The sequence below is a fragment of the Panthera onca genome, chromosome C2 (assembly GCF_046562875.1).
Source record: "Panthera onca isolate mPanOnc1 chromosome C2, mPanOnc1 haplotype 2, whole genome shotgun sequence".
Lineage (NCBI taxonomy): Eukaryota > Metazoa > Chordata > Mammalia > Carnivora > Felidae > Panthera > Panthera onca.
Genome location: NC_138347.1, coordinates 55,757,493 through 56,045,850, shown reverse-complemented (window position 1 = coordinate 56,045,850; position 288,358 = coordinate 55,757,493). Strand labels below are relative to the sequence as shown.

At 39.0% G+C, this 288,358-nt stretch overlaps 3 protein-coding genes and 1 pseudogene across 3 annotated transcripts; 3 read left to right on the top strand and 1 right to left on the bottom strand.

Moving 5' to 3' along the window:
• Positions 1–44,176: 44,176 nt before the first annotated feature.
• Positions 44,177–58,339, bottom strand: CC2H3orf85 (chromosome C2 C3orf85 homolog). The gene is made up of 3 exons (XM_060640084.3): positions 58,184–58,339; positions 46,228–46,361; positions 44,177–44,812 (listed from the first exon to the last, which is right to left on the bottom strand). Exons 1-3 carry the CDS (start codon positions 58,230–58,232, stop codon positions 44,723–44,725), a joined length of 273 nt encoding a protein of 90 aa, XP_060496067.1. The 5' UTR covers positions 58,233–58,339; the 3' UTR covers positions 44,177–44,722.
• Positions 58,340–75,722: 17,383 nt separating this feature from the next.
• MORC1 (MORC family CW-type zinc finger 1) lies at positions 75,723–237,884 on the top strand. Its single transcript, XM_060640085.3, has 26 exons — positions 75,723–75,836; positions 79,733–79,786; positions 82,646–82,680; positions 89,270–89,338; positions 93,034–93,124; positions 94,317–94,425; positions 98,015–98,174; positions 100,110–100,215; positions 117,847–117,972; positions 135,110–135,189; positions 136,166–136,236; positions 138,379–138,443; positions 141,478–141,621; positions 143,904–144,058; positions 163,216–163,344; positions 166,496–166,601; positions 171,795–171,933; positions 195,550–195,615; positions 197,805–198,050; positions 200,686–200,790; positions 215,621–215,690; positions 217,819–217,885; positions 221,473–221,619; positions 229,008–229,095; positions 230,839–230,892; positions 237,520–237,884. Exons 1-26 carry the CDS (start codon positions 75,772–75,774, stop codon positions 237,877–237,879), a joined length of 2,907 nt encoding a protein of 968 aa, XP_060496068.1. The 5' UTR covers positions 75,723–75,771; the 3' UTR covers positions 237,880–237,884.
• LOC132684116 (ERI1 exoribonuclease 3 pseudogene) lies at positions 146,735–151,366 on the top strand (annotated as a pseudogene).
• Positions 237,885–244,091: 6,207 nt separating the features above from the next.
• Positions 244,092–276,670, top strand: GUCA1C (guanylate cyclase activator 1C). Its single transcript, XM_060637965.2, has 4 exons — positions 244,092–244,439; positions 263,258–263,407; positions 267,588–267,675; positions 275,291–276,670. The coding sequence occupies exons 1-4, from the start codon at positions 244,236–244,238 to the stop codon at positions 275,458–275,460; spliced, it is 612 nt and encodes a 203-aa protein (XP_060493948.2). The 5' UTR covers positions 244,092–244,235; the 3' UTR covers positions 275,461–276,670.
• Positions 276,671–288,358: the final 11,688 nt, after the last annotated feature.

Sequence of the window (288,358 nt, the reverse complement as noted above, 5' to 3'; positions counted from 1 at the left end):
CTCCTGTATCCCTTGGGTAAATTCCTAGCAGTGCTATTGCTGGGTCATAGGGTAGGTCTATTTTTAATTTTCTGAGGAACCTCCACACTGTTTTCCAGAGTGGCTGCACCAATTTGCATTCAAGTGGGTGAGTTCTAAGAACAAGTGTTTGAAGGCCTGACTGAAAGTGACAAGGCATCTTCTGAGATCTAATTTTGTAAGTCCTAGAATGTCACCGAAGCCAGTCCACAATTAAGGGGAGTGGGACTAGACTTCACTCTCAATGGGATAAGTAGCAAAAATATTGGGCCATCTTTGTTTTACTATAGTCAGTTTTTTGAACTTTGTAATTCACTGTGATTTTTTTTCTCATTCTAAGTAAGTACTCTCTTTCATATTTGGTTTTGGATATGAATTTTTAAATATTCCTCTTAAAGAAAGCCCTCAAACTGTATAAGATTGAAGCCCCTAAGAATCCAAATCCAGGTCTAAGGGGAAATATTGATACCATCCCACAATGCAGAAGCAGATAATTTGGAGCCTGTGGGACTTAAGTACAGAGAATTATCATCTTGTTTTTGTTTTTGTTTTTAATTTTAAAATGCTTATTTATTTATTTAGAGAGAAAGTACGAGCAGGGGAGGGGCAGAGAGAGAGAGAGAGAGAGACATAGAGAGACATAATCCCAAGCAAGGCTCCACGCTGTCAGCACAGAGCCCAACATGGGGCTTGATCTCATCAGCCATGAGATCATGACCTGAGCCAAAACTAAGAGTTGGTTGCTTAACTCACTGAGCCACCTAAGTGCCCTTGTTTTTAATTTTAGACTGGAGTTTTTCTCATTGACTCTGGGTTCATTTAGGAGGCAGATAAGCTAGAATTACAGGCATCAATTTAGGAGGTCTGTTGGGTGTATTATTACTTATGAGAACGAATTCCAGTTTTTTATGAAGGCAAGTCAATAGTGTCAGCAGCAGACAGACCTTGCAGGTGGATGTCTTTTCTACTCACATTTACTTGCTATCACCTAAAAAATAAAGATAATGGACACGTTGGCCAAACAAAAATATATGCCATAACCCTTGCTCTTCTAATTAGAGTTGCATCAGTTGTATTTCCCAAATTAAAGCCAAAAATTTGGATTTTGAAGTTTTCTCAGTCCCAAATGAGAAGGAGGAAATAGGAGGAAAACTTTTTGAGACAGAAGAAATTTTTGTCCTTTTAATAAGAAATATGTTATGTTCAGAAGTGACAACAAAGAACAATAAAAATGATACACTCAATTTTCAGGAGCATTCTAGATAGGTTGTAAGGTGTGAAATTAAACACATTTATGAGCATATTAAAGCTATCCACCAATAGCATTGGGTATGGGTTTGAAAGAAATCTGGCAAAGTATAATTTGATGGATTACAGCATTCTGAGTAAATGCATTAAAATAAACCAGTATCCTGTGCCTGCAGTGTCTGCCAGGAAGACCCTGGAGGTCACACCTGGACTTGAGAAGCAAGAATGATCAAAATCTATGGCTAAGGCGGACCAAGAAAAAAACTGACTTCATCTGCCTTGTTTTTGAGAAGGGGGTGGAGTACTAATTTGAAAATGTGCCCAAAAGTATTTCCAGGGCTTCTGCCAGTTTTCAGTGTTTAATGAGGAAGGTAATTGGGGAATATAAATTACCTAGAGGCATTTATCTATTTAGGTGACATAATCAATTTTGGCAGGCTTCTGAAAAAGCCAGAGCAAAGTCTTCTTAAAGTTAGGAAGGGCAGGTTTGATGATGTTCTCTGATAAGTATTAGTGCTGACAAACCTTCATGAACTGTGATAGGCAAGAAGTTACACAGCATACTATGCACTGTTCCTGAAAAAATACCCGGTTGCTGCAGTGACATCAAATTAAAATCTTTCTTTTAGGTTGGTGATGACCACAGGTCACTGTGAACAGTATTCCCTAATTGCTAAGCCATTAACAACTCAATAGTTTACCCTATCAAGAAAGGTTCGAGGCAGGGAAGGCCATGGGTCACCCAGCATGTGGCCATGTGGCCTCCACAATTTTTCAGAGATTACTGGTTGAAAGCCTGTGCCCAGGCAGTCAGAGGAACCTAACTCGGCTTTCAGTCACCCTGCTATGCCTTTATTACCTATAGAGATGTTAAGTCGAGGTTCAGGAGCTCTTCTGCCCCAAGAGACGAAACAAGCCTATGGTGTTCACCAGCCATTGTCTTTTGGGTTGCAACCTGATATACACTCACATGTTGTTTTCTGGCCCTAAAATGGACCATTACTGACAAATTTCAAGGATATGTAAATGGGGTGCCTTTTGAGGTATGGAACAATAGTAATACGCTTAGGCTCATTCAGGCCAAACTAGACTCCAGTGTGAGTGGTTGATGTAGCTGACATATTCCAATGCTTATTATAAATCAGGCCTCAGCATCAAGATATGTGGATGCACATCTCCAAAGACACTTTATATAGGATATAAAGTATTGTTTAAAAAGAGCCAAAGCAATTTATGATTCAAAAGAGACCGGAAGTCCTCTTGAATGTGTTAAGGCCAAAATTTAGGCAGCTCTTCTCTCTTCCCAATAATTCAGTGTCTAAGGCAAAGTTTCACTACCTTGTTTAAGGCAGGCAGGGTGGAAGGGTAGAACAGAACACCAACAGGTTCTAGTTTATCTATAAGTCTTCAACATTTTCTCCAAGACTGGAGCAGAGAAGAGCTGTATATGGGGGCTGTAATGAGCACTGACTGCAGTACCCTATCCAAGGGTAACCAAGGCAAGTGGGTTTTTGCTTGTTTTTTAAAAAGTATTTATTAGGGACATCAGGGTGGCTCAGTTAAGCATCCAACTCTTGATTTCAGCTCAGGCCATGATTTTGCAGTTTGTGGGTTCAAGCCCTGAGTAAGGCTCTGTGCTGGCAGTGGGGAGCCTGCTTGGGATTCTCTCTCTCTCCCTCTCTGTCCACCTCACCTTCTCTTGTGCATGCTTGTTCTCCCTCTCTCAAAATACACAAATAAACTTTAAAAATAAATTTAGAAAGTGTTATTACATAAGTAGGATGTTTGCATTGCAGAAAATTGATACAGGCAGGCAAAAATGAAAACTTTACATTCCCTCCACCAGAGATCCTTTTGTAATACCTTAGAGCCTATCCCTTCAGAACTTTCTCTGTGCATGAAATATGTACATACATACACTCATATGCATATACATAGAATATATAAACATATAAAAATATACTGAAACCTTTCTTTTTTAAATATTTTATTTAGAAATAGTTTCAAACTTACAGGAAGATTACAAAAATATATTACAAACAACATCGATACATCCTTTACCCAGATCCATCTGTTGTTAATTTTTTCCTCCATTTGCTTTATAATATGTACTATCTATCCATGTATCTAGATCCACTTTCCCCATTCCCTGAACAATTGAGAATAGGTTTTGCACATCATGGTCCTTTGTCCTTAAATACTTCTGAGTGTATTTTCTTTTTCTTTTTCTTTTTTTTTTTTTGAGTTTGAAAACAGATCGTTTATTTTTTATTTTTTCAATATATGAAATTTATTGTCAAATTGGTTTCCATACAATACCCAGTGCTCATCCCAAAAGATGCCCTCTTCAATACCCATCACCTCCCCTCCCCTCCCTCCCACCCCCCATCAACCCTCAGTTTGTTCTCAGTTTTTAAGAGTCTCTTATGCTTTGGCTCTCTCCCACTCTAACCTCTTTTTTTTTCCTTCCCCTCCCCCATGGGTTTCTGTTAAGTTTCTCAGGATCCACATAAGAGTGAAAACATATGGTATCTGTCTTTCTCTGTATGGCTTATTTCACTTAGCATCACACTCTCCAGTTCCATCCACGTTGCTACAAAGGGCCATATTTCGTTCTTTCTTATTGCCATGTAGTACTCCATTGTGTATATAAACCACAATTTCTTTATCCATTCATCAGTTGATGGACATTTAGGCTCTTTCCACAATTTGGCTATTGTTGAGAGTGCTGCTATAAACATTGGGGTACAAGTGCCCCTATGCATCAGTACTCCTGTATCCCTTGGGTAAATTCCTAGCAGTGCTATTGCTGGGTCATAGGGTAGGTCTATTTTTAATTTTCTGAGGAACCCCCACACTGTTCTCCAGAGTGGCCACACCAGTTTGCATTCCCACCAACAGTGCAACAGGGTTCCCATTTCTCCACATCCTCTCCAGCATCTGTAGTCTCCTGATTTGTTCATTTTGGCCACTCTGACTGGCGTGAGGTGATATCTGAGTGTGGTTTTGATTTGTATTTCCCTGATGAGGAGCGATGTTGAGCATCTTTTCATGTGCCTGTTGGCCATCTGGATGTCTTCTTTAGAGAAGTGTCTATTCATGTTTTCTGCCCATTTCTTCACTGGGTTATTTGTTTTTCGGGTGTGGAGTTTGGTGAGCTCTTTATAGATTTTGGATACTAGCCCTTTGTCCAATATGTCATTTGCAAATATCTTTTCCCATTCTGTTGGTTGCCTTTTAGTTTTGTTGATTGTTTCCTTTGCTGTGCAGAAGCTTTTTATATTCATGAAGTCACAATAGTTCATTTTTGCTTCTAATTCCCTTGCCTTTGGGGATGTGTCAAGTAAGAAATTGCTGCAGCTGAGGTCAGAGAGGTCTTTTCCTTCTTTCTTCTCTAGGGTTTTGATGGTTTCCTGTCTCACATTCAGGTCCTTTATCCATTTTGAGTTTATTTTTGTGAATGGTGTAAGAAAGTGGTCTAGTTTCATTCTTCTGCATGTTGCTGTCCAGTTCTCCCAGCACCATTTGTTAAAGAGACTGTCTTTTTTCCATTGGATGTTCTTTCCTGCTTTGTCAAAGATGAGTTGGCCATACTTGTGTGGGTCTAGTTCTGGGGTTTCTATGCTATTCCATTGGTCTATATGCTTGTTTTTGTGCCAATATCGTGCTGTCTTGATGATTACAGTTTTGTAGTAGAGGCTAAAGTCTGGGATTGTGATGCCTCCTGCTTTGGTCTTCTTCAAAATTACTTTGGCTATTTGGGGCCTTTTGTGGTTCCATATGAATTTTAGGATTGCTTGTTCTAGTTTCGAGAAGAATGCTGGTGCAATTTTGATTGGGATTGCATTGAATGTGTAGATAGCTTTGGGTACTACTGACATTTTAACAATATTTACTCTTCCAATCCATGAGCAGGGAATGTCTTTCCATTTCTTTATATCTTCTTCAATTTCCTTCATAAGCTTTCTATAGTTTTCAGCATACAGATCTTTTACATCTTTGGTTACATTTATTCCTAGGTATTTTATGCTTCTTGGTGCAATTGTGAATGGGATCAGTTTCTTTATTTGTTTTTCTGTTGCTTCATTGTTAGTGTATAAGAATGCAACTGATTTCTGTACATTGATTTTGTATCCTGCGACTTTGCTGAATTCATGTATCAGCTCTAGCAGATTTTTGGTGGAGTCTTTTGGATTTTCCATATATAATATAATGTCATCTGCAAAAAGTGAAAGCTTGACTTCATCTTTGCCAATTTTGATGCCTTTGATTTCCTTTTGTTGTCTGATTGCTGATGCTAGCACTTACAACACTATGTTAAACAACAGCGGTGAGAGTGGACAATCCTGTCGTGTTCCTGATCTCAGGGGGAAAGCTCTCAGTTTTTCCCCATTGAGGGTGGTATTAGCTGTGGGCTTTTCATAAATGGCTTTTATGATGTTTAAGTATGTTCCTTCTATCCCGACTTTCTCGAGGGTTCTTTTTAGGAAAGGGTGCTGAATTTTGTCAAATGCTTTTTCTGCATTGTTTGACAGGATCATATGGTTCTTATCTTTTCTTTCATTAATGTGATGTATCACACTGATTGATTTGCGAATGTTGAACCAGCCCTGCATCCCAGGAATGAATCCCAGTTGATCATGGTGAATAATTCTTTTTATATGCTGTTGAATTCGATTTGCTAGTATCTTATTGAGAATTTTTGCGTCCATATTCATCAGGGATATTGGCCTGTAGTTCTCTTTTTTTATTGGGTCTCTGTCTGGTTTAGGCATCAAAGTAATACTGGCTTCATAGAATGAGTCTGGAAGTTTTCCTTTCCTTTCTATTTTTTGGAATAGCTTGAGAAGCATAGGTATTATCTCTGCTTTAAATGTCTGGTAGAATTCCCCTGGGAAGCCATCTGGTCCTGGACTCTTATTTGTTGGGAGATTTTTGATAACCGATTCAATTTCTTCGCTGGTTATGGGTCTGTTCAAGCTTTCTATTTCCTCCTGATTGAGTTTTGGAAGAGTGTGGGTGTTTAGGAATTTGTCCATTTCTTCCAGGTTGTCCAATTTGTTGGCATATAATTTTTCATAGTATTCCCTGATAATTGCTTGTATTTCTGAGGGATTGGTTGTAATAATTCTATTTTCATTCATGATTTTATCCATTTGGGTCATCTCCCTTTTCTTTTTGAGAAGCCTGGCTAGAGGTTTATCAATTTTGTTTATTTTTTCAAAAAACCAACTCTTGGTTTCATTGATCTGCTCTACAGATTTTTTAGATTCTATATTGTTTATGTCTGCTCTGCTCTTTATTATTTCTCTTCTTCTGCTGGGTTTGGGGTGTCCTTGCTGCTCTGTTTCTATTTCCTTTAGGTGTGCTGTTAGATTTTGTATTTGGGATTTTTCTTATTTTTTAAGATAGGCCTGGATTGCAATGTATTTTCCTCTCACGACTGCCTTCACTGCATCCCAAAGTGTTTGGATTGTTGTATTTTCATTTTCCTTTGTTTCCATATATTTTTTAATTACTTCTCTAATTGCCAGGTTGACCCATTCATTCTTTAGTAGGGTGGTCTTTAACCTCCATGCTTTTGGAGGTTTTCCAGACTTTTTGCTTTGTTTGATTTGAAACTTCATAGCATTGTGGTCTGAAAGTATGCATGGTATGATCTCAATTCTTGTATACTTATGAAAGACTGTTTTGTGACCCAGTATGTGATCTATCTTGGAGAATGTTCCATGTGCACTCGAGAAGAAAGTATATTCTGTTGCTTTGGGATGCAGAGTTCGAAATATATCTGTCGAGTCCATCTGATCCAATGTATCATTCAGGGCCCTTGTTTCTTTATTGACCGTGTGTCTAGATGATCTATCCATTGTTGTAAGTGGGGTGTTAAAGTCCCCTGCAATGACCACGTTCTTATCAATAAGGTTGCTTATGTTTGTGAGTAATTGTTTTATATATTTGGGGGCTCCCGTATTCGGCGCATAGACATTTATAATTGTTAGCTCTTCCTGATGGATAGACCCTGTAATTATTATATAATGCCCTTCTTCATCTCTTGTTACAGCCTTTAATTTAAAGTCTAGTTTGTCTGATATAAGTATGGCTACTCCAGCTTTCTTTTGACTTCCAGTAGCATGATAAATAGTTCTCCATCCCCTTACTCTCAATCTGAAAGTGTCCTCAGGTCTAAAATGAGTCTCTTGTATACAGCAAATAGATGGGTCTTGGTTTTTTTTTATCCATTCTGATACCCTATGTTTTGGTTGGCGCATTTAGTCCATTTACATTCAGTGTTATTATAGAAAGATATGGCTTTAGAGTCATTGTAGGTTTCATGAGTCATGTCTGTTTTTTAGAGTCATGTCTGTAGGTTTCATGCTTGCAGCAATGTCTCTGGTACTTTGTCTCACAGGATCCCCCTTAGGATCTCTTGTAGGGCTGGTTTAGTGGTGATGAATTCCTTCAGTTTTTGTTTATTTGGGAAGACCTTTATCTCTCCTTCTATTCTAAATGACAGATTTGCTGGGTAGAGGATTCTCGGCTGCATATTTTTTCTGTTCATCACATTGAAGATTTCCTGCCATTCCTTTCTGGCCTGCTAAGTTTCAGTAGAGAGATCCGTCACTAGTCTTATTGGTCTCCCTTTATATGTTAGAGCACGTTTATCCCTAGCTGCTTTCAGAATTTTCTCTTTATCCTTGTATTTTGCCAGTTTCACTATGATATGTCGTGCTGAAGATCGATTCAAGTTACGTCTGAAGGGAGTTCTCTGTGTCCCTTGGATTTCAATGCCTTTTTCCTTCCCCAGATCAGGGAAGTTCTCAGCTATTATTTTTTCAAGTACACCTTCAGCACCTTTCCCTTTCTCTTCTTCCTCTGGAATACCAATTATGCGTATATTATTTCGTTTAATTATGTCACTTAATTTTCTAAGTCTCCCCTCATACTCCTGGATCTTTTTATCTCTCTTTTTGTCAGCTTCTTCTTTTTCCATAATTTTATCTTCTAATTCACCTATTCTCTCCTGCCTCTTCAATCCACGCTGTCGTCATCTCCATTTTGTTTTGCAGCTCAGACCTGCCGGAGGGATGGATCCGAAGAAGCAGGGCGTTGGGTGTTTGCGTGGTGCAAGCAAGTTCTCTGACAGGAACTGGTTTCCTTTGGGATTTTGGCTGGGATTGGGTGAGGGAGATGGCACTGGTGAGCGCCTTTGTTCCCTACAAAGCTGTGCTCTGTTGTCCGGGGCTCAACAACTCTCCCTCCCATTGTCCTCTAGCCCTCCTGCTCTCCGAGCAGAGCTGTTAACTTATAACTTTCAAGATGTTAAGTCCCACTTGCTGTCCGAACACACTCACTCCGGCCGGCCCCTCTGCTTTTGCAAGCCAGACTCGGGGGCTCTGCTTGGCTGGCGGGCTGCCCCTCCGCCCCGGCTCCCTCCCGCCAGTCCGTGTATTGCGCACCGCCTCTTCCCTCTCCGCCCTTCCTACCCTCTTCCGTGGGCCTCTCGTCTATGCTTGGCTCTGGAGAATCCGTTCTGCTAGTCTTCTGGTGGTTTTCTGGGTTATTTAGGCAGGTGTAGGTGGAATCTAAGTGATCTGCAGGACGCAGTGAGCCCAGTGTCCTCCTACGCCACCATCTTTCCTCCTGAGTGTATTTTCTAAGGTTGCTTCTTGGTTTAAAGAGGTCTAGAGGGTAGGTGATGTGTATTATTGGGGAAGGAAAGTACTTTAGAACTAACCTAGACTTGAGATAAAATGCTGGAAGATATTAAATCCAAAAGCAAGAGTTGTACTCATTGTATCCAGCAAAGAGCCAGCCCATTCTGGCTGCTTAACTGGAGACAATTCACAGCAGAAGCCACTGAAATCAGTGTGCATGGATTTTTCTGACTTTGAACACGGGTATTTGTAATATGATCTGGTTACCTGTTTGTTTTGTTTTGTTTTTACAAGCTACATTATGTAGGAACAGATATGTCATAAACATGAGTGTTTAAAGTCCAGGAAGTTACAATTTCTTCTAAAAACAAACTTGCTTGTTCTCCAGCCTCTAGGCAAAATGAGATCTCTAGAGAGCCTGTCTGGAAAGAAAGAGGAAGGGGCACCTGGGTGGCTCAGTTGGTTAAGCATCCAGTTTCAGCTCAGGCCATGATCTTGCAGTTCCTTAGTTTGAGCCCCGCATCGGGCTCTGTGCTGACACCTCAGAGCCTGGTCCCTGCCTGGGATTCTATGTCTCCTTCTCTCTCTCTGCCCCTCCCCCCACTCATGCTCTGTCTCTCTCTCTCAAAAATAAATAAACATTCAAAGAATTCTTAAAAGGAAGAAAGAGGAAGGACAAGTTTACTTTGAGTAGTGAAGGGAGGGAGGGAGAAAAGAAAGAAGACTGGGTATGTGATGAGGTACAAAAGATATATATACAAATTTTCTAATTTTTCTTAAATCAGTTTTTACAGTGTGGCTTTGTTTTCTGACTTCAAACACTGTGACTTCCCAAAAAGTCAGTTTTACAAAAGTAAATTAATAATTCTTAAGCCAAATGGAAATGACTTTTGATTATTTACACTTTTCTTCATCTCTGAGAGCACCAATAGTCAGAAGCTACAGAATGAGAGCAGGCTCAGATTCTCCAGCTACAGAAAATAAGGCCAAGGAAAATGCAGCATATCAATTAAGGTCTTGTTCCAAAACAGCAATAAAGCTAGGAATAAAATGTTCATGTTCTAACTTCCACTGTTAGGGTCACTAATTTTCACTGTTTTACTGATGAACACTGATTATATTAAAAATATAGAAGTTCTGCTCTTTCACAATGCTGAACACGCTGCTAGAGACATTATGTTCAGTGTTTCACTGGTGCTGGAAATGAAAAAGTCCGATTAGGTCATCTTGTCCACTTCCTGGGGACATGACTATGTCTATTCAACTGCAATGGCTCAGCTGATGAAAATTTCATTGTGGGTTGAGAATTGATTGCAATGGGAATCAGGCTGAATGAGAAGATGGAATGGGTTGATTAAAAAAAAAAAAAAAAAGCAGAAACAGATTGGGAAACCACCAGGGTAGATCACTTGCAGGATCACAATACTGTAAGAGCCTGTTAGAGGTCATAACTCATCTGTGGACAAGACTGTTGAGTTTATTCTAAATAAAAATGAAAAATATGGCTTATCTTCCTTAGGAAGACTGTTCAACAGAGCCAACTTCCTGAAATCAGTTCTCTTTGGTTTTATTCTCATAGATGAATTTTGAATCAGAATGGAAATAAAAATGTCTGGTAGAAAATGGATTTTTCCCTAACGCATAAGGAAATTTAGGTCCCTGATGTTTGTGCAGCTTTCCATGACCTCAACCTGATGCTGGTCTTCTGCATTTGTAACTTGCTAGGACATTAGAAAAGATACATTATGACAATGTGAGGGAAACCCCTCAAGCTTTGCTTCTCAGCTTTACCTCGTCACAGTTCCCATTTTGTGACTTCTTTGGCTTAAGTCCTACCACCCATCCCCCTAGCCCTTGAGGGCATAGCACCCTGGGCATTTGACTGTTTTGTGAAATGGTGAACTAATTTTCTTATTGAGGCATGGACATCTGGAGTCACCTAGTCTAATCTACTCCTTTTACAGGTGAGACCCGTGGGGGTTAAGTGATTTGCCTAACATCACAAGACCGGTAGTTACTAGGGGAACTTGACCAGAAACTGCCTCTTGATCCATTTCTCCTACTGCATCCCTGTTTTAGATAATGCCATGACCATCCACCAAGATGGAATCATGAACTCCATCCTCCTTAGCCATTGGGAGGTCGAGTCTATTAATTCTACCTCAGAACTGTTTTCTGGGGGCACCTGGGTGGCTCAGTCAGTTAAGCATCTGACTCTTGGTTTTAGATCAGGCCATGATCTCACAGTTCATGAGTTCAAGCCTCGCGTTGGGCTCTGCTAACAGTGTGAAGCCTGCTTGGGATTCTCTCTCCTCTCTTTCTGATCCTCCACTGCTTGCACTGAATCTCTCTCTCAAAATAAATATACAATAATAATAAAAAAAGAAGAACTGTTTTCTGAACTGGTCACATCTTTTCCATCCATATTGCTTCTATCTTCTAATCCTCTGTCATTTCTCACTTGAATTCCAGCAGTGGTTTTCTAAATGATCTCCTTGTCACATTCTCTCCCTCTAATCCACCCTTCCATCATACAGTTTCCAAAGAAACAATTATGATCATGTACTTTTTATAAGATATCCAAATCCCTTAGCACTACATACCAAAACTAAGCAATCTGCTTTCAGAATACTTATCTATCTTGCTTTTTACCATGCCCCTTATCTACCTGCAGCTAACCATTATGAACATTATGTCATTTAAAAAATCTGTATTCTTTAGGGGGCTCCTGGGTGTCTCAGTCAGTTAAGCGTCTGACTTCATCTGAGGTCATGATCTCACGGTCCGTGGGTTTGGACCCGCCATCGGGCTCTGTGCTGACAGCTCAGAGCCTGGAACCTGCTTGGGATTCTGTGTCTCCCTCTCTCTCTGCCCCTCCCTCACTCTCACTCTCTTTCTCAAAAATAATAAATAAACAGTAAAAAATCTGTATGTCTTTAGGATTAAATTTGGATTTATGGGAAAGGAAAAATGTCCAATCTGGCTCACACAAAATTAAATTTAATGTCTTTCACATAAAAGAAGTCAAGAGATAGGCAGTCCAAGGATGGCGTGGCAAATCTACAGTTACCTCAGCCCCGGATTCTTCTCGCTCCTGTTTTACCACCATCAATACATGGCCTCCGCACTTCTGAAGCTCATCTCACAACCCAACGTGGCTTCTATGGCTCCAACCATCACATTGGAGTTCCAGGCTGACGTGGAGAGGAAGACGAAAAATATCCATTCCTTTTCCTTTAATTAAACTTTCTGGAAGTCTCACATCACCTGCATATATCTCATTGCATAGAACTTGGTAACATTGCCACTCAGAGCTGATGGGAAAGCTGCAAAATACAGATTTCGAGCTGGGTTTAGTGCCAATTCCCCATAAACACAAGATTTCTGATAGAAAGGAAAAGTCCAATTCATAGCTTTAAAAGCCAGCTAAAATTCCTTTCTTTTTCCCTGACTTCCCCACACAGAGGAGGCTTTTCCTCCCATGTTTACCAAACATTTGGTATGTATCTCGTATATGAGAGAAATATATATTTAAACTTCTGTTTCCCTTACCGTAGGAAGCCTTTAGAAGTAGCCTTATAAAAGTTGCCATCTACTTTATAAGCAGTCTTTATGAAAGTTGGCACTTTTTATCTTGGCATCTAGCACATAGGAGCCCCTTGATAAATGCTTGTTGAATAATTACATGCATGCATTCATAAATAAACCGTGGTTCTGAGGTCCCTGAGTGAATCACAGTTTATGCCAATGAAAAATCTAGGCCTTATTTTTGCATCCGTGATGAAGACCCAAGACTGCTAAACCCCACACTCAGGGTCTCTGTGTATCGTTGTGCTGGTTGTTCACTGCATGAACAACCAAAGGGATGACTGAGGTCTGAATCCAGCCCTTGCATTCTATCCCAGATCACGCACCTTGGCGAAGGGCTGCATGAGCCTAGAGGGGGCACTTTTTCTACTTGGCCACGGTCACCATGTGGTGGTGCACTAGGCTGCCCATGGTGGGTATCTAAGAGGCTCTAGAAGCCCTTACCAAGGGTGTGGTGCTCCACCTGGCCCTGCTGGGGGCTACGGAACTGCAGGAAAGCACTAGGGGGAAAAGGACAACATGCTGAGCTGCAGGAGCCGGAGACTGAGAATCTCCTCTCCCCTCCTCTTCTCTTTTACTCTTGCCTCATGGAAGCACGCCTTTATTTACATTTACTTCCAGAGCACAGGCACTTCGGCAGCTAAAGGGCGGGATTATAACTGCCATTTGGGGAGCCAGAAATTTAAGTCAAGGGCAGAAAACATCTGAACACACACAGAGTGACTGGACTGAGGCTGTACATGGTCCCATGTGGAACTGACTCTTAACTTGGATGCATGAAGTGCAGAGGGAGAGCCCGGAGGCTGAGTGGCAAATGTGGAGGGCTGCAGGATATCACACCATGCACCGTCGCTTAGCCTGCAGTCTGGGGAGAGGAAAGGGCTTTCTGCATTTTCTGTGTCTGCTTCTCTGGCATTCACAACACCACCGTGAGTCACGGATTGTGTTAGTGGGGTTGCGGAGTCCTGAGGGCTCCTGGCCTCCAGAAAGCCGGCCCCTCCAGTACCACTACCGTATGTAGCCTCTGAGCTGTGATGCTTGGGATGGTTTACCCATCACCGTCTGAAGCAGATCTTCCCCGGTTCCTCTCAGGACGCTGTGCACTGTAAAATGCCAGGATCAGAGTTATTTATTACTGGCACCTTCCTCTCCAGGCGGCGGACCAATTTCCTTTGCTCCAGATGGCTCTCACAGGCCAGCCAAAGAAGGCACTGCTGGCCATCTGCTTCCTGTTGCCTTTTCAAGCTGGCTAGCCACTCAGCACCAGCTGTCGGTCTAGGCTGCCCCCTCTGGCCTTGCATCTTGCCACGCGAGGCATGGTAGGGCAGGGGCCACGCTGAAATCAGTGTTTGACACTCATGAGGCAGGAAAGCTTCCTTCCAAACCTACCCCAGCCAGCTTCCCTGATGGCAGACGTAAAAGGACTCCTGCCCTGGGACCTCCTATAACAGTGGTACTTCTACTGACTTAATGTGGAATTAAGGGGGGTGACTTTGGGTAGGGGGAGGGCAATGTTTGTGGTGGACACACACGGCAGGATGTAACATAATTCTGAATCCCACATAAATAAAATAATTCAGTCATAATTTCTAATTTACCCACCCAGTTTTGTTTTGATTTCTGTTCTAATAAGATGATTATTTATTTGTAATGACAAAATAAACATCGACTCATTACAGAAAATCTGTAAAGTGCAGCTGGAGATTTAAAAAAAAGTCATCTATAATCCCGTGAACCCATAGAGATAATTCCCATTTATTTTGTTAAATATCCATTGTCTTTTCTTCCTAGTGAAGTTGAGTTCACATTCTATGTATGATTTTCCTATTTCAGTTTTATGGCTTACTGTTTCCATATAAAAATTTTAAAGTTTAACAAATAAAAACATTTTTTTTAAATATATTTTTTCAAATTAAAAATGTATTTTTGTTGACTAATATTACAACACATGGTAATATCTTAATTTACTTAACCCTTCTCTAATTGTGGAACAGTAAGATTTTTCCAACTGTTGCTATTTTAAATAATTCTATAATGAACATCTTTGTGTATAAAACTTATTTCTTATTTCTGTACTTTAGATTTTGTCCTTAGGATCATTCCCTTGAGATAGAATTGCCAGTTTTAAGGAAGATTTACCATGTTGGCAAATTGCTTAAAAAAATATGAGTGCCAGTTTGAGGGTTCCTTCAGCAATAGACATTGTCTTTCTTTTTGCAATTTCAGCTTATTTGGTGCATTTTCCCACATTAAACCATTAAGTATTAAAAAGTAGGTAGGGTAGAACACTAAACCTGTTCTGCTGCAGCAGAACTTCATTTTACCACATTCCAAGCAATGTACCTAGGAGTATACCCTGAGCAGTGATTCAGAAGTGGGGTTACATTGTGAGTCACTGTGGCTGAAAGGGATGTGCTATGCCCCAAGCCCCGGCGAGGTGCTCCTCCTTGAACAATGCTTTCTCATTGGCTCACCTCCATTAGCTGGCTCTGTGGCAGTCATTGATAACCCTAAGTCTTCAATGGCTCCTTCCTGAGGCCAGGTGGCCCCACCTACAGGGAACAGCATGAGTGCTCTGCAGAGTGGTGAGTTAGTGCCAAGTTGGGCATGGTGGTTGGCTTTCGGAGTAAAAGTTCAGCAGGAGAGCTGGAGTCCTGCTAGGAGGACAGGCTGCTTAGAGGCACAGGGGTGAGAGGCCAACACACCTGGCTTCTCTAGACTTCAGTGGATGGGCTGAAGTGCCCAAAGGGTGATGATGTATAATTGCATTATGCTATTGTTATACCACCCGTTGATGGCCTCAGTTCCATTTCTTTAATTCTTTAAAAATTTTTTTTTAATGTTTATTTATTTTTGATGAGAGAAAGAGAGCATATGCACTTGTGCGAGTGGGGCAGGGGCAGAGAGAGATGGAGAGAAAAAATCTCAAGCAAGCTCTGCACTGTCAGCATAGAGCCCATCGTGGGGCTTGATCCCACAAACTGTAAGATCATGGCCTGAGCTGATATCAAGTCAGATGTTTAACCAACTGAGCCACCCAGGTGCTCCTGTTTCTTTAATTCTATCTTTGCTGAGCCTCTAAAATTTCCCACTAATTAATGTAGTTTTTCCACACTATCCCTGTTCAAATTTGTGCTGTGTCTTCTCTCTGACAACCAAATCTTTCTTATCTTCTCAGGGCACCTCCAATCCCATTTTTGGTTAGTATCCCAGTCATCCTGGACTGCATTTGTCTCTCCCTTTTCTATATCTCCACAGCTTTAAAAATTATTATTGATGCCGGATGTTTTGGCATCTCATCATCTACCATCTTGTGTTTTCTCTGATTTGTCTATATAGGCAAATCTTGTGGTCCCAAAGATATGACAATTTTTTAGAAGAGAACTCTTGAGTCTTTGTTTTATATTTCTAGTTTATCTATACCTTTCCATTGAGCTCCAAACTTATATGGTAAACTATCTACTTGACATCACTCCATGGACAGCACATAACCTAGCATACCCAAGCTTGAACTTGTTCCAGTATTTCCTCTTTGGACTGATGTTCTTTTTTTTTTTTTAAAAAAAAATATGTATTTTTTAAAGTTTATTTATTTTTGAGAGAGAGAGAGAGAGAGAGAGAGAGAGAGACAGAGAGCAAGCAGGGGAGGGGCAGAGGGAGAGGGAGAGAGAGAATCCCAAGCAGGCTCCACACTATCAGCACAGAGCCTGGTGCAGGGCTTGAACTCATAAACCGTGAGATTATTACCTGAGCCAAAATCAAGAGTTGGACGCTTAACCAAAGGGGCCACCCAGACGTCTCTGGACTGACATTCTTATTACCTCCCTACCTCTCGTCCCAATCACCAATTCAAAATTTACATACCTGAAATCTTTCCCGCTCTGTCCACACCCTCTGCAAATCTAACCGGTTTACTCACATACGTCCTAGATCTTATCCAATCTTCTTCTATACTACAACCAAAGTGATCTTTGCAAACTCTCAGTTTGATCATGTCATGCCTCACACTTCTACGCAACTTATTTTAAACATACTAATAATGACTTCTCTTTCTTGTCCTTTTGAAATTTATTATTATGGTAAAAATATGTAACATAAAATTTCTCATTTTAACCAGTTTTAAGTGTATAATTCAGTGAAATTAAGTACATTTCCAAAACTTTTTCAGCATCCTAAATAGAAACTCTATTATTATTAAGCCATAACTCCTCATTTCCCCCATCCAGTACCTGGTAATGTCTACTCTACTTTCTTTCTCTATGAATTTGCCTATTTTAGTTGTTTGATATGGGTAGAATCATACAATATTTGTCTCTTTGCATCTGTTTTTTTTTGCTTAGTATAATATTTCTGAGGTTCATTCATGTTGTAGTACACATCAGAATTTCATTATTTTTTATGGCTGAATAACATTCCACTGTATGGATATACCACATATTGTTGATTGATTCACCTATTGATGGACACTTCATTTGTTTCCACCTTTGGACTATTGTGGATGATGCTGCAGTGGACATTGGCATACAACTATCTGTCTGAGTCCCTGTTCAATTATTTTGCCCTCCTTTGAATGTAATATTTATTATTTATTTATTTATTTATTTATTTTTTAAAGTTTATTTAGAGAGAGGGATAGAGTGGGGAAGAGGCAGAGAGAGAGAGGGAGAGTGAAAATTGATGATGCAGGAGAAAGAAAAGAGAATGTCTGTAGTGATATCCTTGAACACAGATGGAGAGGATGGGGTCCAGTGGCAAGCAAAGGGTTGTCCTTAGATAGGAGTCCTGACAGTTTATGCTTTGTATAACAGAAGGAATGTGAGTGTATAGGGGCATGTAGAGGGGCTGGTAGATGTGGTTAGGAGTGTGTAGTTTTCTTCATGTTAATTTTATTTCCGTAGACAAATTGAAACGAAAGCCATTGACCAAGAGTGAAGATGGAGGAGGAGAGCCTGGAGGTTTGTCAAAGCAGAGGGTATTAAATGCCTATCTAGAAGAGTGAGAGAAGGAAGAGATGAGGGAAATGTAGTTGATTTTATAGGCAGTGCCATGAGCCCATGTGACAGATTGCTCATCATGAATTCAACTGTGATCTATCAGTATCGTTGTGTGCTCTTTTTTCCCCAACTACAATACAGATACAAGTAAGGAGTAAGCAGAGCTGGATTAATCAGAATTGGGAGATTTTTTTTTCAGGTGTGTAGACAGGGGAAGGTGTGGGCATATATAAGGAAGTGTTACAATGATGGACCATGATCTCTAAGCCCAGTAAAGATGGAAGCAAGGACCTGAATGGAGGGAAGGGCAGTGAATAACGGCGGGCATACCACCTCTGCTTCATTCCTAGACATCTAAATCCAGCGGCACACTTAGCCTACTAAAAACTCAAGACTCAACAAAATATCTTTTACATGAACTCAAGTGATGATATTCAAAGTTATGAATAAAAATCCTTTTACACATTTTTTTCTTATAGGGAACAACAATTAAGTGTGTGTTATCATTGCTCAAGGCAAGAAAACAGCAGTAGTCTGTTCATGACTAAACATGTTAGTGCTTAAAAATATTCCAAGTCAATATTTAATTAACAAATTGCCATGCTCATTTCACAGATGGCATGATATGAGAAGGTTATCTATAGAATGAAGAATTAATGAATCCCTGCCAGGAAAACATGGGAATTTTATATACACACACACACACACACACACACACACACACACCCTGATAATCAAAACCATAAACAGAGGAAATTAAAAGATTGAGCAGCAGTCACTGAAAACATCCTTGTGTCAGAATATCTAAAGAAAGCAGCTTATGTAGAATGCAGGAGACTTCTCTTCTGTGGCCTAAATCTGGAATACAATAAACTATTTCAGGCACAGTAGGCGTAAAACTCATTATTCAATGAGTTGAATGAATGACTACACGATGATGATCAGCCATCTTTCCAATATGGCATTTACATGTTAACACAATCTCCTGTATTGCTAGCTCCATGTAGGTTCAAGAATGGCTGGTCAGAGTGAAAAGGCTTCTGATTGTTCATGCACCATGTTTCCCCCAGCCATGCAGTGCTTGCAGCTCACTGCACTGGTGATCTTCTTTCACACCCTTCTTTCATACCCTTTCACTTGTCCTGCAAGTACTATTCTTTTGGTCTGAAAACTGCTTGTTGTGAAACCCCACATTGTCATCCTCATGACCTCTCGCCTACCTCTAGCTCATCTCCCTGGAAACTCCTTTCTTTCCAGCAGCAATTTGAGCATCACCTTCTCTGGGAAGCCTTTTCAAATCTACCTGTTTTGGGCCCCAGTTCTTGCACCTCTCCGGATTAGTGGAACTCTTCTACTTTGCAGGCCTCAGTCACTTGCTAAGTGGAAAGCCCTTCCCCTGCCATCTTCTGTACCTCCTCTACACAAAACCCTGATACTGCCATCTTTCTCAGCCTTGCCCAGATGAAGCTCTGTTTTACTATGCATGCACCCCCTTAGCCCCTCTTCTCGCGGCTCAGTAAAGTGTTAACATAGGAACTTTGGCCTAAGTTCTGATTTCTACACAAGCGTCTGTCCTCCAAAATTCTATAGCAACCAAGGCATACCTCTGCCTTAACTTTTAATAACCTTTGTTGTGAGTGTTGGTTTACTTTTAGAGGTATTCTTAAGGGTAGAGTCTTTGTTTCCTTCCATCTGATTACTTAGCATCGCATTTTGAACATAGTAGGCAAGTGTAGAAACAATTGTTAATTAATGGCTGTAATAACACACTAACATACAACAAATTTAAAAACAGACAGTTCTGGGGCGCCTGGGTGGCTCAGTCGGTTAAGCATCTGACTTTGGCTCAAGTCATGATCACATGGATTGTGAGTTCGAGCCCCGCGTCGGGCTCCGTGCTGACAGTTTGGAGCCTGGAGCCTGCTTTGGATTCTGTGTCTCCCCCTCTCTCTCTGCCCCTCCCCTGCTTGTGCTTTGTCTCTCTCTCTCTCAAAAATAAATACACACAAAAAATAAATAAAACCAGACAGTTTCTTAGGCATTTTTATTTTCACTCCTTATTATATGGAGGAACAAATCTGAGGCCAAGAGAAATTGAAGGACATTTTCCAAGGTCATGCAGCTACTGAGTAATAGGACTAGGACTATCACATTGGTTTCCTGATCACACAGCACTATTCCCTTAATTGAAAGCAATTGCTTCCATTCATATGAGAGGAAAACAATACCAGGACCAATCTGACAAACCTGTGTTTCTCCAAGCCACTTTAAGTCTCTGGATTAAAATATAAAACTGGTTAAGACTAACAATGGGAAACAGTGTTTCTTTGGCTCTATCCCCACCATCCTACAAAGTTCCTGGTGCCTCTTTTTACTGGGTAACCCCAGGTGGTATCTAACATGTGATCACAAACACAGCCCCGCCAGCTCCCACATGGCACCTGCCATTGCATTCACTTTCTACTTCAATTTCTGGCATGACATCCATGGCCAGGGCTTCTACGTGTGCACCTACAGGTTTGGCACACCTACAGAGCTTCAGGGGCCCCTGCTGCTGCTTCACATCCCACCAGCACTGACCACTAATGCCTGCTCTGGGCCCTGTTTTATTTTTCAGGATACCTGTATACTGGTTGGCTCCTTGCCCAGGAGCCAGTGTGTGGAAGCCATGCTCCCATAGTAGCCTGAAACAGGGAAAATTTCCTGCATCTCCTCAACTCTAGTACCATATTCTGGACCTCAGGGGACAGAATATTACTGCCTAGGGCTCCTAGAGTACAGCAGAATTATCTGTTTATTCATTCTTAATCACATCTTGAGGTCTCAGATATGAATCTCCGGAATTGGGTCAAGGTAACTGGACAATCTGAGCAAAGTCATAATTGTGGAATATGGAGGAGGTACAAGGAAGGGGAAGCTAACCAAGCCCCCCAGCCCCATCACGACATGCTCCCCAAAGTACCCAATGTCCTGGTGTAAGGGTCAGCCCATGGTCTATCTTTGTCTCACCGGTGAGCTAAGAATAATTTTACAGTTTTACAAGGTGATAAACACAAAGAACAAAGAAGAATATGCTGCAGAAACCTGTGTGACACACAAAGCTTAAAATATTTACTGTCTCTTTCCAGAAGGTTTGTGTAGTCTTGTCGTAGAGGGAAAACAAAACACAACAATTAGAAATGGGAACTATAGCAATGCACAGTATGAGCTATGTAATTCTAAACTATAAGTCAGTTCCATATGTTCTGAGATTATATTAAAATCTTGCATGTTTCAGCATGATGGTTAAGAAAAGCATAGAAAAGTGAGTTTCATGTGATGATGAATTGTCACTGCCACAGCAGATGATGGCTCTGCCTCGAGACTATTTGACCTTGTGCTGCCTCCAATCGTAATGCCTGACCTACCTAGCATTGGAGGGAGGCTCCATTCTCTCACACCCTGTCCCATTGTTCTTCCTCTTCTTTTTTTACTCTTGTTTATTTTCTATAATTTTTTAGGGGAGTGGCTGAGCATATTGCTTTTCTATTTTTTAACTGAATGTAGTTGAAAACCATAATAGAAAAAATAAGTTATCATCAATACTCCCAGAGTCCAGAGATGACCACTGATAACACATGGCTATATGTTATATTCAACTCATTTTTCTTTTCTTTTTTCTTTAAAAAAAGTTTTTTTTAATGCTTATTTATTTTTGAGAGAGAGAGAGAGAGAGAGAGAGAGAGAGTGAGTGCCAGTGGGGGAGGGGCAGAGAGGCGGCGGGGGGGCAGGGGAGAGACAGAATCCGAAGCAGGCTCCAGGCTCTGAGCTGTCAGCACAGAGCCCGACGCCAGGCTCGAACCCATAAACTACAAGATCATGACCTGAACCAAAGTCGGACGCTCAACCGACTGAGCCACCCAGGCTCCCCTCAAGTCATTTTTCTGTCCTTATCACGTGTGTCCATATATATATTTTAAATCCTACAGGCAATTTAGTAAGTAGAGTTCTAGGACCACCAAGCAGGAGAAAAGCACAGGTGGCCCACTGGAGCCCCTGGTAACATGCTCATGGGAGAGAACCAGGATGGGCTTAGCATGGAAATGGGGAAAGAGGCATCTGGGAGATGTGGCTGTCCCATTGTTCTGGCACCAAAAGGGAGTACTTTACATGGGTCTTCCCTCCTCCCAGAACAGAGATCCTCAGGCTTGTCTGTAGATAAGACTCTTGGGAGTCTTAGACCACAGATTTCTTCAGTTTTACCAAGAGAGGAATTAATCTGAAGACAAACACAGTTTAGAGTCAAACTGAGGTCCCTGCTACATCTGAAAATAGATTTGATTTCTGCTTAACTTTATCTCAGTTTGGTTTAAAATAGACTGAAATTATAAATATTTGTTTCCTCTTTGCTGAAAACTTCCTTCCAGGCTTGATCTAAATGAAAAATTTAATATTTTTTTCAGAAATGTGAGGATGATTATTTTTCATTTATATTTTCTTTGCCTTTGAAATTTAAATTCCTGTGCCCCTTTTGGCTGGTTGTTTACTAGTTCATCATTGGTAGATAAAGGTTCGATATGCCAAGAAATATTCTAGGTGCCAGCAACACAAGAAAATGAAAACCTTGCCATGTGCTATTGGTTTATTTATTCATTTGAGGTTATCACTCCATTTCTGTTTTCTAAGCGTCAATTAACGATAGCAGCAAAGTAATGTCTTCTCACTTAGGAGAAAAAGAAGCTTCAACATTAATCCACTATATACCTCTTAGCTTATTGATGTTAGATTAAAACAATAAAAATTGTGACACTACTGGCACAAGTGTGCTTAACTTTTTTTATCACGTGTTTATTTTACTTTTGCTTTTTCAAAGTGTAATGATGAGAGAGGTTTCCATAAAAGTGGCACCAGTTGTCAGTCAGCTCCTGCTGTCTTTGTGGTGTGGTCTCTAATCAGCCAGTTTATTCTCCGAACCTCAGTGTCTTTGTGTGTGTGTGTGTGTGTGTGTGTGTGTGTGTGTGTAAAACACAGCATCAATTTGTTTTTTGTTAATCCCTTTTAGAGGACATTTGAAGAGTGAAATAATGTCCATAGCATTTTATGTTTTATGTTTCTTGGAAGAGAAGTTCTTTGTATCATTTTAAGGACAAGTTCTCTGAAAGAACATGAAGATTCAACCAATGTGGCAGAAATGCCACACTGAGAACGTGACCAGGAAAATGAACCTGCCTAGGTGGTTGATGATGGTAAACAACTTAAAGCCTTGTGCTGCTAGCTTTTCAGCGCAAGCATCTCTTTAGTTATTCTTCAGCCATGATCACATTTTAAATCCTAAGTGAGAGAAGAGATTTGATTTGACAGAACTTTGATACCACATATTTGGAATAAATACATCCCACAATAGTACCTGTATCTTCCCTTCGTCTTTCTGGAGGCCCTTTTTTTTTTTCAATCTCTTCTCTATCTTGGCTTGTTGTAGAGGCTTACTGAAGCACAGTAGAGCCTAAGTAAGTCAAACAGAAAAGAATCAAATTGATTGTTTTAAAAACTATACTAGAAGTTTTCCTGGATGATTCTCTGGATTAACCAGTGTTTGTCTTCACTGTATAAACTATCCAAACTGATGTCCACAGCCTACTGAATACTTGCTGTTCTCTATTAAGTTTACATACTTCTCCCTCCAGTTGAATTATACATTTACCAAGATTCTATTGTGTTTACCCTTAAACTGGATTAGGCTAGGTGTATTTATTATAATGATCTAATGTGATCAAATTTTGCCAAAAACTTTTTAAAACATGAGTTTGAAAGAAAATTATTTTTCCCAATAAAAGCTATAGCTACTCAGGAAAGGAATATAAAAATGAATCTCAAAAATAATTACTATTGGATTAGATTTAGACAAGTAGCTATAAAAGATTGGGATAAAGTAACAAAAATCTGGGATAGCAGTCAAATTGTTTGAAAAACATCTATAAGTTCTTTTTCCATTACAAAAAAACCCTAAAGCTGGAAGTTGTAGAGGTGAATTATAGATATGTTTTAAGAAAGAAAAACAATATGGAACTCCAATCAATAGAACTGTGATTAAAGAAAATATATACCAGTAAAGGAGTAAGAAAAGATATAAATCATTGGATGTACACACAGTGACGTGGTTGGATCTTAAAAATACGATGCTGAATGAAAAAAGTAAACAATTGAATAAAACAGTAAAACAGTACCATATGTATAAGTTTAGATTTGTATACATGAAACAAAAATGCACATTTCTTAAGAACTCAGATAAATAAAAAATATGCATTAAACATACAAGGCATCACTGCCTTTGGAGAAGGAAAGAGATGGGAATGGGGAAAGGATAGAAGAGAATAAATATATATAAAATATACAAGAGAGGCCCTTTATATTGGAAAATAAAGTTAATGTGTTATGGTCTGAGTAGTGTGGTAAATTCATCCCTTTTTAACAGTTGTTCCCATCCCCCCCCCCCCCCCCCAATACTGTAAGAACCTAGAAAACAAGAGAGATGATGACAGCATTCAAGGGAGGCCAACAGAATTTATAGTTGGGAAAGCATATGGATCAGGGAGGTAATTATCTTAGCAGACCAGAGAAATCTGAAACCTCAGTGCTTGCAATGGTGGAAACTACCAAGAAGGTTAGTTTCTTGTTAGTTGATTCTTGCTATGGAAGGTCAAAAGACTCAGCAACATGAGATGCCAGGTATGTCTGGAGGCAGGGGTGCAAGTATACTTGGAAATGGGAATGACTGAAATTGTAGAAAATGAATTTAAAATTTTGTATGTCTTGCCTATTGTTCGATGTGAGCACTGTTAAATTTTTCTAGACTTAGTTTGCTATACCCTAAGATTATGAAAATACTTACTAACCAGCATTTTCTCGCTTCTGTAATCTTGCTTGCTTAACACATTCCTCCCCTTCCCCCTTCCCCCTTCCCCCTTCCCCTTTTTTTTCTCCCGCCACAAGTAACAGACAAAGCCTTCCCGCCAAAGGACAGACAAAGGACGCCCAATCAGAGAACAACAAATGTCCTTACTTTAAAATCAACTAATCAGGCCCTCCATAATCTGAAACCTCCCCTATGCTATTTGTCTCTGTCTATAAAAACGCTGTACCAACCCTGATCGGGGCCTCTTAGCATCACTTGCAACGAGTGCGCGGAGGTCCAGGTTCGAACCTGCAATAAACGACCCTTGCCACTTGGCTTTGACTTACAACTCTGGTGGTCTCTTGTGGGGGGTTTCGCGACCTCAGGCATTACAAAATTTAGCTCAAAGAACAGATAGAACCTTGAGTCCCTTCCTCCAACCTATGCAGTCCGGTAGCTTCCCTTCTTTCAGTGCCAGGGAGGCTGAGAAGTTTACTTTCTAGAGTGGAGGATCACAGATGGTTGGAGTGGGAATAAGGCCATTTGAAAACTGGTGAATAGAGAAAACTAGTCTATACTGAATGGTGCATCTCTTGAGCTTCTCTTTCTTTCTTGTGTCCCAGGACCCTGTCAACTGGGTTTATATCTACACCTGCATCCCCAGTTAGGACATTGGAGAATCTGACTCAGCAAGAGAAAAGACCTCTGGATAGTTACAACTGGGGATCTCTCAATGAAATGGTCAGGTCCTACCTTACCACCTGCAGTGAGCAAATTAGCTTGTTCCAGAAACAGAGCTTCAATCAGCTTCTTGGCAACTCACTCTTACATATACATGGGCAGTCAAGGATGACCAGAAGTCAATTTTAAATAGTAATTTTATATTATAAAACTGGATTCTGGATTATTTGTGTTTTGAATTAACCATGTCTTTGTCCTCTTTCCCTTGTCTAAGACTTTGCCTATGATCCTTACATGAATGAAGATCTATGTAAATCTTAACCATGTTCCCTAATATTAAAGTAGCCTACATCTGGTTGGCTAAAAAGATTTCACAAGTGTTTCTTCCAGGAGAGAAAATGGAACTTAAATATGGAGGAAAAATGTACTCCTTTGACATCAGTTCTGTAGCAGCTGGCCTGCCCTCATCACATTTCCATCAACTGGGAACCTCCTGTAATGATGTGGGTCTTCCAGTTGGACTAAAATGGGAGATAATTGCATTGGGTTCAGACACATTTTGATTGGAATCAAGGTCAGAGCATTTTGTCATCTGCTATTTTGAGTTGTACATACATGTGTACATGTGTGCTTGTGAGTGTATATGTGTATTTACCCCTTACCCAATTATGCACACATAAATATGCACTATTGCAAACCGGTGAGTGAAGCTTTTTGAAAGGAAATATACCAGGCTGCTGGTACACCTTGGCTTTTCTCCCTGAAAAATCAGGAATTTGGCAGAACAGTCAAAACCCCGGAGGAGATGCCCTGTTTGCTGAACTCAGAGCTATCCATGTGACCATCCAGCAGGACTCTGCCAGTTTTGTCACCAGTGAATGTCGTGGCTGATGAATTAAGGCCTGGATACAATCTCTAGAGAGTATCTCTAGCTTTACTATAGTAAAAAAGAAAGAGAGAGACAAAGAAATGCTTGGAGAAGGACTTTCTTATCATAGTTTTGGCTTTCCCATTAATCTTCCTTTCTGCCCATGATGCCCTTGTGCACTGTTGCCTTTAAGAGTGTAAGCTGGAAGTACTCTTGCAAGATGAATTCAACTGTTCAAATTTCCCTCTCTTACCTTCCTATGGAACGTATGAAGACAAATGTCCCTGCTGCTGATGAAGACAAAAACACTGCTGAGTTTCTTAGGAAGTACATTAACCATGCTTTTTATATTCTGTATTCTGATGCCTTGACATTTGAGGCTTTGCTGGCCTTGGAGGAATGCCCCTTCCAGGGCTAGCCAATTTAGGCAAAGTAAGCAACTTGCCTGTGAGGATGCCTTTCAAATGCAAACCAACCAATTCAGAGCCCATGTTCCCAATCACTTCCTTTATCAGGCTCTCAAACTATGGGCTATTATCTACTAATCACCTCATGGCCAGATATCAGATAACCAGGGAGAGCCCATTGAAATTATTCAACCTAGCCAATTCTAAGCTTACTTACTCTGCCTCTTGTGTTCCTTCCCGTGGAAACCAGAATAAAAACTCTGTACCAGGTTTTCCTCCACTCTGTCTACTTCCTGACTGAGCCTGGTGCTTCTCCTTATGGCCCTCCATGATGTAGCATGCTCATGCTCTTGGGAATTATGAGTAACTGTCATTTTAATGGCAATAGTCTCCTGATTTGTTGGCCTAACCATTCTTAAATACTAATAATACCAATTGAAACAGGGAAAGCATGCTGTACTGAGTGGCAAATTACAAGAAACTATCTCTTGAGGTATGGTTCTTCCATGAGACTTTCTCTGATCTCATCAATTTGCAATGAACTTATACTCTTGTGAACATATGGTGTCACTGCCTATGACTCTCATTTAGAGACATACAGACATTTAGACATGTGCTACTTCAAAATAACATATGTCTGTTGTTTAAATTTCTTATGTATGATCTTGTTCTTCCAACTGAAATATAAATTTCCTTAAGACATAATTTCTCAGGTGTATAATTTTCACTATCTTCCAGAAATAACTAATGAACTAATGAATGAATGAACAAATGTAACTTACTAAATTTGACCCAAAACTCACAAAGATCTTACTTTTTTTTTTCCTTTCTGAACTTTCTCTTTGCAGATCACTTTGTACGACTTGTGATAAGTTCAAAATTGCAAACCTGGCTAAGTGTTTTCTTCAAATCAATAAATATATAAGCCTAATAAATACTGAATTATTTTGTTGGAGAAATGAATAAAGTACTGTGGCAAAGATGGCCGACAGGACTAAAACAAGCTCTGGTCTTTAGCTTAAAGATCCCTCTTCCGGGTTCTTCTTGCCCTGTTTGCTGCACGAAAACCCCACAGATATGGAAGCTGACAACTATAAATTACCTTTCCCACTTGCATTCAGTGCTCAGATCTTTGGAGAAATGGTCTCCTCTGAGCCCGCTGGTGTTAAATAAATCTCCAAACCACCCAGATCTCCGAGTGCCACTTTGTCTTTCAGCCAGCGTTCCAGCCTGCTTCCGTAACAATTTCTCTATATTTATAATAACATGATTGTTAAGCATCCCTAGCTTGTTTGCCCTCTGTAGGAATAGGAAAGCAATATTGTGTGCTGGTAAACAGGACTGTTTTTGATCCAGACAGACCTAGCTGAAATATTAGCTCTCCTATTTATTAGTTATGTCTTTGGTCAAGTTACTTGATATTTTAGATCTTCAGCTCCTTTACCTATAAAACAAGGATAATAATACCTATCCTAGAGGGATTTGATAAGGATTACACATGCAAAGTTATTAGCATAGTACTGGTATATGGTAGATATTCAGTAAACAGTATGATTGTACATCTTGCTTTGCTTGGAATGCTATTTATTCCTGTTTGCTAACATAATTGTTAACAGCACACTTTTTTTTCCTCCTAAAGTTTGAAGTTTGGAAAATAAATCGTCCTGTTAATAAATGTACTTTTAAATGTTTTATGCTGATCACTACTTAAATATATGTGAAAAGAATATATACCTGTGAATGACTACACAATTATGTTGGGGCTGCGTTGTCATGTCATCCTTTACAATGTAGTCCACCCCTTGGGGCGCCTGGGTGGCCCAGACCATTGAGCGACCAACTTCGGCTCAGGTCATGATCTCACGATTTGTGAATTCGAGCCCTGCATCAGGCTCTGTGCTGACAGCTCAGAGCCTGGAGCCTGCTTCTGATTCTGTGTCTTCCTCTCTCTCTGCCCCTCCCCCACTCATGCTCTCTCTCTGTCTCAGAAATAAATAAATATTAAAAAAATTTAAGAGAAAAAAACCCAATATAGTCCCCCCCCCCCCCCCCCCCATCCATTTGTCTCCATTGTTGAGAAGCAGAATATGGTATAGTGGCTAAAAGCACAGACTTAGGAGCCAGACAGCCTGGGGTCAAATCCCAGTCATGCCACTCTCCACCTGTGTAAGTTTAGAGACTCCATCTGCCTCATATGTCTCAGTTTCCTCACCAGTAAAATAATACAATAAAAACATTACTTTTATCATAGGGTGTCATGAAGCTGAAAATCAGTGCATGCATTTTTAAATGCTTACAATAGTGTCTAGCACATAGCAAGCCCTCTGTAATATGAGCAGGTACTGCTGTTGCCTCCATGTCAGTGGCACCTAAATTGAGGTCAGCTTGATTCTCTTTCCTGTGAATTGCCACTGGTATAGAAAGCAACCCTAATACTGCCTTCAGTTCAGCCTACATGTCTGCATAAATGTCCTAGAAGATAAAGTCCTAGAGGGGGTTTGCACAATAACATGTGTGATTGTTCAAGATACAAAGATGCTTTAATAATGTTGTGGACTGCATTATATCCACCCCCCTCCCAGTTCATGTTGAAACCCTAACCCCCAGTGTGACTCTATTTGCAGGTAGGGTCATTAAGGAGGTAATTAAGATTAAATGAGGTCATAAGGTTGGGACCCTAATATGATTGAACTGGTCCCCTTATAAGAAAAGGAAGAGATGGGGTGGCTGAATGGCTCAGTTGGTTAAGTGACCGACTTCGGCTCAGGTCATATCTCGCGGTTTGTGAGCTTGAGCTCCGCATCAGGCTCTGTGCCGACAGCTCAGAGCCTGGAGTTGCTTCGGATTCTGCATCTCCCTCTCTCTCTGCTCCTCCCCTGCTCACATTCTGTCTCTTGATAACAAATAAATGTTAATTTTTTTTTTTTAATAAGAAGAGGAAGAGGCACCAGAGATCTCTGTATGCACATACAGAGAAGAGGCCATGTGAAGACAAAGCAGAAAGTGGCTGTCTGCAAGTCAAGAAGAGAGTCCTCACCAGAAACCAATCCTGAGAGCACCTCAGTCTTGGAATTCTGGCCTCCAAAACTGAAAAAGTAAAATTTCTGTTGTTTAGCCCACTTAGTCTGTGATATTTTGTTCTGGCAGTCTGGGCAGATTAATGCAGATAATAAAGACTGTGGTCCCAGTATTAGTGTAGAAAGAAAAATCTACGTCTAATTTGGGAACTGGATTAAAAACAGTAGATGGAGAATTAGTAGCTCAAGCGATGCCAAATGAAAAGCTGATATTGTAAATATGTGAACCTGCTCAAGGATGATACAAAAGAATAGTGAGGACTGTGGTCCATCAGACAGTATGCATCCTATTTAAAGACACTGAAATCTGATCTTCTAAAGCCCCCATACAGGCTAAACAGAACACATCTACAGGATACTGGTCCTTTGGCCCTGCTCTAGCGAATGACTCTGGAAGTACAGGTGAGTTAGATTGTTCTCTGGAGAACACAGATATGGGGTTTCATGAGTGAATAGAATCCACCCAAGTTGAGAGATGAGAAAAGAGGGTACCAGAGAGGAAGCATAGTAGTGAGCAGGTTGCCAACAGAATCCACTGTTAGGACTGTTAATGTGACACAGATTAATTTTGTTGGAGAAGAGGGACCATATAAAGCAGACTGGAAAATGGGAATGGAAAGGTTCAGTCTGCATTTGGCTACAAATTCTGGACTAGTAAATTTGGACATCAAGTGGTTCTTTTGAGCAATAGAAAGTTATAAAAGCATTCAGTAAATTGTAGGTACCTGTTAGGATGTTTGGGAGAAAGAAGGAATTGGCATGAGTTCCTGTGATGGCACATAGTCAATACAGTCAGGTTTGCCACTTATTGGGGAGTTGTATATTGGAGGGAAGCAAATCACCTGAGGATCTTGTTAAAATGTAGATTCTGATTCAGTAGGTCTGAGATGAGGCCTGAAGTTCTACATTTTGAACAAACTGATGATGATGATCTTGCTGGTCCCTAACCACACTGTAAGTTGCAAGGAAACGGACAACCTCTAAATATACTTGTAGTCCCCTTGATTTTACTACGTATCATGCTGAGAAAACTGGCTGAAAATTTGCATTCAGTATCAGCTTGAGTCATTCTGCTCATCCCTAGTGATAAAATTGTGTATTCCAGAATGCCAAGTCAAATCTTGCCAAAAAAACCCCCAAAAACATTGTACACATCTCCTTGCCTTGCAAAGACCACACCACAAGCTGTGAGTTAAAAGGAGCAAGGAGAAAATAAGCCTTAGGTTTTGAAAGGACTGGAACTAGATTTGAATGTAATGATAAAAGAAACTTTGGAATCTCCAAGAAGAAAGATATAAAGGGAATAATTGTGGAACTTAATGATGGATTAGTTTTGTTTCGTTTAAGAATGTAGTTTGACTGGGGTGCCTGGGTGGCTTAGTCGGTTAAACGTCCGACTTCAGCTCAGGTTGTGATCTCATGGTTCATAAGTTCGAGCCCTGCTTACGACTCTATGCTATCAGCATAGAGCCTGCTTCAGATCCTTTGTCGCCCTTTCTCTCTGCCCCTCCTCCACTCACTCTCCCTATCTCTTTCAAAATAAATAAATAAACTAAAAAAAAAAAAAAAAGAATATAGTTCGACTATGTGGAATCTAAAGAAAAACCCAAAATCATAGAAAAAGAGTAGAAAAGTGCTTGCTAGAGTGGAGAAAATAGGGTGAGGTTGGTAAAAGGCACAAACTTTCAGTGGCTATAAAATGAATAAAGCCTGAGGACCTGATAATAACACGTCAACTATAGTTGATAACACCATATGGACAATTGAAATTTGCTTAAAGAATAGAACTTAAATGTTCTCACCAAAGGAAAAAAAAATACATATGTAAGGTGATGAATGTGTTAATTAACTCAACAGGGAGAATCCTTCCACAATGTATATTTATATCCAATCACCATGATGCACACTTTGTATATCTTACAAATCTATTTGTCAATTATACCTCAACGAAGCTGAAATTTTAAAAAAAAAATGTGTATAGTTTGGCTTTCTCACTGAATATAAAATTTTATCTCACTATATCATCATATAATCCCCATAAAGCTGTATGTGAACAAAATATTTTTCTCAAATAATTTTTTCCTAATAGCTCCTTTCAGTCCTTGAAGGTGTAGTTCCACAGAAAATATTTCATCAGTGGCATGTGAAAAATATTTAAGAATCACAAACTTTCACCTTTAGGGAGTTTTCTGCCTACATACTTTTTAATTTTTAATTTTTCTGCATGATTACTTTTATAAAGTTAGTTAAAAATTGTTGCCTTAATATTTGCTTTAACCGCTTTTCAAAAGTACCTATCCATCATTTTATCTGTGGGAAAGGTGTAAAGTGGATCTTACAGAGGAATTGAGATGAAGGCTGATGATAAACAGAATTATTTTTAACATGAAATATTATGAAGGGATGATTATAAAATAGAACATGGTGAAGCTGACTTGTTTCAAAATCAAAAGAACATTGAATTAAAGAAATTAGCATTTATTCATTTTTGAGAGACAGAGAGAGACAGAGTGTGAGTGGGGGAGGGGCAGAGAGAGAGGGAGACACAGAATGTGAAACAAGCTCCCGGCTCTGAGCTCTCAGCTCAGAGCCTGACGTGGGGCTTGAATTCACAGACTGCAAGATCATGACCTGAGCCAAAGCCGGACACAAATAACTGAGCCACTCAGGCACCCCAAAAGGACATTGAATTTTAACAATAGTAGTAATTCCTGTGATTTTCGTTTATATGAGGCAACTTAACTACAGAATAGTGGAATTTAGGGAATGGAAAATATTCTTTGAAATCATGTATTTCATGATTTTCATTTTACAAATGAGGATATCAAGGCTCAGAGCACTGCAGTGATTTGCCCATGACCACTCAGTATATTAGTACCAGAATTAAGAGTGCAGTTCTCTCTGCAGTAAAAGAGCTGTTTCCATGATACCATATGGCTATCTTTTGGATAACCAGTGATATCACCATTACTAAGCTGAAATCTTGTCCCTAAATATGCCCTCTCATTTTAGAGGAGAGACATGAGTGATATCTGTATGTGTTTAGAAAAGATTTTATGGGGGAAAGAAGGCCTTTAGTTTCCCCTTAAAATTTTGGGTAGCAAATGAATAAGCAGAAGGATGAAGTTGGTGTGTCAGGATACAGAGATGGCAATGTCAGCTAAAGCATGAAGGGCAGAAGTAGCAGGAGATAATCCTGGGACCAGAGGACAGTGAGCAGCTAGAAGGATTGGGCAGCAAAACTGGGTAAGAAGGTGAGGCCAGCAATAAAACAAAAAAACAAAACAAAAACAAAAACAAAAAAAAAACCAAAACTAGAAAAGCCAGAAAGTTGTTGAACTCAATGTCATAGTGCCTCAGCACGAGCCATGTACTGGGAACCAGCTAAAACCAGCTGAGAGAGCTCCTTCTCCCGACTTGGAGCTTAGTAACAGTACATCAGCAGCTTGAAACTGGCCATGACAGGAGTATTTACACCATGGAAATCAGCAAGCCCTACTAGCCAGGAATTCGTTTTGTTCCTAGAGAACCAGTGTACCAGCATATCTAGACAAAATGAAAATCTAGGCTCCAGTAGCTGGACTAGAGCATGCAGGAAGAAGGAGAAATTGAGAGGAGGGTTGGAGAGATAGGAGCCTACAGTACCATCCAATCTATTGAGAAAATTTCCAGGCAAGTTCTCCCATCTGACTCTCACAGTAAATAGTAAATACAGGTCCATAGTCCCTTAATTTTAGAACCCAGAGATCCTAACTTCCAGATCACTTGGTCTGATGCTATACATAACATTCTGAATTTTTCAGACCTTGGCTCAATTCCAAAGAGCTTCAGCTGGGAAGAGAATGAGGATCCCCATCAGGAAAAGAATAAGCTAAGAGAAAGAGAGTCTAAACACTGAAAATAATTTTGTATTACATTGAATTCTACCTCGCATCTCCCACGCCTAATGCAAGGTAAGATTTCCATCAAAAATTCCTGTTCTATTGGCTTCAATTGGGTAGAAGGCTCTCAGCGTACTTGATTTCATGATTTTCATTATTACCATCAACACATCGCCAGCAGCAGCAGCAGCAACACTGTTATTTATTGAGCAGTTACCCTAAGCCAAGTCCTATGCTAGTCATTCAATCATTATTTATTAAGTGGTTACTATGTGCCAGGCTTGTGCTAGATGAATGGTTCTCAGTTTTCTTGGTCCCAGGATCCCTTTCCACTCTTAAAAAATTGTTTAAGGCCTCAAAGGGCTTTGATCATGTGAATTACAGCCATCGATATGTACTGTATTCAAAGTTAAAAGCGGGATATTTAAAAATATGTATTAATAACATATTTTGTAGGAAAAGAACTATATTTTCCAAAAGAAAAAAAGTTCTGAGAAGAGTGGCACTGTTTTATAATTTTGCAAATCTCTATAATGTCTGGTTTAATTGAAGGCAGCTGGATTTTCTCTTATCTGCTTCTGCAGTCTATCAGTTGCAGTATCTCTCACATGCAGCTTCTGGAAAACTCCATTTTACACTTGTGGGAATGAGAGTGGGAAAGGCAGATAATGTGCTAATGTTCTTACTAAAAAGAGTTTTGACCTCATGGTCCCCCTTTCATAGTTTAGGGACCCCCAGGAGTCCCCAGACCACACTTTAAAAAATGCTGTACTAAATTGGGTATTTAACCTTATGGACCTTTACATTTTAAGGCTCATATACTTCATTTAAGCCCACAACAACCCTATAAGAAAGCTACTTCTATTGTTTCCATTTCCAACATGAGGAAACTGAGGAACAGAAAAATACATAATATTAAGGTATTATTGGCAGAATTAAAAGTGGCAGAGCTAGTACTCAGTCTAGGTGTGGCTGGTTCCAGAGATGATGCTTGGATCCATTATACAACCTGCTTCCTAAAGTATCACACAAAGAGCAAAATTTATTACCTACTTCTAAAAAGTTTGAGCTAGATAAGAAAGTTCAATCATTTTTGAAGAGATCCTTTGTAAAACAGCTTCTAATCCAGTAGCTGGTATTATCATTTTGTCACAATTGAAAATATTATCCCAAGGCAGGCCTTTTTGTTTTGTTTTGTTTTGTTTTAAGGATGGCAAGTGGCTGGGATGGTTGATGTACTCTGAGAATTTGGAAGTGAAGGAGAAGAATGTGCAGGGAAACCGACCAGGAAACTGCAGTCTTTGAAATGAGCTCTGCTATATTCAAATTAAAGAAGGGAAAGGTTGGTTTGGTGTTTCCAGTCAGTCAGAAGAGTGAGATGCCATGGCCCACAGGGTTCTCTATTCCCCAAGGATTCCTTCCTGGCTGCAGAGGTGTGGTGGCACAAGTTAATAGCTTTTCTTTACTGAGACCAGACAATAGACCTGGGTACTAATTATCACCATAGTTATGGGAAAAAATGGATTACAGATGTCATTATTGTCAGATGACCCAGGGATGGAATAGACAATAACTCTGACATCCTCATAGTCTTTGGAAAAAAATTCTCAGGAGTTTTATAAATAAAGCTCTCTTTACATATAATCTCTACTTTCTACTACCTTAGTACTATTATTATGCTTGTTAGGTATAGTTGCCACAGAATTCTTTCAAGAATCACAAGGTCTGGAAAGAATGTTCAACGATCATCCAAAAAAAAACCCCAGAATTCAAAGCATGAGCTTTGGGGTCATAGAAATGAAGGGGTAATTACAGGATCTGCCAATGATGAATTGTATGGTCTTGGGTAAATGAGCTTCTGAGCTTCAGCTTTTCCATCTGCAAATTGGGGAAGACAAAAATCATCCTCCTGGGAATATTGTGAGGCTTAAATGAGACACTAAGGAAAGGGCATAGCCCAGTTCCTCACATTCAAAGACAGATGTTAAAAAGACATTACTTCCCATTTTCCTTCTGTGAATAGTGACCATGTCATTTATCATTCCAAATGAAATGTTTCTGAGAACAAAGAGAGTCTCAGGAACATCCTGGGCAATCCAGGTGCATGATCACCCTTTCTTCATGTAAAATATTCTGGAAGGCAGGGAGGCATTGGTACTGACATAGTTTTGTAATGTCAGAGTAGTGCTTTTTTTCCTCTTTCGTTAATAAAACATTAATAGACTATTTTTAGAATAGTTGTATATTGACAGAAAATTAAGGAGATCGTACATAGTTAGTTCCCATACACCACCCCCTACACACACAATTTCCCTATTAATATCTTGCAACAGTGTAGTATATTTGTTACAAGTACTGAGCCAATGGTGATATGTTATTGTTCACTAAAGTACATGGTTTACACTAAAGTTCACTCTGTTGAATAGTTCTATAGGTTTTGACAAATGCACAGTGTCATGTGTGTATCTAATATTACAATATTATACAGAATGGTTTCAATGTCTAAAAATCTCCTGTGCATCACCTATTTATCCCATACTTTCCCCAAACCTCTGATCACTATGGATCTTTCCATGTCATATAGTTAGAATTATGCTGCATGTAGTCCTTTCACACCCCATTCTTTAACTCAGCTATATGCACTTAAAATCTGTCCGTGTCTTTTCATGGCTTGCTAGCTCATATCTTCTTATTGCTGAATAGTATTCTACTTTATGGATGTGTCACAGTTAGTTTATCCATTTACCCTTTAAAGACATCTTGGTTGCTTCCAGTTCGGGGATATTATGAATAGTGCTGCTGCAAACGTTCATATGCAGATTTTCATGTGGATGTAAGTTTTTAATTTGGGAAAATACTGAGGAGTGTGATTGCTGGATCACATAATAAGACTATGTGTAAACTTTGTAAGAAGCTGCCAAACTGTCTTCCAATGTGGTTGTACCATTTTGTCTTCCCATCAACAATGAATGAATCTGTTGTTCCACATCCTCGCCAGCATTCAATTTGGGCAGTCCTTTCATTCTTTTTGTTTTTCTCATTAATTCATATAGTCCTCAATGTACAACTAGCAATTCTTTAATTATAGAAATCATTTTGTGCTTAAGTAGTTGAATCCTCTTCCCTAACCCTGGCCCCCTAAAATGAATCAATCATGATTAATCTAAAGAGCCAGATTTAAACATCAACAATAAGGAAGGTCATGATTATTTTTCTTCAGATAAAGATTTGCATACAAATTTAGTGTTTTCTATTATTTAAGTAGTGTCTACACCCAACCTGGGGCTCAAACTCACAACCCCGAGATCAAGAGTTGCATGCTCTTATGACTGAGCCAGCCAGGTGCCCCAACAATATTTTTCCTTTAGACTGGAAAGTAATAGAATCCAAAATTATTAATATTTGAATTTCCACATATATTGTTAAATTTTCAAAATTAATCACTGGAGAAATGAGAGACAAAAGGAGAAAAGTGAGGAAAAGATTTTGCTACTTATCAAATACCATGGGTTTTTAAATTTATTTACTCATTTGATATCTTGCCTGTTTTGCTTTTCCCAGAGTAGCACTAGCCAATTGTGTTTTTCATATAAAAATCTTCAATTAGAAAAGTAGTCTGTACCTTCCCAAATCTAACACCTGTGTTTGTGCCTAATATGATTTGAACAGATAGTAGCATCAAGTAAGAATGGAGCACGAAATCAAATGTTAAAACCAGACACCTTGTCTCCTGACTTCACAAACCTATCAGAGTTTCCTGCTCTCATCTCTCTGTTCTGTTTTTTGAAAATCTCATTACCCACGTCATCCACATTTGAAACTGTGATGTCATCTTTGACTCTCTTCTCTCTCCCTTACTACTTAGTTATAAACCATCTGTATATGGCAGTGTTGTTTTGTTTTGTTATACCATTGAGCAGTTAAGCAAATGAGAAAAAGACAGCTGGAACATCTTGCCAAATGTAACTTTGGATGACACTGCTAGACAGGAACATATAAAACTGAATCTTTTAGTTATTTTATTATTTTATTTTATTTTATTTTATTTTATTTTATTTTATTTTATTTTATTTTATTATAGTAGTGGGCTCTTATATAACCTGTTCTCTTTAAGATTTCAAGAAAACCTTAAGAAGGCAGCCCAATATGCTTCTCAAAACCTTGCCCACTTGCTATGGGAAAGAAGGAAATGATCTCTAATTGTCAACTATAATGCTCAATGGTTATAACACACATTACCTAGAAGAAGAATTGTATTTTCTACTAATGATACTCTGTTAGCCCTTCAGCATCATTCATTTATCAGATTAATCAACGAAAACCTTGGAAGATAGGACAAAATTCCCTTCCCAGCCTCCCATTTGGCCTTCCTCCAAATAATCCTCTTTGACAATGACACCAGTGGCAGAGTATCTTTCTAAATGCAGAGCTAATGAAATTACTCCTCCATATAAAATCCTTCAATGGCTCTCATTACATGCAAGATGAAGTCTGAAAAGATTTTGGTGATTTGCCTCTGACTCATTTTTTCCAGCCTCTCATCCTTGGCCACTCCTTCAAGAGCAGTGTTGTCATTCTGTGGTGATTCTGCTCTCTCCTGCTTTTGCTATAAAGTCCACTCCCTGATTTTCACTTGATAATCTCCTTACTTATCTTCAGGACTTAAATTAGGCAGCGTGTCCTTTCTAAAGCTTACACCAATTATTGAGGCTGAGTTTATTTATTCACTTAACAAGAATTCACTGAGTGCCTACACCATGCCAGCTACCACTCCAGGGTTTGGGGATGCTGCTGTGATCAAGGTAGATCAAATTCTTATTCTCAAGATCATACAATAGTATAGAGGAAGTGGGTGGAGGGGGATTTTCACATATTAAAGAAATACATGATAATAAATAAGTTACAGGTAAATAAATGAGAATTTCATGTAGTGCTATAAAAAATAACAAGAAAGAAAAAGGCAATGTAACAGATAGACTGATAGAGGTTTATGTATGGTAGGCAGAATAATGAGCCCCCAAAGATGTCCATCTCCTAATCCTGGGTTATGGGTATGTTATTTTACATGGCAAAAAGGATTTTGCAGATGTTACTAAGGTTAAGGACCCTGAGATGGGGAGAGAAGGTGGTTTCAATCAAATCATAAGTTCTTAAGTGAGGAGAAGCTTTCCCAGCCCTGATCAGATGGGGGGGGGGGGGAGAGAGAGAGAGAGAGAGAGAGAGAGATGAAAGGAAGGAAGGAAAGAAGGAAGGAAGGAAGGAAGAAGAAAGAAAGAAAGAAAGAAAGAAAGAAAGAAAGATGAAAGGAAGAAAGGAAGGAGGGAGAAAGACAGAAAGAGAGAGAAAGAAAGAAAGAAAGAAAGAAAGAAAGAAAGAAAATGATGGAAGGGGCAGAAGATGCAACATTTCTGGGTTTGAAGATGAAGGAAATGGACCATGACCATAGAATGAACTGTCCTAGTGCTGGAAAAGGCAAAGAAACAGATTCTGCCCAAGAAAATCCTGCGAGGACAGCAGCGCTGCTGACATCTTGCACCTGTAAGACCAGGGCCAGCCTCTCGCCAACAGGAATGTAAGATTATAAAGGCAAGTTGCTGAAGCCACTAAATTAAACTACATAAAACTAGTTAGTCAGGGATGCATTCTCTGAGGAGGAACTCCTGAGCTGAGACCTGAATGGTCACAAGAAGCCAATTGATGAACTTCACAGGAAGCGTAGTGCATTCAGAGGGAAGCATAAGTCGCTGAGGTTGGAGTAAACTTGGCAAGCCTTACAATCATGTGACGCCCACGATGACTGGCACATGTTAGTGAGAGGGAGAGAGGTCCAGGATGAGATCAGAGCTCCAGGCAGGTGCCAGGCCAGCCAGAGCCTTTTGCTGTTTTAACTTCCATCATGGCCCTGCCATCATTAGAGCGTATGCATATGGAGACTCCTCATTTCCCTGTGAGTCCCTTGGCAGCCTGAAGAGCGGGGACTGATCCCGCTCATCTTGGGCCTCCTAGCACAAAGTAGTTATAGTGCCTCAAACATACAAGCTCACAAATGTGTAGCTGCAGTATAGATGTTTGAGATTCTTTAGAAATGCAGAACAATAGTAAGATTAATCTGCTTGGAAATACCAACTACTGAGAGCTCCCTGAATTTTAATTTCTTGCTTGTCATCATTTGGATAACTGTTTTATGGCATATTAAGGGAAAATGATTTGTGGTAGTATGTTAATCAAAAAGCAGCAATTTAGATGATAAAACAAAATTGTTGTCTGGGATCCTTAGTGGGATTTTCTTTAACACTGCTATCATAATCAGGTTTATTTCTAGCTTAAAAACAAACAAACAAACAAACAAAAAATCACACAAAACAGTAGCCCTTGGGTGTTTATTGGGTGAAAATTTTTCCTAATAGTTAAAACTATTTTGAAAACCAAAGTGGAGATAATGTGCATTCTATTACCACAAGCAAGAACTTGTGGAGGGCTTATGTGCTAGAGGCTTATCTCCTGCAAAAGCCCTACTCCACCTGACTGAGGATGTGTTTTTATCATTTCCATTTCACAGATAGGAAACTGAGCCAAAGGAGGGGAGTATGACCCCAGGCCTCTGGCTCCAGAGGCTACATTCTTAAACACCAGGTTACATCCCTCCCTTCCCCAAGGAAGGGGTAGAGCCAGGAATTAAACATAAAGTCTCTCAGGAAAATGTTGGAGAGTCCGTGTACTGAAAGGTATTTCAAATTTCAACTCTATAAGTCCTGTTAATTTTTTTCTGTCTGTAGTTACTGCCTGATTAAAGCTAATCAAAGAACCCCTTTTAAGACATACTTTTGATAGAGCAAAAGTGGGTAGGGCTATGAAGTCATACCTTTCCTGAAAAGGTTAAAAAAATAATTAGCTTGGTTTCTAACGTTATGATCAGAAGAAGAAATGCAGCTGCTTTTGTCACTGATGGATAGGATATTTTGAATTTAGATAATTTCTTTCTTTTTTTTTTTTTTTTTTTTTTTTTTACATTTGAACTGTCTTTTAAGACAGTTCCAGTTTGTGATGTAATCTCCAAACATTTATCTTTTTGGTCTCTAATTTGAAGGAGTCTGCCAATGTGTCTGGTTCAGACTGGTAGTCTGTAGTTTTAACCAGTCAATGCTAAATTACTTTCAATAAAATTAATTCAGACTGTCACTATCATTGAAGATAACACTATGAGATATATATATTCTTTGTCTGGTTCAGTTGCCTGGATGTTTTAAGTCAATTCGAGGAAAACAAATGGAATAAGTAAAATCAACACATGAAAATAAATACCTTCATGTTTAATTTGTTCTGTATGTACAGTACTCCCTCCATTAGTTATTCTATTTAAATTACAATGAATTGGCACAGGAGGATGGCTATCTTTTGAGATTGGGTCTGATGTATTGGTGAAACTGAAGCCCAGAAATGAAAAATATTATTGAGTTCTTATTCGGTTTTCTTATCAATTCACTGGACAGCATGTGGATAAATTATATTGCATCTTATTTGTTTTTCCTGATACTGATATAAGAAAGTATCTTAGTCTGTTCAGTCTGGAGGTTGGGAAGTCCAAAATCAAAGTGCCAGGAGAGTTGATGTCTGGTGAGAGCCAGCTTTCTGGTTTATAGATGTCTTTTTGCTGTGTCCTCACATTGTGGAAGGGGCTAGAGAATTCTCCGGGTTTTTAATTTTTATCTCTAAAATGGGATCTGTAAGACCTGCCTTAGCTTGCTTCCTTTTGGACCTTAGAATGGAAACTTCAGAAGAATTGAAGGGGCGCCTGGGTGGCTCAGTTGGTTAAGCGGCTGACTTCAGCTCAGGTCATTATCTCGCGGTCCATGAGTTCGAACCCTGCTTTGGGCTCTTTGCTGATAGCTCAGAGCCTGGAGCCTGCTTTGGATTCTGTGTACACCCCTCTCTCTGCCCCTCCCCTACTCATGCTCTGTCTCCTCTGTCTCTCAAAAATAAATACATGTTAAAAAAAAATTTAAAAAAGAAGAACTGAGAGCCATCAGAGCATTTATGTTCTTACTGCTGCAGTGGAACCCATGAATACCCCAACTGCAGAGGATACATAGAGTCTCAGGAAGTGAGGAAAAAGGTAGTTTCCTTTGTTAAAGTTTATTTATATACTTTGAGAGACAGAGAGAGAGAGAGAGAGAGAGGGAAAACACATGTATGCATGTGAGTGGGGAGGGGCAGAGAGAGGGAGAGAGAGAATCCCAAGCAGGCTCTGCACCCTCAGCTCAGAGCCCAACTCAGAACTTAAACTCATGAACCAGGAGATCATGACCTGATCGGAAATCAATAGTCAGACACTTAACTAATTGAGCCACTCAGGCACCTCAGAAAAGGGTAGTTTCTGATCCTTTCTATTTTTCATACTATTGTGCAATTTGTGTCCTTTGTTCTGGACTCTTAAAAATGTTGAACGAGACTTTTGTCTTCAAACAAGTAGATTTTACACAGGGTTTATAAATTAGATACAGACTTAAAACAAATCAGAGGACACCCTCCCCCACCACATACACACACAAATCACTTACCATTTTGAAAAAATTCAGTTAAATTGAGTCAGCCCCATAATTGGTCCCTCAATACAATCAATTTCTTTCAACGCTGAATTAAGAGTTCTTCTGATCTAAACTAATTTTGCATGTAGACACCAAATATGTGGTACTTAGGTTTTCTTGAATCCTAAAAAAAAAAAAACTAAATACTCTGAAAAACTGAATACTCACCACTTCCTGCTCAGCTGTGTAGAAGTTAACTGCTGGATTTCCAGAAACATTATTTTACATAGACCCGGTTGTTTTCATTGGTTTTCTGATATCCTATAAATTTCCGATAATTTCTCATGAAAATTATTTCTTGTAGAAGAAACCTCCTTTTCATGCTTGTTTGATCAGATAACAACCTACCTGGAGAACTGCCTTTTAGTGCTCCCTAAATCAAAATTAAGTTAGCAGCTGACTTACAATTTCACATTATTGATGGGCCACAATTCCCTCAGCTTCTTCCTTGTATTATACTGAACAGAAGAAATGAATCAAAATCCTTTTCTTTTTTTACTCCATATGTTGCTTCCATCATAGCTGTGTGAGTGTGTGTGTGTGTGTGTGTGCACATGTATACAATCTAAATGGGTTGTAATGGTTAACTTATGTGCCAACTTGGTTGAGCTACTGTGCCCAATATGAGGTCAAACATTGTTCTGGATGTCTCTGTGATGTTGTTGTTGGATGAGATTAACATTTAAATTGGTGGACTTTACATATATTGCCCTCCATGTTGTGAATGGGCCCTGTCCAATAAGTTGAAGGCCTAAATAGAATAAAAAACTAACCTTCCATGAACAAGAGGGAATTCCACCAACAGATGGCCTTAGGATTCAAACTGCAAGATCAGCTCTTTCTTGGTGTTCTGGCCTGATGATCTTCAGCCTTGAGCTGCAACATTGGTTCTTCTCTGGTATCCAACCAGTTAGCCTGCCCTGTGGGTTTTATTCTTGCCAGCCTCCATAATCACATGAGCCAATTCGTTAAAATAAATCTTTTTCTCTGTGTATACACATTTTATTGATTCTGATTCTCTGGAGAACCTGATCAATACACAGATGTTCTCTAATTTTATATTAAATGATCAAAGAATGGGACTTTGTGGTAGCAAAAAATCTGTATTGTTGAAACTCCAAGATGTATTCATGTACAATCTCAACTTCATTTCTTACTGCAACCCCAAATGATATATCTTCTTTCTTTTGTCCATTCAGTTGTGTTTTGATTTAAAAATATATGTTTGTAGTGGGCCTGTGTGGCTCAGTTGGTTAAGCGACCGACTTCAGGTCAGGTCATGATCTCAGGGTTTGTGGGTTAGAGTCCCAAGTCAGGCTCTGTGCTGACAGCTCAGAGCCTGGAGCCTGGTTCAGATTCTGTGTCCCCCTCTCTCTTTCTCTCTCTCTGCACCTCCCCCACTCACTCTCTGTCTCTCTGTCTCTCCCAAAAATAAATAAAAAACATTAAAAATTAAAAAAAATATGTTTATATATTAAAAATAGAAAGCAGTTAAATGGATAAATTATGCATAAGCTTCAAATTTCTCACTGAAAATGCCTCTAGGATATTGGATAGGAAATGGAAAATACCAAGTGTTGGGCCAAAGTCTTCCTATTGCAGCTTCTTGACATTTGATTTTCCTGACATACCCGCTATTGAAAAAGTGCTGAGGACTACTGTAAGACCACATAAGACCCACTCTGGTCTTGAGGGGATGCTTCCATTTACCAAATGAAATCTCCCAGAGAACAACTGACCTAGGTATGTAGACAGAAATAGACTCTGGGAAACAAAATTTCCATTTATCTGTGATTTTGGGGAGTGGGGCAATCCAGGTGATTGGTTCTATCATGTCCTCACTACTTCTCAGAGTAGGGTACTGAAATGGTATTTTGTGGGTATATGGAAAACTATAGCATGAATGTAGTCCACTTTTCTTTAGAGTCAATTTTTCAGTTTTATTGAAAAGCAGTAGTAAGTATTTTTGGTCAGTAAGTTAAAAATGTTTCAAATTGAAATAAATATCAACATATTATGGACTTAAATGCAAAACTTGCACAAATTTTGCAAAATTCCTAAGGAGGTTTGCACTTACAGGTGAACATTTCCAGTGGGTTCATCTGCCCCCAGATAAGAGTTATGATTGTATTCTCTACTGCCCTCAGCAATACACCTTTGATGGAAAAAGTTTCAAAAGCACGATCTTAAAATAGACTGGCTTTAGAAAGTGAAAAGTACTGAAAAGATAGGACCAACTCCATTTGAGAGATCCCTATTCTTTTTTTTTTTTTTTTTTTTATAAAGCTGATTTATTTATTTAGAGAGAGAGAGCACATGCACATACACAGGAGCAGGAGGTGGGCAGAGAGAATCCCAAGCAGGCTCTGTGCTCTCAGTGCAGAGCCCAACACAAACCGTGGGATCATGCCCTGAGCCAAAATCAAGAGTTGGATGCTCAACCAACTGAGCCACCCAGGCACCCCTCTTCTTCCTTTAATTAAAAAGCAAATTAACTCTCTCAAAAAGGAAGCAAAAGAAAGTAAGCTATCAACAGTGAGTTTTAATGGCACTACTTTTTTGCTTTTGGTTTCCTTTTCCAGAAGAGCCCTTTTTTAATCAATGTTAGTACTATTGTCTTTATTTTAGTTCTCATCTTAAGATCTAGAATTTACTGAGAACTTCTAATTCTAGGTCTCTAGATGGATTTTTATATTTACTCCTTTCAACAGTTCCATGAGACAGACATATTAAGTAATCTTGTAAGTGGCAGAGATTTGCCTCCATGTCTCCAAAGCCCATGGTTTGGTTGCATTGCCGTGTTGACTCCCATTGTTTTTTTCTCTCCTGGTTTAACCATCAAAGCACATTTACTGGGAAGTGGACATGTCAAAAGTGAAGGTATTCACATTCAGATAATATTGTGCTATTGTTTTCAAAGCAGTCCATGTTTCATGAGCCTGTAACAAAAGAAACTTTAAGTCATGATCTCTGAGTATGGAGAACACATGTTACATCAATTATTCCGGTAATCATACAGATAATCCTAAAAGATTGAGAGAAATAGAGTGGAAGAATAATACAAAAAAAGGTTTGGTGAACATACTTTTAGTGACCTATATTCTTCAATGCTTAAATGTTTTACAGTATTTCTGGGGCTACCGCATGAACCAGTGTGGCAGAGTCTTGTTACATTATAGTATCTGTCAGTTGATCACAGTGCTAGTCTACAATTATAGGCAGGAGTGTACTTGAAAATTTCAGTATTCCATAAAGAAGACACAGTCTACTCGCTTATGTAATATTTAATTTGCCAAATAAACAAATGTCTGGCTTTAATACCTCTAAATGATGCCTGTTGGAGAAAAACAGGCACAAAACTAGATGCATTATTCAAGCTAGTGGTTTTCATCAGCAAATGCTAACCAGAAATGAGCCATTCCTGGTAGACCAGTTAAAACTCAACTGTGCAGAGTAAGGATAGGACCAAGACCCCAGAAAAACAAGGACATTCAAATATTTTATGACTTTATACAACCCTTTAGCCTGGTAATAGAGCTTGATACACATGTAAAGAGAAAAAGAACAAACAAATGAAGGGATTAATTAATTTGTTGTACATTTTTGTTTGCTAAATTGCTAAATTTTAAGAGAGAAATCATGAATAATTGAAATCCTCAGACAATTCAACAATTTCATTTGGCCTGGAGTTTCAATGTTTTTGTTTTTTTCCATCAAAAGAGTAAACATGGAATAAAACAGGCTAATGCACGTTTCTTCTTTATTTCTCTTGGAGTGAGACTTCCAAATGAGTAAAAAGCGTATGAAAGGCAAGCAAATGAAGGAATGACATTAAATGCTTGGATGATTATTAAAGGTTTGGAAAATAAGCTGCTGAACAACTAAAAGGGAACTAAATGTGACTGCGGTCCATTTATCCACCTACTCAAATATGCAATAATCTACTGAGATTTGACTGAGTAACAATCATTTTGATAGGTTCTGAGAAAAATGACCTTGATGGATAAGACATGACATGCACCTCACCTCTGTAGCCTAGGTAAGGGAGGTTGGGTGCACAAAGAAATAATTCCAGTGTGCCATTCACATGTGAACGTCATGCAATGGGGAGAAAAGAAAGAAGAATGTTACCAGGAAAGAGGGGAAAGCCTTCAGAAAGAAGGGGACATTTGATTTTAGTCTTGAAGGAAGAGGTGAAGTTTACTAGACAAAAGCCATTTTATGGGAAGGAAGGAGCAGTTACAGCTCAGGGCAGATAGAAAAAATCAGGGCTGATGGTGTGTTAATGCCTGCTGATGCAATGCCTATTTAACAAAATAGATGGTGGGAAGCCATTTGTTTCTAATGCAAATACCTTATCAGCCAGCGTGTTTCCCCACATATTTGGATTGCCATCTGGGTCCCAGTAATCCTGCAAATATATGTGTCTTTTGAGATGTAGAAACTGGTTTGCGGGGTCCTCCAACAAAAATGGTGCTCCCAAAGCTCCTGTAATTTAAAGTCCAAGAGCACAGCATCTTTTAGGGCAATAGTTTACATCTCACTGTTTATCCTCTTAAAGAGACATAGCTGTGGCCTTTGGGAGTCTGGGTGCCTGACAAGGAGATCCCGAAAAAGCTATGCTTCGTGGGAGATGACTGCTCCTCAGCCTTTTGCCATGACTGCACTATCATCACCCTGTGTCCTGAATATAGTACAGCATGAAAGCCAGTGCCATGTGATGAACGGAAAAGACTTTTAGAACCTTCTTTACATGCATGGGAGCCCACAGATCTGAAGTCAAATTCCAGCTCTATCACTTTTTTAGACAAGTTTCTTTATTCCTCTAAGCTGTAGTTTTCTTGTATGTAAAGACATAGAATAATAACACAGTAACACAATAATATAGGATTGCCGTAAGGATTGGATATATTCATGAATGTAAACCACCTGGCTCAAGCTAGGCGGTCAACAATCTTTTATTCTTCCCTTCCAAGCCTTTTCTTTCAGTTTGAAGTAGACTGCTTCCAAATCTGGCACTGTGGTTTCAATTGTTAGTATTGATAGATCCATCACTGAATTGAAGAGGTTTGTATTTTAGATTCCTTTCCACTCCAGGATTAAGAGAAAAAAAAAAGATGACTGTTTTTAAAATCCAGACTCTTTTATATCTTGAAATTTTAACACTCTATATTGTGTTTTTATTCCCAAATAAAACACAATTGTGTTCAGAGTTCTAATTTGAATCCGTATAAAGGAAGAGCACACTGCCCACCTATTTGTGGTAACAATACAATCTGTTCATTGCTTGTGATAAAGAGTCATTTATTACAAATGTTACATTAGGTACTCTATAGCTTCATCATTAACAGGATTCTACCGTCCAGGATTACAGTGGACTATAAGATAAAAAACCTCCCCTCTGTAAGGGAGGGGAAGGAAGGGTCCAAGATTCAAAATAAAACAAGGAAACATAGGATTTGATTGCACTAAGGGAGTTTAGGAGAAGGCGGTGTTATTAAGCTTTGGGGCTCTGGGGCACAAGCAGACATTTTCATGATCAGGAAAATTGCTGAACCTCTTCCTTGAAGAAAAGATTAAATTTAGCAGGATGGGAGAAGGAGCAAGACTTTAAATTTTAAGCTAGAGGAATGATGTGAACAAAAATGTGTGGCACTGGGAATCTGTAAAATGGATGTCTGAAGACAGTGGTTAGGGGTGGCTAGGTTATTTGTGCGTGAATGTGTGTGTATGTATCAATGTATTTATATATGTATATACATATATATATATATATATATACACACACACACAAATAATGATAGTTGACATTTATTAAGCATTGTGCTAAGTACTTTACCTGAATTACCTTATTTAATACAACAAACCTAAGAAGTAGCACTATCAATCATTTCATTTTGCGGACAAGGAAACTACATCACAGAAAACTTAAATAATATATTCATGGCTAGTAGGAAGGGGAGATGGAATTCTCCCTTTAAAGCCACTGTACAATATTATGACTAAGAAACAGGAATTCTTGGGGCCAAAGGAAAGTAATAATCATGATAATGATAAAATAGTAATAATAGTCTTATGCATTTATAGAAAAAAAGGAACCAATCATTACTTAAACATTCTGTATGATCTACTTTTCCAAGCTTGACCTGAGCACTAAGCAGGGTTCTAGTTATTAGTTCTATTACCTCTAGATTAATTTGTTAACCCACTAAGCTCTCGTTCTAAATGCCTACCTATTGAAAATGATGTGGATATTATGCATTGATCAGGCTGTCTGTAGGTGCAAAACACTACTAGTGATGGAAAATAGAAAAATGACTTAGACACAATTCTTTATTAACAGAAAGTTAACAATTTATGTTATTCAGTAATTTAAAAAGAAAAGATAAAAGTCAAATTTTTAGAAGATATTAGCAACAGATGATAGAAGTAATACTAGCCTGCTGGTAGGTAATCAAATTCAATACAATCAAACCAGCATGCCTGTGGAAGCCATCCTCCAAAATGTCCCCCAAAGATCACTGCCTTCTTGGTACTCATATCCTCTGTGGTCTTCTTTCATTTAGTAGAGTGGCCCTGTGTAACCACAGGATAGTGCAGAAGTGACTGTGTGTGATTTCTATGGCTAGCACATAAAAGATGTTATAGTTTCTGCCTTGTCCCATTCTTGAATCACTTGCTCTAATGGGAGACAGCTGCCATGTTGTGAGGACACTCAAACAGCCCTGAAGAGAGACCCATGTGTCAAGGAATTGAAGCCTCCCACCAACAGCCATACAAACGGAGCACCTGGGAACCTGATATTTTTGCTCCAGTCAAGCCTTCAGATCACAACAGTCCTCAGATCACAGTAGCCCTCACTGACATCTTTACTGTACCCTCATGAGAGATCCTGAGTCAGAATCACTGACTTAATCCATTCCCAAACTCCTGACCTTCAGAAAGTGTACAATAATAAATGTTTATTGTTTTAAGCTGCTATAGTTTGGGGAAAATAGTTATGTCATAGTAGATAACTAATACAGTGCTTTATAAGTGCCTACTGATGTCAAGATAAACTGCTGATCACCGGAGCTGAGACCCAGATGAAACAAGTGAGGCCACTAGGGCATAAAACAGAAGAAGAAACTTGCTCTCAAGCTCACAGATTTTGTGCCATAAGATCTCCACTTGCCTCATCCTAGTCTCTGCTCTGATCATCATTGCAGAGAAAGATAAACAAAGAATAACTCTGCCCCTAAGGAATTCACATTATATTCAGAGCTCATAAATAATTACAAGGAAACATATTGTGGCCAGACCAATTGAAGGGGGAATGATTAATTCTGATATTGGCATGGAGGCATCACAGAGAAATCGGTTTTGAGTTGGGCTTCAAAGGTTATGGAATGTTTCCACAGTTAGGAAGAAGGGAGTGGAAACAAAGCACATGTATTCCAGGCTGAAGAAGATTCAAGAGCCAAGGAACAGAGGAACAAAGAAGGCTCAGGTTTGGTGACCATCACTTTGCCAATGTGACTGCAGGGTAGGGTTGAGGTGTAGATGTGGTCAAAATGAACATTGGAAAGATAAGCCGGGGCCTGATTCTAAGGGATAATTACTCTCATACCAAGGAGTTTGGACTTTATTCTTCAAACAATTAATTATTATTTCTGAACAAGAAAATGATAGTATCACGTTTGCTTAAAAATTTTTTGTTTGATTGTGATAAAATATGCTAACAGAATAATTACCATTTTAACCATTTTTATTTGTACAATTCAGTGGCATCAACCACATTCACAATGTTCTAAAACCATCACCACTATCTCAAGAACTTTTTTATTCCCTCAAATAGAAACTCAGTATCCCTTAATAATTCTCATCACTCTCTCCTCCAGCCCCTGGAAACCATCATTAGCTTTCTGTCTCTATGAATTTGCTAATTGTAGGTACCTCATTGTAAGAGGAATCATGCACTATTTGTCCCTTTGTGTCTGATTTATCTCAGTTGAGTATCTTCAAGGTTTACATGTTGTAACATAGATCAGCATTTCATTCCTTTTCATTTTATTTATTTTTTTTATTTAATTTATTTTAATTTTTATTCATTTTGAGAGAGAGTGAGAGAGCATGGCTGAGCACAAGTGGGTGAGGGACAGAGAGAGAGGGAGAGAGAAAGAATCCTAAGCAGGCTCTGCACTGTCAGCACAGAGCCCAATGTGGGGCTCAAATTCATGAACTGTGAGATCATGACCTGAGCCGAAATCAAGAGCCAGATACTTAACTGACTGAGTCACCCAGGTGCCCCAGTTACTCATTCCTTTTTAAGACTGAATAATATTTTGTATGTATATGCCAACATTTTGCTTATCCATTCACAGATACTTTTGGAAACTCCTTTGTCAGTGTGAAAGGCAGATGGTAAAAGGAAGAGAGAGTGAGAGGAACAGGTTGGGGCCTCTTCTAATGGCCCAGAGGAGAGATAAGTGGGACCTGAATCAGGTGAGTGACACCATGGATGGGAAAACAGGACTGACTGGAACAGAGCAGGGAACTCATTCGTTTGGGCTCACTAGTGAGGACTGCCCAGCATTGAAGTTCTAGTTTTAACTGAGATGTGTTCATAGACCACTTCTCAGATTTCTCTTCATTCTCTTTGAAGAAAAGGTGTTACAGTATTAGACATTTAATGTGTTATTCTGTTAAAAAAAATGAGAGGGGGAAGTTTTCAAAATAGAGTATCTAGGCAAAGAAGATTCAATATCAATATCTAATAAATGTTTGTACATACATTAGGCTCAGGATATAATTTACAGCCAGATAAAGAAAATACAGTAACCACTTAAGATAGTGTTACTTGGAATCATCCAAAAGTAGAACCAATATCTGCACTATAATTGTCATGGTGTATTGTACAATTGCTAAGGGGAAAAAAATGTATTACATAAATCCTAGCAGAGAAGCATGGTTTAAAATATAAACCATAGCTATTTTAAGCTCTAATAATTCTGTCTTTTGAAAACCTTCTATCTTTTTGCTCGTGGAAAATATTTCACTGATGCAATCTCCCCCTCATCCCCCGCCCTCGCCCCTGAACATTCAAAGCACCTATTTCAGCATTATGTGCCCAACAGGCATCCAATAAATATTAATTGGTGGTGATAATAACATCACCCAGGAGAGAGACAGAAAGTAGTATTTATTATCCTACTTTACAAATGAGAAAATTGACACACGGAGATGAAATGACTCACTCAAGGTCACATAGTAAGTCATTGGCAGGGCTGGAAATAAAATGCAAGTTATACAGAAGGGCATGCTATTATCCTCTCTGCTTGAGAAATTTCTCCTCCCTTTTTCATTCTGCCTGATCAACCTTGAAAGTTAGTGAGAGCAAGATCAGAGTTTGTGTTTGTAAGCCTATATAATACTGCTGGGGTTTGAAAACTGAACCCTGAGTTTTATTACTTTGTTGGTTTTTAATTTTTTTTAATGTAGGCAGTATCAGCCAGGTTAATGCCTTTTTTAAACTTTAAAATCATAAGCTATAAAAAAAATCTTCCTTTTTTTTCTTCACAACTCCCTACACACCCTCCTTCCTTTCATCCTGTATCATAGTAGTTTTAATAGGATCTGTCAAGCTTAGTTCTGCTATCTAAACATATCTTGAATATAGTCTGCAGAAAATTCTGTACAGTTCAAGTAAGGCAGCCACTTCAGAGTATGGAGATATTCGAGATCACAGCTCTTGCCACACAAGCCAAGAAGGATCGGAGATTGAGAGTCTTATCCTGGCCCTGCCAGTGATTTGTTGGGTCATTAGCTGGTTACTCCTGCCTTTCCATTTCCTGTTCTTTAAAAGGAGGCTGGATTAAGGGCGCCTGATCCTTGGCTCAGTTGGTTAGGCATCCGTCCAGCTCTCGATTTCGGCTCAGGTCATGATCTCATGATTTGTGCTTTAGAAGCCCATGTGGGGCTCTGCGCTGACAGTGTGGAGACTGGTTGGGATTCTGTCTGTCTCTCTCTTTGCCCCTCCCCTGCTCGTATGTGTGCATACTTGCGCTTTCACTTTCTCTCTCTCAAAAATAAATAAATAAAAATTTTAAAAAAAGTATAATGAAGCTAGATCATATGAAGCTAACTAAGGTCTCTTCTAGCTCTAGTATTTTTAATTGGAATATATTCATAACAAATAGGTCATTAACTGAAAATTACTTTCTCTGCATAGTGTTAGGGCATCAAAAACATATAGAATATACTAAATGGGTACCGCTCCTACTACCATCAAGGAGTTCACATGCTGAGAAATTCAGCACTGAGATAGATAGAAATAAGTGAAGGAGAAGTCAGAATAGTCCTAGCCAATAATTAAAGCAATACAAATAAAAATGTATTCACATTATGCACAGAGAAGAGTGCCCATCGTGGGCTGCGGAGCAGTATGTTGGTAATGAAAACTGTACAATTGGAAATGGAATGATTCCCTATTTTGCTATCACCCAGGGAAGGTTGAAAAAGAGTCTTTAAATTTGATATTGGAGAAATAACTGAATAGTCTTTATACTGTGCTCCTGGCTGTGAAGATGATTCCTTATACCTACGCAAGAAGAGGAACCTATACATGAAAAAAGACCAGAAAGCCTGATGTGAAATATAAGATATAGAATCAAAGGACAGAGTCTGATGGCAGAGTCCTATTTTCTTTCCTGTAGAAGAAACTCATTTAGAGTAACCTCAGCTCACCCTTCTCCCCTTTGTAGATAGACTCTGCCCCTCAGAAGGGGTGGTGCCCCATTTAACTGTCCAAAAGACATAACTTGGCATGTTCAGCTAGCTCTTCCTTCTTTCTCTTGAGAGTTAGCTGCCCTCAGAGATCATACTTTCTCTTCTGGTTCTGCAACCTGCAACTAGATATGAAATTTACCAAATTCTGGGGTCCAGTCATCAGGTCCTTTATATCTTATACTATGTTATGTCTTCCAAATTAGCCACTCTCAGGATTAAAGGGAATTGATTGCCTTCCATGATCATCTTTGGTTTATCTCTCCTCTTGATCAAATAAGCAGGCAAAGAAGGGAAGTGGAGAGTTCTATGTGTCAGAAGGTGGTACAGAGAACCCAACATGTCTGTTGTCTCTGAGCCTCACTAAGAAACAGGGAAAAAAAGAAACAAACAGGGGCACCTGGGTGGCTCGGTTGAGCGTCCGACTTCTGCTCAGGTCATGATCTCATGGTTTGTGAGTTTGAGCCCCGTGTCAGGCTCTGTCTGTGCTGACAGCTCAGAGCCTGGAGACTGTTTCAGATTCTGTGTCTCCCTCTCTCTCTGCCCCTCCCCTGCTCACACTCTGTGTCTCTCTCTCTCAAAAATAAATAAACATTAAAAAGAAAAGAAACAAACAAGCAAACAAATAAAAAAACCCCACCCAAAACAAAAACAGAGTAGACCAGGGCCCTCCAACCAGCAGGAACTTATCATCCCTGGAAAGGCAGGGCTGTGGATTCTGTGAATATTCATAAACAGTTACAATGAGGGAAGGAATTCTTTGTCTGTGAATAAACATGGTGGAATTTAGTGGGGGCAGAAGACTCAACAATGTCTGACAAATCCACAGGATGGGCCACAGCTAGCTATTTCCCTTAAGGGCTGGGTGATACTGCTATTTGAAGTGTTACATTATGCCTGGTGCTGGAGATGGAGAATAAGCACTACAGTCCTGGCACAAGTTCAAAAATGCTCAGGTACCGGATGCTGAAAGCAAAGCACTTAGCATTCAGTATAAGCAATTAAAGAATTACATTTATTATTTACTATTTTTATTGGATTGAGTCCTAGTCTCATCCCTTAAAATGTTTGTCTTAAAAAAAGAAAGAAAGAAAGAAAGAAAGAAATGCCCAGGCACATAAATTAAGTATTAAAATAAAGTATAAATAGTCACTTGGAATTAAGTACAAAAGAGGATCAGGAGAAAAGGATATACAGACATCTTGGCCATATGGTAAAATTTTCAAAGATCTAAGCGTAGGAAAAATTTTCTAATTTTGTGAATAATTAAAATACTCATGTTTAGGTTCATATATTTAAAGTTGAATATTGAAAAAATGAATATTTAAAAAATAAAGTTGAATATTTTATTCTCTGTGTTAATAATTTTTGTTAGAAATTATGAAATAGTTATTTTTTGATTCCCACTCTAAATTTTGATCACTGACCCAAAAATTTATGGTGGAAAAGAGAAGAGTTGTATTTCATGTAATAGACTGTCACTTTGCTACAATTCAGATAAAAGTTAGAGAGAGAATGAGAGAGAAAAAATTTTTGGTTTGGGAGGAAAAATATGAAGAAGAAAAAGAAGGAGAAGGGAGAAATCAAGAAAAGAAATGAAAGGAAATAGAGACAAAAGAAGGGAGGTTATAAAAATGAAAGGTTCAAGAGGTGAAAAGTCGTAGAAAAAAGGAACAGGACAAATAGGGAAGTAAAAAGACAGAGGGCAAAAGAGTCAATGGAAATTAGTTAGAAAAAAAAAAAAAAAAGACACTGAACTTCAGGACTAGCTCTTAAATTCCATCATTTTACTAACCTGTTAAGGAAATGCTTTCATAAATGAACTTTTAACTTGGGAACTTCGGCTTTACTGATGTTACAATTGCTAGTGTGTTGACTTTGTTGCAAAGTAAATAGAAACTAGTATTACTTGAGTTTAAGCTCAGTCTGTTCTAACCTGCTCTGAACACATTAACATACACAAACATACATGCTCACATGCATGGCCATATAATTCCTGGGCTCATGTTTTGGACCTGGCAGATCTTTTATTTCCTTTTAATTTTGTGGACAGAGAAATTTTTAACTCACAAAAGGCAGCATTTAATATGATTCAATAGTAGCCCTTCTGGGTCATTGCCTGTGTGAATTGATGGGATTTCCAACTCTAGGGCCCTGACAAATGGTGCCACATGGACAGGAAAACAGATGGTTTTTCTGTAACAACCAGAGTGCTCAAAGAATCCAGTCACAGGCAATGATATTTTTCTCTAACTGAGTTATTTCCCAGTTTATTCTCACTACTCACTTTCTTGAGAGCATTGATCAACCTTAAGCCAAAGTGAGTAGATAAAATTAAGAGCAAATTCTTATAAAACAAACTAAAACTATATACAGAAAATAGACTCTCCAAGGAATGGGAGGGTAGGGAGGGCAGCTGGATGACTAAGAAGGGCCGTTCCTCGTTCCTTCTACGGATGGCACAAAGGAAGGCAAAAATGGAGCCACTGGAGTGTGGGGGTGGGGGGTGGGGTGGGGGGAGAGGGGCTGACTGGGTCAAAGGGAAGAATGTGAGCTTAAAAGCTCTTATCAGAAAAACCCAACCCAACCCAACCCAACCAACCAAACAAAAACCTTCAAGACAAACTGCTGTTGGTTGCTAGCCATGGAGTAAAAATAGGACCTGGATGTCTGCTAGAGAAACAGGCTAAAGGCAGTTTGCTTCTACTGCCTAAAACCAGAAGACATACTTGCACTTCATGTGAGCTTATCACAGGTTGACAATACGGGCAGCAAGAACCTCCAGCTTGTTTCACATACGGGTCAACCTCAGGAATGGCTTATTTACTCTGTGAAACACTTTCCACATATGCGTATTTTCCATATTTCTCCTTTGTGTGAAATGGGGCTGTTGGATTTTAACAAGTGCCCTCTTGAGGTGGAACATACTGAGTTAGGACTTCTCTTTACCCTCACTACAACTAGCCACAGCTGGAGAAAGCTTCCGGTTATATCTTAGTTGGCTCTATCTGTTCCCATAAAGTCACCCAGCTCCCTCACTCCAGGCCTGTTCTTGGAGAACCACTGGCCGCAACAGTGGATTTATTCCTCTTTTAGCAGGTGGGCTTGCTGTGTGCTCTGTTGCCTGTCCTATAGCTACATATCCCATATCTAGCAACAGGGCCAGAGGAGACAGTTTGTGTAGCAGAAAGAAGGGTTTTGTTCTCAGAAGAGCTAGATGGAGGATTTGCGTGTGAATCCAGCATCACCATTGATGAACTGTGTAGTTTAGTCATTTAACTTCTCTAAGCCTAAATTCCCATTGTAGAAGGAAGATCGTAACACTTATTTTCAGAGTGATTATGAGAGTGGACTTAAGGTAACCTATGGAAGGCCCCTGCCACGGAATAAAGACTTCAGGTAGTAGTATTAATATTTGCTGCTTTTATTATAGGAGAAGGCAATTCTTGACCTAAATGCTGAAGAGAGGGTTTTTGTTTTGTTTTTTTGATCAAATCATGACACTTGGACTTCTAATTCTCTGACCAGGGAACCAGTTCCAATGTGCATAAATTACTATTTTAAGAAAGTCAATAAAATGATTTGAGGACTGTGCTCATGAATGTAATTACTTGGGGAAGCTTCTTCATCATTTTTAGCTTCAGCATTCCCATTTGGAAAATGGATAATGACATCTTTTCCCTATTGACTTCAAATTAAGTTCTAGACAAAAGCAATTTGTTGGACAACTAATCTGTAACAGAGAACACTTTTTTTTTTAAATAATAAACACACACTTTTTTTAAGATGTTGTTTTCTTATGAGTAGAGGGCTCCAAGGAAGTGCAGATGAATAAGCTGCATTCTTAAATGAAAGATGGGAGGAGAGAGGGAAGAAGTGACTGAAGTTGATTCAAGCTACGATCTCCTACTTGAGAGCTGAATGATTTAGAAAATGTCAGTTAAACGAATTATTTGTGTAAGAAATGAATCTGGTCCCAAAGACTTATGTGTACTCAGCCTAGAGGTGGTAAAGTCTTTCCTGAGATCTGAAGGGCTGAACCCAGCTCTGTCAACATTTCTCTCTCCTTGGTTTCTAATTCTCAACTTTTTTCACGAACTTTAGCCACATAATTTTATTTATTTATTTATTTATTTATTTATTTATTAAGTGAAGTGAAATCAGCAAACCAGTTGTCTTTCTGGGTAGACACATTCGTATCTCAGCTGGAGTTAAAGTGAATTCCAACTTGTTTCCTGAGAAAGTCTGTAAAAGTCATTTTGCAGGACCATTTTCCTTTTGCCAGATATTTTTGACCCTGCATGTTCATAGGTGAATGTTGACTAGCAGTAGTGCTTTTAGCCTTGCTCTAATCCACCGTCACCCACTTTAAAGCCAACTGCATGGATCAGCAGTCAAAGCAAAGCAGTACACTGATGGATTGTAACTAGCCCATGACTTCAATTTGCAGTGTGCTCCCGAAACACTCACTTAAACTGAGCCAGCCTCACTTTCTTCATCTGGAGAAGTGGGCTGTAACCACTATGATTATACATGCCTTGATGATAATTGCCTAATAATAACTTGGCTAAAAATGTTTAAATCAGTTATTTAAACATGTCCCAAACATAAATATAACTCTGATGATTAAAACTCTTTATTAAAATTATTTATATGCTTAAGAATGAAAGGCTATTTATATACACATACATATATGTACACATATACCTAGAATCATATTCTAAGTATGATTCTAAGTACTTCTAAGTATGAATCATATTCTAAGTATGATTCTAAGTACACATATACTTAGAATCACATTCTAAGTATATCCTTTTATCTGTGTGTGTATATGTGTGTGTGTATGTGTGTGTGCGCCTCAAGAAAAATATGTAATTTTTTTTGTGGGTCTTAAGTTTATCATAAAAGTAGAAATTTATTCTTATTTAAGCATTTCACCAAAAGTATTTGTAAGTTGTAAAGATTTAACTGCGAAAATAATTTATACCTTTGTAGGTATTTTCAGTTTTGGTTACAAGAAAAACAAATGACCTCTCAGTTTCATTCAGATATCAGCCACTGAATTATTGGGTCAATTTGGCAGCAAATCATCTGACCTTCAGTGCCTTCCTTGATCTGTCTTTAAAACACCACTTCTCTGAGCTACAGCTTGCTCTAAAGGTTAATGAATTCACACTCTCACAGTACCTTGAGGTCTCCACATAATGGTACCATGTAAGTATTACAGTTTCTAAAAGCCATTTAAAATTTTTCTTTGTTCAAGGACACAAGAGCATTTCTTTGGAAGCAGCACTTAAAAGGACTTCTTAGCATTAGTGACATGCTAATATGTTAATACATAACTAGGAACAGAATGATCACACACAATTAACACTAACATGTTCAAAACCATGGCATGACATGATAGTTTGGTTTTCCCAATGCTCTAGAATTGATCTGTGGATAAAACATGTTTGTTCATTTCTTTAAAAAAAAAGTCGAAAGTGGTTATCTATCAGCATGATTTTGTAAAAGGCATGATAAATAGAAAAGAAATAGATTCTTACCTATAAGCAATGTTGAACACAGGGCTACTTGAAGCATCTTATATGCCATAATCCTGTTTTGGAAAGAAAAGATTTATTTATTTTAATTGAGACCCAGCAAAGCTGTAGGTCACACCATCTACTTTCCAGGAGCGTGAAGCATTTGCTGCATACCTGGCAGCCTGTGGAGTTGACACAAGTCAGAGAGGCCGTTGCCTAAGATGTGGCTTATTTATATGACTCCTGCCTTTTTACCCTTTGGACTTTTTGGACTGACTTTTTACAAGCTGTTCTTATATGAGCCACGTATTTATTTACTAATTTTATCATCTGTACAGACTAATGTAATAAGATGTTAAAAAAAAAAAGGTTGGAAAAACTGAATCACTCATACATTGCTGGTAGGAGCATAAAAGGGTACAGCCACTTTGGAAAACAATTTGGCAGTTGCTTATAATTCTGAGCATGCAATTACCATACAACCCAACAATTGTACTATTGGACATTTGTCTCTGAGAAGTGAAAACTTATGCTCATACAAAAACCTGTATAAGAATGTTCCATAGCAGCTTTATTGTAATAGGCAAGAACTGGAAACAACCCAGGTATCCTTCAAGAGCCGAACATTAAACATATTGAAGTACGTTTATGAGTTACTACTTAGCAATAGTGATACTGTAAACATTATTGATAGATACAACAGCCTAAAGGAATCTCGAGGGAATTATGATGAGTGGCCAGTCCCAAGTGGTCAAGTACTGCATGATTCCATGTATGTAACCTTGAAAAGATGAAATGGTAGAAATAAACACATTAGTAGTTGCAAGGGACTAGCTATGGAAGGGTGAGGTGGGTGTGGTTATAAAAGGGCAATATGAGAAACCTCTATAGTGATAGAACTGGTTTGTATTTTGACTGTGGTAGACATGTGAACGTAAACATGTGCTAAAACTGCACAGAACTAAATACAGATATCTCATACACAGACACACCCATGACAACACTTAAAACTGGGGAAATCTGAACAGATCAGTAGATTACAGCAACATTAGTATCTTGGCTATGATATTGCACTGTAGTTTTGTAAGATGTTACCACTGGGGGAAACTGGGTGAAGGGCACACAAGATCTTCTTACAAGTGCGTGCGGTTCTATCTCAAAACAAAACATTTAAAGACAAAGGAATGTTTAACTGCATTATAAAATGTGTTTGTTTCCAACGAAAGTATACAACGAATAAAACCAGGACATTTCTTTACTTTTTATTTTTTTAAGGCAATTACCCTTCTCTGTGGCATGATTAATAGCTAATTAAATAAACTCATCATTATTCAATTTATTCTTTTTTTTTATACAATTTATTCTTAAAAGCAAATCACGCATCTGTTAGCCAGTCTCATCAAAATTATGCAACCTGAAACGAGCAGATATAGAGACATAACAGTGGTGGAAAATAACTTTCTTGTCTATCTTTGAATAGTAAAGAGTGTTTAGAGACCTGGATCTACCTAGTGCAGTTATGCCTCTAATTACTGATGGAAGCCTTGCAAAGACAGATGTTTGGGAATTGGCACAGTAAAATCTTGGCAGCCTATCCCATGTATCCATCTATGTGTCCAGCAGTTGCTCATTTCTGTGATTCTTCCTTGTCTTTTATTTGATGGAGAGGTATAAATGTGTAATTGTGGGATGGACTAGAAAAATCTCAAGAAAATCAAAAGAAAATACTTTTTGTTATGAGAAGCACACACAATCAAAGGAGAAATTCATCTTCCTCTCTTTTCTTCCCTTCATCATTCTTCAACTTTTGAACCTAAAGTCAGGCTTGCCTGGTGTGGGGCTGTAGGCACGGCTGTCTCCCATCTCTTTCACTCTTTCATTCTCGTCTCACAGAATGGCTCATTAGTTGGTGATTTGGGTTGTGATATAGAATGCAAATATGAAATAATAATAGTCATTCTGTGAATTAAAAAAAATTTTTAATGTTTATTTTTGAGAGAGCGAGAGACAGAGTGTAAGCAAGGGAGGGGCAGAGATAGAGGGAGACACAGAATCTGAAGAAAGCTCTGGGCTCTGAGCTGTCAGCACAGAGCCTGACGTGGGGCTCAAAGCCATAGTCCACGAGATCATGACCTGAGCCAAAGTCAGACACTTAACCGAGTGAGGCACCCAGGTGCCTCTCTGTGAATTTTCTATATGTTGTCTCATTTAATTCTCATGGCAACTCAATGGTGAAGATATTATTATCATTTTATAGATGAGTAAGCTGAGGCTCAGAGAGATTTCATAACTTGTCCAAGGAGCATGTCAAGGTGAAACTTTGTAGCAGAAGAAGAGCGACTGCTGTGCTGAGAGGCACAGCCAGTGAGATGAAACGGATTAGGTGAATGTGACCCCAATTTGGTCCGCAGGTAAAGGTGGCCTTGGCAACTCAATTCCGCAGGGGTGGTGTATGTATAATCCAAGATCCTTTATGGGCCAAAAATTGTTGTCCTTCCTGGTGAATGAAGCCTTCCTTCTCTGATCCCCCAAATCGAATCTGGCTTCTCTTTCTCACATCTGCATACCTTTGGCACTTAGGCCCTGTCTCCCTGTATTATGTATGGTTTCATATGTACATTTCAGTGTTCCCAAGTGTATTACAAGCTTTCTGAAGGCTGGTTCTGCATCTTGCTCCTATTTGTATGCTTTCAATGCCTAGCAGCATGCTTACCATGTAACAGCCCTCAATAAACACAATTAATCTCATGGAATCAGCTGATTCATATTAAACTGAACTACATAAAGTTGAATCAGTACTTTCCTGTACTGGTCTATCAGCATTACAGCCTTATCCTACTGGCTACAAAATCCAAGTATAATGTAGCAGCTTTGTTTTTATACTAGGGCTTGGGTTTTAAACAGTGTTTCCCAGAGCTTGTCTCTTATGATCTCTAAGAGAAAAAAAGTTGGAGGCATGAAAATTGGCAATATTTAATTATAAAGACATAGAAATGCTCTTTGAAATAAAATTGGAATATCTATCTTTGAAAAATACAAAGATCAAGTGGCATGGATTAATGAAGCTCATCAAGGAAGTCTGTTTACAACTTTGATGCTTTGTACTTAGAAATTATTACTTTAATATGATATGATGGACCTTGGTAAGCTCCCATGGTCTCTTTCATATCAATGAAATATAAATGTTAAAAAAAATGAGAGATCAGATCTAATATTATAAAAACAATTTACAGAAGAAAAAAGAAAAGAAAGAAAACTTTATTCTACCAAGAAGCAAGCTGAATTTAGTTACTGCTCTGTCATCCCAGCAATGCAATCAGACCCAATAAACTGCAAAGGTCTGGAAAATGCAATGTTCATTTAGAAAATTCTGATAAGAAGTGATGAAGGGCATGGTGCAGCCGGGCATGATTTAATGACATCATCAGCATCAGTAAAAGATGAAGAGTCAGCCAACATGTTGGAGGAGAGGATACTAGCCCTTATAAACATTGTACTAAACTTTCAACTGCATTCGACCTATTGAAAATAAGCTGGTGACAGTATTTATTTATTTATTTATTTATTTATTTATTTATTTAGAGGGCGCATGTGCACACACATGCAAGCAGGAAGGGACAGAGAGAGAGAGAGAGGAAGAGAGAGAATCTGAAGCAGACTCCATGCCCAGTGTGAGTCTCACGACCGTGAGATCATTACCTGAGTCAAAATCAAGAGTGGGAAGCTTAACTGAGCCACACAGGTGCTACAATATAGCACCTATTTTTATGCAGTTACTTGAGATTTTTGCAGAATTGCTATGTGGGAAAAAAATTTGACCATAACATGCGGTAAAGGAGTCAGTTTTCTACTGATTTGACCATAGATGGGTTTGTTGTCCTTGACAGCTTAAGAGAGAGTGTAACATGCCATCATTATCAGGTTGAACCTCAATTTACGAGTGCACTTTCTCTCCTAGGACTGATGGAATATCCCATCACCCCTGGGGTAGTGACTATTTAGGCAGAGAATGGCACAGCAACTACATTCCAAGAAGGAGTAAGGGTTTCCATAAAGTCTTGTGCTACATGCAGAAAGTAGCTCTTTAATGAAGCTCAACATGACTCAGTTGCTATAAGGCAGAAACTACTTTTAAACTACTTCATAGAATATTGTTTTGCCTTGAAAGCTAGAGGTTTTGGTTTTATTATTATCTCAATTTGTGAATAAAATAAAGCCTTGCTGAGAGCACACAGAATATGGTCTCATCTCTCTTTATCCTGTCCCCTCCACTTAAGTACATTGTCCTCCCTCTTACCATCATGACTATTGAGCCCTTAGGGCTTCTGTCACCAGGTCGTGGGAGAATGTACTTATCATATGTTAATAGTAGGAGCTGGATTAACTTGGAGAAATTAGCTAAAATGTTGGAGAAACACGTTCTGTTTTTGTATTTATTTTTAGTGTGACCATTGCAGGTTTAAAAACTTGCTACCACTTGAGACACCTTAGGTTTAATGTGGCTTGGAAATGTAGCTTGAAGACTTATATAATAGACTTCTCTTTTACTAGATGTAGTAAAACTGATCCTATCTGGTTTGAGGTGAAGGGGTCTTCCAATTATATGGGGGCTTATTATCATCTTGAGATCTAGGCCATTTGTATTACCCAGGCTTCTCTTCTGCTCCCTCTTTCCCATTTATTTGCTAATTGAAACATCCACCAAAGAGTGGTATATACAGACAGACCATGAGGAGTTTATAGACTTATCCTTCAGGTATTATTCATTCATTCAACAACTATTTTAGTGGGTACTTCATATGTTCTAGGCACTTTTCAAAATCTATTTTAAGCACATTTCATAAACATTGTTCCCAGTACTAGAGTTACAAAGCTATATCAACCATTTTATTAATTTTTTTTAAATTTTTAAAAATTTATTTACTTTTGAGGGAAAGAGAGACAGAGTGTGAGCAGGGGAGGGACAGAGAGAGAAAGGGATACAGAGTCCGAAGCAGGCTCCAGGCTCTGAGCTGTCAGCTGTCATGGGGCTCGAAATCACGCACTGTGAGATCATGACCTGAGCTGAAGTCAGACGCTTAACCAACTGAGCCACTCAGGCGCCCCTCAACCATTGTTTCTTGTGTGGGAGAAGACAACTTCAGGGGAAGTTTCCAGTGAGATGAGTTGCAGTTTTCCATGAAGACAAATTTAATTGTGGGAGAAGAAAAATTCCAGGAAAGGAAAGAGCATGGCTAAAGATCATGAGGCTTGAGTGGAGAGGATGCATTAATCAGTCACATTTGAGGCTATCACAATAGCATTCGTGAATACTGTACTGGCCTTCTCTAAAAATTCTCTGTATTATTGATGTTTAATAATTTCTATTGGTTATCACTATAGACAAATCAGAGTAATTGAAAGATATGCCATTAATACAAATGTATACAGTCTGGCAGTTTAAAGATGTCAATCTGTTTTATGATATGGTGTTGGAATCACAGACCTCTTGATGAAGCTTTGAGGTAATGCATGCCAAGGCATTTTCCTCATTATACACTGAATAATTGATAGTTGACAATATGTGACATTTATTGAACATCTGCAATTCACTAGCTAGTTTACAGAGCACAGAATCATCAAGGGACCCTGCCCAATCAGCTCACTATCAAAACTCAGTCTGTCACTTGCAAAGTCTTCCATGCTTCACTAAACTAAAAGCAAAGAAAGCATTTCTAGGGACTCACTGCAGAAGTGAGTGGGGCCGTATTTTCTCTACGGGTAGCTCTGTGGGCATTATTATTAGTTCCACAGGGAAGCAGTCTTTTCCCATGGTTCTGGTAATCTCAAAAGATAAATTTGATGACCTAGTATAGATTTGAAGTAGCCTGTTCTATCATGATCATGATGCTTTCATGATGCTTTTTCTGCTATAACCTACAGTTGAGCTCTCAGCAGTGTGACTTTCTCAGGCTTAAAATCTAAGTGCATGTGTTTTAGTCTGGTACATATAAAAACAACATTGGTGTAGCATCAAGAGATTTAAAGTATTGCTCGAAATGCTTGCTTCCTTGGGGAAAAAGGAGGGGACTTAAGATAAAGGAGAGGAATATGGAAAATAAAAATGAAAGACCATGGGTATGTAGGGGGACTAGGGAGAGTAAACTGAGAATTTTGTGTTCTGGGTTGGATGTGGCAAGAGAGTCAAAAGAGGCTGGATAAGAATGGCAGAAATGGCATCCCATTGATTGTTTTTGGGTTGCTGTGTTAGTTTGCTAGGGCCACCAGGGCAAATACCACAGATTGGGTGGCTTAAACAATAAGAATTTCCCACTGTCCTGGAGACTAGAAATCCAAGATGAGGGTGTTGGCAGTTTTGGTTTCCCGAGGCCTCTCTTTTGGGTTGTTTACTGCTGCCCTTCTGCTGCCTCTTCACAAGGACATCCCTCTGTGCATGCATACATTCCCCGTATCTCTGTGTGTCCTAATTCCTCTTCTTATAAATACAGTAGTCAGCTCAGATGAGAGCACTAACAGCCGCATTTGAACTTAATTATCCCTTCAAAGACCATATCTTCAAATTCAGTCGCTTTCTGAAGTATGGGTGTGTGTATGTGTGAGGGGGAGGGCTGTTAAAGATTCAACATATGAATTTGGGAGGGACGCAATTCAGACACTAACAAGTAGCAAAGAGAAAAACCCTTCAAATGTGTGTAGTTCTGCTTCTTCTAATCCTTGTTTCTGCTTAAGGAATAGGAGTGTTTGGAAGGTCAGTAGAAGATATCCGAGGGAGGAAAAGAGGCTCCATGAGGATTTATCAGCTGGTGATGTCTTTCCTTGGCGAGACTGCCTTTCTCTCTTGGATGGAGGAAAGTTCTGAGCAAGATAAGGACCGCTCCTCTATACTCCCTCTCTCCATCTCCACTGAGCCAGTTTCCATCCTGGGAAATTCCAATATTGTTAAATGATTTGCATCTCTGGCTCATGTGTTGAGGCCAATGTAAAATGTTAGTTCTCCTTCCTACTGACAGTGACCAACAAATTGATGGATTCATTTTTCTTTTTTTTTCTCATGGAAGGAAGATCTATCAGGGCAGGTATGTATGGGCAAGAGTGACTTGGCAGAAGGGAGCTTGACAGGAGGACTTCTCTACTGCAGCAACATTGGTTTCATTTTTAGGAGTCTATTCAGATAGAATTCACAAATTTCTCATGAGCCCAAAAACTAGATTATTTGGTTTATTCCAGGTTACATAGTAGACATTAAATGTATTATTATGGTCTTTTTTTCTTTGTTATCCATTTTCTCAAGGAAACCTGAGACTATTATCCTTTGAAACTAGAAAATCAAGCTTAGTGTATGTTTTCAAGGCTCTTGAAATTCTGATTATCCTCATACAGAGGGTTCTTATGAGGAATAGACATTTAACTTTAAAAAAAATTTTTTTTAACGTTTATTTATTTTTGAGACAGAGAGAGACAGAGCATGAACGGGGGAGGGTCAGAGAGAGGGAGACACAGAATCCGAAACAGGTTCCAGACTCCGAGCTGTCAGCACAGAGCCCGACGCGGGGCTCGAACTCACGGACTGAGAGATCATGACCTGAGCCCAAGTCAGCCGCTCAACCGACTGAGCCACCCAGGCGCCCCGACATTTAACTTTTAATAGAGGTGTAATGGTTCCTGAATCTCAGTCTCTTTTAATGCCCCTGTCCTCTTTATTTTAGAGAAATGCTATATTCTCCACAATCACCATCAGACTTTCTGCTCAGGATGGATACTCTTTGGGTTATTCTAGATGAGCATTTATTTATTTATTTATTTATTTATTTATATTTTTATTTTAATGTTTATTTATTTTTGAGAGAGGGACAGAGTGTAAGTGGGGGAGCGGCAGGACAGAGGAAGACACAGAATCCGAAGCAGGCTCCAGGCTCTGAGCTGTCAGCATAGAGCCCAACGCGGGACTTGAACTCGTGAACTGTGAGATCATGACCTGAGCCAAAGTTGGACACCCAACCAACTGAGCCACCCAGCGCCCCTCTAGATGAGAATTTAATGCTAGAAAGAAGAGAACTTTAGGTGGGGGCAAGAAAGTAGGGGTAGTCCTAAAAAGGAAGATGAGAAAAAGAAGAGACTGCAAACCCAGAAACAATAAGCAGCATTAGGATTCAGCCCAAGATAATTAAACAAAGATATTTCATGTTCTGATTGAGATATAGTTACAAAGATGAGACCATGATAGAGATTGGGGGTATGTTTCTGTACCAGGAGAAGGTGAAACACAAAAGAAACGGTAGATACATGACCAACTATATAGTATTCTATCATGCACCCAGTTCTCTTGAGAAATAGTTCTGAACTCCTAAATTGATAAAATAATGGGAAGAAAATTAGTAAATCCAGTCAGGTCTAATGAACCTGGTTGTCTGAACTCCTTAGCATATGATGACATGCCCCTTTCTAGGGAAAAGTCCTGCTAGTGGGACGTTGATAATAATAATTATGAATATTAGTTATTCATCCCCTCTGGTATTTATGGGGAATTTTATTTAGAAGAGTTAGATACAGGAGGAAAGGAGACATCACTATGGAGTGGTGATATCCACTCTAAATACCACTGTTCAGTGGTGAGAGGCTACGTAGTTATGGGGGTCCCTTAAAAGATGGAGTGATTAGCTTTGTCAGGAAATGATGGTCTGAATAAGGCAACAACCAAATTTACCAATTCAGTGGCTACTGGTCACAGGGTAGAGAGTGTTTCTTCTAGGAATGGAGAGGGACAAGTGGGAGAATGAAGGAGGAAGAGATTGCCCTCAAAAGAAAGACTGAGAGAAATGTGTTACAGAGACTAATACAAAGTCAGGAGGCTACTGTGGAAAAGACTCAGGCTCTAAAGGAACAATTCACCTCCAACCTCCCTGTGCCACACCAAAACTGAATGATTTGGTTGAAAAATGTATGGAATTTGGAAGCCTGAATGATGTGGATTCTCAATCCCCATATGCACATTTTACATCAAAGCCTGTTGGCATTTTTTGTTGATTAGTTGTTTTCCAACAGCATTATACATTATCACTCACCAGACCCAGGAGGATACTCCATCATTTACCACACCACCAGGATAAGGTCTAAGAGCAAGCCGTCTACTCTGGACACTGTTCAGTCCCCATCCAAGGTAGAAACATATAGCAAATGCCTCTGAGCCAGAAGAGTGGGATAACATCAGTGTTTCAACATGGAACCTTGCAAGTAGTTTCTTCTCCCTTCAGCTCACAGTAATTTTCCACCACACCCTATTATTTCTTCCAGCAGGATTCATGAAATGAAAGTCTTTATGCCTCGTTGAAGAAATTTCAGGCTACGAATAAAAAGAAGGTGGAGCGTTGAGCCGATGGTGGAAGATCCCTGACATCACATCACAGGCTCATTTCTTTTACATGTTGGATTTTTTATTCCTTTATTGTTATATTGCATTTATGGTGCAATGAAGATAATTCACACTCAGCAATAAAATGAAACCAAAAACTATTTTAAAACTGTTGTGTGGCTTTGGTTATAGACAAAACCGTGCCTGCTCTAAAAAAATTTTTTTACAAGATTCTTGGAGCTTACCTCAAATAATAGACTTGTGGCAATTTGATATAGGAGGGGTATGGTAATAGTAAAAAAAAAAAAAAAAGAATATATATATATATGGGGAACCTGGGTGGTTCAGTGTGTTGAGTGTCCAACTTTGGCTCAGATCATGATCTCATCGTTGGTGAGTTTGAGCCCCACATGGGGCTTGCTGATGTCAGCCTGTCAGCACAGAGCCCTCTTCAAATCCTCTGTTCCCCTCCTTCTGCTCCTCCCCTGCTTGCGTTCTCACAATATCTATATATATCTATATCTATATCTATATATCTATATATCTATATATACATATATATATAGATATATAGATATATATATATATATCTCCCAATATATATACATATATATGTAGTCAGCAAATTTTACATTAGAAACAAAAGTTTATTTGAGTGTCTAAAACATATCAGGCATCCTCTGGATGTTGTTGTGTTATGATATAAAGGAAAGACAATGCAATTATGTGCAAGAAAGATCCCTAGACTGAAAATTGAAAATTGTCAGAGAATATCTAGGACAATCTGTTCCATTTCAAAGGTCTGCAGTTTGAGTTAGCTAAGTAATTTTAAGAGGTTGTTTTTTTTCCGCCAGAGGAGGAAAAATGTGCTTACCTCTTTCTTTGAATTGCCAGTTATTCATTGCACGTCTGTAAGTACTATGAGCAAAGGTCAAGGTACGAGCCTTCCTTACATGTGTGAGGTTTTTTCCACCTTTGAACTTTTAAAAAGGCTTTTATTACGGAGTGCCCCAAAGATCAAAGTGTCTTGTTTCATTACTTTGCATTCTAATAACATGCTAAACTGGGCTATTTGCAATGGTTTTTAAAGGGGTTTTGTTGAAAGAAAATGGAACCAGCATGAGAGGAATCTGGATGCATTATCTTCCTTTCATTTTCTATGAATGAATCGCAGAAAATACAAATACAGAAAATGCTGTCTGGTCTTCTCAGGTCAAGGCTGGTGTATAATAATTTTCGGCAGCCTATTGAGTGGATATATAGCCTCAAATCAGAAATTAGATATTAGTATCTAAATGGAATTTTTGTACAGAAAGTTTTCTTTGCAGATTTTTGTTTTCTGGTCAGTCTTGACAATATTAACTTATATCCACAAAATGTACACTTCCCATTACGGTTACCTATGTGTGTATCTTTCTTTCCTGATACCTCTAACTGGCTTCTTCTGTTCCCATGGGTTCCTCAGCCTCTGATTTCAGAGGCATGCAATACTCAATAAGTTCACTAATATTTTCCATAACACAAAACTATATTTTATTGGAAAATGACAACCTGTTGGTAGCTAACTCCACCGAAGACAGAAAAACCGTGTGTGTGTGTGTGTGTGTGTGTGTGTGTGTGTGTGTTTATTTTTTTTAGGGAAACCACATATTTATTTAAAGCATATTAACAGTTCTCTGCTAGGATATGCTAAATCTTTTTATTTTATTTTATTATAAGTTTTTTTTAATGTTTATTTATTTTTGAGAGAGAGAGACAGAGAGAGACAGAGAGCAAGCAGGGGAGGGGCAGAGAGAGAGAGAAGGTGAGAGAGGATCCTAAGCAGGTTCTGTGCTGTCAGCCTGATGACCATGAGATCATGACCTGAGCTAAAATCATGAGTTGGAGGCTTAACCCACTGAGCCACTAAGGGCCCCTAATTCTACAGCTTAATGTGACAACAATGAACTCACTGTCTTCTGCCTTCCAGACTGGTCATTTTTTGTGACTTGCCCATACTATTAATGGCAATGTCATTTCTCCAGGACTTCAAGCTTACACACATGGAGCAACTTTTGCTCTCTCTTTCTTTTCTACCTCCCTCAGACCCTTGAAGAACTAAATGAAGCCACCCACACTTGTATTTCCCCCCTGCTTTTACTATTACCTGTTGATTCCATTTAGAAATACCTACACCAAGTTTTCCTAATCAAGACTTTTTATGTGCACCTCTTTCTCTCCATTGGCACCACTCCAGTCCTCATCTCCATTGTCTCCTCTCCACTTTACTGCAAGTCTTCTGAAGATGACCTTTCCTGCCAAATAAGCCAGCAGATGATCCAGTGTATCTCTTTCCCCTTAGCAGCAAGACTCCCCTGCTCAAGAATCTATTCCTCACTTTCTATTGCAATGCTATTCCAACTGCACTCCCTGCTTCTGGTCTTGAGCCCCCCTAGTCTAGTATTCACATGCATCCAGAGTGATCTTTACGAAGCATGAATTTATTCATGGGATTCCATTCAAGACCTAACCCTGGCTTCCCACTCCTTATGGGATACATTCCAAATTCTTCAGCATAGCATTCAGGGATTTGCCTGCCTCAACTTGCACCCCCACCCCTCTGCCCCACTTTGCTTGCCACACTCTAGACACGATGAGCTACTTACTGAATGTCCACGCAGGTTCAACTCAGCACTCCACCTAGAATGTCAGTCCTGACTCTGTCCACCTGGCACATGTAGCCTCATCTTTCAAGTGCCATCGCTTCTTTGGGATCTTTCCTAACCCACCTCTCCGGAGCCTGACTTCTCTCAAAGCACTGTGGCACCTTAATGCACTGATTGGTGCTTTAAAGTCCATTAAGGTGGTAGAAACTGTATATTGTCTGTAGTCGTCTCCATGTGCCTTCTCTCCTCACTCTCTAGTTAGAGACGTTGGAAAACTAGACACCACACTGAGACACCTTAGCAGCCCAGGCTCTGGGTATGAAAAACGTTGCTTTCCTTTGCTTTGCTGCTACCGTGCAGGCCATGGGGTGTGAGTGCACAGAGGCGGTGGCCAACTCAGCATTCCTGCACATGGAAGCCGTCCTTGTGGTGATTGGGGGCAGTTGTGGCAGCAGTGCTGTCATCAGACTGATGCCCTCTTCTCCGCAGCTTCAGGGTGGGAGCCAGAATTCAATTGTCGGTGGCAGGCCCCTGATTTTGGCCCTTCTGTCTCTTCCAGAGGTTTTATACCTACTAATTTTCCCATGTTATATTCCTCTGGGTCTGACATACCTGGAATGGTTTCTGTTTCCTGCATTGAAACCTGATACTGTTGGCCTGTATTAAACTGTAACCCCTCGAAGGCAGAATATGCTTACATTCTTGGAACCCACTGCAGAGCTGGCTCTCACCAAACAGATGTCTGATGCACTGGATGAGCTAATAATGGCCCAAAATCATGTGTCACACCAAACATTTAAACCTCAGCTGACACTCTTCTTTGGTGCTCTCCTTCCTTATCTGGCCAACCTTGTCGCCTCCTGAACTGTAGCCTGATGATTTCACTTATTATATTCTGCACACCTACGTATATCTTGCCCCTTTCCCGTCTCTGTGTTCTGATGGCTGTGTCTGTCTGGAGTGTCTTCCTTCCTATCAGCTCACATTTACCATCCCCGGCAGGAAAAGACTTATAAATCATAGCGCATAATGAACAATTCTCTGCTGATGCTCAATGATGGAAAGAAAGTATGTTTCTGGGGCTTTCTGGTATTATTTTTTGTCTCTATTGGTTAGGAACAGTTTTGGCTACTAAGTAAAAGGAAAACCAATTACAATTACTTAAATTAATAAAGATTGATGTTAAGTTTCGTTTCACCAGGAAATCTGAAGATGAATGACTGCTCGCTTTGGGACAGCTTTATGTATTCTCTTGACTTTTCCCTCAGGGATGCAAATGACACCCCATATCCAGGCATTGTGCTTGTATTTAAGACAGAGATGAGGAAGACAGGAAATGGAGACAGCCCTGCCTCTCCCTTTTATCAGGAGAGCAAAAGCCTTCCTAGAGCCACTAAGCCGACTTCTGCTTCTGTCTCAGTTATGAGGACTTGGTCAAATGGCCACCCCTTGCTACAGAAGAGTCTGGGAAAGCAAGTTTTCAGTTTTAAAAGTGGAAAGAAGTGGGGCGCCTGGGTGGCCGGCCAGTCGGTTAAACGTCCGACTTCAGCTCAAGTCACGATTGCATGGGTTGTGAGTTCGAGCTTGGCATCGGGCTGTGTGCTGACAGCTCAGACCCTGGAGCCTGCTTCGGATTCCATGTCTCCCTTTCTCTGACCCTCCCCCGCTCATGCTCTGTCTCTCTCTGTCTCTCAAAAATGAATAAACGTTAACAATAATTTTAAAATAAGGTGGAAAGAGGAAAGTTGGGGAAATGGCTAATGAGTTAGCCAACCCAAGATGACTACTATATTTTCTAACTCATATGTAACCATCATTATTTTGGGGGCAGGTTGTTGGTCTCATACCTTCAACAGTTTCCAGAGATGCTTACCACAGTGTCGCACACATGGAGTATAAAGACTGTCAGTTATATGGGTAACTGAAAATCAATGTAATGAAAACCCTACCATTGTCTAACATGGAGTTGACTGAGATGAAAATATACCAGCCAGGTTCAGAATTGCACAAAAGCAAGGAAATAAGTAAGTAGGGTGTGAATTCCTTTCAGAGATATTTCACTATTATCCATAGAGGGTCACTGGCATCTTTCAACATTATTACCTCAATAGTATTTGCCTTCTGTATTTATTATAATATGTCAATGTCACTTCTTAATTATAATTCTTAGGAAATTGCATACCATTGTGCATGGTTGGTAGGTATAAGCATCTTATTTTTATGTTTATAAATTGTCACATTTGTGAAGAGTAATAAGATGTTGATTAATACAAAGTTATTTAAATGAAAGGGGGAGAGTGTAGTTTGAAAGATTTGAGCCGTTGTTTGTGACTAGCAAATGAATGTTGTAATGCTGAAATGTCTACTTAGGAAGAGCTGAAGAGTCTCTTATCCCAAATTGACTCTTCTTACTTCTTAAATGAATTTTTTTTTAAGTTGTTTGTTTGTTTGTTTGTTGTTTTTTTTTTTGAGAGAAAGGGAGAGAGAGAGAGAGAGAGAACGCGCGTAAGGGAGAGGCAGAGAGAGGGAGAGAAAATTTCCAGCAGGCTCCACACTGTCAGTGCAGAGCCCGATGTGGGGTTTGAACTCATGAACTCTGAGATTATGACCTGAGCCAAAACCAAGAGTCAGATGCTCAACCAACTGAGCAACCCAGGAGCCCCATTAAAAAAAAATTTTTTTTAATCTTTATTTTTGAGAGAGAGGGAGACAGAGCATGAGCACGGGAGGAACAGAAGGAGACACAGAATCCGAAGCAGGATCCAGGCTGTGAGCTGTCAGTACAGAGCCTGACGCGGGGCTCGAACCCACAAACTGTGAGTGGGTTCACAGTGAGCCACAAACGGCTCATGACCTGAGCCGAAGTCGGACGCTTAACCACTGAGCCACCCAGGTGCCCCACCCCATTTTTTAAAAAAATGTATTTTGACTCTCCTTAAAATCAGGATCAATCATAAGATGAGTAGATGATGTTCTCATTTTTAAATGTCCCCTCCCTATTATTTCTCCAGTGTTTTTGTATCATAAACTACAGTAATGTTAAAATGAATCTTGAGGCAGGGTCCAGGGAGGTGGCTAAGACAAAGAATCCTGAAAGTATACTTTGAAAAGGAACAAGATTTACCTTTCAGACCAGAGCGTGGCTAAGTGGGGTTGACATGGGGAAGGGGAAAGACTTTTGGGGGTTGTGTGCGATGACTCTCAGGCCTCTGTTTTAGTGTAGCTAATGGAGCCTCCTGAGCACCTGTTATCCAGGCCAACCAGTACCATCTGGTGCTTTGAGGCTGGCCACTTAATGCAGGAGGGCTCCGCTCAGATTATTAGAAGACCTGCTTCTATGATAATCACGCTCTTCCCCCCTGTAGAAATTAGATATTACAGCGTTTACTAATTACAGGCGAGTGGCCCTGGTGCCCTCCCAATGGTAGATTGCTTTGAGATGGCAGCCGGAAATTGAGGTAGTAAAATAAATCCAGAAGAGGCTTGTCAAGCTTTTCTTGCCCATAAAATCAAAATAAATATCATATTTCTGAAGTTCTATGGAAGGAAAAATTGGAAAGATAGCTCAAGTTGCTTAGTAAAGAGAATTTTGCGATCAAAACACCACCACATCAGCCACTGTTAAAACAAAAATGCAATCAGGAAAATTACTTGAAATGTTTATGTTTACTTCCAGTTTTCAAATTAAAGTAGAGCATCATGTTCCTTTGGGTTGTCATTCAACTTCTCTCTTCCTCTCCTGAGTCCTATAAATGTAGTAGCGGATAAACTACTTTTTTTTTTAGAAGTAAAATGACTATCTCAAAACTGACAATTTTTTTTTTCTGAGAGCCTCATTGCTTGCATGATGCCCAGAAATCACAACCACATCTAGTTCAAGTTTTTTATTCAGTAGACACTCATTTTTAATTTAAATTTTTTTTTTAAGTTTATTTGTTTATTTTGAGAGAGACAGAGACAATGTGAGTTGGGGAGGGGCAGAGAGAGAGAGAGAATCCCAAGCTGGCCCCACACTGTCAGTGCAGAGCCTGATGCAGGGCTCTCACCCATGATCTGTGAGATCATGACCTGAGCTGAAACCCAGAGTTGGACACTCAACTGACTGAGCCACCCAAGCACCCCTCATTTTTTATTAAACAATTTTTTAATGTTTTTATTTTTATTTTTGAGAGACAGAGCATGAGCAAGAGGGAAGGGGCAGAGAGAGAGGGAGAACACAATCCGAAGCAGCCTCCAGGCCCCAAGCTGTCAGCACAGACCCTGACATGGGGTTTGAACCCCCAAAACACGAGATGATGACCTGAGCCGAAGTTGGATGTGTAACTGACTGAGCCACCCAGGTGCCCTTTGGTGTCCTCATTTTTTTTTAATGTTTATTTATTTTTGAGAGAGAGAGACAGAGCATGAACAGGGGAGGGGCAGAGAGAGAGGGAGACACAGAATACCAAGCAGGCTCCAGGCTCTGAGCTGTTAGCTCAGAGCCCAATGCGGGGCTTGAACTCACAAACTGTGAGATCATGACCTGAGCTGAAGTCAGATTCTTAACAGACTGAGCCTGGGTGACCTCATTTCTGATTTTAAAACTATCATGTAAAATCTTTGCTGAGTGTTATTGAACTACCTTAGTCTGTAAGCCCTATAGCCCTAGGTTGAATGAGTTTGAACACATTTTAGAGGTAACTAGGTCAACTAATTTCTCATCACCACCAGGACCTTTCCATACAGCCTCTTGGACAACTCCTGTTTCACCTTACGTTTTAGTGACTTGGCATTCAGTGCTTTGTGAGCGACAGCAGTTGCAAAGCTGGTGTTCACGGTCCTTCCTTACATTTACCCTCAACCTCCCTTTCCCCTGAACCTGTACCTGCCCAGTTCTGTCTTTTGGAACAGAACAGAATGTGTATTTCTTGAGCTGGGCCAGCACAGCACATAGTTGACTGTCGGCTGGCAGGTGAAAAAGTTTCTCCTGGAACGCAAGCCTAACATTACAGTGAAGTCCAAATTCTGTTCTGACTGCCTTTAGTTCCTCCTTCCTTTTTTCTTTCTGGCTGATCTCTTTTCTTCTTTCTTCTCTTCAATCGGAGAAAACATTATCAACCCAAGAAACACAGGAAGTCAGTGCTGGGCTTAGAACACAAAATGCCTTCATCTCTGGTGCTGCAGGTGAAGGAAAACTACCTACTTTCCTTTCCTGTACTCCCGACCTCCTGACCCAGATTCTTCATGTTCTGTGTGTGTGTGTGTGTGTGTGCATGCAATCATTTCTGATCAAATTCTGATCCGAACCTTGGGCTCCATTTACCATATGGGGAATGATAGGAACAACTGTGCAGGAAGGTTAAATAAATCTCAGCGTGGAAAGAGGAGCCTAGCAAAGATGCCTCAGGCTTGAAGTGTGGATCCAAGACCAGGAACAAAGACTTTTCTTGCCTGACAGCGCAGGGTGAGCTTCGCCCTCCGACCAGCAGGGGGAGCGCGTGCTTGCAGAACTGGTGCTTGTCCGTGGCCTTGAGCGTGGGCGTTGGCGTGGACGAAGGCGTGGAGAAGGGCTTGAGCCAACAGCTGAGGGTTGGGGGTCCCTGTCTCCAAGGGCCGCGCGGGACGCGTTGGAGGACATGGGCGACAAGTATGCTACTCTCCAGCGGGCCCAGCTGCATCTGGATTTCATCCACGCCAACTCGTGAGTGCGCAGTGGAGCCTGAAAAAGGGAGGGTCTCCATATAGTGAAGAAGAATTTGGTCCTTCTAGCGAAATACCCAATTTGGAAAAAAAAAAAAAATGAACTTGGGTATCTGCTTTATGGAGATATTTATTTAAACTTGTTTGCATAAAAAATAAAAAGGTGGTAATGGTACATATTCTGAGCTAGACTAAAACTTTTTTTAATTTTTAAATTATTTTTTTATTTTGAGAGACAGCGAGTGCGTGCATGCACAGGGGAGGGGCAGAAAGAGAAAGAATACCAAGCAAGCTCCGTGCTGTCAGCACAGAGACCTGAGGCTGTATCTCACCAACTGTGAGATCATGACCTGAGTAGAAATCAGGAGTCCGGGACTTAACCCACTGAGCCACCCAGGACCCCCTAGATTATAAATCTTTCTGTTGTTCTAAAATTAACACCAAGTGGTAAGAAGGCCCAGCATTTAACCAAGTATTTAATTGTGGGTTAGCAGAACTACAATCCTACCAACCTGGCCTATCTCTTGTGAATTCTCTGCCCAGCACACTGACATTTTAAAGATTAAAGTTGCTCTCCAGAGAGGAATTTGTATTTATTGATTCCAGCCTCTGTGGCCTGAGTCCTTCCAAAAATGTAACCTCTCCCAGGATGGAATCTTCACATTCTAGTTATTGCTTAGAGCACCCTGCATCTCTGTCGGGCCCAGATGCCTTTCTGGTACTCATCGGGTGTTATTTCACATACTCAGATTGCAGAGGCAGGTGACAGAGGTTTTCTGTTCCATCCATCATTTCTAACCCAGCACAGCGTAGCAGTGACTGCTGTGTGATTCATAGTGGTAGGTCAGTTTTGGGGAATCTTATAGTAATTTTGGATTTACTAAAAGTACCATCTGATGCAAGTGATGTACCAGGTTTGAAACCACAGAAATGGAAGTGTAAAGAATGCCAGGCAAGGATAGCCTAGCTGCTTGGGACAAACATGTAATTTTTACAAAAAAAAAAAAAAAAAAAAAAGTAAAACAGGAAAATTTTCGGCAGGTGTTTAGTTTTGTGTGTGTGTGTGTGTGTGTGTGTGTGTGTGTGTGTGTGTGTGTGTGTGTTTAAATCTCCCTGGAGAAGAATTGCAAATTGGAAAGGATGGAACACCTAGTTAAAAGTTAACTGAAGCAGAAGACGAATGACAAAATAGCAATTTTTAGTTTAAGAAAAATGCTGGAAGGACTGTGAATTTTATCTTGAGAAATTTCCTCAGCTTCAGTTTTTTGTGTAGTTACCCCAGCTGTTCCCCAGCCCCCTCCTCCCACAGTGGTTTCCCCTGGCCTGTATCCCATTATCAGCTGGTGGTCAGATAACTTAATAACCAAAGTGACAGCAGCAGGAAGCAACAATAACAAAATTAGATACAAATTGGCATCTCCTCAGCTTCTCCAGGTAGATTTTCCTTTGAGAATTCTCTCAGTAAAAACAGGATTGATTTTTTAAAAATTCTCTTTTGCTTCTCTCCCGTGGCCCATTCAACTTGAAGTCCTCTTCTCACTATCACTAATTATGTCTCAGATTCATTCCTTCCTCTGGACTGCCATTCCTTTAGTTCCAAACAGCCACCATCTCCCCTGTGAGTTACTCCACATGGCCTCTAAATTGGGTTCTATGCTTCCTGTTCTTGCTCCCTGATGGTCCATTTACCTGAGAGCTCCCAGAGTGAGATTTTTTTTTTTAAAGTTTATTTATTTATTTTAGAGAGAGAGAATCCCAAGCAGGCTCCATGCTCAGTGGGGAACCCGACATGGGGCTCAAACCCATGAACTGTGATATCATGACCTGAGCTGAAACCCAGAGTCAGATGCTTAACCAACTGAGCCACCCAGGCACCCCCACCCCCCAAGAGTGATATTTTTAAAAAGTAAACCAGCTATGTCATGTCACTCTTCTTAAAACATGACAGTGGTTTCCAGTTACATGTAGGCTAAGTACAAGCTCCTGACCATGGAGTAGGTAGCACGGCGTGACCCCACTGTCTTGTGTCTCAGCATGATCTCCCTTTTTTACCATAGCCAGAGCATACTGGCCTTGGCTCCTTTCTGCTTCAGTGTCTTTTTGCAACTGCTTCTCTTGCTGGAGTGTTTCCACTCTGTCTCTGCAAGGGACTGGGTTCTCCTCATCCTTTAGGGCTCAATTTAAATGTCTTCTACAAAGAGAGGCTCTCCTTGATCACCATGTCCTCTTCCCCATCACCCTTCCTTTATAACATCCAACCAAGATTTGCCATATCATCTTTGTGTGTTTGTTTACTTGTGTATTTTCTATATCCTCCCACTAGTTTGAGCCCCATGAGGGTGAAGACCATGTCTGTCCACATTGACATATGGCAGGCAGTCTGTAAAAATCTCTTCAGTGAAATAGTCCAGAAACTTCTATGGAATTTCTTTGTCAGAATGACTGCAGTTACTTTCCTGAAGTATTATTTATATGTTGCATTTTTGTGTATTGAACCCTGTGTTTTAAATTCACTAGAAAGGTTTGCGGTTCCAAATGCTGCTTTTGGAAAGCATGTAACCTATACTTCTCATTTGCTCTGTTTTAGATTTTTATACACTGAATTTCTTTTGAGTGAAGGACATCTTTTTGCAGCAATAGTATTTAGTAGGTTTGTTTTTTTTTTTGATTATAAACTTGAAAGCTGACTCAAGTCAAGAGACCCCATATCAGCATGTATTTAAAGTTTAAAATTTCCAAAAAAGGGATATGTGCATGTGTGGGTATGTGTATTTTAAGTTTATTTATTTATTTTGAGAGGGAGAGAGAGGGAAGGGCAGCGAGAAGAGAGAGAGAATCCTAAGCAGTCCTCGCACTGTCAGCACAGAGCCTGACTTGGGGCTTGAACTCATGAACCTAAGGTTATGACCTGAGCTGAAGTCAAGAGTAGGATGCTTAACTGACTGAGCCACCCAGGCACCCCTATAGATATATTTTAAAATAAATTTTCAGCTAATGTCTTATGGCCTGAGGTATTTGGAATCGCTGAGACACTGCAGATGATCTTTCTTCCTGTACAAATGAGCAGATGTGTTTTGATAAATGGGTCTCTCTTGTTTCTGCTACCTGTTTACTAAACATAAAAAGAAAATTGCAGACTGGATCTTCCCTTAATGCTGTGATAAAGTTTCTGATTGAAATATCCACATCAGGAAATGAAAAGCAAGTGTGGGACCCTGAAGGCAGCCTGATTTCACCCACAGATGAACATTCAGCCTTCAAAGCATAAATAGAGACACCTGTCTAATGTGTTTTGTTACCCAGGACTTGGCAGGAGGGGATATAGCAGAGTGACCACAGGTAATTCAGAGGAGAAAAGGGCCTACTGAAAAAATATACATAGATTATATATATCTATCTATTTATGTGTTTATCTATCTATCAACTAATGGGGCAAACAGGGGTCCCCTGCCAGCCTCTGTACATGCTGATGGAGTCTTAAGGCCTTTCAGTGTGCCAGGATTTTGATCAAAATTTTTCAGAAATAATTTTATCTTAAATAATACAATTTTAATGAGAAGTTCTCAAAAAACAAACAAACAAACAAACCACACTTGAATATTGTTTATAAAGCAATTTCAAAACATGTAAATTTGCCATAAGTACAGAAAGCTGCTTGAAGTCTTTGTTTTATTAGGAACAGATGGGCTACCTTAGCAATTGTGTTCTTAGGCTCGGCTTTGTAATGGACCACATCTACTTCAGAATCTTGACCATGCTAAGAAAGTTGTTTCTGAAATAACTCCTTAATAGATTATCTGTCCTGAACTGGAGGACATTTGTCTGCAAGTACCTCGAAGCTTTTAACACTGATTACAGAGTTGGTTTAACTTTTGGTTTTCCCTCTTTCTTCTTCAGCACCACGCACAGCTTCCTTTTTGGAGCACTGGCTGAATTGCTGGACAATGCAAGGTAAGGCTCGTCCGTGAACTACCCCTATGTAGTAGGAGGTTATTGGCAAGGAACAATTGACTTCAGACCCAAGGGAGTGAGAGAAATGTGATCAATAAGGCAGTTCTCAGAGCAGCGTCTATAAACTGGCAGCCCTCTTAGCAAGTCTAGCCTGTCTTGTGTTTGTTTGCCTCATAGTGGGAGTTTGCACAGTAGTTCTGAGGAAAAGGAGGAAAAGAAGGGATTGTTTGTAGAGTTTAAGAAACAGGAGGTGCCACATAAAAAATCTGGATCCCTTGCCTATCCCCCCCCCCCCTTTTTTAAGTAGCAGCCTTGAGGTTGCTCAGGGGTCTAAGGGGCTTGGCATGTGCTCTCTTGGGACCAGCCTGTGCCTTCATCATTGCCATTCTCAGTGGTCCCCATGGCCAACCTGAAGTCCTTCTGCAGCAGACACTTGACTTTGCCAGGGCTGCTCAGATGCTAGAAATTAATATCAAATGAAGCTGTTTAATGGACTTAGTCAAGATGTTTAGTTTTCTCATGAAGAGGGTCTTTATAAAGTCCCTGTGTTATTCTAAGAAATTATTCTATATCATTTAAGAGTTTGGTGGTTTCCTGTGATTGTCAAAATGAAAACTAGAGGATATCAAAACAGTGTTGTGGACAGCAAGAAAAAATGTGAAGAGATGGTTTGGGGCCTCTTCCTTTTTTTTTTTTTTCCCCCAGCAGTAAAAAATGGATCAAATATGTATTAATGCAGATACACAGGGGCACCTGGGTGGCTCAGTCGGTTAGGCACCTGACTTCAGCTCAGGTCATGGTCTCGCGGTTTGTGGGTTCGAGCCCCGCGTCAGGTTCTGTGCTGACAGCTCAGAGCCTGGAGCCTGCTTCACATTCTGGGTCTCCCTCTCTCTCTCTCTGACCCTCCCCTGCTCACACTCTGTGTCTCTCTCCTTCAACTATAAATAAACATTAAAAAAAAAAATGCAGATACACATGTACATATATGTTGAGACCTATGTGTATGCTTTGACATGAATAATTCTTTTTTGCTTGTTTAACTTTTAAATTTTATTTAAATCTAAGTTAGATACCATTTCTTCCTGATACAACAGCTGATCAGAGAGAAGGTACCTGGGCTAAAGTACAAAGCTTATTATGAAATATCTTAATATGCTGTAGAGGTAAATGATTTTTCTATACCTTACCCCATGGCATTTCGCTGTGAAGAAACTGTTTCTTGGGGCGCCTGGGTGGCTCAGTTGGTGAGCATCTGACTCTTGATTTTGGCTCACGTCACGATCCCAGGTTTGTGGGATCCAGCCCCACATAGGGCAGAGCCCTACTTTCTGCTGTGAGCGTGGAGCCTACTTGAGACCCTCTCTCCCTCTGCCCTTCCTCACCCTTTCAAGTTAAAAAAAAAAATGAAAAAAAAAAAGTGTTTCTTTGAAAACTTCCATTTCAGTGCAGTGGCCTTTATGGAGGACCTATTGTGTATATGGTATTTTGTATAATGTACAGTTATGGAATGGAGATAATAATACTTTTGTGTCATGTGGCTGTGGTAAGGATTAGGTGAGAAGGCTTAAAAGTGCTTCATTCAGTGCTTATTTGACACACAGAAATGCTCAAGGAATGGCAGTGATAGTTCCAGAATTTCTATAAAGGAGGAGCTTAAAAGCAGCAATTGGCTAGAGGAAGGAGCTAAGGGCCCAACTTTGAAGGCTTTGAACAAGTCAGCCTAGCAATTCAGATGTATTTGGCATAGTTTTGGGTTGGGACTGATGGAAGTGTTGGGAGAGACTCAGATTTTCCGATTAGAATCCCAGTGGCTGTTATTATTCTGAGCTTCCCTTCCCTCAACACATCCGCTGCTGCATCAGCTAAGGCCACTTTCCTCATTGTCTTTCTCCTTTCTCTCACACCCCTCACAGTAAAACCAGGATCTTTTGGCTCTTGCTCTTTTTCTTTTACAATTTACACTTAAAAAATAATTTAAAAAAATACACAAATAATATCTGTGAGTTGTAGAAAACTGGAAAAACAAGAAAAAAAAAAAGGGAGTCGTCAGTAATCTTGTCGCATGGTGGGGCAGGGGGCGTCAGCATCCTTCTTCAGATCGTAAATATTTTCCCCTTTGCAGGCCATATGTTCTCTGTTGAAACTACTCAACTCTGCCATTGTGGTGTGAAGGCAGCTATAAGCAATATATAAATGAATGGGCATGATAGTGTTCCAATAAAACTTTATTTATAAAAACAGTTGGTGGGCCACATTTGGCTGTTGGACCATAATTTGCCAACCTCGGATCTAGAGAAAACCACTGTTTTGGTTTTTTCCTTACAAATATGGATGTGTTTATCATATATGTTCTTTAAAAACATGTGATCATCAGCTCAGGTCTCGATCTCTGAGTTCAAACCCCGCATTGGGGTCCATACTGAGCATGAAGCCTACTTAAAAAAACAAAAACATATGATCATACAGTACATATTACTTAGTATTTTGCTTTTTTCTTTTCATTTTTTGGGCACTAAAATATATCATGAAAGTCTTTCTGCAATTTATAGATTATTTTCCAACTAATTTTTTAAAAATAATATCCATTTTTGTTGAGCTTTTTGTGTAGTTACACCACTAAATTCCATCTCTTCTTTTAAAATTTCTGAGTTTCAGGTTTTGTAATATTCTCAAATTATGAATGATCATAGGTCTTGGTATATAAAGGTAGAGCAAAACATTTTAGTAATTGTTTTGAAGCAATTTAAGTGGATTTCTCTATTGTTTGGTACCTGACAATAGGTTACACCTCACATGAGGTGTAATTTTTTTAAAACATAATTTCATATTGAGGCAATGATATTTTTATATTATTTCCAGAGATGCAGGGGCTGCAAGACTTGATGTGTTTTCAGGTAAGCATATTTGTTTTCTCCTCTCCCCCTTTTTTAATTCTAATGGAAAAGCGTGTAGTGATTTTGCTTTTATTTCATGAAATCAAAGCACATTTTATAGATTTTTAATGTAACTTAAGTGCTTTCTGAGTGCAGTGACCCAATGGGGGAGCCAGTTTGAGAGCAGTACGCTCTGTGAGTAGAACTGTTCACTTGTTAGGGGACCCATTTACAAAATTAGATCTTCCAGGGTTTTGTGAAAGCTTCAGAGTGATTTGGAGCCATCAGTTTGTCTGCTGCAAGAAAACAGTTTTATTTTAAAAAGCACATTAACTTAATGGCTATTCGTAATTAAGTATACCTCATTCTCGACTTACCACAGTTTTAAAATGTGTAAGTGAATGCAAAGTATGAATGTTTGAGGGCTGTGAAATTCAAACCAGGTGTGTTTTCGTCACTGACTTCATTTTTAGTCACCAAATGTTGATTGTCCTTGCTAGTTCATTTCATTAGAATACGATGCAAATGAGATCCTGTTCTGTATTTGATACTACCTAGATAAATGTCTGTAGTGTTAAAACTGGTCTCCAACCCCGATTCTGCCAGCTCTCCTATAAATGTTCGCTCTTGGTCACAGATGAGAGGATATGATCTGTGATGTCAATCTGTATCCATACTTAAAAAACAACTCAGGGTGCCTGGGTGGCTCAGTTGTTAAGCATCTGACTTTGGCTCAGGTCATGGTCTCATGGTTCGTGAGTTCAAGCCCCACATCGGGTGAGTGTATACAAGCCTGCTTCGGGTAAAGCCCTGCTTCTGGCGAGTCCCACTTCTCTAACTCTCTCACTGCCCCTGGGGGGATTCTCTCTGTCTCTCTCTGGCCCTTGCTCACTTGTGCCTTCTCTCTGAAACAAACAAAACAAAACAAAACAAAACACAACAAACAAAAAACCAGCTCAGTTCAATTCAGTTTTCTGAGTGTTTAAGATCCTGTGCTAGATGGGTGCTTCTGGTTCATGAAGGAGAGAGACACGGACACCTCGAGAGATCTGAGAAAACAGAATAAATGATTTTCTTCTTCCTTTTTACCCTCTAGGTTCTGAAACGTTTGAGAAAGAAAACAAGAGAGTTGGTATCTGTTATTGATAAATGCTAGGTTGGGGTATGGAGCTTAGTATGAGAAATCCAGCAGATTTGCTGATCAAACCCCAGAATCAGACACTTGACCAACCTGTGGAGTCAGGCTTCCCCTCAAAACTGGTCTGCCTGGGGCAAGCGGGACAGAGCTCATGCACTCTGCCAGCAGCTCACTCCCAAGAGGGAACAGGAGAGATCTGAACTGAGCCTCCCTAAGTGATTCTTCCTTAGATTACCAGTCAAGAGAGTGAGCTTGCTGCCCCAGGGAAGAAGTGAGTGGAGGGACAGAGAAGAGCCCCTTTACTAATATTAATGGCACTCCATTCCACATAGAAGGAAACACCACTAGTAGAGAAAAAGTGGTCTTCCCTTTCATATCCAATTATATTGTGTACCATAGAGTAAGTGTTTCTTGCCCAGGAGAGACTCAAAGTAGGGAGGGAATGCAGAGAAAATACCTCATATTTAAGAGCTAGGGCTAAAGTATGAATGTGGTTTTTTGTCAAGTAGTATAAAAAGAAAAGAATATTCTTGTCTGAGGAATTACTGTGAGAAAAAAAATGGAGGTGGATCAGTTTAGAAATTCATTCATCTATTCAGTAACAGTTTATTGAGTGTCTGTTATGGATGAATGAAATGAACAGTTATTCCAGGTGCTAAGGATAGAGCATTGCGCAAAATGTTTGATTAAATATGTGTTCTCAGGAACATGCCTTCTGATGGGGGAGGGATAGACACGAATGAACAAATAATATACCAGGCAATGAAAAGTGCTAAAAGGGGGGAAAAAAAGTGGGATTAGAGAACAGAGAGTGATAGACAGATTGTACTATTTTTCATGAGGCGAATAGGGATAGTTTCTCTAACCAGGTGCTATACCATCAAAGATCTGAATGAGGTGAGGGGCCAAGCTGTATAGGTACTTGGAGAAAAAGCAGTCAGGGAACAATGAGTAGGCTAGGTTGACTGAAGCTAATTGTTAAAACCAAATAGATGAGTACCTTCAATACCATGCTAAGGTTATTTTCTGTAGACAATGACCAATGAAAAATTTTGAACAATAACATTTGGCAGATTAGTCATGTGCTCTTTTCTCTTCAAAGAAAGCTACTTGAGCCATAGCATACAGGATGGTCTGTAGAAGTGTGAAAGGAGGGATAGCAGGGGTGTGGGGCTACACAAGGACCTACACAAGATTTCATGAGAATTTGAACAAGAGGAGAAGAGGACAAGATTTAAGCTGCATTTCATTCAGAGCACAGATATTACTGATGAAGGGTCGAAGGGTTGAGAAGAATTATCCAGAACCACAAAGTACAACAGATATAATTGGAATTCACACGTTATGTTCTTTTGGGTTTGTGGCAGGACACCAGTGGGGCACGACAGTTCTCATTTCTCCTACTGTCTCCAGCACTTGGCATTCTCTCTCTCTCTCTCTCTCTCTCTCTCTCTCTCTCTCTCTCACACACACACACACACACACACACAATCTTTGCCATTTGCATTGAAAATGGCACTTCTTTCTTTAGGTTGTATGTGTTTTGTGAAGAGCTGAACTTAGAATTTTTGGTTTTAAGTTATGTATTCATAAAAAAAGCATCTATTCATGTTTTAAAATTTTTTACTGCAGCAAGTTGCAATATGGTTATCAACTTACCAAACTTTATTTTTCTGACAAAAATAATAAACCAGGGTCAGGGCTTATGTAGCAATAGATAGAATTGATATGGGATAAAGAATTCATCTAAGCATTGGGCTAGGTTTCAGAGTATTTACTGAGGCTCCAAGTCACTTTCCAATCTTAAGTTTTCTTCAGGTAACTTGAGGGAGGGCTATAAAATTCAAACTAACATGTTTAGACATTGATATTTTATCTGTTCATGTGTATTGGTTCTAGTAAACTTGGCTTTGCATTCAATATGTGTGTGTGTATGCATATATATGTGTGTGTGTGTGTATATATATATACGTATATATGCATATATATATGTGTATATACGTATATATATACGTATATATATACACGTATATGCATATATACGTGTATATATATACGTATATATATATATATTTGTATTTGTATGTATATATATAGCGCTGACCAAGTGTCAGGCACTGGGTTAAGTGCTGAGTAAACACAGTGCCTGCTTTTAAGGAACTGGCATTCTAATGTGGGGTTCTGTGGAAAATATGGTGTATATCTTCACTTTTATGGGTGGAGGGCCCTTAACTTTCACCATATCTCTGAGGCAACTGTGTTCCAAAAAAAGCTACTAATCTGAAAGAGAACTAGATACATAAGCAGGTATTTGTCCTTTGAATGGTAGGAAGCACACATTACAAACTAAATGTTCTTTATGGGCACCTGATGATGTGGGAGAATTAGGAAGGTGTCCTAGAAGGAACCTTATGTGAACGAAAGACCTAAAGGGGAAATAGGCCTTGGCCTGGTGAATCAGAGACTGAAAGGGACAAAGAGGCAGTATGTGCAGGGGCTTGAATATGGAGAGAACATAGAACACTGATGGAGTTGCAAAAATGTTTGAGATGCTCAAGATTAGTTAAAGAGAATATTTGTGTGGAAGTGGAAGGCTGCGGTATGGGTGAGGGGAGGGAGTGACAAGAGATGAACTCGGAGAGTGTATTAGTCAGGGTTCTTCAGACAAACAGAACCGGTAGGAGATAGCTAAATAGACAGACACTGTAAACAGACAGACGGACAGATATGATCTGCCTCCCTTCCCCCCTCTAGATATGTATGTGTATTTATGTATAATTTTCTATATATCTGTATCTATCTACGTCTATACATATAGATAGTTCGCGGGGGGAGGGTGAGAGGGTGGGATTTTAAGGAATTGGCTCACATGATTGTGGGGGCTAGCACGTCTGAAACCTGTAGGGCAACTGGCAGGTTGGAAAGTCAGGTAGGGCTGATATTGCAGTCTCAAGTTCCAAATCTTCCAGGTAGGCCAGCAGCCTGGAGACTCAAGTGCAATTTCTATGTTGCAGTCTTGACACAGAAAATCGCTTCTTTGAGAAGCCTCTGTCTTTGCCTGAAGGCCTTCAGCTGATTGGATTAGGCTCACCCACACTGTGGAAGTTATTTGCTTTACTTGAAGTCAACAGATTGTAAACGTTAAGTCTATCCACAAATGTTTTCATAGCAACATCTAGACTAATGTTTGACCAAACAGCCGGGTACCAGGGCTTAACCAAGTTGACACATAAAATTAATTGTGAAATGCATGCTGGTCTGCACTCTGCTTTGAGCGGGAGCAAGGAATTAGGCAGCTGTTGCTGTAATCCAGAAGAGAGATGATGGTTTCCTGAGCTAAGGCAGTGTTGTGAGGATAGAGAAAGTGGTCAAACTTGAGAGCTTGAGAGATGTTGAGAAGAGGTGGAATTGAGAAGACATATGGAGATCCTGAGTTTTGACTCGGGCAGCTGAAGCCTAATGCAGAGTGATGACATTTATTGAACAGAAAACATCAGAAGGAGAAGTAAATCTGGCGGAGATTTTAGAGATGCATATTTTTTTTGTTTTGTTTGTTTTTTGTGGTTTGTTTTAGAGATGCATATTTAACAGATAATAGAAATTAATCTGGAATCCTTAGTTTTAAGGATTGGAAATAAATGAGGCCAAGCTTCAGGGTGGAATGTAGGGGAATACTAAATTTTGAGGCTATGATGGTCTGCAGCAGCTCATTGGGGTTTATAGAAAAAGTAAGCACTGCATATGTCTCTTGGGAATTTCGAGTCTTTCCCACCTATTCACCAGAGAATGCCCTTCTTTCTGCAAGCTCCTTACATGAGACCTTTATCCCAAGAGCTGCAAAATCTGTTGCATCTATGCAGAGCCTCTTGAGGCTTGGATCAGGGGGTTCCCAGTGCTGATAAACACTAGAATAATCAGGAGAATTTTTATTCCTGTGCCTCATCCAAGACCAGTTAATCCGGAGTATCTCTACATGATTAAAATGTTCAGCCACGTTGAGAACAGCTACATTGTGGAAAGAATTTAACAAGAGTGGGCTTCCCCTTGTTGAATTGTGGAGAATGTCATCCTCAGTCAGGAAGGGTTGAACAGAGCAAATACCTAAAGTGGAGGAGGAATGTTCTGATACAGAAGTTGAGGTCAGCACTCCCAATAGACCAGGCTGAGAGAGGAACTGGGAAAATGAGATGGGAGGGAAGATCCAGAGGGTTTATTGGAAGTGAATTAGCAGGAGTGGGGGAGAGATTAGAAGTGGGTATGTGAGCCTAAAATTATGAACCTGGAAAGCTTAGGTATGTGTTTTAGATAGTTATTTATGGATTACCTTGAACATTATTTAATTTTTAAAATGTAGATTGAGGGTGACCATTGAACACAAAGTTGACTTAACAGATGTGCTAAAACTGAATCATAGGTATAGAGTTAGCAAATCAGTGGGTGTCTGAGGTTGGGGTAGGTGTGATGGGCATGGAAGGGAGCAAGAAGGGAAGGACTACAGAGTGACCTGAGGAAATATTTGAGGTGATAGGTATATTCACTACCTTGATTGTGATGATGGTTTCATGGGTATGTACATATGCCAAAATACATCAATTTTACACTTTAAACATATGCATTTTTGTGTGTGTAAGCTATTTCTCAACAGAGTTATTAGAGAGAGACTTATATATATATCCTTATATATATATATATATATCTTTATATATATCCATATATATATATATCCTTATATATATATATCCATATATATATAACTTATATATACATATACATATATATATATCCAAATGTTGAAATTATTTTCAGAGCCAGATTATAAATTGAGCATTAAAATTAGTCTCATTAGTTTTAGTTACACCTTTATATTTTTTAAGGGAGATTATTTTGTTATCTTAATGATATCTCTTAATCATCAAAATTGATTCCAAATAATTTAGCTATTTTCAAAAATCAAATGCATTTTCAAGAGGCAAATATTTGCTGCCACTAAGAAGCACACACAAATGGTTCTTATGGGAATTAACTACTTAGAAGAGAGCCTGAGGAATTTAATAAAAATGGCCTAGATTGACTTTAGAATTAGTGCTTTGGTGGAAGGGCAAAAAGGTTGATCAATTTGATAGAAGGATCCTGGGGTCACATCACCATCTACTTTTATTCCCTCCCGCAGGGAGGAAATGTCTGAAGTTTAAAGGGCCAGATTCCAAAGCAGGGCACGCCATGCTGTATACATAATTTATTAATGTGTAGGTGTTTTATGTTAGTTTAAAGCCTTTTTGTTGCATGATTATTTTCCCCTGCAGTTTCTTGTGAAACTCTAGCCAAGACACCTTTCTGAGTGCCACTATTGTGCCATAACTCTGTCACCCAGTGGCTGCATTTGAGGAGGACAAACAATTATGTAAGCAGCATGACTTTCTTATGAACAAATTAAGGCCAATATTTATTAGTAATAACTGTTTTCTCTTACAGTGGATAATGAAAAACTGCAGGGTGGATTCATGTTGTGCTTCCTGGATGATGGATGTGGTATGAGCCCCGGTAAGTTAATTATCTAGATACCTAACTGGCTGTTAGAGGAAACCGTCTGAAAGCCCATAAAATAAATAAAAATAAATTGAGCTATCTATGCAAAAACAGGTATGGCGCTATTAGGAAAATAAATCTCAGACTTAACATATTGTTGAACTTTTTATTTTATTTATGTATTTATTTATCTAACAATTTTAATCTTTATTTTTGAGAGAGAGAGAGAGACAGAACACAAGCAGGGGTGGAACAGAAAGAGAGAGAGATACAGAATCTGAAGCAGGCTCCAGGCTCCGAGCTGTCAGCACAGAGCCCTATGCGGGGCTTGAACCCACGAACTGTGAGATCATGACTGAGCGGAAGTCAGATGCTTAACTGAATGAGCCACCCAGGCGCCCCTATTGTTGAACTTTTTAGATTTAATTATTCCAGCTGACAGAGTAAATTGTAATCAATGTAATCATCTAAACCAAAACAAAAAGTGAATGTGGATAAATATTGCAAGAAAAATAAAAAAGAGAAGATACCAATTACTTAGAAAAAAAAATTCTAGGAACAAATGGAAAAGAAAGGGTAACTGGATGGGTTCTGAGATTGCTTTAGCCTGCCCTTCAGGTAGTTCTTGCAAGAGTCCTGAGGCAGTTTCCAATGCCTTTAGGCTGTTTTTAATTTTCTGCTTAACCTTGAGGTGGAGGTTACCTCCCCTTGTTTTTCATAGTTTGTTTTTTGCCCGAAGTTCAAGGGTTTAATAGCTTCAGTCTGTTCTTATCATAATGAATACATTTATAATTCATTGCATGATTTTTTTCTTTTGTATCTTCAAGGCATTCAAAATGCAACACATAGTAGGTACACAATACCCATTTGCTGTGGAATTGATACCCTCTGATAAGGGCTTTGAGTCATTTGGGATAGCTTGTCTGGGATTTCTTGTTTAACACTTTTCCATGTCCCATAAGGCAGGGTTTTTGACCACTAGGTTAAAAAAAATAGGGAGTTCAAACACTATGGAACAGTTCTGGTCAGTTCTACACCAGAGGAGAGGATGTGCATCAGTGCTGCTAGTAGGAAACTGAGAATACAAAGTTATTTTCTTGGGGCATCTGGGTGGCTCAGTCGGTTAAGTGTCTGACTTTGGCTCAGGTCACTATCTTGTAGTCCGGGAGTTCGAGCCTCACATTGGGCTCTCAGAGCCTGGAGCCTGCTTTGGATTCTGCATCTCCCTCTCTCTCTGCTCCTTCCCTGCTCCCGCTCCATCTCTCCCTCTCAAACATAAATAAACATAAAAAAAAAAAAACAAAACGTTGTTTTCTTGTTAGTCTCTGAAGTTCTCCCTTGGCACGAATAGTCAAAGATTATTAGCAAGTTCAGAAAATGCTCAAATATCTCACTCAGTTCTTGTTCTGACTTTGGATAACTTTGATTTTTCCAGGTGATTTTGACTAAGAGTATTGTTGTTTCCTTAGTGTTTAAATAAGAGAAGGATTTTATGAGAAAATCATAATGAAAAAACAGTTTTGCTTTTCGCTTCTAGGCTGACTGTTAAGTTCATTTACCTGAGTTCTTAAATAACAATATATGATCTAGTCTAAGAGTTGCAGGATTTTTTTTTTTTTTTACCTCAATACCCAGGGTTTGTTGTCTCACTGCTTCAAAGAATGAAAGATAGATACAAAATGAGCAAGAGGCATAAGATCAGAAAGTAAGAATAGTAGGAAAGCTCTGTTTACAGAGAGGGGACATTTGAAAGTGAATACCCGTGACAATAGGCAACGGTCTTTATTTTATAAGGTTCTGGTCACCTCCCCTCTTCCCTTCCCCCTTGTTCCTTCTCAAGTCCTACCCTATTGGACTGATAACTCTAGGTGCTAGTTGTCCATTACTGATTGGCTCATTTCCATTGTATGAGGGCTGGTCTGTGGCCAAACCGTTCCTTGTGGGTCATAGTTTATGATCTACTTATTTTTAGTCAGGTCTTTTGTCAAATTCCTGAGAAAACCAAAGGGGAGTAGGTGGTGTTTATTACATTCTTGAGAGGGACCTTACTCCTGAGAGGGTTTGCTGTGGTCAGACACTCCCAGCATTGTTCCAAAATGTGTGTTTTTCCCCACCCAGGGACCTCAGTCAGGTCCTAACCTTTCCCTCTTTGTGTATTTTATCCTACTTTCCCTATTATATAAGGCCCTTCATTAAAAAAAAAAAAAAGAAAAAAAAAGAAGCAGCGCCTTTTATATATGGCTGTGAGCAAAATGATGAAAACACAGGGAAGTGGCAAATACTCAGATTTTTAGAAGGAACTCAAACTTCAGTTGACGTATGCAGTAGTATTTTTAAAAGCCCACTAGTGTTGAGAGACCAATTCTTTGTTAACATTGATTGGAAATCAAGTAGTAAGTTAGAAGGAAGAATTTATCTGATGACTGAAAATAGACTCTGTGGCCCAAACTGATCTGGATCAACCTTGATCCATGGAAGTAACTGCAGTAGCTTCCACCCCTTCACTTCTGGTCCTGCCCCATTAAGTCCATTCCTCACATAGCAATCCTGAGGGTATTTGTTATCTTTTAATATAAATCACATCATATCATTCCCTTGCTTAAAACCCATAGTGCTTTTTCGTTGCTTTGGGGTAAAATTTATACTCCCCAATAATGCTTCTAGTTTCTTGAATTATTTGACCTTTGTCTACCTCTTTGATCAATTCCCACGTCTCTGTCTCCCTTGTTTATAGCATTCCAACTACACCTGCTGGCCCTTCACTTGAATCTCATCTCAGATGTCACCTTAGGAAAGAGGCCTTCCCTGATCATTCCTTCTGAGGGCCACATTCCTTTTAATTCTCTATCACATTAACCTGGTTTTATTTTCTTTACCTAATACTCTCATAAATGGTCTTATTTATTTGCTTCTTTTAATCTGTTTCTCCTGCCATGACATAAAGTTATTGTGGACAGGGGTCATGTCACTGTTCTATACCTGTGCCCAGAACTCTGGCCCCACCATACATGGGAGTCTGTGAAGTGTGCTTTGAAAACCACAGAATATGGTCTCTGGTAACTCTGTACTATTACCCTTACAGTAACATTTGTCAGCTGTTTAACCTTGAGCAGGTTACATAAACTCCTTGAAGTTCAGAGGATTCTTCTCTAGAATTCCAGAATGCCCTGGAGAGATCTGGAGAATAACTATGAGAGTCTGAAACAAGTAGCCCCTTTTCCTCAGGTAGTATCAGACTAGAAACCATTCTGCCCTTCTCAGTCTTACCTGGGGCCAGGTAAGAGTCAAATTCGTGGAAAATTAGTAGTGGTACAAATAATTATAACACTTTTATTCGCACTTAACAGGTAGTGTGCATTGTATTCAGGGTTTCACATGTAGATAATCTCATTTAATATATTTATCTTCATCAACAGCTCTAACATAGGTATTAACAGTTCCCTTTTAGAGATGAGGAAATTAAGACTCAGAGTTTAAGCTCTGTGTACCCAAAGTCATATGGCTAGGTCTGTCTGACCGTCAACATATTGCACTTGAGATCCTGGGCAGGGATCATGGAGCCTGGCAAGGATCCTTGTCTCTGGACCGACCCAAGAGATACGGGTTTGTTCTAATGTCTTGAGATATGTGTGACATCCTGACAACTGGACCTCTGGCCAGTGTCATTGATTCATAATTCCTAACCACTTAAGTGTCTTTCTCAATTATAGAGGAAGCTTCAGATATCATTTACTTTGGAACATCTAAGAAACGGTCATCAACCTTGAAGTTTATTGGACAATATGGTAATGGTCTTAAAAGGTGAGAAATTATTTTCCTTTTTTAAAAAAAAATATTTATTTATTTTTGAGAGAGAGAGAGAGAGAGAGAGAGAGAGAGAGAGAAACAGCAAGGCAGGGAGGGGTAGAGAGAGGGAGACAGAGGATCCAAAGCAGGCTCTGTGCTGAAAGCAGAGATCCCAATGTGGGGCTAGAACTCATGAACCATGAGATCGTGACCTGAGCCAAAGTTGGACAGTTAACTGACTGAACCACCCAGGTGCCCCAGAAATTGTTTTCCTTTAGGGCATGTATTATTGATATTGGGAACAAGCTTTAAAAAATATATATGTATGTATGTATGTGTGTGTGTGTGTATATATATACATATATATATATATTTATATTTATATTTATATTTATATTTTATATTTATATAAATGTTATATATAAATAAAAATAAAAAAATACATATATAAACTTGAGAATCCTACCTTGTTTTGGGATTTCCATACCTATAACTGACTTGGATCTTTACAAGATTTTTATTTTTAAAGTTTATTTATTTTGAGAGAAGGGGGTAGCAGAGAGAGGGAGAGACAGAATCTCAGGCAGGCTTCATGCTGTCAGCGCAGAGCCTGATGCAGGGCTCGAACTTACAAACCATGAGATCATGACCTGAGCCGAGATCAAGGCTTGGACCCTTAATGACTGAGCCACCCAGGCACCTCTACAACATTTTTAAATTTAATTCTCAGATAGGTGATGAATCGTCTTTTAGGTATTATTGAAGGACCAGCTCTGTACTTCAGAGTTTCACTTAATTTCTGTGTTCTTTTGTTCTCAGAGCATGTGTTAGTGTAGGTGAATATGTGTCCACAGCTTATTATTAACCGGTCTCAATGTAAGATGAGGACAAGAGAATATGAGACAAGAAAATATGCCACCTGTGTGGCACCTGCCAGGGACAGATGATTATTCTTTTCTTGAGTCCTGAGCAGTACCTTATTTCTAGCAGTCATGTTTCAAGCAAGGGTGTAGGGCTAGATTAGTTCAAATGCATCTGTTCTACTTTGAGAAAAAAGCATTTGTTCCCATTTGGTGATGGGTCAACAAAACAGTGGAGTTACTTCTATGAAAGAACAATTCATTACACTGCATAGTTTCATGCCCACCTATTTCTTCTTTTCCGTATGTGAGATGTAAACCAATATATTCTTGATCTTTTTATATAGTGGATCCATGAGGATTGGAAAAGACTTTATTCTTTTTACAAAGAAGGAAGAAACGATGACCTGTGTGTTTTTTTCTCAGACATTTTGTGAAAGAGAAGGTCTTAGTGAGGTAAGAATTTAGATTTTCTTTTGGTTCCCACGGTAACGGTGTTGTTTTCATTTGCCATCTCAGGAGGTGAAGGCTACAATGGTTCTTTTCTGATTATGATTTAGAAATTTAGGAACGTATTTGGGAAATGGATAGAGGGTGGCTCAACAATCTGGGGTCATCGGAAGCCTGTCCTATTGACTTTTCTTGAGTGGGTTTTTAACTCCTAGGCAGTTTTCAGAACTTAATTTTCATTATCCATGTACCTGAATCTCCCAGAGTAAGAGGCTCCTTTTGGCACAGTGAGATTTTGGGAGCCTGCAAAACATTTCCACCACTTGTGCCATAAATGATTATTTTAAAATAAGTATTGGATTAAAAGACTTGGAATACAAAATCTAAAGAAATTGGGTGAAAAATAGACTTGAAACTGTAACTCCAGTGACTATAATTTCAACTCCATTTGATGACCTAGATATGCCTTATTAATTTGCAGTGTCTGGGTTTTACTGTTCAGAATGTCAGTTGTAATTCCATACAGCAAATACAGGTTAAGGAACTGCCTGGCACAGATACCTTCCCTGTGGAAGGTAGGACACCAGCAGAAGATCGTCTGATCATCAAAGTGATCACAAAATAAGATACCCTTGTCACAAAATGTAGGCAGACACATGTGAATTGGATACATGACAAAATGAGAGTGTTTAAAAAGAAAGCTGTTCAGTGAGTATGCATTTCTGCCATTAACAAAATTGTCAGAAACAATGGTATAGATAGAGAGCCTTGACTGGTCAGTGAGGGTTTTGTGGAGAGACTTCCACTTGCAGCTGGAAGGGCTGATACGTGGAGAGAAATGGCAGCAACTCTCAAAACCTGGGGTTTTGAAGGGCAGTGTGGAGATAGGAGGAGCACGGCATGCCCACTGGCAGTGGTGGAGTGGGGCTGGATAAGGAACAGTCTATAGGCAATAGGGAGTAGTTGAGTGAGAGACTGGTAATGAGGAAAAGCAATGCTTTAAGCATTTATGTTGTTCTTTATGTATGTAAAGGCATGGAAAATTGACCAAAGCTGAGGTTACAGCTTTCCTAAGATGGCCCATTTCCTTTTTTTAAAAACTAAAACCAGCAACCCTTTCCCATTTCCAGTACTACAAAGGCTGTCTCTTTCAACAGTATGAGCAGAGTTTTTCAATATTTTCCTTAATATCTCTATATAACACACTTGTATTACTACTTCTTGGTTTGATGTAGGTATTATCTATTAATTGCTCATTACAAAAGGATTTATATATATTTTTCCCTCTGTTTATATCACACATACATACCATCCCAATTCTCCACCTTCAACGTAGCTCCATTGTAATTTTACTTATGCTGATGTTTGATATTTACGTTTTAAGACCAGAACCACTTTTCACAACTATAACCATGTCATGAACTATTTTTTCCTTTACCAGGAAAATGATTTTTCATTTTTCCTGGAATTAATAATTGCTTAATGTTTTATGTTCTTAACACTGTCACTGAACATTCTCTTGGTTTTCTGTCTTTATCGCTATCTTAACCCCAGTCTCCTGTACTCTTCTTAGTCCCACCTACTGAAGACTCTGTTCTGGACTCTTCTGATGCACTCCCCCTCACTCCTGCTCTCCACAGCTGGTGCTCTGCTCGCTCCCATCATCTATCCTTGAGACCATATCCTCCATGAGTTTTCTTTTCTTTTTTTTTTCTATTTATTTATTTTTGAGAGAGAGAGAGAGAGAGAGAGAGCGCGGGGTAGGGGCAGAGAGAGAGGAAGACACAGGATCTGAAGCAGGCTCCAGGCTCTGAGCTGTCAGCACAGAGCCCGACATGGAACTTGAACCCACAAACTGTGAGATCATGACCTGAGCCGAAGTCTGACACTTAACCAACGAGCCACCCAGGTGCCCTCCATGAGTTTTCTTAACAAGGGTACATGAAAGGTCAAGTATTTTGAGACCTTACATGCATGAAAATATTTTTATTCTATCTGAACATTCAGTGGTAATTTGGCTTGGTGTTATTTGTAGGTTGGAGTGAATTTTCCCTCAGGAATTTGAAAGCCTTGCTCCAATATCTTATTTCCAGCGTTATTATTGAGAAGTCCGAAGCCATTTAAATTTCTGAATCTTGTTTCTGACTCTTATCTCCCCTTGTACATTTTGAAGTCAGTAGAATCTTGTTTGTCTCCAATGTTCTGATTTAAGTATTTTGCTTTTTGGGCCAGTCTATTTGCATCCATTGTGCTGGTTGTTTGTTGGGCATTTTCAATCTAGAAACACGTGTTGTTCAATTTGGGGATATTTTTCTGTAAAGTTAATGATTTTTCTTCCATTCGTATTCCCTTTCCTCTCCTTCTGCAACTTCTGTTGTGTCTGAACTGGTTCTTTAATTTTCTTGTCTTTTCTCTCCTGTTTTCTGTTGTTTATATTTTTGTTTTGTTTCCTGGGAGATTTCCTAACATTTATCTTCTAACCTTGTCATAGAAATTTTTTTCTGTAATCATATTCTTCATTTCCAAGAAGTGTTTTAAATTCTCTTAATATTCCTTTTTAAAGATCTATAGTTTTGCTTCATGGATACAGCATTTTTCCTTTTAGCATTGTGAAGATATTAACAATGATTTATTTATTTTTTCCTCTGAAATGTTCATCTTCCTCATGCAGTTTTTGTTTCCACTGAGTTGCTTTATTTGTGCTTATTTGGTCTGTATTTATCATATTGGAGTAGTACTCCATATTGGAGTACTACTTTAAAGAGTAGTCCAATAAAATGTGGATTGAAAGCTCTGTGAGAGTGGTGTTCTAGCTGAGCTGTATGATTGTGAAACCCTCAGTGTAATTTTCTAGATGTTTTTCCTTCTGGGCTAGTCCGATTTCTCCAGGAAAACTCCTACAGTCTTCTGCCTGAAGGCCTACCTGACATCTTTGGGGGACCCAAATGAGAGAGGAGGCCTGGGTTCTCAGCACTCAGTATGTATATTTCGACCCCTCTGATCTCAGTAAGGTCCCCCTGATCATTGTGCCTGACATATCCTCTAATCCAGAAATAGCTTGTTCTACTCTTTCTAGAGAATAAGCATCCAGTCTCTGTGGAATTGGGAGAGCTAGTGGCAGATGGGGATCGGGATGCTACTTCTGGCTCTTCCCTCTGTATCGCACCTCCACGGTTAACTCATGCCATCGGTCTCTGAGCCTTTTACGGTGTTCTGAATTGTAAACAGGCTGTTTTTCTCTTCTGGCATGGGCCTCCGGTCGGCTTTCCTGGGTATGCTGTCATGTACTTTTCAACTTCTGAAGTGTCAGTACCGTTGTTCCCTCTGCCGTCCTACCCATATTTCATTAGTGGGCCGAAGCAGACTCCATCTGTCCCCACATTCTACAATGGAGCATTTTAGAACACAACTCTGAGTGTACATAATTGTTATGTGTCTCTTCTTTATAAAACTAGAATACAAGGCGGAAATAAACTTTTAATTTCATGTTTTCCAATTTGGCTAGATGGGGAATGGACTGAATTAGGAACAGACGGAAGGATGATGGTTTGTATTTGTATATTTCATAGTAAACTGATGTGTGTGTTTTTTATAGGTTGTGGTTCCAATACCTTCATGGTTAACAAGAACCAGAGAATCTGTTACAGATGATCCTCAAAAATTCTCAACAGAGTTGTCTATAATTTTTAAGTACTCTCCATTTAGAAATGAAGCTGAATTGATGCAGCAGTTTGATATGATCTACGGGAAATGTGGTAAGATCACCAAAATTCTGAAATCTTGATAGAAGTATTTGCTTTTACTGCCTTTGGAAAGGTACTTTACATGTACTTTTGTATTTTTTCTATTTATAATACCATGCAGGATCTCTCATGGGCACAGTCATTCATTTTATCCATATGAATTTTGTCTTAAGTGAATCCAGACATGAATAGCTCTAAATGCCTGACACTGGGAGAAAGATTTGTACTTGCCTGAGCTTGGGGAACTCTGGATGTGAAGAGGATGACATAGTGTGTGACCACAGGGAATACATAGTCCCTGCACCAGATAGCAGAGTTAGGAGATGCTTACCTCAGCATCTAAGGTTAGAGGAGAGTTTTATAAGAGAGTTAGCAACTTAGAAACCAATGAGTCTAGGTTTCTGTGGCAGAGAGTTAGTAAAAGCTTCGTGTTCCAGATGAACAGAGCTTTCTGTATTTCTGTATTTTTGTGTCTACTAACATTTTCCAGTGCCACTCATTCTCCAAACTTCTACCTTTACTATCTAGAAACAAGAAGAATCTACTCTAGAGAAAGCTGTGTGCATTTTCCTTTCTGCAACTCCTTGATTTATGTAATGTATATAGTGAAATTCTGAGAAATTTGTTTCTGAGTTGGCTTGTATTGCCCTCAAAATTTCTTCTCGAATTTGTGGCATTTGTTTAAAAATGGTATTTTTTGTCACTCTCTCCCTTTTCTCTTAGAGGAAAACTAGTGGCAACTTAATAAATATTAATGTTATTAATGTATACGTGATACACTTTAAGGGGAGCTAATGTGATTTGTTGGTTGACTTTAAAAAAATTATTTAACTTCAAGTTCATTAGCATACCTTGTGGTATTAGTTTCAGGAATAGAACCCAGTGTTGGTCGACTTTTAATTGTGAAATACTCATGTAAATACTAATGAAAGGTATACTATTTCTTGAATATTTTTCTAAACACCTTATAAGTATTAATGCATTTAATTCTCAAAACAACTCTATGCTTTAGGTGCCTCATGAACTCCATTGTGTAGATTGGAAAAATTAGATTCAAAGAGGTTAGGAAATTTATCTGAGGTCATTGCATTGGTAAATAAATGATTGATCCAGGATTTAGACACAGGCAATTTTCGTCACCGTGCTGTTTGTTCTCTCTTGTGTCTTAGTACTACCAGGAAAAGTGTAATTGGCTGTTTTTTTAATTTCTCTGACAGTCTTGTTTGTCTTTATATCACAATCAACTTTGTAAAGAATTGGGATTTTTTTTGTTAACTATGCTTTAGAGCAGGGGTCAGAAAACTGTAGCCTGCAGGTCAAATCCAGCCCCATATGTGTTTTTATAAATAAAGTTTTATTGGAACACAGCTAAATTCATTCATTTATGTATTCTCTATGGCAGTTTTCATGCCGCAGTTGTGGACTTGAATTGTGAGTAGTTGTCACAGAGACCGTATAGCCTGCAAAGCCTGAAATGTTTATTATCTGGCCCTTTGCAGAAAAAGTTTGCCAATGCATATTATAGGGTCTAAAAGCAATTCTTCATATTTGTACAAATTTTAAAAACTCATCTTTGTTTTTATGTGCATTGGTTTCAGTTCCACCAACGAGAGCTTTACCTATAATACAAATTTAGCTCAGACTCCTCCAACTATTTTCATAATGCAAATTATGAAAAAAGTGCCAAAGTTTAAGAATCCACGTTGAGAGACTTACAATGAATTGAATAGGAATAAACACTTTCCCGTAGAAACTCAACACTCTGGAAGAAAGTGGAATGTGCTGTAAGACGTACATCTTGGAACTTATCCAAGCATATTATTTACTGAAGTGTTGAAGGAAATTTGGTCTAGAGTAAGCTTAATTCCATAGATGAGATAATAGCACTATGACTAATATTTGGTGTTGTTCCAATACTGACAAGGCAAACATCCTTTTTTCTACTAGGTACTTTGCTGGTTATTTATAACTTGAAGCTTTTGCTTAGCGGAGAGCCAGAGTTGGATGTTAAGACTGACAAGGAAGATATGCTGATGGCTGGGGCTCTTGAGGAGTGAGTAGTATGTGTGTTTGACAGAATGTCTCTCAATAATGGCAGTATCCTGGTCCTATGTCTGAGGCCACTGGGCCTTAGCACTGAGATAATTCATTTTACCCCAGTTACAGATGAAGAGAGTTAGGCTGGACCATTGATTCCCAAACCTGGCTGACCCTCTGAGTGACCCAGACAGCTTCTTAAGTATAGGATCTTGTCTTATCCCAGACTTTGCTGAGTCAGAATCTCCAGATATCAGGCGTAGGAGTCAATATTTTTCACGTGTTGCCCAGGTGATTTCGAGGTGGCAGCACATTTTGGAACCACTGGAATAACACCTTCAAGCTTCTCTAATTCTGAAACTCTTATTTTATGAATATTAAAACTGAAGAAAACAGAGTTCATTATTCGTTACATATCATTAAAAATGGGCATCAGTATGGTATGGAGCAAAAAGAAATATGACCAACCGATAATTAAGAATGGCCTTATGAACTTCACGCTTGCAGTTTATAAGTAAATAAATTGACACATTCATTTTTCTTGGCTATTAGGAATCTATATGAAACAGAATAAGGAAGGATTGGGGAGCATGAATGAAAATTGTGGAGAAATAATGCAACAGTGACCAAACCTAAGTTTCTCCAAAGTAACTTTGTGTTTGAAACTTATCAGCTTGAACGCGCAGTTTCTTAGTGTCAGAACTCTAGAGTTACAAGGGATTTTGAAAGAGTTAAATTCAATCTGATTCATTTTAAATACTTATGTTTGGTGCAAATAAAATGAGAGCAGCAAATATGAAGCATATATGAAATCTTAAATTTTCTAGTAGCCATGTTAGGAAAGGTAAAAAGAAAGAGGTCAAATTAATTTTAATAATGTTTTATTTAATCTGGTATATATAAATTATAATTTTAATATGAAAAATATTAATGAGACATTTTATACTCTTTTTTTTCCTGCTAAATCCTTGAACTCTAGTGTGTGTTTTGTACACATAGCATGTATCAATTTGGAGCAGTTTTCTAGCATGGCCAATAGCTACCATATTGGGCAGTGCAATTTTAGACTAAGATATTGAGACCCAAGTAAATACATAAACTTAACAAAGAACCTATTTTTGTTTTGTCTTTGAGGTGAAATTTGAAAACCCCTTCCCCAGTTAGAAAATTTAATGTTTGATAATGCTTTTAGATGATCTTTTCTACTTAAAGTTTTTTTTATGATTTATATTTTTCTTATTTCATTCTAAAATGTGTAATTCTTAATTTACACAGAAATGAAGGGTTTTTGTCTTGGAAAAAAAAAATCCAGCCTCTTTATTGTTATACAAATGCTGGGAACCCTTTTGGCAGTATTAATACGCCAAGATCAGAAAGGAGGCCCAGGACTGTTACTGGCACGTCCATTACCATCTCCCCCTTTCCCGCTGACCCTACCTTTCTGCTTAACAGCTGGTTCCAGAACCAATATCTCATGCTACTTAAAAGCTTTGGGACTAAATTTTCAAGCAGTTATCTGTCAGAGTGCCTTGGCATTTTGACACTAGCGTCAGGAAACAAATAACATTATTAGAGGAATAATTTGACAGCTAATTCTTTGGGAAAAAGTTCTTACTGTTTCCAGATGGTTTAATGAAGTCAGAAGCTTCTTAAGTCATTTAAGCAATTAATCACAAAATGAAAATGCGTCAGACGCAGGGTACGTACAGTTTAATTTAGGAACATTGACCACATTGGATTTGTTTGTTTGGTTGGTTTTTCAACATTTTTCGTAGTTTAATCACAAGAAAAGCTTTTTAAAGATGGGTGGGGGCATTTTGATGAAGCTGGGTTGTTGTAAAGAGGAGATGTCATTTCTGTACCATGGGCGCTCTCTATTTCATGGTTTCTGATATGAGTTTCATGATAGTGCCAAGGAGGGACAGCAGTATCACCTCCTGGGGGCGGGGGTGGTAATTATGTATAGGTTTCCCCTCTGAAAAGTCAGTGGGCTCTGACATTAACCATTAACCCAGATCCTCTTTACTAAGGGACTAGGAAAACATGGACTCTTGTGGCTGAAAGAATACTCTGGTCAAAGATGGATCTTTTTCTGACTCCTCTTGCACTTACGACTTCTGTTATTTGAACTTCTAAACAAGTGCAGTTTACAAAATCTTGGTCTTGAGAACAGGTGGTTTGTAATATAATAATTCCTTTGCCATTTTTCTTGTGGTTATTGTGTCCCCTTAAAGCCACTGAGCATGATTCTTCCTCTGTTCAAAACAAGTCTCAAACCTTGGAACTATGCAATTTCCACCTTTGGTCTTAGATGGTATGGTCCTGCTGATTCTGAAAATAATTTAATTTTCTACATAGAAATAGGAAAATTCAAGCTTTCAGGCTTTTATTTTTTTGGTTTCGGAGAAGAGGTTTTTCTGATACTGTTTTTTATTCCAATTTTGTTTATTGTGAAAATATATATAATATAACACACACACACACACACACACACACACACACACACACACACAAGGGAAGGAGGGGCCGATAGAGAGGGAAGACAGAGGATCCAGAGCAGACTGTGTGATGACAGCAGAGAGCCCAATGTGGAGCTCAAATTCACGAATTGTGAGATTGTGACCTGAGCCAAAGTTGGAGGCTTACCCGACTGAGCTACCCAGGTGCCTTGGGTGTCTTTCCTTCCTTCCTTCCTTCCTTCCTTCCTTCCTTCCTTTCTTTCTTTCTTTCTTTCTTTCCTTCTTTTTAATGTTTATTTATTTTTGAGAGAGAGAGACAGAGAATGAGCAGGGGAGACACAGAGAGAGGAGACACAGAATCTATAACAGGCTCTGGGCTCTGAGCTGTCAGCAGAGAGCCCTATGTGAGGCTCGAATTTGTGAATTGTGAGATCGTGAGCTGAGCCAAAGTTGGAGGCTTACCCAACTGAGCCACCCAAGCTGCCCAAAAGTGAAATGATATTTTAAAAAATTGTAAAGAAAATAATTTGTATATCATAATTTTTATTCAATTCTAGTGTTTTTAAGTGTAATTTCTCATTTTTCTTTTTCATTTATGATTTGCTTCTCAACTCACGTTATTATGTAGTCTGGGTAAGTCTCATAATAATTTCTTGATAAGTGGTTTTACGATAGTCTATTAAATTGATTCATCATAATTTACATAAAATTTCTGTATTTTTGGATAGTAACATTGGTCCCAGTGTTTCACATTATTTATGGATAATATTGAGGTAAACATCTTCATGCAGATGGATTTTTTTTTTATTCTTTTGAATTGTTTTTTTAAGACAAACTCCCAGGAATGGAACTACTGAGTCAAAGTGTCTGAACTTTCATATAGTTTTTGTGAGTATTTGATATCAGGGTTTTTTTAAAATTTTTTAATGTTTATTTATTTTTGAGAGACAGAGACAGAGTGTGGTTGGAGGAGGGGCAGAGAGAGAGGAAAACACAGAATCTCAAACAGGCTCCAGGCTCTGAGCTGTCAGCACAGAGTCCGACAGGAGGCTCGAACTCGGGAACGGCAAGATCATGACCTAGGCTGAAATCGGACACTTAATCGACTGAGCCAGCCAGGCGCCCTATTTGATATTTGTCTTAAACTTTGCAATCAATACCCTTTATTGGCTTTGCACTGAGGCTCTACAGCAGTATATCCGACCTTTAGCAGGGCCCTGTTTTAAGATGACAGTAATCTCATGAAAATTTCATCAGGAGTGATATTCAAGCACGTGGGCAGTGGCATGTGCTTTGGCAACATGAGTCTTAAGACAGCCTGTTTTTACTTACATTAAAAGAGAATATGTAGACGGAAAAGTCATCTCAGAATTTCAGAATCAGATGAGGCAGAAGTTTGCATTTAATGTGTGATATATTAAATCAGAATTTGAATCTGTGAATGTGACATGTGGGGAGTGCCAGGGAATCACAGAATTCCATAACGATATACAGAAAGTAGGTTATATCTGCAGGGAAAGAATCTGCCATGTTAAACTTAGGCAAAGTGCCCTAAAAGGGTAGAAGACAACATGAAAAATAGCTTTGTAAGAAATCAAAAGGAAGTTAAGAGTTTGCAACAAAGAGGCAGGGGAAGGGCTGAGAATACTGAATATTAATGAAAAGAGTAGTGAAGTAATAACAGAAAACAAGATGTTTCTTTAGGGCCAGCCTAGACAATGTTTGTTTGTTAATTCATGTTTTATGTTGTAATTTTTGGAACTCTGGACCAAGTCCTGCATCTCAAACTCTTGCAGATTTTTCCCCACTAAGTTTTTTTTTTCCTTCCCCCTTTGAGGTAGTCAAAACAAAATCAAGTCAATTTGTTCTCTCCTTCCGACTGGTGGCTGTTAGTAACCTTTAGCCACAATCACACAGATGATTAAAATCAGAGTGATTTCCAGAGGTCCTCTATTAAATGTTTATTTATTTATTAAAAACATTTTTTTTTTACATTTTTATTTATTTTTGAGAGACAGAGAGAGACAGAGCACAAGTGGGGGAGGGTCAGAGATAGAAGGAGACACAGAATCCGAAGCAGGCTCCAGGCTCCGAGCTGTCAGCATAGAGCCCGACGTGGGGCTTGAATTCACGAACCGTGAGATCATGACCTGAGCCAAAGTCGGATGCCTAAATGACTGAGCCACCCAGGTGCCCCTATTTATTTTGAGAGAGAGAGAGAGAGAGAGAGGGAGAGAGGGAGAGAGAGAGAGAGAGAGAGAGAGAGAGAGAGAGAGAGCTTGTGCAAGCAGGGGAGGAGCAGAGAGAGAGAGGGAGAGAGAGAATCCCAAGCAGGCTCCACGCCGTCAGCACAGACCCTAACACAGGGCTTGATCTTACAAACTGTGAGTTCATGACCCGAGCCAAAATCAGGAGTTGAACACTCAACTCACTGAGCCACCCAGGTGCCAGAGAACCTCTATTGACTGAATGCAGTAGGACTGACCAAATGGGAGATGGCTCTGAGATGTCCGTGCCTGTAATGCCTCACAGGTGGTTAGTGTAAACTGGAATGTGCAAGATCCATAGGGTTGGGATTCTCCTTCGGCATTCCTTATCCAGAGGTCTATCTTTGGCAGGTATGGAATTACTCTCTAATCTAGATGTTTTAAATTTCATTCATAGGACATAGAATTCTTTATGTGGACACCAGTATGGAATTACAATTTCAGAACTGAGGTTTTGAAATTTCATATAAGATATGCCACCAAGAAATCCTGGATCCAGGTGTTAGTTTTCTTTACTCTCTCCCGTGTCTCATTCTTCCACCTGGTGGTCCAGCACCTGGTCCAGGAACAGTAATCTTTGGGGCAGAGGTTGGGGTGAGCCTCCAGTGGTACATAAATATGAGTTTCTTGAAAACCTCTCAAAAATGCATAGATACCTAAATCAGTGTAACAGTGCTTTCTCATTCTCTACCCCTGCCCCTCCAATCTCTCTTCTACTATAGAAATAACTCTGCAACTTGGGCTTATTGAAGTGTGTCATCTAGACTTTTCGGTGCTTGTCAGTTTATATTGAAGTCATACTTTTTTCTTCTTAGCTTTTTCTTCTGAAATAATTTAGACTTTTCAACAGGGTTGCAAAGATATTACAAAGAATTGTAGTATACCTTTCCCTCAGATTCCCTAGATGTTGATAATCCACCATACTTGCTTTACCATTCATCCTGCCCCTCTTCTTTTTACACGCAGTAGGGACCCATGCATTCCTTTTAAGGGTAATAATCTATCACTATTAGTATTAATGTTGTGGCTAAAGTTGTCCTAGACTTGGCTAGTGGGAGCCTATTGAGGCTGACTCTTATGTTCTTTTGATGTATCACCATCAGTGTTGAATATTTTTGTACTTTTTGGCATCATAAGATATTCTAGGCTCATAATATACTTCTGCTGCTGTAGTAATGCTACAATAAGCCATTTTTCCAAGGAATCCTTTTTTCTTTTATTGGATACTCCTATACCTCACTTTTAAGCACCTTTTAAAAAAGTGACTGTAAAGTAATAAATAACTGTACATTGGTATAAAACAATATTTGCATGATATTATAGATTGGTATACATCATACTTAGATTGACGTCACTTTTTCACTATTTTAACTAATGCTAATCTTTATACTTATATTTTTGGGCACTTGCATGAATATTTCTTTAGTATTGATTCTCAGAGATAATATTGCCAGATTAAGTGGTAGTAATTTTAAATTTAAATAGATAGTGGTAAATTGCTGTGCAAAAAGCTTAAACTATCTATGCACCCAGCCAATGATCTGAATTTTGTCAATGGCCCCATTTTCATCAAGATTTGATATAAACTAACTTTTAAAATTTTGCCAGGTAGATTAAATATTTCTCTGAACTTTGTTTTCTCCTGATTATTGACAGTATGGGGTATATTTTCATGTTTTTTGGATGCTTATTTGCTTCCATAATTTGCTTGTATCTTTTGTTTATATTTGTATATTTCTATTATGTAGTTTTAATGGTTTTTAGGAACTTTAGTTATTATTACTTTGGATGTTAAATATGAGGAACATTTTTTCTTCAATCTGGCACTTGTCTTTTTTTTAATTAAAATTTGTATTTAGGTAATTGTAGACTCATAAGCAGTTATAAGAAATAATATAGAGAAAGCCTGTGTGCCCTTAACTCAGCTTTCCCTATGCTGGCATTTTGCTAAACTGTAGAACAATATCACAACCAGGATGCTGACACTGATGTAATCCATCTGGTGCAAATCTCCAGTGTATCAGTACAAGGTTCCTTCCAATTGCCTTTTATAACCACACACAGGGGCGCCTGGGTGGCTCAGTCGGTTGGGCACCCGACTTCGGCTCAGGTCACGATCTTGCGGTCCGTGAGTTCGAGCCCCGCGTCGGGCTCTGGGCTGATGGCTCAGAGCCTGGAGCCTGCTTCCGATTCTGTGTCTTCCTCTCTCTCTGCCCCTCCCCCATTCATGCTCTGTCTCTCTCTGTCTCAAAAATAAATAAAACGTTAAAAAAAAAATTCAGTTTATAACCACACACAAATCCTTCTCTCTCCCCACTTGACTTTTAACATTGTTAGTACTGTCCTTTGTCTTAGAGAAATTTTTGATATTTTGGGGTCAAATCTGTCAGTGTTTTTCTTTATGAGTTTCTTTTGCATTTCTAACCTCAGATAGGTTTTCCTTAACCAAATATATCTTCTTATCATTTTAAGAATACTTATGGTTTATTTCTATAGCTTTTGAATCTATCTGGAATTTGTTTTTGCACATGATGTGAAGTGTGTGTGCAGAGGGGAGGATGGATTAATATTTTCTAATGTATGTAGCATTTTTAAAATCATTCAGCCTTTCCTACTTACTTGAAATGCATCAGGAATATAAACTAAATTCTCATCATTTATGGATCTCTTTCTAGATGACCTGTTTCTTTTCATATATTTTTTCTGTTCTTGCTTCATTAGGACTTTTTAATTGCTATAGCCTTTATAATGTGTTTTGATATTTGGTAGGGCAAGTACTCTTTCACTGTCCTTTTTGAAAGTGTTATGATTGTTCTTGCACATGTTCTCCTCCATATGAATTTCAAAGTCAGCTTTTCAAGTTTTATTATAAAAAATTCTCTTGGGACTTTGATTAGTAGTCTATTGAATTTATAGCTTGACGGAGGGAGAACTGACATATTTATGTTTTGGTTCTTATTTCAGTCTTCTTTTATATAGTTGAGTGTAATTTTACATCATCATATATGCCACAGTAGTTAAGAATTTTGGTGGTTAGATTGTATGATTGTAGTTATATTTTTTAAGTTTTTGAGGAACCACCATGCTGTTTTCCAGAGTGGCTGCACCAGTTTGCATTCCCACCAGCAGTGGAAAGTGTTCCCCCTTTTCCACATCCTTCCCAATATTTGTTGTTTCCTGAGTCGTTCATTTTAGCCATTCTGACAGGTGTGAGGTGGTATCTCATTGTGGTTTTGATTTGTATTTCCCTGATGATGCGCGATGTTGAACATCTTTTTGTGTGTCTGTTAGCCATCTGAATTACTTCTTTGGAAAAATGTCTGTTCATGTTTTCTGGCCATTTATTCACTGGATTATTTGTTTTTTGGGTGTTGAGTTTGATAAATTCCTTATAGTATGATTTTGCTTATTAACCCTTTATCTGATCTGTCATTTTCAAATATCTTCCTCCATTCCGTTGGTCGCTTTTTAGTTTTGTTGATTGTTTCTTTCACTGTGCAGAAGCTTTTTATCTTGATGAGGTCCCAATAGTTCTTTTTTTTTTTTGTCTTAACGGAATTCTTTTATCTTTGATCATTAAGTGTGATATTTGTTCTAGTTATTTTTCCTTTTCATCAGTGCCTTTTGTCAAGCTTAGTAAGTCATTTTATTTCTAGTTTATTGAGTGATTTTTATTTATTTTTCACATTAGAAAATTGGTGTTAAGTTTCAGTGAACGGTTTTTTGACATCTGTTGAGATGATTTAGTTTTGTTTTTCTCTTCTAATCTGTTAAAGTAGTATACTGTGAAAGTTTGTGATATTCAACTATCATTCTTCCATTCCTACAATAAACCCAGCTAGTTTATGATGTCTGTGGTCTTATCACTGTGTGTTTTTATTTCTACTTTTATTACTTTTGAATTGTGCTATAACTGTTAATCTATTCAGATTTTTAAGTTCTTGGATCAAATTTGTCATTTATAATGTCTTATAAAAACATTCATTTTATTTGGATTTTCAGATTTGTTGATAAGGAATTTTACATAAAATATTCCTATAAAACTTCTGTTTCCCCCAACCTTGTAGTTGTGTCCACTTTTACTGCTTTTATTGCATGGTATGTCATCTCTTTTTCTTGGCCAGAGGGGCTTAGTTGTTTCAACTGTCTTTAAAAATAAAATAATTTCAGATTCTGATTTATTTTGTATTTCTCTATTTTCTCCTACTTTCTGTAACGTTGTTTTATTTTATTTGTCCTGCTTCCTTGAGGTGTACCTTTTATTTGTTTACTTTCAATCTCATTTTCTAATCTAAACAACTAAGGCTTTTATGCATCCTCCCAGCACCACCCCTGCATCGTGGCTCTATTCTACAGGTTTCAAAAGTAGAACTCTCATTATTGCTTATTTCTAAATAGTTTACAGATTCCATTTTGATTTCCTCTTTAGCTCAGGAATTACTTTCAAAAAGTATTTTAAAAATCTACAAGTACCTAAATTTTGTGTGTGTGTGTGGGGGGGGGTGAAATATCCTTTTAATACTGTTGTAATTTTATTATACAGTGATCGGAGAACGTAGTTTGCATCATATCGGCTCTTTGAAATTTGTTGAGATTTCTTGTGGCCTAATAATGTTTTAAACATTGGAAAAATTGTAACTCTCTGAAAAAGATTTTGTAACATCAAGCTTTTATTTTTTAAAAATTTTTTTTTTTTGACATTTATTTATTTTTGACACAGAGAGAGACAGAGCATGAACAGGGGAGGAGCAGAGAGAGAGGGAGACACAGAATCTGAAACAGGCTCCAGGCTCTGAGCTGTCAGCACAGAGCCCGACGCGGGGCTTGAACTCACGGACCGTGAGATCATGACCTGAGCCGAAGTCGGACGCTTAACTGACCAAGCCACCCAGGCGCCCCATCAAGCTTTTAATTAAATTATTTAAATCTTCCATTCTGCCTCACCCCCTCCCCGCCCCCCAGCTTGATCCCCCAATTTCTGAGAGCAGTATGAATCTTACAGTGCCTATGGTTTTGTCTATGTTTCTTGTATTTCTTCTAATTTTTGCTATATATGTTTCTGAGTCATTAGATTTATGACATACACACATTTTGTTTAAGTGAACCTTTATTAATGTAAAATATCCCTCTGTGTTCCAGTGATACTTTCTAATAACTTTGTTTCTGTTTTTGTCTAACATTAACCTATGTTTGCTTTGTTTGGTTAACTTTTCTTACCACATAGTTTTTCACTGCTTTATTCTCAGCAGTGTTATTTAATTTTCAATTTGTCTCTTATAAATGGCATGTAACTAGATTTGTTAGCATTCACTCTGAGTGCTTCTATCTTTTAATAGGAAATTTATCTAGTTTACACTTATTAGGACATCTGCTGTAGCTGGACTTACTCTGCCTTCTCATTTTATGTTTTATATTTACTTCTTTGGTTGTCATTTGTTTGTGGTTAGGTTTGTTTGTTTAATTTGTTGCCATTTGCTGGTGCTTGGGTTTAATTTTGTTCTGCCTTATTTTTTTTCCCCCTTTGTGAGATTGGTTGAGTTGTTATTTTTTTGTCAAGAAGGAAGATTCATGTTTTCCCATTCAGATAGTCTGAAAATTATTTGTTCCATGCTATTCTTTCCGAGTGGACTGCCTTTATATTTTAAATAAATATATCAAACTTAGTTTTCTTATCAAAGTGTAGAGTTAAAAGTGTTATCTATCTTAACTCACAAGTAAGTCAAGGCTTTGGTATGCTTTATTTCTCTTCCTTACCAGTTCCACCTTTTTCTGATTATTTTATTTGGATTTATTTATAAAATTTTATAATATTATGTCACACCCTGCATAAATAATCATTTAGACTAAATTATAGGATTTATTATTTCTCTTTGCTTACCACACCATCTTCCATCCTGAATCTTTTTTTTTTTTTAATTTTTTTTTTCAACGTTTTTTTATTTATTTTTGGGACAGAGAGAGACAGAGCATGAACGGGGGAGGGTCAGAGAGAGAGGGAGACACAGAATCGGAAACAGGCTCCAGGCTCCGAGCCATCAGCCCAGAGCCCGACGCGGGGCTCGAACTCACGGACCGCAAGATCGTGACCTGGCTGAAGTCGGACGCTTAACCGACTGCGCCACCCAGGCGCCCCTAAAATTTTATAATATTATGTCACACCCTGCATAAATAATCATTTAGACTAAATTATAGGATTTATTATTTCTCTTTGCTTACCACACCATCTTCCATCCTGAATCTTTTTAATTTACTCATTAGTTCATTTGCTGGATTATTATTGCTCAAATAATTGCTCAAATAATTATTTCAAAGTCCATTGGATGTAAACTTTTGGAAGCTTTGTATCCTTAAAGGTATCTTTATTTTTCTTTTCTTCCTCAATGTTTGTCTTGCTCAAATAATTATTTCAAAGTCCATTGGATGTAAACTTTTGGAAGCTTTGTATCCTTAAAGGTATCTTTATTTTTCTTTTCTTCCTCAATGTTTGTCTAAATGAATAAAGAAACATTTATTCAAAAGTAGTTTTCCTCAGAAATTATTGCTTATTCGATGTCTTGAATCCATGTTGTTTATGAGAAGCCTAATGCAGATGTGATTACTGAATTTTTATAAATTGCTCATTTTCCCCACCTTGAATAGCTTTTAGGAATTCTTGTAACTTTAAATAAAATTCCACAATGTGTCTAGCTATGGGTTTTGACTTTTTAAAATTCTTCATACTCAGGACTCTTGTACTGAGAATTCTTCGATGACATTTCTAACTTGCTTATTGTTGGTTCTGCCTTCAAGTAGATTCAGACCCAACCATTTATTACCTCCTCTACTGCTGTGATCCTGGTCAAAGCCATCATTGTGTTTCGCCATAGTTGTTATGGAGGGTGTCCCACCAAGCCACAGGTCTCTCTTGGTTCAGTAAAAACTGTGCCACCCTAGCTGTTCTGTAGCAGCCAGAGCAGTCTTTTAAAAACTCTCTGTGTAAAATTCCCCAATGACTTCCCATTACACTCAGAGGAAAAGCGAAGGTCTTTATAATGTTCTGCAGCATCCTGCATGATAAAGTCCTCTGTTACTCTCTAACCTCCTTTCCTCTCCCATCTTCTCTAGGTACACAGGCATCCTTACTGTTCTTCCTTGGGCTTCCTTAGATTCATTTTACATTCCCTCATTCAGTAGATATTTATTGAGTGTCAGGACCTGTTTTAGAAGCTGGGTATATATCAAGGGAAAAAACTACAAATATCTTTGCCCCAAATGGTTTGAATTCTGTTGAGAGAGCTTTCATTCTAGTGATAAGTTATCTATGGTCTCTGAAATTTAGTCTTGTCATGTATAAAATGGTGCTACATGGAACATGATCTGCTTAATATGAATGCTGTAGAAATAGAATAGTCACAGTACCTAGCACACAGAGGTTCTGAGTACATCTTAGTTCCCTCCATTCTGCTTTTCCCTACAATACTTCTTTCTAGCACCTACTATTGTAATGCCGTGGAAACTAACCTAGGGTCTGATAGATAGCTAGCACTGAACTGAATGCCAATGTCTAGGTAATTTTCTCAGAATACATAGATACTTTTATTGGAAGGTACCAGCACTCTTCTTAGTGGGTTCCACTGTCCTCCATCCTTGAAGATCGTTGCGGACCTTTATTAGGGAAAGAGGGAGTTTTAGTTTTAGGAAATTTTGTAAAGTGCTTTTGTTGAAATCTCTTTCGGGTTCCAAATTGTGAAGACTTGGTCACTCCTGTAACTCATGTAAGCATTGTACCTGTTCTGTTATGCATGTGATTTCCCTGGGCCATGTTGCTTTTGTGACTTGTCTTCTTAGCATTATAAATATGTTACATATTCAACTTTAAGAGAACTTGCAAGAAAGGACAGATTCTGGTTAAAAAAAAAAAGCATGTTGTAGAATTGGCTGTCATCATAGTGTCCTGTCATACCCCTGGAATCAATCATGGCTTAGGATCTCAGGCAGTTAGGAGAACCTATATGACAAAACAGCTCTGAGAGTGATGATATAATATGGAATAATGGAGTTGAAATTTTGTGCTAAGTAATATTTTGAAATTAGATGCCACGTTGCCAGTGTCTTCCTAAATTGACAGTCATTGGGCAGCATTTCATAATGTCTATAGTTTATGTCTTAACTGAGCTGGCTGCGAACACATCAAAAGTTACAGCTTCACATTGTAATGTATTGCTTGCCATACTGTGGTTATGACAGAAACATTTTCATTACATTGTATCACTTATAACTTTTATTTTAAATTACCTCTTTCAGTTGACATTTCTCTTAGGTATAATCTACCCTAAGATTAAATTTGGCTAGCCCCTTCATAGTTCAGAATTTAAGCTAGTTAAAAATCTTTATGCACTTCTTTGTATTCAAGATAATATAGACCTTGTTAATTTCAACTTTAGGAACTCCTCGGAGATTTTAGCAATAAATTTAGAAAACAGTTTTTGTTATAATATGCAGTATTTTCATGAATAAAAATATGGCACTTCTGAGATATTCCAAAAGGGATCTAATTTAGTCTAGAGTCATTTTTCTCAACTGTGGACCTTACAAGGGCAGTTCAGTGGGAGTCTGTTGGTGCATAGCCGATGTGAATAAATGTAGAGGGTGTCCTGTGAGAGAGTGTTCTGCTCTTCTCTTTCAAGCAACCTTTCTTACATACTACCCTGTCCATTAGGTCTACCATGCAGAGGTTCTCAAAACTTGCAGGGTTAAATAAATCACCTGGGTAGCTTTAAAAAATTTATATTCTGAGACTCCAGCCACAGAGAATCTGTATTGGTAGATAAGGAGATATGATGCTGACCATGGGACCCCTATTTCTGGCCCTTCTCCTGTCCTTAACAGTTTGGTGACTACACCAATCCACCCATGATATGTTGTGTACAGAACAACACTTAAAGCAGAACAATGTAGGTAGATTGGGAGAAGAAAGAGGCCACACCGAGGCCAGCTGGAGGCTGAATTAGAGACTTTTTAAGAATGCCAAACACTGAGCAGGGGGCAAACACATAGACTACTCCATCTGCTGTTATATTACACAGACTTTGAAGCCAGTTACTGCCTTAAAACACTGTCTTCTTTCCGCATAGCTGTCATGTGGCACTGTGTGTGTGTGTGTGTGTGTGTGTGTGTGTGTGTGTGTGTATTGGGGAGCATTCTCTCTTCCTTTCTCTAGTTTATTATAGCCAGTTAAATAGAAATGAGAGAGAAAGAGAGATACAAAGATAGAGATATGGGCACTTCTGCCAGAGTTTCAGATGGAAAAGAAAGACATTTAGGAGTACACAAGAGAAGAGCACTTCTTGGAAAAAATATGTGAAGTAGTTCCTGATGGGGGGAGAATAACAGTTTTTTTTCTTAGATCTTTTGAAGATAACTTTATTACTTAGTACATTTGGATTTCAGTTTCCCAATGGCCTTATTTATAAAGATTGAGAGCATCGTCATTGAAGATGATCAGTCATTAAAGAGTCTTTCTTGTAAAGGGAACCCCGTTGTTCATTCTACATTAAGCCAACAAAGTCTTGAATAATTATTATTCATTCAACAAATATTAATGGGTGAGGGTGCTACCTTCATGGGGTTTGTAGCCTGATGGGGATGCAGATAAAGATAGAGACACTACTAAGTGGGAAGTGCTGTGATGGGGAGGCACAGAAGAAGGAGGGGAGCCCCAGAAGTACACGATTCACCCAATCTTGGGGAGTGAGGGAAAGCTTCAAGAGGCCGTGAGATCTCAAATTTCATCCTGAAGGGGGAAAAGGAGCTAACCAAAAATTGCCAAGGAATTGAATGTGCTAAGGCATAGGGATAAGAAAGCATGACCCATATCTAGAGAACCAAGAGCGTTCCTAAATGCCTAGACTAAAGCTGGCAAGAGATGGGGCTGGAGAGTTTAGTGGTCATCAGATCATGAAGGACCTCATACCGCATATAAAGTTCACAAGTTATACTGAGTAGCCCATTTCATATGTAGATTTTATATTTAGCCTTCTTCATCTTCTTTCTATCACAGACATCACAATAGCATAAGAAGTATTGCCATTCTGTTTGTTACAAATAAATAGGAACTTTCCAAAGTGGCATGTGTGTAGAAAAGGGTTAACATAGAAGTCTTTGTCCTTAGAAAGTCTAGCTGTCAAGGTTGGGCCTTGGGAACTTGGCTGGTAAAGTTCTGGGAACTTGGCTGGTAAAGGCCCCTACACTGATAGAAAACTTTTCCTAACATTTAAGGTTGGTTTACTATATCTAGTCTATGCAAATAATATGGTTATGCTGGAATTTTGATACATGCTGGCAGAGGGTACTTATGTGACCACCCCCCATAAAACCCTTCAGTGCTGTCTCTGATGGCTTCCTTAGGCAGAAACATCACACATGTGTTGCTTCATTTTCATAGGTGGGGGAAGAATGCCCTCTGTTTGACCCTGAGAGGGAGAAAACACAAGAAAGCTGCAGTTGGATTCCTCCGCACCCCACCTATCTTTCCCCATTATGATCCGCTGTATACCCTTACTGCATCACTGTGATAAAACTTAGCCATAAGTGCAATTCTGTGCTAAGTCCCATGAGTGATTCTAGTGAATTTCCTAACAGAAAGGAGGTCTTAAGCATCACCAACACACCTGCTATGACTATTTACTTATAGATATTGATTGGATGAGTACAAAAAGTGAGTTATAAAATGCTGGAAGTACTAGTTTCCTTATTTTGTTTTTGTGTGCGTGTGTATGTGTGTGCATATATATGTATATATATGTGTGTGTATGTGTGTGTGTATATATATATATATATATATATTAGACCCATATATACCCATATATATTGTATATCTATATTTTTTAGAAATTCTTTTTTTTTTTAACATTTCTTTATTTTTGAGTGAGACAGAGACAGAGTGTAAGTGGGGGAGGGGCAGAGAGAAAAGGAGACAGAATCTGGAGCAGGCTCCAGGCTCTGAGCAGGCTGTCAGCACAGAGCCCGATGCGGGGCTTGAACTCACAAACTGCAAGATCATGACCTGAGCCGAAGTTGGATGCTCAACCAACTGAGCCACCTGGGTGCCCCTGTATGTATGTATGTATGTATGTATGTATATATATATATATATATATATATATATATTTTTTTTTTTTTTTTTTTTTTTTTAAACCCAAATTTGTCTAACCCAGTTTGATCTTTCATCATTATTTCTCAAATTATCAAACTTGGCTTTAAATTACTTCTGACTTTTACTTTCAAACGACAGAGATGTGTTAGCTTTTAGGAGAGTCAAAGAAAGCTACTGGCTTAAAGGGCAATTTTTATTTTATTTTTTTATTAAAAAACATTTTTTTAATGTTTATTTTTTGAGGGAGAGAGACAGAGCATGAGCGGGGGAGGGGCAGAGACAGAGAGGGAGATGCAAAATCCAAAACAGGCTCCAAGCTCCAGGCTCCGCGCTGTCAGCACAGAGCCCGATGCGAGGCTCGAACTCAGGAACGGTGAGATCATGATCTGAGCCAAAGTCGGACACTCAACCAACTGAGCCACCTAGGTGCCCCAAGGGCAATTTTTAATCAACAGATCCAGAAAGGATTTGAATAAATAGCAGAAGTCCTTGGAAGATTTATAGTGTCTCCAGGTGACTTTTTTTTTCCTTTTTCTTTTAATAGGTGAGGATTTACTTGATTGTGCAGCATCTGATTATTGTGCTACACCATAATGCAGACAACCTTCCTGGTCGTATTAAAGATGCATTAGTATTTATGGAGTAATAGCCATGGACTAGGTACTTTTTATATAATTTATATTGGGAAATTTTACTCAAGTCTTACTTGAAAAGAATTTCCTTTTAAACAAAAGAAATCCTAAAAGAACTTATAACCAACCAGAAAATCCTTGGCTTTCTTTCGGGCTTCATGTTCATTTTGGTAAATTCCTTGGAGCTCTCTCCTTTCTTACTGAGTAACTGGCAGTGGTCTGTGACTCTGTTGAGCACTTCCCCTCAGACAGGATTTATGTTTCCTTTCCATCATCTTTGTCTCCCTCTAGGCATGATGGGCATAGGGCTCCCTGCTTTCTACTTGACCTAGTAGCCTTTTCTGGGACCCAGTAGGTAAAGAATGCTGCTTCCTAAGCATAGCTGGGTTTGTTTTTGATCTTTATTTCTTGTCTAATTGGAGAAGATTTACAGTTCATAAATGGACTTTAATATAGAAGGTCCCTGGAGTTAGGATACAGCAACAGAGTGATTTCCCAGCAACGTGCAGTTTTACAAGGTTAGCTTTCTTCGTAAGCCTGTTTACATTGTGTCTGCTCCCATTTTACTGCCTTTCCGTCCTTTATTTTTCTTTCTCCTCTCTCACTTACCACATCAGACTTCTCCCCTCAGCTGGCCATAAATACTTAATGCTTACTGCATTTGCAGAATGAAGTTTTATATTTCTTGTTTATAATTTTCAATGCAAATGAAGCATTTTTATTGTTTTTCTCCATTTATATTAACTTCATGGAAACGTTTCGTATTCCTGTGGGCCCAGATTCTTTTTGTTACATTTGAGCAGGGGGATTGTTTTGTTTGTTTGACTTGGTTTTGTCCTTCCGATCCAACAGCTTTAATGGAAAGTGTATTTTCTATTGCTGGTGTAAGTCTACTTAGAATCAGTTGCCAACAAAAAACTGGTTCTAATCGAAGGATAGGTTATTTATGTAGCCCTTTATATTTAGAGGCCTGCCTAATGAGGTTATGTGAGTGTTGCAAGATTCGCTGGAGTGTGTTGTCATTAGGTTTAGAGGAAAAGTCCCTGAAGCTGCTGGTGGTAACCGTCATAACCTGTTAGTCTGATTTTTTTTCTTCTGAAAGTCGTGGCATTTTTGCATCCTTTATAGTGTGGTCTTTGGTATTTTCTATTCTAGTTTTCCAGAGAGATGGTCATTCAGAGCCTACACATCTGTTCTGTATTTTGAACCTTGGATGAGAATATTCATTCAGGCCAAAAGAGTTCAGACAAAACACCTATGTTATTGCCTCTACAGACCCAGGTAACTCACCCTCTTTAAATTATCTTCATAGTTTTTATTTTCTAAAATCAATAGGCTCCTCCCCCAAATTGTTTAAGTGATTTGATAGTAAGAATTTTATAATTTGATAGTAAGATTTTACAATTTGATGGTAAGATTTTTACTATGGTAAATAAAATTCAGACTGCTTCTGAAAGGTTTACTGAGCAGTAATCACGTGTAACAAATATTTGGCCATAATAGCCACAAATTTCAGGGAACCCTCTTAAGTTAGATAACCACTCCAAGTAGGAATTTGTTTTTGACTTATTGAATCTTAGGTGCTTTGATTGTGATCGGTTCCATTATAAAAATCACAGTTCACTTATATTTCTGTTTACACAATTTGAACTATTAAATCATACACATATGTGTACGTATATTTTATGTATGGAATGAACACATTTATAAACACTGTGTGGTTCAGTTATATTTTAGTTGTTTTTTACATTTTAGCATGAACTTTTTTTATTATACCACAATAAGTCTTGTTAATGTGCATAAGCATACATAGTTATAAATTTTTCTTAATGATAAAAACTTTTAAGATCTACTCTCTTAGCAACTTTCAACTATGCATTACAGTATTGTTAACTATGTGGTACATTGCATCACCATGACTTAGTTATTTTGTGACCAGAAGTCTGTACCAGCATAAACTTTTTTGAAGCTGATATTTGCATATTTTAAATTTATCTTACCCAACTGTATATGCAGTCAAAAGAGTGTATGTGTGTGTGTTGTTTCTGGGTGGTCATTCATTTACTCACCAAACATTTATCAGAGTCTCCTGTGAGTCCTGAGATTGTGTTAGGTACAAAATATAGAAAGATAAGATTAGTTCTGATTTTGAGGAGCTTAATATCTACTGGGAGAAACGTTTAATGTTTGAACACTGTCTCTCTCTATATATGCCTTTTTATATGCATTTTTTTTTTTTAATTTTCACAGTGACCCTGTGGGTCATGTTTAATTATCACCATTTCAGAGATAAGGAAATGTCACAACTGAACAAGAGCTCAAATATTCTGGCTCCAAAGTCTTTACCAATTCATATTCTGTGCTCTTTTCCCCTACACTACACTAACTCTTTATAGTAGACCTACATTTGTTATGTTGTCTTATTTTCATGGAAAAGCAGTGGCTGTCCTGGGGCCTTGCAGTCACTCATATCAATATGCCCTAAGTCTAGTTACCATCTGTCACCATACAAACTTATCACAATGACCATATTCCTTGTGGTATACACTACATGTTCATGACTTATTTATTTTATAACTGGAAGTTTGTACCTCTTAATACCTTCACCTGTTTTGCCTGCCCCAGCCTGTCCCCTCTCTGGTAATCAATGTTTTGTTTCCTGTATCAGTGAGTCTGTTTCTGTTTTGTTCTGTTTGTTCATTTGTGTTTTTAGATTTCACATGTAAGTGAAATTTTATGGCATTTGTCTTTCTTTGTCTGACTTATTTCATAAAAGCATAATACCCTATAGGTCCATCCATGATTTTACAAATGTCAAGATTTCATTCATTTTTATGACTAATATTCCATTTGTGTGTGTGTGTGTGTGTGTGTGTGTGTGTGTGTGTGTGTGTCCACGCACGCATGCATGCAGGTTGCTTCCATATTGTGGCTATATTGTAGTAAATATTGCTACAATGAACACAGAATTGCATACATCTCTTTGAATTGGTGTTTTTGTTATCTTTGGATAAATACCCAGAAGTGGAATTTCTGGGCTGTATGGTAGTTCTTCTTTTAATTTTTTGAGGAACCCCCATACCATTTTCCACAGTGGCTGTACCAGTTTACATTCCCACCAATAGTGTACAAGGATTCCTTTTTCTCCACATCTTTGCCAACACTTGTTATTTTTTGTCTTTTTGATGATAGCCAGTCTGACAGGTGTGAGGTGATATCTCATTGTGGGTGTTATTTTTGCATTTCACTAATGAATAGTGATATTGAGCATCTTTTCATGTGTTTCTTGGTCATCTGTATGTCTTCTTTGGAAAATTGTCTGTGGAAGTCCTTCACACATTTTTTTTAAATTAGGTTGTTTGGGTTTTTTTGTCACTAAGTTGTGTAAGTTCTTTGTGTTTTTGATATTACCTCCTTATTGATTGTTTGATTTGCAGATAGATTCTCCCATTCAGTAGGTGGCGTTTTCTTTTTTGGTGGTGTCTTTGTCTGTTTTTGGTATCAGAGTAATGCTGGCCTCACAAAATGGGTTTGGAAGCATTCCTTCCTTTCTAATTTTTTGGAATAATTTGAGAAGGATAAGTACTAACTGAATGTTTGTTAGAATTCACCCATGAAGCCATCTGGTCTTGGACTTCTGCTTTGTAGAGTTTTGAAATTATTGATTTAATTTCATTACTTGTAATCTCACATTTTCTCTTCTTCATGATTCAGTCTGGAAGCTTGTGGGTTTCTAGGAATTTAATTTTCCCAGGTTTTCCATTTTACTGGCATATAATTATTTGTTGTAGTCTCTTCTAATTCTTATGTATTTCTGTGATGTCAATTATAACTTTCCAATTTTCATTTCTGATTTTATGTATTTGGGCCCTCTCTCTTTTTTTGATGTCTGGCTAGAGGTTTATTGATTTTGTTTATCTTTTTTTTTTTTTTTTTAGTGTTTTAATTTTTTTATTTTTTATTTTTTTATTTTTGAAACAGAGAGAGACAGATCATGAGCAGGGGAGAGGCAAAGAGAAAGGGAGACACAGATGCAGGCTCCAGGCTCTGAGCTGTCAGCACAGAGCCTGACGCAGGGCTTGAACTCATGGGCTGTGAGATCATGACCTGAGCCAAAGTCGGACGCTTAACTGACTGAGCCACCCAGGTGCCCCTTGTTTATCTTTTCAAAGAAACTTTCCAGTTTAATCTTTTCTATTTAAAATCTCCATTTCAATCATTTCCTCTCTGATCTTCATTATTTCCTTCCTTCTACTAACTTAGGTTTCATTTGTTCTTCATTTTCTAGTTACTTTAGATATATAGTTGGATTATCTATTTGTGATACTTTTCTTTCTAGAGGTAGGCCTGTATTGCTGTGAAATTCCCTCTTAGATCTGCTTATGCTGCATTCCATAGATTTTGTTAAGTTGTCTTTTCATTTTTATTTGTCCTAAGGTATTTTAAAATTTCATCTTTGAGGGACATCTGGGTGGCTCAGTTGGTTAAGCATCCAACTTCAGCTCAGGTCATGATCTCATGGTTTGTGGGCTCAAGCCCCTCACTGGGCTCTGTGCAGATAGCTCAGAGCCTGGAGCCTACTTCGGATTCTATGTCTCCCTCTCTCTCTGCCCCTCCCCTGCTCACATTCTGTCTCTGTCTCTGTCTCTCTCTCCCTCTCTAAAAAATAAATAAACCTTAAAAAAGTTGTCTTTGATATTTTTCTTCATTGACCCATGTTGTTTAGTCTCCATTTGTTTGTGTTTTTCTAGCTTTCTTTTTGTAATTAATTTCTGGTTGTATACCCTTGTGATCATAAAAGATGCTTGATATAATTTCAGTCTTCTTGAATTTATTGACACCTGTTTTGTGGCCTAACATGTGATGGAGAATGTTCTACGTGCAGTTGAAAAGAATGTGTATTCTCCTGTTTGGGGATGAAATGTTATATGTATATTAAGTCTATCTAATATATCATTTAAGGCCAGTGTTTACTTACTGATTTTCTGTATGAATGATCTATCTATTGATGTAAGTAGGGTATTAAAGGCTTCTACTATTATTGTATTACTGTCTATTTCTCCTTTTATCTATTAATATTTGCTTTTATGTATTTAGGTACAGGTATGTTGGCTGCATAAATATTTATGAATGTTATATCCTCTTGTTGGATTGATCCCTTTATTATAATGTAATGCCTTTTCTTGTCTTGTGTTACAGTCTTTGTTTCAAAATTTATTTTTCTGACATGAGTACTGCTAGTCCAGCTTTCTTTTTGTTTCCATTTGCATGGTATATATTTTACCATCCCTTCACTCAGTCTGTTTCTGTCTTTTGGTCTTAAGTGAGTCTTTTGTAGGCAGCATTTAGATGGTTTCTTGTTTGTTGTTTTGTTTCTTTTTTTATCTATTCAGTTACCCTGTGTCTTTTGGTTGGAGCATTTAGTCTATTTGCATTTAAAGTGATTGTTAATAGGCATGTACTTATTGTCATTTTATTGTTTTCTGTTTTTTGGTTTTTTTTTTTTTTTTTTTTTTTTAATTTGAAGTCAAGTTAACATATAGTATTGGTTTCAGGAGTACAATTCGCAATTCATCATTCATATTCATACATATAACACCCAGTGCTCATCCCAACAAGTGCCCTTCTTAATGCTCATTCCCTTACCCATCTCCCCTCCAACAGCCCTCAGTTCTCTGTAGTTAAGAGTCTCTTATGGTTTGCCTGCCTCTGTTTTTATCATATTTTTCCCTCCCTTTCCCTCTGTTTATCTGTTTTGTCTCTTAAATTCTACATATGAGTGAAATCACATGATACTTGTCTTTCTCTGCCTGATTTATTTTGCTTAGCATAATGCACTCTAGTTTCATCCACATTGTTGCAAATGGCAAGATTTCATTCTATTTGATTGCCAAGTAATATTCCATTGTATGTATATATACCACATCTTCTTTATCTACTCATCAGTTGATGGACATTCGGGCTCTTTCCTTAATGTGGCTATTGTTGATAGTGCTGCTATAAACAGGGGTGCATGTGCCCCTTCAAATCAGCATTTTTGTGTCCTTTGGGTAAGTATCAAGTAGTGCAATTGCTGAGTTGTAGGATAGTTCTATTTTTAATTTTTTGAGGAACCTCCATTCTGTTTTCCAGACTGGCTGCACCAGTTTGCATTCCCACCAGCAGTGGAAAGTGTTCCCCCTTTTCCACATCCTTCCCAATATTTGTTGTTTCCTGAGTTGTTAATTTTAGCCATTCTGACAGGTGTGAGGTGGTATCTCATTGTAGTTATGATTTGTATTTCCCTGATGATGAGTGATATTGAGTATCTTTTCATGTGTCTGTTAGCCTTCTGGATGCCGTCTTTGGAAAAATGTCTGTTCATATCCTCTGCTCATTTCTTCACTGGATTGTTTATTTTTTGGATGTTGAGTTTGGTAAGTTCTTTATAAATTTTGGATACTAACCTTTTATCCAGTATGTCATTTGTAAATATCTTCTCCCATTCCGTCAGTTGCCTTTTAGTTTTGTTGATTGTTTCCTTCACTGTGCAGAAGCTTTTTATCTTGATGAGGTCCCAATAGTTCATTTTTGCTTTTGTTTCCTTTGTGTCTGGAGACATCTCTAGTAAGAAGTTGCTGCAGTTCTGGTGGCTTTTGTAATTCTTCTCTGTTTTTTCCTTCTTCTCTCACTCTTTTCCCCTATGGTTTGATGGTTTTCTTTAGTGTTATGGTTCTTTTCTCTTTCTTCTCTTTGTATCTATGGTAGGTTTTGTTTTATGGTTACCTTAAGGCTCATATATCTTGGCTTATATATGTAGCAGTCTATTTCAAGCTAATGGTCACTTAAGTTTGGCTATATTCTAAAAGCGCTACATTTCTACACCCCTCCCCTCCATGTTTTGTTTAGTGGTTGATGCACTGCTTTTACTATATATTTGCGTTTACCAATGAGATTTTTTTCTTTCTTTCTTTCTTTTTCCCAAAGAGATTTTTTTCTTACTGTATTTTCTTATTTCAAGTTATGGTCTTTACTTTTTTCACTTAACATTTCTTGTAGGCCAGTTTAGTGGTGATGAACTTTTTAAATTTTGCTTGCCTAAGAAACTCTTTATCTCTCCTTCAAGTCAGAATTATAACCTTGCCAGGTATAGTATTCTTGGTTGTAGGTTTTTTCCTTTCAGCACTTTAAATATATCCTGCCACCCCCTTCTGGCCTGCAAAGTTTCTGCTGAAAAATCACCTGATAGCCTTATGGGGTGTCCCTTGTATGTAGATAATTGTTTTTCTCTTGTGGCCTTTAATATTCTTTCTTTATCTTTAAATTTTTCCATTTTAGTTATATGTCTTATTATAAATCTCTTTGGGTTCATCTTGTTTGGGACTCTCTGTAATTTATGGACCCTGGATAAAGGCTTTCTTCCCCAGGTTAGGGATGTTTTCAGCCATTATTTATTCAAATAATATTCTGTCCCTCTCTCTTTTCCTTCTGGGACCCCAGTAATGTCAGTGTTAGTACGCTTGATATTGTCCCAGAGGTTTCTTAAATTGTCATAATTTTTTAAAACTCTTTTTTTGTTGTTGTTCTGATTGGGTAATTTCCACTATTTTTTTCTCTCAGTTTGTTGATGCACTCTTCTATATCACCTAATCAGCTGTTGACTTCCCTTAAGTATATTTTTTCATTTCAGTTATTATGCTTTTCAGCTCTGATTGGTTCTTTGTTATATTTTCTAACTTTCTATTGAAATTCTCACTGGGTTCCTCTAGTCTTCGAAGTTCAGTGAGCATCTATCTTTGTGATCATTACTTCGAACTCTTGATCAGGTAAGTTACTTATCTCTGTTTCATTAGAGTTTTTTTCCTGGGGTTTTATCTTGTTCTTTCACTTGGAATTTACTCCTTTGTCTCCTCATTTGTTTGACTTTCCGTGCTCATTTCTATGAATTACATGGAACAGGTCTTGAAGTAGTGACCTTGTGTAAGGGTGTGTCCTTTGAGTAGACTGCATGTGCCTCGTAGCTTTGGAAGGCCAGATGGATGGCGTATGGGCTGGGGTGTGCCATACCAGGGCTGCTTTGGCAGTGTGGTTGGATTAAGCACAGGCTGGGAAGGTCCTAGAGCATGCTATGTTGGGGCCACCTTCTGAAGATGGTGTGGGACAGGGGCCCAGGACACACTGGTGAGGCTCTAGTAGGCTGGCTAGAGTGCCTGGACCCTGTTCTCATTTGTGCTATCAAGGTGGTGGGGGAAGAATGGTGCTCACTGGTATATTTGACCCTGGAGAGAGTTCTGGCAGTTTCCCACCCATTTAGCAGATTCTCTAGGTTAGTGAATGGATTTCCTTCACTTCAAATCTTGTTGCCCTTTAAACAGTTCTTTTTTCACTCTGCCCCATGGTGGGTGAGTCTGTGAATAGCCCTCCCCCCCACCCCTGCCAGTGATATCCCTCTCTACTGTAGGTTACAGTTACCATTGTTACTGTTTCTCCCTTTCTCCTACCCTTCTCTATCGTTTATTGTGCAGAAGCTGTTCAGTCAGTGTCAGTTCTTCAGGAGGAATTGCTTTATATGTAGGTATACATTCAGTGCATCATGGGAGAAGATGGTCAGGTTCTTCCTACACTGTCATCTTAGACTGCCTTCCTGCTTTACTTTTGATTTCTGATTCTACTGGAGATCATATTTGAAAAGTGAAATATAACATGCCTGAGACTTTCTTTATAAATCTTCTGTTCATTTCCCAATTTGTATCAAAGTGATGCTTCCTTTTCATCAGTCTCATTCTTCTGGGAAGTACCAAGGGTCTCCTGGATCAATCAATATAGCTGATCTTTTCAAATTAAATTGCTTCCATCTTAGTGAGTTTGGGCAAAAAATGTTTTAAGCCAAAGGAAAATGTGGATTTGTCTCTATTTTCTCAGGGAATTCTAGTAAATGGAATTTCATCTATCTAAATTACTGGTATTAAGTGATGACTGTTTCCCATTCTAGCACGTTTTTATTCACCTTTCAAAGTGATATTCTTAGATATATGTTACCAGGAAGTAGATATAATATAAATGCTTATTTTGTTCCCTAAAAGGTAGTTAAGGAGGCTTGTACCTTTGCCAAGTTTCATATGAGGTTCTGATAAACTGTCAAATCTGATACTTGGTATTTACGGTATGGACTGATTTAATGCTTCATAGCTTTATCCTTTAGGATTACCCCTCTCTCTGTTTGCCATATTTATTTGCATAGGATTTCCCTTAAAGGTTCTCTGGAGGCAAAATTTTTGTGTAAGAAAGTGTACAGTTCCTTCTATGTTATGTCATCCTTAGTGGGTTAGCCTTTTCTTTCTTTCTTTCTTTCTTTCTTTCTTTCTTTCTTTCTTTCTTTCTTCCTCCCTCCCTCCCTCCTTCCCTCCCTTTCTTTCTTTCTTTCTTTCTTTCTTTCTTTCTTTCTTTCTTTCTTTCTGGAAAGGCATTATAGCTCTCATGGCTGCATCAGAACAAATTAAACGCTTGAAATGTCCCTATTTGACCAAAGTAGGGGCATGTAAAAGGTATTAAACAGTGATTAAATGCTTTGGCCTCTTGGTCACCCAGAGGTGACCTAAACTTCTAGAAATGAACACTGAAGTATTATTTATAAGAATACATGACTGTACTTTGTGGTTAGTCATTTTCTGTATTTTTGTAGCAAACAGAAAAAAGAATACTGTGGGTAAAATTATAGTTGCTTTAGCTAATTTTATCCCAAGGCCTCTAACAGGTTCAGAAGAGGACTAGATAGGAATTTTTGGTGTCATTTCATTGGTTTCCTTCCTTGGTCATATTCTGTTCATTACTTTTTATCAGTAACTTGTATATAAAACAAACATGTTTGAATTCATGTTTGACCCTGAATTAGGAGGAATCTCTCCCAGTAGGCATAACAGAAACAATATATGAAAGAGTTAAAGTCCAAAAGATAAATGTGGTGTAACTAATGTAACTAAACCTGAGTTTAGGTTTTAAAAATCTATCATGTAAGTATAGACTGGAAAGTGATTTACATGAAAAAAAGAAGCATAGATGTCTTAATTGATCACAAGCTTAGTATAAGCTGAGAGTGTGACAGAGTTGCTAAAATATTTATGGAACTTAACAAGATGGTGATGGTACTGATAAACCATATCCTGCTTACACCGTGTCTAGAGTGTGATGTTTGGATGGGGATGCTTTAGGAGGGACATGGATTTACCAGGTTACAGAAAATGACCTGGGGGTCATTGATAGAATTGAGCATTATTTTATGTAGGAGAGAAAGACCTTAATGAAAATGTGATAGCCTTGTCATGTGATAGGTGGTAATTCAGAGAGCAGAACTTGGATGGCTGAATAGAAGTAGAAGACAGCGCTAGCTCAGCATGGGAGTGTTAGGCTGTTTTTGCAAGAAGAGACACACAGATTACCTTTTTCCTTTGGCGTTTGGTATAAGGATATTCAGAGAAGTCATGTAATTCACTGCTGACAGCTCAGAGCCTGGAGCCTGTTTCAGATTCTATGCCTCCCTCTCTCTCTGACCCTCCCCCCCCCCCCATTCATGCTCTGTCTCTCTCTGTCTCAAAAATAAATAAACGTTTAAAAAAAATTTTAAAGATCTTGATTCATCATTAAAACTTCTTTGCCATAGACCCCTAACACTGAAAGGAGCCCAAATGATGTGGAATTGGAGTCAGCCTGCTTTCTCATTGGAGCAGCAAGGCTCTTTGTAAGTTATTCAGGGACACTAAGTTTATGGTTTGCTATTGAATACTCTGCAATACTATGCTTGTGGGACAGTCTTTTAATTTTCTAGGAATGTTTTGTACCCTCTCGTATCCCACCCACTTAAGTAGACTAATAACACTTTAAAAGTATTTCTTTTGTAAAATGTACATCTTATGTGTCCCTTCATGAGTTTGTATAATCTGAATTATTTAATCTTTTGTTACACAGTGGTAGTCGAAAACAAAATTTGGATCAGCCAAACCTGTATCTGAGTTTTGATTTTGTCATTTACTAGCTGTGGACCTTCGGCAGTACCTTAAGCCTGACACTTCACCACCGTGCATTGAGAATTCCTCTGCCATTTAGGATTGTTGTGAGGATTAAAATAAAAATATGTTTTTTTAATAGGGTTTTTAATGTTTTTACTTTATTTTTGAGAGAGAAGACAAGCACGGGAGGGGCAGAGAGAGAGGGAGACAGAGGATCTGAAGCAGGCTCTATGCTGACAGCAGAGAGCCCATTGTGGGACTCGAACTCACAAATTGTGAGATCATGACCTGAGCCAAAGGCAGACGATTAATGACTGAGTCACCCAGATGCCCCCATAATATGTTTTGTTTTAAACATGAAAATAGCACACTTCTCGACATACTCGCAAATAAACGTTATTTACATTATGTACATGTTACTGTACAACTGGATCATGTCAAGTGGACGGAATGACCACCCTATGCAAGGCAGTCTTGTAGGCATTTGGGATTCAGCGCAGCAACAACAGAAGGGTCCTTCCCTCATAAAGCTTACGTTCTAAGTGGCTTCCTAATAAAAGTAACCATCTGTTATTTCTCAGTTCCTATAGGTCAGAAATTGGAGAGTGGTTCTGTGGGGTGCTTTTATCTTGGGATCCCTCATGAAGTTGCCAAGAGATTTTGCCTGGGGTTGCTAGAGGCTTGGTGGGAGCTGGAGGCTACACTTCCAAGGTGGCTGACTTCACATGGCTGGCAGCTTGGTTCCTCTTTATAGGGACCACTGCACTGGGCATCTTGAGTGCTTTCATGGCACAGGAAATGGCTTCTACCAGAGGGAGCAATTCAGGAAAACAAAGTAGAAACTGCAGTCTTTTAGAACCTGGTCTCAAAAGTCACATGCCATCACTTCTACCATGCTTTTTTGGTCACACGGGTCAGCCTGGATTCAGTGTGGGAGGGCACTGCACAAAGGCACAGATACCAGGGGGGAGTAACTCTGTCAGAGGACATCTTGGAGGGTGGGCACCACAGTAAGTCATGAAAGAATTTTATGGGAAGACATTTCCAGGAAGAGAGGAGAGTAAGTGCAAAGACAGGCTAAAAGGGTGAGCATGGCTCGAGCACAGTGATTAGGAAGAGGTGAGGTAGATGTGGGCAGATGCTGTAGGGTCTTGAGCAACGTGACAAGAAGTGGTTGTATTGAGAATATAAAGAGTTTTGAGAAAAGAGAATTACTTGATTTATGCTTTTAAAAGATTATTCTGGCTGCTGAGTGGAGAATTGATTTTATATGGGGCAAGAAAGGAGGAAGGGAGATAAGTTAGGATACCATTACTGTATTCCAGGTGAGAAATTACTGTGGCCTGGGCTGGAATGGTGAGTATCATTCAGTTTATAGATCTAATGTAAAGACAGAGCCACCAAGACTTCCTGATGGCTTGGGTGTGGAGTGGAGAGGAACTTAGGAGCCATGAATGCCTTCTAAGTCTTTTGCCTGAGCAAAATCTTAAGAATGATAGGGAAGATACAGGGTAGAGGTTAGGAGTGATGGTCAATGGAGTTATTTCTACTCATTCTGGTTGTACTAAGTTTGAGTGGTCTACCTGACATCCAGGTCTAGCTATTGACATTATACTGGCCAGAAAATTTTTGATCATGCCTCATTACATGTTTTGATGAATAATTAAGGACTATAACTATTTTATAGTGTGAATAAACCAGGTAAAGTCTCATAATGTAAAAAGAATAATTATGTTTGTGGATACTGCAACACGGTTATAGTTCATAATTGTGGGCTAATTTTATCTGCATAAGTAAGTTTGGAACTGTAGTTTTCTTTACTTGTAGTCTGGTTTTTTTTTTTTCCAAATTTTAAATTTAAAATACTATATATTAGCCAAAATGTTTTGTACAAATTGTATATGTCAGTATTAAATGCCAATGAAAGTTTAAATTTCTGAAGGTGGTTATGATCGAAATAGTCACTCAGAATGCTTTATAGCAATGCTCTATACTTCTGCAACATAAAACCTTAAAATTTACTCTGTTTTTTCATATTTTTATTTCTCTTGAGGGTGAGGAGTTCTATTTTGCTCTTAAAAATGTAAAACTAGGGGCGACTGGGTGGCTCAGTCGGTTAAGCAGCCTACTTCGGCTCAGGTCATGATCTCGTGGTCTGTGAGTTTGAGCCCCGCGTTGGGCTCTGTGCTGACAGCTCAGAGCCTGGAGCCTGCTTCAGATTCTGTGTCTCCCTCTCTCTGACCCTCCCCCGTTCATGCTCTGTCTCTCTCTGTCTCAAAAATAAATAAAAACGTTAAAAAAAATTTAAAACAAATTTAAAGCTAATAAAAATTCAAATAATACAGAGTTAGATATTGGAAAAAATCAAGTAACTAAAACCCCCCTTTACCACGTGTCATTCACTGTGTGCTCTAGCAAAACATAATATCCCTAAATGGGAACCTCTACTAGAAGTTCAATAAATATTCTTCCAGATTGTCTTATGCACAGTGCATTCACATACATACATGTGTGCTCACACACACATTTATACTTTTTTAAAACATAAAATTTAGGGGTGCCTGGGTGGCTCATTTGGTTAAATTTCCAACTCTTGATTTCTGCTCAGGTCATGATCTCGCAGTTTGTGAGTTCAAGCCCTGTGTCTGGCTCTGCGTTGACAGCATGGAACCTGCTTGGGATTCTGTCTTTCTCTCTGCCCCTCCCCCACTTGCACTGTCTGTCTCTATCAAAATAAATAAATAAACTTTAAAGAAAAAACATAAAATTTATACGCAACTTGCTCTTTTCACTTACAAATTATCTCTTGAAGATCTTTCTCTGTCATCATTAAATATTTTATACAGTACTTTATTTAACTGTTTATTGATATATATTCAAGATTTTTGGAGTTTTTATTGTTACAGTGCTAAAGTTTTATTGTTACAGGACATGTTTGGTCATCATTTGACAGATGTATATTTATGCTAATATGCCATTATTTCTGTAGAACAGACACAGAAGTAAATTTCTGAGTCAGAAGATAGGAACACAACTAATTTTGATGGGCACACCATTAATTTACCCTCCGAGAAGTAGACCCAATTTATTTTCACACCCTTTTGTCTGGTTCCATATCTACACTTGTTATTAATAGTATTTTCTGTTTTCATTTTTACCATTCTAAGGAGCAAAACTTTTATACTGTTTTAGTTTTCGTTTTCCTCAATAGTTTTCTTTTTTCTTTTAGAAAGATTTTATTTTTAAGTAATTTCTACACCCAGCGTGGGGCTCGAACTTATAACCCCAAGACCAAGAGTTGCATGCTCTACCGACTGAGCCAGCCGGGCGCCTCTCAATACTTTTCATTGACTTTATGTTTTCTCAGCTCCTTTAGAAGAAATTTTCAATAAATTGTTTTATGTAGAAAGTGAACATAAAATATTTGAATGCAGTCATTGGAAAAAAACAGAGAGGTAGAAAGTGAAATGTGTGAGGAAGAGTGGAGGCCTAAAATGTGGCAAAACAAGGTGGTATAGAGAGAAGGCAGAAACAGTGTGGAGGTGAAGGCTGTGGGCTAGGGTTGTGGGCAGAAGTGTAAAATAAAAGTAAAGTTTGGAAGATGGGTTTGGAAAAAATTCTAACCACTGTGAAACTGAAGGCCCAGTCCTGGAGGGAACACCATGCCCCTGCCATCAGTTGCAAGGAGGGAGGAGCTGACAGCCAGAGGGGCTGTCTTCCTTATCCTCCAAGGGATACATTACTCTGGGTTTTAAAGGAATTTTTTTTTAAGTTTATTTGTTTATTTTGAGAGAGAGACAGCATGAGTGGGGGAGGGACAGAGAGAGAGAGAGACAGACAGAGAATCCCAAGCAGGCACCTTGCTGCCAGCACAGAGCCTGACGCAGGGGCTTGAACTCACGAAACCATGAGATCATGACCTTAGCCCAAACCAAGAGTTGGATGCTTGACCGACGGAGCCACCCAGGTGCCCCTTAAAGGCATTTTTATCTGCAAGAGTCTACCAGTAGGAAAAATTAGAAGTGTCTGGCTGAGGTAGACTTCCAGTTAAGGATGAGGATTTGACTGAAAATTGTTTCCTTTATAGGAATGGGCAGATTCATCACACTGAACTTGCACAAGAATATATATTTCATTGTTAGCTTTTTGTCATTGTTATGTACAATTGTAAAATTTAAATTGTGAAAGTATGCAGAGCGTCTGAGATGTTTCAGATCATCTGGGACCAGGTTGTCTCAGTGACACAAACTGCAAACAGAGCACATGTTGTTTTGGTCTTTGTTGTTTAAAATTGAGCACTAATGCATAGTTGGCATTCTTTTGTGCCACTTTTACTTTCTAGGGTATTAGCATGAAGCGTGGAGTCTGTGAAATGCTATAAAATATGACCTATAAAATAGTTTAATTCATATCATCTTTAAAGGATCACTTCATTGTTCAGCTTCTCCTTAATTTCACTTTAGTTTAAAAAAAGTGACTTCAAATGAATGATTCAAACCAGATTAAGTATGTGATTAATATGTGATTTTTAAAAAACAAATGGCAATTCCAGTATATAGAGACCCAATAATTTTTTTGCTTTAAAACTTAGGTTTTGCTGTTATCTAAATGTCTTAGAGACTGATTTGAAATACACCTAGGTTATGACTTAATAATGTTCATTGTGAAAGAAAATCAAGGGAAAAAACTGAGAATTACCTTACTTTAGATTTTATGGATGTTCCTTTCTTGTGACTAACTATAATCTCATTGGAAAATGAACATTGAAGTTAGCAATAAAGAGACAAAGTTAGTTATTATAACGAACTATTCGTGAAACCATAGAAGTAGATGAATATAGGATGACATTTATTTTTAAATAATTTTTAATTGTTAAGTTTTAAATAATTTTTAGTTATTTTCAGTGTTTTAAAAATAATTTTAAATAATTTTAAAGTTTATTTATTTTGAGAGAGAGCACGAGCAGGGAAGGGGCAGAGAGAGAGGGAGAGAGAGAAGAACCCCAAGCAAGCTCCACGCTGTCAGCACAGAGCCCAATGTGGGGCTCCATCTCACAACAGTAAGATCATGACCTGAGCTGAAATCAAGAGTCAGGCACTTAACTAACTAAGCCACCCAGATGCTCCTGGTTATTTTTTAACAGTAAGTCTTTTCAGGGAGATAACTGGACAAGCTTGTATAAATCCTTCAGAGTCTTTTTTGTTTTTTAATTTTTTTTTTAACATTTATTTATTTTTGAGACAGAGAGAGACAGAGCATAAACAGGGGAGGAGCAGAGAGAGAGGGAGACACAGAATCTGAAACAGGCTCCAGGCTCTGAGCTGTCAGCACAGAGCCTGACGCGGGGCTCGAACTCACGGACCGTGAGATCATGACCTGAGCCGAAGTCGGATGCTTAACCGACCAAGCCACCCAGGCACTTAAGAGTCTTCAGAGTCTTAAGAGAACAAAAAATCCTTCAGAGTCTTAAGAGAACAAAAAATTATCTAGTTACTTATTTCTTCATTCCCAATGTATTTTCCCTCTAGAGCCTACAATGAGGGAGCAAGTACTTAATATAATATTAATAGATAATATTAGACAATAATAGTGTAGTAAACATTTATCCCAAACTAGCATTGACTAAATTCTTTAGCTCTATCGATACCTTTAGTTCTCATGACAACCGTGTGAGATAGATACCACTGTTACCATCCCCACTTATAGACAGGAAATGGAATCACAGAAAATGAAATAATGTGCCCAGTGCTACACTACTAAGGGACACAGATAGGACTTTAACTCAGACAGGATGGGATCTGGGTAGTCCAATTCTTTTTTTTTTTTTTTCTTTTTAATGTTTATTTATTTATTTTGAGAGAGAGAGAGAGAGAGAGAGATCTAGCAAGGGAGGGCAGAGAGAGAGGGAGACAGAATCCCAAGGAGGCTCAGTGTGGAGCCTGATGTGGGGCTTGAACCCATGAACCATGAGATCATGACCTGAACCGAAATCAAGAGCCGGATGCTTAACTGAGTCACCCAGACGCCCCCAGGTAGTCCAATTCTTAATGCTTAATCATGGTGTTCTGTCTTGAGTGTATTTGTACTGCATTTGTGGAGATAATGGAAGAGAGTCTTAAAATATAAACAGACTTCAGCTAACAGACATTTAAACTATGTGTGACCTGTTTGTATAGTGATGAATTTGCATTACCGTACACATTCTTTGAAAGTCAGAAGATATAAATGCAATTCTAGATCAAGTTATCATTCAAAAGCCATTGCTTATTAGCATAGATTCCAGGGATTGGTAAACATTTTCTATAAAGGGCCTGATAGTAAATATGTGATCACATTCCATCTCTTTTGCATATTCTTATTTTTCCTTTAAAAATAGAAAAATCATTCTTAGGTCTCAGGCTGTGCCAAAAGCAAGCTGCTGGCTCACTTTGGGCTATGGGCCATATTTTGCTTATCCCTGGTATCGACTCAGGGGCATATAGGTTTAGACTCTCCCTGTGCTTGAGAAAATGCCTGCCTGAGGATATTTTGGCTTTCAGGGATACCTGTAGTTCTCTACCCACCTCTTGCTGAACATTTGATGCCTTTCTAAACACAGAAGGTATTAAAGAATGGTGACTGCCTGAGTCCACAGGGGTATAAGGCAAAAGTTACAGAATGAGATGTACAGAGCTTTGAGCATTCTGAAATCCAATATTCTGGAATTTTTTCTCAGGATGATGATTTAAGCCACTATGAAAAATCCTGACTTTAAGGAATCCTCTGTAACAGATATACATAGTTTCATCTGCATTCAGTGAACCTCTATTCCAGAGGGCTTTCCTCACCTCTACTTTGCTCTGACTGAGTTTATGGAGATAAATATGTATTTATCTATCTATTTATTTGTTTATTCCTTTTCCTTGATTGTTCTAGAGCTCTCACTAAACAACAGGTTTTGAAAACAAGCTTCTTGAGCAATAAAGTGGAAAATAAGTTTTGGTAGTTTGAAATGGTAATGTATGTTTCTGAGCATTTTAGTTAGAGATAGTTGTTTTGAGACTAGGAGAACTGGTTTATCCAGTGTCAGTGACCTGAGTAAGAGGGTTATGTATATTAGCTCGAAATTTTGGTAATGGAGCAGTTGCATAGAAATTTTTCTTTTTAAGAAAACGATCCCATTTTATATGTATAAATGAACATTTGTATGGGCAGAAATTTTGTTATCTCTCTCCTGAAATTCCCTTACAAAAGCAAAATTGCCAAGTATTGAAAGGCAAGGAATTTCTTCCTAGGTATACAGTTTGCTGATTGACTAGTTGGATGCAACTTACTGTGTGAAGCTTTCTTCATAATTATGTATATCTGGAGTGTATATTCTTTCTAAAGAATATTCTTTAAGTATTATGTACCTTAAAATGATAACCTGACTTGATCAGTTCTTTTTTTCTTTTCAGAAAGTATCTGTATGTCACGTCTTCTTTTAAAGGAGCATTTAAAAATGAAGTTGAAAAGGCAGAAGAAGCAGTAAAGATTGGTATGTAATTATCTATGTCCTACAGCTCATTGTTGTTCATTCACTCAGCCAACATTAATTGTATCTTTATTCTGAGATATACACTGTTATAGCGTTGTAGGAATGACCACAATTAATCGAACTCCTGCCTCTAAGGAGCTTCATAACACATTTTTCTGTCTCTGGCTTTGTTGAATTATGACATATTAATTAAAGGTATGTTATTATATTTTTACTTATTATTATTTAATTTCTATTATTCCAAATACACACTTGGAACTAGATTGATATATATTAGAAACTCTGGTTGGCATGATGCCGAGTTAGATCATTTTCGAGACTAGCCTTATACCCACTTTAAGAAGGAATGTTCGGGGCGCCTGGGTGGCGCAGTCGGTTAAGCGTCCGACTTCAGCCAGGTCACGATCTCGCGGTCCGTGAGTTCGAGCCCCGCGTCAGGCTCTGGGCTGATGGCTCGGAGCCTGGAGCCTGTTTCCGATTCTGTGTCTCCCTCTCTCTCTGCCCCTCCCCCGTTCATGCTCTGTCTCTCTCTCTCTCCCAAAAATAAATAAAATTTGTTAAAAAAAAAAAAAAAAAAAAAAAAAAAAGAAGGAATGTTCTACACATTCATTCCACCCCTCCCCCACCCCCCAAAGAGGACAAAGCCATATTTTTCCAGCGATCCAAAAGCAAGGAGTAACTTTAATCTATATTTCACAGATTGTAGAGAGTTTTTAGTCAGCCGAACATTCAGTCATAACCCTTTAATTTGTAGGTATATAGTTATGCCCTGTCAATTATAATGTCTAAGAGGAAGCCCCTTGTGGCTACCTGCACCTAGAATGTGTGAAAGCTGTGGAAAGAACATAGGATTTTCTGAGATTATTATTTGGAAGCCATTCCCACTGGTCCTGGTCATAATGTATATACACACTGCTCACTTAAAATTGATTAAAAGAACTTTCTGATGTTGTAATTATCTTGCTTCTGCTTCCAGCTGAAAGTGTATTGAAACAAGCACAAATCACAGTAAACCAGCCTGACAGAACTTCTTTGTCTTCTGCCAAGGTATGACATATAGTCTTCCTAAATGGCCAAGTGTCATTTGCTTTTTCCTGTACACAGTTGTCTCTTATCATTTACTTCCTAAACTGATAAACACAGACAAGCTCCAAAGCTTAAGTTGATTTTAACCCAGGTAAACAGAGCAGAGGCATGCAGAGAAAGGAGAGGGTACTCAGCAGTGAGAGAAGGCTGAGTCTGAGCAAAGATGAGCAACGTGGGGTGAATTTGGAACAGTGGGGAAGAGCACTGCAGCTCATTTCTTTAAAATGAAAAGAAAAGTAATATGAGAAAGAGAGAAAATAATGAAAAACTAGCAGAAAAAAGCAGCCTATCAAGTTTCCTTGAAAATATCTTTTCAAATTATTGCTCCCTATGCACCTGAATAAATGGGAAAAGCAAGGAGAAGACTAATAAGCCATCCTTTTTTCTGGTGCTAGGAATTATGTGCTATAATTATGAATATTAATAACTACTTCCAGCTTACAAAGCTTTTTTCTTATGAGTTGCTCCACATAGTTCATAAACATTTTCTATAATCCTTGCAATGCACCCATGAGTAAGATAGGTTATAAAGAACTATTATTATTAATTGTAATGCATGGCAACCAAGAAGAAGAATATTGCTTCAGGACATGTAGGTTTGTTTTTACCAAAAATGCGGTGCAAAGCTTTCTACCAGGGTAAATTATGAAGCAGCATTTTATTTACTTGCATATAAAAGGATAAATAGGTATATGGAGAAAAAAAATGCTTTACTTCACTCTTCCTTCATTCTCTTCTTCAGACTCAGTGTAGGAATCCTTTCCGTGATTCGCCCTTAAACTTTCAAGGACCAGGGCTGAGTTTGATAAAGAGCTCTCTCATATCAAATGATCATGAATAGGGAATGAAATCAAAGAGTAGCACATGATAATGTCCCAAAGCTACCTATGGCTTTCCCAAAATTCTCTTACTTTTTTCTTTTCACTTATTATTTTAAAGTAAATGTAGACCTATCTTACTGTTATTGATTTTTAAAGAAAGGTTTAAGCTTTTTTTTATTTTGTCTCAAAGAAATCAATTTCCTTGGCTTTATGTATTTGAGAAACAAGAGAAGCAGATGCTTTTTAATGGGTCAGGACCTTTCTTTCTTCTTGCCTTAGGCTTACCTCTCATTGCCTCTTTGTGCTCTGAGTGCATTGACAGGAGGTGGGGGAGGGGGGTGTCTCTGACCATCTTGCTTTGTTGCTGGGCAAAGAGAGCAAAGCAGAATGACCTTGGCTTTTGACCTCTTAAATTCCTCTAGGCAGTTGAGTGGTTGAATTTGAAGTGAAATACTTACAAATCAGTTACCATTTGCTTTTACTTTAAAGTCAGTGAAAATAATGTTCAGTCAGTGGTATATTCACCAAATGAGATGCCCATCTTTCACATCAGGTAGATGGAGCACATTAAAAATCTGTTATTATTTGTGAAATTAGAATAATGCATTATTTCTTTTCTGCCTGGTTAGAGTTAGTGTACTAGAGATAGGGCAGTGAATGAGCCAGTATATCAAATTTAGAGCAGACAAGAAAGACAGGTGGGCATTGGTAGTCAGGTACTCTGAAAGGGAGAAAGCCTAGGGATGGGATATCCTATAAAGGGAAAAGCTTGGGGAGTATCAAGGGTATCTGGAACTTGATAATAGAGAAGATGTTTTCTTATGGTGACTGACAAAAAATTTTAATAACTTTTTTTTCTGAAAGATGCCACAGTACTTGATCATGTGATTTAGCATTTTGTTGTTGTTGTTGTTGTTGTTGTTGTTGTTCTCATAAGCAAAAGTCAGAGTCTAGGTACATGGAATGACTTTTCCAAGCTTTTGTGTAGTTTGTGTGAAAGCCAGTGTGACATTACAGGGAGAAATAGCTCTTTAAAAGACAGAGAACATTGGATTATGTGCAAAAAGGGAACCATGGGCTAGGAGTTGGTGTGTCCCCCTAGCTATTAGAATGGAATAATTTATCAAGTATTTATTGTCTACCATTATACAATTGCATTAGGCAATGTGACCTATCACTGTTACCCTTGTGAAACATTTGGGTAATGGGATAATAAATATCAGCTCAGCTTTCATTAATTTAATAGAATTATGTTCTCTCCTAACCAAATATACTTCTCCAGGATGTATTACAGAAAGCTTTGGAAGATGTTGAAGCAAAGCATACGATTCTTAAAGTGAAACAGAGGTAAGATGTAAGATTTTTTGTTTGCCAGAATCCTCTGCACTTTGATAAAGCAAATTCTGATTTCTGAGGAGGCAGATTTGGCGGTTAATGTGATAACTTCTCTTTCTCAGCCTATGACATCTTATTATATTAAGCGTAATATGGTCAAAATCCCCCAACCGCAAAATCAATGAAGGTATTTATAAAATATATATTTGCATGCATACATATGTTTACATAATATTAAAACTTCTGAATACAGGGTGAAAAATTAGCTCAGTGTCCTGTTGAAGAAGTGAACTCTGCCCAGAGGATCACCTGACAACTTTACTTTTTTTTTGCCCTTTGGCAGACACAGCCCTCTGGAGGGTTGGTTCTGGTTTCTTCTCTCTTCTAGTACTTGCATAAAATTTAAAATGTTTAGAAAATGTTTCAAATACATGTACCACATATATAGTTAAGATACAAATAGCAACCCTAAATTACAAAACCATTATTTACATTTGGAAGGTTGACTTGGTCTCCAGCTTGGGTGTTAAACAAGTTAAACTGAGAATAATCAGAGTTGTCTGGGTAAGGCCAGTCTTTGAAAACTGGGATAACTTTGAGAAACCAATTTTTAGGGAAGTACTACTAGTTTCCAGAATTATTGTTTGTGAACTATGAAGTGCTATATAACCATAACTTTCCTCAAACCTAAATTTGAACTGTTAACTATGCATTTATCAAAATAAGTACTAAATAAATCCATAGAAATCTATATTAAAAAACAAGGTCCTCTGGGGCGCCTGGGTGGCTCAGTCGGTTGAGCAGCCGACTTCAGCTCAGGTCATGATCTCACAGCTCAGAGCCTGGAGCCTGCTTTCGATTCTGTGCCTCCCTCTCTGTCTCTCTGCTCCTCCCCCACTCATGCTCTCTCTCTCTCTCTCAAAAATAAATAAACATTAAAAAAAAATTAAAAAAAAAAAAAGGTCCTCTATTTTTTTTAAGTTTTTATTTAAATTCTAGTTAGTTAACGTACAGTGTAACATGAGTTTCAGGTGTACAATAGAGTGATTCAACAGCTCCATTCAACACCTGGTGCTCATCACAACAGGTGCACTCCTGAATCTGTTTTACCCATTCCCTCACCCTCTTCACCCCTGGTAACCCTTAGTTTGTTCTCTATAGTTAAGAGTCTGTTTCTTCTTGGATGGTCTCTTTCTTTCTTTTTTTCATTGATCATTTGTTTTGTTTCTTAAATGCCACATATGAATCAAAGAATATGCTATTTGTCTTTCTCTGAGTGACTTATTTCACTTAACATTATACTCTTGCTTCATCCATGTCATTGTAAATGACAATATTTCATTATATATATATATATATATATATATATATATATATATGGAATATATATATGTGTGTGTGTATATATATACATATATATACATATATACGTATATATATATATACGTATATATGTATATATATACGTATATACGTATACATATATATACGTATATATATATATACGTATATATATATATGGAATACTTCTTTCTCCACTCATCAGTCCATTTGATTTAGGCTATTTCTATAGCAAAGCCTTCTTTAAAGTCTTGAGAAAGAAAACTCTGGTTGATGAATTGTTTGTAGTTACATTTGTATGTATGAAGGGTGATCGACCTATATTTTATTAATAATAATGCCAGCTAGTTGGTATGAACTTTTTTTTATAGCAAAATGCTTTTATTACAAATTTGAAGATAGTCAGCATGCCATTTACTGTTGCAGAGTGATGCTGTCATATTCTGCAACATCCTGTTTTGGGGTCCCTTACATAGTCAGTATTCTTTTTTGTTGAAGAGTAAGGATTTAATATTGAGTACACATTTTTGAGAAAAAATGTGATTTGTATGTATTGAACCCAGCAAGTATGTGCTTTTAAAATGTATATGTTAATCCCAGTCAATAATTCCCTCATAAAGTCTAATGTGCCCTATATTATGTCCATGTAGAAGGGCTAATTAGGACTTTTTCTTTGTCCTTTAATGATAGATGTATTTAGCCAGTCCAGTAAGGATATTATGTCAGTTATAGTGGCACGTAGTTATAATTTGAAAAGAAAAAGCTGTGTTTGTGGAATGAGAACTACAAGATGGGTGGAGGGGAAGAATTATATTTGGTACCATTCTTGGTAGGAAAGGAAAATAACATTGGTGAGGCACCTAATCTGTTCCAGGTTTATACTTGACATTATATCTTCTAGTCCTCCTGACATCCCAAATGGCTAGGTAGGTATTCTTCCCATTTTTCAGATGAGACAGGAAGTTGAAGTGACTCATCCATAGTCACACGGCTGTTACAGAGATGAGTTTGTTTTTGAAGCCAAGCCTGTCTTTCCAGTTCTTATATTCAGGTGTTTTTCATAGCTCCAAGCAGCTTCCCGTTACTATGGTTGTTTCTCTCATATCCTGCTATGTCTTAATTTCTGCTTTTACACTTTTAATAGAAAAGTCACATAAAACATAATATTGCAAGACAGAGTAAGAAAAACAGGAGCTCATGTCTGTTGCCCTTGTAAACTTGGCTTTTTAACTTTGATTTTGGAGAAAGAGAAAGCTAAAGAGTATTTTTTGGCATAGTCCAATCTATGTAGGATGTTTAGAGGCTTGAGGACATGTTGAAAGTTAGAAATCACATCCAGGGTAAAAAATACTGAAATTTTAAAATAGTCAAATCATCATTTTTTAAAAATGTTGCGTGTTCCTATTAGTCCACTTAACATTTCACAAATCTTTTGGCATTTTCTAGTTCTTGTAAATTTAAGTTGGCAAAGCTGTTTTTTAATCTAGGAATACTTGTGTTTGACTGGTATGGCCATCATGTTTATGCAAAATACTTGGCTACACAAAGATATTGAGTGTACCCACTAGGTTTTGCAAAATACCTGGGTATTTTACATTTAGTTCCTTTGATGTTTACCTTCTCAGTTTAATTATTAGCAGTTTGTAAACTATATATTTCTATCTAATAAAAACCTTTTTTTAAACTTTTCTAAATATAATGCTAGAGAATTAAAAAAAGCAAGGACTCTCTGCCTGTTCTTTGGAGTGAACATAGAAAATCGAAGCCAAGCTGGGATGTTCATTTACAGTAATAACCGCCTGATCAAAATGCATGAGAAAGTGGGCCCACAGTTGAAACTGAAGTCCTTGTAAGTATATTTTTGTTTTCAGAGGCATAGGCAGGATGAGGGAGGTTGCGGTAAGATTCTGTCTTTGGAGTTAGATGAGTGATTAATCATAATGGGAGCAGGTGTCCTGTCCTCCGTTCACCCTTCCCATCAATGCGCAGGCATTAATATGCCTAATTTATAATATTGGCACAACTATATGCCTGCTTGAAGGAAAAGCACACTTGGGAAATTTTTCTAATATATTTCCTGAGAAACTTGATGTTTTACCATTTCTTGAACCATCTCCTCAGGTTAGGATTTTAATATTTTACCGATGTAAAAATAATACAAGCATAACAAGGAAACTTTAGGAAAGAAAAATCCATAGTCTTTTAAAGCAACCCTGTTAACATTTTGTGCAACCTTTATGTATATGAGTTCTTGGCAGTTACCTGCTTGAGCGTGTATTACTAACCCTCTCTAACCTATTTGGATTCCAGAGTAATACATTCTGGTGCTTTCCTGATGGTCCAAAACTCCATGTGCTGCTTTCATGAATTATGTAGACAGTCAGACAGGGTAATTGTGACCAGTAAAATGGATCAGGGGTCAAACAGAATTCTTGTGATTAATAGAATGGCTCAGGGGACCATTTTTCATCTTATTTCTCACTCTCTAGGAATTAGCAGTTCATTCATTTGTTCATTCAACAAACACTTGAACTGCAGTGTCATGTGCCAGGCACTGTACTAAGCTCTGCACACAAGATGGTGAAGACCTGCTACCCTTTGGCAAAGAACTTATAGTCCGGTGAAAGGAACAAGTATATAAATACATATTTTTCATATTATGTGGCAACAGTAAGAATGATCTTTAAAAAAATTAGTTTATTCTCTTGCTTAAAACACCAATGGATATAGAATAGAACTGGTTACCATGGTCTTCCAGTGATCTGGCCTCTGCCTGGCCCTGTGATGGCCCACCTGTACCCACCCTTTCACTACATTCTCCTCGCACCAGCCAGCTTCCAGTGTATCACATATCCTAAGCTCACTCCTGTCTTACAGCCTTGGTTCTTGAACCTTCTGTCCTCAGATCTCCTTACTGCTGGTCTGGGTGTGTTACTTAGGCACTTAACTAAAGTCCCCTCCACAGGAAGGTCTTCCTGCACTGTCTAATAAAGTCAGCCGCTGCCATTGGCCCCTCCCTCTTGTTACTCTGCACAAGTTATAGCACCTGCTTTGTTTTCCTCCTACCACTTATCACCATCTGAAATGATCTGGTCACCCTTACTGCCTGTTACCCCTCAATAGAAGAGAAACTTTATAGACAGGGGCCTTCTTTTTCTTATTCAGTACTGTATTCCCAGTTTCTGGAATAGGATGCATCCATCCTGAACAGGGATGGATGGATGGATGGATGGATGGATGGATGGACAGATAGATGGATGAATATGTGCTACAGGCAAGCATGAGGTGCAAAAAGAGCACTTGGGAAGAGTAGTAAACCAAACTGGGGGAAGTTGAGTCAGACTTCCTGGAAGAAATGATGCCCAAATTTAGGCTTAGAGAATGAATAGTTAAGGGAGGGCAGGGTGGCAGGGGAAAGTAGTGAAACACATGGTAAGGTAGCAGCACTACATTAGGAAGGCTTGATTTGTGTGCCTTGCTAAGGGCAGTTGGAAGCCTTGGAAGAACTAGACAACTGCATGTTCTTTCCCAAAACAGGGAAACCAAGCAGAATATTCTGTCACTAAGCAGAAATACCCTGGTTATATATATCGTAAGTTGCTAAAAATCTGAAAAACACTGAATTTATCCATCAGACTAACAGGCAGATACCTGTCTCTTTCTAGGATAATCTGGCCTTTATGTTCCCTTAGTAGAATTCATTGAACACCCCATGGACCTCTGCAATGACAGGGAAGAACCCAACCTGCCATGAAATGAGGATGGAGAAATTGACTCTGGCCAGATCATGAAGAGGGTTATGTCAGTTTATTTCAGCAAAGCATTGTTAGTGGTGTCTCATGCTAAAATGCCTCCTCTTGCACCTTTAGGTTTGGAAAAAAAAGTCATGTTAATTTAGTAACAGTGCATTAGATTTTTTCTTTACTATGAGACCAAACACATCTACGATTACTACAGATTTATGTAACAAAATACAATTATATCATAAGTTGTTAAACTTTGACATGGTCCAGACCCAGTGAATAAATTTACGTGGAAAAAATTTTGATTTCAAAAGACCATGGCATATTTGCATTTTCTTTTTCCTGGGCTAAATTTTTCAGAATTTTTTAACGTATTTACTCTTCTTAGACTTGGTGCAGGCGTGGTTGGAATTGTTAATATACCCTTGGAGATCATGGAGCCATCCCATAATAAGCAGGAATTTCTCAATGTCCAAGAGTATAATCATCTGCTGAGAGTCATGGGGCAGTACTTGGTGCAGTACTGTAAGGACACCGGGATCAGTGAGTATTCAGTAGTCATAATAAGAGATAGTGGGGAATCAACTTGTGTAATTTCTTTAATTTGGAATGATTGCAGTGACCTAGACAACCAGTAGCCCAAAGCCCTGTAAAAGAGCTCTTTTTATTTATTAAAATAATAATAATAAAATAGGGCTCCTGGGTGGCTCAGTCGGTTAAGCGTCTGACTCATGGTTTTGGCTCATGTCTTGATCTCACTGTTCATGGGTTCAAACCCCTCATCAGGCTCTGAGCTGAGGGCATGGGGCCTACTTGGGATTGTCTCTCCCTCTCTCTCTGCTCCTCTCCTGCTTGTGTGTGTGCGCACTCCCTCTCTCTCAAAATAAATAAAGAAGCTTTAAAAAATATAATAATAATAATATAATAATAAAAAAATATGGGAAACGAGAAGGAAGCTGGTCTCAGAATCTTTCCCAGAATATTATGTGAAAAATAAAGCAGCAGATCAAAAACTTGTAAGAGGAGGACAATGAGCAGTATTAGAGCTGATTGTGGAGGAAGGAAGCAGAAGTTTGCTTTGGGTAGGCCTCAGAGGCCATTCTAAGACTCTACTGTACAGGGGCACATAGTTCCTTACAGACCTGAGTAGCTCCCATAGCGCTGTTATTTCCTGCCATAGCATAATCACTGTTTACCCTGGATAATTGTGCATGTGTGTTAAACCTTGTTTTGTATAGCTAACAAGTCTTGAATATGTGAATTCAAAAAGAGTTCGATTAAACATCATTTAAATAAATACAATTGGATACTTAAGATAAACTTTGGTTGTCTGGGAAATTTGGCTTATTCAGACCACTTCAGTCTCCAGAGATACCTGAAAAATGAGATGGTATGCTGTGCATTAATGAAATAAACTTCCTTTAAGTTATGCAGACACAGGGCTTCGTTTATGGAAAAAAATAGACAGGCTACTGTGTATTTGTTCCATGATTTGCATGAAGTATGTATAATTCATGCATATCACAAATTATGTCTCTACCCTTGAGACAACTTAAAATCTTACTGCTCTCCTTGAGGTTATGATTTTAGAATATTTTCTTTTCTTTTGTACTCACTTCGCTTTGCCCTAAAATTTTCTTACAGCAGTGAAATAGAAAAGACTACAGGAAGTCAGGGGAGAAACATAGGAGTGTGAATAAAGGTGTGGGCACAGATTTCCTGCCAAAGCTGGATTTTCTTGTCATGGTCTAAAACCTTCTCTGAGTGTGCAGCATCAGCGTCATCTGAGAGCTCGTGAGAAATGCAGCATCTCAGACCTACTGGATGAAAATTTATGTGTTAGCAGTCATGGCCATGATTTGTAGGCATGTTAGAGTTGGAGAGGCACTGCTCTGAAGAGTGCAGGAACTACATGTCAGCACAGACGTACTTTGTCCACGTGTCTTTTTTTTCTCAGAGCCATGTCTGAAGTTCTACTAAATGTAGGAATGAGTACCTTATTTGGTGGGTTATGCTTAAAGCTGTAGAAAACAGAAGGATATTCAGAGTGAGGTATAAATCCAGGATCTACTGTCTGGTCCTCAAATGCTATCTTGGAATAGAAAAAAATGTTAAGCATTTGAAAAGTGTGTAACTCCTCCAATTCTCCTCATATGCTCTCTATAATCTCCCTTGCTCATCCTTGGACTAAGGAACAAAGCCCTCAGAAAGAGGCATGGAAATTCAAGGTGATAGGCATCATCTCCATCCAGCCCACACTTCCTCAGGACTGTCGTACTGAGTCCTGTTTCGGGGAGGGCTCTCTTGAAGCCCCTTTTCCTGCTGTGGGGGTGTCCTCCTGTCCTCCTAACAACTGTAATCTCAACTTCTGGGTGTCACTTGCCTGCTTCCCCTACCCCTTGTATAACTCCCCATCTTTATCTCAACCTCATTTTTCAGAAATGTCTCAGTAGATATACCGAGATTCAAAATAAGTTGTTTCTATTTTAATTATTATTAGTGAATACCAGGTTGTTTTCCTGATTCCATGGCTGTCTACAAATTGATTTAGGGCTGGGGGCACTTTTACAAAAGATGTTCCTCTAGAAGGAAGTCAGGGAGTGGAGAAAGGATAGTGAGCATGTGTGTTTATTCACTTATCTGACAATCTCATCCCCAAACTTCCTTATTGAACTGAATCAAGTAATCGAGGTCAGAATTGGTAGTCTCAGGAACTGTGCTGAGGAGATCGACCTTGTGTATTCATTCCCACAGGAATAACCAAAGTCATCTAATGCTTGACTGATACTCTAAAAGCCAGTATTAGAGGGCACACAAATTGGATGAAAAGTACTTGGGTAGATTTTTGCCCTATAAATAAAAGATACAGTCTTTGTGTTTGCTATAAATCTGGTCTGTTTCTATAGAAAATTGGGGCCTTGTAAAAATCAAATCAGCAGAAAGGGAAATGACTTTGTGTCATTTATCAAATCTGCATTTATGTTTGGCACAGATGGTGCTGAGAACCTCGGAGATATTTTTCTGAGTCTGACCTCACCTCATTGTCCACTACTGTGTTTTCTGAAGCGTTGTGCATCCTTATAGTGAAATGGAAACGTTAACCATCAGCTGTTTGGAGTAGGGAAATAAAAAGAAGGAAAAGTTAGAGAGAAACAGCAAATGAAATTTGGGTTTGAACAGAAGCAATTACGTCAAAATTTATTACAAAACTTTGCCAGAATGGATCAGAATAGAGCTGATGTGCTAAGTGAAACCTGTCACATAATAAGCATCATCTTTCCTAGAAGAACTCAGACCATGAGGCCTCAGGTTGGCAAGGAGGCTAAAAATCATATAAGCCAGTCACCTCCCTGATGCTTTAATCCCTTCTACCCCACCCAGCCCTGCCCCAGGCAAGTGGACTGCCATTTTAAGCCTGAGTGGGGGTTTCCTCTGAAAGAAAAATGACTACTTCTTGAGGCAGCCCGTGAATCTCTGCACAGCTGTATTAGAAAATACATTTTAATATCAGAACCAACTCTCTTTCTCACGTGTTGTTTCATTCACTCATCTGTGGTAGACATGGAGTGTTCTAGGACTGACAAGCCAGACGTGTTCCAGCCTTTCTGGGAATTTGCAGTCTAGCAAGGCTACCATGATTTGACACTTAGAAGAAGGATTGGTGCCCAACAGAGAAGAATAGGTGCTGCAGACACCATTGCTCGAGAGCCAGAGAAGGCCCGGAGGAAGTGGTATTTCCCCAAGGATGAGAAGGAGTTAGCCAGGCCAACATCATTTTTCCCTCTTGGGGCCATGAAGGATAGGCCTAAAACCTTTCTAAATGACAGCCCTTTGAAGACAAGCTTTCTGCCTCTCTTCAGTCTTGTTTTATCCTAACATTTCCAAGTTCTGTTGCTGTTCTTGACTTGATATGGTGTTAAATATATTCACCATTTTCATGTTATACTCTATAAAGTGTGCTTGCCACCTAGACACAGAAATTTCAGATGAAACCCAGCCTTGAATAAAATGAGATCATCATCCCTTTCTTTTAAGTCATAATTCTGTTGATGAACCTAATATGTTAACTCTCAGTAAGCACATTATTGACCCTCAGTGTCTTTATTGCCAATTAGAATTCCCAATAAAATTTTTAATATGTATTCTTATTAAGCCATACATACATCTCTTATATTTTTTCTCCAGTGGTTTTGGACCTCAGAGTAGAATCATACATTTAGTCCTATTACATGCTGTCACCTTATTAAGCCCATCCTTTCAGGTTATCACTACCTTTTTTGGAATCTAATGTTGACTTCTAATTAATATGCTGTTTTTCCAGATAAGTTTGGCCAGTATTTTCTCTATGATTTCCTTTAAATCCTGTTGCATAGGAAGGAGAGGAAAATCAAACACTTGGCCTTCTACTGATGACCTCCCCTGAGGTAGAAATGAGATACTGGATAAAGGCAATTAATCAATTAAAATTCTTCCTAATTAGGCTATCACCTAGCTCACATCAATTTCTTGGTTTGTGTATAATTCTGAAAATGAGAGATAATATTTGTTAGGTGAATAGTTTCTTTAGAAAATAATGCTTACACCTTAGTTTGGGTTGCTATAGCAAAAATACTATAAACTGGTGGCTTATGAACAGCATAAATATATTTCTCACAGTTCAGGAGGCTGGAAATCCCAAGATCAGGGTCCCAGGATGGTTGGATTCTGGCAAGAGCCCTTTTCCAATTTGCAGACTGCTGACTTCCCCTGGTATTCTCACATGGTGGAAAGAGAGTGAGCTAGCTCTCTGGCCTCCTGTAAGGACACTATTCCCATCACGAGGGATCCATTCACATGACCTAGTCACCTCCCAAAGACCCCACTGCCAAGTACTATCACACTGGGATTAAATTTTCAGCATATGAATTTAGTGGGGATGCAAACATTCAGTCCATAACACTTTAGTAGGTAGATCTAGCTAGCTGCTCACAACAAATATTGTTTCTCTTATGCTGTACTTCAGTCTGTAAGATCTCAGAAAGGCACTACAAGAAAAATGAAATGCAACATTTCTGCTAGGGATACATGTTTAGTGAGGTCTATAAAAATATTGAAAGGTGAGACTATGAGAGAAGTTTGTTTGGAGATATAGATCCAGAAATAATTCATACCTCTTTTTTTATTCAGTTTTTGAAGTTACAGATTTTATGTATTCTATTTCATTTAAAAATATAATATTCTCAGTATCATATGTTATATTTTTAAATTTCTCATTTTGGTATTACAGACTGAATTGTTTCCTCAGAATTCATATGTTTTAGCCCTAACCCCCAGTATCTCAGAATGTGACTATATTTGGAGACAGAGCCTTTGAAGAGGTGATTAAGTTAAAAAAGAGGCCATTAGAGAGGACCCTAAACCAGTCTGACTGGTGTTCTTGTAAGAAGAGGGAATTTGGACAGAGGGACTCCAGGGATGGGTGTGTGCAGAGAAAAGATGATGTGAGGACACAGCAAGAAGGTGACCATCTGCAAGCCAAGGAGAGAAGACTCACAAGAAACCAAACATTCCCACGTCTTGAAGTTGGACTTCTAGCCTTTACAACTATGAGAAAATAAGTTCCATTGTTTAAGCCACCCAGTCTGTTTTTGTTGTTGTTGTTGTTGTTGTTGCTGTGGCAGTCCTAGCAAACTAATATATACGGGAGATTATAAAATTGGACAGAATTAAAGAGAATATTATAATGAAACCTATAAATGCATCATCCACTCTCAACAGTTGTCAATTCCTGGGCAGACAAGTTTCATTTATATTCCCACCTACTCTTCAACAACTAGATTATGAAGAAGATTCCAGACATTATATAATTATATTAAATGGATTTATCATGTATTTTTGAAAGAACTCTATTTAAAAACATAACAATACAAAAACACTTAAAATTATCAATACTTTCTTAATAGCATAAAATGTCCAGTCTGTTGTTACATTTCTAAGTATCTGCTGTCATAATATAACTCATAGTCCCTCTTAACCATCCTCATATTTCTTTTTCTCTCTTGTTTTTCCTTGAAATTTATTTGTAAGAAAAACTGGGCCGGTTGTTTTGTAGTTTTCACATATAAATTTTGCTCGCTGCATTACTGGGTGTGGTTTAACAGCTTCTTTCATTCTGTTAATTTTTTTGCAAATTGGTAGAATCTAGCAGCTTGGCCAAATTTAGATGTGGTGTTTTTTGGTTTGGTTGGTTTTTGTCAAGATGCTTCATAGGTAGTAGTGTGTTCTACCATCAGGTTGCCTGGGTCTCTCTCTTTTTTAATGACATTAGCAGTTAATAATCAATGCTCAGATCCATTAGGAGTTCCAGAATCTTCTGTTCTATCATATTTTTATCACTTATTAGCTCTCATACTTCTAAAACTTTTTTTCATCTTCCACTTGGTCACCTAAGTTAGTTTGTAATTTTACTATTTGACAGGAACAACAGAAATCCATACTTGATGAGAGATAAAATTAAAACAATAAAAAATGATATAGACATTTGCCTGACTTGTATGGCATGAATATGTACTCTGTTTAAAATCATTACTTCATGCCAGCTCTCAGCAAATAACAGGATGGTTCAGGAGTTCATTGGATTGATTTCTGTTTAAAAAAAATCACATTCTTAGATTTAATCCATTTACACTGCTTTCACCTGATAATTGAAATTATCACCATTGACAGTACTTATGCTTCCTTTTCTTTCTGACTGCACTTATATTATTATCATGATAATGACATTTTTTGCATCTACAATGAATTTTCATGCTAAAATATCTCAGAGGATCTCACCTATATTGCAAATAAAATACTAAAAAGTCTAGTACCCTTCTTTTTCTGGAATTAAATACACTCTTATTCTTACAGTCTGATTTCCCCTGCCATACCAGAAGCAAGACCTCAGTCTGCTTATGTGTGCCTAGTAAAGAAGAGTAGGTTGCATCTTAATGACTGAATTTAAAACAATGCAGTAAGAATTAAACGTAAGTTGTATTGGGGCGCCTGGGTGGCTCAGTTGGTTGAGCGTCCGACTTCAGCTCAGGTCACGATCTCGTGGTCCATGAATTCGAGTCCCACATCAGGCTCTGGGCTGATGGCTCAGAGCCTGGAGCCTGCTTCTGATTCTGTGTCTCCCTCTCTCTCTGCCCCTCCCCTGTTCATGCTCTGTCTCTCTCTGTCTCAAAATAACTAAATGTTAAAAAAAAAAAAAAATTAAAAAACAAACAAACAAAAAAAACATAAGTTGTATTAACAAAAAAAAGTAGATTGAATGGCCAGGGTCAGAGTATGTGGAGGAAATCATCGAATTCCTCATGCTGAAGCTAAAAGGTCAGACTGTGGAGATTGACCAGGTCCAGCCCGTGGTCCATCCACAGTTTACTCCCTTCTGTACAGAGAGCTCTCAGGGATTATTCGAGCCACAGTGGGTGGTTAGCCCAGCCTGCAACAAGTGCTGGAGAGGGTCAGTGAGTGGATGGAGAAAGAAGGCCTCTTAGATCCAAACGTCAGATCAGTTTTGTCACCCGTGGAGGATGGGACTTGAAAGTCACGCTTCTGGGCCGGTGCCAGTACTTGAGCTTGCCAATGGCAGATTACTTCCAGCAGCGGGTTAATCTGAAAAAGGCTTACACCTTCACCGTAGGCTGCTGGCCCAACAATGGACTTCTAGACATAAACAGACATAGACATACAGGCAGGGCCCATGGCAGCATTGATGACTGCAAGAACATTGCCAACATCATGGAGACACTTGCATATCAAGGGGTCATTGTCAATAGATATCAAACCCATTCTGTTTGGCTAAGGACAGGATGGGGCAGGACAGGGTAGATGCTTGGCCCAGCCCCCAATCCTTCTTTCCCTCACCAGAGAGGAAAAGGGAGAATGGCGTAGCTCTATGTCCAGAGTGGCCCCAGCCTGCTCTGTGGGCTTGTGCCTTGGGTAAGGGCTTGGTCACTTGGCCCCTCTGGAGCAGACACTTTGTGTCCCCTATCCTTTCCCCTCAACCTCAGTCCAGTATTAGCCCCTCCCATTGTGGGCATGGGCTTGAGGGACCCAGGTACTTACTGCCTCCTCCCTGGTACACAGGCTTCTACTGGGGCCACCAAGGCCCCCCGCTGGGCCTCCTCCCATCTGTAGTGCATGGTGTGTGGTGCCCCTGGGCTCCAGGACAGATCAGGCCCTACCTTGTGTCTACCCCCATCCCCACTGTGAACGTGCCACTAAATAAAGTTGGGGAAACGAGAAAAAAGAAAAGTAAGTTTGAATCTTTAGATTTTTGAGAACATTAAGTCAGTGGGCTTTGTATATGTCTGACTAAAGTGAGTCCTGGTAGAAAGATAAACTTACTAACCCAGATATTGAGGAGAGTGAGCTGGCTGACTGGGCTATATTGCCCATAATGACACATAACTCCAGGAATATACTTTAGGTTAGATTCCTATGTCTAATGTTAATTTCCCCATCATAGAGGGGATTAAAAAAGCCGAGTATATCCAAAGAAAAGCATTGAAAATAGTTAAACAAAAACATAACTTAGAAAGTAAAAGTTATTTCTTCTTGAGGGAAGAAACAGAAGAAACCTAACTTTTCTCAGTTTTGTTTTTGAAGGCTTGTTGTCATAAGGCTTCTGACCCTCTTCCTTCTAGTACTCAGTGCACAGAATGGTATGTTTCTAAACTAGGAGCCAGAGAGTCCTAGGGGATTTTAGAGTATTATTTGGAACGTTTGAATTCCTGTCTACCAATAATTGTCTAAAATGGCATTATACCTCACACATCCATATGCTACAGGTTTTTTTTTAATAAATTTTTTAAATATTAATTTATTTTGAGAGAGAGGGAGAGAGCATGAGCAGGGGAGGGGCAGAGAGAGGGAGACACAGAATCTGAAGCAGGCTCTAGGCTCTGAGCTGTCAGCACAGAGCATGACGCAGGGCTCGAACCCATGAACCATGAGATCATGACTTGAGCCCAATTTTGGATGCTTAACCAACTGAGCCACACAGGCACCCCTACAGTTTTTCAAACATGTATAGATGTAGTTGTGTGTAGTAAAATACAGAATCACACAGAAGTGTTATTGAATTCAGTTTTCTTTTTCATCGTGTATTTTCTCAGTTTGGGGGGTAGTGTTCTGAAATTATTTTGCAGCTTGAGGAGATCCTCATGGGAAAGCACTGATACGGAACGAGAGGAAATGATGCTGTGTTGCCAGGTGAAGGTAGTGAAGTTGACACTTCCAGGGAGTTGGACCAATTCCTCAGATTCCTGGAGCTTTGCCCTGGAGCCTACTGTGCTCACAGTAGAGTGAAGTGGAAACGTTCTGGCTGTAGCTGCCACTTACTTCTGCCACTGACTGTCCCCATAAAGTAAGACTTGCCCAACCCACTTCATACCAGCCAGAAGACCTGAGAGAGAATGGGGCCGTAAGCACCTTCGCCACCACTGAAGATATCTTGCTTTGCTGTCCTTCAATTCAAATAGAGTACTTGGAAAACTGGATACGTAGCAGCTCTCATATGTGCCCCACAGATTCTCTAAGCCGTAATGGCGGTTCTTCCTTCTAAGTGGCCATTGGCTTCATGACCCTTCATAAGAGCGTACAGGTATCACTTCCAGCTGATTGGAGTTGGCCTTTTCGTTGAAACCAGTTTGCCATCCCTGAGAGATTCCATCAAGAATATAAATGATCAGCAGTTACACATGATCAGCTTACAAAAGGTCTGATACCTAACTTAGCTAAGAATGAGGGGTAATGATGAACAGGACAGTTTCAACAGAGCTGGAGGCATGATTTACAATATCCAGAGGATAGATATGTAATTTCTGTCTCAGGAGATCTTTAAAAATAGAATATAATCATCTGTTTAGTTGCAGAACTACCTGAAGTCAGAGACTTGATAAGCACCTTCATCTCATGATTTTCCTGGTGCTTTGATTTCATAACTGTTTTAGCCTTCCTTATTTTGATTGAAACCATCAAAGCTTTGCTTTGGTAGCTTATTACTGAATTTTATTACTTCTCCTCTTGGCTAATTGATTCCCTGGATGTCTTTGTACATTCTATGAATAGATACGAAACTGACATCTAGGAGGGTGTAACATTTCTTTTTAAGAGGCACAGTCTTTGTGAAACTGCTCTTTTAGTTACTGGTGTTTGGCAAATGTTTAGTAAGTTATTGCAGCAGTTCCCATTATTTTTCCTGAGTTTTAAAAGTCTCCTGAAAAATTAACCAGATTAATTTAAGCATTAGAAATCTTCTGAATAAAGGACCCCATACATAACTAGCAGTAAATTAAATTTTCAGTTTTCTCAGATACTTGTTCTAGAAATTAGGACTTTAATTCTGTGTGCATTAATTCCTAATTATTTTACCGATTTAATAAGCTTGTTGATTATTCAAACAAAAATCTCAAGATATGTATTGTTTTATAATTTTGAATATCACCTGTATGCTTGCAGCCATTTCCTGTTTACAAAGTAAACTGAATTTTTTGATCGGAATACCTTAAGGATATTCAAATGATATAATTTTCGAATTAATAAATTTTTAGTTTTCTTCATAGTACTCTTTATAGGTGGGTAGAAATATTTAAGATACATTTTTAAAAATCAAGTAATTTCCAAATTTTGAAATTCCAGCTCTTTTAATTGACTTCTGGATGAAAGGGCCATTAAATCCTCATTAAGATACATTAACAATAACGTCAGTTATTAAAACAACATATGTAACCAAATGCCCATAATTATATACCATACCACTAGTCAAGACTAACCTGATTTAATGAATTATTATTATTATTAATTTTATTATTTCTTGCCAGACTAGATAGATAAGGATTTTTTTCCAGCTTTATTGGGGTATAATTGACCAAAAAATTGTGGATACTTAAAATGTACAATATGATGATTTGATATACATATACATTATGAAATATTTACCATAATCACGTTAATTAGTGCATCATTCACCTCACACAGTTGTCTTTTTTGTATGTGTGGAGTTAGATTGCTTAAGATCTACTCTCCTCACGAATTTCAAGTATACCCTTCAGTACTAACCACAGGCACCATGCCATACCTTGGATCCTCGGAACTTACTGATCTTATTAGTGAAAGCTTGTGCCGTGTGACCAGCATCTCCCTATTTCCCCTACCCTACAGCCACTGACAACTACCATTCTACTTTCTGTTTCTATGAATTCAACTTTCTTTTTTTAGATTTCTATATATGAAAGATACCATATACTGTTTGTTTTTCTCGGGCTTATTTCACTTAGCATAATGACCTTCATGTTGCAAATGGCAGTATGTCCAACTGTTTATGGCTGGATAATATTCTATCTATCTATATAATCATATTTTCATCTATCAATGGACATATAGGTTTCCATATTTCTATATCTTGGCTATGCTGCAGTGAACGTGATATTGAAGATCTCTTTAAGACACTGATTTCATTTCCTTCAGATATATGTCCAAAAGTGGGATTTCTGGGTCAGATAGTAGTTCTATTTTTAATATTTTGAGAAACCTCCATACTGTTTCCCATAATGGTTGTACCAATTTACATTCCCACCAGCAGTGCATGAGAGTTCCCTTTTCTCCACCTTCTCATCAACACTTGTATCTCTTTTTTTTTTTCTTAAAAAAAATTTTTTTTAACGTTTTTATTCATTTTTGAGACAGAGAGAGACAGAGCATGAATGGGGGAGGGTCAGAGAGAGGGAGACACAGAATCTGAAACAGGCTCCGGGCTCTGAGCTGTCAGCACAGGGGCCCGATGCGGGGCTCGAACTCACGGACCGCGAGATCGTGACCTGAGCCGAAGTCGGCGCTCAACTGACTGAGCCACCTAGGCGCCCCTCTTCTTTTTTTTTTTTTAAAGTTAAGCTTTTCTTTTTTTAATATGAAATTTACTGTCAAATTGGTTTCCATACAACACCCAGTGCTCATTCCAACAGGTGCCCTCCTCAATTCCTATCACCCACTTTCCCTTCCCTCCCACCCCCCATCAACCCTCAGTTTATTCTCAGTTTTTAAGAGTCTCTTATGGTTGGGCTCCCTCCCTCTCTAACTTTTTGATAATAGCCATCCTACAAGGTGTGAGATTATATATTGTGCTTTTGATTTGCATTTCCCTGATGATAAACACCTTTTCAAGTACCTTTGGCCATTTGTATATCTTTGTTGTAAAACTGTATATTCAGGTCTTTTGCCCATTTTATTATCAGAGTGTGGGTATGTATGTATGTGTTTATTGCTGTTGGATTGTATGAGTTCCTTGCATATTTTAGATATTAACCCTTTATTAGATATATGGTTTGCAAATATTTTCCCCTTTCTGTATGTTGCCTTTCGTTTTGTTGATTGTTTTCTTTGCTGTATAGAAGCTTTTCTGTTTGATGTAGTCCCATTTGTTTTTTGTTTTCTTGTTATTTGTTTGCTTTTGTTACCTTTGCTTTTGGTGTTGTATCCAAAACAGACTAATCTCAAGAAGCTTTTTCCCTATGTTTTCTTTTAGGATTTTATGGTTTCAGGACTTAAAGTTAAGTCTTTAATCCATTTTGAGTTAATTTTTATATCTAGTGTCAGGCCCAGTTTCATTTTTTTTGCATGTGGATATCTAGTTTTTCCACTGCTTTATATTGAAGAGACTCTCCTTTCCCCATTGTGTGTTCTCAGTGCACTTGTCAAATATTAGTTGATCATATATGGGTGGGATTTATTTCTGGGCTTTCTGTTCTGTTCCATTGGTCTATGTGTCTGCCTCTATGCCATTACCATACTGTTTTAAATACACAGCTTTGTAATATGTTTTGAAATCAGGAAGGCTGAGGCATCCAGCTTTGTTCTTCTTTTTCAAGATAGTCTTGGTTATTTGAGGTCTTCTGTGGTTCTATACAGATTTGGAGATTGTTTCTTGTACTTCTTTTGTATTGATTCTGTAGATTGCTTTGAGTAGTATGAACATTTAAAAAATATGAATTCATCCAACCCAACAACAGGGGTTATTCTTCCTTTATTTGGTATCTTTTCAATTTCTTTCATCAGTGTCTTACAGTTGTCAGTGTATTGGACATTTACCTCCTTGGTTAAATTTAATCTTAAGTATTATTTTTTAAAAAATATAATTTATTGTCAAGTTGGTTAACATATGGTGTATACAGTGTGCTCTTGGTTTTGGGGTAGATTCCCGTGATTCATCGCTTACCTACAGCACCCAGTGCTCATCCCAACAAGTGCTCTCCTCGATGCCTATCACCTCTCAGATTGTTCTCTGTGTTTAAGAGTCTCTTATGGTTTGCTTCTCTCTCTGTTTGAAGCTATTTTTTCCCCTTACTTTCCCCCATGGTTTCTGTTAAGTTTCTCAAGTTCCACATATGAGTGAAAACATATGATATCTGTCTTTCTCTGACTAACTTATTTCACTTAGCCTGAGTTCCATCCACACTGTTGCAAATGGCAGGATTTCATTCTTTCTCATTGCCAAGTAGTAATCCATTGTGTATATAAACCACATCTTCTTTATCCATTCATCAGTTGATAGACATTTGGGCTCTTTCCATAATTGGGCTATTGTTGAAAGCACTGCTATAAACATTGGGGTACATGTGCCCCTATGAATCAGCATTCCTGTATGCTTTGAATAAATTCCTAGTTGTGCTATTGCTGGGTCATAGTGTGGTTCTAATTTTAATTTTTTGAGGAAACTTCACACTGTTTTCCAGAGCAGCTGCACCAGTTTACATTCCTACCAACAGTGCAAGAGGGTTCACATTTCTCCACATCCTCGCCAACATCTGTTGTTTCCTGAGCTGTTAATTTTAGACACTCTAACTGGTGTGAGGTGGTATCTCACTGTGGTTTTTATTTGTATTTCCCTGATGATGAGTGACGTTGAGCATCTTTTTATGTGTCTGTTGGCCATCTGGATGTCTTCTTTGGAAAAGTGTCTGTTCATGTCTTCTGCCCATTTCATCACTGTGTTATTTGTTTTTTGGGTGTTGAGTCTGGTAAGTTTATGGATTTTGGATACTAACCCTTTATCCAATATGTCATTTGCAAATATCTTTTCCCATTCCATTAGTTGCCTTTTAGTTTTGTTGATTGTTTCCTTTGTAGTGCAGATGCTTTTTATCTTGATGAGGTCCCAGTAGTTCATTTTTGCTTTTATTTCCCTTACCTTCAGAGATGTGTTGAACAAGAAATTGCTGTGGCTGAGGTCAAAGAGGTTGTTGCCTGCTTTCTCCTCTAGGGTTTTTATGATTTTGTGTCTCACATTTAGGTCTTTCATCCACTTTGATTTTATTGTGTATGGTGTAAGAAAGTGGTCCAGTTTCATTCTTCTGCATGTTGCTGTCCAGTTCTCCCAGTACCATTTGCTAAAGAGACTGTCTTTTTTCCATTGGATACTCTTTCCTGCTTTGTCAAAGATTAGTTTGTCATACGTTTTTGGGTCCAATTCTGGGCCTATGTGTCTGTTTTTGTGCCAATACCATACTGTCTTGATGATGATAGCTTTGTAGTAGAGGGTAAAGTCCAGGATTGTGATGCCTCCCACTTTGTTTTCTTTTTCAACATTACTTTGCAAATGGGAAAGTTTTCTTAATTTCTCTTTATTATCTCTTTCAGTTCATTGTTAGTGGCAGAAAAGCAACTGATTTTAGTATGTTGGTTTTGTATCCTTTGATTTACTGAATTTTTTTTTTGATGAGTTCTAACACTTTTTTGGGGGGAGTATTTAGATTTTCCATTTATACTATCATGTCATCTGCAAACCAGATTTTTTTTTTTTTTTTTTTTTTTTTACTTATTCACTTCTGATTTGAATGCTGTTTATTTTTTTCATATCTAATTGCTCTGGCTAGGACTTCCAGTACAACATTGATTAGAAGTGGTGAGGGTAGTCATCCTTGTCTTTTTCCTGATTGTGAAGAAAAGATTTTAACTTTTTGCTATTGAATATGATATTATATTAGCTGTTGGCTTGACATAATGGTCTTCATTGCATTGAGGTACATTCCTTCTAAACCTAATTGGTTGAGAGTTTTTATCGTGAAAGGATATTGAATTCTGTCAATGTTCTTTTTTTTTTAATTGAAGTGTAGTAGACAACTTAACTTCGATTGCATACAAAAGCTCTACCCTGTTATTCCCTTTCCCCGCAAACATTATTTGCTTTTTATTTCACAGTTCACATGTTTTAAATATTGTGTATCCATTAAGAAATTATTATAGCTATAGTTATCTTTAATACTTTTGTCTAACTCTTATAATAGAGTTAAATGATTTATACATCACCATCATAGTATTAGAGCATTCTGAATCTATATACATATTTTACCAGTGAGTTGTATATTTTCATGTTTTCAAGTTACTAAAATAGTGTCCTTTCATTTTAGCTTGAAGAATTCCCTGTAGCATTTCTTGTTACAGCAGGTCTACTGGTAATGAAATCCCTCAGCTTGTGTTTCAGGAATTCTAGGCATCTCCTTAATTTCTGAAGGACAGCTTTGCTGGGTAAATTATTCTTGGTTGGTAGGTCGTGGTGTTCTTGTCATTTTTTTCAGCACTTTGATTATATCATCCCACACTCTCGTGGGTTGCAAAGTTTCTCCTAAAAAATCCACTGATAGCCTGGTGGAAGTTCCCTTTTATGGGAGCAATTTTTTTTCAGGGATATCTGTATAAATCTCTACAGACTGAATAATACATAAAAGAAAATAGAAACTGACATGATAAGGGGCACCTGGGTGGCTCAGCCGCTTAAGCATCTGCTTTCAGCTCAGGTCATGATCTTGCTATTCGTGAGTTTGAGCCCACATTGGGCTCCGTGCTGACAGTTCAGAGCCTGGGGCCTGCTTGGGATTCTGTGTCTCCTTCTTTCTCTGTCTCTCTCCTGCTCATGCTCTGTCTCTCTCTTTCTCAAAAAAAAAAAAAATTAATAAACATTAAAAAAATTAAAAAAAAAAAAGAAACTGACATGATAGGGTTCCTCGTACTGCCAATCTCTGGCTTGCTTAATCCCGTTGATGAAGCATCTGCCTAGTCTTCAGTGTCCAGTCCTTGGAAACTGGTTTTAATAACATGTTGTAAGTTGTACATGTTTGAGTAGTTTCTATCTGAAGAAAAGTTGAAGTTCTGTTGAGAGTTAGAAAACGCCATTTCTGACCCTGAGTGAATAACTCTAGTTGTTTTCTTTGTCCTGATATCTACTCTACTAGTGTGTCTTCTATCAGGCCTGGTCATGATGTTTGGGCTACTGAATGTTCTATGTTTTGCTTTGATCGCCAGTTATTCTTCAGTATTATTTAGTCTTATAAGTAAACATTAAGCTCTGTGTGTCTGCCTCTGAAAACAAGATCCTAACATAGCCACTGTCTTCAAGGATTTCACTCTCTAGAGGGAAAAATAGGCATAGAGTAAACTAAAATGTAATACGTAGGTGTTAAAGAGTGGTATGATCACATAAACAAATAAACATCGATTTTTTTTTTTTTAAGGGGCACCTGGATGGCTCAGTCAGTTAAGTGTCCGACTCTTGATTGTGGCTCAGGCTGTGATCTCATGGTTTGTGGGTTCAAGCCCTACATCGAGCTCCATGCTGATGGTGCAGAACCTGCTTGGGATTTTGTTTCCCTCTCTCTCTGCCCCTCCCCTGCTTGCTCACTCTCTCAAAATAAATATGTAAACATTTTTAAAAATTAAAAAAAAAAAAGAGTGGTGTATCACAGATTATCCTCCTACCCTTGAGAGGTGTGTGCCGGTGTTTCTAACATCCTAGTAGCTTCACAAACCTTAGAATATTTATGTTGGGGTTCATGGTTGATACTTGTTATAGAAGTGAGTTGGGCTGTGTTAACTGTGTTCAGTTAATGTTTCAGGGAGAGACATTATTTCACCTTCATTTTAAACCATAACAGCATATCAATAACATATTTTGTCAAGATTAGAAGCAACATTTTTTGAGGGCTTGTTACGTGCAGGATGCTGACCTCTGTGTTGAAGGCATGCAAAGTTATAAAGCACAACTTCTCCTTTCAAAAGGTACAGCCTCCTTGGGGAAGCAATATTTAAAGAGAGGACAAATATAATGCAGCAGCAGCTTAAACTTCTGCAGAGTGCTGTAGGTTTAAAAAAATTTTTTTTAATGTTTATTTATTTATTTTTTTTTTTGAGAGAGAGACAAAGTGTGAGCAGGGGAGGAGCAAAGAGAGAGGAAGACACAGAATCCGAAGCAGGGTCCGGGCTCTGAGCTGTCAGCACAGAGCCTGACGCGGGGCTCGAACTTACGAATGGTGAGATCGTGACCTGAGCCAAAGTTGGACACTCAACTGACTGAGCCACCCAGGTGCCCAAGAGTGCTGTAGTTTTTAACACACCTTCACGTTTATTCCTTATGATAACCCTGTAAAGCAAGTTATTGTAAACACTCACTTTATGATCAGAAAATTCAGTAGCTTCCCACAATTATACAACTAATGCGTGGCAGAGACAACACTTGAAGCCTCCTGACTTTAATCTAAACAGCAGCTCTTGCCTTGACACAGTAAGAACTGAGTAGTTCATGTGGAAATCAGAGAACAAGGTCTTACAAGCCCTGTGCAGACACCAAAGAACATTTCAGAATGTGGTGTGCAGTGAAGAAGTGGAGTCTGGGGGCTGGGGCAAGACTACCTGCTGAACAGTTAGCAAAAGCCAAGAGTTTGAGTTGAGAAAAGCCTAAGAACCAGAGTCCAAAGGGAAATTTGACGTGAGAGCTGTTAGCAGTTCCATGAAGAGACAAGGGAGGAGACCTGGGAATTTGTGAGGACAGCTTTCAGCCTGGCCCAATTTCATAGTTCCTTTGGAAGTCTGCATTCTTTCCTTGCTGCTCTTAATGGCACACAGCATTCTGGACCTAAATTTTAACAGGAACAGTAAGGGGTAAGGATGTTTATTTGTATTCTGCATAGATTATACAGTCCTGTGTTCAGGTTGTTGCATATATTTATTTCCAAGGTATGTATGTTAGACCCTCACTGTTTTGACCTTGTACATTGATGAAATGTTTTATATCTGCCACTTTTCAAGTGCTTAGTAGCCATGTGTGGTTAGTGGTTACCATATTAGACAGAATGGTAAGCATAGGTTCTTTTTTTTAAAAAGCATTTTTAAAGTAATATGTGCCATGTAAAAATATACAAAGTGTTCAGGGGGTGCCTGGGTGGCTCAGTCCAAATCTCAGTTTCGACTCAGGTCATGATCTCACTGTTTCATGGGTTTGAGCCCGGCATCAGGCTCTGTGCTGGTGGTGTGGAACCTGTCTGGGATTCTCTATCTCTCTCTCTCTCTCTGCCTCTCCCCACTCACACTTTCTCCGTCTCTCTCAAAATATAAATAAACTTTTAAAAAATTAAAAAAACAACAAAGCATTCAGAAAGTTAAAAATGGAAAGTGAAAGTGTCTTCCTTGGCCTTCTCAACCTCTCAACCTCTCTCTGGTAGCATCTACTATTAAAACTTCCTGTTGTTTCTTTTAGGAATAGAAAGGTGTGCCTATCAAAATTGTGTATGTATAAGCTTTTAATAAATGACAAAAATTGATTATACTAGGTATTCTGTTTTATGTCTTTTTAAAAAAAAAAATATCATTAACGTTCTATCCAAAAGGTCTTGAAACAGCTGTGCATTTAGCTCTAACTACCTGTTTTAAAGGTCGCCTTGTATCTCCTTGTTTGGAAATAGCATTTACCATTTCCTCTTTAGGCTTTTATGTTATTTCCACTTTTTGTTGTTGTTCTTGCCATTCCAAACAGTGTTGTAATACATATTGTGTGTTTATTTATTTTGTGTGTTTGTAGGGAAGAGTCCTACTAGTGCAGTTGCTGGATCAAAGGATAAGAACTCAACCTCTTAAGAAAGGCTCCTAATGGTCCTCCTTGACAAGTGTTGTTTCTAAGCAAGGAGGGAGTATCGAATCTGGGCCAAGGCTAGGGCATAAAAGACTGGAAGGAAAAAGAACCAGAGCTAAAATAAAGATGAAGAAACTGTGGCTATGAGGCCAGATGATAAATATCTATACCAATGGTCTTTTTTTTTATGTTTATTCAGTTTTGAGAGAGTATAAGCAGAGGAGGGGTAGAGAAAGTGGGGGACAGAAGATCCAAAGCAGGCTCTGTGCTGACAGCTGAGAGGCCAAAACAGGGCTTGAACTCATGAACTATGAGACTGTGACCTGAGCCGAAGTCGGATACTCAACCAACTAAGCCACCCAGGCACCGCACTAAACCAATAGTCTTCAGGGTGGCCTTTAAGTTTAACAAGTACAGTTGCTTCTGGGAGTATTTAAGAAAAGAGCCTTAAATATCAATGTATTTTATTGCAATAGTAGAGGTATGTATATGCTTTTATAACTGCTAGTGTTTTTAATTTTGTTATAAAAACATTGTGCCATTATAACAAATATAATAATATGTTGATTGTATTTAGGTTGGGAAATGCGAGAAAGTATAAAGAAGACAAATTTCACTCATACTCAGAGAAGACTAATGTTAATACTTTTATTTCTTATTTCTGTCTATGTACTAGTTTTTACATAGTTGAGATCGTACTGTATATACACGTGTTTGTATTCAACTTTGCTTATCAATCCTGATCTTGTTGATTTATTTTCGCCTTTTTTTTTTTTTTTAGGTAATAGAAATCTAACACGGTTTTGGAATGAATTTGGATACCAGAATAACAAGGATGGAGAGAAATCTTTAGATTCTATTCAGTATCAAAGAAGACAAGCCATGGCCATACCATTCATCATTCAGTGTGGTGAGTGTTGAATTCCATTCCAATCAGCAAACACTTAGTGAGTCAATATGCAAGTCATTGTGTTAAAAATGGGGTGTGAGAAAGACAAAGGTGGGTAGGATAGGGTTCTTGCTTTCAAAGGGGTTAGGGCCTAGGAGAGAGGTTAAGATACACATGAGACGAATTGTAATAAAAATGAAAATTAGGTAAGTGACGTCAAAGAGGCATAAAATTATTTGAGGATTCCAAAAGGGAGGTAGAGGAAGTTGAGGCCAGGCTTTGTGATAGAGGTAGCTTGTGCTGTGGTCTTTAAGGTAGAATTTTTTTTACCTTCTTCGATGTGGCCTCCTCTCTCCCTTTGGTTGTGGAGTTTGTCCTGCCAGTCGTCAGGTCTATTCCTGGGGCATTCAGGATGATTTGATAGTTATCTGGTTGTGTTCATGGGACAAGGTAAGCCTAGGCTCCTTCCGCTCCCCCACTGTCTTCCTCTACCTCTGTCTAAGGTAGAATTTTGACAGGCAGAGATGTAGTGGGACATGTGTGTTAATATCAAGTGGATACTTCAACTAAAATTTTTGTCATAGAATAATAGATACAGTCGTTCAAAAAATTTTAATATGTAGCACTGTGTTAACTAGTACTTAGAAGTTAGCTACTGAATGAATGATGAATTAATAATAAAAGCTAAGAGTAGGTTGAGTAAACTTTAATTAGAGTGACTTAAAGGCCAGAGTAAGGAGTGTTGACTCTGATAAGTAATGAAGAGTCTTTGGAAGTGTTTCAGTATAAGAACAACAGACATCACTGAAGCATTCAGCACTTAGTGCATGTCTCTGATACATCTACCAGCCACTATACAGAGGGTTAGAGAACCAAAGACACTCTCTTCTATCTGCAAGGAGTCTGCCATCCAGTGGAGAAGGCAGCCAGGCAAACAAAGAAAGTGCACGCCGTGTGCACAATTTTGTAGTTGTTTACACAGTGTCAAGGGAACACTTCTCCGACCTCATCCCTGGGATGATCCAAAGAGGACCTGACTGTCGTTTGTAACTTATAGGAAGCTTGCTCTGGCAGCTCAGTGCAGGATGATTTGGAGGAGAGCTAGAGCAAAGGTTGAGGTCAGATTATGCCATGGGCATAGTCCAGGATCCAGGGGAGAAATTGTACATGTTTGAAGAAGGGCATAGCCGTGGGATTTGAGAGGAACATACATGGCATGTATTTAGAAGGTATAATTGAGGAAATTGATGACTATATGCAACAGTCTATTGGATGGTATTAATAATAGCTGAAAATTTCTGTGTGTTTTTGATGTTTGCGGGGTACTGTCAGAATCCAGCCTCTAGTACCCAAGAGCTGTATGAAATTGGGCAAATTCCTTACCTTCTTTAAGCCTCAGTGTTTAGACTCTTAAAATGGGGTTAGCATTTGTAGCTAAATCATACAGTTTGATGAAAATAATATGAATTAACACATGCAAAATTTACTAAGTGCTTAGGATGGCATATTAGGGTCCTCCAGAGAACCAGAACCAAAAGGAGAGGTGAATAGATGGATAGATATTAATTATAGGGAATTGGTTCACATGATTAAGGAGACTAAAGAGTCCCGAGACCTGCAGTCAGCAAGCTGGAGACCCAAGAGAGCCATTGATTTAACTCCAGTTTGAGGCTGAAGGCCTGAGGGCCAGGAGACCCAGTAATATGGTTCGAGTCTGAATGTTGACAGCCTTGTTACCCAGGACGAGCCGATGTTTTAGTTTGAGTCGGAAGTCAGGAAAAAATTGATGTCTCAGCTCAATGTGAGGACAGTCAAGAAGAAAAAGTTCCTTCTTTCTTAGAAGACAGTAACCCTTTTGGAGTTCCATTCAGGCCTTCAGGCCCACATTAGGAAGGGTAATCTTTTTAACTCAGTCTACCAGTGCAAGAGTTGTTCTCATCCCAAACACCCTCAAAGACACACTCGGAATAATGTATGGCCAAATATCTGGGTATGCCACGGCCCAGTCAAACTGACACATAAAATTCAGCATCATAAATAGTGCCTCGCAATGTTGGCTCTTAAAATTGTTACGTCATTTAATCCTTAACAATTCTTTTAGGTAAGTGCTAATATTAATATCTTGTTACAGATAATGATACTGAAGCACAGAGAAGTAGTTCATCCAGAATCATGGAGGTAGCAAGTGGTAGAACTATTCCAGTTCTCTTTAAAAAAAAAAAAAACTTTTTTAATGTTTTTATTTATTTTTGAGAGAGAGACACAGAAAAAGAGTGCAGGCTGTGGAGGGGCAGAGAGAGAGGGGCACAGAATCCAAAGCAGGCTCCAGGCTTCGAGTGGTCAGCAGAAAGCCCGACACGGACCTCAAACCCACGAACCGTGAGATCGTGACCTGAGCCGAAGTTGGAAGCTTAACCGACTGAGCCAGCCAGGCTCCTGAGCTATTCCAGTTCTTAACCATTGTGACTTGAACGCTGTGTGACTTGAACGAGTGTGCAAACTGTTTCCATCATAGACGAACAGGGAAAATGTTTACCTAAGAGCCATGAGCTGTGTATGTGGATAGAATTCAGGATTAGCATTAATCCTGGAAAGAGTGGGGTCCCTTGGTCCTATAGGCATGAAGGAGTGAAAGGAAGAAATAGACAAATGAGGTCAGAAACCAAACTGTAGGCTGGAGAGTGGAATAAGAGCAGGAGACAAACACAGGAAAAGAAACTGTGAACTGTTCAGAGAACTTGATTTTCCTTGTTATGTTAGTCATGTGGTTGGAGATGAAAAGTGGTGTTGGCAGCAGAGAAATACTGAATCAGAGAAAATGGAAGAGTCAAGTCACTAGAAATGTTCCCCTGTTCAAGAAGAGGTGGAGAGGAATCTATTAGTTAAGATTCTTTTGGCTAAAAGTAGCAGAAACCAACTGGAAAGAACTTAAGCAATAACAACAATGACAAAACAATAATAATAATAATTTATTGGTGGTGGTGCCCCAGTGTAGCTCATAGAATCCCAGACTAGTTATGCTATCAAATGTAAAAGGTATGTGATGATAGATTAACTTGCTTTGTTTCAAAAGATAGCTCATACTTTTGGTATGTGCAATCAGCCATGTAACTATGCTAGGTTCACTTCTGATTGTGGTCTTTCTTGTGTGTGATTTTGTTTTCATTCTCAGATCTTTGCCTTAAATGGAGAGTCTTGCCTTCTTCTATCAATTATCAGGAAAAAGAATTTTTTGATCTCTGGATTTGTGCAAATAATCCTAACATCTTGGAAAACAGGTAGTTTTTGATAGTTTTCTAAAATTCTTTATCCATTTTTAATTCCTAACATAATTATGTATGAGACTAGGAAATTTCAGCTATAGATATCTTAGCTTAATAGCTATCATCCCTGTGAACTGTTTCTATCTCTTTGCCACCTATGGAGAGACACTTTGTTAATGTACTTTGCCATCAAGATAAGAGACCTGGATGTAACTATTTGCAAACTTTGGGGACGTGCAGCTGTGTGCAACGTGTGCAGCAGGAGACCATGACCCAGTGTTTGAGTTCTGCCTTCCAGTTCATTTTCACACAATGTATGGCTTTATCATAAAGGAGTCTTATCCAGAGGGTGTCTCCAGGGGCACTAGCCTGTTAGACCATGTGCTTTTTTCTGTTTAAGTCACATATTGATTTCATTGCTTTGTGCTCCTGGAGGAAGAAGTTCAGACTAAAACAGGAAAAAGACTGATTAAGTATTGATGAATGTCACTGTTATTACTGGCCTGTTAGACTTCTGTGACCTTCCTTGGGGAGAAAAGAGTGAGTACCCCCTTTTAATGAAGGCACCCCTAATTCAAACATTGCTTCTCCATAGAGTTTGTCCTAAGTTTTTGGCCTGCATAAGTGGATCAATATTGCAAATATAGACATTAGTGTAATAATTCCTGTTTGGTTATTTTTATCTAGCCTTAAAACAAACAAACAAACAAAAAACCAAGAGAGAGAAAATTAAAAAAAAATTTTAGAAACTGCTGCTAAAACCCCTTCCACCTGGAGTCCTCAGGTTAGCCATATTTAGAGACTAAGGAGAATGCCATTTGGATGTAAATTTTAAAAAATAAAAAAATAAAATTAAAGAAAAAAGAGGGGAAAAAAAGGAAAATGCCAGAAGTGGTAAGGACTCTTAGATGGCCTGGGGCTTTTCAGTCTTATTTCTTGTTTTACAGGAGAACTTGCTTGTTTGTTTGTTTGTTTTCCAAATAACACTTATCTCACACCCCAAATCTATAAGATAAGTGCAGAACTTTCCTGATTGAAATGGAAGCTGGAAATCTGGGGGCCAAAGATCCACTTATCATTTCTGTTCTATGCTCTCTGTACAAAGCTCTGGGGAGCTTAGAGCTTTGAGCTTTAGAGCTGCAGTGAGCATGATTAGACACTACTGATCTGGTCTCATTCCTTCATTTTACAGAAGTGAAAGCTGAAACCCAGATGGGGGCTGAGAAACATGTTGCTAAAGCTACTGGCCGGGGTCTTCTGACTTGTCACTAGTTTCTAGCCCTAACTTGAAACTTAAATATTTCCCACATAGGAACCATGAGTTGGCTCAATTTCAGTATTTAGAATAGTTAATAGTATTGATCCCTTCCTGTGAAGTAAAAACTTTTCATGCAACATTAGGATAGTGTTTAGAGTTCTGACTCTGAGGCCAGGCTGCCTGGGATTGACGCCTGGCTCCATTAGCTGTGAAACCTTGAACAGGTAACAGAACCTCTCTTGAAATTGACTTTCTATCATTTAGGATGGGGTGTAACCATAGTACCTTTTGTATCTTCTCTGGGTCCAGCTGAGTCCCTTAGAAAGACAATTTACTAAGTTTCTGGTTACTGGGGGCTTCTTAGTTATAAGAATTGAGGTCCCTCCCCACATGTCTAACATATATCTATGACTTCTTAGCCCAGCCTTGGGCATTCTTGGACTCACAGAACTGGGATCTGTCCTCTACAGCTTTCTTTACCTCCAGCTTACCATTGTCCCTGGATTGGCACACTCTCACCCTCTTCTTGAAATGTGGTGATGCCATCAGAGAACATAGCAAAATTAGTTTCAAAGCTGCATTACAGTGCCCCTTGTGATGACAGGCAAGATAAATTTAGCCACATTGACAGAAAACTGATGGTCTCTCAAAGCCTAAAATGCAGAGAGTCATCTTATATTTATAATTTATGTCCTTGATTCTTGAAATATGCTGACATAATTTTGACCATGTGTATTTCATTTGCACTGAAAAGATTAGGACAAAAAATATGCTTAATGTGCCAGCAAGAGATTTAGGAGATATATAAAGAAAAACTCTTGATTATGAGGGCAATTACTAGAGAGTTGACACTTTATTGAAAGTCATTAATAGTTCCAATTCAATATGGTAGGATGGACCTATGTACTTTGAGAATACACCATGAAATAGCAACACCCTGTGCCATTGGATTTGGATAGAATCACATGAAATTGGTGTATTAAAGTGATGAGAAATGCAGTATAGTTTTTAGACAACATTTGATGAATGGAAGGCCAGAGTAATGGCAAAAAGTGGCATCATCTGTATTTATAGAAAATATAGTGTTATGGTAAGCAGTTAATTGCCAATTGTCAGTAGGGTTAATAGCAATGAACAGCATTTGAATGAACAATCTGTGTAACCAGAATTTAGGCAGGAAATATAATAACAGCTTTTTCTTACAAAGCAATTACATATGTTATCTCATTTCCCGTTTACAATAACTGTATGAACTTTCACCATTTCTCAGAGGAGGAAACGGACTAAGAGAGGCCCCATGACTTGTCCAGGATTCCTCTCCAGAGCTAAAATTTGAAGCTAAAGCTGTAGGTGTAAACTTGTACTCTTTCTGCCTTATCACATCCAGTCTCCAAAGGCATCCTCTTTGTGTGTGTTTCAAATTTTTTTTATTTGAGTAACATTACACACAATGTTACGTTAGTTTCAAAGTGTACAACACAGCGATTCAACATCTATATACCTTGCTCTATGTTCACCACAGGTGTAGCTACCATCCCTCACCATACAACACTATTACAGTATCATTGACTATATTCCCTACGCTGTACCTTTTATGTCTGAGACTTATTCATTCCATCACTGGAAGCCTGTATCTCCCACTGCCCTTCACCCGTTTTGCCCATGCCCCACCCCTTTCCCTCTGGCAACCGTCGGTTTGTTCTCTGTATCTATAGGTCTGATTCTGCTTTTTATGTATTCGTTTGTCTTGTTTTTTTAGATTCTGAAGGCATCCTTTTATATTTCAGGAAGCCTAATGCCAGTTATATACGCTATAGTGACAAAACATACCATTTTACAAATGGTAGTATTCAGAGTTGACCCAGCAGGTAAAATGAAACCATTCTTTTTTGGACCACCAGAGCCTGTTTTTTGTTTCCACTTTATTTTTATTTTTATTTTTAATATGAAATTTATTGTCAAATTGGTTTCCATACAACACCCAGTGCTCATCCCAAAAAGTGCCCTCCTCAATACCCATCACCCACCCTCCCCTCCCTCCCACTCCCCATCAACCCTCAGTTTGTTCTCAGTTTTTAAGAGTCTCTTATGCTTTGGCTCTCTCCCTCTCTAACCTCTTTTTTTTTCTCTCTTTTCTTTTTTTTTTCTTCTTCCGAGGGAGGCTAGACATTTTTTATCACAGTAGCTGAGAAATAGGTATCAGTATACTTCCATTCCATTCATGCTCTGTGTTTATCTGCATTTATAAATGGGGATCACCAACAGGGTAAGAATGATGCTTATCATTTGACTGAACCAAAGAAGTCTGCATTGTGAGAACGATATTTAAAAATATTCATGGGTCGTGTTGCAAGTTAAAATTTAATTTGCTTCCCAAAATCTTTAACTAAAGATAATTGACAGGATTGTGTTTTATTAAAATACTTGAGGTTATTCTTTTCTGAATAAAAACTGCACGTTGCCACAGGGTTTTTGCTCAAAATAGAAACCTCTACAGGTACCACCCCACAGATGTCTTCAAATCAGCACTGCAGGTAGCTGTACATATAGTAGATACCCCCTGATTTGTTTAGTTGCCTCCTCTGTTTGAAACTCACAATAACAGCGAATACCATATGTGGGTGGAATTAAGTGCTTTTTCACAGTCCTGCTTGAATTTGACCACAGTTCCTCACTCCCTTCTCCTAAGGGGCAAGAAAAATATACCCTGAAGCCCTAAAAAACACAAATCATGGGTTTGATCTGCTCTGCTTCTCCAGCACTGTTTCAGCTGGGAGAAGGCCCTAATCTTGGCCCTCTCCTCCCTGTCCCAGCTTCACAACACATTTATTTCATACAAACTTTGTCCCTTCCCCCTTATTTTTGGTTCGTATAAATAAGAGAAAAACCCTTGTGTAAAACAGGCTCTCAGAATTCACCTTGACATTTTGCCCCACTTCTGAACATGCCCAGTCATGCCCTGACTAAAAGCCATGCCCGGTGGGAGTTGAACTTCTTATCCTTGCTATCAAGAGAAACAATAGCCTTGCTATCAAGAGAAACAATATCATATATCAATTTTTTGATAGTTTGGCTAACTCAAGTCTACAGAACATAGCCATGTGACCAAGAGTAGGAAAATAACAAAACAAAACAAAACAAAATGCCCCAAACCTCCCAAGCCATATGTTTCAAAGGTGGTTAGTATTTTTATGGAACCATAACGAGGGAGGCTCTTGTCCACAGTTTGCCTACTGTTCATTTACATACAGTTCTACTTGATTATATACTACGTGTATTAACCAACTAGTGATTGGAAACAGCACAGCAGTAAGACTGGGCAGCACAGAGGCCCCTGCAAGTGTGTTTACCACAACAGCAGGGAGAGAAGGGCAGGAGCTGGGAGCACGCTGCAGCCAGGGTGTGGGGCTGATCGGTGATGAAGGGCTGTGCACGGCTCCGTAAGCCCCCAAGGCTGTGACTGAGTGACTGCATGGCACCACAGTGGTCACAGTGCTTCACAGCCCTCCTGAGTTCTCAAACAAGGGATCCATGTGTTCCAGAGCAGAATTATTTGGTGTCATTAAGAGAGACATGGAGATTTCTCTCCAAAGTTTCTTGGGGAAAAAATGTTTGGCAATAATGAGATAAGCTTCAATTATCTGAGGACATCTTTGCAAAAGGCCTCATTTCATGATAATGCAGGATAAATGAAGCATTGGTAAAGTAATGAAGGTTCTCCCATTCTTGTAAATATACCACCCTCCACATTTTCCCTTAAGCTCTTTTCCATGCAGGCTGGAGACGTAATGTCATGTATTGCCAAAAGTCATCAATACAGTGCTCTTCCTTTGTAGTCACGTTTTGGATATAAGGCGTAAGGAGTATCTGTTCATAGAAGTAAGTCATCTTTCACAGACAATAAACAGTTTGATATTTCCTCCTGATGTTGTTTCTTGTTGATCGTGAAGTTGTCATCAGGCAGAAAGCCTACCTTCCATCCCCCTGGGCACCATGAGCAGAGTGTCACCATCAAAAAATGAGAAAGAGAAACAACTTCGAGAGGCAGTCCAAAGGTACCACAATCGACTGGCAGAACAGCAGCCACAGGTGAGCTGTTGTTAATTCTTTCCAAAATCTACCCAAACTCTTTGAGCTGTTGGTTTTATGTGTACACATGAACTAAGGTGGTTGTTTCCTTCTTTTTTTGTCACCTGCTTTTCATTTTGGGGCTAAGGACTGTTTGGGAGGGAGCACAGTGCCCCAGGGGCTCAGAAAGGGAGGTGAGTTGTTAAAAAAAATACTACCTGGGACATTTAAGCCCATCTACACAGCAGTGCACGTGAGGAATAGGAAGATTTATTTTCCTACAAATTCACATAGAGTCTGGTATAGGCGACATGGTCAAGACTGGGGCATAAGTCTGTATGTTTCCCAAGATTGTGCTCTTCCCTGAGAGTCGATTTTTGAGGTGAAGAATTGGTCTTTTAAAAAATATTAGCCTATTAATATAGAAACTCAATGTCACTTAAGAAAATTCAATAAATAAGACATTACTATCAGTAAATGTAAGAAACCATGACAATTTCAAGTGAAAGAAAAAGTGGCATGCAGAAATATTATTTTAATCTCTTAACTAATAAAGGAATTAGATCTCTGTTTACTTTATAGATTTAACACCCAAATTCAGCATTTTTAAATATAGCCTGTCAACTTCCTCAAATAGAACCTGAGGAGGTCAGCAGCATATGTCCAAATGTGTTGACCTCTCTGTAAATGTCAGGAAATAAAATACTTGAATAGAAAATTCTCTTATGGAGCAGGAAGAATGATCCTCAGGCTTAATACCTTATTATTATGTGTCTCCCTGTGCTTTTTAGAAGATAAACTTTCTTCTCCACCTCATTTCATCTTCTTACCTCTCCCACTTTGCTAGGGATCTGCTGTGCAGATCAGTCCAGCCACCACTTGGAATCACAACCAAAGAAACATGACCCTTCCTGTTAGTCTGTAGTCTCTGGGTCTCTCAGGAAGACCTGACTGAGAGTCGCTTTGCAAACATATTCTCTTAAGCATTCCCTGTCCCCTGAAACTGGTGAAAATTTCTACAGTTCTTAGAGCCTCTAGTCGTGGGTTTGATAACACAGGTCAGAAGTAAAGGTATCATAGCCTGCAGTTATTTTAATCAACAAGTAGGTACAGTGATCTTTCCAATGTGGAATGTCTTCATTTGTTTTTCATTTCTTGTTTACTACTCCTGTAGATTTGTGAAGACAGACAGCATATCCTGAATTGATTCTATCTTTATTGCAGTCTCTGGATACTTTTTTCTTTCCAATGGAGGTCAGAGCTGACCCTTGGATAGTAATAGTTGCCAGTTGCAAAGACTTAAATTACCCTTTTGTTTGTTTAGTATTGGCTCTTTTATTCATTACTAAGGTAGAGATTTTGATGGTAGCTGTTGGAGTAACATTTGGGCCATCCATTCTGCTTATTCTTTCTTTCTTGGTAGTTGAGTTTTTCATAACGAATTTGATCCAGGTTTATAGATTCAGTCTGTTTTAAATTTAAACAAAGAAGTTTAGCGGTACTTGCATAGAGACTAGTGGCCATCAGTTCAAAGGATGTAAGAATCCTCACCCTCCTCGTCCTCTTTTGTGAAAATAATCTTAACATATTCAACTCACTTTCAACACTCAGTGCCCTTAGCTGACCCTGTTTTGGAGCTAATCAAGGAAAGCTTTGTTTAAGGTTCACCAGCTGTAGGCAACCAGTTAATTTTGAGGTGATCATTGAGCACACACTTGCCTTTGGGTCTGTCCCATGCTAGGCATTGTGGGAAATACAGAGTAACTCTAATACCACGGCCTGAGCTCTGTGAGCTCAGGGATAACCTTGGTTTTGTTTACTATAAATCTGTTACCGAGAACTGTTCCTGGCAAGTAGTAAGTACTCAATAAATAGTTGTTGAATCAATAATAGAACACACGTTCAGATAATAAACAGTTCTTTTGCAGACCGAGTCTAACAGCTGTTTGAAAATTAGTGACCAGGGGTGCCTGGGTGGCTCAGTTGGTTAAGTATCCAACTCTTAGTTTCAGCTCAAGTCTTGATCTCACAGTTCATTAGTTCAAGTCCCACAATGCGCTCTGTGCTGGTGGCACAGAGCCTGCTTGGGGTTCTCTCTCTCTCTCTCTCTCTCTCTCTCTCAAAATAAATAAACTTAAAAAAAAAAAGAAAATTAGTAACCACTGTAACATAATACTAGTTCAGTATTTGTCTGATCATAACTGAAACTACGATAGAGGTTTATTACAGGGAGATAGTGGGGCAGCTTCAGTCAAAAAAAGGTTCAAAGAAGGAATGGCAGGGGCACCTGGGTGGCTCAGTCGGTTGAGCATCTGACTTTGGCTCAGGTCATGATCTCAAGGTTCGTGAGTTCAAGCCCTGCGTCGGGCTCTGTGTGGGCAGCTTGGAGCCTGGAGCCTGCTTCGGATTCTGTGTCTCCCTCTCTCTCTCTGCCCCTCCCCAGCTTGCACTCTGTCTCTTCCTCTCTCAAAAATAAATAAACATTAAAAAAAAATTAAAAAAAAAAAAGAAGGAACGGCAATTAACTTGTGTCTTGAAGTTTATTTAGGGTGAAGAGAGGGAAATGATCGGGCAGGCATTCTAGGTGAGAAAAACATTATAAACGAAGACTTGGAGATTAGCACTGACTTGTTCCTTCATGGTGCCAATCCTCTAAATTACATGCTAAACTTATGTATTTTAAAAAATAGACTCAGCATCTGTGTGACATGTCTCTCTTTTAAAAACTGTGTAACTCATTATAAAATATGGTAATTGCTGAATAGAAGACCTCTGGAAGGTGACCTCAATTCCCCTTTCACAAAAATAACCCATGAAAGTATTCAAAAAACTGTATTTTGGTGATAGCTGCCAGATGCCAGAAACAAGACTCAAAACTGCCCAATAGTCATTGTGAATTACTCTCTTCCTGACCACCTTTCAGATGAAGTTCTGTTAGAATATAACATGGGCAAGGGTGCCCAGAAAAATAGGGCCCTAGTGCCATTCAGGTGAAGTGCAGACATGATTCAGGTGTGGGGTAGATATCACTGGAAAATCAGGAACTGGTTAGTGTATGACTGTGATTCACTATGTCTACTGGTGGTGCCCATTCATTCAATATCGGGAAGTAATAAGATACATGCCGTGTAATTATGGTTTGCCCGCCTCTTGTTCTCCCTCCCTGCCTCCCATTACTAGTGCCTACTTATGCGCTGACCAGACTGGGAAGCAAATATAAAAATGACCTAAATCTGCACATCCCATTTCGTGTTCTCTTGTATTTCATCTTTCATGGCTGAAGGCATCCTGATCTGGAAAATGAAAAGTTCACTAGGTCAATCAAAGACCTTTCTGGATCTTAGATTCTGTGGTTCTGGGTTTTGTATCACTGACAACCAGGAGTGGTAAAATAATTGTAGGAGAGAGAGTATGATGGTACCGGAGCTACAGGCTCATGTCCACCTCTCACACACCCTACCGGTATGATGAGTGACTAACCTCTAGGAGTACCGCCTACCTGAGCTAGAGGATACTCACAGTGGGTCAGAAAACTGTTCTGGTTAAAGAGGTGTCTCAATGGTTAGATCTTGTCCTCTAGGAGAAAATGAAGTAGCTAAGTCCACAGATATCGTTTCCACAGTTGGTATGTTATGTAATCCCTGCAACATAGCAGTCATATCAGTTACAGCAAAAGAGGGAAGTAAAGTTCAAAGGCGTTCAATAATTTGAATCAATTGCACATTTTTAAATGATAAAGTTGGAGTTTGTTTCCTTTTTGTCTAATGTCAGCACGGATCTGCTCACATTCTCATAAGGTTGAATACAGACAGAAAGGACATAAGAACATTTACAAAGGCAACAGACCGCTACGTTGCAAAATATCTGTTTAGGAAAATACCTAATGAACTATGTGTACACAGTTCATAAGCTGCGTCAGCAACCCAAAACCCTCTTTATAAATTGTGCTTCTGAAACGCCCATTCCACTCTTTCTCCTTTCTGAATAGATGAATGAATAATCTGTTCCTAACTCCATGTTTCAACTTCATTCCACATTACCCGCTGTTTCTATAGCAAGTGACAAGTGCCACCTGCTGGCCAAACGATAAAGCATTTTCATTTTCATTGTGTCACTTGATGGCTCTGCTACTATGTGGTGTGTTATCTGGATAATTGTTATTCTGTTTGTCAGTAAACCTAGACAATAATTGTTAAAGCCATAGAGTTACAAAATCAGTTTCTCTGCATTTGAGAAACTTTCTAATCCTCAAGTGTGCCCCTTTATGCGTTTTAAGTCACAGGTTAGATTTTCATCTACCTCCCGTTGTGTCATAAGGACGATTGCATCATAATCATGCACGTGGAATATAGCTTTCGGTACATCTCATTCAGGGTTTTTTGGTACCACCTTAAATCCACTTAATGCCTTCAGTTATTAGAACACAGATCATAACTTGATTCCCTGAATAAAGCCTACTCTACATTTACCCCTTTGTACATAAATAATGTTAATGAGTCTGTATTTATATCATACGTGTTTTTGTGGTGTGTGCTGTATCACTTGCGCATCCTGTAGGTCTTTCTGCCTGAGTATTTTCTGACTAATATTAATTTCTTATCCTACACTCTAGGCTCTCTCTAATCTGACTCTCTTTGCTTTCCTGGCAGTACAGTTGACCCTTGAGCAACATGGATTTTAACTGCGCGGGTCCACTTGTGCAGATTTTTTTTTTTTTTTTTTTTGATAAATACAGTAGAGCACAGTAAGTGTATTTTCTCTTCCTTATTTAACTAATGACATTTTCTTTTCTTTAGTATACTTATTGTAAGAGTACAGTATTTAATACATCTAACATACAAAGCATGTTTTAATTTGACTGTTATCAGTAAGGCTTCCAGTCAACAATATGCTATTAGTGGTTAAGTTTTAGGGGAGTCAAAAGTTAGTTGAAGATTCTCAGCTCTGTAGGGGTTGGCGGCCCAACCCCTGTGTTGTTCAGAGGTCATCTGTAGTTTCTTCCCCTCTATGGGAATTGCCCTGAGCTGGCCTTAGTCCTTAGGTGTATTCTCCATTTCCATGCTGCTCTGAGTGCCTATGATCCTTCCATTTGGTCTGGAGTGGCCTTTGTCTCTTTTTTAGCTCTTCAAGATCTAAAAATATCATTCTCTGTATGAAGTCTTTTCTCATTCTCTCCCTGTAAAAATGTCTTCTTTCCAGTTCTCTTTGTCCTTAATGGGTCTTTCTTAGAACATGTTTTACTTTGTACTTGGTACAATAGTTATTTGTGTATCTGTTCTGTCTCCTATATTAGACTATAAACTTTTAGAAAGAAGGGACCATTTTTATTCATCCTTGCATTCCCCAAAATACCTAGGCCTGGACCTTTCAACGTAATAAGTATTTACCAAACAATGAATGAAAGGTTAAAGGAATAATCTGATTTATGCATAACTCTTCACAAATAGGTACAAAAATAATTAGTTTTCATTTGGTTGAGTTGGTTCACTCTACAAAAGTTAGACTTAACACTTTCTGTGTACATTTTGGAGACCAAAATGTTCTTACACTTGGTCAAAATAAGGTGTGGCATTTGGATGGGAATACAGAGACTGTATTTGGATTTGATTTGTCATGTTCATGGTCTTTGCATCAAGTGAAGAGCCTGTGTAAAATGTCATGCCTGTTAAAAAGGAATTCCAGCAACAGCATTCTGTTCTTTTGTGGTGCTCACGTGGACACAAAAAAATGAAATAGTATAATCTGACAGTTCCCACATTGGTTGTTTTAGCAGTAAATGTGGAGCAAGAAAGGCTTCCTGAACTTTTAGCTGTGTTTTTCAAATTGAAATGGCATATCTGAACACAACTTTGTAATGAAGAGTACGAATGCATTTTCCCATTTAGAATTTAATCTTTTAAATGTGTCATTATTGTGTAGGATGCTGAGATTTCAAATCTCTATAACCATGGAGACAGATGCCTTAGAAAATATATTTATTCATCAAGAGTACTTTTCAGTCTTCTTACATAAACTGCCATGATCTAAAATTTATGATACCTAAAGACCCTTGTCTAACAAGAAGCTATTATATTCACTGTAGTTGAAATATTTTACTTTATTACTCTTGCTACAAAGATCTCATTTCTCTGTGGTGATGTGTTGTTTTTCCGAAAGGGATAATGCATAATATATTCACACTTGTGGGCCCTGTGTTCACAGCATAGCAAACGAGACGTTAAGTGAATTGTTTATGTTGAACTAGTTTAGAAGTTCCTTGAGGGTAGATATCACATGTTCTTTCTCTTGTATACCTCCCACCACCACACCTGGCTCAGTATTGGGTAAAATAGATGTCCAACAGAAGATGTTCACCTTCTTAACTTGAATTGCTTGTCCAAATTATATTTCATTTCATTTCATTTCATTTCATTTCATTTCATTTCATTTCATTTCATCTTTATTTTATTTTATTATATTGTATTTTATTTTATAGAGAAAGAACACAAGCAGAGGAGAGGGGCAGAGGGAAAGAGAGAATCTTAAGCTTCACTGAGCATTGAGCCCGACACGGTGCTCGATTCCATGACCCTGGGATCATGACCTGAGCCGAAATCAAGAGTCTGACACTCAACTGACTGAGTCACCCGGACACCCTGTCCAAATTATTTTCTAACTCGTCTTTTCCTGAGGAGCTGATGTCACACTACATGACAGAACAACACTGTGGTTTACTAAGCAATCTGGGACAGCGCCAGTAGTTAGATGCACATCAGAACAGCCAGAGCAGAACCCCTTCAGGGAGCAGTGTCGTCTGAGGGGCCCAGGACAGTCCCTCTTCCTGACTTCATAAGTCACCCTATTATGCCCTGAAGATTGGGACCGAGAAATACCATCTATTGTCTGCTCCTGGGTTTCACAAACATGACCAGTGCAGCTGCTGAGGACCAATAGGAATGTGAGTCCAAAGGGAACTTCTTGCTCTGAGAAGGACAGAAGTAGCTTTGACTACTGACGAGGGCAGGCAGTCTTGCCACATTTCATCCCACACTCTGCATGTCAGTCATTCCTGTTCACATCTACAGAGATGGAGAGAGTAGACGTTCAGGTGTGTCGTGTGAAATGATTTTCACTGGAGGGAATATTAATTTGGATTTTAGTGCAAGTATACCTATTAGATCTCTGCCCTATAAAAATTTCTTGGGCACCTGAACTGCATGTACAACCAGTTCTCAATTAGTGTGCATGCTCTTTAGGGATAATCAGAGGCTGCCTGGTACCCTGGAAGCACTGAGGGGGCTGTTTCCTCACTGCTCAGAGTAAGGTACAGATATTTGGCTTCCTTCCAAAGCAGGCTACTCACTGGTCCCTTCTAAAGGAACCCGGTATCTCTGAATCTGTACCCCTGAGCACCAACACTCCGGAATCCACTCCTGAATCTTTCCCTCTCAGCTTGAATCTCATTTCTCATCTTGTTAGTCCTAATCTCCCCTCCTACTCAGGACCCAGCTTCACATTTTCAGTTCAGTTTAAGGAACTGTATTCCACAATTGTTCTGATTTTGAAGTCTGGCCCCACATCTTATGCCTCTTGATTTATCGTTGTTAAGCCTTTTCTACCTGATTGTATTCTTGGTTTGAGTCTGGTTCCTTCCTCTGGCCTAACTCCTATAGGCTTGAGTGAAGTTCAGATGTAATCTCTATTTTCTACCTTGTCCTTAACCAGCAAGTGCTTTAACCGTGCCCTTCTTCAGTCAGTCTTGCTTGCCCAGACCCAGTCTTCTTTTTTTTTTTTAATTTTTTTTTGACGTATATTTATTTATTTATTTATTTTTTGAGACAGAGAGAGACAGGGAATGAATGGGGGAGGGTCAGAGAGAGGAGACACAGAATCCGAAACAGGCTCCAGGCTCTGAGCGGTCAGCACAGAGCCCGACGCGGGACTCGAACTCACGGACCTGCGAGATCATGACCTGAGCCGAAGTCGGACGCTTAACCAACCGACTGAGCCACCCAGGCGCCCCAGACCCAGCCTTCTTACACAGGGTGGTGTATTGACACACCTGGGGGCTCTAATCCAGATCCAGAGAATTAATTGTTATTTGCTATGACCTTTCCTTTCTGATGGTCTAGAATCATCCTTCCTCTACTCAGAGAATCCTCAAGGAGGTCTTCTAGCCAAGACCATTGGTAATTATTCCTGGCATTTGAAAATAACTATTACTTAAAATGTTTCTGAACACAGGCAGATCTAGTTTTTTTGGACCTTGAGGTTTGTATAGTTTCGTGCCCCTCCCCCCAGTCAAATAAATCACAAAATTTATAAATATGAAGTTGGGGGCAGAGCCTTGGAAGGGGTCTGTGTTGAAGAGGGGTCCTGAAGCCAAAGCCTCATTTGCTTCATGGTTTATCTGCCACTTGTTTCTGCATATACTGTGCCATTTGATTGCCACAGGGTTTTTGTAGTAAATGATAATTGCATATTTTTTGGGTTTCCAATTCCCTTCTCCTCTTCAATTTCTTCCCCAAGATTTCCATAATCGTATATATTTTGGTGAATTCTAAAACTACTCTGAATGATTAACTGCACACGTTAAATAGATGAGGAGTTTAAAGGAGAAGGATGAATGGAAGGATTGAATGACATAGTGCTTATAATGTGCCACTGTTAGAGGTGCTGTAAGTGTACTGACTCACTTAAACCCTATGACACTCCTATGCTTTTATAATTCCTCATTCATAGAAAAGAAAACTGAGGTGCAGAGAAGGAACTTGCCAAGTGGAGTTAGGAAGCCAGAGAATCTGACACAGTCAAGCTCCAGACCCCTTACTGTTAATCAGGCATGTGCCTTTCTTGGCTTAAGTCACATAAACAAGACAGGAATACAGATACACTTAGAATAGGAGATTGATTCTTATTTCAAAGCTGTTTGAACCTCTCTGATATCTTGCTTTCAGTTTGGATTGATAGCTCTTCAGCGTGGGAGAAATTGAGAAATTAATAGCTAACAGCAATCATAATTTTTCTTTTTGAGGAACTCCGTCTCTATTAGGCAGATTTGGAGGGCAGTGATCTCTCTGGAAGACGGTATAGAGGGAAGATGTTTAGGGGCTCTTTATTTTATTCTATTTTTTTTTAATTTTTTTTAATGTTTTATTTATTTTTGAGATAGAGAGAGACAGAGCATGAACAGGGGAGGGTCAGAGAGAGAGGGAAACACAGAATCTAAAGCAGGCTCCAGGCTCTGAGCTGTCAGCACAGAGCCCGACGCGGGGCTCGAACTCAGACTGTGAGATCGTGACCTGAGCCGAAGTCAGACGCTTAACCGACTGAGCCACCCAGGCGCCCCTTTAGGGGCTCTTTAAAGATGGTGGAGGCAGCTGAATGTGGTAGGCAGCACTGGCCTGGTGTCAGGATCTTTAACTGCAGGTCCCAGCTCTTTTTTATAAAAGCAGCAGACCTCAGGCCTGCCTGAAGTCTCTAGTCCTTGATCTTAGTATCCCCTAACTCAGTAAAAAGAAGGGGATTAAGCTGGATGTTCACAAAGACCCATCCAATTTTAGAGCGTGTGAATATTGCCATCTTTGTTTGCAAGCTGTTAAGTTTTAAATATCTATATTTATTAATTTTATTCTGAATGCAAACATGAGGTTTCTGGAGCAAAGAAAATTATTATTTAATTATAGCAAATAATTGCGCTGATTCCCATTTGCCCTAATTTGTATCCCTGAAGCAATGGATGAGATGAGTCAGATCAGATGTTGTCCTACATATACCAGAATTTGTACTCCTGGTAAAGAACTCTGAAAGGGGGGTTGGGGAGGGGAGAATCTGGAAGTTTATATAGGAGAGAAACAGCCATCTGTCTATTCCCCTCCATACGCATGTAACCCTTTGCTCTTTGGGAGGGATCCTGAATTCTTACTCTTCCCTTTGAAATATAAATAAGTCTTTCTAGGGCAAGATAAGACTAACTTCTCCAGCCTTTACAACCCAGGCAATGTCCACACCGTCTCCAATTCCATTCCTCCCTCAAAATGTAAACACATACCTTCAAGGAGGTAAATCTCTTTGGAGATGCTCTCTCACTAATAATTAGTCATAAATTAATTTCCTAGGTTTGTTCTTCTATCCCAGGTCTCAAGTTTTAGCAAAATTCGATCAGAAAGCCCTGATGGTATGGATACATAAAAGTATTTTCTCTGTAGCATCACAAAGCACAGATATTATTATAAGGGAGATTCCTCAGCCTTCCAGGTCTGTGAGTCTGTGATGATTGGGCCATCTGAATGACAATGTCACATGTTTGAAAAATACGGATTCCCTGGGATCTGCCAGACTGACTGAACAAGATTCTTGGGGACTTAAGCCTTGGAATCTGCATTTCTACTTAGCTCCCCAGATGATTCCTAGATACCACAGACATTCCCGGATTGAGGATCCCTCAGCTTTTCCGCTTTTCTGACACTTCATCTTATGAAGCTTTTGCTGATTCAGTCTATGATTTTCAGGGCTTTCCAAACATGTAAAGAAATTTAAGAGTCTTTCTGGGAGAGTTTATAAGTGTCATATAAAAATAAATAACTGATATTAGCAAGATTTCTAGGCTGATAATGATTCTTTGAAGTCTGGAGATGATGGTGATGATTTAAAAAAATGCTGTTGTTAGTAAACAGCTACTCCTTAAGTAAATGAGACAGAATTTAAAGCAGGTTAACAGTTATATAGATTTCCGTTCTATAAAATATGCAATTAAAGATGTAAAAATGGGTTTTTAAAATAAAAAAGCATATAAATGATTTTAAAAACTATATTTAAAGAATTATAGGTCAGTTCCATAAGTAATCTTCATCCATCTATTAGTAGAAATGCATCTATCAGTAGAAATACCTGTCGCTAATTAAGGAGGGAAAACTTTTGGAGGAACTAGTAACATTTTTCATTAAGGTCAATTTCATTTAACACACTTAACATGTGCCAATTTATTTTAGTTCGCTAATTATATGTTATCCCTGTCTCCACAGAAGATATTTTGATAGATAAAACTAAAATACCCTACTTTTTGTCTTAATGCTTTAGAAAACTTTTTTCTAATCTTACTTTTTCGTGTTTTGTTTTGGTCTTTTGCCTTTAATTCTGCTGAATTATTAAATTAAGTGTGCAAGTATTACCTCTGTATTTATTATGATCCGGGCACTGCACTAAATCCACATTTTAAAAAAGATTTTCTTTGTTTTTCAGTGTAGTTTTAGGTTTACAGTAAAGTTGAGAGGAAGATACAGAGATTTCCCATACACCCCATGCCCCCACACATTATTCATAGCCTCCCCCATTATCCATATCCCCCAGCAGAGGGGTACATTTGTTATAATTGGTGAACCTACTTTGACATGTCATAATTACCCAAAGTCCATAGATCCTTAAGGTTCACTATTGGTGTACAATCTATGGGTTTGAACAAATGGATGATGACATATACCTGTCATAGTACCATGCAGAATATATTTATTGCCCTAAAAATACTTACTCTGTGCTTTGTTTATCTCTTTCCACTCAACCCCTGGCAACCTGTGATCTCTTTACTGTCTCCATAGTTTTGTGTTTTCCAGGATGTTGTGTAGGAGGAGTCATAAATCGTATGTAGACTTTTTAGATTGGCTTCTTTCACGTAGTAATATGCACTTAAGTTTCCTTATATCTTTTCATGGTTTTATAGCTCATTTCTTCCTATCACTGCATGATATTTCATTGTCTGGATACACCAGTTTATCCGTTCACCTACCAGAGTAGATCCTAGTTACTTCCAAGGTTGGGAAATTTTAAATAAAGCCGCTATGAACATCCATGTGGAAGTTTTGTTTGGATGTAGATTTTCAACTCTTTTGGGCAGACACCAAGAAGCGCTATTGCTGGATCGTCTGTTTAGCTTTCTAAGAAACTGCCAAGCTGTCTTCCAGAGTGGCTGTGCCATTTTGCTTTCCTACCAACAGTGAACAATGGCTCCTGTTGCTCCACATCTTCACCAGCATTTGGTGTTCAATGTTTTAGATTTTGGCCACTCTAATAGATGCGCAGCGATGTCGTTTTGATTTACATTTCCCTGATGGCCTGTGATGTGGAGCATATTTTAATATACTTATTTTCCATCTGTGTGTCTTTGGTGAACTCTCAAGATTTTTGGCTTATGTTTAAATTGGATTGTTATTGACTGAATTTTAAGAGATTTGCTTTTTGCATATATTTTGGATAACCATTGTTTATAAGATGTTTCTTGTGTAAATATTTTCTCCAAGTCTGTGGCATATCTTCTCATTGTCTTGATCCATTGGTTTTTATTTAAAGGCCACTGCTCAGATAAATGAGGTAAGTTTCAGAGAGGAAGCCAGGTAGGTTGAGGGGTCAGAAAGGAAAGAAGTGGGAGCCATGAGTAATAAACTACTCTTAAAAGAAAGTTTGTATTGAAGGGGCAGAGAAATAAAGGGTTGTAGCTAGAGGGTTAGGGGGGTAGGGTTGAGGTAAATTTGTAGTTAGGAGAAGTTTGACAATGTTTCTGGACTAAGAAGGGAGCCAGTGAGACTCATAGCACACGTGAGGCCTGACTGATACAGAAAGATTTCAGCAAAGACAGGAAGGATTACTTGGACGCAGTTAGAGAGTTTAAGTTAGGGTAAGAGGAGAGACATTTTTTCCCTCTGAGATTGTGGGAGAGAATGTCAAGGGGTTCATACACACCTAATACCTAGTTTTGTTTTTTTCTAAAGAAGAGTCAGGGCCATCTGCTGATGGTGAAAGAGGCAAGCTTTGTGTACAGAGCATGATGAAGATTTGAAACAACCTTTGTCAAGGGGCACAGAAGCTAACCAAGGATGAATAAAACAATAAGTCCAGAGAGGATGAGAACCAGGTCTTTTTTTATGGTGTGTTTTCAACAGTAATGCAAACTTTACAGCCTGAAATTGCTGAGCACACGGGGAAAATGATCAATGATCTGATTGATTTAAGGCTGGGGTTTATTGTGTTGGGTGTGGCCAAGCATAGCTGAAGTGATGAACTGTTTTTCTCAGGCAGAATGGGGAATGGAAAAGAAGCCAAGAGGGGGTGTGGCAGATTGAGAGAAAAGAGAAGAACTGAAGGAATAAAAGTTTCAGTAGCTATGAAGAACATTAATAATCCTGAGAGAAATAGAAGAACTGTAAATTATAAGGAAGCAAAAGGATTTCAGAGCTGGATAGTGTTTAAGGGACAGAAAGATCGGTGTAAGTTCACTTAATTTGAGCAGTTCCTGGAATTCCACGGTGAAGTATGTGATGAAATTAAGGAGAAAGATAAAACAGGACTCGTAAGAGAATTGGACCCAACATATTAAGGATATGGTGTACCTTTACTGTAGATACAGTGAAATGATTCATTGACTGTAGTGAAACTTTCTGGATATAGAGCCATGCAGCGAAAGGAAGATATTCAGTGTGGCTATCTTTGAATGCCTCTTCCCCTAACTACTACTGTGTTTTTCCAATTATGAGTGAATTTTGCCTTCATCTGGAGGCATTACTACTGGCATCTGGAGGTCATTTCAGTGTCTGGTATTGGCTTCTGTATCGCCTTAAAATATTTTATTTGACTAGCATTATTGATGTGTTTCTGTTCAAAGTGTAGTTGAGACATTTTAATTTTTGCTGTGTTTTTCTGTAATGTCTAAAGTTCTGCGGAAACACAACTCTGAAATTAATATAGAAGAGGAAAGTTTATGGAATTTATAAAAGTTTTTGTTTACTCACAATCTTAGTTTAGTGATGTGATTAGTAGAGGTTGAAAGTCATTACAATAAAATTATATAGCAAAAAGTGATGATCTTTAAGCCAGTACCCAAAATGATACAAACCTAAATAATAGAACTGTATCATACATATAGTGTTACTAGCCTAAGCTCAATCCATTTTGCGGTATCAGGAACAAAACTCATCCTAGGGTGATGCAAGCATTGGAAGAGAGTGTATACAGGCATTTAATGCAAAGCATCTCAAGGAGGCGATAATATCCAACAAGAGTGAGAAGTAGTCGTATTATGCATGTAGAATAAGCTTGTGTCAGTGTTTCAACTGTGTGGAATAGATGAGCTATGGGCTCCGGGGGCATCTCTTTATCTTTTCAATCATCAGCATTTTATTGAGTACCTGTAAAGTGCTAAACATTGTTAGGTATTGCACATAAAACATGTGTTTGGAAGTTTCCAATCTATCGAGAGAGACATGCATGTTAGCATACAACTAAGTGTGATCCATACCATGATAAAGGGAGGTAGAAGTGTTATAATCGGAGACTTCTGCTATAAATGTGGCTATACAGACTTAGCATTTTCCTATTCTACTTCTGGAAGCCTTCTAAGAGCAACAAGGAAAACAGAAAACAAAAATGTGAACTCAAATTTCAGTCATACTAGAAGACATATATACTAAAGTATTGCTCGGGGCTGCTCGAAGCTGCCAAGATACTACAGGAAATCCACAGGAGGCAGGGGAAAGAAGTGGAAGAAACAGCCTAGCAGTAGCACATCTAAAGAATTAATACAAATACTCTTAGTGAAAAAGGGTACTTCTGGAGATGGAAAAGCTCTAACCATCATCTACTTTAGCCAGAAGGCAACAAGAACCCTACTGGACTTACTCTGATTCATAGAAATAGATGTGAAATGCACATGAAAGTACTCAAAAGCTGTATTTGCAGAAGCTGTGTGTATGTGTATGCGTGGAGATGAGAAGAAAAGAAGTTTGGCTTGGGGTGGAGGGCACACTTGCCTAGAATCTTGTCCTCCCTTTCTATAGAAAACTCGGGGAAAGATCTAGTCCTGGAAATCCTAACTCTTATATGTTTAAGAAATGAGCTAGTATAGCAGCTAAACAAGATGTCATACAAAAAGAAAAAAAAAAAGATTCCAGTAAAATATGAACAAGACACAATATAAATATATAACATAAAAATAAGAATCCATAAGAAAAAAAAGGAAAACCCAGTAAAATATAAATGATTCGACAAAAAAGAAGCAACTACATCCACTTCTGATAAAAACTCACATCAAATCAGGAGCAGAAGAAAACTGTCTCAATGTGATAAAGGAAAATCTACAAAAAAAACCTGACAGGTAGAATTGTGCTTAGTAGTGAAAAACTAAATTGTCTTCTCCTACAATCAGGAATTAACCAAGGAGGTTTGCTCTCACCACAGTTCAGCATTAGATAAGAAGTTCTAGGCAGTGCAAGAAAGTAAGAAAAAGATGCAACAACGTGGTTGGAACTAGAGTATATTATACTAAGCGAAATAAGTCAGAGAAAAACAGATGTCATATAATTTCACTCATGTGTGGAATTTGAGAAACTTAACAGATGAACACAGGGGAAGAGATGGAAAAATAAGACAGAAACAGAGAGGGAGGCAAACCATAAGAGGCTCCTAAATACAGAGAACAAGCTGAGGGTTGATGGGGGTGGTGGTTGGGAAAGAGGGGTAAATGGTAACAGGTGGGCATCAGGGAGGGCACTTATTGGGGTGAGCACTGGGTGTCATATGTAAGAGATGAATCACTGGGTTCTACTCCTGAAGGTAAGACTATAGTGTATGTTAACTAACTTGAGATAATAATTAAAAAACCTAAGAAAAAAGAAAGTAAGAAAAAGAAACAAAAGGCATTCAGATTGCAGATGAAGAGGCTAACTGTTTTTCTTTTTAGTTGTGACAGTTTATGTACGAAGTCAGATGGTATCTATAAAAAAGGTACTAAAACTAGTGAAGGGAGCTTAGCAAGGTTGCAGGGCACAAAATTAGTATATAAAAATCAACTATTTCTACATACTAGCAGCAAGAAATTGAAAATTAAAAATACTATGTACAGTAACATTAAAATGTATGAACTACTATAGGAAGGAGAGTCAATAAAAAATTTAAAAAATATGTGAAATACTTAGGGAGAGATTTAACAAAAAAATATGCAAGGGCTGTACACTGGAAACTATAAAACATTGCTGAAAAAATTACATGAGACAAATAAATGGAGAGATAACCTATGTTCATGGGTTTGCAGATCCAATATTGTTAAGATGTCAGTTCCCCCCAACTGGTCTATAGACTTAACCCAACCTCAGTCAAAATTTATGCAAGATTTGTTTTTGGTAGAAATTGCAAACGTTCCCAAATCATGTGGAATGCCAACAGTAATCAAAATAACATTGAAATAGAACAGTTGGTGGACTGACATTACCTAATTTCAAGACTTATAAACCTGCAGTAATCATGACAGTGTGGTATTGATGTAAAAGGAGACAAATAGAGCAGTAGAATGAGAATCCAAAAATAGACTCACACATATATGTTCAGTTGTTTTTCAATAAAGGGACTAATACGTTTCAGTGGGAGAAAGAGCAACCTTTCAACAAATGATACCAAAACACTTGGATCGCCCTATGTCCCCCAAATAATGGACCTTGACTCTTACCTCAGTACTAAAATTATCTTGAAATGAGCCATAAGCTTAAATGTAAAAGCTTACATTTAAAACCACCTAAAAGACAAATTATGGTCTGTCCAATCAGTGGAATACTACTCATCAGTAGAAAGGAATGAACCACTCATCCACACAACAACACATATTAATTTCAAAATAGTTCTTCCCAGTGAAAGAACCAGAAAAAATGCATAATTTATGATTCCACTTAATCATTCTAGAAAATGAAGGTAATCTATATTGAGAGAAAGCAGATCAGTGGTTGCCCATGGATTGGATGGGGGTAGGAAGGGGTGTAGAGAGGGCCAAAAGGAGCACAAGGAAACTTTTGGGCATGATAAGTATGTTCATTTTCTGGATGATTATGATGACTTTATACATATGTCAAATCTTATCACATTGTACACTTGAGTTATGTGCAATGAATTATATGTCAAATTATATCTCAATATAGCTGGAAATGTAAAAAAAGTTGACACAGATCAGAAGGAAATTTTACACACACATTTAGAAACAAGTTTTTACTTAGTAAAAAAAAATTTTTTTTAAAGTTATTTTTATGAAGGAAGACCTCAAAGAAGAAATATAAGTATTTAGGAAGAGATGTTGAAATACAAAGAAACAGTGCAATTAAAAAATGATTTGGTAGAACTCAAGGAAGAAATAGGAAAAATAAATCATACAATTGGAAAGAATTACAAAGGCAGATTATCACTCTGATAAACACAGTGGGAATATAACATTTTTAATGTTTATTTTTGAGAGAGAGAGAGAGTGTGCACAAGTGGGGGAGGGGCAGAGAGAGAGGGAGACAGAATCCAAATCAGGCTCCGGGCTCTGAGCTGACAGCACAGAGCTTGACGCAGGGCCTGAACCCATGAACCGTGAGATCATGACCTGAGCTGAAGTTGGATGCTTAACCGACTGAGCCACCCAGGTGCCCCAACACAGTGGAAATATAGAGTGGGGGTCAGCACACTATTACCCATTAACCAGATCTAGCCCACTACCTATTCATGTATGGCCCTTAGACTGAAAATAATTTTTATGTTATTGGATGATTGAAAAAAGAAGAACATGCAATAGAGACCGTAGTGGTCTACAAAGTCTAAAATATTTACTATCTAGCCCTTTACAGAAAAAGTTTGCTATCCCCTGGTATAGAGGATAAATGTGAAAAAGCAAATAAAATGCATAGAAATTAGGAAGGGCTTACTTATAGTTACAAAGAAAATGATAATAGAAGTGGAAAAAGGAGATTCAGTATTAGCATAATTGGAATACCCAGAGAAAAAGTAAGGGAAGGACACACTTTTAAAGATATAAGTCAGGAAAACTTTTAATTCAAACAAAACCAAAAACCTTGAAGCTACATATCTGAAACAGTACACTGCATGGTAGGGTAAACTATCCCAGAATAGTCAACAATAAGACATATCCTAGAAAAGTTACTCAACTGTACAGTAAAATATAATATGGTTCGATGAATAGGCATAAAGATCAAATCACTTATAGAGACAAAAAAATTCAGATTGGCTTCAAATTTTCTACAAAAATAAAAACTCAGCTCAAGTGATAGGAAGTAAAAACTATAAGATTCTCAAGGAAAGGAGGTGTAAACCAAGAATTTTATATTCAGCACACCATTCTTCAAATAAAAAGCCTACAAACAAAAAGTTTTGAAAAAAAGAATCCCTTTTTGAGAAAAACAAGTAAAGATCAAATTTCAACCAGCCAAGAGACATCTGAAAATTCTATACCAAAAAACCCAAATATAATCATTTACTGTATTTAATTATAGGCTATAGGCTATAAATATAGTTAAACTGTAGTCTCAAACATATGTGACATTAGGTATCAAACTGAATGTAAATGCCCTGGCAATGTAGAAATTCAACTAACAAAACAAAAGAAGCCAAGGATGAAAGGTGAATGGTGATTTGTTCACCATAGAAAATTTGTCTGTCATAGAAGACCAAGAAGTATCACTGAAATTTAAGCATACTTTTCCGTACTGATGTAAATACTGAGAAAGAGAATGTCAGTAAATATCAGACAGCAGAAGAAAAGAGAGGAGACAAAATAAACAAATTTTATCTTCATCCAGAGTAGGAAACTTATAGATACTGCCTCAAGATGGAAAGAACTAAGAATAAGAGTTTTATAACATTATCATTGTTCAGACATCAGACAACACAAAGAAATAAAAGGCATCCAAATCGACCAGGAGGAGGTCAAACTCTCACTCTTCTCAGATGACATGATACTCTATATGGAGAACCCAAAAGATTCCACCAAAAAAACCTGCCAGAACTGATTCATGAATTCGGCAAAGTTGCAGGATATAAAATCAATGTACAGAAATCATTTGCATTCCTATACACCAACAATGAAGCAACAGAGAAATCAAGAAATTGATCCCATTTACAATTGCATAAAAACCCATAAAATACCTAGGAATAAATCTAACCAAAGAGGTGAAAAATGTATACACTGAAAACTTAGAAAGCTTATGAAAGAAATTGAAGAAGACAAGAAAAAAAAAAAAAAAAAAGGAAAAAAAATTCCATGCTCCTGGATAGGAAAAACAAATATTGGTAAAATGTCTATACTACCCAAAGCAATCTACATAGTCAATGTAATCCCTATCAAAATAACACCAGCATTCTTCACAGAGCTAGAACAAACAATCCTAAAATTTGTATAGAACCAGAAAAGACCCCAAATGGCCAAAGCAATCTTGAAAAAGAAAACCAAAGCAGGAGGCGTCACAATCCCGGACTTCAAGCTGTATTACAAAGTTGTAATCATCAAGATAGTATGGTACTGGCACAAAAACAGACAGATCAATGGAACCGAATCAGGCACCCAGAAATGGACCCACAAATGTATGGCCAACTAATCTTTGACAAAGCAGGAAAGAATATCCAGTGGAATAAAGACAGTCTCTTCAGCAAGTGGTGCTGGGAAAACTGGACAGTGACATGCAGATAAATGAACCTGGACCATTTTCTTATGCCATACACAAAAATAAACTCACAGTGGATGAAAGACCTAAATGTAAGACAGGAAGCCATCAAAATCCTCAAGGAGAAAGTAGGCAAAAACCTCTTTTATCTTGGCTACGGCAACTTCTTAACACATCTCTGGAGGCAAGGGAAACAAAAACAAAAATGAACTATTGGGACTTCATCAAAATAAAAAGCTTCTGCACAGCGAAGGAAACAATCAGCAAAACTAAAAGGCAACCAATGGAATGGGAGAAGATATGCAAACGACATAACAGATAAAGGGTTAGTATCCAAAATCTGTAAAGAACTTATCAAAGTCAACATCCAAAAAACAAATAATCTATTGAAGGAATGGGCAAAAGACATGAATAGACACTTCTCCAAAGAAGACATCCAGATGGCCAACAGACCCATGGAAAAATGGTCAACATCACTCATCATCAGGGAAATACAAATCAAAGCCACAATGAGATACCACCTCACACCTATCAGAATAACTAACATTAACAACTCAGGCAACAATAGATGTTGGAGAGGCTGAGGAGAAAGAGGATCTCTTTTGCACTGCTGGTGGGAATGCAAACTGGGGGTGCAGCCACTCTGGAAAACAGTATGGAGGTTCCTCAAAAAATTAAAAATAAAACTACCCTACAACCCAGCAATTACACTACCAGGTATTTATCCAAGGGATACAGGTATGCTGTTTCAAAGGGACACATGCACCCCATGTTTATAGCAGCACTATGTACAGTAGCCAAAGTATGGAAAGAGCCAAAATGTCCATCAGTGGATGAATGGATAAGGAACATGTGGTGTGTGTGTGTATATATATATATATATATATATACACACACACACACACGCACACACACACACACACACACAATGGAGATATATATACACACACACACACACACACACTGGAGTATTACTCAGCAATCAGAAAGAATGAAATCTTGCCATTTGCAACTACGTGGATGGAACTAGAAGGTATTATACTACCTCTAGTGAAATCAGCCAGAGAAAGACAAATATCATATGACTTCACTCATATGAGGACTTTAAGATACAAAGCATATGAACACAAGGGAAGGGAAGCAAAAAGAATAAAAAATCAGGGAAGGAGACAAAACATAAGATACTCTTAAATATGGAGAACAAACAGAGGGTTACTGGAGGGGTTGTGGGAGGGGGAATGGGCTAAATGGGGAAGGGGCATTAAAGAATCTACTCCTGAGATCACTGTTGCACTATATGCTAACTAACTTGGATGTAAATTGAAAAAATAAAATAAAATAAAAATTTAAAAAAATTATCATTGTTGGTAGCCACTAGGCAAAAAACAAAAACAAAAACAAACAAACAAAAACCCCACAACCTGCGTTATATCAGGTAAAACAAAGAAAATGGACCGTATCATTAAAAACTTAAGAAAAATTATAAAAACAAAATAAAATAATATGACGACTAATACCAACCACATATATGGTATCAACAAATATGAATGGCCTAAACCTTATGTTAATAAAGGGCAAGGAACTTTAGGTTACATCACAAAGCAAAGTTCAATCCTGTGCTATACACAAAACATGCATCTAAAATGACAATTCAGAAAAATTGAAAATGTTATTTCAAACAAATGTACAAGTATAGTGGCCCAGCTTAATATCAGTTTGGAAATCTAGGGGAAAAAACATTAAGTGTCCAAGGAAGGGCATTTAATTAAACTAAAGTCTTCAATATACAATAAAGATGTATCAATTACAAATCTCTCACATCAGCTAATGTAGTGTTGAGTTCCATAAAGCAAAAACCTACAAATGGTACATGGAAAAAGAGTCAATCGTGCTAGTAATAGGAAACTTTAATTTTCTCTCAGCCTAGAAATACAAAACAATCTAACATCTATAATAATAAGGTATATATAATTGATATATACTCTGTACTCTCAAAATAGAGACTGTACTTTTTATCAGTGCTCTTGCAATAGTCACAAGGATGACTGTATGCTGAGCCACCAAAAAGGCTTGTGGAGACAACATAACAGTGTTTATCAAAGTTACAAATGCATGTACCTTTTGATCCAGAAATTGGACTTTTAGAAACTGATTACATATACGTACACAAATATGAATTAACTATTTACAAAATTACCTATTTTACACATCATTACAACATACTTTGTAGAGTACAATATTAAGAAGACTTAAATGTTTATTAACAGGTCTGGTTAAATAATTTTTTATACAATTTATTGGAATACAATACATCTGTAATAGGAAATGAAGAAGCTTTTTAAGTACTAATGGAGAAAGATCTCTAGGATGTATCCTTAAATGAAAAAGCAAGATGCAGACTGTATGTATAATATACTACCATTTTTGCATACCTCAAATCTGTGGGGAAAACTTATTTATATATGCTTCCGTATGAGGTATAAACAGATGTCTGGAAAGATAAACAGAAAAGTAACAGCAGTGGAATGTGAACTGGACAAATAAAGAATGGAGTAATCAGGAGATTTTTAAAAAATACATACTTTTAAAAATGTATATTGCTTCATGTGAATATATTTTCTACATAAACATCTAAAAAGAAATAATGCCATGGGGGCATAGAAAATAAAGCAATTAATTCTCCCTTGGTGGATGAGGGGGAAGTGAACTAGAAGCAAGAAAAACAAGATTATAGAAAATTGTTCAATCAAGAGATGATAAAAAGCTTTAAACAATATGGTGACTTGAGGCTAGTGTAAAATTAAAAAAAAAAAAGATTTAAGGGAAGAAATCCACAAGACTTTATCACTGATTAGGTGGAGAGGGTTGAGGGTGATGATTAACCAAGGATAACCTAGCTTGGGTAACTGGGTGTTTGGTGATGTCACTGGTGAAAAGAGGGAATGCATTAGGAAGTACTGGTTGAAAGTGGGTGCAGGTATAAAAAGAAATAATGAATTCAGCTTTGGAAGAGTTGTCTTGAAGGGTACCAGCAGTTTATAGAATGTTCCAAGAGGCATCCGGGTCTCAAGACAGAGGAAAAGGCACCATTTCAAACTCTAAACCATCCACATCAGAAAATTTTTCAGCAGAGAGCAGAGCCAACCCTTAATCATCCAGGACTCCCAATTTCAGGGGAAATTGGAAGAGGAAAGTAAATTTTATGTCCTAGAGAATCTGGCCACTGAGCTGGTTATCACATTGGTGTTTGTGGCTCAGTAAACATTAATGGCTGTACTACACAAAGGAGGTCCAGACAGACCCCCTAACCAGGGTCTATTCCGAAGAGGAGTGAACCTGAGCATGGGGTACAGGGCCTGTATTACTCTTTTATCTTTTCTCTGTGTATTTAGTCAACATCTCATCCTTTTAACGTGCCCATCATGACATCAAAATACTAGCTTAAAAGGTACTTATTTTTCAGGGAGAGCAGATGCTTCCTCTCTCTCTAGCTGTGCCTATGAGTACAATGCAGCATCCAGTTATTAGGGACACAGTTAAGGCCAGTCTACCCTCAGAAGTCCCTTGAGGCTCAGGCCTCGAGCTCTGAACTAAACAGAGCTATTGCTGAGGGTCAGGATTTAGTCCAGATGCTGGGACCTGCAAACAGGGAATAAAGAGTCTCCAGAGAAAGGGGACAGGGGCTGTGGAGACATGTTTGATACAGTGGTACCCCTGAAATTGCTCCTGAGACATCTGATCTGTAATGCTTTGACAAGTCATTGCCTTCTCTTATGTTATCCAGTCATCCCTAATCAGAACATTGCTGCAGTAGATCTACTCTGAAAGGGACCCCTTAGTAATTATCAGTGAGGGTATGCAATCTTTTTGTTTTAATTTTTATTTTTTAATGTTTATTTTTGAGAGAGAGAGAGAGAGCATGAGTGGGAGAGGGGCAGAGAGACAGAGAGACATAGAATCTGAAGCAGGATCCAGGCTCTGAGCTGTCAGCACAGAGCCTGATGCGGGACTCGAACTTACAAACTGTGAGATCACGACCTGAGCCAAAATCACTTAACCGACTGAGCCACCCAGTCACGCTGAGGGTATACAATCTTGAAATGTCTTTAAGAAATGAAGAATATTTAATTATGATAATATTCATATTGAAAGTTACTTTTACTTACATTCATCTGATGATTTTTTTTCATAAAAGCCTCAGTTTATACCAACAAGAAGAATCATGGAGTTCACTACTACCTGCCGAACTTCAGCATCTAAGGTGAGTAATTAAAGTAGGATTTAGCCATTTGTGTCATGTTTCCCATTTGAAGGGTAAGACTTCATCAAGGGCTAAATGTCATCATGGTTCAGTTAGTGAAGCACTAATACATATTTTTAATTGCCATTTTTTTTCTTATTAGAGTGATACATGTTTATTAGGAAGAACTTAGAAGATAAAGTATAAATAAGAAAATTTAAATACCCATTGTCCTACTGTCTGGAGATGATGACCATTTTAAATGTTTTAATATATTTCCCATATTTTCTATGGTTTTATATATATATATATATATATATATATATATATATATATATATATGTATATATGTAATCATATACATAGATTGCTTTAATTTATGGCTATATATCAGCCTAAAAATATGTTATTAATTCCTACATTATTCCTTGTGTTTCCTAAATGTCATATTACATTATATCCTTCAAATGTCTGTTATTATCTAAAATTTAGAGTTTAGAGGGAATATTTTTAAACTTTAGGGCTTTCCGGTTATACCAATTACACACAAGCGTGCACATGCATGCACACATGCAAAACTCTACACTTTTATTTATTCATTTTTTATTATTTATTTATTTTTTTTTTTTTTAAAGTTTATTTATTTTTGAGACAGAGAGAGACAGAGCATGAACGGGGGAGGGGCAGAGAGAGAGGGAGACACAGAATCTGAAACAGGCTCCAGGCTCTGAGCCATCAGCCCAGAGCCCGACGCGGGGCTCGAACTCACGGACTGCGAGATCGTGACCTGAGCTGAAGTCGGACGCTTAACCGACTGAGCCACCCAGGCGCCCCTATTTATTTTTTTTAAGTAGGTTCCATGACCTTGGGATCAAAGAGTCAGATGCTTTATCAACTGAGCCAGCCAGGTGCCCCAGAAGTACATTATTTTAGACGAGGTTTAGGGCTGACATTTTAATTTTAATTTTAATTAATTTTAATTTTAATTTAATTTAATTTTTTGAATTTTCCAATCTTTTCTTTTTTTTTTTTTAATTTTTTTTTTTTTTTACCGTTTATTTATTTTTGAGACAGAGAGAGGCAGAGCATGAACGGGGGAGGGTCAGAGAGAGAGGGAGACACAGAATCTGAAACAGGCTCCAGGCTCTGAGCAGTCAGCACAGAGCCCAACGCGGGGCTCGAACTCATGGACTGCGAGATTGTGACCTGAGCCGAAGTCGGACGCTTAACCGACTGAGCCACCCAGGCGCCCCATCTTTTCTTTTTTTTAATATAATTTATTGTCAAGTTAGCTAACATACAGTGTATACAGTGTGCTCTTGGCTTTGGGGGTAGATTCCCGTGGTTCATTGCTTATATACAACACCCAGTGCTCATCCCAACAAGTGCCCTCCTCAATGCACATCACCCATTTTCCCCTCCTCCCTACCCGCCCCCCTGCCCAATCAACCGTCAGTTCTCTGTGTTTAAGAGTCTCTTATGGCTTGCCTCCCTCTCTGTTTGAAACTATTTTTTCCCCTTCCCTTCCCCCATGGTCTTCTGTTAAGTTTCTCAAATTCCACATATGAGTGAAAACATATGATATCTGCCTTTCTCTGACTGACTTATTTCACTTAGCATAATACCCTCCAGTTCCACCCACATTGCTACAAATGGCAGGATTTCATTATTTCTCACTGCCAAGTAGTATTCCATTATATATATAAACCATATCTTCTTTATTCATCAGTTGATAGACATTTGGGCTCTTTCCATAATTTGGCTATTGTTGAAAGCGCTGCTTGCTATAAACATTGTGGTACACGTGCCCCTATGTAGTTATCCATATTTCTTAACAGGCAGGTAAGATGAATACAGGATTGATAAACCCCATCCAGCCTTTAAGATAAATAGATTACTGACGTGTACGCACCAGGGAACCAAAGGCAAGTAAGTCGCTGTGGGGAGGAAGTCAGGAAGCATACCACATTCTCAGTTTGTACTTTTCTGCCATCTTTAGGATCAAAAGATTTCTGGACTCAGCCCAGCTCTGCTGAATCAAATTCTGAATGAGCTAAAACAGTGCTAAAGTCTGTTTTCTACATTTCTGCTTTTTAAAGTGTTTATTAGTAATAAGTATCACCTCATTTCATAAGGTTTTGAGGAAGATGACAATTAATTAAAAATAAGATAGCTACCAAATAATGAAAACATGTTCTTTGTTATTCAAGGAAAATACAAAAACTGAGAAAGTCAGGCCTTGGGGCCAGGACTTGAAGCAGGAGTCTCTTGCGTCCTTTGAGCTTTCTGTCAGCCACAGAGGCCAGAAAAAAAACACAGAAGGGACAGACTCTGAGGTGGAGTACATTGCAGAAGCTAACATTATGAAGAAGTCTATGCAGAAGAAAGCAAAACCTCAACAGCAGAGACGTCCAGCAGCCCTGCCAGAAAATATCAGACTAGCCAAGAGATCTCAGGTGTTTGTTTTTCTTTTCTTAGTCACAAAATGTATAGTAATTCACTTATTCTGGAAACAGCATTGGGTAAAAGTTTTGCTTCATTTTCACATTTTTAAAGCTCTCTAATTATAGCATATACATTGTCATCTGACTTTCCAGGACAGGGTCCCAATTTCTATTTTTTCTTCTCTATTCTCTTTTGGAGGAAAAGTCAGGTGGCAAATATCAGCACATCAGCACAGTGTGTGGAGAGTTCAACCAACTGAAGGACCCCAGAAACTGCCTGGATGGGAAAAGGATTTAAAATCTGTATTTAAGAGAGACTATGCATATAGGATAAGCCTGTAACCTTGAGGATTTTGCATTCAGTGCCTTTATAGCAAAAATGCTTAGCTTTATTTCATAATCGGTAGTTACCCCTCTAGTTGAGATTCTGAAAAATAGGATGTAATGTCGATAATACAATTAAGTGTTGAGACTGATTTTTTAACAAATGAACCACCACGTAATTCCCAAGTGAGTTTGCTTCTTTTAAAAGACTCACTACACTTTTATTCTTAGAGTGTTACTCTAGCTTAATTCCATTTTGAGAACTTGCTCTTAGATTCAGCTTATAATAATAAGAATACCTCCAACTGAGTGGGCATTCACCTGTGCCAGATTCAGTGCTAAGCGGTTACAGACAATATCTCACTACCGGTTAAAATCTTTTGTTAGCGGAAATTCATTGCCTAGGTTATCTGCCTTCTTCATCAAATTTGATTTCTAATGCCTTTTTAGTCTTCCCTAAAATTAAATTTACCCTTAAAGAGTAGAGATGGGCCACCAGAGAAAATATTCAAATAAATTGCCATAGACACTGGAAGCAATAAACTGATTTGATCAGCAAATATCCACCGAACTTCACCCTGTGTAAAGATACTGTGTTCAGCACTGTAGGAGACAAGATATTTTCAGCATGGTTCTTTCAAAAGGAATTATTCTGAATAATTGTTGTGCTGCAAAAATATCTCACACATTCTTTTGTAAAATCTTTGGCAAATGGTGTATAGACTCTTAGAAAATCTTTAGTGACAGAAACTTATTACCTCCCAAGGTAGCCTTTCTCATTCCATTTTTGGGTAGCTCATTCTCTTAAAATATTTGAAGTCTAGATTAAGAATTGAAGAAGATAGATGAGGAGACTGTGGAATTCTCTATAAACATTTGAAAAATGAATTTAACCAAATTTTAAAGTGCAGTTGAAACAACTTTCAATCAGTTGAGGGTTATTTCCAATAAACTTCTAACATCCTGTCCAGTAAATACACTGAGCATTACCACTACCAGAGGAAGTGCAGGAAGTGTAATTAATTTTAACATTAGCCTAAGTAAATGGAATTAAGAAGGCAGATATGCTCCATGTAAATCTTGTAATGTTTCCCAAAAGCTTGATAAGAATGGCTCTCGCATTAGCTAATGTTTTAGCTTAAATGTACCACAGTTCAGCTTTATTAACAGAGGTAATTAATTAATTGTTCTTCCTAGAGAATGGTTTTTATCACAGTCTTGTATTTCTCAGAAGTTGCCCCTTCCTTTATGCTAAACAACTTTGTCCCCCATTTCCTGAAAGCAAGGGTCCCAATAAAAATAATACTCTTATTGTTTCCTACATCTGCATCTTTTAATTCCTTTTAATTTTCTCTCGATGTCCTTTGTTAATTCACTGAGCAAACATATACTAAGCATTTATGCTGGGCCAGGTGCTTAGAACTCAGAGACTGACACAGTTCTTGCTCTCGAGAAGCTGAGAGTCTACCTTTAGCCATGCCAATCAAAGGAGACCTTTCCCTGTATCATAAATGTTTCATATCAGCTGTTTTCCCACCTTTTTAAGTATGAGGATATCTTTTCAAGAAATTACCGCAGACATCTCACATAATACTAGACATGCCTAGGATCTGTTGGTTAAGAACTATATAAAGGGGCACCTGGGTGGTTCAGTTGACTGAGTGTGTAACTTTGGCTCAGGTCATGATCTTGTAGTTCGTGAGTCTGAGCCCTGCATAGGGCTCGCTGCTGTCAGTGAGGAGCCTGCTTCACATCGTCTGTCCCCCTTTCTCTATGCCCTTCCCCTGCTCTCTCACTTGCCCTCCCTCTGTCTCTCTCACTCTCAAATAAAATAATAAAATAAAATAAAATAAAATAAAATAAAATAAAATAAAAGAACTACATAAGAGAAAGCCATCATAGATATTTTGAAATGAATGATATCTTATGTCCCCCCAGCAACATCTACATAAATTTTAAGAACAATGTGTATATCCATATGAGACATTATTTATTCAGTGTATGGGCAATAATTCAGGGAGATTGTTTGCAAACTACTACAAGCCCTTTGATTCACTGTTGATCCCCATAGTCTACAGCACTCATTTTGTGCTTAATCTGCCTTATGATAGTTTTACTTTATTGTATATTGTCATTTAACTTTTGTAAGTACTTACTTACATCATATACTTCTTGAGGGCAAATATCAGATATTGAATGTCCTATTTATCCTACAGAAGTTTGCTTCTGTGCAGAAATTAACAGAAGCTGAATAAAGGTGATTTAATGTGTACCAGTGATTGCTGCTAACTCTCATGTATTTTTTGTTGATATCCTGCCATAGGTCTCTTCTAGGGAGATGAGTAGGAAGCAGAGTGAAAATCTTGTGCCAGAATATAAGGCTTTGACCGAAGTTGAAACCAGCAACAGCGATCCAGATATAATCCTGGTGAGATAAATTTTACCGACTAAGTGACACCTTGATATTTATTCCCATTCATGAAGGTTAGAGGAATCCAAGAAGCATGTTATATTAGTACCTCAAAGTAGCTGGAACATTTAATCGAATAACCTAGTTTTTAGGTGAAGAAACAAGACTCAGAAAAGTTAGTTACAAACCCAAGGCTACCTGAACTCGTGAAAATGTAACTGGGATCGTACCTCCAGACCATTAGTCCATGATGCTTTTTGTTTTAGTTGTCAAGGTGAAAAAGCTTTAGTAGTGTATAAATTCATATAAATTATATACATAACTTGAAGGTCATCCTGAAACCTGCATGCCCAAATCCAAAGCATATGACCCTTTCTGTAATTCATATTATAGATCCTCGCCAGAAAGTATAATTCTAAACTGACTTACACTAGGCCACTGGGAAAAGCCCTAGAAAAGTCTGTTCAAGAAATGCAGATATATTTCTGTTTATTCCCCTAGATTATGTATCCCTGATTCTAACTTCAGTCATCATCAAAGAGCTATGGATCTGACTATACTGTAGATCCCAGCAGAGTTGCTTTGCCTTACTGAGCCAAGAATGAAAGAAAGCCTTTGGTATTTAGGAAGAATTGACCCAAAGACTGGCCTTATGAGGAATACTTCATCTGTGAAGCTATGTTAAAGACATCCCTTTTGTTACCTAGTGTTCTTTGTACTATAATTTAAGAGTTCATTTAGACATTAGAATTTAACGTCAGGAAAAAATCCGTTCAGTGCTTCCTTTTATCAGAATATGAATTTTATTACTCACTATAGTTCTCTTTTTACCTTGATCACCAAGAAGCTTATAGCTAAACTTTAAGAATAACTGTAGTCACCTAGATATTTGCTATTTGTTGACATGATAATATAAGAGAGAGTATTTAGAAAGGGGACTGGCCTCATCATATCTGTCTTTAGGTAAGATATCTCAAAATGCTATTTGGAATTGTGGATTAAGTTTTATTTGCCAGTGAGCCAATAAGGAACATGGGTTTTCGGACTTCAGCCTAATTTCTGTGCCCATCAGCAGAAAATCATCGTCAGAAAGGACATGGTATAACAATAATGGAGGTTTTATTTAAAAATTTTTTCATTATAGAAAATTTCAGACATACTACAGTCAGCTCCTGTGTGCCCATTTCCCAGCTCTGCAGTGACCCACTCATGGCCAGTCTTGTCTCATCCACATCCCTTACCTACCCCCTTACTCTCAGGCATCACATCACTTCATCAATAAACTATCATTGTTTGAAGAAGCCATCTGAAGGATGTGATTTGTGAAAGGGTGCAGGAAAAACCTTTATATCGACAAAAAGGAACAACTAAATCCAGGTTCCGAAGAAAGGGAACACCAAAGTACAGTAGAACCTTGGTTGTGAACATAATTTGTTTGGGAAACATTCTTGTAATCCAAAACACTTGCATATCAAAACATATTTCCCCATAAGAAACAATGGAAACTCAGTTGATTCATTCCACACTTCAAAAATACTCATATAAAAATGATTACAATATTGTAATATAATACAAAATAATAAAGAAAATACAAAATGCAAAGAAAAGTAAACAAATTAACCTGCACTTACCTTTGAAAATTTTTGTGGCTGGTGTGAGGGAGACGAGAGAGGAGGGTTATTGTGTAGGACAGCTTTCACTATCACTGACGGAATCACTGCTGTCTATTGGCTCAATGGAATCTTTTTCTTTTCCTGCAACTTTAACAAGGAACTTATCCAATGACACTTGCTTTTGCCTCCTTTTGATGATTTTGTGGAAATGTGACATTGCATTGTCATTAAATAGATTCATCACTTGCACTGCTACAGCCTTTTTCAGGTAGTGCTTTTCTATAAAATTTTGCACTGTTTCCCACATTTTACACACTTCCCTAATCTCACTGGAAAAGATGCAGACGTAGACTTCTTATAAAATCTTTCAATTTCAGCCACTTGCACCTCATTTGTACTTCTCGATGATTTCCTTCTTAACTTCCACTGTAATCATCTCCTTCTTACCGCCTTTCTTTTCAACCTATTGATGCATGGGGGGCCATTGTATACCCTCGCACGATGCTGACTACAGTACAGTATAATACACTCGTGCCATATACTGTATTTAATGTAACTGGCAATAAGGCAGCAGAGGAAAGGGTCTATATCTGCAGGCAGCCTGACCTAGATTGAAGCAAAGCTTTCCTAAGCTTACTCTTGTATGGAAAAACAAAGGACTGTCCATAGGTGCTTTGAATTGACAAAAAAAAATACATTAGTGCCTGTTTCAGGCACCTTCCAACGTTCTGAAAAATCGCTGATTTCTGCCAAACACTGTGGCCTGAGACTGAGAATCCGAGCATGGGAGATGATCACCCATAATCCTACGAGAGAGAGAGAAAGAGAGAGAGAGAGAAGAACCATTGGCTCAGTTGTTATCATGTGATGTTCAGTGTCACGTACTACTCATGTTGCAAGACATTGCTCATTTATCAAGTTAAAATTAATTACAAATGTTTGCTCATCTTGCAGAACACTTTCAGACCAAGTTACTAGAAATCCAAGGTTTTACTCTGTTTTCAAAAGGAAAAGGGTCAAAATTTAATCAGTGGCCAGAAAGGAAGAGAAAGCTCAACTAGTGTTGTAAATAACACCGCCTCTTTGAAGCAAACCATGATGTAGCTGCACCTGTGAGCAGTACTAGTCAAAGCCTGCTTTCCAGAATCTGGTTGGCATGTTTTCCACATGGCCATTGCTTTGTCACCTCCCTAGGCTTTGCATATAGCTTTTAGCAAGTACTTTTTCATAAATTAGGTCTGACATTTGTATTAAAATTGTTGTTGTCTTTTCATGTAATATTTCTCAAGTTTTGTGTTACTTGTGTGTGTGTGTGTGTGTGTGTGTGTGTGTGTGTTAGGATTTGTTTGTGCCCCATTGATTTTAGCAGGAAGTCTGTTCTCAAACTCAGTGTGTCTAATTAATTTGGATAAATATGCATTATCCACAGATGCACATTAATTTCTCTGTTTGGCTGTAGTTGCAGGAATTTCAGTAGGACATAATTACTTCTGAATATTTGTCTGTCTGTACTTTCTTAAACTCAGAAATTAAAAAATGGTTCTTCTTCACCCCTGGGCTTATACCCAGTTATCTTCTACTTGTAGTGCTTATATGTGTATGTGTATATGTGCACGTGCTTTAATTCTGACTCTGTACCTGTCTCATTTAAAGAAGGAAGGCACTGGGGTGCCTGGGTGGCACAGTCGGTTGGGCGTCTGATTTCAGCCAGGTCACAATCTCACGGTCTGTGAGTTCGAGCCCCGCGTCAGGCTCTGGGCTGATGGCTCGGAGCCTGGAGCCTGTTTCCGATTCTGTGTCTCCCTCTCTGTCTGCCCCTCCCCCGTTCATGCTCTGTCTCTCTCTGTCCCAAAAATAAATAAAAAACGTTGAAAAAAAAATTTAAAGAAGGAAGGCACTGAGGGCTAACAGTGCTGCAAAAGGTTATCACTTAGAGAGGAACAATTCGATACCATACACAATACTTCGCACCCCCTCACAATCAGGTGGTTTTACTATTTTGGTGAAGTTACTGGGGCCCTGGGCCTTATTTTCAAGTGTAATAGGCTCAGAAATATATGTTCTGTACATCAAATAGGGTCCATCTCACAGGGATGATTTTTCATTATCCAAACTCATGAGACTGTTGTATAAGAGCATAATGGCAGTTGGGTCATTTGTAAGATAAACACAGCCTCTGTCCACTTGGAAGGCACATGCTGACTTACACCATGCATTCTCACCCTTTATGCCAATCTGCATGGGCTGGCCGATTACAGGCTGACAGTTACTGGTGAGTTATGTGCCTGAATATTTAAAAGGCTTCCAGCTAAGACAGGCTGCCATATCCACCTCCCTTAAAATGCATGACAGGGCCGATGTTACCAATGTGACTAACGCTAAAAGGGCGCTAGCCCAGCACCCAGGCCCTGTGTCTATCTGTGCTCCTAGGAATGTATCTTCACAATGTATGGAGAACAGGTCCATGCTGATAAGCACATTCTTTCTTTGGTTGTGTCTGTCAGTCTGCCTTTTGAACGGATTTTTTTCATATTAACGTACTTCCTTTTTCTCTCTTCCAAATTTTGGGCTCACCTCACTCTGGCTGTCCTCCTGACAGTTGTGCAACTTTGAAATGGCGAGAATGTTGATGGCTTTTCAGATCTCTGTCGAATCTGACATTGCTGGTTACTGCGGCCATGGTATCCCTCGTCTTCCCGAGACCTCTCATCTGTGGCACTCAGCCTTACCACTGTTTCACCCTTTTACCTGACTTCTTCCTCCACTCCTTCTGCCTCATTCTTTTATTTATTTATTTATTTATTTATTTATTTATTTATTTATTTATTTACGTTTCTTTTGAGACAGAGAGAGACAGAGCATGAACGGTGGAGGGGCAGACAGAGAGGGAGACACAGAACCGGAAGCAGGCTCCAGACTCTGAGCTATCAGCCCAGAGCCTGACGCGGGGCTTGAACTCACGGTCTGTGAGGTCGTGACCTGAGCTGAAGTCGGACAGTTAACCGACTGAGCCACCCAGGCGCCCCCCTCTGCCTCATTCTTGATGGAATGCTCCTCATATTCCTTTCTCTTCAAGGCCTATGGTCTATTGAAGCTGTTTTTTAGGAAAACATATTCTTTTGTTTTCTTTTCTCACTGAGATAATCCTCATTTTCTAGTCATTTTTAATGTTTGTCTCTGTGTTCCACACTGTGTCTCACATTTAACATGCTCCCAAATCATTCGTGTGGCACTTTGGGTTTCGTTTTCCTTATCTCCAGTTGCTTTTCTGATCATGTAGTTCACTGGTGTTGCCTCTGTAGCCTTTTTTTCCCATGTTGATATTAATTTATACTTGGCCTGTTAGCCAGTGCAGTCCATGCGTTTTCAAAGTCCACGCAATGAGAGTGTTCTTGGTAAGACCTTGCACGTCATCTGGCACTGTGGAAGTCTCCAACTGGGATTCAGTTAAAACTCTATGCATTTTCTATAGATTAAAAAAGTGTCATGAAAATAATGAGGAGTTTTTTAAGAACATTTCAGACCTCTCCAAAATGCCCAGGTAGCCTCCCCATTGGACCTTTGGGGATGATACGTGTTGGGCTATCTGTTTGCACTGCAGCAAATTTCTTTTGTTATTTTTCATGAGCTCATCAGCTCAGCTGCAGTTCCCTCCACCACTTCAGGGTAGCAAATGTGATCCAGATTTATTATCTCTGACCCTGTAAGACTGTATTCTTCTGAAATTATGCTATGTGTGTGCCTGGATATGTTAGTTTTAGTGGGATTAGCCTTTCCTCTTTCTCTGTGGCCATGATGAAATTGAGGCCCCGTGCTTCACATATATCATCTCACCCAATTCTCTTTTTAACCTGAGGGGTAAGTTCTCTTTTCATCCCCATCTTGGAGGTGGGGAAAATAAACTTGCTCAGAGTTACACTGCCAGGAAGTGATCACCTTGAGCCCCAGCTGTTCAGCTTGAACTCTCAGTTTCTTCACTGCATCTCCTTATGACTTCTCCACTTGTCATCCATATACTGTCCCCCATGTCCGTTCACCCAGCCCATTCCACACAGGTTGGTTGGAGTACACAAATACACTTTACTCAGGGGTGAGGATTTCTAGGTACAAATAAATACTGCATTGATTAATAATTAGCATTTGGGCTTATACAGGTTTCCTAAGTTCCATAGATGGGCCTTCTCCAGCCAAAAGTCTTGAATTCATTTCAAAAAATCAATCCATCCTCCTTGCCCACATTAAGCTAACTTCCCTTTAGCACATTTCCCCCCCTTATATACCCTAAATCTGACCTATCCAGTAAAGATCTTTTCTGCTTAAGACCTGACTCTAATCTTTCCTGTCAACCCGGAGTCACATAGTAATCATCAGGATCATCATCACAGGGATGATTCCTGGAAAGGAGAATCTTTTCCTTGTCCAGGGCTATCACTTGTAGTAATGTGGTTGTGGTCCTAACTTGGCCATCAACCCCTTCCATGAGCTGGCATTGCCTGATCTTTGGCCTCCAGAGAATTCTATTATTTTTCATCTTCCATGCTCAAAATACATCCCTGCCCTCTCTTTTGATGAATACTGGATATTCTGAACTCCTTCTGTCTCAGGCATTTTGAATCCTACGTGTAAGGTTCAAAATATCTCCTAGTTAACCCCAGATGGGAGGAAGAAGAAATTCTTTTAGGTGACCTCTTATAATGCACTAGCCTCTGTCAGGGGAATCAATGTCTGAGTGAAGGTTACCACAGTTTTGCTTTACCAGAACATTGCCCTGCGGTACTATTGTAATTAAAAGTTTGTCTAAGTTCAATTAAAAACTCTGGTGCCTTGCTATGTGATATATTGGCAGTTCAGCTTTACTCCAGGCAAAATTTTGGCATCTGAACTCCATACCATCCCAGTGCCCTTCAAAATGAAGCCATCTGATCAGCTGTAACTACCCTATGCTTAGCAGAAGCAATAAAAATAAAAGCAAAGCAGTGGGACTAGATTACCAAGCATCCTAGCAAGGAGGTCACCGTCTCAAGTTATCATAGCAGATGAGATGTAAGAAGAGACTGTACAGACTAGGTGTCCTAGGGTGTCTGTTCTGAAAGGTGACTGGGAAAATTAGGCTGCCAAACTCCAGCAGATTGTCAGGAAAGGAAATGATCAGTTTGAAGAAACTTTCAAAATTCAGTAACACCAGGGGAATAAAATTACAAATGCCAACAGTAAGAGAAGTTGAGTGGGAATAATTTTCTGACACTCAAGTCAGAGTGATAAAAGTACCAACTTTTTGTTGCACGTGTCTATGCTTTTATTCATCTTGGTGGAGTATGTGTTCCAAATTGACATTATGCATATTTTCTGACTCTAATATGAAGCAGCATTTACCGCCTTCCTGAATACTGGTATTTGCTGTTTTTCCAAATTTTATAATAATCATTTTTTTGTGTGTCTGCTCTGAATATCAGTAGCAAAGCTAGGTTGCTCAGACAGTGAAAGAACATTTGTTGTGGTTATTTCAGGTTAGGTTAGACCTGCCTATTTTTATTTTATTTTATTTTATTTTACTTTATTTTATAAGTTTATTTTGAAAGAGGAGAGGGGGTGCCAGCGGGGGAGGAGCAGAGAGAGAGACGGAGAGAGAGAATCCCAAGCAGGCTCCACACTGTCAGCACAGAGCCTGACACAGGGCTCTATCCCATAAAATGTGAGATCATGACCTGAGCTACAATCAAGAGTTTGACACTTAACCAACTGAGCCACGTAGGTGCCCCCTAGACCTGCCTATTTAATAACCAGGAATAATACCACCATTTTGGTTGGACTGACTTGAGTCTTTTTGTCCTCTGTGGCCATTTCAGTCATTTTTGGCTTGCACCTGTCCTCAAGCACAGATTGGCAGATGGATTCATTTCATTTTCTGCAGACACTTTAGAAAACTTACTGGCCAGATCGTCGTTGACAGATGTATTTCAAGAGTTTGGCAGTGGAGTCTCTGTATTTGCTATGAAAGAAGTAACCTCTATTGTCTAGCCCAGAATGTGGCACTCTCTGGGGCTAAAGAAAGATATATGAATAAAGGAATGAGTGGGTGGAAGCATCTTTCTGTCTCAGAACTAAGTCCTTTACCAGTTACACCTGGTTAGCATTTGGGGGCATCTTTCAAAAGAGGCTGATTCCAGCTCAGGAAAGTCATCAACTGGCTGTGAATCCCTAGGGCCACTGACAGGGGCTCCGTGGCATGTCACAAAATCTGGGGGACATCTGGAATAGCTGATGAGTTTCCAGTGTCTATGTCTATCCTCTGTGGCAGCCAAACAAGACCAAACCACGGCACCCCAAAAATAACAGTTAACAGCGCTCTGTTTGGTCAGCAGTGCTATATGACAATGAGGTGAAAAGATGACTCAGCCGCAAAGCAAGTAGAGAGAGAAGAAAAACAACCTGCATAGCCAGTCCCTAAATCAGCTGCATTCACCCTAAATATGTATCATTTTTCCAACTCCTAATAGAAATTGTTTTTTAATGGGAAACTGCTCGGGTATCGCAAAAACATGATTTCAGATGATCGAAGTTGCCTTACTTTCAAAAACAGGCCATTTCTTAGTTTTCCTGGTTGATGATGTTACCATTGCTTCTATATGAACTTGTAGAATGCTGTGATTGTTGCTAACGGCATCAGAAATTTCACAGGCGGAGCCAGCTCCTTTATGAGATACAAACCAGAGCTGCCCTGAGGGCTTCAGAGGAAAAATGGTCTATGCTCACTCTCCACAGCATAATTCATCAACTCACCAGCAGACTTGCAACAGACACAGAGTCAGTATATGAGACAGCCAGCGCCGGACCTAAAGGAAAATCTCTTGAGCAACTTATGAATCTGAATATTCAAGTGCCAGTGACTGCCAGCAACCATGAATGTTAAGACGAATGTATTGAACAGTACTATGTTAGAGATTTTGAGAGACACGCGTGAAAAATATATGATACTTGCTCTAAAGGAGCAGGAAAATTGGAAGATAATTTTACAAAACCACGTGTTAGCATTATTTTACGGAACGTTGACAGGCTCTGTGCTCTGACAGACCCAGGTTCAAATTCAAACTTACCTGCCGCTTGTCAGTTGTATCAACTTATGGTCTTCTGTTTTCTTGTCTATAAAATGGGAATAATAATACTATCTACTTTCAAGGTTTTTATGAGAATTAATGTGATGATTTGTGCACAGAATGAAAATAGTTATTTGTGTTATGAAAAACATTTTTAAAAGCCATTTTATGAAGAGGGAAAATTCAAGCCTTAATTGGTTGGGCCAGGAGATGGGAGTAAAGAATGAAAATTGAGAGAATGAAATCACTTTGTGGAAGCAAAGGGAGAGCTAGAGGGGGTGTGTGTGAGGGGTTGAGGGAAGGAAAAGGGTAATCCCGAAGCTGAAAACCTGGTGTTGTGGAATTGGAATTGGAGAGGCTGGAGGGGAAAGTGTGGGGAGAGAGGTGAGAAGGCAGGCAACGGTTGAGGAAATAGATATAGAGGTGCTTCATGGTGATTTGAAATTGATTTTTGCCGTGTATCACCATTGCTTCCATTTCTGAACACAGTCTTCAGTAAAGTCTATGTTTATTAATGCTTCATAGAGATGGGTTTGTTTTTGGGAGATGGACCCAGGTTCTGCTCTGATGTATCATGCAAGAATCAAGGCTGCTACGAGATTCCAGTCTTGTATGGGTTACATAGATAAGATGCTTGGCTATTAATAATAATAGAAACTGTAATTATGATTCATAGTTTCTCAGAGAAAGGAAGAAATCAGTATGGGCTGGAGTAAATAAAAAGGAAAGAGAAGGACTTGCATTTGTCTTGAAAGGTGGGAAGCATTTACAAGAGGGAAAGAGGGAAAGGCACACCAGATAGAACTGCATGGGCAAAGGTGGCCAAGGTGTGGAGGCAAAAGTGTATGTGGTGCTTCTAGAAAATTCTGAGGACAGCCGTCTGGTTATAGCAGAGGGAGTTTGTTAAGAAGTACTGGCATTATGTTCTGATAACTTAGAATAACATTGAGAAGGGCTTTGAAAGCCAGGTAAAGAGTTTGAACTTGAGGTAGTAACCAGTCAGGATCTGTGGGTACTTTTTGAGAGGGAACATTTAACCATGGAGATTTCACTTAGAAAACTTGATTCGGGGGTGCCCGGCTGGCTGGCTCGGTCAGTGAAGCGTCCAAACTCTTGGTTTCGGCTTGGGTCATGATCTCATGGTTTGTGAGTACGAGCCCCACATCAGGCTCTGTGCTGATAGCATGGAGTCTGCCTGGGATTCTCTGTCTCCTTCTCTCTCTGCCCCTCCCATGTATGCTTTCTTTCTCTCTCTCTCTCTCAAAAATAAGTAAACTTTTTTTTTAAATTAAAAAAAAAAATGAACTGGGTTGTGATAAAGCTGCTGTACTCTACTGGGCAAAGGAGAAACTAAAGACCAAAGAATCAAGTCTCATCTGCTGCCTAAAGATTGTAGTATAAGGATGACAAGGAAAATGGAACCATTTGGAAGGAAAATGAGCAGAAACTGGAGAGGAGCATGGGAGACTAAACAGTGACAGAAGTTTTGAGACGGCAGCCTGGAACAACATGTTATTGCAAATAGGAAGAGAAGAGCTGACCAGGGGATCTGAGTGGGCAAATGTGGGACTAAAGATCTGAAGTTTCAGCAAAATGTTCCAGTGCAGGCACCCTGAAGTCAGTTGGAAATAACTGGAGCAAAGATGAAAAGTTAGGGTTGATGATGCTGATCAGGCCATTGTTTGCATAAGGGTGAAAGTTTAACCCCCTGAAATTTTAACAGGTTCATTGAAGGATTAAGTGTAGACAGAAAAATTCATGTCCTAGGAGATTTGGGACACAGAAGGCTATAGAAATCAAGGGAAGAAGGAATTGCAAGGGACTTCTTATGCTTCCCCATCTTAGTGAATGGCCTCGCCATTCATAGTTACTCAGGCCACAGCCTGGGAGGTATCCTGAATTCTCTCCTCCTTTCACACGGGGGTGCTCACCCCTCTCAGCCAATTGTGCCTAATCAGCCTTTGAATGGACCCCCTGTGCTTTCCTCCTCTATAGCCACCACCCTGACTGATTCACCAACATCTCTGTCAGGGCCACAGCAATGGCCCTGTCAATGATTTCACTGCTTCTGTTGGCCTCCACTGTCTAAAAATCCGACTGTTTCATTTAAAAGATAAGTCACATCACGTCATTCTCCTCCTCCGAACCCTCCAGTGGCTTCTGCTCACACTGAGAACAGAATTCAGTGTTCTTGCTGTGCCCTCCGAGGCCCTAGATGACCTAGCCTGACCTCCTTTGCATTCTCATCCTTACCACTTGTCCCTTCATTCATTCCACTGTCGCCACCCTGACCTTCCTTGACCGCCAACTCCTTAAGCTCATTTTTGCTTCCCTGACTTTTCCTTGGCTGTTTGCAATGCCTGGACTCCACTTCCCCCAGCAACACGCATGTACTGTCAAGACTTTCTTTGATTCTGTGAGTATACTGAGTGTCAGTTACTCTCCTAGACATTGGGGATACAGAAGGAAGATAATGGGCCATGCTCCCCATCCTCGTAGCGCTTCCATTCTAGTGGGGGCAGTCAGACCACAGACAAGACAAAGAAGTAAACTGTGTGGCAGGGTAGATAATGGTAAGTGCTAAGGAGAACAGTAACACAGAGGAAAGGGTAGGAGGTGTCAGTGTTGGGCGTGGCGAGGGTGAGTACAGTTTTTCACAGAGTTGGCAGGAAAGGCCCGACTGAAGGAAGTTTGAGGAAAAACTAGAAAAAAGTTGGAGGCACAAGCAAATCAACAGCAAACAAACCAAAGACATTGAGAGAAGAGGGTACCCGGCATGTGTATGGAAAAGTGGTAGAGGGGAGAGGTGGAGGATGCAGAGTGAGAACACCAGGGTCCGGAAAGGCAGCGGGGCTCAGGTGTGGTGTACCTGGGCTCTTGTCTTTCTCTTGCCCGTGTTTCTTTTCTTCACAGAACTTAACATAGCTATCTTTTTATTTACTTAACATCTCTTTTTTCCCCTCACTAGAAAATAGCCCATAAGGCAGGACTTTGTATTCTTTATCATAACAGTGTTTGACCCATACTGGGAACTCAATTTTATTGAATATATTTATGGATGAAAGAGAGGAGCCTAGAACATAATGTTTACTATGGAAGAGTGAAAACAGAAAGGGCCTTTGAATTTATTTTTAGATTTTTTTTTTAATGTTTATTCTTGAGAGAGACAGAGCATGAGCAGGGGAGGGGCAGTGAGAGGGGGAGACACAGAATCAGAAGCAGGCTCCAGGTTCTGAGCTGTCAGCACAGAGCCCGATGCAGGGCTCGAACCCACAAGCCATGGCCTGAGCTGAAGTTGGATGCTTAACCAACTGAGCCACCCAGGAGCCCAGAAAGGGCCTTTGAGTTTGGCAGGAAGGCGTTACTGGTCTGGTAGCGTTTTTGGGTCCTTGATAATAGTAAATGCTTGTGGTAGACGTGGGAGGAGCAAAGAAATAGAAGGAAAGAAAGCAGAAAAAGGGATACCAACCAGTTCTTAAACATCCTTAACAGCTGAATTAGATAAATGTTACACAGCTGGCTGTGGTGTGTTTTTTTTTTTTCCCTCTAACTTATTTATGATTTATTTATCCCCTTAAATAGATACTTCACAAAATTGAGCATGTGGTATTATGCTGATCCCCTGCATCCTTTGGAGAAATGACAAATCCCACTCTGCTCATTGTTAACATAATTTTAATTAAGGGATCTAAAACCCCATGTTAAGACTTGACTATAATCTCATTTACTATGTGGGAGGTGTTATCAGTTTCATGACTGAGGTAAAATCTTAGGAAAGAGATATCCCCAAACTGCAGAGTATGAAACACAGTTAAGCCTAAGAGACTGGAGAACACTTCTTTAATGAAATGATGTATATGAAAGAGCTTTGTAAGTAGTATCAAAATATACAAATAGTGTCATTGAAAAGACAACTGCCTGTCTTATTGTCTCAACTTGAAACAATTCAGACCTTCAAAGCCACAAGTACATTGTAATAGAAGACGGCATCCTACGAACTCAGATATTTACACAGTGTTATTTGAAAGGAAATACTGTAGGTGTGAATTGTTTATCCAAAATCTTTCAAGCATCTCTATGCCAAAGAATAAAGAAAATACGAGAAAGGAAAAGAAAAAAAGAAAACCTCTCCTGCAGTACAGATGGGAAAGCTTTGTTTGGGTACCATTTTTTGGAAGGAGGGGACATATCTGATGCTCTCACAGAAACAGCCGCTACAAGGCAGGGCTCAAAGCAGGGAACTAAACAATAAAATGCAAAAGCAATTAATTTCATGAGGCTGTGCTGATAACACCACCAACAAAAGTTCCTTACTGGGAGTGCTGTCAGTTTTGTTAATCTTGGTTGCTTCCGTCTTGTCTGATTTTTATCACAAGGAAGAGGTACCAAAGAAAATGAACACATTCCAAGCAGGATTATCATGGATTACAATAAAGTGATTATATAATTAGAGGCATCACATCGTTCCTCTTGTCAGCTTATTTTATGGTTGCTGTTATGCTGCTTATAAACTGGTCAAAAATGTTTAGTTCAAAGTTAGAGGCACTTAAAAAAGCATGTAGATTTCCTGTATATATCAGCACATTAAAAGAAAACCTTAAGTTTTATGATACATCAGAGATAAATAAGATGTACATTTTAAGGTCATTTTGCAAAATCAACTTTAAAAAATACGTGCGCTTTATTTACTTCTGGGGCACAAATTTTTTTACAGTATAAGTACAAAACTATTCTGAAATGGACAAAAGCATCTTAGAATCAGTTTTATTTATTTGCCCTTACCTAACAAGGCTTTTCTTTTGATGGACTTGAGTGAAATAGAAACAGCAATGATGGACAGCCTCAAAGGCCTTCTGTTGCTAGGCTACATGTGTGCCCATTTAACCTGCTTCCTGATGGAGCACAGTTTCCAGAGTGCCGTGTAAAATATATGCCTGTGTTTCCTGGGAGGAGAGAAAAGGTGGGAGATAGCCTCTCCCTCCCATGTCTGTTTGGCAGGGCGGAGGGTGATTGAAAGGCGTAGGACACAGACACGGTGGGCAAGCTCCAGAAAGCCAACAGCTCCGTGCCTTCCACGAGGTCATGGACGTGGGGACACAGTTGTGTCTCAGCACCTGTTCGGTGGTCTTCAGATCAAGGAGCTTTTGCCTTACCCCTGCCTTCTCCATTTTTCTCTTCTGCTGCCTGTTTCCCCACCTTCTCACAGATTTGCAAAATACACAAAGGGAACGTTCTGGGTCCATTTTCCTGAAGGGCATAAACTAACTCTCTCTCTTTCTGATCTAAAGAAGTACATTCCCAAAATGTAAGTTTGTCTTGTGTGAGCCTTGCAAAATGGGTCTTCAGGATTCCCAAAGCAATGGCGGACATGGCTTCTGGATGGCACACTGTTCCCCTCAGCTCTCACAACTCCCACTTCCCCCACAACCCAGACAACAAACACCCACACCCACCCACACACACACACACACCCCCTTACTCTCAAGTGCCACCCACTCTACTGGCTTTAACACATTAAGGCTCCACAACCCCTTTTAGGCAGATTTCTAGGAATTCGGTCAAATGACCAGGCGACCCTTCTGTCAACACCCAAGTGTAATCCCCATCCCCATCCATGTCTTCTTCCCCATCATACTTTGGGGCCTCAGGTCCCAGGCCGCAACCTCCCCAAGGTTTTCATTGCACTGATTGTACTGATGTACATTTCATTGCGTGACACTGATTGACCTCATGCTCTGTGTCTGCTCCGTATGGACCACAAGTGTGATAAGCCTCCTCAAAACAGCAGAGGCTCCATCATTGCTCCTGGTGAATCAAATACTTGGCTTGTTTGTTGGAGTCATTGTTACATTCACGTAAGATATGGATTTTTAAAAATATATGTACAGATATTGATAGAAGTATCAAAACCCCTATATAGAAATGGCAGAATTATGTATGACAGTTTTGATGTAACCATTCTTGAGATGCACACCAATATAATTTTCTACAGCTCACATGATTGTCTCCCTTCACAACATGCACGTTAACTGTACCCCTGGCCTCTCTCTCTGATGTGGGCACTGGTACTTAAGGTCATTTTGCACCCTGTGATATATCCTGTATTTTTGTGCAGCTTTAAGTAAACAGCTTGTTTTTCAGGTTTTAGATAAAAGTGACACTGATCTTTCATTGAAACAAGAAAAAAAGGAAGTTTCTCTTATGAAAAAAGGTAAAAAAAAAAAAAAGAATTCAGTTTACATCTATTACATCTATTAGCTGTAATGTTTGAGTTGTTTTCAATATGACTTATGTGGAATGTCACAAGTTTGGCAACAGTTTGGATTTTAAAAAGTAACAATTGGTTGTTCCAGAAGTGGGAAGAGGGGTGGGAAGAGAGTAAGCTGCCAATCTCATGTGATTTGAAGGGCCAAGGGACACTTTGTACCTAAGAAGGGGGCTCCCAGCACTGCCACACAGCCTGACGTCCCTCACAGTAGACTCATATCACCCTCTGCATTGAATTCTGTCTAGAAATTTGGAAAGAGTTGATATGAGCTCTTTAATTTTCAGACTGTATTTTGAAAATTATAATGACATTCCTCCTCCTTCAGTTATTTACTCCTTTTCCTGCTTTTCGTGATTCCCTTGAGATCACAAAGACTAGTTCAACACCCACATTCATTGGTTCCTTTACACCCATGGGATGTGCTTTCTCTCAGGTGAGAGGCTTGAACTTTTTTTAAACTTAGAGTTGCCTTCTTATAATATTCAATCCCAAACAATGTCCCAGGATAGAGAAGCTGGAAGCATCCTGGACTCAAAGTTTTGTTTTCTTAGTGTCTGCGTACTACTATGGCTAACTCTTTTATTATGTTATATTGTTGTCATTGTACCATTCTCTGTTTTATATTAATATTATACCATCGGGCCTAAGCAGCAAGTCTGTCATTTTCATTTGTCATCTTCTTATTCTGAAATAAGTTTGAAAGCCGTTCTTAGTCTCTCTAGTAAATCCCAGCTCATTTTGGCTATTGTTCCCAGTCCTTGTTGTATCGGGGTCCTTGCCATCATTGTGTGTTCACTTTTGGTGGTAAGCTCTCCCTTCCTTCATACTTTGTTGCTTCGGTAACCTAATCAGTCACTCACTCACGTCTTTATGTTTGAACCCATTAGTGAGATCCCTAAGAAATCACACTTTGTTTTTTCTGTTTCATCTTAATTAGGATAATTTGCAATCCCATAATCAGGATTTCTTTTGTAAGGCTCTCTTGATTTAAAAGCCAGTGTTGTATAGAAATTTCAAACTATTCACATGATTTCAAGTATGTGCCTGTTGAATTTCCAAATAGTAATGGAAAAATTGTTAATACAATTTTGATCCTAAAATTAATATTTAATTTCAAATGCTCGTCCTGGGTTTGGAAAGAACAAGTTGTGAAATATTTTCAAATGACTGTAATTATAGATTAGTTGGCTGTTGGGCTAAAAAAAAAAACTCACTTTTTATTATGCAAGCCAGTGAGTAAAATCAATGGTGCCTGCAATGTGCTTAGAAAGCCTCTTTTATTTAAAGGAGTCAGGCAGACCCTGAGCCATTCACCTACCATCTAAAACTTTCTTTGTTGCTGTGCTGTTCCACTTGGTGATGGCCCTAAACTTGCTGGCAAGGGTTCACTTGGTGGAACAAGATATTTGGACAGTTATCACAATGAATTCTAGAGACAGGTGGAAGAAGGATATATTGACTTATTGCTTATACTGCCCCCCATCTTAAAACCAATCCAAGGGGTCAAAGCATTTCTGCTCCTCTGTGGACTGTAGATGAATCACTACCCTCCCTGAACCTACAATTCTGAGGTTCTCTCAGTGAGAAGATCCACGAGATGACTCCTGAGTCTCTTCCTGCTTTAAAGTTTGACTCTCTATTAGAGACACGTTTCTGGTTAGGATCTGTTAGGATGTTTCTGAACCTGAACCTAAAGTGGAATAGAATGGGATCCTAGGGGGAAGACAGGAGGTGGTCTGGGCAGAGGCTGGTGAGAGAAGGGAATCCTGACGGCCCCCAGTAGTCCCCCCTATGCACACCAATAGCAGATAATAAGCATCATGAAAAAGAGCTTGCAAAAAACAAGTTACAGAGGTTCTTGGATTAGTACATACTAATACACTTTAATGCACTTTATTAAGAGGTTTTTATAAGTTGCATTAAGAACACACTGTGCAATTTTACAAGAGGATGTTTGACACACAAAGCCAGATTATCCACAAGTAGTTAATAAACCACCAAGACTTCTTTCAGTTCACTGTATTGTGTCATCATCAAAATGCAATTGTCTTCATTTTGTCTGTCTTTGAAGAAAAACAGGAGCTGTGTAGTGATACTCCAGAAATGAAGAGAAACGCTTCATTACCTAATCGGGAAAGGTGAGTGTACTGCAATTATACAAATTCCAAGTGAGTGCAATTACACTGTTGCAAAGTAATTATCAATGTTTAAATACAAGAAGAAAGAAAATAATAGCAACAAGCAAAGGCAATTAAGAATGGAACCTCATTTTACAAAGGAGACAAGAAAGAATAGAATACGGCTGGGTTTCTTACCTTTTTCCCAAACCTTTTCATTTTCTTTTGTGAGGATTGGGGATAATGAAATGGAGCAGGCTTAACTTCCTACTCACAGCAGGCAGCTAATTCAAATTACTGTAATATAGCCAAAGAACTGAAAGTGTCACATGTGTATAAGGTGTGAACATGAAATCATGAACTTGATTTTTTTTTTTTGCATGTGGCTCATTATCTTGTTGTTATATGTATATGTAATTATAATAATCATTGCTTGCTAGAATTTTCTTACGTGAGACTTTTGTCACTTTTAAGATAAAATCAACTGAATATTTTGGACGCCCAATAAAATAAAAAGAATGTTTTCAAGGAAGCAATCTCTTGCCCTCACTTAGGCAAACTTGTCACAGGTGCTTTCCAGGCATGTAGACCCTGTGTCTTTGAATCCAAATCCTGGGCTCTTTTTGCATGGGAGCACATTGGATTAAGTACCAGAAAAAAGCAGAGAGGAGTTTTATTTTCCACACTTGCTGACAAGAGGCATCCCTCAAATACTCAATTCCCCTCACTTCTCTGCTCTACTCAAAAGCCTGTCACGGCCCCATCACTTGCAAGTGACAAACTCCTTAGCACGGCACAAGTCCCCTTCAGTCCTGCCCCTCCCTGTAGCCCTTACTTTGCTTCCCAGAGTTTCTGAATTGCTTTTAGTTCAGCTTTATCACACTTCCCTCTCTTCGTCCGTATTGCTTCCTTTCCCCACTGCAAGCTGTACACCAGCCTTTTAGTCTTTCCTTCAAGTTCTGGTTCAAGTATTCTCTCCTCTGGGGACCCCAACTCTCGCAGGCAAACTCAGGATTTCAGACAGCCACTGTTGCAAGGGTCAGATTGTCATAATCCGTTCCACTTCAGTAATTACCTGTTAAATATCAGCCACATTCTGACACACAACGGTGAGCAACCCCATTGTCAAGACCAGTGGAATTGTCTGTCTGAATGTCTGTCTTCCCATCAGGCCCGGGGCCATATATTTTCTTCTTCATAACTGCAAGTGTCTGAGTCTCCATCCAAGCATCTCCACGTTCCATCGAAAATAGCTCACCCCACTCCTGACAAGGTGCACTATCAGATCGTAGCATCCTGCTTGGGTGTTTTCAGGGCACTTATTCCTATTGTAAAGTGTCTTATTGAATCATCTATTTATTTTAATATTTTACATTCTACCTTGCTGATTTTGTATATTTTTCACTAGGACCTAACTCACTCCATAAGAGCAGGGCTGACTTGCTCACCTCTGTGTCACTGGTGTCCAGAATAGCAACTGACTCAAAAGATGATACATTTGTTGATTGAATAAATGGTCCAGCTTTTCCCCCGTGATGTTGCTAGGCCACTTTATGGATAGTGGTTTAACCTAGAGTTATTTACTAAAATTTGAGTTAAATTTTAAAATCTATCCAAAAAACTAAAGCACGTGTGTGTGTGTGTGTGTGTGTGTGTGTGTGTGTGATATGTTTTAGCTTTGTATGAGGTTGTGTGTTGTTTTGAATCATCTTGGAATTATATCTACAGCATGAATGTTGGAACTATGGTCTAATTAAGACCATAGACAGTCTTTTCTTTTTAAGTTTATTTATTTTGAGAGAGACAGAGACAGCGCAAGTGGGGGAGGGGCAGAGAGAGAGAGAGACAGAGAATCCCAAGCAGGCCCCAGGCTGCCAGTGCAGAACCCGCTCACAGTGAGATCATTACCTGAGCTGAAACCAAGAGTCAGACGCTTAACCTACTGAACCAACCAGGTGTCCCTAAAACAATCTTAGTGGAAGAATCTTATCAAACTCATTAATAGTGGTCATGATGATAAGGAAGATCATAATAACAATAATAATTAGGTGCTAAGCACTTTTGACTGAGCACTTACTAAGAGTAGGCATTGGGCTAAATTCTTTTCTTTAAGGTTTTTTTAAGTTTATTTACTTAGAGGAAGTGGGGGAAGGTCAGAGAGGGACAAAGAGAGAATCCCAAGTAGGCTTTGCACCATCAACACAGAGCCCAATGCGGGGCTTGAACTCACAAGCTGTGAGATCATGACCTGAGCTGAAGTTGGACATTTAACCAACCGGGCCACCCAGGCGCCCTGGCATTGAGCTAACTTCCGGGGTAACCCTCAGCACAGTTCTGTGAGGTAGGCACACAGACTGCTTAGAAGACTACTTTAGGGGTGCCTGGGTGGCTCAGTCAGTTAAGCTTCCAACTTTAGCTCAGGTCATGATCTCTCAGTTCATGAGTTGGAGCCCCATGTCGGTCTCTGTGCTGATAGCTCAGAGCTTGGAGCCTGCTTCAGATTCTTTGTCTCCTCTTTGCCTCCCCTGCTCGTGGTCTGTCTCTCTCTCAAAAATAAATAAACATTTAAAAATTTTTTTAAAAAGACTAATAAAATTTCAGCATAAAGGAATCTATAGTCAATGGGCTTCCAATATTGTGCAAGTATTCTTTAATAGACAAGCATTAGTTACAGTGTTCTTAATCTTAAGTGAAATATCAGCTGAAGTTAGTGAATTAATGCCAAAAGTCTGTTGACAGTAGAAACACATTCCATTTGATTAAACTGTTATCCAATTTTTAAATGGCCCATCCAGTATAAATATACAAAAGTTTTTAGAGCTGTGGTCTTAACATTAGCATTGAAAGGATTACAATCTCCTCCTTACTTGACAAGCAGAACCCTCCTCGATTGGACCTCTTCCTGCCTACATAGCTTTGTCTTCCAAATTGCGTGTTTTCCCAGACCTCTTTAACTTTTTTTGTTCCCACAATACTGAAAGCTTTGGGTCTCATTAACACAATACACTACACAAGAAACCCTCCAGTGGTAGTGCCTACTTTGCTTAGAATAAACTCCAGTTCCACCCCATGGCCTCGAGTGCCAGCCCCTGCCTCTCCCCCTTTCTTCTTCTTCCCCTGCACGCCACCCCTGCAGCCTGGCCCTTAACTCTTCCAGCAGTCCTACCTCATTTCTGCCAGGGATCATTACACATCACCTGGAACACTCTTCTTCTTCCAGATCTTGACTAAGTTATTCTTTCAACGGACTTTGCCCCTTTTTGTTTTATTTCTGTATGTACCTTTTCCCAGGCTAAAACAGAACTTTAGTTTAAGATCCCCCTTCAGCCAATGAGACAAATGGTATGTGACTACTGTTGTTAAGAATACATTACTGTCAATTCTGCTTAATCGTGGCTCCCCAAAAGCTTGGAACAAGATTTGTCAGGAATAAATAGTAATTTTTCTAATTGAGAATTCATAAATGGTATTTTTTGGCATATTTATGGCCTTGCTCTCATTTGTGGTGTATTAACATTCCATTTGTCACATATTAATGTTTCTGAATTTATGAGTATCTAATGTGATGCCTACTTTGAAATTATAAGCCTCAGCTTGTTTTTGCACAGTGCACTGATGGAAAATTTAAGTCCACGTTCTGGAGACAGTGCCAGCTTTTCCGTGTATAGTGGTTGTGGAGTTACTTCTTCACTGACAAAGTCTTCTCAAAGCACATATGTCAAAGAAACAGTAAGAAAACTGACGTCCAATTTAAGGTAAACATATTTGCTAACATATTTCCATATGCTTTGTTGAACTTTCTAAGCAGTGACAACTCCTGATCTTCTTTTTTTCCCCCTACTGAGCCTTAAAGTTGTTAAGATTCAATAGAATGACTCTATGACTTGTCCCCTAACTACACTGATACAGATGCACCATGGGTTAAATGTCTCTTGAAATAGAACTATAGTCACTAACTGCCTGTTGTTACATGGTCTGGCAATATAGTGGATGTTCTGTCCTGGGTGTTATGAATTTCTTCCTTCCTCCCTCCCTTCCTTCCTCTTTCTTTTATTTTTTAGTTGTTTGGTTTTTGCCTGACAAAGACCCTCATGACATTTGTATGGCCTTCTACAAATTCTCCTATTGTAGCTTTAGATACTAAACTTACCAAGGGAAATTGAGTTTTACTTTTTGGTTCAGTGTAGAATGTTAACATTTGTGGGCAGGTTAAATGAGGAATTTAGATGTCTGGATCTCAGTTCCGAAAGAATGGAGAAAGAGAGGGGATAAAGTCCAGGATTTGGAATTTTTCCAAATAGGGACCAAGGATAGGAGGGGGCCAAAGAAGTTAGTAACAGAAGAGTGCTCTAAAATAGGTGACATATGGAGAGGGAGGGGCAGGAGCAGTAACACCTCTAAATTAATGGAGCCAATTGGTTTGGTTGGGGTTCACAGACTGTGATTGGCCTGTGTTGTAAAGTGAGAGGCTTTCAGCCCAGGAGAACACACCAGAGGACCTGGCCAGAATAGTATTTTCCATTAAGACAGTTACTTTGACTTCCGGATCAGTGATGACTGCAAAAGCTTCCTGAAGAAGATAGCTGGCGAAGAATGAAATTAGAGAGTTGGCAAAAAGAAATGTTGAGGTGGGGCATATACATACGCTTTCTGCTCAGGTCCAGGCTATGGTCTTGTGTGTGAAAATAGGCTGCAAACCACTGCAATACTCGAACTCAGTTCTGCAGTTGTCCTGGGCTTTGTGGAAATTTCTATGGCAACATCCAGGGCTGTGGGGGCTCTGCATATGTGAGCATATATGAGCATATATGTTCCCTTGGGAACACATTACTAGTATCCCTCCTGTCCCAGGAGAAAGGAAGAAGCACTCTTGGTTCTATGTAGGTGGATCTGCTTGGACTTTGCATCAGGACACATCTTCACTAATGATACTAGGGATCCAGAGGCAAGTTGTTGACCAAGAAATGAAGCCAGAGTGCTACATTTCTGAACACTTAAGTTTTGACCACTAAATCTGCCATAGTACCTGAGTTGGCAAGCTCTAGCCTGGGAAAGAGGAGGAAGCAGGTCAGACCTCAGTGTTGTACAGGTATCATGAGGTTGAGAAAGGCCACTTGTCAAATGATCTGGATGGATGTCAGTCTCATACTGCCATGGTCTACAGTATAGTCCCTAAAGAATGGGATTCTCCAACCAGTTCCTTTCAGTATTTGTCCAGAAGTAATATGTAAGATCCTCAGTTTTGAAGTTAGGTAGCCATAAATTTGAATCTTGGTTTATTCCTTACTGGTTCCAAGATTCATGCATGTCAGTTGAGCACTACGATGCATCACATGCAATAAATTATATATGTGGGGCGCCTGGGTGGCTCAGTCGGTTAAGGGTCCGACTTCGGCTCAAGTCATGATCTCACAGTTTGTGGGTTCGAGCCCTGCGTTGGGCTCTGTGCTGACAGCTCAGAGCCTGGAGCCTGCTTCAGATTCTGTGTCTCCCTCTCTCTCTGCCTTCCCCCCACTCGTGCTCTATCTCTCTCTCTCTTAAAAATAAACATTAAAAAATATTTAAAAAATAAAAAAATAAGTTATATATGTGAATGTGCCTGTATATATCAATAAAATGTGTGCGTATTACTAAAAATGACCACATGTCTCGTGATTAGGACATTGCTTCGTGTGAACCAGGCCTTCTTGATAATAATAGCTATTGTGTTTGAGCTGTTAGTATATTTTAGGCATTCGCTCAAGTGTCTTGTATATGTTAGCTCCTTACTGCCACCACCTTAGGAGGTTGATATTATTTCTAACTTTTTAAAGAATGTATGATGAAACTGAAGCTTGGAGAAACAAACACACTTAAAGTCTCAGTTACACAGCTGCTAGGACAGGGCAAGTTTCCTTGATTTGGAGTCTCATGCTCTTCTTAACCCCCATATTCACACACATACACACATATATATAACTGTACATATATATGCACTTACATACATATACATACAGAAACATACACATGTATGTAAGTGTGTGTGTGCATACGTGTACACACACATTTTGTAACACACACACATCCTTTGCTACTCTTCACACTAAGACCTGGAGAGCTGTCTGGTTGTGTTGCAGTAGAGTTTGGATACTCTGCTATATATCATCATTTTCCTTATTTTTTCCTTGGCTAATTTTTGTTATGCATTTAAGTGTATCATTACTATTAATTTTAATGTTACATGTGACCTAAAAGGAGATAATGTGATTGAAGGTACTGAGACTTCAAAGTACATTCACTTCTATAGTTAGGCATCACTGGAAAATAAAAATTTCCCAGAAACCATCCTCCTGATGAACACATAGAATCTTTGGTGCTTGAAATCATCATACTATTACCAACTAAAGACTCTGAAAGCCAAACATATTAATAAATCAGCTCTTTTCTGTCCCAGCTTGAGTTTTTTTGTGGTGATTGTTTTATAGAAGTATTAAGTGGAAAAAGAATTGTACAGAACACAAAGCTTAACTGGAACAAAATGAGCTCCTCATTGATCAGTCTCCTCTTTTGCCTTTAGCGGTGTGTAGTATGTTTTCTCACATTTCACTGGTGAAAACAGATTTCTTGTCTTCTTTGTTATGTTTTTTCCCCCTTGTGCTGTGCTATCCTGTATTTGGTCCACATGTTATTCCTTGTGTTAACTAGACTTCAAATTTCTCAAGGCGTGAAGATTGTGGCTAGCTGTGTAGGATGTGGAGGGTACCATGTTTCACTGGATTTGCCTTGCTTGTCCCATTATAAGGACAGTCATTAGAATCCTTTCCCTCTACTTGGTTCACTTTGTACATGACTCCATCCTTATCCCTTTCCACACTGCCAAAGTGGAGTCTGGCCACTTCTGGGTAGTTCATGTTAATGGAATAAAATTAATAAAAATAGTAGTTTTCAGTGTTCATTTTCACTACCTGCTAATACTCAGTTTAGCGTTTTCCTGTCTTATATTACTTTTTTTTATGTGTATTAGTTTATTTAATCCCCAAATAGAATAACATCTTTGAAAATAGATTGGATTTTCCACATTGTGTGTGACATATATTAGTAGATATTCAAAGAATACTTTTAACGAAATTGAAAGGGACTAATGTAAAATGCAGTGAATTGTTGGATATTAAAATATTTTCAGATGATGGGGTGTGACTGAGTTGTGTTAAGTCAGAGGTAGATAGTCCTAGCCTTTAACTGCTAACCTTATAACACCTTGTTTCAGTTTATTGTTGTATATGTAAACTTGACAATCAGGCAGACTTCATTTATTTCAACTCCACAAAAGCCTATGTAAGCTTACATTTTAAAAGTATCAAAAATTAAATTTTAAAAAGGAAGTCATGGGGCGCCTGGGTGGCTCAGTTGGTTAAGTGTCCCACTCTTGATTTCAGCTCAGGTCATGATCTTGCGATTTGTGAGATCTGAGATCAGCGTGGAGCCTGCTTGGGATTCTCTTTCTTCTTCTCTCTGCCCTTCCCCCTGCTGACAAGCATGCATGCACTCGCTTTCAAAATAAATAAACTTAAAAAAAATAACGTATGGCACTTGTTACAGGTTGCTCCCAGTTACTGATGCAAAGGAAAGCCCACGAAAGTAAATAACACTAGCAATTGGGGTCTGTCGGAAACTGTGATCTAATTCCTGGGTTTAGAAAGTGAAGCTGTGCCGTTTCTATTCATCCTCATCTTTCTCTTTCACTGGGATGGAGAAGAGAGTTTCAAACCACCTCAAGTAAGAGGCTTGCTCTTTTTCTATGAACTAGGTTACTTTTTTAGAAAGAGCATCTGGATGAGCAGGTGCCTCTGTGTTTCCCTGCTCATGTCCAGAGAGAATGGAGCTGTATTAATGCAAGTAAGAGACTTTTCTGAAGAAAAAAGCTGTTCTGTTGAGAAGGGAATATGACTGTGGAGTGAAAAGGAAATGGCCCTTAGCTGCAGCTTTGCACAGCTTGGCCATCGCAGATGGAAGCGGTGCTGACCCATTGTTGGAGCTCAGCTAGTTGAACTCTTTAAAAACTTCCAATTCAAGCTTGCAGATACGGATATGGATTTGATAGGAATTCAGTGAGATGGGCATCATAGCGAAGGACCTCCTATGGTCCTGGATGCAAGTAACAGTTCTAGAAGATCTTTAGGATATTTGCTTCTTAAATTCTTGAGAAGAGAGATAGAGTTAAACAAAGACATTTTCCTGATTTTATTGTCAAGCCTGGGGGGTAGAATTGTGAGTAAATGCTCCAAGGGAAGAAGGGCTGTTTCTGGTGGGACAAGAGTCCTGTTGAAAAGGCGGACTTGACCCATGAATCTCCCAGAATGCACAGTGTCCACCTGATTAAGTGGATACTAGTGAACAGACACCAATTTATTCCTAGAGTTTTGTGCTGGCATATGTCCTTGAAGGACCTTTCATGGATTAGAGAATCACTATGACCGTCCTAAAGGACACCTGAAGTTTGTGAGTGGAGAGAGGTTTGATAAGATACAAAAGAAGATATCATCAAGGAAAATCACTGAAGAAAGGGACTCACGACAATAAATGAAGGAATTTTTTAAGAGTTCGTAACTGCATTCAGACTCCTCTTCTGTGATTTTTAGTATCTTACAGTTTTCTAACAGCATATGACAGTTTTTTTCCGAATTTATCTTTCAGAAAAAGGAAAAGGTCTGTGTGTTTGTGCTTGGAGACTGCAGGACCTGTATACTTTGTCCTCTGTCTCATCAGTTTTGTGGGACAGAATCCCCAAGGGAAAAGCTAATTATCAGCAGCTCTGTGGAGGAGAGAGTAAAAGGCAGAAACCAGAGGTCCTAGAGGGTTAGAGACAAAGGAAAGTGCAGGGGACCTACTAGGGCCTGTGGTGGGGGTGGGTCCGTAGTAATCAGGAAACCATAGTGGCTCAAGGTAAGAATAATTCCTCAACCAAAGAGTTTCCATGAAGATTACATGAGGTTATATATACTATAAAACATATAGTAGCACTGAACACCTTTCTAGCACTTTATAAAGAGTGGTTGAATGTGGCCAGGGGGCTCAATATTGCCAGAAAATACTTGTCCCCAGCACGTAGTGCAGTTGGCCTAGAATACTTCCTTCACATTCCGCTGCCCTCCTGCCCCACAGCCAGCTAACTCCTCCTCCTCCTTTAGGGCTCCCCATGATGGTGTGGGCCTCTGTCACAGTGCCCATGGTGGTGTAATTCGCTTTCCCATCCCAGCATTTCTCGCTGTCTGTACCACCCACCAGCCTGACTTCCATGTAATAAGAATGTGTGGGTTCCCAGCATGGGGGCGCAATGTCAGGCTCTGTCAGGTGCTACTGGGAAAAAGCTATGTTGTAGCGGGGTTCAGGGACTACCTATGGGGTTAATGACCTTGAGTGTCTTGAGAAAATACGACACGGCAAAAGCTGTAAAACTTTCAAACAAAGTTGTGTTTTATTTTAAAATAATGTCTGTCTATCTTTAGAAATAATAGTATGTATTTGTGAGAAATTATTTAGACTCTAGATGATGTTTGGTGTGAGTTCTGATGTAGAAATTCCACAGGTTGAGAATAATTCAGAACTAATCCAGAACTTTTGGTCTCCCCGACCTGCCCCTTCAGCACTCTCTCAGTCCCAACCAGATGCCGCCAGCATGTAATATTTGTTTCTCTGGAGGTACCTCCTTAGAAGATTGGCTGATTTGCTCTAAATCTAAACCCAAAAAAATGTATAACCACATGAGAAGGACTGTTGCTCAGGAGAGGCTTGAACCCTGTGTTGGAGAAATGGGAGGCTGGGTTTAGGGAGAGAGAGGAGTGGCTTGTGTAAAAGACCTCACCCCTTCTGCCCCACCAAACTAGCCGTAAAAGTGACCACAAGTCCCCTTTCCTCGGGACTCTAGTTACAGCTTTTCTTTCCATGCCGTCTGATTTCTGCTCCTCTCACATACCTGGGATCATTCTGAGGGGAGTGTGTGTTTGTGTGTTATATGTGATGTTGTGCCATGCTGAGGATTTTTAATGTTTTGGATTGAATCTCTTTAAAACTATAAATGAATATTAAAACCAATAATACACTTAAAACACTAGGAATGTAAATTATGTGGGAAACAGCTATTTTACCTTTTGTGTGCCATATTATTTCACAATTGAAAAGTTTTGTAAATCCCTTGGGTAATTTACCTGAGGTTCTTAGAACCCTTCAACATAAAAACACTCTTATACACCTTTAAGATATAGTAGCTATAAATTTCTAGATTTCATATTCTCCCAGGAATGAAATATGTGTCATCTAGGTGATTAATCCTAAAAAACCTGTCACACTACAAGGGCAGGGCGCTACTGCCTCTTGGCAAAATGAAGCACCTGTCAGAACAATGGCCAATCACTGGAAAGATCAGGGTTCACATAGGATTCCTAAGAGTATCCGCGTATCTGTGGATCCCTGGATAAAAGGAATTACTCTGGAGAGTTAAGTTCTTTGGTTTTCTTAGGGAAAAAAAAGTCACTAGACAATGTCTTTCCTCCAGGTATTTTGCAATGCTAAGTTTTCTTAGAACTTGAGTTCTCTTGAGAACACTCAAGTAGGTGCAGGGCGTTCCCGGGCTGCTTGATTATGGATGGGCATTGTGAGATCATGCTTGTTTTCTGTGAGGGCTCCATGCTGAGCGGGTCTCAAAGTCAGGAACTGTGAGATCATGATGTGCGCCGAAGTCCTATGCTCAACCAACTGAGCCACCCAGGTGCCCCTCTACCTATCTTTTTTAAATTAACTTTTAATTTTAAGATAAGTGTAGGTTTACACGCAGTTGTGGGAAATAATACAGAGAGATCCCTTGTGCCCTTTACCTAGTTTCTCTCAGTGGTAACACTATCACAGAATCTTGGCATTGACACAAATACAGAACAGTTCATCACCATGAGGATTCCTCCTGTTGCCCTTTTATAGGCACACCCGCCTCCCTTTCCCCAGTCTGTGCTTTTTGAGGAAGACTTTGATGACAGTGGTAAAACCATTTGGTGGGCATGAATGTTCATCTTTGCCGAGATGTTTAACACCCAGGAGATACCCAGTTCTGACAGGTGAGTGCTGCATCACTCTTCCTGGTATATCACCATCTCTGCTGTGCTCCTATTCCTAGGGAGATTCTTCTGTACTTTTTTTCTGAGCATCGGCTACCATCAGAATTTGGCTACACATCTGTGGAGGAACTCATGGCAAGTTTTGAGGTAAACTGGCTTTATTGGAACTTTGAGGGAGTGACAGAATAGCCTAAACTTAATCTTCATTGAAGACACATTGTGTCTTCACCTAGAATGGATTACGTGAACGAGGATGGGGATCTTTATACCAAATGGATGACTCCGAATGAAAACTGCATTTAAAACCAGTGTGCCGAGTTTCAGATAAACTTTGGGAAGGTCTTACAGACTGAGAACAGAGAAAGTTGCAGAAATGAAAAGAAATGACATGGTTTCTGCCTTCCCTCCATGACACCAAAACTAGTTTCTATCCCTTGGATACCTGTCTTCAGCCACCTTTTATGAGGGGCTGAGTGAGGATTGGGTAGGTCAGTCATGTCAGGTGTCCAGAGCACTAGTCTTATTAGAATCAGTCACACATCAGAAGGAAAGATGAATAAAATCTGTATTTACCAAAATCTCCTTTGAGGGACGGTGCCATATTATGATTAGAAGGAAAACTTTGTTCTGCTGCCTGAGCTCACAATAGTTTGTCCCCAGGCTGCTAAGTCACTGCAGGCTGTGGTGAAGCTGAGTGAGGTGTGCAGGCCTGAGGCCGCCAGAAGCTGCTCACTGGAGTGGAGAGGGACCTTGGGGTACAGGAGGGTGGGGGATGGCTTCTCCACCTTCGTGCTCAGCATTGCTTGTGGAAGGGATGGATGTACATAGAATGGCTATTAGTGAAAAGAACACCAAATGATTAATTTGACAGAGGGGCCATATGCCTTAATCTAATCCTGGGGAAAACCCCTTACTTTTCTAATCTGTAATTATTGTTTCCTTGCCTTCTACCTCCTCACTTCATCCTTGCCCCTACTACTTCACTGGACTGTCTTGTGAGGCCACCAGTGACCAAATGCAATAGCCACTTCTTATCTGACCTCTTGGAGACCTTCAACCCAGTTGACTACTTTTTCCTTCTTCCTTTTTTTTAAAATTTTTTTTAATGTTTATTTTTTTTTAGAGAGACAGAGAGTGAGCAGGGGAGAGGCAGAGAGGGAGACACAGAATCCAAAGCAGCTCTGAGCTGTCAGCACAGAGCCTGACACGGGGCTCGAACTCACGAACCGTGAGATCATGACCTGAGCTGAAGCTGGAAGCTCAACTGACTGAGCCACCCAGGCGCCCTTACTTTTTCCTTCTGGAAGCACTTTCTTTGTGTAACTTCCATGACAACACACTTCTCATTTTCTTGCTTTTCTCCCTCCCGTCTTTTCTGCTGGCAACTGAACTCCTTCTCTGGTTTCTAAATGTTGGCACACCTGAGGGCCCATTTCTGGGCCACTATCTTCTGTCTGTGAAGTCCTGTTTCTAGGTGACCTCAACGAGTCTGTGACTTTGAGTATTGCCCCATACGCCAGTGACTCCCCAGTCTATTTCTGTGGTATTCCCATTCAAGAAACCCATACTCCAACTGCCTTCTTGACATCCGTCTTGAGTACTTAGTATTTGCCATTTACTTTTCCTTCACTTTCTTTTTTTTTCTATTGCAATTTTTTAACCATGTTGTTTATTAATTATGTAAACTGCCTTAATCTTTTTTTGGATAAGGTGAGGTATACTTTAGTTAATTAATTTAATTAGACCCAGCCTTAAAAGACCCACAGTACCAATGTTGGCCAGTTCTAGGCTTTGATGCTTTTTAGTACTAGATACTTGCATGTTATAACTGTTGTAGACAGCTCATCCTCCAAAAGTTAATATCCTGTTCTGTTATCATTTACAAAACAGCTGGAGCAGTGCCCAGAGCAGACAAACAAAAAGCTGAGAATGGGCTTCAGCCAGGTAAGCTTTTTTTCAATGTAGTCATTTATATTCTAAATGATCCCATATTCCAAAGGAGAAATAATATACATTTCCAAATGTTAGATTTGGAAGGAAATCAAATTTGCATTCTCTTATCAAGAATAAGATTAATGTGTAGCATATCAGATGTCACAAAGCAACATCTTTTTGAATTTTAAAATGCAAACGTTTCCACAGCATAAAACTTATGAACTTAGAGTAGGTCTATATTTTGAACAGAAAACATGATGACATCCTGTGTCTTTAAGAAATACATTAAATCCTCGAGACACTGGACTAAACCAGAAATCATTTGTAGATTAAAGTTTTTAATTATTTTGGACAACTTGCTATCTCTGGGGTTTTTTTTGTTTTGTTTTTTGGTATCCTATTGACAGCTTTTTAAGTTTATGGTTTTTCCATTATAAAAGTAGTTATAAAAACAATTAATCCTAGTACAAGTACTTATGCTCACAGCCATCTTCTGGAAAACTGTCATAATCGCATGCGAGCCTATAAAGACCAGGAGGTGCACGGCTCCCCCTGGAATTGTATGAAGTGCACAGAAACGGAGGCATCGCCTCACCTCTTTTGTAGGGAACGAAGTAGATTTGGATTTTCTTGTTTTATAAATGAAATCGAATTGTGAAGTAAGTTCCTAAAGACATGTAACCAGACAAACTTGCAATGAAAATTAGAACCTAAGCCAGATTCCTTCTTAGAAAGGCTGTATCACAAAGCATTTGAAGTGTAGGATGGGCCTAAATATAACACTCTTGTGGACATATTTGCCTCTGATGTCTCTGACTGAGTGCCTACTGGACTGTGATTAAACAGCTGGAAATGAAGGTTCCCGTTATTGTTCAATTGAAGAGTGAGGTTATTTTCTGAATAATGTTTGTTTAAAAGGAGTAACTGAACGCTTTTCAGCCTCAAGACATACTTGTCAGCATTTCCTAACTAGATTACAAGACAAAGTTTTCACTCAAAATATTTCTGATCCTGTTCGAGCACTAGTATTATTTTCATCAGTGAAGGTAAAAACTTCAGTTGATCAAGAGACAGTAGAGCCAGGCACCGAACTAGTCCTTTAATAGCCATTCCCTCATCTAACTCTCTCAACACTGGGAGGTCGGTGCCACTGTCTTAATGTTAGTAATGAGAAACTAGAGAGTCAGAAAGACAATATTCCAATGTCATGATGCAAATAAGTAGCAGATTCAGGAACCCAGATTCATCCCACCCAAAGCTCACTCTCTGCATCACTTTCTTCCATCTTCTGACCCAGACTTCATCCTGTGACAGAGTTTGCACGTGTTACTTGTAATAGGCGTACCACAGTGTCTCAGCCTTTTGGTATAAAAGAATTATTGTTTACTTACTAGAGAGCTTGACACTGCATGATGAGACACATATGGGGGTGCTGCTGACAATGAAAAGGGGAGGGTGTGGTGGGCAGGTTGTTTAGTGTCCCATCAGGAACTGTCCCCAACCGTAAACCTGTGGCAGCCAGCTTGAAGAGTTACCAGTAAGGCTCCTGGATCTTCCATAGATCTTAATTTGCTGGTTAGGGAATTCTGATTTAAATACTTCACACCATGAAACTTAGAAATTTGCTAAGAATTAGGGTGTCACACATCTTAATTTATCCGGCTTATGTATGTCCTTTACATACATGATGTATGTAACACAAAATGGCATTTTTCCAATGTCTATAGGATCAGTAATAGAGCCAGGTTGTTGTTGGGTTTTGGAGGCCACACTGAATAATTATTTATACACGGGAACAGTGTTAGCAGAGCTGATGAGTAGAATTCTCTTTGTGTTTAGGGCAAGTGGAATTCAAAGGATCAAAGGAAGCTAAACAGTCAGGACCCCATGACTTCCTGTTGAAACAGAGATGTTGCAAGCAAAATATAGCACAATTGGAATCATGACTTCTCCAATATGAAACTGCTTGGTCATGAGGATTTTATTAATAATTGGTAGTTTTAGGTGGATGGTTATAAAAATTATTAAAATCATGTTTTGAAATCGATGTAGAGGACAGATCTATGCAACTTGGCTTACGCTGCATACTTTTAGTAAAGATAGCTTCAACAAAGCACAGGAGGACCCTTGATAAGTCACAAATGTCTTTGGTCACCATGCCCTGGTTTCCATAACTGCTAATAGTAAGAGATTGTTTATGACCACACAGGTGGTCGTATGTGACCTGACCTGAGCCACCATCTTTTATTCTTTCCTCTCACAAACCATCTGCCCCATACAAAATGGAATTGCTCCATTCCACTAGACTGGCCTGCCTCTTAGCCTTTCCCTGTGCTGTCCCCCACGACATACTTGTCTACTCTCCCAGTCCACAGTTGGCCTCTTGAAATCCTGTCCACCCTATGTGGAGTCTGGTCAATGCTGCCTTTCACTTAAAGCCTTCCTCAGTCTGTCCATGTGACTTTCTGTATTCTGAGAGAAACTTAAAACCATTTTAGCGTTAGTTAAATTTTCTGCCTTGTATTGTAGTTGTTTCTTGTATTTTATTTTCTCCTTTAGTAGATTATAGAATCCTTGAAGTTACAATTCTCTCTTATCAAATTCTATATCCTGTTGCATTCACTCAGTACTTTTGAATGCATCTAGACCTTATTACCATTTGTGCACTGAGTCAAAGTTGATTGTTTCTGCTGTAGTGCCTGACCACATAAAGGCTCACATGCATATACTTATATGTAGAGTACAAAATCTGTAGATCTTGTAGGACTGCCTTAACTTCTTAGGATTCTGGGGCTCCAGAGCTGCTAGAACTCGGACTTTTTAAATTCAAGGCAGAAAATTAAACTCTCAGTTGCATATCCTTTCTTTCAAATCCTAATTCTGTTCTGAATTAAAGGAGTTCGAAAAGAATTCCATTTTTGATCCTCCTCAAATACCTCTACAAGAGTAGGTTTAGCCAGCAGAACTAAGCTTCTCATCTTGTTACAATTCTCTACTCATCTTAATTAGAATGTTAATGCAACCAGAAGTCCTTTTACATTGACTTTGAAAGTTCTCAAAATTGCTACCTTTTATAGAAACCTTCTAGAGATGTTAGCCTGAGAAAAGCAGAAGACTAAATCAGAAAACTGGTTGGTAGTGTTTGAAGGAAATATAGTTTGCTTGGTTACAAAATTGTGAACTTTGAGAGACAAAATATGACTTTGAATGTAGTGTGCTATATAAACATTCCTTGTTATGCTGTATTTAACAGTGTTGTCTGGGGGTGCCTGGGTGGCTCAGTTTGTTAAGCCTCCGACTTCAGCTCGGATCATGATCTCATATTTCATGAGTTCGAGTCCCATGTGGGGCTCTGTGCTGACAACTTAGAGCCTGGAACCTGCTTTGGATTCTGTGTCTCCCTCTCTCTCTGCCCCTCCCCTGCTCATGCTGTGTCTGTCTCTCTCTCAAAAATAAACATTAAAAAAAACCAAAAGTGTTGTTATGAACTTTTTATTTTTTAAGTAATTATAGATACATAGGAAATTATAAAATAAGAGAGAGATGTCATATACCTTTCAATTTTTTCCTAATGCTTAGGTCTTATGGAATTATATAATTGTGGTAGAACATCAAAACTACAAAATTTACATTAGTGAAATATGTGTCTCATTTTATCATATGTGTAAGCTTGTGTAACCACCACCAAAATCAGGATCCAGAACTCCCACCACCACACATCTCCGTGTGCCATCCTTTATAGTCACACTGTGCACAGATAAGCACCTCAATTCCAGGCAACCACGCATCTGTTTTCCATCTCTGTAATTTTGTCATTTCAGTAATGCTGTAGAAATGGAATCGTATAGCACGTGTCACTTTCTGATTGGCTTTATTCACTTGGCATAATGCCCTTCACATCGAGCGTTATCAATAGTATGTTCCTTTTCATTGCTGATAAGCAATACCGTTGTTTTCAGATTTCTTTTTAATTTTATCCTATTATTATCATTATTATTATTATTACTCCTGTTGCTTTTATTAAAAAGTATTCCCTGGCCATTTTTCAGAATGGCAAATACTGTGAAGTTCTAGAATTTTGAACACTAAGAGCCCTGAGTGACTGGTAACATCTGAACTATCTGTGACCCTGTCCTTCTTATTCCAGCTGAGCTGAATTATTTACCCTACTCTACCTTCAGGCCATGGGAGATGTCACTCCCTGGGTTGGACTAAAGCCTCCACAAAAAAACATCTATGAAGCTTTCTGGAGGAGGTGGTTGTTGCCTTGTAAATCATCAACTTCCTGTAGGTTGAATTGAGGATGTTCAAAAGTAGGTTCCCTTCCAAGATCTCAGAATGTAGCCTGGGTTTCAGGACAGGATTGGTCTGCGTGCTTAAAATTCTCTTGCTGTGAATGTTGTACATCTGCTCTCCTAACTCCTCACTATTTAGTGACGTGTGGCAGGCATGGGAAACACAGAGGTGAATAAAACCAATTTTTTTTTTTTTTTTACATCGAGGTTACATTCTTGAGTAAAGACAGGTAATGAACAGAGCATAATGTAGCATCACATAATGATAGATACTAAACTTGTAAATAAATATGTGATATGCCATACAATAATTGTACAGGGCCTGGGGATAGACAGTGACAGTGCATGTTGGGGAAGGGACAGCCTATTTCAGATGCCGTGAGCAAGGAATACCTGAGCCAATGCAGACCTGAAGGGCAAAGAATGAGCGTTGTGTAGGTTAGGGCTGAACAAATGGAAAGAGAAAGCAGGAAAGGCGAAGGGCCTGAGGCAGGAATGAGGTTGGTATATTCCTGGAAGAATGAGGCCTGCAACTCAGTAAGTAAGGTAAGAATAGGTAGAGCCAGATCAAGGATTTCAGCATCTTGTTAATTCTTGGTGCCCTCACTCAAGTGTCCAGGCAGTTTAAGACTCTAAAATGGGTCCCTGTTCCCAAATACTCTTGATTAATAGCAAATGCAAAGCATAAATAATTGGAGGGTAAGTTATTGATATTAATCCATGTCAAGCATTTTAAGTCAGGACTTCAATGATCTTTAATTTAATGGAGAATCTGTACCCTCCTCTCAACTCTAATAATATCTGTGCCTCACTAGCAGCACAGTGCATCTTTTCCCATAAGACACATTTTTTGCACACTTGTGTTATCTCATTCTATAGACTGGAAGCTTCTTGAAGGCAAAGGCTGGACCTTATATATCTTTATATAACCTATAACAAAATTCAATGCCTTGAATTTAGGAGATGGTTAGTGAATTTTAAGTGGAATTCAAAATATTTAGGGGGGTATGGTTTGTTTGTTTAAAGGATTTTATCGAAAAGGGAGAAATACATGAGGGCAATGAGTGCTTAAAGATGCTGGTGTGCTTTGGCTCTCTCCCACTCTAACCTCTTTTTTTTTTTTTTTTCTTCCCCTCCCCCATGGGTTTCTGTTAAGAGACTGTTAAAAACTGAGAACAAACTGAGGGTTGATGGGGGGTGGGAGGGAGGGGAGGGTAGGGGGTGGGTATTGAGGAGGGCACCTTTTGGGATGAGCACTGGGTGTTGTATGGAAACCAATTTGACAATAAATTTCATATATTGGAAAATAAATAAATAAATAAATTCCAAAAAAAAAAAAGAAAAAAAAAAGAAGATGCTGATGTGGACAGTGTCTGGGAAGGGCCAGCAGGTATTAGTGAGTGTTGGGGAGAGGGGAAGGGCAAGGGTAGACCCAGAAGACAAATGAAGCTACCTTACAGTTTTTCTGGTATCCCAGTCATATCTGAACACAGAACACTCCTTATTACAGAAACATTGAAATGTGTATCGAACCAGGATTTGCTCTGTATCTCTTTTCTCAGAATATCCCCTGGCCCTCTCCAAGTGTTGATACAAGCAATTAATGTCATTTTGAAATTGGAACATTTGGCCTCTCCGTTACCTTTTCTTCCCCGTGAGTGTCTCAGTCACAGCATGAACCCTTGGAAAGCATCCAAGACTCTCGAATTAGCAAGGGTCATATGCGTACGTATATGACCGTATTCTGCTTCCAGATAAGGGACACGAAGAGAGTGACAGAACAGGAATTCCTCTTACTGTAGCTTCTGTGCTTTTCAGATGTTACAGACTTGAGTTATAAATAACACGACATCATCTGCCAGGAAAGCCCCGAGTAGCCAGCCGTTCTGTCATTGCCTGTGAGCTACTGCTGCTGTGGAGAGAGGGTCATAGGCACCACCAACTGCCCCCTTTGTGCCTTGCACAATCTGGTATCACTGGTGGGAGGACAGGTTCGCCATTACTGGGTTCTTTTTCCATTCCCAAGCAAGGATCTCCAAGCTCACTCATCCTTTTCTCATCCTTATAGTTACTGTGCTTTTCTCATCCTTATAGTTACTGTGCTTTTCTCATCCTTATAGTTACTGGAGTATTATACATACTGTCTCTCTTCCTCTTCCGTCAGATTGCAGGTTCCTTAAGGGTATCACCATGTCTTAAATTTCGAGCACCTGTAGTGCACAGGTATAGAGTTGACACTTGGTACGTGTGTGCAGAATTGGAATATGAAATCGCTTGCTGATTGAGGAGGGAAAGTAATACTTTAAAAATATACTAAAACTGTTTTTGAAAACATTCCCAGATCCAGCATGTTTACATGGTCCAATATGAAAGAGAACTAAAGAGAAAACTACAGTCCATTATCTACGAAGCAAATACAAGAGGAGTGGTTAATGAAATATCTCTGGGACAATGTGAAGCAAAAAGAAAACTTACTGAAGACAAACTGAATAATCTTCGGGTAAAACTGGCAATATTGTTGCAGAAACTTCAGCTGGTAGGTAATGCAATTTTGAGTAGTAGGAATATACCTTGTGGAAAGAGCATTCAGCCAGCTTCCTCCTCTGACATTGTCATCCACTTATTGGCTTTGGACGAGTCATTTAACCCAGCCCTTATTCGCCGTGTAAGGATATTGAAATTGTACATAAATGAATTTTGAAAGTATACATGAGGTCTGCTATTTTTTCTCTTACAAAAATTAGAACCTTTGCTTGTGCTGTTGGTGTAGTTTGGTCACCCCGTCTCCTCAATAGTATATTTCCATTAGGAATTTTTTTCTCATTTTATTAAACAACAAAATGTTATAATTCTCATCCCAGTACATAAATAAAAATAGACTCTTCTAATCTTTGAGGAGAGGTTAGAGACTTCAGGAAACACTGTAGGGGTATGCTGTGCATCTTGTTTGGATATATGAACACATAATGAACAGGGCTGCTAGGATGGGTTGAGCTAACGAGGAAAAGCCCATCTTATTTCTACAGCATATAGAAATGCTGGATAGAACACAAAATAAAAAGTATGTAGCCGTGGTTGAAAAGTCTTTCTGCAGCTGCTAGAAATAAATTGAGAAATCAACAGAGAGTCTAAGAAGCATGTGGAATTTTGTATTCAGACACAGGTCCTGAGTCTGGGACAGGAGACAGGGCCCTCCTAGGCCACGTAAGGCGTGAGAGCAGGAGCTGAATGCCCCGAGAGAGCCCTGACTGAGGAGTGGAGGGTTACTTCGTCCAGGAAGGGGATGGGGGAGAGACCAGGAAACTGGCACTCATCAGTATGGTATACGTGATGAGCCTGGGCTTTGAAGCCAGGCTGCCTGGGTTTCAGTCGGCTGTGAACATTTCAAGGTGAATCTGTTCCTCTTTCACAAAATATATGTCCTTTGGGTTATTTGGGATTTCTCTTATATTAAATACAAAATGAAACTCAGAAAATCTTTTTTGCTTAAGTTGAGTATATAGCCAAAAAAGATACCACCCTCCCTCTACCTTGGGTGGTCTAGGCAACAGCTGAAATATTTCCGTGTTGAAATAAAAAAGGACGCTTAATGCTGTTTCCACATATGGTAATTTTATCTGTGCTTCTATCGACGGTACTACCAAAGTCATTATTTGAGTTCATTTATTGCCGGAAGAGTGGGATTCGAGTACAGCTCCTTTTGGTTCTTTTCGCTGCAAAAGGCGGCAAAAGTTTTTATGTGTGAAAAGTCTGGTACGGAGCCCGCCACCATGGGACGGTTTCAGCGATGATTGTTGTTTTACTACAAAACACTAGAGACACCAAAGAAATTCTATATAATAAAAGCGCGATACTACTATCAAAAAAAGTTCATAAAAATTATTGGTTTTCATAATAGCAAATCTATGTGTAGCTAGGGAAAAAAATGAAAGAATAATGATTAACTCTTCCTTCTATGCCAAACCCCTAGGCTACCGCACAGCAGCCAGAGTAATTGTATGAATTTAATTGGCTCGATTCACAAAGTTTGGTAAGGAGGGGAAGGGCTTTAGCCTGCAGAGTGAGCATATGACATGCTTCATCTAGTATCATTGGAGAGGTACTCAAAGGGCTCCTGCCCAAATATATTTTACTCTCATCCCTGACTTGAAATTTCTATTTTCACGGCCTCTGAATGCCAGAGCCACCTCACTGGCACAGAGCGAAGACAAGAGAGGAGATAGATGGACATCCATCCGAAGTGGATAGACAGAGCAGGTACTTGAAGAGGCTGGGGACAGAACCAACCTGAAGTCCTAGAAGGAAGTGTGCTTTGCCAGGCAGAGAGCAAAGGATTAGATGGACTGAGGGCCGTCAGTGTCAGAAGGGTGACACAGGGCATCCCTCAGGGCCAGTGAATATCTGAAAATCTAGGGGAACATGAATATCATGTATGCTTGTCTGTAGGGACAGGACCCCAGTCACAAAGCTGGGCCTCAGTACTCTTCAGAGGCCTAAGGCAGAGGGAACCATGCACAAGCAGGTTAATAGAACCAGGTGAGGGATGGAGAAGCTGGGATGGTGGTGCCACACACTCACTGGGAACAGTCATAAAACTGGAAACGTCTCTGAAAGGTCCTTTCTAAGAATTCTCTTATCCAACCAGCTCAGCTGGAGAGCAGGTTGAACCCATGGGTGCTCTTGAGGGAGTGAGATTTAAGTCAGTACAGAGGCAGCATTTGTCGGGCTGTTCATGGATTAAGCAGCCCAGGGAAGGAGAGTGTGAAATTACCCAGACAGAGAAGTGGGGGAAGAACAGAAAGGCGACCCATGAGGGCACAAGCCGGGGGCTGCGGGGAAGGATGGTGGAGGGGAAGAGGAGCGACAGAGAAGTCAGAATTCACCTACTCATCTGTTCAGATTCATGAACTTTTAAAACGGGAGATGAGAGCCTATAACAGAGGAAGATGAGGTGGAAGCAGGGTGGCTTTAGGAATATGACAAATAATTAAATAGAAGGAAAGCCGGTTGAATTTACCTCCACTAAAGAAGAAAAAAATGATTCAAGTTCCTAACCACTTGTGCGCATAAAATGAGATGAAATGCAAAAACATTTTAAGAGATTAAAAGCGTTATTCCAGTGTGATGTGGGTTTCTTGCTACATGAATCGCAGGGAAGGCTGCTCAGAGGCCACCCAGATTACAAGCATAATCCCTGTAGCGTCTTCGCCTGCCATGATTGTTGATTCTCTTTTCCAGGGCGGTCCAGCAGGAGACCTGGAGCAGATTGACAGTTATTTAGAAGCTTTGCTTAAAGAAGATAATCCCCTTGTTCAGAATGCTTTGAATAAAGTAACTACAGATACAGGACACAGTCTCCCTTTAGAAAAACACTGAAAGTACTTCTCAAAATTAAATGTGAGAAAAGATATGCCCTTTTAAAAAATGCCAGTAAGAAAAAGGAAGATTCTTTTCAAACAATATTTCCCTTTGTACTCATTATTGTATGGTTTGCCCTGTTTAACTGTAAGAAAATTGTGTGCTTTAGAAATGGAGACTGATTTACAATTTACATATTTGCAGCCCTGTTCCCTAACTCTTCCTGTTATTTCAGAAACTATTTCTAGAGTTCTCCCATTCCCATGTGAGCTAGTAAGAAAGATGGAAATGTCAGTTAGGCTAAATTTTGTTTTCACTTAAATGACTTTGTTTTTGTTTTGTTTTAAACATTTTGTTTCACTTAAATGACTACAAAAACTAGAAAACAGTGGTTTTCAAAATCAGTGTACAAAGGACTACAGTTAAACTTAAAACTTGTGTTGAAAAGGAAAGACCACATGCCCTGTCTCCACTACAGCCATTACTCAGTAATGCAGAAAATATAAATCCTCAGAAACTTTAATATATTGTTTATATGATAATTCTATTGTTGAGTTGGAGTAAAAGTGCAAATCTTCTAACTATAATGTGAACATATACATGTGTAAATTGTGTTTTCACATTTTCCTTGATAACTGATTATTTTTTTAAATTTAGATATGTCTACAACTTTGGACAAAAGCAATAAAACATTTAATATTTGTGGAATTGTATAATTTTAATTTTATGTACATACACATAATGCAAAATTCAGACCATGTGAGATGGAATATGGTGGAAGGTCTCCGCTCCATCCTTGTCTTTCTTTTTTTTTTTTTAAGTTTATTTTTTTGAGAGAGAGAGAGAAGAGGGAGAGAGTGTGAGTGGGGGAGGGGCAGAGAGAGAGAGAGAGAGAGGGAGAGAGAGAATCCCAAGCAGGCTCCTTGCTGTTCTCCCTGTTTGACATGGGCCTCATACCCGTGAACTGTGAGATCATGACTTGACCTGAAATCAAGACTCAGACTCTCAACTGACAGAGCCCCCCAGCCCTCTGGTTTTGTAGTCCTATTTAGAGAAGACATTCAAATGCTGAAAGTAGAAAGAAATTCCTTGTTATAGTGATTTTAGTCATTATATTATTAAATATTTGATTTATCTAGAATTTATTTTGGTGAAAGAAGTTAAAAATCCAACTGTGTGTGTTTCCAGATAGATACAGTATTGTCCTCAAACTGTTAATTGAAAAATCAGTCTCTTCCCCATTGATCTGCACTGCCACCTTTACTGCATGTCAAATTCCTATTTGTATTTGGGCCAAGTTCTGTAAAAAATGTCTATTATTTTTCATTGATTGTTCCATCTTTTCTCACATTGGACCCAAGTTGTTTTGGTAGGGATAGTCAATAATTTTATATTTGAGAATTTTCTTTTGTATCTTTGCATGTTTAATTCTTATCCAGACTTAGAATTAGCTTTTTTAGTCAACACCCACCCCTCCCCTCGAACTTTATTTGCATTTTGTTTGGCGTATGGTGGTATGATAGATTAAGGTAGAATTGCCTTTTTCAAATATCAAGTCTTTCTACCCCAAACCAAAATATGCCTTTTTGTATGTTCAAGTCTTTATTGGTACCCTGTATTAGCATTTAAAATTTTTCTTCAAATATGTCCAGCACATTCTAGTTAAATTTATTGTAATTTAGATTTATTCTTTGACCTTTTATAAATGAAGACTTTTCCCCATTATCTTATAACTAGTTAATGTTTTATGTAGCAGGATTCCTGAGTTTGGGATATCAATAGTGTATTCAATATAAGAATTCTTATAGTATTTGGAATAGTTTTAAACGTTTTTTTCTGTATCAGCAAGTAATCATTATGCAGATTTTTTGAAAAGCATAATTTACATGAAGAAACACAGTTTCCAGATCTCAGGTCCTTGTATTCTTGATTTATCCAAAATTTTCCTTCCACAGGGGATTTTCTTGGCCCCTTGAAAACTTTCATTACCTTCCTCTTGCATCATCGGTAGCCATTCTTTTTTTTTTTTAACTAAAAATTGGTGATTAATAACTGTTAATGGTGATAAGAAGTCAATGCCTCTGAGCATCCTGGCAAACCATTAGAGACTGCACAGGGACTTCCCCAGAGACTGGCTTTGGAAGATTGTAGCAGGACCCTCCTCCTATTTCCTACCAGGACCGAGTCCTATTATCTCATCTTCTTTCTTTTTACTCTGCCTAAGAAATCTCACCTACTTTAATGGTTTCAAGTAATACTTATAAGTGAAGGTGTTCCAAATTTCGATAACCTTACTGAACACATGTTATTTAACTGTAATTATGGGTTCAAATTTTTTTCTACTTAAAGTCTACCTTGGTATGTGTGAAACAAAATTAATCATATATACCCTAGCTACCCCCGTTTCCTGTCAAGGCCCCAAAGGCTCCAGTCCTTGGGGGAACCTGGGGTTTTGAATAGGTAATAAGTTAGGACTAAGGAATAGTAACTTAAGAGAGAAACTGGACTTAGGAACTGAGTCAATATGAGAATTGGGGGAAAATTGGAGTGAGGTTAGGAGGGGATAACCATGCTTGGAACCAAATGACCCTAGGTGGAAAGAATGTAATTCTGTTACTCCTACGTATGGTTGGCAGCAAGATGGCTTGAGGATCACACAGGGCAGTTCCTTTCCATTACTGGACCATGGAGACGGTTCTTATGCTCATTTGCTCAGTTTTCAATTCCTGTGCAACTGGGGCTTGACTCAGACAAGATTAGCTTGGGAACTGGAGTGGGACAAAGTTAGCAGGCAGAGGGCCTGGGTAGAAGCGGATTTGAAAGACAGAAAATACAGAAACAGAAAAAAAAGAAAAAGATGAGGTGCCTGGGTGGCTCAGTCTGTTGAGCATCCGACTCTTGATTTCAGCTCAGGTCATGATCTCACGGTCCATGAGATAGAGCCCTGCATGGGACTCTGTGCTGCCAGCGTGGAGCCTACTTGGGATTCTCTCTCTCCCTCTTTGCCTCTCCCTGGCTGTGTGAGCATGCCTGCATACACGCTGTCTCAAAGTAAAGAAGAGAAAATGCCAGAAGACACAGCTCAACATGTCCCTTTATCTGCACATCAACATCACATCAACAACATTTTTACTGCTGATAATATGGTTATCTCTACCCATTTCCCTCTTCTCTACAGAGACTTCCTTTAAATTTAGCAATACTCAATGTATAATTTTTCCACGGTTTTAATAGTTTTTACATCTAAATTTATTTTCACAATATTTAGGTATGAAAAAGCAAATATCCTTGTTACTGTTTTACAGATGGGAACAGTGAGACTGTAGAAACTAAGTAATGTTTCAGTCCCAGGCTTCCTGAATGCAACTCAGAGTTCCTTCCATTAGACGCCCCTCCTCAATGTAGGCATAATTGATGGCTAACAATATGGCAAGGACAATGCCTCTGCCCTTCACAGAAAACTGTATCTCTGAATGGCAGCACAATCCCATCAGCGATAAATGACTTAGTCTTAAAACTGTACAGATGAGTTAATCTCACTGGCTTTCTATTCTTATTTAGCCTATAGCTGTAAGAGGGTTAGACTAGCTTTCTAAAGGCATATGTTAGCCTCCAGTTCTAGTGAAGAAGTGAGGAACTAAATTGGGAGAGACCATACGTGAAAACAACCTGAGAAAAAGCTGCAGACTGTGAGTCACAATGGGAAATAATGAATCCATAGCTGGTGGTCAGAAAGCAGTTCCTGCTAAAGAGACCTATGTGTGGTACAAAAAATTTATGAGGGAATATCCATCCGGCCTGCAAACACTGCATGAATTCAAGACACTCTTGGGTCTGCAAGGTCTGAATCAAAAAGCCAATCAACATGTTGATCAAGTCTATAATACCTTTGACATGAACAAGGTAAGTCCTTTACTTTTTATTTGGCAATGGTTCTGCATTTTCCCCTCTGTAAAAATATGAAATAGCCTGAGGTAAAACGTGTGCATCTCACTGAACAGGGAGGTCTTCAGAGAACCCACAGCTTGTAGGTAAGTGAGTCATTAAACACATTTAGCACTGACGGCATGAAAGTAATTGGGAACTAGCCTCTCCACCCTTGGAAATGTTCTGCATGTAGCGAGTTATTTTAAAACCAAATTAAATCTCAGCGTGGAATTCTAATGCTATCGTTTAAACAAATCTAATAAGTGCAGATTGATTTACAAAGACTGTTTTCAAAGTATTTAATGCGTTGGTGACATTTTATAGAAAAGCAAATTACAGGAATCTGCTTTAAAAAGTGTGATTGCATCTAGATTGGCAGGTAAAATCAATACAAATTTGCCAACATGTTGTTTGTACTCAGAAGTTGGAATGCTGGAATAGTTTTTCATATCTGACCAATTTAGTTGGAGGAAAAACAAAACAATTTACAGTTTTAAATTCAGATAAATTTTAGTTTCTAAAGATTGTCACTGAACTATTGTTCTGAATTTACTCACTCCTAAGGAGTTGCAGCATATTTAATTTTCAAGTCCTGAAAAAATACAAAGATGAGGAGAAAAAAAATGGGGAACAGAAAAAAATAAGACAAAAAAGTAACATTCTGACCAACCAGGCCAGATTTCTTCCTGCCTACTTTTCCTTGTGCATTTCCGTTGTTTTTTACCTGTATATTTCAAAATGGGCTGATGCCATCTGGAATAAAAGGGAAAGGGGAAATACCACTCACTGAAAAATAGATGACTTTAGAAGGCTGTGTGTGAGAATAGATGAGGCAGAAGTGGTAATTAAAACAATTGACTGTCCTTTGGGATGTATGGAATCTAGAGCAGCCCTTTGAGCCCTTTTCCAAATAAAAACAAACCAAAACAATAGATAACTTAAAAGGAGGTACCAGCCAAGAACTAGGGAAAACTGAACGTGTGCAAAATTAACAGCTATTTTAATTCTTGTAATAATGTTGGGAGCAGATTTCTTTCAGGACATTGTCTTTTAGGACATGTTCTTTGTTATCAAGTGTGAGTGAAACACTGCCTGCTTAGTATGACGGTGTTTTCCTCCTCATAAATTTGACTTAGAGTGGATGCAAACAAACTGTTCTGCCCCCAAGGAGTTTACAAATCAGTGGGAAAATGAGGCAGATTCTGCTTTTGTTCTTGACGTTGAAACATGTTCTAGATATGCTATAAGCTGAATTTTTGTGCTCCCCCAACCTTAAAACCGCTTATTACTTTAACAGCAAATATGGGATTAATGGGAAATAGAAAATTGCAATTTTGGATAAGCAGGCTATGGCAAAGCCATAGGCAAGTATGCAGAGCAAAGGAGAGGAACGCTCTAGTACAGAGGAAAGGGTGAAATCAGGAAGGCTTTTATAAACAAAAAGTCAGTTGGAGTAAACTGGGAGTTTGAGGTATAGTGGCTTTTTATTGTCTCAGTTGTTTGTGACAATATCTCATTGGCTGGGTTGTTGCCAGGGTCAAGGGGTGGGGCCCTTTTTCCTCCTGCTGGGGTGGTAAAGAAGTAGAATCAGCAAGCAAGCAAGATGCAGTCTCTTCCTGTTGGGTCAGCAATTGACAAGGAGTGGTAGGGTGTGTAAGCTCCCCCTGCTAGCCTCCCGACTCCATTCTAAATAAGGGTTCCTTTTTTATCTGTCACAAACTTAAATTATGGTGAAATCTAAACCACTCCCCACCCACATTATAGTATTTGGAGGTGGGGTCTTTGGGAGGTAATTAGGTCATGAGGGCAGAGCCTTCATGATTGGGATTAGTTGGATTACAAAGAGACAGACCCCAGAGAGTTTCCTCCTTCATGTGAGGACACAGTGAGAAGGCTGATTGTCGATGAACCAGTAGGTGGGCTCTCACCAGACACAGAATCTGCTTGAGCCTTGATCTTGAATTCCCTCACTTAAAGAACTGTGAGAAATAAATTTCCGAGTATTTTAAGCCACCCAGTCTATGGTATTTTTGTTATAAGAGCCTGAAGTGACCAGGACAGGGCACAGTGTGCATGTTGGCATGTTGTCTCTCTGTCTCTGCCTACGTATGAATCTCGCAGCCCTCGCTGCCTTTCTCTCTGCCGTTGTATGTTTCGCTCTTTGTGTGGCTGCTGCTGTCCCACTGTGCCTGCTGCCTGCTGTAAGCAACCCATTTCACAGTGGAAGTCTTTTACTCTAGATTGCAGCTTCTGAGACTCTGACAGAACTCCCGAGAGGTTAGAAGATGAGCTATTAGGAGGGTTTTTTTTTTTTTTTTAGTTATTCTTCAAAGTAACTGGTGACATGTCCCATGCCAGAGATTTTGTTGTTAACCCAATGTTTGTGGAAGCACTGCATGTCAGCGGTTCACATGCAAGAACAGGAACATGTGACAAGGAGCGCTGGGCAGAAACCAGGAGTGTTGTCAAAACGAAGCCTGCTGCCGAGGCAGCTGGGGCAGACAGTGTTCAGATAAGCAATCTGGGCGTGTGTACCATTGGAGTGTCCTCTCGGGGCCAGTCGTGGGACGGCCAAGCCCATCTCAGGAGCTTCATTTAAATGACTTGGAAGGTCTGCTGGTATTCATGATTTATCATCGAGATTTTATGTTTGCTTAGGAAGCAAGCAAATCTAGGCGGTGATGACTAATGCCACACAAGGTGTGGGGATCTTGATATAAAATCAGGTTGTAAAATGAGAAGAGTAAGGATGGTTCTTTATCAAGTGACAGTAAGAAATGATATGCAATTAATGCACAGGAAAACAAAAAAGCCATATATTTAATTAGATCAATAAAACTGTCAGCTGCCCAGCACCGTGGAGGATTTGCTCTTTCTTGGAGCTCCGCTGCAGTGTTAGCTATTCTGGATGGAAATCACTACAAAGTGCATTTCATACTTTCCTGCCTCCTCAAAGTACCGGTAAAACCTTTTTTGATATCAGAGTCATTGTTGTGAACATTGGTTATGTTTTTGGAATACCACGAAGCAGCCATGCCTATTGAAGTTGCTGGGGCTAAGTTTCCTGTTGTTACAAATCCTGAAAATAATGTGCTTTTGTCATTTTTGCTTTTTATTGTTTTTCTCTTTCCCCGCTGTCAAACACACCTTTCCCAGCTTTCTGATTGTTCTAATAATAATGAGCTTCCAATCTCTTTTTACTCTGCCATTTCTCACCTGGCTTTGGCTGGTACTCAAGTTCACTAAACATACTGGAATAGTGCTTAAAGTGGAAATAGATCCTAAAGTTTAGACTGTAAAGTTTATATCAATTCCTTTGGCTAATCACACACCCTTGTAAGCATCTCCTTGTCGCTCGGTAACAATAGTGTTTGAGATGTGTCTGACACTGTTTTAGGCACAGTACATAGACTAACGCATTCAACATCACAGAACTAATAGAACCTGCTTTAAGGTAGCGGCCATAAATTTGGCACCTCAGACCTTCCCAGAAGGTAATTGACCAGGGCCCCAGTGCACAGCTTTGAAATCCTTCACCGCACGCACAGAGTCCGTGCTTGGGTTTAGGTTATCACCAATGTTGGAGTGCAGCAGGAATAATAAAGCCAACCCATTCTTAAGATTCAGGATTCCTTTGTCAGCAGGCTTTGACTAAAGGATTCCCTGGTGGCTTTGTCAAGCTGTAGGTTTCAAGAGTGCCTAGGACACTTCTGTCCAAACTTCTTTTACACCCTTCTTTAGCTGGGTCGGATTAGCTCACTCAGCCTTTCCTGACATCTTTCCTGCTTACTTCCACACACCATTTCTCCAAATAAAATCTTTGAATTGGGATTAATAGGTCTAATATCCAATGAATAAGAGTCACAGAAAAAGAGCTCAGAGAGAATGTAGGGTTATAACAAAACAAACCAGAAAAATTTTCCAGACCTATTAGACACATGTTTCACAAGGGCCCAGTACAATAAATAGAGATTGACTGACAGCATATGCATAGATTTTTTTGTTTTGTTTTTTTTAAGAGAGAAAATGCATGGGGGAGAGGTGCAAAGCAAGAGAGACAGAATCTCAAGCAGGCTTCACGTGGAGCCTGATGCAGGGCTTGATCCCACAACCTGGGGATCATAACCTAAGCCAAAATCAAGAGAGGTATCTCAACCAACTGAGCCACTCAGGCACCCTGAGAAAAAATATTAAAAAAAAAAAAATTTTATGTTTAGTACAGACAGAGAGACAGAGTGTAAGTGGGGGAGGGGCAGAGAGAAAGGGAGGCACAGAATCTGAAGCAGGCTCCAGTCTGCCAGCACAGAGCCCAACAGGGGTCTCAAACTTGTAAACCATGAGATCATGACCTGAGCCAAAGTCGGACACTTAACCAACTGAGCCACCTAGTGCCCTCTGAGAAAAATTTTAAACAGGGATAAAGAGACGATCCTAAAATCTAAAAAGAAAAAAAATGAAAGTCAAAATAACAGTGAACTTCCTAACACCTACACTAGAGACTTAAGAGTAAATGGAGAAACGCCTCCAAAATTCTGATGGTGAAACAAATCAAGCCAAATCAAATGTAAGGAGAGAATAAAAACAGGCAGTGACTAAAAAAATATCCTTCACATTTATTTTTTCTTAGGAAGCTACTGGAGCAGGTACTTCAGCAAAAAAGAGGGAGTATATCAACAAAGAGAGAGAGAGTGAATCCAACATAGGAAAACAGATATGGACAGTCTTGGGTCATGGAGATGAAAACTCCAAATCAACAGCTATACAGAAACCTCAGTGTACTGCTAATCCAGATTGTAAAGGGAGAAGGGGGACTCTGGGAGAAAGACCTGAAAAAATGACACCGATAGATTATCTATTGTGCTTGAGGATTTCAAAAACAATATAAATTTACTAATTTATATTTAACCAATCTGATGGTCCCTTTAAAAAAATTAACAAGGTGAAATACAAAGAAAATTATTGAAATTTAAATGAAATAACTTTAATTTTTTTTATTATGAAAACTTCACACATATACAAAGGCAGAGAGAATAATCTAATGATACTCTCATAGACCAATCATCCATCTTCAACAATTATTAAAATTCAGTCACTTTCATCTCATCTGTCCTCCTACATTTTTATTTTTTATTTTTTTAAATTCAGACTTTCTGGAAAAAGTTTTTCATTCCAGTTAACAGACAGTGTTATACTAGTTCCAGGTGTACAATATAGTGATTCAACAGTTTCATACACCATCCAGTGCTCATCACAACAAGTACACTCCTTAGTCCCCATCACCTGTTTCATCCATCCCCCTACTCACTCCCCTCTGGTAACTATCAGTTTGTTCTCTATAGTTAAGAGTTTGTCTTTTGGTTTCTCTTTTTTTTTCCTTTGTTTGTTTTGTTTCTTAAATTCCACATATAAGTGAAATCATATGGTATTTGTCTTTGACTGACTTATTTCACTTAGCATTGTTCTCTAGCTTCATCCATGTTGTTGCAACTGACAAGATTTCATTTTTTTTTATGACTGAATAATGTTCCACTGTGTATGTGAATTTGTATATGTATATGTACACACATACCACATCTTTATCCATTCATCAATCAGTGGACACTTGGGCTGCTTCCATATCTTAGCTATTATAAATAATGCTACCATAAACATAGGGGTGCATGTACCCTTTAAGCATACCTTTTTATTGTTTCTTGATTTGAGTTTGGATCCAAACAAGGTCCATACATGGAAATTGGTGGTTATGACTCTTAAATCTGTTTTTTTCTATAGTAGATCCCTAGTCACCTCCTTCCTCCCCCCCCCCCCTCCCCATTTATGCCATTGATTTGTTGGGGAAGGTGAGTTATTAGTTCTGTAGAATATTCTGCATTCTGGATTTAGTTGATTGCTTTCTTATCTTCAAATTACCAGTAAATTGGTATTTAGCTGTGGAAGCTTAAATAGATTCAGATTGATTTGCTTGGCAAAAATACTTCATAAGCACATAATTATTGGTTGTCTCACTTTTCATGGATTGTCCATTAGGTTCAGGAGATGTCAGCCTGACAATGATGAGGTAATTATTAACTCCATATAAAATACTGAAGTCAGTAATTTTGGTTCATCAATGGGTTATACGGGGAACAAAATTTACTAGCCATTAAAATTAAACTCTCAACTTTTAGATTAACCCACAGTTGTGAGAGTATGGACGAAGAACTGTGGTTGCTCGGAAATGTTTAACGACTAGTTCTTCCATGGGAGAAAAGCCCTGGTAACATGTTGATTTCCATGGTGTAAATACTCCCACCATGGTCAATTTCGAGCTACCAACCATTTAATAGTTGGCCTGCAAAATTCCTGAAAATTTGACAATCTGCTCACACCAGCAGATACAGTAGGTTCCAGCACACTACGTGGATATATATGAGGGTCATAGAACTAAATGCCTGTCATTTGCTATAACAGGAAATAAATAGGTAATGTCTAGAATTGATAAATCTCAGCATAAGTAGAATAAGCATCATGACAAGCATGTAAACAAAGGCTAGGAAAAATAATCAGAAAGTCCAAAGTTTTCAATTATAGTTTAGTTTCCTTTTAGTTTAGTTTAATTTTGAGTTTAATGTCAATTATGGATTAGTAATAAAAACTGATTAAAAAGCCTAATGATAAAAAAGCAGATTTAAAAAAGAAAACACAAAAGGTATTAGCACGTCTTTGTAGGTGAGGTGAGTGAAAGAAACTATACTCAAAATTGGTCTGTCTCTGCACAAGGCACAACATAGATTCCTTCTTTTCTACAACTATGAATTGTCCATTCCATTATGGAAACCCTATGGACTCCAAAGATGAGGGTCCAGCCTGGCCCAAACAAGGTAGTGAGTATCCTTGTCTAAAACAAAGTCTCCATGAAAAAGTACAACACGGTGTAAGCGTGTGGTTCTTGTGGTCTGTGTTAAACCCACACAGGGTGGATGGCGGAACTTGAAGGTAGGTGGGGGCTCCAAGCACTGGCTGTGCTGCCGCCACTTTAATAATTTCCTAACCATTTGTGCTCTTGATTTGCTGGGGAAAGTGCATCACTGCTGAGGCAGAAGCTGATTGCGAGGCTGGTCATTAGAGCTGGGTCTGGGGCAGACCCATTTTCACAGAACCACAGTGAAGATGATGATGTCACTGGCTACTGGGTCCTAAAAGGCAGTGAATGTGGACAGGGGCCGCACTATTCTCACCTTAGCGTTGTGTCCTTCACCTGGAGATTGATGCAAAATGCCCAGTTCCCTGGAAACAGCTTCCTGTTGGGGGCATGAACCTGCACTCTGGTCTCTATGCACCCAGAAAAAACCGAACGAGTGCTCAATTCCAGGCAGAGCCTGGCAAGGAAAGAAGCCACCCAGCACTGCTCTTCTGCCTTTGCGCTCCAGCCACACTGCTTTCTTCACACTAGATGTGCAGTTTGCTCTTCCCCTGTCCTTTCTCTTTTTAAGTACAAGTGCTGCATGAATTCATCTCGTGAAACCACACTGCAGAAACGTGAAGAATAAAAACAAATGAATCATCCCCTTCAAATCCTGCATGCGTCCCCAGACCAGCCACCTACCTTAGTGGCATAAAGCAGATGTGACAAATATTTACTGAGTGATTAAATAAAATAACAGAAGGGACAACTTGAGTATCCTCACTTTTATATATGCCCTTTTTTCCCTTTCCATTCCTCTCTCCTTCCCTCCTTTTCCCCCCATATTTATACCAAGGATGGCCACTGTGTCTTCCACAGTGTAACTTAGTTCCCAGTTAGATTAATTATCTCAAGGGAAATTTTAAAATTTATTTTTTATCTGTATAACTGTTAAGAATTTCAGCTCACACACTCAAGCATTCAAGAAATGTAACTTTAGTTTTCCATGATGAAGTTAATTTATATTTTGCGTCCCCATTTTACCAAGGAGTGTTCTCTCTCTACTTTCCGGGGTTGCATGTAAAGCCCATGGGTGCATCTAAATCTCCAGGTATTAATATAGGGCAGAGGAGCAGCTAAACACACTGGTATTTGCTGAGACCACATCTCTCATCATCTCCTGCCCGCCTCGCGAGGCTGCTGTCTGCATGGCGGGGCCTCCTGGGTCAGGTTCTCTCAGGTTCCTTGTACTCCTAGGCATGGAAGCCTCTTAGACTGTATGAACAGATGCTCCTTGCAACCTTTCCTCCCAAGCCCAGTGAGTGAACCATGGGTGCTTCTGTTCTTACATCTGTCACCCAGACCTGCAGCCATTCTTGGCCCTCAGAGAGCCTCTTTAGTTTGGGTAGACTTAGGAGAAACTAGAGAAACTGGCTCTAATTACGTATTCTTCCAAATCTTTTGTTTATGGCATAAATTTTATGCTCTGAATCCCAAACAGCTTAAATTATTGAAACTCAAGAGCAAGAATGAACTCTGGATTTCTGCTTTTATGCTACAGTGACTTATCTCTTAGGCAATGGAAATCTCCCTGAATGTGGGAGGGCTAGACGATAGAAGAGATTAGCAGGAGCAGAGTCACATCCTTAATACGCTATATTATTATCTCACAGCATTTGCAAATATTTACTGAGCACCTGGAGGCATGGTGGAAGGAAGGTAGGCACAAATATGAATAGGGATTGGTCCCGTCCTCAAAGGAGTCTATAATCTACTGGGATGGCAAATGTATCCTCAAATAATAAAAGGTAGTAAATAAAGAATCAAAGACTGAGAGACGGGAAAGCATACTATTTAGTTTCAGGGTTCTAGATGGTTCTCCAGATTACAAGGCTGCTTCTAAACCCTGCCCAGTGATTTGCGGATGGTCCAGCGTCTTTCTAGATGGGCAGGCTGGATAGAAGTTCTGGGGAAATCTTCAATGCTATCCCGGCAGGACAGGCAACGGTAGAAAAATCTAGAAAAATCACACTCAAATTTTGGAGAGGTGTGGGGATGGGGGTGAGTAGGTAGGTGGTAGACATGACGTTCTGTGCCCCTAAAGAGCTTACAGTCTAGTTGAGGATAAAAAAATTATGACTAAATGCCCAAAGAGTAAAATAGAGCAGTATAACAAACTATAGCAGGGCTGTGCTGTTCAAGGTACATTTACTGGGATCTGAAGATGAAACGAAAACTAAAATACAGAGTTAGGAAAGGCTTTTTGGAGAAGTTGAGGCACTTTGGGACCTCGAAAGAAGTAAAGAACTTGAATTATTACTAATAAATGCTAACACTTAACTGAATATTTCTGTACTAGTCATGGTTAAAGCACTTCATATTTATTAGAATCCTCACAACAATAATATGTAAGTATGTACTATTTTTAACAGTCCCAGTTTACTGATGAGGAGACTGAGGCACAGAGAGGTTTAGTAACTTGCCTGAAACTACACAGCAGACTTGGAATGCTGGCAGTCTGATTCCAAGGGCTATACCCTAAATTTCAATGGTATTCCACCTTTGACAAAGGAATTGAGAATTTCAATAAAAGGAACAGCTCAATTAAAGTATGAGGGAGGAGAGAGAAGGGTATGTGAGGACCTAATTAAGGCAGAGGGCTACTGCTAGAGCATAACCGGGGACCACACAGGCGCCTCACGTGTCTTTGCTGTACACAGATAGCCTGTTGTTGTGACTTTCTGTATTCTTGCATCACAGCTGAGAAATGAGACACTCCGAGCACTGAGATGCCAGGGTTGACTTGCCTGGAGAATCTCCAAGCAGAAAGTCAGCCCTCAGCCCCTCTAGCTCCTATTCCACATTCTTACTCTGTAATAGGTGTGAAGGTGGGGCGCCTGGATGGCTCCGTCCCTTAAGCCTCTGACTTTGGCTCAGCTCATGATCTTGCGGTTCGTGAGTTTGAGCCCTGTGTTGGGCTCTGTGTGGACAGCTCAGAGCCTGGAGTCTGCTTTAGATTCTGTGTCTCCCTCCCTCTCTGCCCCTCCCCCGCTTGTGTGCACTCGCTCTCTCTCTCTCAAAAGTAAACATTAAAAATAATTTTAAAAAATAGGTGTAAAGGTAGATATAGGCACCCTGGGCCACATCTAGGCATCCGGATGTTATCCAGAGCGCCACTCTGACATCAAAATGCTCTGCCCCTTGTAAGACTCCGAAGTTTTTGAGATAAAATGATTTCTCTGAACTCGTGGGTTTGTAACTCAAACCATAAATGAAGTGATGGTTTAAGCCAGAAAAACTGTTGTCAGCACGAGGACACATTTAATCACTAGGATAAAACAAAATACCAGAATAAGTTTTCAGGTTACTTAAAGTCACGACCTCAGAAAATCCTGGGAATCAAGAGGAAGGGGATGTAAATGATTTCTTAGAAACAGGGTGATTAAACCGTTACAGAAAGAAAAGTGAGGGTAAATAGCAAGCTGTGGGATCTAATAGATGATTATTACAACATATGTGATGGTTTACCTGTAAATATGTTCGCAAATCAAATCTTTGCTTCGTTGTATTAGAAGTCCTTGCTATAAATGTTTATTAATTTTGAGAGAGCTAGAGTGAGAGTAGGAGGCGGGCAGAAAGAGAAAGAAAGAGAGAATCCCAAACAGACTCTGTGCTGTCAGTGCAGAGCCAGACTCAGGGCTCGAACTCATGAACCATGAGATCATGGCCTGGGCTAAAATCAGGAGTCTGACGCTTAACCGACTGAGCCACCCAGCAGCCCGTCCTTGCTAATTTTAATGAGCCTTTCTACAAATTTCTGTAAGACGAGTCACAGGCCACCACAGGCAGTGGAAGCCCTTGCAGGAGAGGTAGGGTTGTGGGACTCCAGTCCCAACTCTGACCCTTACTGTTGTGTGTCATCTTGGACCAAGCTCATAACCTCCTTGTGTCAGGGTCGTCAGTTCTAAAACTCAGACAAGACCTATCCTGCCTACACTCTCACTGAGCTCATGTGAAATAATGTCGGAGAAAACGTTGAAGAAATGAAGACTGTAGCCCACAGAGGAATGGTATGTTTATCTGTTAAATGCAGATATCTCTGATGTCAGCCCCTGCAGGTCTGATAACAGTGAAGAGTAGCTCAACTTTGCATCAAGCTCAAATTCGATTTCCTAATGAAAGGGGGTACCTAAGGTGCAGAGGTTGCCTGCTCACCATTTCTCTTCTTTAATTGATCCAAGTGCTGTGGACGATCATTTGTGCTGTTTGGGGCCACATTGGCCCCTTCTAATGATTGCCAGTCACAGAATGAAATTAATTAAATGAGAATCACCTTAGGGTTTCAACTGTCTTTTAAATCCAGGACACCTGCATGGGAACCCTAGCTCTACTGGAAATTCAGAAGTGACCTTTGGTTATTTGGTTCCTTAGCTTCTCTTTGTGTGAGAACCCTTGAAAATTAGAGCAGGCAACCTGGCTTTTAACGTGTGTAATACTTGCTGCTGTTTGTTAACCCCCAGGCTGCCCTGCAGCCTCTAACACTGTATCAGGTTGTCTGGCCCGCAGGGGGACCGCTATTACTGCCGCTCTTCGTAAGACACATTTACCAGAAACAAATGACCATCTATTATTAGATTGTAAATCATGAGGCTGCAATCTCTTAAGGGGAAAGACCAAGGCTACTACTTCAGAACTACCAACATAGACACTCTCAGGAAGCATTTGTTGCTGATAATAAAAACCTCATACTTGTTTAGCACTTTGTAATTTATGAAGTATTTTCATATATAACATCAGTCATCAGCATTTTGGCTGAGCTTCTCAGAATTTTACCTGTTAAAGACACCAGCTGTACCTGCTGACATGCATTTAAACTTAAGCTGTTGTAACTCGTGCATTTGAACAGAATCTGTTGGAATTGTAGTTCTCAAATCTGGCTACATATTAGAAGCACCTGGGGGTATTACTAAAATCACCAGTGGTTGGGGCTCCACCCGAGTCCCACTGAATCAAAACAATGTTGTGTTAGTTTTAAACTGCCAGGTGGTTTGAATGTGCGGCCAGACATGAGCACCACTGTTCTACCAGAAAGACCACCGTCAAAATGTTAGAAAGCTGGGGTCTAAGCCCATTTCTGCTACCAAAGAGCTTTGTAACATGGATACTTATTAAAAAGGGACTCTAGGTCCAAAACTATTGATTCAGAAGCAGTTCCTCTGACTGTTCTTCTAGTTACAACCATAATAGAGAAACACAGCCTTGATGCAAGTAATATAGGTATATATATTCTACTGTCTGTGCTACCACTTTCTATATCCTCTGTTTACCTCTTCTACTCAGCAAAGAACAAGGATGCAGCGTCTTCCATGAGAAAGGAAACACTCTTAGGACACAAGCTGACTGAATTAGGGTAAGGCTGGATTTATCTGTGGCATTGTACTCGCTTCGGCAGCACATATACTAAAATTGGATTTATCTGTGGCATTATTGCTTAGGGTGACAGGTGTTTTTAAGAGGAAAGCCATATTGGCTACCTGAAGAAGTTCCTTGCAAAAGGCTACCATTGCTATAGTCACTGCTGGGTCTTCCATAGTTAGCTCATTCAGAAGTGATCAAACTCAGACAATTGTCTTGCCTTCCCCCAAGGCACCTGAGACTGGCTTCTAATTCACAGTCGTCCAAATATCACTGAGCTGGCTGCATGCTAGGGGCAGATGCTTGGGGCTTCCTGATTGATATCCAGGAAACCTATTAATAATTGTGAGCTTGTTGGGTAAGTATTGTGAGAAGCCCTTTGTCCCAGAACCCTTGAAGTTTGCACAGTCATGGTCAAGGACAACTGCATGTGATGTGCATACAGATCATGTTATAGAACCAGCCTACAAGCCAGCAGTGTATTTCTCATCTTAAAGAGGTGAGTCTCTTTTGAGGACATTCCAGGAATCCCGTAGCTGATAGAGACTATGTTTGCTGTTATGTCAGTGTTTGTAGGTAAAAATGGGCTAGGTCATAAATGCTGAATACAACATTTCTCTTACAGATTTCAAAAATTCATAAAAGTATTTTAAAAGCATTCATATGTATTTGACATAATAGAGGTGGCCCTTATATTGCCTAGGGCAATATAGGCAGTTTCTAAGATGCAAATTGAACATCAGTGACAATTATTGATCAATCACGGGATGTGCTGACACTAACTCTCTGGGTTTCCTTACTGTGATCATCTGAGTAACCACTTCCAGGCAGATGTTTCAATTCATATGTTGCTGCTGACTTGCCACAGCTGGCAAAATGTCACTGGAAGGTGTCACATGTAAAAGAGTGAAAACATCTAAATGTCTTCAGGTTAGGGGCTGTGACAATTCAGGAGTTCTTCACAGATCATGATTCTGTGAAAAGCAGCAGAGTGTTAATGCTGTCAGAGGAAATAGTTTTCATTTGGGACCATGGTTTGAAGGATTTTTGTTTGATTTGGATCATTTGTTTTCCTGAATAAGAGGGTGCACTAGGGTACAAATGGGGTCTGATACCTAGTTGTTGTAATAACAGTTTATATTTCTGCGATCTTGATGTTACTTGAACCCAGGATGCTGTGCTTATTGGTTAATGCCGTTTGGGACCTTGTTTGGGTTAAGTGAGCTCAGATGTGCGAAGCACAATGCCTGGCCCTGTATGTCTAGCAAGTATTACATCAACATCAATAGTTGCCATTTTCATTTTGATTATAATTATAATTATTATTATTACTAGTTTAGTCCATTTCTTATTTTCAAAATGACTGTTTTTAGAACTGAAATTCTACAATTTGAATCAACGAAATGAAGCCAAGTTCCCCTAAGGACGTTACCCAGTTTATAAATTTGTGGCTCCATCCCTGGGACAAAACTCCAAAGCAGATGTCTCTGAAGTATATTGAGATGACATTTCAATATCTATTTCTTGGGGTCTCTCAGGCACACAGAGTGATGGCAGGACCACACTGTCCTAGCAGATGACATCTACAGTGATATTTTTACCTGGGTATTTTACAAAGTGGGGAGAATGGAGGGATTGGTCGGGGCTGCAATGCAGGTGTAAGGCCCCAAAGAGGGGGAAGTGCTGAGCCAAAGCATGGACCAGATGCACAGCAAAGGAATGCTATAGAGTCCTAGTCAAGAGCAGAGGTGAAGACAGAACAAGGTTGGCTAACGCAGGACCGGTATGTAGGCTTTAGATCCTGGAAGCGCAGCTGGGGAAATTTCCTGGGGAAACAGGCAGTGAGAGCCATGGTCTATGGGGTGGTGGAGGTTACCCTTGCGCGGGGAGAGGGGCTAAGGATTCCAAAATGGATACAAGAAATGTTCATCAAAGATGTGAAGGAGCAGGAGAGGCAACAGGAGAGTGAACACCTTTTGTCCCTCTGAGCCAGATGGCTATGCAAGCGAGGCAAGGGAAGCCTGCAAGTGGTGGCCCCAGGAGCTCTCTGGGCTCACAGTCTCCCTGAGACTAAGCAGCTCAGACCACACAGGCCAGCTGCCCCTTGGGCAGTACCATGTATGAAGGGAGCACAGGTGCCAAGGTGCTGCATTTTCAGTCATTCGGGTCACCTTACGTTATACGACTGTATTACCGAATAGTTCACACCTGTGAATCAGGACTAACACACTGCGCTGAATGTGTACCATCTGTATGGATACCTCTTCCAGAAGGAGAATTCAGTTGTAATGCATTTGAGGGCAATAAATACTGGGTGATACAAAGAACGAAAGCCTTAGAGGAAGGCTGACTGAATTTAAATCCTGGATCCACCTACAACCTAACTTTGTTATTTAAGTAGTTTATTTAGCATGTCTGAAAATCCGCTTTCTCCTCTGGAAAGTAGGAATAGTAGGGCTACCTGTCAGGTTGCTATTAGAATTAGAGAGGATGCTTGGAAAGTGACTAGCACAGTGCTTGGAACATTGTATATATATAGTAGATTTTATAGCTTTTATACTCAGTAATAAATAAGAAAATAATTGTTTCATATGCATGTAAGTTTTATAATTTAACTTTCTATCTGCATTTCAAATTGATCATATCCTGAAAGCAACTGTGACTTACGGCAGGTTGTGAATATTGCTGGAGACCATGTATTCCACTGGTGGATTTTCTGTTGGACGGAACACTATAGATTTTGTTTTCCTTATTTTTTTTATTATGTTAGACTTCTAGTTTCATCTCTTTGGTGGTAGAAAAAAAACAAGCCTTATATAATGTTTAAATATTTTTATACTTTATTTATAGATGTAAAAAGTATGCCTTATAGTTTCCTACATTTTTAGAGACTATAAGAAAGCTTGAATTTGAAGTCTCCATATATTTTTTTTTCTCTTTCTTGTTTTAACCCCCCTCTACAAAATGATTTGTAACCTATCAACGGACCAAACTCCCTTTGGAGACTGAGAAACAGTCATGCTTCCGTATCTTGGCCCCATTTAATTCTTCCGTGTAAACCACTCCATCCTAAGAACATAGTGTATACATCTATAAATGTGTTGGAATTAAAATTATTTTTGTAGACATCCTCCCAAACTCTCCTTTTCTGAGGTTCCTGAAAATGGCTTTGTGTGTGCCCAATTTCTTCCCCACCCTCAACCTTGAAGGAGGATCCAGCCGTCACCAAACTAATGTTTTAGGATTTGGGATACAGAATTAGGAGACAAGGTGGTGGAGTGAAGGGCTGGTGCGTCTCGTGGTCAGGCTGCTGTGAAGGAGGGGGGCAGTGGGGAATTGCTGAAGGTTGAGCATCAGGGGCTATGTGCGGGGAGCACAAGGGAGAGGAAGAGGGTGTTGGAAGAAATCCATAAATTTCTTGCAACTTGTATTTTTTCCAGAAATCAAAGTAAAGACTTGCTGTTATTTTCCATTAATTTTTGATTGCTGGACTGTATTTGTAGGACTGTGTCATTATTCTGAGACTGAACCATGTGGGTCATATTTTTTCTCATTAGTCTTAATAAGGTTACAGAAACTCAAGTGAGAAGAAGTCATAATTAAAACAGCCACTTGGACATACCTAGATGAAAACATTGCCTACGAAGGAAGACATCTATAAGAAAAACAGCTTAGATCCATAGTTCCCAAATCTTAGGATACATGAGACTCACCTGGGGAGCATTTTAAATGCAGACTCTTGGACACCATCCCAAGTAGTTTTGATGCTGTTGTTTGGGGTTGGGTCCTAGGAATCTGCATATTTCATTGTCCTCATGTGATTCTGATGCAGGGAGTTTAGGAACCCTACTCAGGCACAAGGTCAATCAGTGTCAAACATTTCCAGACAGTTCTGTGTGCCACGAGGGCTCCAGTAGCTCAAATACAGAAATATGAACTTAACAATGTTCCTTTGGATCATGTCAAAGAAAAGTCTTTGGGCATTCTCTTTTGCATTTTTCCTGGTCACATTTACAGGAACATCTCACCTCTGTGGCTCTTATCCCCCTCTCCCGTGTTTAAAATCTATAGGTTAACTGAAGGCAATAATTACTTTATCTACCAATTTACAAAATAAGCATTACCTAAAACCCTCTCCAACACTAACACAAGCCATTAAATCACATTCACCAGAGTTGTCTCACCAATGCGAATTTCTACAAAATCTTACCAGAAAAATAATTGGAAAGAAGAGTTGGCTGTGGTTCGTTAAGAATTTGACTATATGATGGAATGCTGGTTCGGAAAGAGTGGTTCGTTAAGAATTTGACCATATAACGGAATGCTGAAGTGAGAACAGAAGATGTATTGCTTGCAGGAGATTTTGGAAAAGGCTGCACTTGTCTAAGTAGAAAGGCTTCCTTACCCATCATCACCTTTGGCAGTCGATTAAGCAGATTGTCCATTTTAAAGCCATACTATGAAAATATTTATGCTCATCTCCTGATAGAGTTTGTTCAGAGCTTCCAGGACCAGGATTGGAAGGAGTTAGGGTCACCTGCCCACTGTGCCTAATCAGAAAACGCCAAATGTTCTAAAGGCAGCATTGCTCAGTCTGATCTGTTGCCATTCATCACGCAAGTGATGCCAAAATCTATGATCCTGAAGCAGGACTCAAAAAGTGAAACAAACCTTCATGGAATATAAGGTTTTTATGGAAACACTGAAAGATCAACTTTATATTTACAGCAAGCCAGCTCAGTCTTCTCAGGGATGATGTTTCTGTAACTTTTTGGCAAACACACATAAGAACTACCCAGGGAACAGTTGTATTGATTGGTCAGTCCTAGAGACACAGGAGGAAGACCTGGGAGCCAATGTGCCCCTGGTTGAATACTGTCCACCCAACTCATATTCTCCATCCCTGCCAGTCTTGACACTGAAAAATAATGGTCATGTCCTGCCAAATCTGAAGATATCTTGATGTCCTCTTAAATAAATTTCAACTCTATGATAACATAATTCCCTTGTTTCAGCCATGACTATGTTAGGGGTTAATATGGTGAAGCGGTAACAGCAGTAGGAAAGGCAGATAGAGAAAAGGTAAAACCACCTATGTTTTGTATCCTTGAGCAAATTTCCTTGAGGAGATCCATTCAACCAGACTCCAGACTGTTAGCAGAAGTCTTGTTGCTTGTAAGAAGTATTAAAGTTATTGATGGGGTGAAGTTACCTAAGTTGTAAAACGTAAAAATCTATTACCCACATGTAGTAAAATTTTTAAATATTTTTATTGTATTTTTCTGACTATATAGGTAAAAAATCAACAGGGTAGAAAAAAATTTTTCAATAATACATTTTGAAGACAATGCTATAGTCATTAGCACATTGGCTTTCAGTATTTGAGGTGCTGTAGTAGTCTTTAAAAAACCAAACCAACCAACCAACCAAGCAACCAACCAACAGAAAGCCTTTAATCAGGCAAGAAGATTTTGTTTCAGATCCAGAACTACGGGTGAGTTTTCAATTGCTTTTCTTATAGACTAGATATAAAAGCTTGCTCCTCGAAGCAAACACATACCATTTTATAGGCTGCTAAGTCTCATGCTCTTTCTTCTAAGGGGAAGGAGTACTTTATGTCACATCCTGTTTTGTAAATAAGACTCTACAATCCAAAATTCCAAGGAGAATGCAGCTGACAGCATGTTTCCTTGGGCTGAATATACTACTTTTGGCATCTGAATTCCCAGGGGAAGATAGCAGAGAGTGGGTCACACACCTCCCTAGAGCTGGTCACTTTTCTTAAGATAGTTGAGCATTTGGCTGAGCAAGGTTTGAAGGGTATGATTCTTAAGAATGACAAGGACTATTTCTGTATCAATTGAGAGTGTTTTACCAATTTAAAACAGGCTGAAGGGAACTGCCTAAGCTTGAAAGCCTTAAACAGTCTTTTCTAAGATCGACTAATATGGCAAAACCTTTACAGAGAAGAGGCTCATAAATTTTGATTCATACTGAAAACGACTTACTTAAAAGGAATCCTGGAATTTAGCATTCCAAAAAAATCAACCGGGCTCTCTAAAAAGGAGTACAGAATTTATCTAGCTGGTTTTTCCCCTTATATTAGAAATTGGTACCTGGTCTTCTCTCTAAGTGGGGGACAAAACCTGAAGATACTCAGGAGAAGACAGCTACTGTAGGATGTCCAGTGGTGAGGACGCAGCCTTCCGTCAGGGTCAGGCCAGAATCTTGTTTCTTTTTTGGCATAAGAAGTAGATATTTTCTCTAAAAACACACTTGCCTATATATTTAAACTTGTTTCTATACACATTACCCATGCTTTTCTTTGTTTATTTGTTTGTTTTGTTAATGAAATGCCAGGGAAATTTCTATGTTGAAATCTTCCGGGTTGTATTAATTTGTGCTAATGGTCCTGCTCGTGAACCATGATTTCTCAAATAAAAGACAATTGTTTCTCTTAAATATTTACGTCCCTTTCTGTCCTTGCTTTCTATAGGATGGATTTATCGACTTTCTAGAGTTTATTGCTGCTATAAATCTCGTTGTACGAGGAAAAATGGAGCAGAAATTAAAATGGTATTTTAAGCTGTATGATGCTGATGGAAACGGTTCTATTGACAAAAAGGAACTACTGAATATCTTCATGGTAAGTGAAGTGGTGAAGTAATCTTAGGACATTGTATAGTTAATGTAATTTTCCTTCCTGTGGAGCTGGTGACAACTATCTATGTGGTTGGTAAATTTTGGGATATACATTTGGAACTGTTGGAGCCATCCATGTAAGTTTCACTATGCTATCAATTACTGAGTGTGCACCTGCAAACCAGCATTATCTTGTCGGTGTTCAAACTCACAAATTTTAGCAGAGTATTGAGATGAAAAATGAATAAACGTGATGTTCTAAAACAACTTGTCTTTTTGTCTGCCTCGGTGCAGAAAGTTGTGCGAGGAGCAGCTGAAATACTGGATGGTTATATAGCAAGAGCTATGGACTAAGAACAAAGGTACCTGAGGACTAATCTTTCTGGGGGCTGGACTAAAGTATTTCTAAAAAGTACCTCAAGGATCTCAGGCCCTTTCCAGCTCTAAAGTTCAATGAGTCCCTTTATAAATCTCACCCCCTTCCACCAAGGAAGTGGAAATACTTATCATGGGATGACATGAAATGGATTCTAGAGTATAAGATGATTAAGTGGGACACTGTACCTAAATGAGAATGTGAAGTAAAATACACATTATGAATGCAATATACGGAATTTGTAATACAGAGTCAGAATTGGAATCAGAGGTCTTAGAAATGATCTGGTCCAAATTATTTCATTTATAGATGAAGGAGTTAAGTTACTGTGTTATAATACATAGTATAAATATTATCAAAAATGCAAAAAAAAATTAGTAGGTAGAACTACAATTATAATCAAACACCTCAATAAATGGACAAAGCTGTTAATACTTAAAACTGTTTAGCAAATGTAGAGTTAACGAACATATGGAAAGAATTCAAGAGTATGATAATACTAACATTGCTTTCACTTTAATCTCACAGATAATTCACAAAAAAGTACTAAGATACACTTTGTAACTGAACTTTGTAAGCATTAAAATTCAGAAATTCTGCATATATATTACATGTTACAACACAAAATTAGCAATCTAAAATATTCCCTAGAGAACGCCCAACCCCATGTAAATTTTAAAACATCCTCTTAAACATACTCAAATTTATTTTAAAAACATTAAATATACAATATAGCATACGAATATTGGGGGAATATCCAAACAGTATTCAAAGCAAGGGTTCATATCCTGGGATCTATGGATCTATGGCCTTCGGAAATCCTTAAAGACTATGACATTAAGGGCAACGTTTTTCCTGTATGATATTGATTTTGAGGGGAGGGAAAGGGTCATTGGATTCTCAAAAGAATTAGGAGGAACAATAGTATATGAATGTTTTTGTCCAAATCTTATGGAAATTTTTGCACAGATTTTTATTAGTTAAAATGTACAACTTATGTTAGTGAGTAAAGAAAAGAAATATTAAGCAGCTAACTGAGGTTTTCTTTAAAGTGTTTAGAAAGAGAACAAAAAGAAAAGAGGGAAACATAAAAGCACAGAGCAGAAATTCATTTAATAATTGACACTATTTGTCTCCAATTAAATTAATAAAGATTAACAACAATAAGGTGGAATTCTGGCAAGGGCACTCTAAGAAGAGTGCCCTTACACATTGTGGAGGGGGTATAAATGGAGATAACATTCCTGGAGATTTGGTAATCTGCATCAAGAGGCTAAACGTGTAGCTCCATTTTAGAGCCAACATTTTTGGTCAGGAAAACAATCATTAACATCATCAAAGATAAAGGTTCTATGATTTACATCACAGAGTCACGTAAAATACTAAAAATGAATGACCTAAAAAAGAAAACATTTTAAATAAATTGATGCAATGGAATATGTACTTATACAAAATGAGTGGCCTATATGGTGGCAAGTGAAAACAATCCAGTAAAGAATACATACTGTTTAATGTAAATTCTCTTGACACATGATAACAGGATGTTAAAATAAAATACAGCCCAGCCATCAAAAGATCCAAAGGAAGTACTAGATTATAGGCAAAACTTACAAAGGAAGTAGTTACATCTTAATTTCACTTCAAAGGCATAAAATGGTCAGGAGGATGTTTAAGAAGGGCTATTAGAGAGGATTTTCTTGGGTAAAGCCCTCAGGTCAATAGCATGGGGATTTAAGGAAACCACTGACGTTTGGGGAGCACAGTGTTCCAATATTTGAGTCTGAGAAATCTAATGAAACAGACCATGGCAGCAGAGTAGAGGGGTAAAGTTGAGGAAGAATCTTATGCTCAGAATATGTGGGGACGAAGGTTTTTTCATGGATCAGACATGGGGAGGAAGCTGACAGAGTTGCCTTGGATCTTGTCCAGCTGAGCCACTTGGAGAAGTGAGGGCATCTCAGAAGAGGAAGGAGCTGGAGGTAGAAGCAGAGAGTGAGTGACAACCAGGAGCACGTTGCACCCCTCCCCCAGGGGACATCTGGCTATGTTTGGAGACATTTTGGTCGTCAGCTGGGGAGTGGAGGAGTGCGTGTGTGGTGCTATTGCTATCTATTGTTTAGTGACCAGGACTGCTGTGAAACATTCTACAATGCACAGCACAATCCTGAACAGGAAAGAATTGTCTACTCTGAAATAGCAGTTGGGCAGACTAGAGCTTGTAGAAGGAGCCTTGAGGGGTCAGCTGGAATCAAAATGCACGATCCACGTCTAGGGATGTGTACGAGAGTGTCAGTAATAAAAGGGAGGCATGGTCTCAAAGAGGGGACTTTAAACATCTGTCATCCAGAGAGCTCTGACACTAGATAACCGGGAGTGAGGGTGCCTGCCAAGTCAGACTGTCCTGTTCCCCCTTCTCTCCTACCTCCTCCCCTCCCACTCAGAGAGTGGTCAGAAATGGGCTGAGCAAAATGGAGGAGAAAGTGCAGATATGCTAAATGAGGGAAGAAAGAAGGAAACAAACCATGCCTCCCTGCCCATCCCCCCACCATGCTTCTCCTGTACCAAGAGGGAAAACACAGGGCACATTGAGGACTCCCTCCAAAAGTATCCCTTCAGGCCTCATCACCCTTCCAATCAATCCTTCAGTCTCACTTCTATTTCCCAGAGATGGGTCACAGACAAATCCTAGATATTTCATAATCTTTTATTATGACTTCTACATGTGGTCTCGTATCCCTTCCGCTGTGGGAGTACTGGATGCCTAGACAAACTTTTAGGCTTTTGGGACCTCTGCCAAGACACTGAGAAACCCTAAAAATATTTATCTAATTGGATGCTATATGTATGTAACCATTATTCTAAGCATTACCCTCTATCTAACTGTGAGACCTCACTAGCCGAGGCCAGGAGTGGTGCTGTACTGCTGTTTGCTGGGACTAATCCCAAATTAAGCATTGATAATGCTTGCAAAGCAGCGGAAGAGATAGTCCTATTTCAGACCAGGCCCTCAATTAAAATATGATGCCAGTGGTTCTTCTAAAGATCCCTTTATGTTCACTCAAGGTAGTTATGTTCAAATTCCCAGATAACTAACTTTTTCTTTCTCTCTCTCTCTCTCTCTCTCTCTTCCATTTTATTATGAATTTCCACATCAAATATTCGTCGCTTAATTTAATCACTTGGCAGTGGGGGAGAGGGAAAGAGTGGCTAAATTTTCCCTCTAGGGAAGCTGGAAATGTCATTTTCCCTGGGTTCCCTGACAGCCTTTATGATGAAAAGGTGCTGGCAGGGTGTGAGAGAAATTCAGTGTCCTTCCAAGGCATACAGATCTGTCTTCCCAGTCAATCATTCTAGAAAAGGGCAAAAAGGACCAGAGGTGCCAGTGTCAGAAGCTGGAGGAGAAGCCTTAGATGCTTACAGAATATCTTTTTATGTTCTTCTATAAGATTAATGATGATTGGTCTGAAGTTGAGAACATTGTTTTCTGCATCCAGAATTCTTATGACAGTGGCCACTTCAATGTTTTTCCCTATAAGCTTTTTGTATCCTTTGCTACCTAATATGTTGAATAGATCCCTTTGTGCTGTATAATATCAAACTTCAGTTTGTATTCAGTTAATTAAATTTCTAAGCCTCATTACCCAGAACTGACATATAATATTTTTATTTATTTTTACCAACTAGAACAGGTTGGACAACAAATATGACATGAACATATCCCAAAATTGTGTCAAATTGGGGTAGAAATGTCACAAAATGTATTTGCTTCCAGCAAAGTTGAACTCAGTGATTTGATTTCTTTTTGCAGGCTGTGCAAGCCCTCAATGGCCAACAAACTCTGAGTCCTGAAGAATTTACCAACCTGGTGTTTCATAAGATCGATAAAAACAATGATGGTAAGGCAATTTTACTCTCCTCGGGCTCACTTTTTTTTTTTTTTTTTTTACAAAGTAGGAGATGGTGGGGTGAGTTGGAATGTCATTTAGGCAAAAGCATGAACCTTTCAAGAAAACCCTAGCTGGGCTTCATAACTTGCCCAGTCCAGTGTTCTCCAGTCAGTACAATTCATTGATTAAATGTCTATTGACTACGTATAATCAGTTCATGGTGCTTGACATTTTGGGATATATGAACAAGAGTAAAGGGAGATACAAGGAAAGAAAAGTGGGAGAATATGATATGAAGGACTCTGCTGTTTACTCTGGGATATGTTCTAGTAATTATTCCTTTCTACTGGAGGTGTTTCATCAACTTGCAAACAAACTCATTTCCCATACTACAAAAATCATTTCTTCAATTGTGTGATTTTCTTCTATCAGATTTTTTCCTTTCCTGTGATGACACATTTCTGGGAAGAGTTGTGTGTACATGCCTTCATTTCTGTTCTTTGTACCTTTTCTACATTTCCACTGTTTCTGCTCATTTCTCCATCTGCTATCGCTACCCTAAAATCTGGGTTCCTCTTCAGCTCTGAGAAGGTGCACTTCTTCTTCAGAGGCTGAGTGAAATGGAAGACACAGGCATTCCAGGAGGAGGGGGAGTGCTTACACCAAATGACATTGATCTCAGTAAACTGGTAGGGGAGCATATTGATTGGAGATTGAGGCGGCATAGCTAAGGATGTTCCTTGAAAACAGAGAGTTTGACATGGTGGAAAATATGATGTTACTAAGTGATTTAAGGGGGAAAAGGAGGATAGATATGAGGCACTGGGACTCTAGCCATGGTTGTCATCAATCCAAAGTAATTTTTTTCCACAGGACCAACATGCCCGCCATGGGTCACTTCCTATAATGGACACTAGAGGGCAGTAGACACCCATGTTGTGTGTGGCAGTTTGCACTGGTCTACTGTGTCTGGCAGGATGCGATGGCGAGTAGGGTGGAAGGGAGTTTAAATGAAATCGCCATTATGAATGAGCCCAACAACTGGACGAGAGTATAATTCTCAGAAAGATACTTTGGAAATGTATCAGTAGCATCAATGTCCCTCATAAGGACCCAGTCCTAGTCTGCCTCACCTCAATTTCAAGTCAGTATGCTCATTTTCTAGTTTACCAAGATCAGAGCCATTTGGTTGTAACTACTCATATTTGGGTCTATATAGATGAAGGATAAAATAAGTCAGTTCATGTGAAAGCTTGTAAAAAACAGATTCAGACTAACCAGAGTTGACAAGGAAACTAAGTGAAGGTAGAAAAGGACCAGAGAAATAGAGAGTGGAAGATCTTAAGAGGCCAGTGAAAACCTTATATGGAATATGCAACTGAACATCCTGATCACCAAACAGGTAAAATGCTGTAGGTTTGTTCTGTTTTAATTTTTAATCTCAGAGGTGAGGGGGTATAGTAGGGGTTGGCATAGAGATGATAAACCATTTCAGCCTGGGGCCGAAATTGTTGACCGAAGGACGAGGGTCCTGGAAGGAGATAGGACACTGTGAATGTTTAAGACTTAGTAATACAATGAATTTCAAAAGGGCAGGTCATGAATGTTGAAAATATGTCTGAATCCTGCTTCTAGTGGTGGAAGCCAGGGAATAGGAAAGGTGACCTCTCCTGGAGAAGTATGAGGGTTGTGGTATCCTTAAGAAGGGTCTTGGTTTCTTATTAGTTTGAGGGAACAAATAATGTGTTCCAGAAAACAAGAAAATGATTCAGGACTCTTTATTTATTACCTAAGCAGTTTCTTAAAAAACAAAGTATAAGTTATCAGTAAAATGGGGGATGTTATGGCAAGAGCCTAGAAAAAGAAAGATGGAGGTGAAGGATGCAAATCTGGAAAAGTAGAGGTGTTTTCTTGGGCAATAACTGAGGTTATCTGCAGTCGGGGAAATGGACTCTTTGACCTAGAAGAATATGTCAAAAGAGAGATAATACATTATGGTTTCTGGAATAGCTTATAAAACTAATCACACAAATCATTTCCTCTCATAACAACTTGTATTTAAGGGGAAAAAACATATATTATTGCCTTTTACAATAAAGATATTAAATAAACAGGCTACATTTTGGAAGAACAATGAACCACTGTTTCTTGGCAAATGCATATACAGGACTGAAACTGATAAAATTTTCTTTCATATGCAAATTATTGGAGGTTGTTGCATCATCTCATCAAGAGACAGCTGGGTCATTCCCTATGTCAAGAAAAGGAGGCTAAAATTGTACTGTTGGAGAAAGACAGCCCAGAGCACCAGAAGGCAAGGAAGAGAATGTAATGAAGACATAGAAGGTTGATATTTGTGGAAGCGTAAAAGGATTTTGCCAGTATTTGACAGAGGAAAATAAAGTGTTTTATTCACACATAAAAGGAGAGTAAGCACCACGGGGGAGATTATCTATTCTTGTTTGTGCAAACCTAAGTATATATACCTCAAATAAGAGTTTTTAAAATTGTTTATTGTCATCGTTATCAAAACATCATTGTTGGTAGAAGAGGGTCAATCAAGTATATCAGAATAATGTTGACTATGTGCCGACATATATTTTCTTTAATTTTTCAAAAGGAAAAGCAAGTACGCTATTGTTATCTGATAATCCAGTGAATGTTGAAACTGAAGATCACAACACACCAAGATACAAGCAAAAAAACCTTCAAGAACATGAATGAAAATCCCAGTTTGACTGCAAATTGATTACAGAAGAATAACTGACATCAAATCTATTGGGACAGAAAAACACACAACAGCCATGAAGTATTCTATACATCATTATCATCATGGTAGTTAGCAAATCGGAGGCAGAAGATTAATCAAAATAGAGGCATAGGATAAATACCAAGAAAATAAAAAGATGAGAATCTACAAACTCCATGAGGGCAAGAACTATCTCTGTTTTATGTACTTTGGTAGGTCTTGCGTGCTCATACTTCCTGGCACACAATAGGTGCTCTATGAATAGTTGTGAAATGAATGAATGTCTGGTAAGAAGATGTCATGCAAAAAGCACAGGAAGAAATAAAGAAGAAACAAACACAGCATGCATTGCTATCTTCCTATAGGAAGAGAGTTGTCTAGACTATTTTGGAAATTAACATATATGTGCATATGCGTTGCTACTTCAAAAAATATAAATGCAACTGACTAAGAGAAGTTAATTACCAATGGAAAGTGAAACTGGGGGCCAGAAAGAGGTTACAGGGGATTCTTTCATTTCATTGAACTTTTTGTATTGTTTAAATTTATATCATGAGCATGTATTATTATAATAATTCAACAAGCTGTTTTTATTTTTATATTACAAATAAAAGCATCAGGAAGGAAAACTTGAAAAGAATCACAAAGACAGAAAATTGAAGCTCAACATTCAATATTATTGAAGAATGAACAGGCAGGACAGCAAGACTAAGTCAGAATAAATGATTAAGCATGGAATTCTGCACCCTTTCCTGCAGGAAGAATGGCAATCCGCATTCTACCATGTGCTGCTTAGGAGTCGTTCTTGACATGATTTAGGAAGATTTATAGATGCTGTTCACAACATCAAGTGCAGAAAGTGTACCAGGCAAGTTTAACATAGCGCCAAATAGCACAGGGGCAGGGGAGACTTTAAAGCGTTCGTAATAATCAACCATGAAAGTGAAAAGAGACAGAACAAGGCCAAAGAGGAAACGAAAGAGGTGATTATTGGGTTGATACTTGAGGTAACAGAAAACAGGAAGACATCTTATTGAGCAATTAACCAGAAGGACCAATGTTTTCGACTGGCACATTGTGGAAAGCCATGAGAGACGCAGAGACTCAAACTGGAAACGGAACTACCGGGAGATAAGAGGGAATCAGGTTTTCTCATAGAAAAGAAGAAACTGCTGCACTTAACTCTGCTATAAAATGCTGCTAAATGCCTCTAGTGCCACCTTGCTAATGAATACAAAACTGTGTCGTTTAACGTCTTCACTGGCATCAGCCCTTGAAAATCTGGCTATTCTCATCTCCTGAGACTCCCATTCCCATCTTAGCTAATTTCCCAGCCCCACCACGATTTTTCGTCAAGTTCTAATTTAAAAGAATTGAAAAAAAAAAAGGGTTTTACATGGGCTGGTTTCTTTCAATATCAGCTGACTTCTTTAGAGCAAAAATGCTAACGTGTGCATGCACTGTAAATTTTGGCTTTCTTTGGGGGTGGGGATAGGAGGTCATTTTTTGTTTTGTTATGAAAGATAATATAAGACATTAATGCAAATAAATACAGGACCCAGGAATATCAATAAGATAACCACTCTGCAAAAACAAGACTAAGGAAAATATTCATCATCAATGAAGCTGCTGAAATTGGTAGTGAGTGATGGAAAAGCATTGACCTTCAGGGTCCCCAGGAGGAGAAAATGTGTCCCCCAACTCAACAAACTACTAAATAATGTAATGTAGACATATATTATAAGTATATGTATACTTCAACATGCAAAAATAAAATTGTGTACTTGCTGAATTATGCCCTATAAATATTGAAATGTATTTTTAAATATAAAACAAAATAATAAAAACTCAAAAAATTGTTTTAGATCCTTCTGAGTCCTGTGATCTCCTGCTCAGTCACCTCTTACTGGCTTTGCCTCTTTGCTGGTAGATTTTTTGAGGGGAAGCTTCTGGACCCACATAGGCAATCCTTTCTAGAGAGATTCAGAAACCATCCTTTTATTTTCTTTGGGCATAAATCCTCAGACAAATTAAAGAGGATTGGGAAGCTATGTTTAAGAACATCAGATAAAGAAAAGCAGTTTGTCAGCATGTTTTCTGAGCCCCTCCCACATTCCAGCAGCTCAGTCACCAGCGGTGTGGTGGAGGAAATGGCAATTGTAGCTGGGGCTTAATAAATATCTGATGAAAAATGAATGAATGTTAATTACTGGGGGGAAAGGGTGAGGAAAATTTCAAAGTACTTTAGATAGAAATAGTAAACATAAGTTGCTATAGGTAGAAGTTGGCTTCATTTCCAAAAGAAATTTTTTATGGTAAGTGGTTAGGTAACGTGAAAAAAAATGAATATGCAGAGGTCACACATGTTTTGAAAAAAGTAAAAAAAGCATCACGGAAGAGTTCCATCTTCTAAGTTGCTAAGAGAGTAGAACTTAAAAGTTCTCATCACAGGAAAAAAAGTACAAAGTGCAACTGTGTGAGGTGATGGATGTTTAAACTTAAGGTGAGGATTTCATAATATTATATGTATCAAGTCATTATGTTGTATGCTCTAAATTGACACAATGTTATATATCAATTATATCTCAATTAAAAGAGTTTTTTTTTAAGAAACTCCATCTTTTATTTCTTTTCCACAACAGTAAGTAATCTGAGTTGCTTTTCACCTGACATGATGTCTATACCCTCCACACCCTCAGACATGGCTCTTTCCACCAGCAGTGGTGACAATGGACAAGTGTTATAACTGAGCGATCAAAACCCACTTCACTTGGGGCACCTGGGTGGCTCAGTGGGTTGTCTGCCTCTTGATTTTGGCTCAGGTCGTGATCTCCTGGTTCCTGGGATCAAGTCCTGCTTTGGGCTCTGCATGGAGCTCTGACAGCATGGAGCTTGCTTGAGATTCTGTCTTTCCTCTCTCTCTGCCCCCTCCCCACCTCTCAAAATAAATGAACATTAAAAAAACAAAAACAAAAACACTTCACTACCCCATCCCCACTCTCACTTCTCTTGCTTCTGCTAAGCCCCTAGAAATTGAAAAAAAAAAAAAATTGCACTGGTAATTTAGCAGCTGTGATTTCCCTTTGCCAAAAACGGGGTTGTTTTGTTGTTGTTATTTATGGTTCCCATGACTCACCGCTCTGCACCCATGTGACCCTCCCCAGCCACACACTATGACTCCTTATTTTCAGTTTTCTCTACTTAACTTTGGTTTATTCCATGGCTATACTTTACCTGTGAGACATAGATGACTCCCTTCCTACCCTGTGGGTTTTGCAGAAATTTCTTTGGCATGAGGAAAACATAAGGAACAAAGATTCAATTTCCCTGTAAAAGACGTGTTTTAGAATTTTGCCATTAAGACCAAAAGGTATCTTATGAGAATGTGATAATTCATCCTTATTTATATTTGATTCACTATTGTGGTATTTTGGATATTTGACTTTGTCCACTATAAAGTACAGGTACCGTGTAACATCTAACTTCAGTTCCTGCTGCCTTTCTGCCTCAGGTACCCATTCTCTATTTACCAAATGTTCTTGATTTGTCTTTGACTGGCCTTCTACCTAGCCACAAACCCGATTTGATACAATATCTTTGAGATCAAGAACTACATCTCTACCCCTCAACTTTAATGCACTCATGTGTAGTCAAATCCCAGCAGACTTGAAGCCTAGGGTGGCTGGTGGTCTGCTGAGGCCAAAGGAAAGACCCAAAGACACAATATTATATGTCAATTATATCTCTATGAAAAAAATTTTTTTAAAGAAATTCCATCTTTTCTCTCTTTTCCACACCAGTAACCTATATTGCTTTATTGGGGGAGCTGACATACAGGGAGGCCAGGAGCGGCCAATTGGACAGAGCAGCTGCTGCTGGCATCTATGTGCAGCAAGTTTTATATCCTAGCAACTCAACCCAGGAACTATCAGAGGCCCTTCTCCTTTCATGGACAGCACTTCCAAGGAAATCAAGGTCTGCCACCCAGACACTCTTTGTTATAAGGGAGACACTCCAGGTTGGCCAGCCTCAGAGCCCCTGACCTTGAACAGCAAACAACACTTTTCACTGCACGTTCTGCTTGATGGGAATGCAGAGGGAGGACAGGATCTCTATATTTCAAGATAGCGATTAACAGGGGCATGAGGGTTATGCTTGCATAAATTAGGTATCCAGCGTGTAACATTAAATTTATAATTATAGTCCAAATGAGTCAACAGAGAACCCCTCCCATCTCCCCCAAAATGTTGAAAAGTTGTCTCTTAGGGTGAGGGTAGGGGCAAAACAGGGTGGCCAGGGCACACAGTTCTATGGTGATGGTTTGATAACACTGGACAGACCAGCACGAGACTTTGGCTTATGCCGAAGTGATGAAATTAGGAACCAAAAATCTGAAAAGAAACCTGCTGACCAATAATTGTATGTGGAATGAATAAATGTTTACCCTTCCTCACAGCTGTGGACGGTCCCTGCAATTATTTCCTCAGAGAGAAGAATTTTGAAAATAGCCTTGCACACAGTCATTTCCTCCTGATCTTAGAAATCTGCAGTATCCATACTCCTATCACTTGGTCATATCTTCATGATTAAAGGTCAAATAATCAATACCGTGTAGAGACATACCCATGTATGTGAACATAGGTGCATCGCTGATGATTCTCAACTTAAAAATAGATTGTATTTGTCATCTTGATTTTCAATGGCAATCCTACCATTGAATGCTTTGCTATATAAGGATATTCGAAGACTTTAGAGTCTGGTCAAGGTGAAAGGATATCAGAAGAATATCAATAAAAATATCAGGGAATATATTGTATATACCAGTGATTGGTATGGACAAAGCCTCTTGTTAATTGTTCATTTATTATTTTCTAGGAGAACTGACTTTAGAAGAATTTATCAATGGCACGGAAGAAGATCAGGATCTTCTGGAGATTGTTTCCAAAAGCTTTGATTTTTCCAGTGTTCAGAAAATAATCTATGATGGGAATCAGCCAGACACAGAAGGGAGGTTTCCTTCAAACCTTGTGACAAGGCTGATCTAGGGAAGGTGGGAATAAAGTGGCTGGGAGAATGCCTTTTCTGACTTTCAGTGGAGGCAAAACTTCCAGTGGAGAAGAAATGAAATTCTCCCATGTACATGCTATTGATTTCATTATATTTGAATATATATTCAATTATATATTATAATTGGTATCAGCCTGTGAATATATCACTTAAGTCCCTTGGAGATGTCCATAAAGATTGTAGACGGAAGAATTGTTGCTTTTCTGTTTATACATTAGTACTCTCTCTGAAGGTTAGAACATGATGATTAGACTGAAGGATGGTCTCCATATCAGTTCAAAATAGAACTTGTGTACATTTCCTTCCACACCTAAATTAATCCGCCTCTTGAAATAGAACTGGATTATTTGGGCAGTGTCTCTATAGTTTAACATTCTTCTTAAACAGACTTTTGGCAAATGTGTTTGCTGCCTCTTGGCTCCTGTTGGATTTGTGTATTATAAATGACCAAGTTCTGGTCTATGGAGAAACTTTTATTCTGCCCTTTTTTCTTATTCCTTACCCTGAATCCTATCTTGAATCAGTAATAATGCTCTGTTCCAAAAGAAAAGTCTTAAGCTATGTAGCAAAAGGAGAAAATTTCAGACTGGGCAATGAGAACGTTTCCACTGATTTGCTATAAATCTGGGTCCAGTTGTGCATGAAAATGCAATGCATCATCTGTAATTATTATGCCAGTTGGGGGTTTGATCAGAACAGCAGACAGCCAGGCTATGCAACAACAAGCACTTGACATTTTAAACGGTCCTGACATTATAGCTCTGACATTTCATTTTTTATATCCTTTCCAAAAAATGAAATGATGAATGAGATTTCTTGATGGATTAGAACTTTTTAAATTTTGGGTTCTATATCACAGGCCCATTGGTACATCTGTCAGTGCAAGACTTTCTCATGGAACCACAGTGGAGGCTGAAGACCAGATGTGAGCTGTCTTTTTTTCAAGACCTTCTTAATGATGCTTTCGTATTCAGATTTGAGTTAAAAACACACATCTAAAACAAGGACAGACTTGGATGTCCCTGTCTCAATGTTACAGATGTGGATAAAAGTATCAATAGAGGTATAGATGAGACAGTAGAGATGAAAAAGAAATGGAGGTAGAGAATTTATAGATGAATGTATAGACAAACAGGTAGATGAAGATAGTATAGATGGACATAGAAATAAGTCTATGGTTTTCGAAAAGATTTTGAAGAGATTCACAAAGAAGTGCACACTATAATATAAAATATGTTGAGATAAAATTATTGTCGATAAAGTAAGAAGAATTAGCCGTAATGACACAAAGTTCTACTCATGTGCCAAAAGTGGGCTAGCCGTTGGACTCTGAGCTTCCTGGCAATAGAAGTGAAAAGGGAAGCATCATTACAGTCTTGCCCCAGCAACAGTCCTACCCTAACAGTGGCAATTGATTGCATTTCCCCTTATCTTCCTTCCCCCTACCTAGTGTCCTTTCCACAGAAAGCAGGGCCCCAGCTTTCCCTTCCAACCTTCTATGTTCTAATGACTCCAGCCTCTTCCCTTTATTCTTCCAACCTAGAAGGGTGGCTGCTTCCTGTCATTTCTGTGTTACTACTTCACTTTTTCAGTCCTCCAGTGTCTTTTCCACTAGTCCCTTATATTCGTGCTGTTAAAATAATCAGTGTGATTTCTGTTTCCCTGACTGGAGCTTGCCTGGTTCTGCACCCTGACTGACTGAAGGGTCAGTGTTCATTCAGGTGGACAACCCACCCCCTCCTTTCTTTGCAGGCACTGATACTTGCTCTAGAACTGTGCTGCGTGGGCTTATTTAATCCTAAAAGGCAGCGATTGGGGCTGTTATCCCCACTTCATGTCTGGCAGCTGAGACTCAAGGGGTTTAGCTTGCCCAGAGTTACTGCCTGGTAGTGTCCCTCTAGCGCCACCAATGGGCTGAACTTAACAGGGAAACGGCCAGCAATGTAGTGAGTAGGACACCAGCCTAGCATACAGAGTGAAATATGGAAGAATGAAGTTGGAGCCAAGCGTGTATAGCTTAATTGTCAGCACATTTGTGATAGGTGGTGTGAGAGCCAAGTAGACACTTTAAGAACTCCTCATCAGCCACAGGTCCCATACTCAGGGCATCCAAGCTCTGCTCCATCACAGGTCCCACCTTGCACTTTATGCTTTGAACCCTGTGATCCTCATCTGGCTTCCCCAGACTCCAGTCACCCTGTTGCCTCTTACCTGGATCCTCCTCCACCTGTCACCCCCTTTGGAATCATGACTGGTCTGTCTAGTTTACCCAGGTTAGCTTTCAGTGTTTCCCTGGATGCTGCCTCTCAGATTTTGAATCTCTGTTCCATGCACTTTACCCGATGCTCATGCTATGTCCTCCCAAGTGGACCCCAGGGCTTAGGTGGAGAGATGACAGTGGTACCCCCTTCCCTTTCCAAGGCATAGCTTTATCTGTAAGAAGGGCAGGCTGCCCCACATAGCACACCTTTGTCAGCTTCTTAGGAAAAAGGGTTAGTGGGTACAGAGAATGTGAAGATAGTAGTTGCTTGTCATAAGAAAACAGATGATAAAATAGTATCTACTTTATAGTTTTGCTGAGGGCTGTGCTAAGAAGGGGGAAAGCCTGAAATTCAGGTACAAAGGTATTTAGGTTAATTCAAGGTTAGGTGCGATAGGAAAAAAGAAAAGAGCTCAAAAAAACAGAACCACTTCCTTTCCTTCAAGTCTCCATCTCTCAAGGTCAGTCTCCCCAAAGTCATGTTCCTTCTCCATGCTTTCCTCTGCAGCTTATCGTCATGAGCCTTGTCCAGGAAATAGTCCTAATCTACATACGAAGTCATGTTATTTTAACGAACTGAATATTTTAAACTAAATTTCTTCTTCCTTCAGATGATAAGCTTTAAGCAGAGCCTACTGCCCCATGATTTTTTTTTAATTGTGCAGATACTTTTTTTTTTTGTATTTAATTAGAATTCCATGTGTTTCTCCCCAGTGATTTTACAGTAAAATTTCAAGTAAGGGATTTTATGACAAGTAGGGCCTAGTGTGTGAAGAACCTCAACAACTTTAGTTAATGTCTGAGACTCTCACTCCCATTTACCAAAGGGCAGTGGTCCAATCAGAATTATAACCATCTACTGCTCCTACAATGCCTTGATGCTTTGAAGGAAAGGCACTATTTTAAAAAGAGACAAAGATGGAAGGTATTAAAATATTTGATAATCTTAACCTTATGAAAAAGATTTCCCCCCCCCCCCCTTAAAAAGAGACTAAAATCATATTACATCTCTCTGTAGATTTGAAGATACATCAGGAAGATGGCCTGCTTCTTTGGTCCAAAATCTTGAGACAAAAAAGGAAGAGAAAGTCCAAAAGAGATGAATGGCAGCTGGTCCAAGATAAGAACAAGCTCTAGTGTGATTTCTCTCCCTTCTCCTCATGTCAGTGGCTGGTGACCAGCTGCTGCTTCAATTAAGCCTTGGCTCTTTCTGGCAGGGACACAGAATATTCCACCTAGAGAAATGTCTGCTGACACAAAACTGCATGTAGATCACAAGGGTAGGTAGTGGGGGCAGGAGAATGGTTTAAGTGGGGCAAATACTTCTTTCATTTTTCTTTCCAAAATGGGTTGGCCCAAAGGTAATGGGGAAATAAATGAGAAAAATGTTTTGTTTAAAATTAAATATATGACTGAGAGGCAAATGAAGAGGCCTAAAGGAAGGGTTCGTGCATTAAAGAAACAACAGGAGTGCTGGAGATAGCCAGCCCGCTCTGCCTACCTCCCACCCCCATTTATATTAGAATAATCTTTAAACATGAAAATGAAATACAGAAGAGTCCTGACATTTAAAACCAAGCTAGGGCCTTATTCTGGCTGAAGAAATGTAAAATCATTAGAACTGTGTGGACAGGGAATAGCTTTTTTAATACTTAGAGTTTGTTTCTGGGGACAGCTGTAGGTAAGCAAAATTGGACATTCAAATTAAACCTGGGAATACCAAGTTTTATCGGCAGGATGACTGACATTGAGAAAAATATTCAGGGAGGCAGAATTGCTTGATGGAGAGACCATGAACTGAGACCACATGTGGATTCCTGGGACCTCCAACAAGCCATGTACCTCTCTAGGTCTTGGCCTCCACAGCTATCCAAGGAGGGGACCAATCTCTGAGGTCCCTTCCACCTCTGTTTTTTTAATGATTCCACAAAACCTTCACAATGTGGGGAATAACACCTCAGTACCTCAAACAAGATTATTAGTTAGTTAGAAACAAAGGAAAGAATTGTTTGTATTGCTTGTATTTGATACAAATTGAATGAAGCTCAGATTTTTTTTTTTCTACTCATGGCCAGTGAGTTTCAGGTTGCTACCTATAGGCTCTATGTTGTCTCCTGTTATTACTTGTTGTCCCTACCCCTTATTCTGAGTGGTTCTACCTTATTCTAGGTAGGCTAGTGATAGGCTGCCTACGTAGAAGTCACCTGAAAGTCTTTTTCAAAATAAAAAAAATGTATATTCCTGATGCCCCTGGTGATTCTAATGCATGACCCAGTATGAAAACCATAGCTGTTGTCATCTCTATGAGAGACCCCTCTCTATGATCACTCTGAAAGGCCAGTATCCATCTATATCCTTTCTCCTAGCATTGACATTTTGAGTTCCTTACAGTTACACAGTCAGGCATGATTCATTTGTAAGATATAGCAAAAAGGTCACAGACTTGCATGCCTGCACACTAATTTAAATCCTGCCTCCAACACTCACTCACGGTGCTACCCTTGATAAATCATTTACTCGAGTAAGTCTGAGTTTCCACACGACATGACATGAGATAACACACGTGAGCACCCAGCACAGTGCCTGGCATGTTACATACTTAGTACATGTTTGTTCCTCTAACCTTTAAAATTCTTAAAGGTTTAGGTACATGGAGCTAAGGTTACTCCTTAGGGCCTAGTTTCCATTCTGACATAGAGGAAGGCTACATTCTTATCCCAGACACTTCACTCTCTCGGTGCTCAAGTCACGTTTAGTTGGCCCTTCTAATGAGGTCTGAGAAAACAATCATCTAAACTATTATCTCTGAATGGGTGAAATCGTTAAAGTGCCCACAGGGAATGGACTCTCAAACTGTCAGTTATACAGACCTTTAAGATTTTCCCCATGCCCTTAACATGACAATGAGCCCTTATCCATTTTCAGGCAAAAATCCTATAATTAGACTGTACCCTTGGTCTCTGCTCCAGCACATATGTTCATTCTTTCTGCTCAGAATCTTTACATTTCTATAACGTTTACACTTTTAATGAGCATTTTAAGAAATACAATGTAAAAACTATAATATAATATAGATAATATGTCATTAATGTAATCTAGAGATTATGATCATCATTTAATATATAGTATTTAGATCAATATATATGAGAATATCAAGTAAAAATATATCCAAGGGCACCTGGGTGGCTCAGTTGGTTGAACACCCAACTTTGGCTCAAGTCATGATTTCCCGGTTCATGGATTTGGGCCCCACATTGGGCTTACTACTGTCAGCTGGGAGCCGGCTTTGGATTTTCTGTCCCCCCTCTCTCTGCCCTTCCTCCGCTTGTGCATGTGCTCTCTCTCTCAAAAATAAGTAAACCTTAAATTGTGTGTATATATATATATATATATACTCAAAATTGTGTGTATATATATATATACTCAAAAATATATATATAAATATAAATATATTTATATATATATTTATATATAAAATATAAATATATTTATATACATATATATATATATATATATATATATATATATATATATTTTATACACACACACACACACACACACACACATATATCCAGAACTTGACTTCCTTCTCTACCAAATTACCACCCCCACACCACCAGGCTGCTCTAGGTTCCATTGTCTCTCACCTGGATGATTACAACAACCTCCTCACTAGTCTCCCTGCCTCCACACTTGTCCCTCTGCAATCTGTTCTCTGTAGAGCAGCCAGGGGGATCCAACTAACGCATGAGGGCATCATGTCATTCCAAACCCCATGTGGAATGGTCTTCAGATTCTTACATAATCTGTCCCTCTCCTCTCCCTTTATCTTTCTCACTTCATCTGCTGCCACTTTCTTGCTGTTCTGTCTGCCTGGGATCTGTTGCTCAATTGTCACCTTCTCAGTGAGGTCTTCCCCACCACCTATTTAACATTGCAAATGTCCCTTCCCTCCACCCCCACACTCCCTAGGCTCCTTTTCTGCTTAAATTTATCCCATCATGCTATCATCTTCTAACCTGCTATGTTATTGCTTATTTGTGTATGCTTTGCCTCTCTCCATTAGAACACAAATTCCACAGGGCAAAGATTTTTGGCTGCTTGGTTTATTAACATATCTCCAGCACGTAAGACAGAGCTTGGCACACAGCAAGAACTCAACAAATATTTGCTGAATGAACAGAATTACAAAACTTGCCAATGATTATACATCTCAATAGTAATGGAGCCAACAGAGCTCTTCTTACTCTTTTGCAAGTCTTTCTTCCAGTCCATGTATCCCTTCATCATGTCATAAAAGTCATAATGGGAAAATCTTTTTTTTTTATTATCCTTCAAATTAGTTTCCACAGGAACTCATATAATCCAACTGATGCTGCCATTTAAAAAATGCTTTTGAAATTGGCTTTTAAGCAGTTTCTTGATCACACGAGAAAATCATAATGTTATCATCATATTATCATCACAGCTGGCTGATGGTTTTGTTTTTTGGTTTGTCCATTTTTTTAACCTAAATGATATTTGTTTATCTATACCATGGTTACTTGACTTGACTACAAATGGTTTCTGGTTCTTTTCAGAATTCAAAATATATTCTTAAAGAGTAGGATGATATGCCATCACTGAGAGCAAAATGGTTCTCAACATACTAATAAATACTTAAAAATCTAAAAACAAATAATAAAAACGAACTAACAAAAAAACCCCCTAAACTATTGTATCAAAACTTAAAGGCAAATAATAAGTTGAATTTATTTGTACAAGTGTGCCAAAGGACTATCACTCTAAAATATAAAAGTTCGGATGAATTTACAAGAAAAACACTAAGACTCCAAAGATGGGGAAGTGATCAGGATAGAAAATTTGCAAAGGTTCAAGTACAACTGATTACTGATTAACAAACACCAGAAAGAATTTTCAGTCACAGCTAACAGGAAAAAAAAAAAAGAAAAAAAACCCCTACAAATTGAAACAAAACCGAGAAACAATTCCATATATCAAATTTAAATTTTCTTTCAAAACTCAGTCATAAGATGGTAATATTAGGGGAAGTGGAATAACAGATACAAGACAATTCTTTTATTTTTGTAACTTTTCTGCACATTTAAAATTAGTTTAAAAGATTAAAAAAAAAGAATAGATGCTTTGTTGTGTTTAATTGCTCTGTTTGTTTCTGCATGGATTCCATATTCCCATCATTATTACAGCATTACAATAGTCTTGATAATTGGTATCTGCCTTCTTTGCAATTGTCTCAGCTATTCCTGACCCTCGACATTCCCATACGAAATGTAAAAACAGCTTGTTAATTTCTGCAAAATCACTGCTTGGATTTTCCACTAGAATTACAATGAATTTATAGGCCAGTTTGGGGGAGAATTAACCATGAAAAATAGGGTCTGTACCAATAACATATTGTGTATATATCTTCCTCCGTTAATGCTCCCCCAGCAACTCTCCCAGGTGCCGTATATCAGGCAAAGCTGGGCCTGATCAGAGCTTGGATCCCTCCAGATTTACTGTCTTGTCTGATGGGCATGCACACTATTTTCCCACTTGGAGTATTCCCTTCTGATAAAATTTTAATCTGGTGTGGAAAATAAAGCTTATCTTCCTGTCTTCTAAACCAAGTCCCATTTTAGCAGGTGTGTGTATCATGGTTTAGAGTAAATTGATGACTCTGCTTATACCAGTTTAGGAGTAGAGGATGTGGGTTAATACCAATGTAGTAAATAGCAGAAACCTAGCTCAAAATAGCTTAAGCTGAAAAGGCAATCTACTCTTCACATAAACATGCAGGCAGCTAAATACAGGGCTCAAAGGATGTTATCAGCTCTCTGGATCTCTTATCTCTGCTTGTCTCTGTACATCCCCCATACATTCCCTGAGGCTGGGATAGATGGCCACAAATTAATCTCTGCTAAATTATTCTTCTGATTCTCCATTCCAAAGAAAGAGGGTCTTTCTCTCCCCCCACCCCTTCTCCCCCTAGCACCCATATATCAAATCTAAGGGAAGATTGACTTTCTTCCTTGGGTCATTTCCTGAATCAGTCACTGTGGCCAGGTGGATGGCAGGGCTTGGCTAACCCTTTTTCAATTGGTGTATATTAAGGGACAGGCAGTGTGGGGTTGGTGGGGGGACCATCGTCAGTGTCATCTGAGTCTTGAGAATGGGTTCCCTACAGTGTGATTACTGGATCATAGGGTAGTTCTATTTTTAATTTTTTGAGGAACCGTCATATGGTCTTCCACAGTGGCTGCACCAGTTTGCATTCCTACCAATAGTACACAAGTATTCCTTTTTCTCTACATCCTAGCCAACACGTTGTTTCTTGAGTTTTTGATTTTAGCCATTCTGACAGGTATAAGGTGGTATCTCACTGTGGTTGTGATTTGCATTTCCTGAATTATGGGTGATGTTGAACATCTTTTCATGTGTCTGTTGGCTAGATATTTACCCAGAGAATATGAAAACACTAATTTGAAGGGATACACTCACCCCTATGTTTATTGCATCGTTGTTTACAATGGTCAAATTATGGAAGTAGCCCAAGTGTCTATCGATAGATGAATGGATAAAGAAGATGTGGTATAGGTGTGTGTGTGCATGCGCATATATATATATATATATATATATATATATATATATTTCAGCCATAAGAAAGAATGAAAACTTGCCATTTGTAATAACATGGATGGATCTAGAAAGTATAATGTTAAGCAAAATTATGCCACTTGGAGAAAGACAGTTACCATGTCATTTAACTCATATGTGGACTTTAAGAAACAAAAGAAATGAACAAAGTAAAAAAGAGAGAGAGAGAGAGAGAGAGACAAACCTAGAAACAGATCCTTCCCTATAGAGAAAAAACAGATGGTTACCAGAGGTGAGGTGGGTGGGGGATGGATGAATAGGTGAAGGGAATTAAGAGTACACTTATTGTGAACACTGAATAATATATGGAGTTGTTGAATCACTATATTGTACATCTAAAACTAATATAACACTGTATGTTAACTACACTGAAAAAAAAAAAAAAAGAATGGGTTCCATTTAGCAGAGAGGAGTTCTGTTTCCAGAAGGGAAGAAAAGCTGGATAGACAAGAATAACATGTCACTGAAGTTACAAAAGTACTGGGCCTTATTTCATCCACCTGTAGCAGCGTCCAACTGTTTGTCCTTTAGACACCTAAGTGACAAAGTAAGATAAAACACCTTTTGGGGCACCGGGGTGGCTCAGTCGGTTAAGCATCTGACTTCGGCTCAGGTCATGAGCTCATGGCTTGTGGGTTCGAGCCCCACATCAGGCTTTGTGCTGACAGCTGAGTCTGGAGCCTGTTTCGGATTCTGTGTCTCCATCTGTCTCTTCCCCTTCCCTGCTCATGCTCTGTCTCTGTCTCTCTCATAGAAATAAATAAACATTAAAAAAATTTAAAAAAAGATAAAACACCTTTTATTTAGTATTACAGAAACAAAAAATTGCGGGATTTATGCAAACTTTAAGCACTGTCTGAAAAATAAGAAAAGTTTAAATATAGTCTAAAAACACTGTAGAAATTCTTTGCTATTTAGGATTTTAATCTGTAAGTGTTTAGGACCACTTCCATTGCAGATGTGATCCCCATAAGACTTCAGCACGCACTTTCCCATTGCTGGCTGAAGAATGTACTCCTAGTGGGTTACCAATAACCACTGCTCTAGGCACTGGGCAGACCCTCAATTTCCTTTCGTCACTTTGGTAACCACAACCAGGCTGCAAATTAGAATCTCCTGGGAAGCTGTTTAAAATTCCCACGCCCAGGCTGCAACCAAGGCCAGGTGAATTAAAATCTCTGGGACTGGGACACAGGCTTCAGTATTTTTAAAGCTCTCCAGGTGATTCCAATGTGCAGCCAAGGTTAGCTGATTCAGGGGATGAACGGGCTGCATGCTGACTCCTACACAGGCCTTGCTTCACCACTGGGGTCTTGAAACAGAAAGAACTAAGATTTAATCATGACCTTACAGAAAACGGACAAGAAGGTAGCTCTGCCTGTGTTGGTTGTAAGCCATGAATTCCAAAGAAGTTCATGTACTAGATTGAATTATTTATGTTATTCATGGTATATTTTAAAAATATAAAAAAATTATAAAAATCTAGGTTTTTATCTTCTCTTGAAAGGTTGGAACATTGGGGAAATATTGGGCAACATTCGGTCAGCTGCTGTTGAATAGCAGCTGCCCCCTCTAGGCAAGAAATGCACTTTTTGGTTTGTCCTGGTTTTCACCACTCGGTTAATATGTGCATTGTTCCACTAATCGAAACAATCTGCCTAGCCTTTCTGGGCATTTGAGTTTACAGCCGCTTCTAGGTGCTAAACATCCCTGCAACCTGGGCAAAAATAAGTCTCTTTCGAATATAGCCTAATTCATTAAATTGGGTCTCCATTGGGATAAAGGCTTTTGCAGTAAAAAAAAAAAAAAAAAAAAAAAAGTATTAACAACTCATTAACAAATTGACAAGGTGTTTACTATCCTGACCTTTTCCCCTGCACGGAAATCTTTCAAGTGACTGTCAGAATAGGTCAGAGAAATGCTAGGTTCCATATAGATACAGAAATATGTTGATGCATATATACTTGTAGATGTAGATACAGATACATTGCCCCTTTAAGAAGTCTTCCCATGACTATCAAAGGGCCATAAAAGGGGCACACACAGATTTCAGGGTTTCTCTTCTCCACCAAGGAAAAATTAATACCTTGAAGGCGAATTGATTCAATTCACTGTAATTCTGCAACAACAAGTAATGGCACTTGTATAGGACATTCCAATTACAAAAGAACCTCTACACTTATCATCTATTTGATTATCATAGAAGCTATGTGAAGAAGACTTTATTATGACTTGTGATAGAATGACTTATAAAAAATAAATATTTAGCCATTCAGATGACCCAAATATATTTCTCAGATATATTTGGTCTTCATTCACAGTTCCTGAAAATGCTTCAGAGCCACAAAGGTGAAATGGAGGTCTTTCTATTAATAAAGGCAACTTTTAGATCCCACACAAGGCGGTGGGGAGCTCATTGCCAGGGGCATTAACCATATGATTAAACCATATGATTTTAGTCCCTCCCCCCACACACATCTGGGAGGGGAGGGGCTGGAGATTGAATCAGCCAATAGTCAGTGACTTAGTCAATCATGACTATTTAAGGAAGCCTCCATAAAAAAACCAGAAGGCAACGTTTAGGCCCTTTTAAGGAGACCTTCATGCTTGAGGAAACATAATTCTCCCACGTGCCACCAAGCCGGGCCCTAAGTTCCACGAGGACAGAGCTTCCTTTGTTTGAATGCTTACCCTGTGTATCTCTTCATCTGGCAGTTGAAACTGGTAAATGTAAGTTTTTCCCTGAGTTCTGGAGTGATTGTTGAAATCTCCCACCTGTTGTCAGTCAAGTAAAAAGCTGGGGTGGCTTGCAACTGGGATCTAAATGGGGGCGGGGTGGCCTTGTAGGAGGAAACCTGTGGAATCTGATGCTATCTTTAGCTAGATAGCATCAGAATTGAGTTGAATTTTGCATCTATTTGAGTTGCATTAATTTGAGTTGAATTATAAAATGCATCTATATGAAGGAGGAATGCTGAGAAAAGGGAAACTAAGCATAAGAACGATACTTTGGTATAAACTTGGAATAATAGTTATAACACAATTTTTTTTTCAAGTTCCTGCCCTTCTTTGGACACTAATCCCTGTAATTAAAATTGTTCTCTCTGTCCATTTAGTTATTTGTAGGTTTATGGTTCTGCCATCTTCTAAGTTAGTCTTACCTACTGTTCTTGTATTCTCAGTCCATTTGGTGAAAAACTTAGTACCAGGTAGAGTGAGGGTTCCATTTTATTTGGCTTCCCCAAATAGCTCCAGCATCCCACATTCCACAACATGATTAAAGGCAATATGGTGTAGTAGAAATTACCTTGATTTGAAGTCAAAAGACTTCAGTTTTATTCCTAGCCCTGCCCCCTACCACGTGGCCTCAAAAGGGCAAAGTAAATAACAAATATGAGATTAGCAAAACCGATGAATGCAACTTTCTGTGGCCCCCTGGACATGCCTGTACTCCCGAAATACCAACCTCACCAAATATCCTCCTATTTTAGCTTTTGCATCTTATTCCCATACTTCTTTCCCTAGCCCTTAACTGTAAGAGAATAAATATTAAGTACAGTAGAAGTATGCATCAGGGACCGACCAGGTGTGGACAAAGACGTGTGTATACCCGTTTTGGTGATGTGTTTTAGTTGAAACAGCCAGGCTCTGAGGCAGGACACAACTTGCCAATGGGCAGTGACTTCAAGTGACTACAGGTGATTTTTACAAGGAGTGCATTTAGGCTGTTCTGCTCCAGTGAGCAGTTCATCAAACTTGAGCTGCCGGTGAGAATTGGGCTATGACTTGGTGGAAACTTTGTATAAAATCAACAACATCCTTGCTGAATCCTGACACCTAGATGATGTTTACCAGGAGAATTCTTAAGTTGATTGGGCTGTATGTTTTTGTTGTTTATATTTTGAATTTCTACAGGTTTATATTTTGAATTTCTTTTGCTTCCAGTTAAGTGACTTAAG

Coding starts and splice junctions, on each gene's coding strand:
- GUCA1C (XM_060637965.2), top strand. CDS start 244,236: ATGGGAAATAATGAATCCATAGCTGGTGGTCAGAAAGCAGTTCCTGCT. Junction 244,440..263,257: donor ATACCTTTGACATGAACAAG/GTAAGTCCTTTA, acceptor TGCTTTCTATAG/GATGGATTTATCGACTTTCT. Junction 263,408..267,587: donor AACTACTGAATATCTTCATG/GTAAGTGAAGTG, acceptor TTCTTTTTGCAG/GCTGTGCAAGCCCTCAATGG.
- CC2H3orf85 (XM_060640084.3), bottom strand. CDS start 58,232: ATGGCATATAAGATGCTTCAAGTAGCCCTGTGTTCAACATTGCTTATA. Junction 46,362..58,183: donor GTGTTCAACATTGCTTATAG/GTAAGAATCTAT, acceptor TTTAAATTACAG/GAGCTTTGGGAGCACCATTT. Junction 44,813..46,227: donor GAAACACGCTGGCTGATAAG/GTATTTGCATTA, acceptor CTTTTGTTACAG/GCTCATGAAACATGGACTGC.
- MORC1 (XM_060640085.3), top strand. CDS start 75,772: ATGGGCGACAAGTATGCTACTCTCCAGCGGGCCCAGCTGCATCTGGAT. Junction 82,681..89,269: donor AAGACTTGATGTGTTTTCAG/GTAAGCATATTT, acceptor TTTCTCTTACAG/TGGATAATGAAAAACTGCAG. Junction 163,345..166,495: donor ACCATTCATCATTCAGTGTG/GTGAGTGTTGAA, acceptor TTTCATTCTCAG/ATCTTTGCCTTAAATGGAGA.